Below are 288,358 nucleotides of genomic sequence, written 5' to 3'. Positions count from 1 at the left end.
CGCGACTCCTGTTGTTTCGGCAGTGTTGTCAAAATCCTTCGCCCGTTGTGTCATATTGTCTCACAAAAAATAGTAAACACACTTTCTGAAGTTAATGTTATGCTGGTTGTGGAGAAGAGAGAGAGCTGAACACATCTGTGGGAAGTTAGGATTAACTTATGGGGTCTGACAAATATGCAGACATCCGATCAAAAGATAGGCTCCAAACCCCTTCAGTAACACAGGTACCGGACAAAACCCCTGTTGGAAAAAACCCGCCGGACAAAACCCCACTCAGACACAACTTCCCTCGGACAAAATCCTCCATTAAAGTGCTAAGGACTAAATCCTTAGGATAGTAGACACGTGGTGTGAAAATGTCATTAGATTATATTCTCTGGTGGGAATATATACAGTATACTGTATATACTATACTGTACTATATAATACATCTCGTTTTCATACGTAATGGTATAAACGTAAGGTAAACAGATTCTTGATGTCATACCTCTATATAACGGACTATAGGGAGAGATAAGTCCGTTATATCGAGGGTTCATTAGATGTGAATCCCCATTTTAACTGATTATATGGAGAGAGAAGTCTGTTATATGGAGGTTTCATTGTGCTTGATGTGATACGTAAAGTACATTTGGATACGAGAGACTGTTCCCTATGAGGTTTTGTTTACATATAATTAACACATCTGATCACGCGGACGCCCAAGGCTGAAAGACTAAATTCCGAAATATTACAGAGCTTATACAGAGAGAGGTATAAGACACATCTCTCCTCATATACACACCAAACAGGAAAGTGCTCTGATGAAAACGTACCCACGGCTCACAAACGTTCCCAACATCTAGTGAGCCAACACACTTGAAGTTTCACCCCGGGAATTTACTTGATTAAGAAATTTGTATTGTAAACTCTCTATATTTTGGGATTGGATAAATCCAGAGTGCGTGTATAATCCACTTGTTGTACCGGGTATTTGAAGGGAAGGCCAAATGGTATTATGATGGGAGCGAGAACGTATCCTCTGTGAACGTGTTACCAAGGTACGTATACCGGAAACTTATTTTTGTCTGTCTGGATGTCGCGGGGAATTTCGATAGTCTTAACATGACAATTTTGTTAGGTCGTGTAGTGTATTGTACTTGTGTTCTGTGTCAGTCATTATCAATTTGATTTATATTTTTAAGTTATCATTATTGAGACCAGTATTAAATTATCACATTATCAACATGTTGTAATTATATTTATTCTTTTATTATTATTATTATTGTTATTTTTGTTATCATTATTAAACAAAATTTCATATTATTATTATTAGACTTTCATTTCTTTGTTATGGTTATCATCTCTTTCTAAACATTAAGCTTCAATATCAAGAATTATGTTCATGAACTAGTCCTGTGTGGTATTCACTTCGATCTGTGACGACTACGTTTCCGGGTCGAGGATAACCTTGGACGGCAAAAGTTAACACTGAATCGTTGTATTGGGTGTTCGTCTCGCTGTGTTTTTTTGTTTTTTTCATTTGGTTGTGTTAGTGTTAAGGGTACAACAGGTTATAGGTAATAATGCTAATTGTTGTTCACTGTCAAGTTTCAGGGAGGGATGACTTCAATGATAACTCGTGGAACAATCTGCCAGAGAGTTCTGACCGCACCGATTGTGAGCTGTTTCAAGACCAGACTTAACCAGCACTGGAGAAGGTTCAGATACATTCAGGAGCCAGTGCATGACCAGTACTTGCCAACAGTGCGTAACAGAGAAACATAACCGATCGCCCAAGCGGCTAACGAGCCGATCAGTGGAGAAGAGGATAAAAGTAAAAGTGAACAAAGTGAATTTACAACACGGACACCCAGTGAGTGTGGCTAGTGTGGAGGTGAGAGAGATGGCATCAACATTTAACACTAGGCATTAAATCAACTTAGAGTGCATGACTATGGTCGCCAACTCTCATACTGTATATGAGGACGGCACTCGGTTGATTGGTTGATTAAATCAACACCCCAGAAAAATCTTCCAAAAAGACAATAAGTTGTGTTAAGGTCTATATTTCAAAGTAGATTGCCAAACTCTCGTGGAGAACGTATCATTCTTGTCTTGAAACCCTAGATTTCGAGATATTGTAGTAGGAAAACTAAACGTTTGTGAGTCACCCTCAACGTGTCAAAATCAGTAGCGTAACGAAACCTCTTTAAACAGGAAATGGAATACCCCACATAACCGTTTGTTTCCTTACGTCTACATTCGTGTCTTGTTATCCATAATTTCCGGCACGTGTTTTTATCAGGACTACAAATTCAGTTCACCCCTCTGAAAGTGATCATAGACTAAGTCACTAGACCCTTTCAAAGACATCTCCAACAAGACCTAGAATACAGCAACAACAACAAAGAAAGTAGCAAGAAAACATGAAGTCAAGACAGAAATATCCCAAACTTTCCACTGAAATAGAATTTTTGGGATGTATCAATCACTGGTCAAAGCGCCCTAAGATAAGTTATCCTGGGTTGTGAAGGAGATGAGCGGTAGTCTATCTTGCTGAAGGTTATGATGTGGTTGTAGAGTGGTTGTGTATCTTGCTGAAGGTTATGATATGGTTGTAGAGTGGTGCTCTATCCTGGTGTTGGTTGTGAAGAAATTGTAAAGTGGTGATCTATTCTGCTGGAGGCTGTAGAATGATAGTCTATCATACTAGAGGAGGTTGTGAGGCCTAGCACTACTGGATGACCCTGGAAAATCGTCAATATCCCCCCCCCCCCCTTGGGCGTCGTGTAACACTAACAACGTGGCAGGTGAAGTTTAATGTGGACAAATGTAAAGTACTTAGTCTAGGAGATGTAAACAGATAAACCAGGTACCAGATGAACAACGATGTTATAGAGAAATCCGACTGCGAGAGAGATTTAGGAGTAATGATAAGTAGAAATCTTAAACCAAGACAACAATGTGTATTTGCTCGAAACAAGGCTAACAAAGTACCTGGGTTCATACAAAGGAGTGTTAGTTACAAGACTAGCGAGGTCATCCTGAAACTTAACTTGCGCTTGTGAGACCTCACTTGGATTACGCAGCTCAGTTCTGGTCACCGTACTATACAGAATGGATATAGAATCCCTAGAAAGAATTTAGAGGAGAATAACACGACTAATCCCGGGCATTAGTAACCTTGGTTAAAGCATCTTAATCTGCACTCCCTCGAGAGACGTAGAGTGAGGGGCGATATGATCGAGGTGTATAAATGGAAGTCAGGGCTAAACAAAATGACCCATTTGATCGATAAATATATACCCAAGACCAAACCCAGTGCTTCTAGGAATACGAGGGGATCCCTACACATGAACCATGCGGCGGTCGACAAAATTAAGAAGAAAACCCAGAAATTCAAGACGTGGGTTGGGTCAAATGATGAGCAAGACAGGAGGATGTATGCAAGAGCCAGAAACCAAGCAAAGATAGAGTGTAGGAGGGCTGAAAAGGAGTTCCAGAGGCTGGTTGCACGCGAGGTCAAGTCAAACCCAAAGGCGTTTTACCGCTATGCAAAGTCGAAATTGAAAACGCGAGTAGGAGTATCAGACCTGAGGCTTGAAGATGGTAGTTACGCAGATTCTGACCAGGATAAAGCTGAGGCATTGAACAGCTTCTTTTCCTCAGTGTTCACAAGAGAGGATGCAACTAACCTTCCTGCGTTTGAGGACAGACGGTTCGACACAGCACTGACCCACATTGTGTTCACAGAAGAGGGTATTAGAAATAAACTGTCCAGGCTAAAGGTCCATAAGAGTCCTGGACCTGACATGGTGCATCCTAGAGTGCTAAGGGAGCTGTGCAACGAGCTTGCAGAGCCCCTGAAGATTCTGTTTTGTAAATGCCTGGATGAACAAATGGTCCCCAGTGAATGGAAAGTGGCTTATGTGAGTCCTATCTTCAAGAAGGGCGATAGGCACTCCACGAACAACTATAGACCGGTGAGCCTGACCAGCATAATATGTAAAGTACTTGAGAGTATTATCAGAGATGCAGCGATGGAACATCTACTACGAAACAACCTTGTAAAAGATTGCCAACACGGTTTTATGCCGGGGCGCTCTTGCTTGACACAATTGCTCAAGGTATTGGATATTTGGACCCATATTCTAGAACGGGGTGGTAATATCGACAATATTTACCTAGATTTTGCCAAGGCTTTCGACAGTGTACCCCACGAAAGGCTGAAAATCAAACTGGAAGGGTACGGAATTCGGGGAAATGTCCTAGCGTGGATAGAAGACTTTCTACATGACCGCAAGCAATGTGTGGTGATTAATGGCACGAAATCGTCATCTGTACCTGTAACAAGTGGGGTACCGCAGGGTAGTGTATTGGGCCCGCTGTTGTTTGTTTGTTTCATAAATGATATGCCTGACGTTGTACACTCCTCCATACAAATGTTTGCCGATGACGCCAAGTTATTTCGGGAAATTAAGAACCAAGCGGACTGTGAAGAGCTGCAGAAGGACCTCTGTGGGCTCCAGGAATGGTCGAAGGAATGGCTGCTGAGATTCAATGTCACGAAGTGTAAGAGGATGCACCTGGGGCGTACCAACGGTAAGGAGGCGTACCATATGTCCCAACGGGATGAAGAAAATGTACTAGTTGAGACTGTGTGTGAGAAGGACCTAGGTGTGTATGTTGACAATGAGCTGAAGTTCTCGGGCCATTGTGAGAAGAAGGTAAATCAGGCAAATAAATTATTGGGTCTTATAAGAAGGTCGTTCAGATATCTAGACGGTCCGTCCCTCGTGACGATCTTCAGGAGTGAAGTGCTTCCCCATCTGGAGTACTGTCACCCCATCTGGTCCCCGAGATATGCTAGGGACTGTCAGTTGGTTGAAAATGTTCAAAGGAGGGCCACCAAACTGGTGCCTGCACTTCGGCATCTCAGCTACCCTGAGAGATTGGAGCGCCTGAACTTGCCTAGCTTATACTACAGACGGGCAAGGGGGGACCTAGTTGAGGTTTATAAGCATCTCAGGGGGCACTACTCAGTTGAGTGTCCTTACTTGGAGCTGGCGGACGCTCGCCCCACAAGGGGTCACAGCTCAAGATTGAAGAAGCCGCAAGTCCAGAAAACCGTGAGGGCAAACTTTTTCGGAGTGAGGGTTGTAAACTCTTGGAACAATCTACCAGAGAGTGTTGTGACGGCACCGAGTGTGAGCTCTTTCAAGAGAAGACTTGACCAACACTGGAGCGGGTTCAGGTACATTCAGGAGCCGGTGCATGCCCAGTATTTGCCAACAGTGCGTGACAGAGACGTGACCGATCGCCCGGGCGGCTAGCGAGCCGACCTTTTGGTGAAGAATATAAAGGAAAAGAGACGTGACCGATCGCCCAAGCGGCTAACAAGCCGATCAGTGGCGAAGAGGATAAAAGTAAAAGTAAAATGTGATATAACAAAGTACTCAAACTATCCAACCAGACGCGAACTCGTAACAATGGTTTTAAATTAGACAAATTTAGATTTAGGCGCAAGATAGGTAAACATTGGCTTGGAAATAGAGTAGTGGATGAGTGGACAAGTTACCAAATATCACCATTAACTCGAATACGCTGGATGGCTTCAAACATAGGTTGGGTGGATATATGAGCGATTGGAGTTCGGTGTAAATGGGACTGCCCAGTTTGGACATATGATACGCCTCCTTACCGTTGGTACGCCCCAAGTGCATCCTCTTACACATCGTGACATTGAATCTCAGCAGCCATTTCTTTGACCATTCTTGGAGCCCACAGAGGTCCTTCTGCAGCTCTTCACAGTCCGCTTGGTTCTTGATTTCCCGAAATAACTTGGCATCATCGGCAAACATTTGTATGGAGGAGTGTACAACGTCAGGCATGTCATTTATGAAACAAACACACAACAGCGGGCCCAATAACACTGCCCTGCGGTACCCCGCTTGTGACACGTACTGATGATGATTTTGTGCCATTAATCACCACACACTGCTTGCGGTCATGTAGAAAGTCTTCTATCCACGCTACGACATTTCCCTGAATTCCGTATCCTTCCAGTTTGATTTTCAGCCTTTCGTGGGGTACACTGTCGAAAGCCTTGGCAAAATCTAGGTAAATATTGTCGATATTACCACCCCGTTCCAGAATATGGGTCCAAATATCCAATACCTTGAGCAATTGTGTTAAGCAGGAGCGCCCCGGCATAAAACCGTGTTGGCAATCTGTCATGGGTTGCGTTGGGTCTCCCGCACAACCCATCCCAAATGTTTGTTTACGGTAGAGATAAGGTAACCGGCCAGCCATAACTGGGACATGATTTCAATTAGTGGTGTACTGTTCATCACTTCACGCCTCAAAAACCAATTTAGCCAGTGGGCTTTAGACATTGGGTTAGAGAAGACCTCCTGCTCTGCGGACTTAAGAACAGGGGCCATACAGTCCTACCAGTGCTACGAGTCTGTGTGTGCAAATCCCCGAGATTTTTGTTAAGTCCAGCGACAAGTTAACACATCCTGTAAAGGAAGTGATCAATGGTGAAGACCTGTTTGCTACAAAAGCACTCCAGGCCGGCCTAATAGATCTAAACGACTAATTCTCCAGGTTGACAAACTCTCCCTTATAACTTACGGTACTGTGGCGTGAATGTGAATGACTGACCTATCCATGCAAATTATAAGTCCAGTGTATGGAATTGTGCCAAATAAACGTAAGTGCAATCATCTGCCCGTATCTGTGACCCCTCTATTATTATTATTACCAAGGGTAATGACTGATTGGTTATGACAAAGTATAACCAATAACTTAGATGAATGTTGGAAGTTAATGGAATTCATTAAATCACCATTTATCAAGTACACAATGCATTGAATGCCGGAAGCAGAGCGAAATTCTACGAAGTGATACACCATAATCTCTTGGGTGAGTAACCAGTGTGAAGGTATCCGAGTTCTACGGTAAGAAAACCACTTTACTGCATTTAAAACGTAATACAATCCTTTACAAGTTTGTTTCGGAGTACATGTTCCATTGCGGGATCTCTGATAATACTCTCAAGAACTTTACATATTATGCTGGTCAGGCTCACCGGTCTATAGCTGTTCGTGGAGTGACGAGCACCCTTCTTGAAGATAGGACTCACATAAGCCACTTTCCATTCACCGGGGACATTCTGTTCATCCAGGCATTTATAAAACAGGATCTTCAGGGGCTCGGCAAGCTCGTTGCACAGCTCTCTTAGCACTCTAGGATGCACCATGTCAGGGCCGGGACTCTTATGGACCTTTCAGCTTTGACAGTTTATTTCTAATACCCTCTTCTGTGAACACAATGTGGGTCAGTGCTGTGTCGAACCGTCTGTCCTCAAACGCAGGAAGGTTAATCACATCCTCTCTTGTGAACACCGAGGAAAAGAAGCTGTTCAATGCTTCAGCTTTATCCTGGTCAGAATCTGCGTAAAGTCGACTTATAAATTAAACTTATACTTTATTCTTTTATACATTTGAAGTAAGTTTTGTTTAGTACAGAGTTGTTATCAGGACCGGATTATCAAGGGGCACAGTGTCCAGGGCCTACGAAATTTGAGATAATATGTATTTTCACTGTGGTATGGCCTATTAACTTTTATGTTCCAACAGGGTAAATGAAAATAATCGATAAATTTGACACGAGAGAAATAGATTGCAGTCAAAAGACTAAGTGAATATAAACATTAATTTAGTACCTGTTTGGTTAGTGCTTAGACATCCTTTAAACCTGACTTGCCGGAAACTAACTATGATTGAGTACAAGTCACAAGGGACTAAATAATTGCAAATGAATAAATGAAGAACTTAGACATACTGCAAAACAAAAGTAGAGTTATTAACAATCCTCAAAATAATAAGCAACTCAACTTAACCTACTATTCATACTTAACTGTACACGAACCCATCACGTACAGTTCCTGTCCACTGACCAGCCAGTCACGGCCTAGCTATCTACAGCCTAATGTACCCTACGTATATTCCTTTTGGATATTACGATTCTAAATACCATAACAGGTTGAAGCATTTATCATATTACCTTAGAATTTAAAAAAAAATGTGCCTTACGAAACAAAGAAAGTAATGAATATGCGCTTTAGCTAAAAAATGCTAAAATATGCATTTGCTTATACATCCTTGACCACCGAAGGGTCAAGACGTACCTGGCGCTCCTCTCGGAGCAGCCAGGTCAACTGTTAAGTTGGCCCATACCAACCCCTCCCCTGATCCCTCCTCCCCACCGGAATATCAACAAGTTCTCGCCAGAAGTTACAATGGCCCCTCAGGCACTCTCTTCTACCCATCATTTACGAAGGCAAGCATGCACTAGTGACGTTAATTTCAGTCTCCCTTTTCTACTTATTTTCGTTACTTTAATTTTGTTCATATTCACTGTGGTATTAATTTTCTCCTAGTATTCTTGTAGTACACATTGTTCCAAGCTCATTCACTGACTTTTTATCTCTTCCTCTGTACTGTACATAGCAGTTAATTTACCTTTCATCTACAACTTTTTGTTTTCCTATTCACCAAACTTGCTTCCCTCTCTAGCGCTCTGGATTATACTCTCTTCCTACCCATCATCAAAGTTTTACGACTGTTTTCCACTTTGCGTGGGTTCGCCGTGATTACCTGATGGCGCCTTCCCTGCTAAACGGTCTCTGTAATCTCTCTTGTCAGTAACTCTAATAAATTTCTTACAACCTCACCTCCACGTCATTTTTGGCCTACCCTTGGCCTTGGCCTACCTCCTCATTTAGGCTCATCCAATTGATCTCATCCATTATCCTCTCCACATGCCCAAACTATCTCAGCCTGCCCCTACACAGAACTTTGCCGATACTCTCACAACCCACCCACTCTCTTAGCTCTGAAAAGGGCCTCGTGACGAGGCCCTTGTCTCTTTCAGTGTTATATTATTGGATGCGATTTTTGTGTTCCAGTTAAAGTTAACCTGTTAAGTGCAGTCTTGTGTATACAATAGCCTTGGAATATTTCGCGATATGAAATGAGAACGTTCGTGAAATAATCCAATCGCCATATAAAGACATGTAATTCAATACGAAATAATATGCTATGGACATAAGACCTAAAAAAATCGCCAAACACTGGTTACTACTTGTAAGCTTTATTTACGAAGTCAGCACGAACAGGACATTTAATGTTCCCGTACACAATGACGTGGGCCAGAGGGGTCGTCCTCCGACTAGGAACACGGCGTCTAATTAAGTTAGGTTAGGATTTTAAACTTCGGTAGTGCGCCCACGTCGTCCTTCACCCAACAATTTCCATCTAATTCAAAACCCTGACCATTTTTGTGGGCTATGAAATTGTTGGATGAGGAGGGGAAGCATATCTCCATAACCACTCATTTGCACAAGAAAGACATTAGAAAAAAAAATCAAGTAAATTAAATTCCAGACAGTACATGCAAAACCTATTTTCGTCCTGGAGTCTAGGTCATGTGCTAAACTGAATAATTATCCAGTGGAAAAATAGGAAACTATGCAACGAAGAAAATAGGACAATACATAACATCACGGCCACGCTGCCTTTGACAGACTCGGCATTGTCGGCAACCCCCAGAATCGGCTGTAATGCTAGATGACAGCCATGTACGGTACGTTAACCAGTAACTTGTGGATTTTTATAATATAAGGTAAATGCATTCTTACCTCATGAAACGTTATAGGGAAGGAATAAACTTTTCTTAATGTCCTTTTTTATGATTCTTCCGTGGGTGAAACCAAGTCGCAGTCCCTTCCAAATGTATCCATTTTACATGAGCGCGTAACCATGCTTAAGTCTGAGACAATATCGTCACTACCCACTGGAAAAAATAAATAAAATAAATAAAAAATAGATATACTGTATATCTTAAGCAAGTTTTGTTTATCAATTAATTGTTTTATTACTTATGATAAGCTAAACGTTACATCAGTGACTGGCGATGAACTAAAATTCTCAGTTTACAACAATGTTGTTATTGTTTTACGAAGAATTAATATTAACTGAACCCTTTCGCAGCGGGAGTTTACCCTAAGCTGAATAAAATCGTCTGGCGGTAGCCCGAATAAAATGGCAAGGGTGTGAAACGCGGCAAAAGGGTTAATGAATACCATTCTCAGTACCGTAGGCTTTCAACATTTCCCATAATCTATCATCAAATAAATTTGGGGTTCACTACAAAATTCAAGTTTTTCTCCTATTACAAAAATTGTTTGGGACGGGAATTTTTTAAAAAAGAATACAGTATCAAGGTAACTTTATTCCCTGCAACATTTTGGGTCTCTTCATAAGTAAAAAGACATTAATCTCCAAGAGAAAAATGTCGAGTTGCAAGGATATCAATCATCCAATGTTGCCGATTGGCAAACAACTGACACGGTTCTTGATGCTGAAGTGTGCCCATGGCAACACACCTATCAAAACGAACTTAAGTTTTATACCACACTCAAATAAATAAAACAAAACTTATTTGTGTGATCTGAAAAAATACAAAATTATTTTGAGGAATTTCCTACGCCATCATTTTACAATTCTTCCTTTAGTTTCTGCCGAAACTACCAGCCATATGATGTAAGTTGATGCAACCAACATCTTTTACTTTTTTACTTTTAAACTACCGAGCCATATCGATGTAAGTTGATGCAACCAACATCTACTTTTACTTAAGAGCTCACACACTTCTCTCCTTTGTTACAATTTTACACTCCGACTTTGCCCTCACGGTTTTCCGGACTTGCGGCTTCTTCAATCTTGAGCTGTGACCCCTTGTGGGGCGAGCGTCCGCCAGCTCCAAGTAAGGACACTCAACTGAGTAGTGCCCCTGAGATGCTTATAAACCTCAACTAGGTCCCCCCTTGCCCGTCTGTAGTATAAGCTAGGCAAGTTCAGGCGCTCCAATCTCGCAGGGTAGCTGAGATGCCGAAGTGCAGGCACCAGCTTGGTGGCCCTCCTTTGAACATTTTCAACCAACTGACAGTCCCTAGCATATCTCGGGGACCAGATGGGGTGACAGTACTCCAGATGGGGAAGCACTTCACTCCTGAAGATCGTCACGAGGGACGGACCGTCTAGATATCTGAACGACCTTCTTATAAGACCCAATAATTTATTTGCCTGATTTACCTTCTTCTCACAATGGCCCGAGAACTTCAGCTCATTGTCAACATACACACCTAGGTCCTTCTCACACACAGTCTCAACTAGTACATTTTCTTCATCCCGTTGGGACATATGGTACGCCTCCTTACCGTTGGTACGCCCCAGGTGCATCCTCTTACACTTCGTGACATTGAATCTCAGCAGCCATTCCTTCGACCATTCCTGGAGCCCACAGAGGTCCTTCTGCAGCTCTTCACAGTCCGCTTGGTTCTTAATTTCCCGAAATAACTTGGCGTCATCGGCAAACATTTGTATGGAGGAGTGTACAACGTCAGGCATATCATTTATGAAACAAACAAACAACAGCGGGCCCAATACACTACCCTGCGGTACCCCACTTGTTACAGGTACAGATGACGATTTCGTGCCATTAATCACCACACATTGCTTGCGGTCATGTAGAAAGTCTTCTATCCACGCTAGGACATTTCCCCGAATTCCGTACCCTTCCAGTTTGATTTTCAGCCTTTCGTGGGGTACACTGTCGAAAGCCTTGGCAAAATCTAGGTAAATATTGTCGATATTACCACCCCGTTCTAGAATATGGGTCCAAATATCCAATACCTTGAGCAATTGTGTCAAGCAAGAGCGCCCCGGCATAAAACCGTGTTGGCAATCTTTTACAAGGTTGTTTCGTAGTAGATGTTCCATCGCTGCATCTCTGATAATACTCTCAAGTACTTTACATATTATGCTGGTCAGGCTCACCGGTCTATAGTTGTTCGTGGAGTGCCTATCGCCCTTCTTGAAGATAGGACTCACATAAGCCACTTTCCATTCACTGGGGACCATTTGTTCATCCAGGCATTTACAAAACAGAATCTTCAGGGGCTCTGCAAGCTCGTTGCACAGCTCCCTTAGCACTCTAGGATGCACCATGTCAGGTCCAGGACTCTTATGGACCTTTAGCCTGGACAGTTTATTTCTAATACCCTCTTCTGTGAACACAATGTGGGTCAGTGCTGTGTCGAACCGTCTGTCCTCAAACGCAGGAAGGTTAGTTGCATCCTCTCTTGTGAACACTGAGGAAAAGAAGCTGTTCAATGCCTCAGCTTTATCCTGGTCAGAATCTGCGTAACTACCATCTTCAAGCCTCAGGTCTGATACTCCTACTCGCGTTTTCAATTTCGACTTTGCATAGCGGTAAAACGCCTTTGGGTTTGACTTGACCTCGCGTGCAACCAGCCTTTGGAACTCCTTTTCAGCCCTCCTACACTCTATCTTTGCTTGGTTTCTGGCTCTTGCATACATCCTCCTGTCTTGCTCATCGTTTGACCCAACCCACGTCTTGAATTTCTGGGTTTTCTTCTTAATTTTGTCGACCGCCGCATGGTTCATGTGTAGGGATCCCCTCGTATTCCTAGAAGCACTGGGTTTGGTCTTGGGTATATATTTATCGATCAAATGGGTCATTTTACTAGTTATGATATTCAGCGTAGTGTCTGCGTTCTTGTACCTTAATAAGTCAGGCCAGTTGATACCCCTCATCTCTTCCCTCATCCCATTGTAATTTCCCTTGTAATATTTGCACCTTGGCCTGGCCTTATCTTGAACTAGGTAACAGTTAAATCTGAATGACAACACTGTATGGTGACTGGTGCCAACTGGGGCAAGGTGTTCCAGTTTGGCCACCATACCCTCCTCGTTTGTTATGATGAGGTCAAGTGGCTTGGGTGTTTGCTCCCCTCTGTAATGTGTCGGGTCTCTCACATGTTGGAACAGAAAATTATCTCTCAGAGTTTCTACAAAAAGAGTAGCAGGATTATTCAAGTCATTCGGGGTTGACTCGTTTCTCCAGTCGATGTCGCCATAGTTAAAGTCCCCCATGATAAGGAGGTGGCTGGGGTTGAGCATCGCCGCATTGTTTATTAAGGTTCTTAAGTTCCTTTGATTTAGTGGGCCACAGTTCGGGGATCTGTAGATACACCCGACGATAAGTAAGTCCCCTCCCTTTAATTTAATTTTACACCACTTGGACTCTTCAAAGACATCCTCTCCCTGTACCCTCGCCTGGCTGGCTCTAAGGTCTTGCCTAGCGTAGATAACCACACCCCTCCTGCAGGATTCTTGAGTTAGGTTCGTAAATGAGTCATATCCAGCAATACTGAACTCACATTCCTCTGGGTCGATTCTCCTGTTCTTGTACAACAGTTCTACAACTCCTACAATATCTGGTTGGTGTACTCTTAGTAGTGTTTCAAACTCCTCCCTCTTATCAAGGAACGTGTCGGTATTAGTGTACATGACATTCAAGCCAGAATTTGTTCTCGGTAACGTCTCTGCTCTTAGTAATAAACCCGCTCCACCCACATTCTCAGAAGCTGCAGCATTTGCTAAGTACACTGTATTTTGCAGGGTGTGGTTAAAAATGTCATTGTTTACACGGCGCTCGTTCCCTCCTGTCCGGTAGGCTGAGCTGGTGCCGCCTCCCGGGTGGGGGGTTGAGTGGGTGGAGGGTGCACTGCTGCCCCCTGGCCCTGTGTCGGCACACTTGTTTCCACTACCCTCCCCCTGAGTATAACCCATGTGCACCTGTCCCCGTTCCTTCTCGACTCCTCCCTCCTCTGCTTCAAGTCCAGCAGGAGCTTCTTGTGCTGTTCCCTCTGCATTACCGTGCGGTCTGGGTGAATAAATACATCTCGAAATGCCTCGCTCCTTGCTAAGTTTTTTGCCTGCCGGATAACTTGCCATTTTTCCTCCTCACTCCCTAATGTGATCCTGAGGGGGCGAGGCTTAGCCCCCTGCTTTTGTCCCAGTCTCCTCACATCCTGAGGGGTTGCTGGAATCTTCAGAACCTCTGTGCAAATATTTTGAAACAGCACCTTGTCGTGTGTTTCCTTACTCACAGTTCCCTCTGCCTGGCTCTCTGGGACTCCAAAAACTATTACATTGTTCCTGCGCTGGAGCCGTTCCTGGTGTTCCTCCTCTCCCCTAACAGTAGGTCCGTTAATTTTCATTTCTTCGACACACTTTTTCAGAGTCCCAATCTGCTGTAGAACCTGTACTGATTCTGCATTACTCTCCGCCCCCCCCACCCGTGGCCCTCCTAATACGTCCGCATAGCTCCTCTTAGCAACCACCTCCATTCTATTAGCTACTTCCTCAGTCTTAGCAAGGATCTCTTTCTCAACTTGCTCCAGTTTGTCAACCAGCAGGGCTCCTGCTTCATCTATTTTCGTCCCTAGAGAACTCGTTCCCTTATGGATTGCAATCGCTTCATTCACCTTGACTATGCAGCCAGGGCAATACCAGCAACAGCCATCAAGCTTTACGGCAGTTAGTAACTTCCTAGACGTTGCATTAGTTAGGCCTGCATCCTCCATATCCGACGTCTCCCTGCAGTAATCACATACCAAACTCATGGTTGTTGTTGTTGTGGGGGGGGTGTAGACTGTGTATAGATCTACACCTATTTCAAAGAAAATAAAGAGAGAAAAAAGTACTTAGCTACTCTCTGTTGCCTATGGAGTTGTCGTCTGCGACTGCGTACCCTGTATCTCCCTGTGAATGGTGTATTGTAGGCACAGTTTCAGTCCTTGAGCAAGCACACAATCAACATAAAATAAAATTTAAAGTCTCTGTGGCACCTATGACACGACTTGGTTTCAGCTGGCACGGTGCCTTTCCAGCTTGCTTGCTAGTGAGCGCTCACTTTAAGTTATTTACAACTTCAGCGGTCACTGATGACACTATGAACTATCACTGTGTACACTGTATCTCCCTGTGAGTGGTGTATTATAAACACAGATTCAGTCCTTGAGCAAGCACACAAACAAAATAAAATTTAAAGTCTCTGTGGCACCTATGACACGAATAGGCTGGCAGTTGTCCTTACCAGCTCGATTGCCAATATGTATTCACTTTAAGTTATTATAGTCTCTTCTGCATTCACTGTACGAGTCATGGTCACGCAGCGTAGCTCGGCACGTTTGTGATGCCAGTCCTGGCGTTCATTGCATATGCTGTCATCTCTCGGTGCTAATGAGAAAAGTTTCCATCGACTCAACTTGAATCATCAAACCACTCAGTGCAATTCTGTCATTATAAGTTCTCAATCCAAATATTCCCAAGCATCCTCCATTCCCCTACTCATATTAAGGGTTCACATTGGTTCATGATAAGTTTTTACTTTTTCTTCTTCCTCCTTCTCTCCTTTAATTCTTCAATTTAGTACAGTATTTCTTACTTTTGTTTTAACTCTTTTTCTCTTCCATTTCTTACTACTTTTTATTCTTATTACAACTGAATAATATAAGTTTTACGAGTGAAGGTTCGTGAGAGAACATGTTACATGCAGCTTGAGTGAAAAGGACTTATTCATGTAGGCTATAGTTGACTACCACTGGTAGGGGGGGGGGGGGCGATGTGTTGTCGACCTGTTATTAGGAATGAACAGGACTTAGACACGTCTATCACTCGTGAGAGACTTGCAGTGTGCCACATTTTTTGTTGTTTTCCATAAGTTAGTTTGTACTAAATTTTGAGACTAGTTCACAGGCTTTTTTTTTCAAGAATGTTTTAATATGGGTTGAAATTATAATTAGAATAAAAACCAGCCCCCAAGCCCCAATATTGTTCAGTTTGGGACATTATACTATACAGTACTGTATTTCACCCCGGGGTCATCTAGGAACCAGTGTGTCGAATGGGGATCCTTTGAACCAGGGGTGCAGTGCTGCCGGAGCTCACCGAAGCACCGCTCCGGCACCTCTGTTTTGATCAATCAATCAACATGGCCGATGCCTTGTTCCCTCCCGGGAGCTCCCCAACAGGGTGTAGCCATGGCAGAAATGTCTCCAGGCCATTTTATCCTTGCACACCTCACTTGCTCTCTCAAACAGTCTTCCTTCCCTTCCCGCTCTCTCATCAACAAAATCTCGAACACTTTTCTCCCGGGTGGCAATTGGTCTACCTCTCCCAACATTCCTCTCTCTCTCTTCCTATCATAAACTTTTTTTGTCAGCCTGTCTTCACGCATCCTCAGCACATGTCCATACCACCTTAGTGTATTCCTCTTCATCCACTCCACCACACCGCACTTCACACATGAAGTTATAGTAAGCTCTATATGTTACTATAAATCTATATCAATCAAGCAATCACCTTTATTTTGCATTAATAATATACAAAACCGAATGTAACCTCATATAATTAATCTCTCCTTCAGATCAGCTTACATTTTATGACTTATCAATATTGTAGAAAAACTTTGATAACAGGTTCACTTCTAAAAACTTAAAAACAGTACTTCCTTGCATAAGATCTATAGATATGTGACCAATATCGAAAGGATAAGCACATTAGACTACTACTAGATCAAATATATATATATATATATATATATATATATATATATATATATATATATATATATATATATATATATATATATATATATATATATATATATATATATATATATATATATAGTTTAAGAAACGGAAATTATTTTCACAGCTCCGGTACCTTAAAAATTGGCACTGCAACACTGATATCTATACACTATACCTCCAACACCACCATCATCACTCACAACACAACTTCGCACACCACCACCACTCACAACACAACTTCGCACACCACCACCACTCACAACACAACCTCCAACACTACCACCACCCACCACAACACAACCACACACCACCACCACTCACAACACAACCTCCAACACCACCACCACTACAACACAACCTCCAACACCACCACCGCTCACAACACAACTTCCAACACCACCACCACCACACACAACCACCAACACCACCACCACTCACACCACAACCTCCAACACCACCACCACCACTCACAACACAACCTCCAACACCACCACCACCACAACACAACCTCCAACACCACCACCACTCACAACACAACTTCCACACCACCACCGCTCACAACACAACCACCACTCACAACACAACCTCCAACACCACCACCACCACTCACAACACAACCTCCAACACCACCACCGCTCACAACACAACTTCCCACACCACCACCACTCACAACACAAACCACCAACACCACCACCACCACACACAACCTCCACACCACCACCCACCACTACAACACAACCTCCAACACCACCACCACCACCAACACACAACCTCCAACACCACCACCACTCACAACACAACTCCAACACCACCACCACACAACACAACACCCAACCACCACACACAACAACACCACACCACCACCACACAACACAACCTCCAACACCACCACCACTCACAACACAACCTCCAACACCACCACCACACACAACACAACCTCCAACACCACCACCACCACAACACAACCACCAACACCACCACACCACTACAACACAACCTCCAACACCACCACCACCACAACACAACCTCCAACACCACCACCACAACAACACAACTTCCAACACCACCACCACTCACAACACAACCTCCAACACCACCACCACTCACACAACCACCAACACCACCACCACAACACAACTCACACACCACCACCACTCACAACACAACCTCCAACACCACCACCACTCACAACAACACAACCTCCAACACCACCACCACTCACAACACAACTCCAACACACACACCACCACTCACAACACCACCACCCACAACACAACACACCACCACCACCACCACAACACAACCTTCAACACCACCACCACTCACAACACAACCTCCAACACCACCACCACTCACAACACAACCTCCAACACCACCACTTACAACACAACTTCCAACACCACCACTACCACTCACAGCACAACCTTCTACCACCCGAGATCCCTCGTCCGAGAATTGCTGTTCGACACCACAACCGCATCCAGCCCATACGAGCATGAACTGATCGCTATAAGAACAGCCCAGTCCCAACCATTGTAAAAATTATCAACAACTTGTAATCAACCAGAGTATTCACTCCCCGTTAGTCTTACTTTTTGCACTGTCATTATGTTGAAATGCCCTGTAGTTTGAGCTTCTCCCCCACCTAGTTATTATATATCATATTTGTATCACTTATGTTACTTGTATATTATTTGTAAATTAAGATACCCATTCCCCAATTATGTAACTGTATATTTTCAGCCTTCCGGCTGCCATGCTCTTTCAATAAACCGTTAATTATTATTGTTATTAACCTCCAACACCACCACCACCGCTCATAACAGAACCTCCAACACCACCACCACCGCTCATAACAGAACCTCCAACACCACCACCACTCACAACACAACCTCCAACACCACCACCACTCACAACACAACCTCCCACACCACCACCACTCAGAACACAATTTCCCACACCACCACTCACAACGATATGTATTGTACCTACCCCAAATAACCTTATTATGATAAGATCCTGTTTTCAAGACACAAACTTTTTGTTTTAATACCTTTACTTATTCTATGTCAAATTAAATATCACACTGTATATATTTCACCAACTTCTCACAGAATCAAATTATTTTTACTTTTATTCCTTTTCCCTCCTACTGTATATAAGTTTCATATTATATGGTAGAAACTGCAAATTTTACCAAAGACATTAGAACAAATAATACTGTACACTGTACTGTACTTCTTGAGCCTTATACTCCCTGTATAATATCTACATAAAATTCCTTTGTCATAGCAATCTAACAAATTTTTTAGCCAAAACACAACCAAACCAATACAGGCTGAGGATCCTTTATCCAAAAAGTTTTGGGTAATTACATTTTGGTTATTTATTCATTTGGAGTTTTTTATGCTTAGGCCTCTATTATTTACATTATAATGACTTAAGCTTATGCTAACCTATAAAAACCCAGATCCACACCTCAAATCTGACAGATGCAACTTTTTTTTACTAATGTCACTGCTTCCTACCTTTTGAATTTAAGAAATTTTTACATTAAACATGATTTTGCTAAGGCATCTTTCAACACTTAAGCTTTTGGTAATGTTTGGTTCAAGCTATTGTCGTAGCACTGTAGACAAAATGTAGAATCAGTAATGATATTCTCTCACTCATCAAAACCACCTCTTACTGCCGGTTTAGTTGTGTTTATAACTTTAGGACATTTTTAAAATAAACATGATTTTGCTTGGATATGTTTTTAATATTATAGCTAAAAAAAACTTATGTGATAAATGTGAACACAAGTTTCAGGGTTACAGGTTAATACACATGGAGAAAGTAGCAGCTGACTGGCTTAAGTAACTGTTCCGCAGACTTGACCTGCTATGCTAATTCAGGTTATTGCAAATGTAATATGTCTCATTGCAGTCCTTGTTATAGTTGTGGGTATAATATACAGGGAGTTTGGCTCGGGCCCATTGCATAATCACGTGCAAGCATAACAGTGAATATGTATGGTTTTCTCACGTTCATGTTTTCCTCACAACAGGACTTTATATGTTGAAACTATACTCTACTGTATATTTACATATGCAGCTTTTCACAATCTGTCACTCACTTCCAAGCAACAGCAAAGCAGTAGTAGTAATTATACCATCTTTCTGCTTTCATCCAAGATACCCAGAATTATATGCCTTCATACTCACACATAGTAGGGTCCATTAAAAAGCTTTCGGTTTTGGGATTTTTATGGTTTTCAGAATTTCGGATAAATGATCCTCGACCTGTATTCATTTGTAGGTAGCCTAAGAAACCGTGAATAGCATCTTACAAATAACCAGCATCTTAAAAGAATATGAAAAGAAACATGCTACTTTTAATTCTACAAATAAATCATTATTGATACTGGCAAAGTATACCGTACCAAATACAGTACTGTATTGCACATGTATAATAAATATAAATTAAAGTTTTGTAGCAAAATTTAAGGGCAAAATATATTATGTCTTCCAGCTGGGGTTTTGTAGCACAGTACAAGGAAAGCACCAAATGGCTCACAAATTTACTACCTCACTACTATGGATCTGAATACACATTATTACACAAAGCATGATATAAACGATCAGATCTAAATTAAACAAACTGCATGAGAAAATTGCTCATAACAACAATAACAACAAAAGATCAACAAATCATGAGAAAGTACAGAGCTGGATCATGCCATAGTCTCCACTGGTGTTCCAGCTACGTGTTACATCTGCAATTCTTTCGCTAACGCCAGGAGCCAACCCAACAACTGGTCCACCTTTAGCTGTACGTAAAGCTAGCACTGGGGCCGGGGAGAAGCTACGGAGAGCACATTCAAAGCTGGTAGTTGTTGGCCAATCAAAGTCTCCAGTAAGCTTCCGGTAATTCAAATCACCCTAAAAAACAAACAAAAACACATCCATAAGACTATTTTTCAAAATCTTATTCATAACACAGTAATAGTACATTATACGAGGGATAGATCTTGAATTACCCTTTTGTAACTAAGCAAGGAATAGTAGATTCAAGTACTGTACTGGACTGTACATTAAAATCCATGCCATTTAGCTAAAAATTGAGACTCCTTGTTTGCTGTGGTAACACACATGTGATCTATGACCCATGTTGCCGTTCATTACAAATCGGATGACACGAGCAATCCTTACTCAGTTTCAGTTCATTTCAGAACCCTAAGGTGTGTTTGTTATACTGTATATGGGTGTATACTGTATATACAATATATATGTGTATGTACTGTATGTTTGTTTAAAAGTGTGTTTGTGTTAGACTGTATGTGTACGATAATGCATGTACAGTATACATATATTTGGAGGCAAGTAATTTCCTTTGTTCAAAAAAAAAAAAAAAATTGCTTGTAAACCTTAGTGTTAAGAAATTAGATTGAACACAAAGAAAAATCATGGCCTATGCTGACTGAAAGAGTTAAATACTGCCTAGCTGAATTTTTTTTTATTGGTAACTAAGCTGTTCAACTGAGATGACATGTCCAATTACTGCTATTATACTACCTTACCAAGGTTGGCCAAAAAATTGTACTGTGCAGTGAATCCTATTTGATGGAGTGGCACAGGCTACAATGCAGTGATGCCATCCAAAGTAACTTGGGTGCGACTTTTAAAATTTGGAAGACAAGAGAAAATACGCATCAGCAAAAGTACATTGTGCATAGTGAAAAGTTTTCACTAATCTATAAAGTTCATACATAAATAATTGCATGTAGCGGGTGTGTGTATGGTGAGAATTGTCTGTACAGTAAGTCCTCATTTAACGTTGCCCCCGACAACGTCATTTCATTATAATGTTGTTAATCTTTAGTTACCCATGATTCGAACAACGTCCCGCTGATTCAGTATAACGTCGTCACGGACTACTTTGTACGGCGCATCACCCTCTCTCACCCAGTCAGAAAGGGAGGAGGAGCCACCCTCCGGGTCTCAGTGACTCACCACCCTCCTCCTCTCCACTACCCACCACACACTCGCTCCACCTCCGCCCATCAGTGAGTAATACACAAAATGATTGAGTTTATTTATCTTTTTGGATGTACTGTATAATATACAGTGTACTATTTTCAATAAAAATTCCATTGAATTTATGTCCATGTAATGTATCTTATAGGACAAAGGGAGGCTGGGGAACGTAACTCCCATATTTTATCTATTTCTTATGGGGAAAATTTATTCAGTTAACGTTTCCGTTAACGTCGCGGTTTTCAGAAATGGAACCACGACATTAAGCAAGGACTTACTGTATTTAGGATATATCCCTGGATTGTGTCAATGAGTTCTGTTACATAAGTGAAGTGATTAGTGCAGGTGGTGGTGCAGAAGTTAGCTCAATTGCAAGAGTAAGAAAGGTTTGGAAGAAGCTGAGAGAGATATTACCTTTATTTGCATCAAGAGGATATTCTCTTCACTTGAAGTTTTTGTAGCCTGCGTAAGAATTTGATTGTTGTACTATGGTAAGCGTGGGTAGCTAAAGAGGATTAGATTCGGTCAAGAGATGCATGAGTTTGGATGTGGAGGGGATGAGAGATAGAGGTAGGCACCTGATTAAAGAGGCTTCAGAAGACCATGCAACATGGAGATGTCATCTGGTAATCATGGTTAACCCAAGCAAGTGTGGAAAATGGCATAAAACAATGATGATGATGATGATGTACAGGTATCCCTCAATTAGTGATCGGGATGCATTCCTTATAAAAATGAACGTTAAGTGAAATGATCGCTAAACGAAGGAAAACGAGAAATAAAATCCTTAACGAAGGATAATGAGGAATTATATCTCTGGAGATGGCACATAATTGTGTAGCCCATTCTCAGACTCGCCACCCAGTAGTACAGGTACTCATAGCAGGTGAGGCTGAGCTGTAAGCTATATTATTATTTAACTCGTAATTTTGGGTAGATATGTAATTTGCTTCACTTTCTTTTACTGTTACATGCACACATATTTTATTAATACATTATGTGCAACAACAAAAATTATCATAAGGTAAAAAACATAAAGGGAATAAACACTTCTTATGTGCTTGGCAGTTAGGATACAGAGCAGAGGAGGTGGGAGGGGGAATGGTGTGTGGATCTCCCAGCTGTTTGCTGTCTCGTGTCCCGTTGTAATGACCACGGTCATACACGTCAGTTAACGCAAAATCAGACGATTCATATTACGCTCAATAGCCCACAAAGCATGTAGCTATGCCTTCCTTTGAGTCTCCCGTCTGAGGAGTCCGTTTTCTCATCGCTTCAAGACGCCTGAGTCCTCCGTTTTCTCTGACTTCCTGAAATCAACCTCTCTATAAAGTGAATTTGAATGTGAGAGAGAACACCATTGTTTTATGTCAACTTAGATATGTTTGATTACAGTTAAAGCATACAAGATCCTTTGGGAGTGATGTTGAAAGCTTTAACTGTCTTTATTGATAGTAACATTGGTTAAGTGAGTGTTGAGTCTGCCAGTACAAATGACATCCCATGATATTGTCCTTAGGAATAGCCATGAGTTTCCAATTGCAACTGAAGTTAGATTATTTTGTTGCCCAAACATCAGAGAATCTGATGTTTGTAGTTTAGTTAGTGTCAGTTGTTGATTTAAGAAAGTCATTAATAGCCTGAACTATTCTGTCAACTGGTATAATCTCCAAAACCTAACGTATCCCCTTGAATAGTTCCTTGTTTGCAGCCGCGCTGAGGTTGTAAAATTAATGTTAACAACGTGTGTAATTCCACTTTTTCCTGGCAAGCTAAATCTCTGATTAGATTATATGAATAGACGTAGGAAATTCGCAGGACTAGTGGCAATTGGGTATCATTGTTAAATGTACAGCAACTGATTTGAATGTAATTTCTGACATTGCGTGACTTGCCTTTCTGGCATGTGTTCCGCACAGGCCTGAGTTGCCAGTTAGCCGTATATAAGCTCATGCACGGAGGAGTGTCACATCTCTGACGCTTCTCCATTATCATCTCTGGTATGTGTATGATTCTCCGCCCGCCATATTAAGTCAGTTTAACTCAGTGAATTTTGTGAATATCAGTGTTCATGTTGTAACAGTGAAAATGTCATTTACCCAGTGAAAGAATTAATATAACGTAAATGTTGTCTGTCGTTGCTAGACAAAAGATTGTTTGTGATTGAGTTATTATTTACATCTCTGATGCTTCTCCATCATTATCTCAGGCCCAGTGTGTGTGATAGCTGAATACCCAGCAGCTACCGGGGATCGGTAGCTGCATACCAGCTGGCTGTATTGGAAGATGTCGTTAATTGGGCAGGATTAAAATGTGCAAGTCCGCACCCTGGGAACTGGGCCCCGAACTCCCTCGCCATGTGTCAGACTACAACCGACCCCTAACAGCGATCTTCATTTGTTGTAGTGAAACCAGTGAGCAGTGGTGGGCACAGCTTAACGAAAAGTTAGCTTCGCTACCACTAATCTGCTAACTAACAAGTTAACTTCGCTAACGCTAAACCGCTAAACAGCTAAAAAAATTAGCGGAAGCTAATGCTAACCGCTTACTTTTATTATATGAATTTAGCTTCGGTGTGTTTGTTTTTTTGGCTCTAAAACCCTTAAAAACAGACCTAAAGAGCTGAAATTTTCATATGTTGTCTTGTAGCTTAGACATAGAGCTTTCCAAAAAGGCATAGCATGCCAAGATCAGATGATAAGCAAGGTGTACACAAACACAAATAATTAAATGAACAAATTAAATTAAACATTAGTTTACATTCAAGTTTCAATATACACTTTATAATCTTTATTTACTGTACGAAAAGACAGAAAGTATTAAACGAACCCAAAAACTATAGTACTGTATAGCATAGGTAGCAAATAGCATCATGCCAAGATCAGATGATGATCAACTTATCAAGGTGTACACTATACACAATTTTACAAATAATTAATTTGCATTCCCATACAACCTATCGGCCTTATTCATTATTCATGTAAATATGCAATACCAACCACATACACATCATACCAGTGCATTTTTATATAACTTATTGTTGGTCTTAGCCATTATACCAGTGCCTCACTCACAGCCACTGCAAGCTCCTCAACACTGTCAACAGGCTCACCTGGCCCAGCATCGTCAGGCAGAACAAAAGTGTCTTCACCTTCCATAACAATAAGTGATAACGTACGCTGCTGTCGCTGACACTGTAAGACTGCTTAGACTGTCTGTAACGTGACAACGTCGTAAGTGAACTGAACTCAGAACTGTGGAATTACACAATGCTGCTCAGCTGCTGCAGCGCGGCGTCTACAAATCATGTCTTGTCACGTTTACACGTAATAACATGCAGTCAGCCAAGCGTGCCTGACTGGCTGTTGGAGACACGTGTCGCGGAGTCACACACTTACAACAGACAGGAACAAACATGTATAAATTTTGTTAGCGGACTTAAAGTTAGTCGAACTAAATTTAGCGGAAGCTAATTGGTCCGCTAATGGTTTCCAAAGTTAGCGAAAACGCTAATCCGCTAACGAGAAAGTTAGCTTCACTAATTAGCGGTTAGTGGATTAACGGAACCGTGCCCACCACTGCCAGTGTGACATCCTGGGGCACTCCTTACAGTTATATGGGCCAAAGTATTATTGTATCTAGGATTGGGGATTAACTAGCAGAAATGTAGTTATCCCAGGTTGAGTAGTGAACCCATAAAAATTGATAGTATCAGTAAATATGTACGTGAGTTGAGTACATCAACTAAAGGAAAAATGCCATGTTATTCATTCCGAAATAGCATGTTGTTATAAATAATATTTTAATTCGGGATATTGTCCAGTGAGTCATATAGCCATCTGTAGTGACAATGAAATAATATAATGATTGTTTAATGATGTAATAAGTAATTGAAGTTGTTAAATGATGTAATAAGTAATTGAAGTAGTTAAATGATGTAATACATAATTGAAGATCTATTTTATGAATGGTAAAGTAAGACCTAAGTGGTCCAGTCTGGTCTGAGTGTACTTGATTAACATCTTGTTCACTCCTTATGTTAATAAATATTGAATCAGTAAACTATGAGTATCACCGCTCTATTCCCTCTACACATTGGTTCTCAGAAAATAACACTTGTAACTCACGTGCCTAGAAGCTCGCTAGCAGGCTACCTAACAGTTCACTAAGACATGCTATATTCTAATAAAAGTCTGGGTGGTGGCAGGCTACCGTTGAAAGTATAATAAGTGTTGTAATAAGAAAAACATGGTTCCCCAGACTAATCCATGGTTTAGAATATAGTAATTAAAAACAGCGTATACTTCAGAAAGGTAAGGACATAGAAATTCAGAAAATAAAATACTATATATGGAAAGAAATGGGGTAAAGACAAGAATATTGACTTGGAAAATACCAGAAGAGAAATATAAAACAGGATACTTATTAAAGAGAAAAAATATTTGAAATAAGTATATGAATAAATCTGAAGGATAGTATAAAGAATAAAAAGTAAGGAAAGTCACGCCCTTACACCGTGTGGAGTGAATGATTGTCAAATGGCAAAACAAAGAAAAACATTTAGAATTTGCCATAATAATAATAGACTACAGTACACTACAGTAATGTAACACTCACCAAGTCCACATCAGAAGCAAAGTTGTCATGAGGAAGGTGAAACAGCTGCACACTTACCTGACATTATCACAAAGTTCACTCTCTTTTCATAATACTGTATCACAATAGTACAGGGTATATGAACACTCAGTAGACTACTCAATAACCTGTAAAATTAACAACAATAACAGCAATAGGGACATTGCACAGCGATCGATAATGTACGGAGCGATAACAGTGAAGAACGATCAAACAACAGGATGTAAACACTCGTAGTACACGGCGTGGGTGGATAGTTGGCATTTGAGTAACATAACCCTACGTGGTTTCCATATAATAAACCTAGATAACCCCCTCTGGTTACCAAAAAGATAATTTCTGTTTTTTGCTGGAAAAGCGAGATAATGATTTTTAAAATTCAGGTTGGCTGAATTGTAGGTACAGTATTGTTGTACAGCATAGCGTCTTCGAATCAACCCCAGCCTTGGAAATCCAATGTTGCCACGATATCAGAGTGGGCCGGGGGACATATCACGCTTGACATTCATTTTACACGAATTTATTTTCTTATTTCCACCTTTCTTTATATTAGACTCATGATTATATAATACAGGATAGGTAGGTAAATAGAAAATGGAATTTAAAAAAAAAATTCTTTTTTACTTACATGTGGCAATTCTAAATGGAATGTGAATATGCGAGGCCACTGCTGTACTGTATAGCAAATATGTCACGGTGAGTTTCAGACATCACTTACATAAAAAACATAAATTAACATAATTCTACACTTATTTTATTATTTATTGTACTCCAATATGGAGATATTATTCACTGAGGCACTTTTTTAGGCGTCGGCACTTGACATATGCTGTCGGGTAAGGCACAAATTTATACAGTACAGTTTTACTACATATACGCTGTCACAATCCCACCACTAGACCATGTTGTGCTGATACTGTACCCTAAAATAATGGTAAATTACAGATATTTACGCAATTTACAAATTTTGCAGGAATTAAAAATTTTCAAGGATGCACTGTACTGTAGATATATACACCCTAAACTTGGGTGTCCCTTACCATAGAAGATGTTAATCTGTGCCCAAAATTTGTACAGTAGGGGCATTAAGTGACAGTAGATATGCGCATTTGGAGCACACAGTCCCCATTTTTCCGACTTCCCTCCCAAATTTTTCCCACCGAGTTGAAGATCGCTAAACCGAAAATTGCAGTTAATTAAACAACAAAGGGTATTAAAGATTTTAAATAGCCAAACCGAAAAAAATCACTAAGTGAACGATCGTTAAACAAGGGGATACCTGTACAGTACATGACCTGGATCTTTCTCAACCATATTTGTGGACAAAAGTTTACACTGTACTGGCAAATTAATAATATGGTTTTACTTACCTTGAAAATAATTAAAGATGCCTTGCTTAGCTGTGAATACAACTCTGGCTCAATTTGGCTCATATCAGCAAAGTCAAGATCAGTAGTCCAAAATTTGTTTTCGGAGACCTTCCATCGACCATCAGAGAGATATGTTAGCCATTTATTGGCCATTTCGCCTGCAGATCCTCCATCTTCTCTGTAAAATAAGTATAAAAATGGCAACAATATGCATTGTAATTTACAGTACATGTCTCTTATCAGTTTTGGCAAATCAGTCATATTCTACCTAACCCAAAACATACAGTATTTGATGTTTAATATAAATTCATTATACAGGTACTCGTACAGTATTTCCAAACACGTTCATGGGAAATGGAATCAGATACACCAATGTGTCTGTTGTCTATTGTTCCTATAAGTGTTATAAATCTTGAAGGTGGATTACTTTTTTTTAATTAGGGATGTCATTAGTGTCTCCAAGAGCTCTACAGAGTTTGTTGATGACACAGGCATCCCTATGTGCTCCTGAGAAATTGTCCATTAAGCAAAATTCTAAAACTCAAAACATGTTCCTGTACTGTATTCTTATTGACTTCCATTACACTATATAACTGGAGGTGTGTTCCTCTGTAAGAATGAATGATCCACATAAATTAATTTCTTGGGCCCTTGAGAAATAGGCAGTTAAGATCCAGGTTTTCCTTAGTTCCCCGTGACTGGCTAGAGGAAAGGTAGATCTTCTAATCAGCTGGCCTGTATAGGTGTACCCCACTACAGGAATACCCCAGTTAATGAATGTTCAGGTTACGGCCCAAATGTTACAAACTAGCCTCCCCGAACCTTACTGGGAGTATAAAAATGTTCCCTCTAGTTTAGGAACAAGTTTGCTGCAGGATGATTACTCTCGTCCTCTGTGTGTCAGTGGTTCATCCCAGCTGTGGGGTTGTAGCATCACTTACCTTGTTTCCACTATTTTCTAAACCAGCAAAACTGTTCATTCCTTCTTTTTTTCACTTATTTATCATTTTATCTGAGACCCAACCATGGCCCATAAGCATAAGAGTGGAGCTAGTGATGAACTTGTTGCCAAGAGATATCGTAGAATCCTGACATTGCCAAGAAAAGTGAAGCAGACGTTATCAAGCGCTGATCCTTATACTTGTCAACCACCAGCGAGACAAGACGTGCCCTGAAGGTGCTCCCAGTTTGAGCAGCCAGGCCGAGTCTGTTTGCCCCCCCCCCCCCCTGCTATATCCCAACGCCCTACCAGCCTTACTACACCGGGATTTATTCAGCAACACATTCAAGTGATCAGTGAACGATTGATTACCAAACAGTGTTCCCATAGTGCACTCCAAGGAAAAGCACAAAAACACAGCAGTGTAATACTGAGTGTGGCTGGATCTGACCTAACCGGACCTGACCTTACGGCTTCACCTGACCTAACCTGAAGGATGGAGCACACCTGCATTGCCCCAAGCTACTGTCCTGGCCATGTGGCCACACACCTGCCCAACCGCATCCAGCCCATATGAGTGCGAACTGATTGCTATGGGAGCAGCCCAGTCCCAACCATTGTAAAAATTGTCAACACCTAATTATTATATATCATATTTGTATCACTTGTGTTACTTCTGTGTCATTTGTGAATCAAGAGACCCATTCCCCAATTGTGTAATTGTGTATTTTTAGCCTTCCAGCTGCCATGCTCTTTCAATAAAACATTAATTATTATTACTATTATTATTATTATTATTACAACAGGAAAATCAGTCTGTTTTAAAGTAAAGGTTAGGAAACACATTGTATGTCGACCTTCCATATATAACTTGCTACAAGTTCCTTCTTTTCTTTGTCAATGCATTTGATACGGTACCTCAAACTTCAACTATTAACAGCTATAGTTACATTAAATTTATTGAAGGTATAATCATGTTGGCATCAAAACACTTCTATACTGTACTAACATCAAAATGCTTTTACATTTGTATGGAAATCCTTTTGCAGTTGCTAAAATTGTTTATATTTGCCCCCTCCCCCCCAAAAAATACAAAATCACCTTTGGTTCATCTTTTTATCTAAATCATGGGAGCCACCCTATAAATTGGACTCTAATTTGCCATTAATAGTGATAATCTAAAGAACTATTTTGTGATCTGGTTGTGCCAGGGAAACCCCTAGTAGAATAAATTTGTTACAACAGTAAGGGAGCATAAATGACAGTAAATAGAGATACAGTAGGTGAATACTCTTGGTTCAAGCCATCCTCTGTACAGGAGGTCCCGGACTTACGAACGCCTGCCGATACGAACGGGGTTAAACTTGAAATTTACAAAGTGATAGCCCGTTATCCGGAACATTTGGTGCTGAGCACTTCCGGGAATGAGAGATTTACAGGGAATGAGATGACTCCCTCAAAGCCGGAAAAAATCCCTCATCCCCGGAATTTTCCGAGTTACGGAAATTTTTTCTCTAAATTTCCAAAAAATGCACCTGATTTTCATCTCTCAAACTTGGAAAAAACTCCCCCATCCCTGGAATTTTCCGAGTAGAGGGAAATATTTCTCGTAATTTTCCGGAAAATTTGCCCCTCGGAAAATCGTTCCCAAAGCCGGAAACTTCCAGAAAATTCCGGCTTGGTAACGATTTTCCGATAAAATTTCAATTCCAGCAATCGGAGAGTTCCGGGTTTGAGGGATTCCGGATAACGGAGATATTACTGTATTTTATTTACCTGGTGACTTATTTTTTACTTTCCTTTACTGTATTTTGTCATTCTATTTCTTCTTTTGTTTTAAAGTAAGTGATTTTAGATGTATATAAGGACTTAGGCTATGATATAGTGGGATTTTAAACATAGTTTTGTAAGTCCGGTATGCAGATACCATGTGTTCGGACTTATATTGAAATTCGACTTATGAACGTCCTCAGGAACGGAACCCGTTCATAACCAGGGGACCCTGGTTTGAAACAGTGAAACAGAAGTAACATGCATAGAACTGCTGAAGAATATGTATTAAAGAATATCTGGTTTAAAAGTGCAGAGGTCAAGTAAATACATGGCTTGCCTCCTGTCATGGGTCGGTGGTTTGATCCTGAGGCACTCCCAGTCCACCCAGCTGTAAATGGGTACCTAACTTTATAAGTTGGGCTAATGAAAGTAGTCAGGTGCAGTGCCAGCCATGCTACCTCCTTACATCCCATAGACTTTGCATACAGTGTGCTGTACAGTATTCTTGTTGTCCCTAACAGTAAGTCATGCCTACAGCACCCACTTTCAAGACTTGGTTTAGAGAGTCAGCAAAGATAAGGTGACAAAAGTTTGAGGTAGTATGTGAAGGGGATGTATTAATGGAGGAATATGAAAACCTACAAAAATTATAAATGTGTGAAAGAGCTTCTCCATCATACAGAATAATGACTGAATTACATAAAAGATACACACAGATAAATGATACCAGCTGGAGGGTCCAAATACTTTCTAAAACCTTGACATTCACTGAACACCTGAAAATTTATCTAAACAAACCCTCTTTCCAGTCAATAAGTTTCTTCTAACACATAGGGATATACAGTACATGGAAAAATACCTGCACCTGTCGATAGTCCAGACTAAATCTTTATGCGTGGTATCTGAAACGAACCAAGGACGGGTCTTTGGGTGCAGGGTGACAGAGGTGGCGAGACCTGCCTCTGTCAGGAATGTCATCAGGCACAGATCTGTGACTAGTTCAAATCCTGCATTATCAAGCACTAGTACTGTGGGCAAAGAATAAATAGTTTTAAATTACTACAGTTGTCACATTTTGTTCAAACATCCAACATTAATTTAGGTTTTACAGTGAAATGAATCTTTAAGAGTCAAAAACCCCAGACTTAAGTCATCCCTGGTCTCTCAACAAATACTGAATCCAGATAAGAATCCATATTAAACTGGTTGGGATGGTTGCTTAGTGTCTAGCTTGCTTAAAGAAAAAATATATATTATCTGTATGGATAGTTCATCTTGTTACCAACCACTGCACTTTTCTTGGACAGTGGCAAGCATTGTCCTGGGGAGCTCTCTTTTTGCATATCACTCATTGGGATCCACATTACATTATATAACCACATACTGTACTGGTATCCATATAAATCATGAAAACTATATACATTATCTGTATTTAATAAAAACTTACCAATATCTCTTTGGTCTTCTGGAAGGGCTACTAGAAGTTGCCATAATGAGTCCAAATTGTTTTCAATGATGTTTGAGCGTAGTTTATCCAGTGAAATTAAAAGATCTGTCTCCTGAGTTCTGTCAGCACCAGAAGAGAGGCTAAGATCACATCTGTTACCCCACACACTAACCTGAAAAAGGGTTCCTTCTCTCTAGTATACAGCAAAGAATCTTAGAATCTTAAATTTCTCTTACACCACATCTTTATAAGTTTCAGGATGTTCCTTCGATGAAATATCCCTTTCTCAATGCAATGATCCTTCCACCATTCAGAAAAATAGGGGATCAAGCCTTTCCAAACTTGGTAGGCTTCTGAATTAGGTGGAATTGTGCAAATATTTTGTTAGAATACAAAATATTCCACAATATAGTCTATTCTGAAAAATGCACTGTTAATATAATTTGTAAAGATAATAAAATGCAAGTCACAATAATTTACTGAATTAATTAACACAAATTAAAAATAAATAATATATCACTCCAACATATGAATCTCCCACGAAGTGCAAACAGTGAAAATCCTGTGGTGTGTTTCATCCACATGTACTGCAAAAAAAAAAATGAAGGGAAATTTGAAGACAAATATTTGCATAATGACTCACAAGCATTCAGTGCAGATCAGCATTCAATTCACTGTAGGCAGGCAGGAGTCTCACGTGCACATTTAAGTATTCATCAAACAAAGGCACCAGTTCTTGCTTCTAAATCTAATTGCAAAGTACCTGCATAGTATTATTTTTCCTAATCAAAATAAATTTGGGCAGCCAGTTCGGTCTTGGGAGTTTTCGGTACCGTACAGTACTGTACTGTATAACAAGAATCCAAAAAACCTTGTCCAATACTGAACATTGTTCAGTATACTATACAGTACTGTATTTTGAAAATTACTGTTTTCAGTACATACCCACTGGATACAGTAATAAGATATTTAAATATAAATCACTACACTACTGTACTGTACTGGTAATTAGAAAAAAAATTTCGTCTTAGACACTAGATGCAGTGACCAAGTCAGATGTGAATAAGTTCTGTTTGATCCTGTTTACTGAAGAGCTACATGTTGTGGGTTTACTGTATTATTATTAGTAGTAGTACATGTAGTAGTAGTATTAAGAAGGAACTGCTAATATGTAGTGTGTGGTATGAGTTTGACTTACAACAGTAATTTATGAAATACCTGTAGTTTAATTTACAGAACAGTATTTCCTCTTAAAATACCTCCTACCAAGTGCTGTTTTTACAGGTGTCCAGTGAGTGGAAACAATGTTGGTCATGCTCTACCAAACACCCAAATTTCCCTTATTCATTCTGATGTTAATATGAAAAAAAATTTCACTAAGTGTATTATCATTTTATTATCTTATTCCTTATTAAACAGTATGTACAGCACTGTGCAGTACTGTATAGGCTAATTAACTTAAGCTGAATTGTTGAATGATGAAGGAGGAAAAACTGAAGGTTGGAGTGAGTCAGCTGTTGTAATCATCTGCAGCTATGAGCATGGTTTAGATAGCTATCTCTTTTAAGTTAATAAAACATCACATAACTCAAACTAATATGACACCAGTTGTACTGTACCCAAAATATGTATCGACCTATTATCTGTTTTGTGGTGGTGGTGGTGCTGTGACTGCCAGCTGCATGATGTTTTCAACCTCATATTGCATTGCTGGTTTTGTTATTTTACTAGTTTCATGTTCACTAAACTCTCTTTAGGTATTTTGATATGTGTTGCTGCAAGAAAAATAATAAATTAATTTATGCATGAAAAGTTAGGATGAAGCAAGTAGAAGGTGCAGTCTGCTGCTATGAGCCCTCACATTTGGCAGAATATACACACTTCTACAGTATGCTTAATGAGCTACATTACATTAAAAAAATATACAGTAAAGGTAATTAAAAAGACTGGAGTGTGCTTAACACAAACCTTGAAGGAAAAAAGAAAGAGACAGATAAATTTAATGATGGCTTTACATGCCAGTTTATGGGAGTTGTGTTGGCATAACCCAGGAAAGGTGATGGGCCCTCTAGTACTGAACAGTATCTTGTATCCACATATTTACCAGTATGTAATACATCTGTTGTGCTAATTCACATTATAAATACATATATAAAATAATTAGAACAGCTGAAGTACTGTACGTATATTTAATTTATACTATGGAATAAAAGAACTACTGTACAGTATGTGATAAATCACTTAAGTGGTGACTTGATCAAGGTATCAAGTACACAGAGTTGTAAAGTAACTAAATAAATTTACCTGAGTACTGGACTCAAGTAACATTTTTGGGTATTTACTTTCTAAAAATTACTCAAATTTTTTAGTACTTTTACTTTTACTTAACTATAGTTTTCTAATACTCTTACTCCAATTCAACTGAAAAAAAAAACAATTGTTACTTGTTACAGTACATGCTAACTAATCATATATTTATAATTAATTAATTAATTAATTAAATTATTAACCATAGCAAAAGAGTTGTGTGGATGGAGCTGTGAGGGGTACGGTGTTGGAGACACCACATGGTCACATACCTAGAGGTCTCATGACGTGGGGTGACGTCAGGTCAGGTCAGGTCAGGTCAGGTCAGGTCAAGTCCGGTGGCAGTGGCCATGACAGCGGAATTTCCCTTTAATCTTCTTGTGTCCATTAGCACCTTGACCACCCACCTCACCTAGCCTACCCTCTTATCCCTCTCCTCCCCATCAACTCCCCTCTCACCTTTCCTTCAGGGGCTTGGTCTTCTCGTTAGATGTCAGTCGCTCCATGCATATACCTGTACCTAAAATGAATTTCAAAGAGGCTGTGATTCGAAAATGCTTTACTTAATTCCATCTTAGATCTAAAGTCTGTATCTATACATACGGTGTGTGTGTATGAGACTGAGTGTATTTAAAATTCTGCTTAAATGACTATGCTAAGTACCACTGCCCCTCCCCCAGCACCTGCCAGATGTAACATGGTGCGAAAAATTCAGCCACTCATCAATTAGAATCAAAAAGTGACGTCACCACAGCCACACCCCAATTTGAGGGACATTTTACGATGAGTCTTAGTCAGACTCAGTCACTATGGAGGCAACATTCATCCACAAACTCCTCAACTGAAGGAGCTTGATAGCTACTTGGCATGCCCAGGGGATGGAATGGAGCTACTGCAGGGGCATATCAAGGAATATAAAAAAAGGGGGGTCCAAGAAGTTGTGGGTTGGGGAACATGGTGAGCACAGTGAGCCCACCATAGCTGGAGGGTTTTTTTTTGGGGGGGGGGGCACAGTAAAGCACCCCTCCCGATTTATCTTTTTTAAATCTGACTAATAGACTAATATCATGGGCATTTTATGGCCAATAGAAATTACTTTTTACTAAACAAAAACACCCGAGTACAATACCGCATTAACCCTCTCACGCACAACATAAGTTTTAAGTTTTCCAGTTCCAAGATTACATATCTGAGGCCTCCAGAGCAGGCGAGACAGCGCACAGTGAATATTTATTTTTTTTTGCTTTATAAATTTCCCCCAAAAAACTAGTTTGTATTGGCATAAACCATATATCTTTGGCTTCATAGCTGATTGCTCTGCAAAATACGCAAAAAAAATATAATAAATAATACAAGTACTGTATACTGTACAGTATAGCTATTTTTCATCATTTATAATAAACATGAGAAAAAATACACAATACAGTGACAACCGATTAGCTCAAAATCGTCTTCACCAAACTTTTAAGTACAGTACTGTACACTGAAAAAAGCAGAATTCTATGAGCTTTCCAATGCAGCAATCAGATTTCTGATAAGGCCAATATTTTCTTCGATAATAGCAAAAAACTGATTCTCAAATGGTAAAATCTTTTTTCTTTTTTCTTTTTCAATTATTTGTGCCTATGTTTTATATCGATATAAATTATATTACATCTTGTAGCAACACTATAACGAAGAGAATGGTACTGATAAAATTCATTTAAGTCTTGAAAATCATCCTTTTTTCAGAGACTTATTTTGAGACATTGTCACTATAACGAGGTTGTATAGCCTGATATAGTCAGCTTTTGAAAACTAAACACTTTCCCTGTAACTGAAAAAAAAAGCCGTTTTTTTTCGAAAAAACAGTTTTTGTGATAAAGTCCAGAATGCGACGTCTAGCTTTATACCTACAGTACGTATGTATAAGCCTTGCATTAACTCGCCAGGCCAACATACAGGCAATTAAAACATCTAATAATCACTTAAATACGTAATATTAGGAGGACACGTTACTACCTGGCATTTAGCCGGTAATTGCAATTCTCAAAACCCCCTCCCGCACCCTCCATCACACGCATTGCTATCGTCATCTTCTTGCCTGGCGAATTAGCTGTAAACCCACACAAAGAAGGCTCCGCTAATTTTCTCTAACACCAAAAAGAAATTATTTCAGGGAGTATGGTAAGCACTGTAATCCAGGAGTGGACACGGCTCACACTCACGGTCTGACTGCTGAGTTATTTTACTGCGCATTTATCGTTCCGTTCTTCCCTTCCTAAGGGCCTCGAGAGTTGCCAATTAGTTTATTTGATAGAACTTACTTGCTACTATGACGCATCAAAATTTGACGCAATTCTGTTGAAAACTTAATTTTTGACAAATTTTTTAAAGTTGGGTGACTCGATTTGCATCCCCGTGAAGTTGGTCTTATCATGAATATGACACGAATTGCGTCATCATGCGTGAGAGGGATAAAAAAAAATATTGAAATTTTCTAATGAAAAGGGGAGGTCCCGATCCCCAGGACCCCCCCCTGGATCCACCCCTGAGGTGAGGTCTTTCCCAATACTGTATGTGACTTATCTCTCAAGTTTAACACCCCACTACCTGCATCTGCTGCTTGTGAGCATCTGTTTAGTCATGTTAGGCTCATTATTCATCATTTAATTAATTTATTACATCCCAGGGAGCGACAAGCCTAGTCACAAGACCATGCGGTCAGACACTAATACATTGGTACTCGTATCTCGCAGGATACGCTATGACTTGTGATATGGAGACAATATTGATATGATTTAAGGACAATGGGAGTTAGCACCCACCAAAGTGTGGGTAGTGTACAGGAATTAAATCTAAATTATTACGAATAAGTAGGTGGGGACATATAGTGGTTAGTGACTCTCCCTGTGGTAGGAGGTCCCTGACAGTGGGACAGTCAAGGCAATAGTGTTGAAGGGTGTTAGTGTTGGGAAACTTACAGAGTTTACAGGAAGAGAAGTGCGGGTCATCCCCCACCTCAGGTACTTGCCAGATAGATCTGTTTCCTAACATAATGCAAGTAGAGACAACATTATGTCTGCGAACCAAAAGTCCACGCCATCGATACTTGTGTGGATAAGGAAGAAAGTGATCATAGTGTTGGATGGATATATTTTCAGCCCGTTAACTATCCCTGCGATGGATCGTAAGGTGAAGAGCAGCTGAATGTATTCTCTTTCGATAGGTCATGCTGGGCTTATATTTAGCCATAATTTTGAGAATCAGTTATTGATTAATATCAATAAAAAAATTTGCAAATAAACATGTAAAATGTTATGTGTCTTTTATTTTTATCTTTAGTTAACTAGTTTTTATAATTTACTGTGGATTTATTTCATTACTTGAGTACTTTATGAATGAGATACTTTTTTACTTCTGCTTGAGTACATTGAACTTTGGATAATTTTACTTGAACTTGAGTAATATTTTGCCAATGTCACAATACTTTTACTAAAGTAACACAGTCAGGTGCTTTTACAACTCTGCAAGTACAGTACAGGGGGTCCCCGTGTTATAAACAAGTTCCGGTCCTGAGGACGTTCTTAAGTCGGAAATGTATGCAAGTCGGAAACCATACCCTAGGTGCACTCTATCGTAGCCTAAGTCCTTTTATACATCTAGAATCACTTAATTTAAGAGAAAAAAAAGTGAAGGACATAATACCCGGTATATTAAAAGAAAGTCAAAATTAAAGTTTAACACTTGAAACCTGGAGTTGGCTTTCAAGTAGAGATGGACATTTATAGGAGTGACAGAGGCTTTCCTGAATCAAGGCTAGACTTACAGGCAAATGCAGTTAATTTTGATCTTCCACCCATATCACTAACAATCTTTCCTTTTCAATTACCAATCCACTTCTTTGTTTTTTATTACAGTTGAGTGCATTGGTGTAGATCCTTTTACAGGTTCAAGAATTTTGTGTTTGTCTTTCAAAATTGTTCCGATCTTTGACCGACAGAAGCCCAACGCTTTAATGTACCAATGATTGAAAGGGTTTCACTTCCATTTTAATTGTTTTCCTTTTCTTAGATGCACTACTGTCACTTGCATCAGGTTTGCATTTGGGAGCCATGATGAGGGCAGAAAAAAAAAGAGTAAATAAGCAAAAAACAATAGTTTGCACTTGCTCACACACGTTACTGAAATGAGGGTAAGGTGTACTGACGCTCCCTCAAGGCACGTGCAGGGTGACGCATTACTCCCAACTCACTGCTCCGCTACGCCACGCAAACTAGTTCTCGTACATTAATACTATGAACCAGTTGTACCTATGTCAGATTCTTAAAATAAGTGACCTTATGGAACCTCGTTGTTATTGACAGTCGTAAGTCGGACGTTTGCAACCCACGGACCCCCTGTACTGTAGATAGTCACCACAATAATAAACACTACATGGTAATTCTTGGTAATTTTCTTTCTCTTTTGTAACTGTTAACCAGGTTTCTAAACATTTCTATATTGTTGAATTGTTCAACATTTATCAAAGGAAGCAGAGGCAAACAACAATAAGGTCTCTCCTCGACTTACGACGGGGTTCCGTCCCGACGACCAGGTCGTAAGTCTAATTGGTCGTAAGTCAAAAAGGCAAAAATAATGCATAGAAATTCTAAAATGGGCATCTCTTTTTCTTCTCAGCACCATGAGAACTCTCACTTTTATGCTTGCCAGCCATTTTAAAGGGAATTGCAAACGAAGATTTTGTCAGTACACAGCGCGATCACTAACGTCGGGACTCAAAAATATGTAATGTGAAAAATATTTCATACGTATGTCCGGGGTTGTCGTAAGTCGAATATGTCGTAAGTCAAGGAGAGACTGTACAGTATATTGAGAAAATACAAGTTAATGGTGGCGGAAGTAAAAGCTGATCTCTGCGGAGTAGCAGACACACCCATGTGTAAATCTTTATTTTCTATATTTCTTATTAACACCAAATCAAGTTCAACAAAGCCTATCACACACAAGGAAACTTTAAATTTTTCAAAATGATGTTCATTTGAAATGATACAAATGAAATTGTGTTTTGATGGTCAGGAAGGAAGGAGGGGTGGAGGAAACCCATCCATTAACAGACAGGGCTTGCATGAATTAGTTCAGTACAGTTTTAGTCAGAGTTGTAAAAAGTTCTGGAATTTGTTACTTAAGTAAAAGTATTGTTACATTGGCAAAATGTTCCTCAAGAAGAAGTAAAAGTATCTAAAGTTCAATGTACTTAAGGAGAGCATCCAGCTTAGATCAATGAATAAAACATAAAATGTTAAAAAATTCCCAAGCAAATGTATTGCTATTGCCTATGACTGTACTGTATATGGAAAAGTTTTATGGCAATATTCATAATATTTATGCAGTTCTGTATGCCCCCCCCCCCTCCCCAACCTTCCCACGTCCCCTTGGGTGTACATATGAATGATCGTGGTCAAATATTTGTCCCCCAAAATAAGGAATAAATAGCACAAAAAAGACTTTAGAAATTTTTTTCAGGCAACTCTCTTCCTCTCTAACAAGTGTCGACGTGCAAACACACCCTGTGACTATCAGAGAGGCTTGTGCTCTGTTAGAGAGAGGAGTTCCTCACCGCGCGTGCCGCACCTGGACTCATCGGCCCTTCAAAAATCATTGGAATGACAAGATGTCTATCGTAAGAGGCACTGAACACCGAGGACAAGGCCTAAAAGAAAGACTGGGATGAAAAGCACATCAGAGTATGCACCAGGAGCCTTTTGATGATACCTGGCAACAAAGAACAGTGTGGGCACCTCTGAAACCCTCTCAACTGAGATAGTACCCTGCCTCAACAAAGTCAGGGGGGACCAGGATTGCTTGAGGAATAAGAAATATAACTGGAGCTCAGTTGGAGATGTAAAAATACACAAAAATACAAGATATTACATGCAAAATTGGCTCAGAATGAGCACTTACACACTGGAGAAAGGTTGAGAAACTTTATCGGCCGGTATCTCAAAATGAACTTTTCCAACACGCAAATTGAGTTCTCTGCCAGTTTTTGACCGATTCAATGAAACAAACACTTAGTACAGGAAGACCCTTTCCTCAAAATAACTACAGATTTTATTTTTTTCTATCTTGTAAGATTTATTTTAGGTTGAATATTTAATTTCGATATTTTGACAAACATTTCAACCAAACTTTAAAAATTTATGGAGAAATTATACCTTAAAAAATTAGAAAAAATGAGTAAAGGTGTAAAGGGTTGAAAAATTTGAAAGGGTAGAAGGGGGTTATGGGGTTAGAATTTATGTATACAGTATATGTTCCTTGAATGATGACAGGAATATCATAATAATCGACCAAAATTAAAAGCACCTACACCAAAGACCGGACTCCCCTTAAGTAGAAGTAAAAAGTATATCATTCATAATGTGATGATTGTTTATCGGACCACAGCTTACAGCTCAGAGAAATACAACACATATAACAGCAAGTAGATGCCCACGTGGTAACCCACATAGGTTACCAGTGACAGTAACACCTGACCCAGGAGAGGTCAAAGACAAGGTACCTGAGTTAACCTGGAGTTATGACCGTGTTACTCAAGAAACTACACCTGGCAAACACCCGCTGTCCAGACCTGACCCAAGGAGAGGTCATGGTCTCATTGACCCAGAGTTCTCACCGCCATGCGATTAGCTTAACCCGGCGACATGACCGTGTTACTCAAGAAGCTACGGTCCACCTGTCACCTGACCAGACACACCCAGATTAGTGATGACATCTTTCGCTCACGCCAATATAAAGGCCCTGCAGCACCCTCTCATGGTCATTAGCATTCGGATCATCATTGTAACAGGGAAGGAGCCGACAGCTCCTCCCCAGAAGAAACTTCCCTCGCCAGCACCGAGCCTCAGCTAGCAGAGTCTTCCACTGGAGACATAGTACAGCAGCACCCGCTGGGCCTCCCTCAGGTCACACGTGAGTCATTGTCATAGCTATCCATAGGGTGAGTTACTTACGGTGGGAAGTGTATCCATTTCATGTTTGTGTCCGGGAGTCAGTGTCTAGTAATGTAAATATAATGTTCTATTTATGTGTCTGTGTCATTGAGTGAATAATAAATAGCTGTACTTAGAGTAGGTGTTTAGAAGACTTCCCCTAAGAATATATTAACAGGTAAATAACTAACCGGCCACGCTACAAAACTGTCTTCACTTTACAATCCCCATACTATTATTTCTATGTAGTCTCCCCATTATTACAATAAAGTACTCAAGTACTGAAAGAAAAAGTAACAACAAAATTATTGTCTCAAAATTTGAGACAATTAATAATTTTGTTACTTAAACATTAAAATAAATCCACAGGAAATTATAACAAAATAGTTAACTGAAGATAAAATAAAAGACAAGTATATTTGCAAATCTTTCTATTAAGATTAATCAATAACTGATTTTCAAAATTTTGGTTGTCCAATCAGGATCTTTTAGGCCTATATATAAGCCCAGCATGACCTACCGAAAGAGAATACATTCAGACGCTCTTCTCCTTACAATCCATCGCAGGGATAGTGAACAGGCTGAAAATATATCCATCCAACACTATGATCACTTTCTTCCTTATCCACAGAAGTATCGATGGCGTGGACTTTTGGTTCGCAGACATAATGTTGTCTCTACTTGCATTATGTTAGGAAACAGATCTATCTGGCAAGTACCTGAGGTGGGGGATGACCCGCACTTCTCTTCCTGTAAACTCTGTAAGTATCCCAACACTAACACCCTTCAACACTATTGCCTTGACTGTCCCACTGTCAGGGACCTCCTACCACAGGGAGAGTCACGAACCACTATATGTCCCCACCTACTTATTCGTAATAATTTAGATTTAATTCCTGTACACTACCCACACTTTGGTGGGTGCTAACTCCCATTGTCCTTAAATCATATCAATATTGTCTCCATATCACAAGTCATAGCGTATCCTGCGAGATACGAGTACCAATGTATTAGTGTCTGACCGCATGGTCTTGTGAGTAGGCCTGTTACCCCTTGGGGTGTAATAAATTAATTAAATAATAAATAATGTCCAGCATGATTAAACAGATACTTACAAGCAGCAGATGCAGGTATAGTGAGGTGTTAAGCTTGAGAGATAAGTCACATAATGTTGGGAAAGGCCTCAGTATAGTTGTTCCATTCCATCCCCATGGGCATGCCAAGTAGCTATCAAGGTCCTTCAGTTGAGGAGTTTGTGCATGACTGTTGCCTCTATAGTGACTGAGTCTGACTAAGACTCATCGTAAACTGTCCCTCAAATTGGGATGTGGCTGTGGTGACGACATTTTTTATGCTAATTGATAAGTGACTGAATTTTTCGTACCACATAACATCTAGCAGGTGCTGGGGGGCAGTGGTTTTTAGTTATATAAGCATTATTTTAAATACACTCAATTTCACACACATGTATAGATACAGGTTTTATATTTAAGACGGATACTGTATGTAAAGCATTTTAGAATCTCAGTCTCTTTGAAATTCATTTTAGGTACATTAAGTCCCCATTGATCGTTAATCCTGTGAATGAGTCCCAATATAATGAAAGCAAGTTTTAACTACCCATTGGCCGATTAACCCAGTTCCATGATCACCACCATCACCACCACCTCTATTATCACCACCTAAATCATAATTTCACCTTCCTCCCTCTCTCCCAACCACAACATCTCACCGACACTCTTCCTCTCTCACTCATTCTACTATGACTGTCATTCATGATACAGTATTGTTAAAAAAAAATACTGTAGTATTGCTAAACCCGTAAATAAAAGACAAATGAATGTATAACATAATCGCCATTTGCATACATTCCCTGCTTCACCATAGTAACAGAGAGCAGCTGGGACTCTACCTCCGCTATCTCCCTAGCAATGGCTCCCCCCCACTACACTCTTCACTCTCCTCCCCTCCCTCACTGAGCCAGATAACTCGTGTGCAAAGAAATATGTATTCCGTCTATGAGTTTGCCCTTAAGACAATTATTTCTTTTACTTTTTTTCACAATATGTATGTAGGATGGTGTGTGCATGTAACCGAGTCAAAATAAACGAGATGAAAAACAACCATAAAAATTCACAGCTTGGCCCTGTAGCCTGGTGGTTACAGCGATGAGTCTAACCTGGCTACAATTCCAGGACTAATCACTATCAAGCACTATTATATCAGTAAATACTAATAATAACAGTAAATCCAGTGAAATATGGCAGGGAGCGAGGAGAGTTACAACTGCAGACCACGCTCAACTAGCGGCCACTCACTCCCCTTACCCGCTCCCGTTGCCAGGCATACGTTGCCAGGCGTAGCCAGGCATACGTATGATAGAAATACATACCTTGTAGTCTAATTTGAAAACGGTGATGGGCTCAGTGATCCTGCGCCTAGCAATAACTAACTAAAGTTTAAGTAACCGTGTTCCTTTGGCCTAGGAGAGGAACAACCACTACACCTGTTGCTTCTGACATGGATTTGGTGAGTACAGTAACACTATATGTACCTTTATGTTTTACATGTTTTATTGTTTTTATCTACAGTACCCCCTGTATTTTGATGCGCTGCAATTATTTTGTCACGGAGCTTAGTACAGGAACACATCCCCCTTATTACATTAATTTATATGGGAAAAATGGTTTCAATGAACGTAATCCACCAAACAAAAGCGTTTTAGTGGAACTTAACCATTTCGTTCAACGGGGACATGCTATACAGGTATATGCAAAGAGCAAGTGATGTCTAATGGGAAGACTAAGCCCCTGGAAGAAAGGTGAAGGAGAAGAGAGAGAATTTGATGGGGGGGTGTTAAGAGGGTAGGTGAGGTGAGGTGAGGTGGGTGGTCAAGGTGCTAATGGACACAAGAAGATCAAAGGGAAGCCTGCTGTCATAGCCACTGCCACCTGACCTGACTTGACGTCACCTCACCTCACGAGACCTCTAGGTATGTGACAGCATGGTGTCTCTCCACACCATACTCTCCACTCACATAAGTCTTTTCCTATGGTTAATAATGAATTAATTAATTAATTAAAAAATATTGTTAAGTTTTGCATGTAACAAGTATCGATTTTTGCTTTTTCAATTGTATTGGAGTAAAAGTATTAGAAAAGCATACTTAAATAAAAGTAAAAGCACTAAAAAAATTTGAGTAGCTTTCGAAAAGAAAATACCAAAAAATATTACTTGAGCACAGGGTATAGTACAGTGCCAATGTAAATTTATTTAGTTACTTTACAACTCTGGTATTTTTTGTATTACTATATCTACAGTGCAGTATTTTTGGAAAATTTTAATAGTGTACATATATTTCTGTCCCCTTTATAATCTGTGTTAGAGCTTACTTGTGTACACTTGTGTTGAATACAGTACAGTACAGTTCTGTAAATCTATACACTAAACACTGATGACTAAAATGTTTTGTTCATAGAGAGAGTTCCTGCTGAACAATTAATAAATTAATAAGAATTCAGTCTAACAAACTAAATGTTTTAGGCTATGAAAAGTCAATGAATGAACTTTTAATCTTGTTAAGTTAGGTCTTTCAATGAATGAACTTTTAATCTTGTTCACTTAGGTCTTAAAGGTCAAAATTCTTTGGGCTGGACTACATTTTAAGTTTATTCCCTGGGGATTTGGGGATTTTTTTTTTTTAGCTGAAACACATATCAGGGGTCACAGCTTATGTTTGAAGAAGCCAGAAGTTCAGAAAAATGTCAGGACAAATTTCTTTTTTGGGGGGAGTGAGATTTGGAACAATTTGTGACAGCACCAAGTGTGAGCTCATTCAAGACCAGACTTGACCAAAACTGACTAAGGTACAGTGAGTTCTGCTATAACGCGTGTTTTGATAACGCGAATTTGCTCTAACGCGATTTATGAATTCGGAACAATATTTGTATAACGCGATCGCTTGTTTGCTATAACGCGATTTTTGCTTACTATTTCTCCAATTTTGTGGTATTAACTGTGAATATGGTAAAGAAGAATATCTCCAAAAAGCATTCTGATGATAGAATTCCCGGTGATTATCGTAAAAGAAAGGATATAACGCTTGAAGAGAAGCTTGATGTTATCAACCTCAAAATCACCCTTCTCCCACATCAAGTTACATTCATATTTTTTCAAGGTAAAGTGTTAAATTTACTGTATGATTTCATTATTAGATATGAATGTAACATTTATTTAGACTGTGCTATCCTTTGTGTTAGGCTAACTACTAAATTTTTTCGATTTCGAGTAATCTGCACCTAACCCTATTTTCTCCATCAGCCCTGTTATTTCTATTACGCGATTTTCTATAACACGATATTTTACAAGAACACAATTATCGCGTTATAGCAGAACTACCTGTACAGATACAACCTGGAGCCAGTATATGCCAAGCACTTGTCAACAGTGTACAACAGAGACATGGTCAATCACCCAAGTGGCTAACAGGCCAATCAGTGGTAAAGAGGATAAAAATCACCTAGTGGTGCTTCAGACTGTGCTGATGTTTCATGATGATTTCCTGTTCCAGATGTTTCAATGCAGACAAAAGCATATTGTTTATATCCCCAATTCTGACCTTTGATCTCTAGCGGTGACCTTGACAAAGAACGTGCACACAAAAAATATTTGTGACATATTAAGTTTTGCTAATGAATATTATGTAAAATTTCATCAAACTAGATCCTGTAGTTCTTAACTTGTGGCACTAGGCAGAGGAAGGGATGAAAAGCCACATGTTATACTGTACTGTAATTCCATGCTTTCATAGTGACCAGGGATAATAATAAAATGTACAAGGGAAGGGTGAATTTCTTACCTCAATTAACTGAGTGACACTCTGCTTCAACTGCTCCTCAGTGAGTGTGGGAATCCTGCTACACAGAGATAATACATGTGTAGCCAGAGATTCAGTTGCTGCATGTGAATCTATCAAACTCTTCTTCTTCTGCTCCTCAAAGGGGTCAAATTCCCGTAGTGGATTACTAAAATAAAGAATTTCTATTACTTGTCAATTACTGTATATTTTATGTTTCATATGTTGTTCTAATGTATCCCACCATCAAAACATAGTAAAGTATAATAAATTTAATATTGTACAATATTTCTCAAGTTGCAAAGAGGACAAAAGAGGACAACAATGAAATGTCAGTGAAGAATATCTGGTGTTCCTTCACCATAAGGTTACCATCATTAACATAAAAAATTCATGGAATAATGTCAGGGAATGAATCCTTTATGGTGTATGGACTGCAGTGTGGTCAGATGCAGCAAGCAATTTTTTAGTGTGATTCTAAACTCCTCCTAACAAATTCACAATATTGCAATAAGTTACGATTTGAGGACATGAAACAGGAGAAGGCAGATGTCTGTTGAAGTCCTACCATTACCTGCTAATTATATGGAAATAACTGGACTGAAGTGACTGCCAAACAAAATGAACCAAAGGAAGATGTTACAGCAGCTGGACCATTTCCTGAGACCTTTGCAACTCCAGTATGGATATCTTATTCGTCCTTAAAAAGATATTAGAAGCCAAACAAACAGTCTATTCTAGTTAATGTTTGAAAACCATCATGGTCAGCCCAAGAAGAAAGGTGAGGCTTGCGTCAAGTGAAGTAACATCATGTGCTTGTTGGGTGTCCTTCCTCTGATCTACTACAGGTTGACAATCCCTTATCCAAAATCCTTGGGGCCAGGGGCATTTCGGATTTCGGAATTTTTCGGTTTTCAGAATGGTTAGTTTTTAATTTTTTTTTTTTTTTTTTTAGCTCACCCGGGCATAGATCACTGACCCACATCAGAGCCTGGGGGGCGAAAATATAATAAAAATTATAATCATTATAATAATTCATAGGTCTAGGTCGTGTTTCTCACTTTTGATCTTTTTTTCATTGTTATAATTCTTTATTACAGCCGACCCTCGTTAATTCGGACCCCTTTAATCCGGATTTCGAATAAACTCTGATATTTTTTTTTTTTTAATAGATTTGTAGGAATATTACCTACGCGGACCTTAAACTAAAATGATGGTCCACCCACTGCTGGGATAAAACACCAGCGTCTTTTTGGTTAAATGTAACATCTCCACCACTAATGTGGGGGGGGGATGCAACTTTTAGCTTCAGACATGAAAAATATTTACCATTTACTGCCAGTAAACAATGGAAACGTAAAATATGTACCAATTAGTAATGAAAAGTTGTGCAGTTCCTTCAGCAAATGAAGTTCACCAACTTAAAATAGGCTAAATTACCTTACAACGTGCTTTCAGTAGTCTATGTTGAAGTTCTTAGCACAGGCTAACTTATCATATCATATACGGTATCACAGTTCTCATTGATGTACAAAAAATACCGGTAATAAAAACCTTTTCGATATTTCACACTTAATATAATACCCGGTAATCTACTTCAACCTCCCATTGTTTACAACGACGCATGACGCACCACCAGCTGTTGAGTATCAGCTAGACGGTATACGTGTTTTTCGAATCGTTTTCAGTTAAAAAACTGTTACATCACACGTATATTTAACCTAAACTGCGCCTGAATGAATATATTCTCGGAAATAAATAGTAGTTTTGCTGAAACGTGATGTATTTTAATGTAAAATAGGATAAAATACATGACGAAAACAAAAGATTTTACCTAACCTTCCGATGTTCAAGAGAAGTTACTCGTTTTTTTAATAGTTTTTGGTTAAAATACTGTTATATTACAATGATATTCTATTCATACTGTGCTTGATATAATGCATTCACGGAAATGTAATATTTTTGCTGAAGTGACGTACGTATTACAGTGGAAAGTGGGATAAAATCGTGACGAAAACAATGACTTTCGCTTTCTTTCATTCAAAAGATGTTACCGTAATCGCTTTTCGATTGTTTTTCAGTTAAAAAACTGTTGTATTACAATAATATTCTATCCTAATTGATTTGAATAAATACTACGACACCATATTTCTGAATATTTTCATTAAAATCCATCCAAATCATTTTCCTTGTCATCGTCTGCAGCACCAAACAGCTTCTCCTAGTCCTCTCCTTGAACAGGGCTAGAGGGTACGTGTTTTTCGAATCGTTTTCAGTAAAAAAACTGTTACATCACACGTATATTTTACCTAAACTGCGCCTGAATGAATATATTCTAGGAAATAAATAGTAGTTTGCTGAAACGTGATGTATTTCAATGTAAAATAGGATAAAATACATGACGAAAACAAAAGACTTTACCTAAGCTTCTGTTCTTGAGATGTTACTCGTTTTTTTAATAGTTTTCGGTTAAAATACTGTTATATTACAATGATATTCTATTCATACTGTGCTTGATATAATACATTCAAGGAAATGTAATATTTTTGCTGAAATTACATACGTATTACAGTGGAAAGCGGGATAAAATTGTGACGAAAACAATGACTTTGAAATATAATGCAATATTAACCCCTAAATCGATTAATTCGGACAATCAGCTAAAACGGACACCCTTTCCCCCTATTAGTCCGAATTAACGAGGGTCAACTGTATTATTATTATTATTATTATTTTATTATTACAGTATTATTGTTATTATTATTAATTTTATTATTATATTTTATTATTATTATTATTATTATTATTATTATTATTATTATTATTATTATTATTATTTTTATTATTGTTATCATTATTATTTTATTTTGGTGTATTTTTATTAAAATTTTTATTTACTATGAATAATTATTATTATTATAATTATTATTACTATTACATTTTCGCCCCCCAGGCCCTGATGTGGGTCAGTGATCTATGCCCGGGTGGGCTAATCCCTGTTAAGAAAAAGAAAAAAAAAAAAAGAAAAAAAAAAAGGCCCCACAAAAAAAAACTTGGTTTTTAGAGCTTTTCGGTTTTTGGAATTTCGGATAAAGGGTTGTCAACCTGTAGAGGGAAAAACTTTGGCTTCTACTCTCCCTTTGAGGGTGATAGTTTAAGTAAAGGGTAAACTAACTAAAAATTAGTCCCAGCCATTAATGTTTGGTCTCCTGGTACTGTATAGATGAATGGTCTGTGAATAAACTGAGCGAACAGAATAGTGAAGGGGCTCTGGCCAGATATACAGTTACAATTTATAAAACTGTTTTTATAATGAGATGGTACAAAAATCTGAACAAACACCATAAATCAACAAACTCAGCTGCATTGCGTCTTCTTATAAAACAGTTTGTTGAATGAAACAAAGTACTATAAACTAATTAATTTAAAGACCAGAGAAACAACAGATGTGACAGCAATATTATTGTGTTTGCTTGAAATTCAAACAGAAGGGATGCGTCCGTGCTCAGCTGGGTCATTTTGGTGAACCAACATTGCATTACTGAGCATTCTAATGGACTTGAAACACTGGTTTAAAATTATTTTAGTCTCAACAATCAATTGATACAAGTCATATTTCTTACATAAAATATATTCCTTATATCACAACACTTTCAAAGAGTACTGTAACTTTACCAAAGGTAGAAGGCTTCATGGATGCGTGCATACATGTAGCATTCCACATATAACCAAGGAGCAGTGAACCATTTGGGTGGCATCCCATAAACACTTATGTACTTCTCAAACTGTCGGTTCCACAAATCAGTGTCATCTGTAAAGACAACCTACAATAGAAATTAAGTTATATCAAAACCATCCCATGATAATTAATAGGTATAGAATTACACACTGTTCCAACTCCCTCTAATTAAACTGTCAAGTACAGGTGACCCTCTTGGCTGGCAATATTGGGACCAGTGTCATGCTAAATGATGGAAATTCTCATTAAATAGAAGGTCAATAATTTATGGTATATAGGCCTAAGCTACACTTAGCCTAATGTCAGTAACATTATGGATTTCTTTGGATACAAATTTGACACACATAATGGTAAATATAATTAATACATTAACAAGTAATGAGACAATAATATTTAATAAATGTATAATATATTGAATAATAAAAGGCAAAATGAAAAATATGCTGAATTCACACTACCAAAACACTTAACCCCTAGCATGAGGCCAACGTATGTAAACGTTTATAATGGTGTCTGTGGCCAACATATATAAACAGCACAATTTCACAGTTGTCTTTTTAATGTTTGTGCACACTTGAATATCTGGCGGTAAATTTGACAGAAACTAGCACTTTGCCTCCATTCACTGGCTACACAACACACTACACTACACTACACTACACTACACTACACTACACTACACTACACTACACATTACACTGTAACTAAGTAAGTTAGAATGAGAACATACAGGTACTTATTTTTTTTTAATAAACTGTTTGAAATATGTGGTATACCAGTAGAGGTATAAAGTAAGTCAGTAAAGGTTTGTAAATAAGTAATTTAGTGAAGTAAATACTGTACAGTAAATAAGTTATCACATAGTAAGCATGTGATGAGTCACCACACCATGCCAGCTATCACTTTACACTCCACTCTCCCCTTGCATGTTGGGGATAACATATGAATGGTGCTAAGAAAGAAAGGAGAAAAAAAAAAAAAATAAATAAAAAAAAATAAAAAAAAAGAACAAATAAATAAAAAATCCAGACAGCTGGGAAGGTGAACAAATTATTTTTTCCTGTCACATTCCATTCTGTCCTTTTGCCATTTTATTATTTATTTTAAATGTTTGTAAATCATGAAAAGGTATTGAATTTATTAAATTTTTTAATTTTTACATTTGGGGTGAGTGATGACATATACAGTACCGTACACGGCTGCACATTAAGGGATAAAGATGGACAAAAATTACCTGATAAATTTAATACTGTACAGAGGAAACGTTTATGCATAATCTCCACCTCAAACCTTTCATCAACTGACCACCAACCACCACCACAACCACTACACATGAGCCGGCCAACACATGCATCTACAACCATTATTACCACTTTTATCTCTTTAAACAAGAAACATTTAATTACTTCAATAATACGTAAAAGAATTATATACCCTGTAAGTTGTGGTGGTGGATGATTTATTGAGAAGCTTGTGTGTTATATTCTCCCTCAACCAGACCTCATTGGAATTAGCTAGTCAGAGGAGAATTTTATTTACTCCCCGTTCAGAAAAGACAGGGCCACATGTGGTAGTGGTGTACAGTACTACTGTATGTCAAAAAACACCTGATTAATGACGAGCTAAAAAAATGGGATCATTCGAGTTTATTTAGTGTGATTTAATAGCTGAAAACAAAAGCAAGCTGACATTAGGTGTGTCCTATATGGGTGACTCAGCCTCAGAGGAGGAAATAGTAGATCTCTGTAGAGTCATCCGGACAGCATCCATAGCACAAGCCCTCATCTTGAGAGATTTAATCATGAAACATTAGACTGAGTGAATCTAACCACACAAGTCAAGGGAGAAGAATTCCTTGATCTCAGTCAAGACTCATTCCTCACACAACATGTGTAATCCACAAGAGGATATAATATTTTAATATTATAGATTTAGACTTCACGACTAAGGACGAGGTCCACGTCGGGTAGAGACTAACTCCGATAAGCAACCACTACATAGTAAGATGGAATATAATCTTTGATAGTTGAGAGAAGGTAAATGAGGAATAAAACTATGACTTCAACAAAGGGATTACTAGCTCATGAGAGACAATTAAATTACAAAGAATTACCTGTGAGAAAATCATTAGAAAAGAGGCAGACATAAATGAATCAAAGCAAGACTTCATGGAAATCCTTGAGAACAGTAGAGGAATGTATACCCCCATAAAGCAAGGAAGAAACAAGACCAGGTGGCTGAAACACATATCTAGGAAAGCTTGCAAAAGAAAACACCAAATGTGAAAGAAATACCAAAGTACAGGGCATCCTGCAGATCATGTAGTTTACAAAAAAGCCTTAAATCAGGAAATCAGATTAGCCAAACAGCATTTCGAGATGATATTAACACGAAATGTTAAGAAAGATCCCAAATCCTTTAATGCACATGCCAGGAGTACAATTAAAACCAAGGATACTCTCGGCCCTCTAAAGAACAAAAACAACATGGACCTGGAAGATGACAGACATAGAGCTGTTACTTTAATTGAATACTGTACTTTGCATCAGTATTCACACAACAGACATTGGATAACATGTCAGTATCTAAGAGAATGTATACCTCAGGGGTAGAAAATAAATTGAGAAAAAGCAATTACAGGAGATATCATCAAAAGGAATGAAGTCAACTTGAAAGAATTCAAAGCCCCTGGAGCGGACAAAGTACAGACTAAGGTGATAGACGAGGTGACATACAAGATTTACACTTCACTAAGACTCTTATTCTGGAAATCCTTAGATCAAGGACAAGCAAATAGCGACTAGAAATCAGCCAATGTCACCCCAGTATACAGAAGGGTAGAAAAAGTGCAGCAGAAAACTACAAGCATATCAGCCTAACATTCCATATATGCAAACTCTTTAAGAAAATTCTAAGGGATGACATCATCCAACACCTGAACCAGTACAGTCTTATCAAAGCATCAGAACATGGTTTCATGGAAAGAAAATTGTGTCTGGCAAAATTACGTTCCTTGAAACAGTAACAGATGTGTTGTACTGTATATGGATTTCTCCAAGGTGTTTGACTAAGTCCCATGTACATGATAGCCTCTAAAATCCAAGCTCATGGTATCACTGGCAAGATTTTGAAGTGGATTAACAACTGGCTGAAGACAGGCAACAGACAGTGGTAATAAATGACACACATTCTGAATGGGAAAAGGTTCTCAGTGGAGTCCCACAAGGCCCTACCCTTTGACCCACTGTTTGTGACCTACATAAATGACACAAGAAAATATTGTATATCGAGCCACATTGTCAAGTTTGCAGGCAACACCAAGATATTTGAGAAAGTAGCAAGTGAAGATGATGTTGCAACAATACAGATGATCTGCAGGGTTATTCAAAAGGTTTCAAGACTGGCAAATGCTCTTTAACATAACTAAATGCAAGACCCTACACGTAGGATACAACAACCCTAATCACAACTAATCTGTTAATAACACTTTACTTAACACTGTAGATAAAGAAAAGTATCTAGGAATGGATGAGTTGTCGGTTCTGAGTAAACACAAGAAATGCACTCTGCCACGTTCGTAGAGTGATACGGTATATTTAATTTGTAAAAAAGTTTAAAGTTCTGCTATAATAGTCGAGATAAGTTTATTCCTCTAGAAACAGAGCCGCCATTTGCAATGACATCACCAGTTTCCCCGCAGAAGACGTTCTCCAACAAACTCACCACTGCAGTCGGAGGTAGTACAAAGGATGGCCTCTTCAGACCCCAAATGCCATGTTCAGGTAAGTTTTAAGGGTGGTTTTTTTATTATGGCCTATGTCATGGATATTTCATTAGTGAAGTAATGTGCCACGAAGAGCAGCTTTTGGACATAAAAAACGCCCATGTTCACACCAGCTCAGCTGTCATGTATTCTTACCTGGTAGACTTTCTCTTTTTTTCCAGTGCATTTACAGAGTATATCAGTACTAGATGGAGATACGAGTCAAGTTAAAAGTAATGACATTGTCTGGACTTGAGAATGTATTGGGATATATCATCATTTATATTAATTAAAGGGTAAAATTGTACTTTAAACTACCATAATTGTTTGGATGTTTAGATTCGAGATAAGCCATAGGCTATTATGTAAATTTTAAGTTTTGGTCATCCCTGTACTTAGATATGCAGACTTATGTTCTTTCTGATGGTTTGCGATGTGTTATGAACGATTTTGACCTTCATTTCTAACAGAAATCACTAGTTTTGAGTTACTACCCCCCCCCAATTTTTACTGGTGTATGTTAAGCTAATCTTATAACTTATAATATAACTCATAACCTAACCTAACCTAACCTATGACCTGTATTTTCCTATGTGATCGAAAAATGTTTTGCGACAGAAATCCTCTAGAGATAATGTGTCTTATTGTTTAAAGTACCGTATTTGTCGCTGTATAAGAGGCATTTTTTTATGTTTTTTCAATGTATCCCAAGTTACCCTGCGTCTAATGTGCCCGTATTACGGATGGGAGGCCGAGCGCCGTAAGCGGAGGTGCCTAGCTAAGTAGTCTGGGACGAGCAGTACTCCACTCAGCACAAAAATTTTTACTAATAATATTACTCATAATAAAATAATTAAAAACAAGCCAAATTATCACAATCATAAACTTACAGCAAATTTGCAGACGTAAATAATGGCTTAACGGCAGAGGGAAGTTCACAACATCTCACTGTACCTCCTTCCCCAGCATACGTAACCCACACCAGATACATGTCTTAAATTATTTAAGGACTGTACAGTGGTCCCTCGGTTAACGAACGCCTCGGTTAACGAAATTTCGGTTAACGAATTACCTTCCATAAGAATATTCTATTCGGTTAACGAAAAAAATTCGGTTAATGAATTCCTTACAAATTCTTCTCAGCATGTTTTCGCTTGCTCACCAGCTGAATATTAGTCCGCCAATACAGCAATCGGTTCAAGGGCTTAAATTCGTTCTCCTTTGAGTAAATATCAAGAAGGTTGTACTATTCAATAATTTTAAAAGTTTTATATTAAAATTTTCAGTCATTTTAACAATTATTGAACATAATTGAAGTACAGGAAACTAGTTTTTAGCGCGCCAAACAGCCACTTGACTCACCCAGCAGGCGTCAGTTTGTGTCTCTGCTCAGTGGAGGTAACATCTTGCTTGAGACTCTCTTGAACATAAACTATTTTTACATTTTTACAGTACAATTATTGGTCATTCTGAAATATATTTTACATATTGACAATATATAGTGCAGTGCAGTGTTGATTTAAGGAAAATAATCTTGAATTACACCAAGTGAACTTAAAATTTTATGGGTGAAATGGCGGCATGAAGCATGGGGTGATTTCTCTTCCACCCCCACTTCCTTCTCTTCTCCCTTCTCCTCCACCCCCACTTCTAATTCCAATCATCATCATCATCAACCAGGAGCCTTCTACATGCACACCTTAAAGTAAGTGTACTTTACTGCATTTATTTTTAGTTTGTAAGTAATTTTCGGTGAGCTGGAACCAATTACCCAAAATCCCATTGAAACAATGGTTTCGGTTAACGAATGACCTTCTGGAACGAATTGTGTTCGTTAACCGAGGGACCACTATATAACGTATAATCTCATGATTCATGCTGGCAACGGAACATTATTTGGTACACACTACGAGACGATGTTGTCAAGTCCTCCAATGGGACTGACAGTAACTATAGAGACATTACAGGCAACACGTGGCAGTATCATCGCCCTTCATGACATAGGCCTAAGCAACAAGGAGATAGCTAACAAACATTGATTTATAGCTATACAGTACATCAATATCTCCGTTAGCTGAAATCCCTCAAACCCGGAACTCTCCGATAGCTGGAATTGAAATTTTCTCGGAAAATCTTTCCCAAATTCGAAATTTCTCAGAAAATTCCGGCTTTGGGAACGATTTTTCGAGGGGCACATTTTCCGAAAAATTCAGAGAAAATTTCCCCGATACCTGGGAAATTCTGGGGATGGGGGATATTTTTCCGGGTTCGAGAGATGATGTAATGAGCAATTTCAGGAACTTCCAAGAACATTTTTCCGTTACCCGGAAAATTCCAGGGATGAGGGATTTTTTCCGGCTTTGAGGGAGGCGTCTCGTTACCTGGAAATCTCTCATTCCCGGAAGTGCTTTGCACCAATTGTTCCGGCTAATGGGGATATCACTGTACTGTTATTCGGAAAGTGACATTTCTCCATGTCTGTAGGCGCAAGCTGTGTTTTCCAATGAGTCTCAGATACTAGTGTTGGTCCTGGATTTCCAGCAGAAAACACCCGCTATTTGACTGCTGTTGATATATTTTCGCTACATTAATATCATTATATTAATCTACTAAAGATGGAGCACAGTGATTCACCATAATTACCTACAACAACTGTCAGAAATAATAACTGGCAACCTCAAAAATACTTGGAAGGCAGACCTACCAATATAATGCAGGAATCACAATTAGTGATCGGAAATATTGGTCCCTTGCGACACATTGTATCGATGAGAAAAGGGGCCAATACATTTTGGGGAGAGCATACACTGCTAAAATCTACCATTGAAAACAGCGGTAATACTGTATATGTATCTCTCACCAATGTGTCAAGGGACTCAAGTCCTGCTTGGCTCGGACACATGTGAGAAGGGTGTTATTCAGTGTGACCGTGCCAAATACTGTAACACAGATTTCCCATACTCCAGATTCCTCCTGTACTAATATTGGATAGACCAACCACCCGAATGGCTAGTAAGCTGATAAGTGGTGAGAAGAGAAAAAAATAAAATAAAATAAAATAAAAATAAAATAAATACTCTACAAAATGAAATAAATAAATAAAAATGCCCAGTGTGAAGCAGCGGCAGAGAATACAGTACAGGTCCTGTACTTCTGTTCCATCCAGCCACTAAGCCATGATTGAGGGATGAGACAACAGTGGCAGCAGCTGATGTGCCACAACTATGCAATTACCACATTTTGTGAGTAAGAGGAAACAAACATATCAAACATATTTGCACCAGATAACCAAGAAAATTAATAAAATGAAAAACTAAAAACACATCAAATGATAAACACTCTAGGCACTTGATAAGACAGTTAACACAGCAACAGCAGAAGATTTAAAAAAGCAGAATTTTTAAATTTTTTTTTTACATTTTTTGTGCAGCTGCCACCTTCTGAGCAAAATTTAACTTGATGATACAGTACATAAACTTATGAGCCAAAAAGAGGTACTTTATTTTCCAAACCAAATTTAATGAAACAGAATGCAATGCAATGGAGAATGTCTGACTCCCATGTCACCTAAGCCACCAACTCACACACACATCACCAACATACATAATCTCATCCTCCTTTTATGGCAATTAAATTTAGAATAGGCAAAGTTAGATTAAATGGGTCACTGCTTGAAGTTTACTGAATAGTGTGAAAGGCTGAGGCATGAGTCAGAGAATTTAAAAAGTAAGAGATGAAAGTTAAGCCAAACACCAATCAGCTTTACATTTTATCTTTGTTTTTTACTGGCAGCAGTGCTTTAGCTAGGGTTTATGTTCTTCTTTTTTGTTCCCATTCTACCTCATGCTGGAACTTAGTTGTACAGTATACTGTACAATATAGTACAGCTCTTCCCCGACTTACGACGGGGTTAGAAACCCAAATCCAAGTCGTAAGTTGAAATGGTCGTAAGTCGAAAATGCTTAAATAATACATAGAAAATTTAAAATGGGTGTCTCTTTTCTTCTCAGCATCACAAAACACACACTTTTAAGCTTGCCAGCCATTTTAAAGTGAATTACAAACAAAAACTTTGTCAGTACACTGTCATGGGGACTCGAAAATACGTAATTGGACAAAATTTTGGTACGACTGAGGCAGGTCGTAAATGCGGGTGGTCGTAAGTCGAGTAGGTGGTAAGTCGGGGAGGAGCTGTATTTGTCTTGGCCCACCCCTACCAAGCTATGTGCTTCTCTTTCATTTCTAACTTTGTTTTTATGTATAACTTGGGCTCTTAAGGTCTGTGGTACAGGTACCTTTTATGTACAGTACGTCATTTGTGTTTTGGGTCCAAACATAAATATTGTATGTACAGTACCTTAGATATGAGTTCATGGTCCTACAGGTGCATTGCCCCATCTTGTAAGTCACACTTTAGTTTACAAAATTCACATGCTTGCTAAATGCTCTGTCCCAAAGATGTGCAAACTTGTGAGTTTATAATACTGCAGTGTATATTGTACCAGTAATAACATACAATGAGTCTGAGATGTGCTCATGTGCTGTAATCATTTTAACACCATTGGATGTGTGCTTACAGTACTGTATATGTATACTTGAACTTGTAGTTTTGGTTTGCATCAGCGCATTGAAATAACATAAAATGATATCCTCCACTTTCTGAGTTGATCACATGTTTATATGATAAGAAGCAGCACCATCCACATTACCACTCATACTGGAATAATGGCAAATACATATACAGAAATACAGTACAGTATGTAATTAGGAAATCTATCTTACCAAACAGACTGGATGGATCTGGGTGAGTTTGGAGAAGTAGCAAAGGTTTATTCGTCTGAATTTCATTTTTTAGTTGAGAGAGGCGGCCTACGACTTCCTTACAACCTTCTTTCCCACCCTAAAAGAAATCTTTATTAGTTTGGTATTACAAAAAATTTACTTCAATGAAAATTATCTTTGCAAGTAAAGTACAGTGAACCCTCGCGGTTTCACTTTACGCGTTTCTACATTTACGCGGTACCCTGCCAGAACCGGAATTCCCACTTTACGCGGTGCATCTACTCATATACGCGGGTGAAGTATAATTTTTTTATCCAGCTCATAAAATTCATACAAATTATCCGGCCAGAATATAATTTACATTGCTGGAATTCTTACAATTTGATGATCATTTTGAATATAAGCATCATAGATTTTGCATTAGACATACAAATTTTAGATCTAATGCAAGTATTTTGTTTACTCAGAGCAAATATGTTATCTTTTGTGCAAAATATATGAAGTGTATATTCAAAATATTCCTGGTCTTGCAAGGAATCCAGCAATGTCAATTATATTATCCTAACTTTAGTCTGAGGTATTATTTATTACTAAAAAGGTAAGTATTCTGGTTTCTCCCACACATTTCTCTGGTAGGGAGGGAGGGACTGACCGACCATCTGGCGCGGTTGGAAGTGGGGGGAGGCAAGGTGGGGTACTTTGATTGACAGATAGTGTGTGAAGAAAATATTTTTTTTTTATAAACTGAAGATATTTGTTTTAGCTCATAAAATTCATACAAATTACCCGGCCAGAATATAATTTACATTGCTGGAATTCTTACAATTTGGTGATCATTTTGAATATAAACATCATAGATTTTGCATTAGACATACAAATTTTAGATCTACTCTAAGTATTTTGTTTACTCTGAGTAAATATGTTATCTTTTGTGCAAAATATATGACATTTATATTCAAAATATTCCTGGTCTTACAAGGAATCCAGCAATGTCAATTATATTATCCTAACTTTAGTTTGAGGTATTATTTATTACTATACCTTAAAATCTAGTGGTTTTTCCCCCAAACATTTCTCAGAGGGAAGAGCCAGGAGTGTGAGAAGAGGGGGAGGGAGTTGAGTCCATTATTTGAATGGACATTAACTTGGCGACTGTATTTCTCTATTTCTCTTAAGTATTAATTGTGTGCATGTACCATCATAAAATTAAGATGTTATTTTTACTAGAACATAGGTATTGTGTAGGAAAAAGTGGAGTTTGGGGGTCAGCCGGTCTCTATTTCATTTAATCCCATATGTTATGTTGTTCACTTTACGCGTTTCTCGCTTTACGCGGGCCTCCATGGGTTCAATTGACCGCGTAAAGTGAGGGTTCACTGTACTATACATTGCACCACAGAGTATCTAGGGCACCAGAATTAATATTCAGTACTTCCCGGTAAAATTTGGCTCCTGCGGTACTAGCCCATTAACACCCAACAACCTCCCCCATTCATGTCAAGCCAGCCCCTGTATCGTATGCAGAATGTCTCCACTATTACGGTAAATCCAATTTTATAGACTTTATTTAACTTACAGTGCAATTCATTTTATCCGAATTCTAACTTATCTGAATATTCCAGGTATCCCATCTTTGTCCCCTTTGGTAAAAATTCTTGTTTAGTCCAACAATCCAAAAGCCACTTGAAGTCAATTCATGTGTCTGACACCAGTAGCGCTATAACCACCTTTTAAACAAAAATTGAGATGATAAACAGTAAAATTGATACAGAGCATATCATAAAATACAATAGCACATTTTTATGTACAAAAAATACCTCCTTCCACACTCAAACCATCATCTAAGTGATGCCACAGTTCAGCGAGGCAGTCAACCAGCTGACTGAGATATGAGTGTGCGTGTGTGTGTCTGCCATGACGTCACATGAGAGGGAGGGAGGCGGGTTAGTCAGCCACGCAGCACAGCTCACTGTCTTCACATTTGTTTACCTCCCACACACACACACAACTATGATCTTCATTTTTCTTCTTTTATAGTTTTACAGTATATTATAATTTCTTTATTTCTAAGCCACATTAGAGTATCTTAATTTTTACTCTTTTGCTCTGTAACAAAGAAAATAGTTTTACTCGGGTGAACTATAATACCCTTAGTGATATAAGTTACATGTATTCACATACTCAAACTTGAATTATACAAAGAGAAAACATTTATTTTTGTTAAAATTTAATCTTTATTTTGCATAAATGACCAAATTATAGTACTGTAGTATAAATAAGAGAAGCACTGTTTACTGTTTACAGTCTGCGCGGAAAGTTTGGTCACAATAGGGCCGACGAACAAAGTTAATGCGTAAATAAGTTCTCATGTTGTGAAGGCTGAGGGATGCGAGATGTTAGAATGCTTGGTTGGTTGGCAAGTGGTGTCACTTGGCAATTGAGCACATGTCACGGCTTCCTCTCAGTGCGCCTCTGGCAATCGCGAGGGGAAGATTAACTCTGCGGGTCTGCATGCCACGTGGCCATTTTTTGCCTCGTTTACGTTGCATTACCCTGACATAGTGGCCATCAGAGAAGTCCAGGAGGGTTACTACACGAGACGACATTACACCAGTGATTGCATTGTACAAAGCAAACCATGAAATGAGAGATATTTCCGCTCAGACTGGTGTGGGGTTGCATATTGTGCAGAAACTTGTGAAGCGTTACCATGAGCTTGGAGAGGATGTGTTGCCGGCTACCCTACCCAAGTCTGGTACAGTAGGCTCTCGCCAATAACGACTTCCACAATAACGTTTTCGACAATATTGGTAAGTTACAATAGATAACCATTTTCGATAATAACGTCTGGATTCTCTTGAATAACGGAAATTTTTCGGGAAGTGTCCGAGCGCATCAATGATAGCATTTGGTTGCCGCCACGTTGATGACGTAGTTGTCCACTCCGCCTCACTCTCATTGTCACACACGCTCAGTGGAATACAGCGCTGCGCCCACGTGTGAGATTTTCGCCACTATAACTAGTGGTTGTTAGGGTCGGTGATCAATAATGGCTTCCGCATTTTTGCCTGTGGGGGCTAGGGTAGGTGGTGGAGGGAGTGATTTGCCACCTGAATGACTGGGAACTTTTAAAGTGAGGAAATTGAACTGTCCTGAGTCTATAGTGCGAAATATTAAGAGGAACTTAGAGGAGACCAAGAAGAGTACTGTGCTGGCTAAAAATATTTCGGTAGTGATGGAAATGCGAGGCGAGCTATGAATGATAAAGGCGATAGAAACAGATTGTTAGTGATAACAGAGCATTTTCTTGTGAAATGGTTAGCTTGTAGAATGAAAGACAGTGCAAGTGTTAGCGGCCCTCAGATACGGAACAATCATCACACCAAGCACCTCAAAAACTAAGTGTTATATTACTCAAACTCTTTATTTTGATGATTGAATAGCAATTCTTTTTATTTCAGCTAACAAAAAGTATTAGGAGGGCTTCAAGGGGAAAAAATGGGTGAAATTCTTGTGGCGGCAGCACCAATAAACCGTTTTTACATGTATTTTAATGTCACACAAATAACGTTTTCGCGAATAACGGTGTTTTTCAGGCACCTATTAAATGTTATTGGTGAGAGCCTACTGTAGGCCTAAATTATTGTCTCCACGGACACTTAAGGTTATTTCACACCAAGTTAAGTCCAATCCCGCCCTCACAGCAAGAGAGAAACCCCCGTCTTCTCAGCCACATCTTACGCAGTGTTCGGCAATCCTTACATGAAGACCTTGGATTTAACAGCTTCCGTGCCCGTCATAAACCTCTACTGACAAAGCGACAGAAAGAAAATAGAGTGAAATTCTACAAGAAATATGGAGTGTGGGATTTAGAGTCATGGAGGAGTGTTTTGTGGTCAGATGAGGCAACGTTTTCTGTGACTGGCAGTGGTGGAGGGAGGGTATACCGCCCGCCTCACTCGGATGCACATCTCCCACAGTACACAGTGAAGACTGTTAAGCACCCTGCCTCGCTTATGGTTTAGGCTTCCTTTACGTATTATGGTGTTGGTGAACTAGTAATCCTCCCTAAGAACCAGATGATGAATCAATACAACTATCTTTAGCTGCTCAGTGATTTCTTACCTGAATCATTTGATAAAGCTAAGGCAAGCCTTTTCATGCAGGACGGTGCCCCATGCCACACTGCTAAAAGTGTCATACAGTGGCTCAAAGACTGAGGTACCTTTCGTTAATGACTGGCCTGGCAGTAGCCCAGATCTCAACCCAATAGAAAATTTTTGGTCCATTGTTAAGCGTCGTCTGCGCAACGCTGACACATCATCAATCCCGAAGCTAGAGGCAGCTATCAAGGATATCTGGGCTAACCTGCCACCTGACCTCTTGCAAAACCTTAAAGGACTGCCTGAAGAGCAAAGGGAACATTACAAAGTATTAATTGAAGTGGTAAGTGTTAGTTGACTTTATTTATATAACATAACTGTAAATATGCATATTTTTCAGCAGACGAACTAACTTTCCGTGCAGACTTATAGCAATTCCCTTCCATCACCTGCATCACTTACTATTCCCATGCATCACTTACTATTCCCATGCATCACTTACTATTCCCATGCATCACCTACCATTCCCCTGCATTACCTTCCATGCCTCTTGCCAACTACAGTGCTCAAGGATGTGACTGGGGTCTTGAAAAAAAAAAAAGTAGCTGGGGGGTCCAGGGAAAAACCTACCCGGGAAGTTTTTGCCATATTTTAACTTAATTTCTCACATTGTTTCTCATTTCGTGAGTGCCTAATAGTTAAAATATACAGTACCCAAAAGCAAACCATATGTTTATTGCAACAATAATGTTCATGCATACAGTGAGTTCTGCTATAACGCGATTTATGAATAGAGGAACGATATTTGTAAAACACGAACGCTTGTTTGCTGTAACGCGATTTTTGCTTAGTATTTCTCCAATTTTGTGGTATTAACTGTGAATATGGTAAAGAAGAATATCTCCAAGAAGCGTTCTGGTGATCGCATTCCCGGTGATGATCGTAAAAGAAAGGCTATAACACTTGAAGAGAAGCTCGATGTTATCAACCTCAAAATCACCCTTGTCCCCCATCAAGTTATATTCATATTTTTTCAAGGTAAAGTGTTACATTTACTGTATGATTTCATTATAAGATATGAATGTAACATTTATTTAGACTGTGCTATCCTTTGTGTTAGGCTAACTACTAAATTTTTTTCGATTTTGAGTAATCTGCACCTAACCCTATTTTCTCTATAAGCCCTGTTATTTCTATTGCGCGAATTTCTATAACACGCTGTTTTACAAGAACACAACTATCGCGTTATAGCAGAACTGACTGTATAGTCTTAATAATTCCTTTACAAATTTTAGTTGTGACTAAACTTAAAGATAAACTGAAAGGTAAACTGAAAGGTAAACTTTTTATTTGCACTGTATTGTTGAGAATTGAAAATTTAATACAGTACTTACCAAAGGGATTTATCTCTAATGCACCAGCTACTGGGATTTCAATAGCATATGTAGTACTAAAATAAGAAAAATAAACATGTTCCATGATATATACAAACAAAATATCTAGTGTTCTCTTCCATGTAATATTAATTCATGTGGCTTTGTTTTATTCTTAGTTTTAATTGCATCAGCTAGTTTTTTCAGGGAGAGTAAACACTTCTGTTTTTGTTGCTGGAAGGCCTCTCTGCTCTTCCTTGAATTTTGAGCCATTTCCTCACACTCTGTTTTCTTTGATTCTAACTGTTTCTTTACCAAAAATTATCTTTTATTTTCTTCATGCTACAACCTCTTCTGCTTTAATATTCTTCTATACCTACTGCTAGAGAGTTTTATGTTCCTACACATCATAGGGTCCCCCTCCTGGGGGACACAAACATACATGCCCTACAGCCTGACTTCCTGGGGGACACACACATGCCCTACAGCCCTGACCTTCTGGGGGACACACACACATGCCCTACAGCCCTGACCTCCTGGGGGACACACACATGCCCTACAGCCCTCATCTCCTGGGGGGGACACACATGCCCTACAGCCCTGACCTCCTGGGGGACACACACACATGCCCTACAGCCCTGACCTCCTGGGGACACACACACATGCCCTACAGCCCCTGACCTCCTGGGGACACACACACACATGCCCTACAGCCTGACCTCTGGGGACACACACATGCCCTACAGCCCCTGACCTCCTGGGGAACACACACATGCCCTACAGCCCTGACCTCCTGGGGACACACACACATGCCCTACAGCCTGACCTGGGGACACACACATGCCCTACAGCCCTGACCTCCTGGGGACACACACACATGCCCTACAGCCCTGACCTCTGGGACACACACATGCCCTACAGCCCTGACCTCCTGGGGACACACACACATGCCTACAGCCCTGACCTCTGGGGACACACACACATGCCCTACAGCCCCTGACCTCCTGGGGACACACACACATGCCCTACAGCCCTGACCTTCTGGGGACACACACATGCCCCACAGCCCTGACCTGCCCTACAGCCCCACACCTCCTGGGGACACACACACATGCCCTACAGCCCTAACCTCCTGGGGACACACACATGCCCTAGGGGGACACATGCAAACAGTCCTGACCTCCTGGGGCACACATACCCTACAGCCCCTGACCTCCTGGGGACACACACCTCCTGGGGACACACACATGCCCTACAGCCCTGGGGGACACATGCACACCCTGGGGACACAGCCTATGCCCTGACCTCCTGGGGACACACACATGCCCTACAGCCCTGACCACACACATGCCCTGACCTCCTACACACACATGCCTGACCTCTGGGGACACACACACACATGCCCTACAGCCCTGACCTCCTGGGGACACACACACATGCCCTACAGCCCTGGGGGACACACACACATGCCCTACAGCCCTGACCTCTGGGGACACACACACATGCCCCTACAGCCCTGACCTCCTGGGGACACACACATGCCCTACAGCCCTGACCTCCTGGGGACACACACACACATGCCCTACAGCCCTGACCTCCTGGGGGACACACACATGCCCTACAGCCCTGACCTCCTGGGGAGACACACACACATGCCCTACAGCCCCTCCTGACACACACATGCCTACAGCCCTGACCTCCTGGGGACACACACATGCCCTACAGCCCTGACCTCTGGGACACACACACACATGCCCTACAACCTGACCTTTTGGGGAACACACCACAGTGACCACCTCAGCATGCCCTGCCCTGACCTCCTGGGGACACATGCCACCCTACATGACCTCCTGGGGAACACACACACATGCCCTACAGCCCTGACCTTTTGGGGGACACATGGCCTGGCCTGACCTCCTGGGAGACACACACACATGCCCTACAGCCCTGACCCAGGACACATGCATACCCTACAGTCCTGACCACCTGAGCCCTACAGCCCTGACCTCTGCACATGCATGCCCTACAGCCCTGACCTCCTGGGACACACACACATGCCCTACAGCCCTGACCTTTTGGGGGACACATGCATACCCTACAGCCCTGACCTCCTGGGGACACACACACATGCCCTACAGCCTGACCTTTTGGGGGACACATGCATGCCCTACAGCCCTGACCTCCGTCAGGATACACACATGCCCTGACCTCCTGGGAGACATACACACCTGCCCTTCAGCCTGACCTCCGTCAGGACTCACACATGCCCTACAGCCCTCACCTCCTGGGGACACACACCCTGCCCTTCAGCCCTGACCTCCCGCCCTGACCTCCTGGGCACACATGCCCTACAGCCCCTGACCTCCTGGGACACACACACCTGCCCTTCAGCCCCTGACCTCCTTCAGGACACTCACATGCCCTACAGCCCTGACCTCCTGGGGGCACACACATGCCTACAGCCCTGACCTCCTGGGGGCCACACACACATGCCCTACAGCCCTGACCTCCCTCAGGACACTCCACATGCCCTACAGCCCTGACCTCCTGGAACACACACATGCCCTACAGCCCTGACCTCCTGGGGGCCACACACATGCCCTACAGCCCTGACCTCCTGGGGTCACACACATGCTCTACAGCCCTGACCTCCTGGGGCACACACACATGCCCTTCAGCCTGACCTCCCACTTCCCAGCACTGACCTCCTGAGGACACCACACACACATGCCCTGACCTCCTGGGAGACACACACACATGCCCACAGCCTGACCTCCTTCAGGACACTCACATGCCCTACAGCACTGACCTCCTGGGGACACACACACATGCCCCTATAGCCTGACCTCCTGGGACACACATACATGCCTACAGCCCCTGCCTCCTTCAGGACATTCCATGCCCTACAGCCCTGACCTCCTGGGAGACACACACACATACCCACAGCCCCTGACCTCCTGTAGGACACACATACATGCGTAAAGCCCTGACCTCCTTCAGGACACTCACATGCCCTACACCCCCCTGACCTCCTGGGGACACACACTTGCCCTAGCCCCTGACCTCCTGTGGGACAAACACATACCCAACACCCTGACCTCCTGGGAACACACCCCTACAGCCAACAAACACATACCCAGCAGCCCTGACCTCCTGGGGAACACACTTGCCCTACACCCTGACCTCCTGGGGAACACACACCCTACAGCCCCTGACCTCCTGTGGGATGAAGCAGCACGCCACCCAACAGCCCCTACAATGACCTCCTGGAAACACACTTGCCCCTACATCCCTGACCTCCTGTGGAGACAAACACATGCTGGCAACCCCTGACAGCCCTGACCTCCTGTGGGACAAACACATACCCAACAGCCCCTGACCTCCTGAGGCACACATGCCCCTACAGCCCCCAGCCTCCTGTGGGGACAAACACCTGACCTCAACAGCCCTGACCTCCACATGGAGACACACTTGCCCTAGCCCCCAGCCTCCTGGGGGGCCACACACACTCTACAGCCCCTGGGCTGTGGGACAAACACATACCCAACGCCCTGACAGGGGAACACACTTGCCCCTACAGCCCCTGACCTCCTGTGGGACAAACACATACCCAGCAGCCCTGACCTCTGGGAGACACGCCCTTTCAGCCCCTGACCTCCTGTGCAGGACAAACACGCCTGCTGGCCTGACCTCTGGGGACACCGCCCTTTCTGGCCCTGAAGTCTCCTGTACAAACACACATGCCCAACAGCCCTGACCTCTGGGAACACACTTGCCCCTGGCCCCGATCTCCTGTGGGACAAGCACTGGCTTCCTGAGACACACATGCCCTACCCCTGATCTCCTGTGGGACAAACACATAAACAGCCCTGACCTCCTGGGAGACACACCCTTCCTGGCCTGACCTCCTGTGGAGACAAACATGCCCAACAACCCCTGACATTGTCTGGGAGACACACATGCCTAGCCCCTGATCTCTCTGTGGGACAAACACGCATGCCAGCCTGACCTCCTGGGAGACACGCCCCTACACCCCCCAACCTCTGGGGGCACACACACTCTACAGCCCTGACCTCCTGGGTTCAAACACTGCCCAACAGCCTGACCTCACAGAGACACATGCCCCAGCCCTGACCTCCTGTGGGACAAACACCTTGCCCAGCTGGCCCGGCCTCCTGAGACACACTTGCCCTACTGGCCACAGTCTCCTGTGGGACAAACACACCCAACAGCCCCAGATCAAGACACACTTGCCCTACAGCCCTGACCTCCATGGGACAAACACATACCCAACAGCCCTGACCTCCTGGGGACACACATGCCTACAGCCCCTGACCTCCTGTGGGACTAAACACATGCCCAACAGCCCTGACCTCCTGGGGAGACCACACATGCCCCTACGCCCTGGTCTCTCTGTGGGGCAAACACATACCCAGCAGCCCCCTGGCCTCCTGGGGACACCACATGCCCTGGCCCTGGATCTCCTGTGGGACAAACACATGCCCAACAGCCCTGTCTCCTAGAGCACACTTGCCCTACAGCCTGATCTCTTGTGGGACAAACACACACTGCCCAATGGCCTCCTGGAGGCACACTTGCCCCTACAGCCTGACCTCCTGTGGAACTGTTTGCTGCCAGCTGACCTCTGGGAACACATGCCCCTGCAGCCTGGCCTCCTGGGAACACACTTGCCCTGCAGCCCCTGACCTCCTGTGGGACAAACACACTGCCCTGACCCCTGACCTCTGGGGGTTTGCTGCCCCTACAGCCCCTGATCTCCTGTGGGACAAACACATACCCAACAGCCCTGACCTCCTGGGGGACACACTTGCCTACAGCCCCTAGGCCTCCTGTGGGACAAGCACACGCACCCCTGGCCCCTGACCTCCTGGGGAACACACATGCCCCTGACAGCCTAGAGTCTCCTGGCCAGTACAAACCCCTGCATGAGCCCCCGGCCTCCTGGGGAGACACAGACCACGGCCCTACTGAGTTGCTTATACAACTGTGAGATATAGCATGGGTTATAGAATAAATTTTGATCATCAGAAAGTGTAAAATGATTATAGAAACTTAGTTACATTGAAAAATGTTTAGCCCCTGACGGGGAGGGTGGATCAAGTGGATAGGATGGAAGGGCATATTATATTGCTTCTAGTAGTGGCATTGTATAACGTCATTGATCTTTGGTCAATGAAATACTTAAGAATTGAAGAATGGAATGCAAAACAAGCAATACTCAGCCAATGAGAAATAGAGTATAATATGATGTAATGCATGAACATGTAGAGTGCAGCCACTATACTCAGCATACTGGCTCATCTTCCTCGCATGGCAGACCCATCGACCCTAGAGGGTCAATTATTGTTATTTACTGTCATACATATCTCTCGTCATGCTCCTACCACCCCTCCCAAAAAAATTATCAGCGGATCTACGCGATTCACATGGAGGCTTAAAAAGATGGTAAAAAACAGAAAACCGAAAAAAAATGGAGAAATCACATCCCTGAATGCTTCATTCTTCACCTGCTGTGCTGGTAATTGTTACTTTCGGAAAATTAGTAAATACATGTACACTATACGTATATGGGCTGATAGGTTTTTATTGTTGTATTTTTGTAAGGGGGGAGTGCCTTGTTAAGTCGGAATTTGGGATAGTTCGGCAAGGCCAGAACCTCATGCATTCTGAGTTATCAAGGTTTTGCTATACCCAAAATATTGGGGTGCTACAGCATCCTCCATGTACTGGGGGGGAGTGAGCCAGAGCGAAGTGCACCACAACAATAACAAACACCAGACTGACCAAATGTGGAGTGTAGTGCGGTGAGTGTTACCTGCGCGGCCAAACAGGCTGAGATTTTCCCACATAATTTCATATAACTCAGCATTTCCGAGTTATTTTATAATAAATTCCGAGACAATATACGTGCCAAATTATATGAAATCGAATGCCAAGTTCTCAAGGGTTTACTGATATATTCAATACTGCAGATATAAGGTACAGCATATTTCAAAACCTTAACACATATTTCACTCTAAACCAAGATTCTTACCTCTCCATATTTGTCACCAATTAAGACCTTCTCTCTGTACAGATAATCAATCACACGAGTAAGGATGATAGGTAGCCGATCCTTCACTGTCAGGTAGGCAAAACTCCTGAAAAATGAGTTACAGTTACTGCATGTTGAAATATACCTTCACACAGGTTGTGCAGATTATGTATTAGATTTGAAATTCACTGTATACTTGCCTGTAGTATTTTCACTTGCCCAAAGAATTTTTTGGAGAAAATTTACTTGCCCAGAGTTTTTTATTGGAAAAATTAAATAAACCTCTTAAAACATTCAAATTTATTACAGGTATCAACTCACAGATCACCCTTATGTAATGTAATAACTCCTGTCACCTCACCTCATGCCTGCAGGGTGTGTAGGGAGGTGGAGTCGGCAACTGTGAATTTCTACACTATCACCCCCCCCCCCCTATATAATCTGGTGTCAGTGGCAGTAACACTTGTCATATGAGGTCATAGCTCCTGTCACCTCATTTCTACAGCCTATCAGCTTGGTGGTTCCTTTGAAATAATGACACATTGACCGACTGATGGGAGGTAGGTTGGCGGTTTAATGTAGATTTAAATTGCCAGTAACTGGTACACTGATGACCTGCCTGGTTAAGCATGTGCAGCGAGGTGGGGTCATGAAGCGCCTGACAAATTCCTGTCCTGGTATTTACCTCAACACATTAGCTTGTGTCAGGCACGTCATGAAAAATCTCTTGCCTGGCTCCCTAACAGGGGCGGCTCAAGAAATATCAAAATGTGGGAGTCCAAGAAGTTGTGGGTGGTGGAACATGGTGAGCACAGACAGCCCACCAAGCTGGGGGGTTTTGGGGGGCACTGTAAGCCCCCCACCCCACCCCCCCCTCCCCCCCGACCAATATCATGGGCATTTTGAAGCCCTGTGCACTTGATGTTAGGAGATACTGTATTCTGAAATCAGTACCCTCGATAATCGTGGCAGTTAGGTTCCAGAAAACTACCAGGATAATAAAAAAATTAACATATTGAAACACATAACATAGGGGAAAAATTACCGCATTTACCAGCATATAGGACGCACCATCGCATAAGACGCACCCTTATTTTACAAGGATATTTTGTGGAATTTTTTTTTTAGTATGTTTCGTTATGCAATTATTGAAAGTGATTTCAAAGTGGTTTTGTAGGGGAAAACATATGATTTTGTGCATGTAAATACAATATACAGTAAAGCCTCCAATAACAACGGTTCGACCAACAACTTTTCATATTTAAGACCCTAGTTAATTTAGGACCCAATTCAATTTACGTCCTTAATTCATTCATATTTACGACCAAAATATAATAAAAATTAAATAAAATTACATTTTCATATAAATAATAACTAAATCCCGATATGTATTATAAAAAAATAAAATTACTGTAAAAAAATGAAGAGCGCCTTGCAGAAAGAAGCTGCTTGGCTAATGAGTGGTAAGCAACAGTCGGAGCTTGGCGGGACCTTTGTTTTCACACATATGGAACAGGAAGAAAAACTTTCTCAAGATTCTTACAGCATTTTTGCATCCCCATTCAACATGAGCAAGAGAGCAAGTGATGATAGTGTTGTTTCAAAAGCTAATAGAAGATGTATAAGCTTAGCCGAGAAACTAGATGTGTTAAAACGATATGAAAAAGGTGAGAGGTCTGTGGATATTATATGTAGCAAGTAATGAACATATTTTCTGAAGTGGATCCATTAACAGAACAAAGCATTAAAATCTAAATAAATGCAAATGACCTCTACATAAAGATGTATAATGAGAAAAGAAAGCAGCTGTGCAAGGTTCTTGCAACAGCTTTATTATTCGAAGGCCAAAACCATCAACTTCAGCTACACCATCAAATTCAGCATCATAAGCAGCTTCAACATCAACTTCAGGTTCAGTGACAGTTTCAGCAACAGCTTTATGGAAAGCTACAGCTTCAGCCAGAGTTGAACCTGATGACTTCGCCATCTGAGTAAAAACTCGCACAATATTCATTGGCGGTCCTTATGTTTTAGACTGTACCACCATTGGTGAGTAGAATTTTTGTTTTACATCCAAAAATATTATTTAAAACATATATGAACAGTAAATAAGTGTTGCTTTCATATTCATATGTAGAGAAATGACGATATGTTTTCACACGTACGCACTTACTGTTCATACGTTGGCGTTCCCAATCGTCTCGCTTTATTTCTTTACCATTAGTGGTTAGCTACTTCTAGTGTTCCATTTATTAACATTAAATAACATTACTTATAACATACATACAGGTATTCAATTCTTTAAAATTAAGTTCACTACAGCTAACAACCAGGGTCTTATTTTCTTCAGTTTCTTATGTAGAACAATCGCCACTCACGAAAACAATGCCGTCTTGTCGTGTGTGTTATAATATTCTACATATTATTAATGAATTGCATTGTTCATTTCACATGTATACTATAAAGATTAATTCAATCAAATACATATTCAATTATAAACAATAATGAATCTTTTGTACAGTGGTCCCTCGGTTAACGAGCACAATTCGTTCTAGAAGGTTGCTCGTTAACCGAAAAATTCGTTAACCGAAACCATTGTTTCAATGGGTTTTTGGGTAATTGGTTCCAGCTCACCGAAAATTGCCTAAAGTCAACAAAAGAGGTAGTAAAGTACACTTACTTTGAGGTGTGTATGTAGAAGGCTCCTGGATGATGATGATGATAGGAATGAGAATGGGGGTGGAGGAAAAGGGAGAAGAGAAGGCATTGGGGTGGAAGAGAAGTCACCCCATGGCACCATTTCACCCATAAAATTTTAGTTCACTTGGTGTAATTCAAGATTATTTTCTTTAAATCAACACTGCACTGCATTATATATTGTCATTATGTAAAATAAATTTTAAAATGACCAATAATTTGACTGGAAACAGAAAAAAAGCATTTATGTTGAAGAGAGTCTGAAGCAAGATGTTACCTCCAGTGAAAAGACACAGAGACTAACGCCTGTATGGTGTGTTGACAGGCTGTTTGGCGTGCTAAAAACTAGTTTCCCTGTACAGTACTAAAATTATGTTAAATAAATGTTAAAATGACTAAAAATTTTAATATAAGACTTTTAAAATTATTGAATAGTACAAACTTCTTGATATTTACTAAAATAGTGAGGAATTTAAGCCCTAGAACTAATTACTGTATTGGCGGACTAATATGACTGCTAGTGTGCAAGCAAAAACATGTTGAGGGGCGCTCGTAAGGAATTCGTTAATCGAGGGAATGCTCGTTAACTGATGTTAAGAATCTTATGGAAGGCAATTCGTTAACCGAAATTTCATTAACCGAGGCACTCGTTAACCGAGGGATCACTGTATATATTCTTAAAAAGATAAATGATGCGGTATCCTTAAATGCGCACGTATATGCTGGCATTCCCAATCCATCTCTTCTTTTTTTCTTTGCCATTAGTGGTTAGCTACTTCTGTTGTTCCATTTATTAACATTAAATAACGTTACTTAAAACATATACAGTATAGTCTGCATTTACGCGGCTTTTGTTTACGCGTTTGGTCATTTACACGGTGCCTTGCCAGAATGAAAATGCTTTAATTACGCGGTAAATTTAGTCATTTACGAGGCGAGCAGCTGGAGAGGTCCAGACCGCCGTGCCATTTTTTACCCACGAGGTCCATTCTTGACCATATGCGGGAAGCAGCGTGGTGAGTGGTGCACATTAGGTCGCTCTTACGTTATCGCTGATGTCATATGACGTATCGGACTGTGATTGGGCCACGCATCCTTACCACCCACGCACTCCCTCCGCCGCTAGCTGTGATTGGTCTAATGTAACATGACGTGCCCTGCCACCAGAGGGTAGAAGTCGCTGACCTAGCCGGGCCTGTCTCATTGTTCTCAGTCCGCGTATACAGTTCTCTCTTGTGCCCGCTATTCCCCTCACAACTCACAATGGCTTTCGCGGGACCCCCACCACCCGAGAAAAACCTTGAATTACCTGGACAAAGCCATGATAATGTGAAGGAAATCATTGAGTTGGGGGAGAAACTTAAGCTCATCCTTGACAACGACCCAAACAAGCATCGGTATGAAGTGTCTAATAACCATCTGACAAAAGTTATGGAGCCGAGTATCAAGATCTATCTCGACAACATCAATGCTAGTCGTCAACGTAGTACTGTATTGAGAACTTCCTCGCCCGCAACCCACCACAACCACAGCCAGCCCAAGTCAGTAATAGTGATATTGACAGTGAGGATATGGACTTTGAGAGGTTTGTCTGGGAGGCCCTGCAAACCTCTGCGAGTAGTGAAAGTGATTCACAGGAGGGCAACTAATCTGCTCTCTGCCTCGGAACCAGCCGCCATCCACGTGTGCCGACCCAGCTTTTCTACTAACGTAAGTGTTAAAAAACCTAATATGATTGATATTTCTCTTAATTATTAATTGTGTGTGCATACCATAATAAAATTAAGATGTTATTTTTACTACAACGTACGTATTGTGTCGGAAAAAGTGGAGTTTGGGGGTCAGCCCAGTCTCTATTTCAATTAATCCCATATGTTCTGTTATTTCATTTATGCGTTTCTCGTTTTACGCGGTATTCCACGGGTTCAATTGACCGCGTAAATGCAGACTATACTGTATATTCATTTTTTTTACATTAATTTTATTGCAGCTACAACCAGGGTCTGATTTTCTTAATTTTCTCGTGTAGAACCATCGTCCTGGACTCCCGGCTGTAAGCACAAATGAAAACAATGGCGTCCCATTTCCTCTTGAGTGACCATATTATTATTCATATATATTGTATAAGGTGCACTCAGAAACATTATTTAAAGAATATAGTTTGCAATTTTCATTAATTGTATTGTTTTGGGGGGAAAACAGGGTAAAAAGCCACACAAAAGATATGAAAAGGTCACACTTGGGAATGCATCTCATTAGTAGAGTATAACATTATACTAACTCAACTCTACCTCTGATCAGAGCAGCTGTGTGGCGTGTTTATATTTTGGTCAAGAGAATTACCGAGAGGATGTGAAACTCGTATTTTTAGCTGTGATGTTTTTTGTTGCCATGATCGGCCACCAGGGTGTAGCACCATTGTTATTGTTTTGGCGTCATCGACACATTGCAAATGGCTGATTGGCGGCTGAACTTTCTGTTAACATTTCTTTAATCTTTCTTGGGGCATTTTTCATTTAAATAACAAACAAATGTTTCTTAATGGTAACACAGTCCTTAAATAATGTAAGACATGTATCTGGTGTGGGTTACGTATGCTGGGGAAGGAGGTACAGTGAGATGTTGTGAGCTTCCCTCTGCCGTTAAGCCATTATTTACGTCTTTAGCATATTTGCCGCAAGTTTGTGATAATAGATTGTGATCATTTGGCTTGTTTTACAGTTTTTTATTATTAGTAATATTATTAGTAGACACAATTTTTGTGCTTAGTGGACTACTGCTCATCCCAGACTCCCTAGCTAGGCACCTCCGCCTATGGCGCTCGGCCTCCCATTCGTAATACGGGCACATTAGACGCAGGGTAATTTGGGATACATTGAAAAAAATTTAAAAATACGTCTTATACACCGGCAAATACGGTAGTTTCATCTCATGACCCCAAAGATGCATCTCCTAACTGACCAAAATATACCCCCAAAAATGTGTAGGTGCACTAAAAGATATAATAACAGGTTTTATTCATTAGTGCTAACCAATAATCAATCAGTGCTAACTAACAATAACTTAATAATCAATCAAAAATATCAGTGATTGTCACATTTACGGGCATGTCTTCGAAGCTCCCGTTTTCTGGATCTGGGTAGCTCAGAGTGGTGCTTGGCTTATTTACATGAGGCTGGAATCTGCATTTACATCCAGAACCCCCCCCACCCCCTGGATCTGCCCCTACCTAGTCCAGACATGCCAGGCACTGCTAATCTGCACAACCTGCCTTCACGCTATCAGAATTTTTCATACCGAAACCAATTAACATAAATATTCCCACCAATTACTGTTCCAAGAAAAATCTGGGAGCCCATTGAACTTAAGTAACTTTGTGGTCACAGCTGACAAACTTTCTCAAGCTCATATAATGGCTGAAGGAAGGAGGTGGAAAAAAATTAACACTGTATTGAGAAAGTCACATGTTCAGAAGTTTAATTTTGAAAATCCATAGTACAGTGATCCCTCGGTTAACGAACTCAATCCGTTCCAGAAGGTCATTCGTTAACCGAAAAGTTCGTTAACCGAAACCATTGTTTCAATGGGTTTTTGGGTAATTGGTTCCAGCTCACCGAAAATTTCCTAAATTCAACAAAAATGGTAGAAAAGTTCACTTACTTTGAGGTGTGTATGTAGAAGGCTCCTGGATGATGATGATGATGATGGGAATTAGAATGGGGGTGGAGGAGAAGGAAGAAGAAAAGGCATTGGGGTGGAAGAGAAGTCACCCCATGGCACCATTTCATCCATAAAATTTTAGTTCTCTTGGTGTATTTCAACACTGCACTGCATTATATATTGTCAATATGTAAAATATATTTCAAAATGATCAATAATTTGCTTGGAAACACAGAAAAAAAGCGTTTAGTTGAAGAGAGTCTCAAGCAAGATGTTACCTCCACTGAAAACAGAGAGAGACTAACGCCTGTCTGGTGTGTTAACAGGCTGGATGGCACGCCAGAAACTAGTTTCTTTACCTTCAATTATGTTCAATAATTGTTAAAATGACTAAAAAGTTAATATTAAACTTTTAAAATTATTGAATAGTATAAACTTCTTGATATTTACTAAAATAGTAAGGAATTTAAGCCCTAGAACCGATTAATGTATTGGCGGACTGTTACTAAAGCTGGATGCCCGGTCAGTGCAAGTAAAAACATGTTGAGGTCGGTTCGTAAGAAATTCGTTAACCGAATTTTTGTTCGTTAACCGAATTGAAGATCCTTATGGAAGGCAGTTCGTTAACCGAAATTTCGTTAACCGAGGCGTTCGTTAAACGAGGGGTCACTGTACAGTATAGTTAATAATGTAACCCAATCCTCAATTGATTGATCTGGTCATAGAGCAGCTTAACTTCCAGCCAACCTCAGAGGAATACCCAGGGAGGAGGATGAGATTGGAGTCATTCCTCATTTGCTCAGTCATATACAATAATTAGTTTTCAGGATCAACCCCTCATTTATAAATTCTCACAAGACACTTATCTAGAGGGAGGAGGTGAAAAGAAGCTGTACAATACAATCCCAACTAGAAGTATTCTCCACCAATATAAACTGTTACAGAAACAAATCTCAAGTGTTGTCCTGGGCACTCAGAGAACCACTATCTAGCCAATGAGGCAGGTACGGTATTATGCCTTCTGAGTTCGGGACACTCATTTCCCAAAGCAAGTCTAGCCTTGCAAAGAGCCTAGAAATAACCAATCACAGTTCTTATAAATGCCTAGAAAATATACACATAAATTTGTATATCAAGGACAAACACATGAGGTCACATCTCTTCATAGTTTTTTATCAAAAGTCAAAGAAGGCAACTGAACAGGCTAAAACAGGAAGCCACAAGTATAGTAATTCTTTGAAACTGCAGCAATCCATAGAGAAGAGGAAACAAACCTAATCCAATTTGTTTCAATAGTACTTGAAAAAGAATCCACTCTCACAGAATCCTCTTCAGGTACTTGCTGGTAATACAAAAACAGCAAGTTGGCAAACACATTCACCAACAGACAAGTTTCCAGGAGAAGAATCCAAGAAAAGATCTCTAGATCCTCGGGTGGTATCACGTGTCTTGACATTATTATCCTGTATGTGTACAGTCTCACCTGACCAGGACTAGCGCTCAAGAGGAAGTACTTCCTTAGAAATTTCCCATGAGAGAAGACCTATAACAATCAAGGCCATCTCAAATGCAGAAAACCTAGGTAAAAATTTAAAGTCATATTTATAAAAAAAATGTAGAAACCAAAACTGAAATTAACCTATCCCTAATTTTTAGCTAGGAACCTCCCAAAAGACTGTTGTACATATTAGAGAATATGCCCATTTGCTTCTTTCCAATCCCTAGAAGCCAACCAAAGTCTCTTTCTCAGTTCCAGCTCACCTACTAAATGTTAGTTACCGATATCCTGAACAGAAATTCAAAGTGCAGTACTGTACAATTACACAACTTCTTGAGGTCATGCCAGGGACAAATCTATGCCTTAGACCACTTTGGGTGAATTGGCCAAGTGAATTCAGCACTCAGATCTTGTTCTAAGGGCTTTTGCTTCAATCCCAGAGTGATGCAGCACTGTTGCTAAAGATGCTATTGCTTTGCTAAAAACAAGTATCAGGGGTGACTGCAACCCAGTGTGTACACCAACTTGTGTCATTTTTTCTCTTTTAAAGCTTTTATTATTACTGTACAGTATTATTTATATGTTTTTGCTATTGCTGTTCATGTGCCAACAATTTTAAGTTTTAAACTTACAGTGTACTATACAGTTTAGCTACTTTTAGGGGTGAATCTAGTGATCTGAACAGAGGCTTCACAGTCAGTTGCAGAGAGTTAACTGTACATTTTGTACATTTTAGGCCTGGTGCTCCAAATTCCAGAAAAGACCCTATCTGGCAACCTCCAGGTCCTAAGTATGCCAGATAACTGTTCCCATACCTGTATTGAAAAGAACCAAAAATCAGTTGAAACCAACCCACTCAATAAGGAACGAAAAGGATCAAGAATAAGTTTAACCTTACGAAAAAAACAGGAAAAGAACTGAAAAGACAAAGAATCAGGTTGGATTAGGTTCTGACGATTCTTGATCCTTTTCGGTAGTATTTAGTACGACCAATACTACTGTGAATACCAAAAAGGACCAAAAAATCAGTTGACCCTAACCTGACGTGATTCTTGGTCCTTCATAGGTCTTTTTGGTCCTTTTCAGGTAGGTTAGGTTAGATGAGGTTTAACTGATTCTTGGTCCTTTTCGGTATTCAATAGGACCATAGAGGAAGGGGGTAGTCCATATTTTAAAGCATACTGTATAGGAAGAGCCATGTTGCTACCATTGAAGCAACTCAACTTTATGTAGCCAATTACCAGCCTCCACAATAACACCTAAAAGGGAGATATTATACTGCATATAGGCCCAATAAGTCCCAAGGTGTGAATCACAGCACACCCCTTAACATCTTCCAGAGTAGCACTATCCCACACCACATCTCTTAATTCATTCTAAGGACCTCAGGCTGGCCCTCCATCCTGCCAAGGAAACCTATATAGAATGGAGAGGACTAGTTTTTTATTTTAGCAGGAATAAAATTGTCTGCTTTCTAAAATCAGATACAGTACCCGGTATACTGTAGTTCACTGATGGTTTTTGTCAATTTGCCAAAGGCATGGAAGCCATGGCATACTTGGCAAAGAGTATACATTAAGTACTGTAATTACATGGCATGCTTGGCAAAGAGGTTACAGTAAGTAAAGTAGGTACAGTAAATTCAAAGTATTTTTTTTCGGTTCCCACAATGAATCGAACAATTAGCCAATGTTCTATAAAATATATCTCCAAAACAACTACTGTAGCTTAGTGGCACCCCTAGGACCTAGGTACTGTCCATGGATCCAATCTTTAGGCTCTAGTGGTCATTATACAAAATTCACTCCTCAAAGATGTCAAGTGATAAGACTTATCCACAGTTGTAAAAAGTACAGTAATTTGTTATCGTACTATGTAAAAGTATTGTTACATTCGCAAAAATGGTACCCAAGTAGTATGTAGTAGTAAAAGTATCCAAAGTTCAATGTACTCAAGTTGTAGTAAAAAAGTATCTCATTCATAAGGTACTCAAGAACTGAGAGTAAAAAGTAACAACAAATGCATTAAGCGCCTCAAACATTAAAATAAATCCACAGTAATTTATATATAAAATTTTTTTAACTAAATTTAAAAATAAAAGACACGTAGCATTACACATGTTTATTTGCAAATCTTTGTATAGATATTAATCAATAACTGATTCTCAAAATTAAAGCTGTCCAATCCTTTAGGCCTTAATATAATCCCAGCATGACTAAACAGATGCTCACAAGCAGCATGCCAAGTTGCTTGGGTACATAGATGAAACAATATGAAAGAATGCATGTGACTGGGCCAGACATGAAGAAACGACATGAAGTTTGTCCCGTGTCCTGTGATTGGATATTTAAAACTCTATTGTTTGGGGCATGTAACAAGCAATGATTTTTTTTTTAAATTGTATTTGAGTAAAAGCACTGTACAGCTGTACTAAAAAACCACTTAAGTAAAACTACTGAAAATTTTTAGTACTTTTTAAAAAGTAAATACTGTACTCAAAATTGTTACTTGAGTACAGTACTCAAGTAAATTTACTTCGTTGCTTTACAACTCTGGACTTATCAAAATACACTGAAAAAAATAATGTGGCTATAGCATTTGTACACTCAGTAAAAAAATATCTTTGAGGAGGGGTTGAATGAATGTGGAACTGAACACTTCTGTTGTCTCACTAGAGTTGGTAGGTGTGATTGTGTATATCGCATATCATAGAAAAAAGGTTACCTAACCTAACTTCTCCTATCCTAATATATAACCTATCTTAACAAACCTAACCTAGAGAAATTGTGACTATTTTCCAGTCACCATTACCTTTCTTTATCATCATTAACAATATATCACTATAAAACATGTCCTGTTCCTTGTTAGGTTAATGTGCTGTAGTGTGGGGAGGTGAATTATGGGACTGCAGATATAAATCCTTAATATAGGCAGATGAAATATACTAACCATATCTAACCTAGATTAAGTTCAGTTTGGTTGGTTTCTGTATTTCCAGGAGTGGTTTAGCTCTGCTGTGTCCTTGGGGAAAACCAATCAGCATCTAGAATACTTTTGAGTAATCATTTACGACTTCACAGCCGCTGATTTTTCATAACAAAATATTTAAAAACACTGCAATTTCACTGTGTTTCATAGGGGACACTATTGTAGCTATGGCAAATGTGTTAAAAAAATTGGTTTTTTTAAGTTCAAATTCAGCCAAGCAAACCAGACCTTTACCTAACCTAACTTCAACCTAACCTAACCTAAATTAACACCTGCCATGGGTGAACCTACTGTTACTGAGACGGGGGAAGCGGCCGTGAAGTCCTCCATATTAACCTATTTTTGACTGTATGGCTGCCTACAAAATATAACAATACTCTGTATAACTCAGTTCATATATAACCAGGTGATGGAAAGTTGAGTACATTTTCCTGAGAGCAATTCAAGTTTAACTCAGAAACTGTATGTAAAGGGCACAACAGTTAAACGACCATTGCATGAGGTAGCCACACAGGATATATGACCATGGTATATGGAATATCCTAGAATATCCAACACTTAGAAGGTAAATAATGATAAAGACACAATTCAATTTTACTCTTAACTGCACATGTCAATGACAGTGTTAATTGATATGCAATATACTATAAAGTGATCCATCACTCACCGGTGTAATTCACTTAAGAAATATAACACTAAATGAACTTTAACATATTAATCAATTGTTAATTCGGGTTAATATTTCACATATTTCGGTAAATATCATTAAGCATGTAGTCCTTTCTCTCACCCTATCTGACTAGCAGAAAGTGGCCCAATTTCAGTCATAGTGGTACTTTCCTCCTATTTCGTCCTCTCAAAGTCACTTTCCCTGTTTACAGTGACACCACAGTTGCCACATACACGTACCATGCACTTCTTTGTTGCAATTTTGTTTTAAAGATACGTTTTGAATATTTAGATACAATATTATAATGAATATATGAATTTTTATATGTATTGAAAAGTATTCGCTCTGGTGCTATTCATCAAAATTAAGATATGAGGCAACAATTACGTCCTCAAGTAAAATAGTACCATTGTGCGATATGGGGAAAATGGTTGCCTGTATTTGTTGCAAATATATAGCAGATTGAATTTCTGGTTAGAAAAATATATTTTACTAATATATTTTGTATATTGTATGTGATCATTTCTCGTGGGAAGAAATAACTTAACACAGACTTTACTCGTCGAGTTGGCTATACTGTACGAGCTGTGTGCGAGTATCTCGCCACAGGCGAATACTGTACAATATCACTAATAATTGCCTCAATTTCTCTTCTGAATAAATCTTCATAAAACTCATTTGTTCTCAGAAAAGGCGTCCAAACATACTCATGCGAAAGAAAAGGGTGTTTTTTTTAAATGCGCTATTTACAAGATTTAAAATTAGAAAGCAATTGTATGCTTAAGGTTCAGAAGTAAACTTTAATTTTATCCTCTTCGCCACTGATCAGCTTGTAGCGTGTGTGGTACACACACACACACACACGTAATTTAAGAATGGGGGTGAGATAGGAAAGATCAAACGTATATTGTATATACATTGCTGTGGGTTGCTGGAGAGTTTTTGTGTGGTTGAGGAGCAGGGGCCGCGTCAGAAGCGGCAGGGGGTACTGCTGGGCCGGGGGCTGCGTCTGAGGCAGGACGGGTGTGTTGGGGTCGGTAGGACGTGGTGCTTGGGGCAAGAAGAGGAGCGGCTGTCTGCTTAGAGTAACAGAGCTGCTCTAGGGTGTCTAACCTGCGGTGTAGAGACAGTAGTTATAGAGCCGATGAGAGCTGCCTCTGCGTGGGCAAGCCAGTCTTCCATGTTGCTTGAAGACTGGGACAGTGATCGGTTTCTCCTCCATCCTGTGTGAGTGCGAATCTCTGGGGGTCACCATTTGTGGTGTATGAAGTGTTGGTTCACACTCAGGATGGGATGGAGAAAGGAAACTCACAATGTGCTCTCTGTATACATGTTGTATTGGATGTACAGTGCAGCTTGGTGCTGGGAAGTGGCAGCGTGGTTACAAGCGTGATGTAGAGAGAGCTGGTTAGTGAGGGTGCTCAGAGGAGGACCAGCTTGTGGGTCGCCATGGTCGCCGGCGGGAGCGAGGGCCGCCAGGCAGGAGTGGAGGAGGAGGTGTTGCTTCAAGACTGGCTGTAGGTAGAAAAAGGTAGGTCACCACGAGGTCAGGCTTAATAGTTGACCTCCGTCATGTAAGGCGGCGCTGGTTGACCTAGACCACGAGGCATACACTGGGGAATTCGTGGGGTCGGCTACTCAGCGACAAACAGCATTTATAGGGGAGGAATCCACTACAATACTCCCCGTTCCCTCCAGGCGGTGTAGGAGACTTGTTGTCTGCAGGGTTGCATGGCACATGTGAGGCAGAACGAGCGGTGCATGCCACATGTGAGACATAACGGCGAGGGCGTGGATGAGCCGGCCGCTAGTGGAGACAACTTTGTCTAGACACACGAGATCTGTGGGAGAAGAGAGGGAGAAGGAGGGTTGTGGAGGCAATGAATGTTGTGCTTCCCTCGCGGCAGGTACAGAGTCCTCAGATGCGCCTGCTGGGGTGTGTGGGTCTGGGTCAGGAGCAGGGGCTGCGTCAGGAAGAGGGTCTATGACAGCAGCAGGGTACATGACAACAGCAGGGTCCACGACAGCAGCAGGGTGCAGGACAGTAGCAAGGAGTACCTGAGGGGAAAAAAGGGTGTGTGGGGCCGCACTCAGGCGCATGAGCCGCGTCGGGAGCAGGGGCTGCCAGGCAGGAGCGGAGGAGGGTCCGCGTCAGGAGGAGGGTCCAGGACAGTGGCAGGGGGTACTGCTGGGCCGGGGGCGGCGTCTGAGGCAGGACGGGTGTGCTGAGGTCGGTAGGACGTGGTGTTTGGGCAGGAAGAGGAGCTGGTGTCTGCTTAGAGAAGCAGTGTTGCTCGAGGGTGTCTAACCTGCGGTGTAGAGACAGTAGCTGTAGAGCCAATGAGAGCTGCCTCTGTGTGGATAAGCCAGTCTCCCATGTTGCTTGAAGACTGGGAGAGTGATCTGTTTCTCCTCCATCCTGGGTGAGTGCGAATCTCCTGGGGTCACCATTTGTGGGGTACGTGATATTTGGTTCACACTCAGGATGGGATGGAGAAAGGAAACTCACAATGTGCTCTCTGTATACATGTTGTATTGGATGTACAGTGCAGCTTGGTGCTGGAAAGTGGCAGCGTGGTTAGAAGCGTGATGTAGAGAGAGCTGGTTGGTGAGGTTGCTCAGAGGAGGACCAGCTTGTGGGTCGCCCTGGTCGCCGGCGGGAGCGAGGGCCGCCAGGCAGGAGTGGAGGAGGTGTTGCTTGCTGGTTGGTGTAGGTAGAAAGAGAGGTAGGTCACCACGAGGTCAGGTCTTATATAGCGGAGGCAGGCGTGGCTTAATAGTTGACCTCCGTCATGTAAGGCGGCGCTGGTTGACCTAGACCACGAGGCATACACTGGGGAATTCGCGGGGTCGGCTACTCAGCGACAAACAGCGTTTGTAGGGGAGGAATCCACTACAATATATATGTGTGTGTGTGTGTGAGTGTTTGTGTGAACACACACACACACACAAGCACAAAACACATACTAGAAATAAATAATAATGGGAAAATTTTCTCACCAATATTCAGAAACAAATTTATTAAAAATGTGAGTATACTCTCAAGTCTTTTACGTGCTTTATTAATAACAAAGCACGAGGTAGATCTATTGGTAGACTGTTACATTTTTAACACATTTGTTTCTGATTGTGTATATATGTATTGCATTGTATATATATATATATATATATATATATATATATATATATATATATATATATATATATATATATATATATATATATATATATATATATATATATATATATATACTATATACTTAAACACTAACGCTAAGAACAGTTAAGAAGTGCCCGTGCCCCCACAAAAAATACATAGTGACTCACTCGTCTTGTCACGATGGAGACTTGTGCAGAACTGAAGTGAATTGCTTGTAACTGGTGGATTGGTCGGCTGTACATGAACTGATATGACCCGAGACTGCATGGTTTTGCAGCTACTGGAGACGTTAATCCTTCCCTTTGTATCGGCGGCAAGTTAATCCTCGTCGTGTCTGACCTAACACCTGACCCACACCACATGAGCTCACTGGCGTACTTGTTTGAAGTTGTTTCCTTAATCCTCAACAGGTTACAGGTTGTGTGTGTTAGCAAGGGTGTAGCTCATGACGTGGCCGTGATGATGTGGGTCAGGTGTTAGGTCAGACACGACAAGGATTAACTTGCCGCCGATACAAAGGGATGGATTAACGTCTCCAGTAGCTGCAGATATGGGTGATGAGCAGACCCAAAAGTGCCGCCCCCCAAAAGTGCCGCCCGGGGCGGACCGCCACCCCCGCCCCCCCCTAGCTACGCTAGTGTCGCTGCCACCAGACCCCCTCTGGACAGCATGTAGCTCGTTAGGTAGCGTGCAGAGTGGACTAGGCATTGGGTTTGGTTTTCCATTGGCCAGATCGATAAGGGGAAAGAAGGGTGAAACCATAACATGTCTTAATTAATTTATTCCTTATAAAGCATACTGGTAAAAAACATACAAATGAATTGGTCTTCCTCAGAAGAACAACGAAAATGTTGGTTACCCAGATGGGCACCAGACGTCTTACATTAATGGCGTGTCATCCACATACTTATTGTATAACAATCTGTGACCACCTTAGTCATTCCTTCTTACACTATCCCTTAACACATCAGACTGATCCACCTATATGGAATATAGCACCGTCGGTTATCATACATAGTAGCACCATCTCAACACACATGATACACTCCACCCCTGCAGGTATGGGACTCCTTGTAACTTTTAGGTATACACAACAGGCGCCTCGTTCGCACACCGCCCTCGGTGGGTAAAGACGAGGGCTTCACCCAGAGACATACCAGTACTATTTCTATGCCTGGTATTATAGGTCGCTCCAAGTGACGACCGCAGAGTTTCTCACGGTCTCCTTATTTGTTACTACTCACTTGGAGTGGTGTGCTGAAAATCCACAGGCTCACAGTGGATTGGCATAGCTGGGAGTAGTCACCACCTGTTGGGACGCTCATAGGGATAATGGCTGCCGGGCAGCAAGGCACTCCGACCGCATGGGACCTGAGGTGACGGTAGAACGAAAGGGACTGAGAAATGCCTGACGGGCGGTTATCACACCCCCTAACACATTACTATTACACTTATAAACCAGGCAAAGCTTTAAACTGTAATAACTTCTATATAAGCCTTAATTATAGGGCGGGATATAGCCCGATAGGACACTGACCTGAGGTGACGGTAGAACGAAAGGGACTGAGTGCAGTGCCCCGCCGCTCGTCACCGCATAGGCCTACAGTTTCCAATCTTTAATTTTTACTTTTATTTCTTACGGTTCTCACCTGAACACTTTTCGGCATATTGTCACTCATGATTATAAACACATATTTTAACCCTAAAGTACAAACTAAGGTAAGGTTCTGGTTTGCTAATTCGTGGGTAAATTCATTGGGTTATAATATCAACGCGGCACACTCGAGGCGGGTACAGGACGCGCCTTAAAACAAAGGCCGAATGTTCATGGCGGGGGTGTATCAACTTCACTTAAAACTGTAATGAGGGATCCTCCTCTCACACATTGCACTATTTGAACACAGACATAAGATTCTCTGATCACTGTACCTGTCGTGGGTATATGTCACGTGAGGCTACGAGGTGTATTAAATTCATACCGACGCATACAAGATATTTCCTTTCAAGTATAGTTTCTGGGTCACTTCCAACACCTTACATAATTCTGTAGCATTTATCCTTTTTCCAGATCATTGTTCTCATGTATTTTCATATGATATCTGTGGCAGTTTTGTTCGCTACACGTTCACAGACGTAAATAGTATGACCCTCAAACCATGATCCACACTTAGTCCTACAGTACACTAGTCCGGCTCAACTGGACTTAAACATTCATCTTATGGATACCCTGAGTTCTCCTTAATGCTATGAATACATACAATTAATATTATATAACTGTACCTGGGTACAATACAACACATGATTTAGTCACATTGAGTAGGTGAGTTATCCTTTACCAATGTTTCCCGTTTTCTGAGGTTCTACAAGCGCGGTGGATTTGAATGTTATATAGCGTAATATGAATTAAATGGGGTTTTTAGGAATGACAATGATGTGCGCAGTACACTAAATATATTAAAATAAATAATAATTGGAAAATTCTCTTACAAATAATCAGAAACAATTTTATTAAAAATACGAGTCTATCCTTATGTCTACTTCGTGCTTTGTTATTAATAGAGTAAGCAGTAGACTCGAGTTTTGACTGTTACATTTTTATTAAATTTGTTTCTGATTATTTGTGAGAGGATTTTCCCATTATTATTTATTTGTATGTATTTGTGTGTGTGTGTGTCTCCACACACACACACATATATACAATACTGTATACTGGTAAAGGAAATTACTGTCTCTAGAACGAATGGCTCCCTGTCCCAGCCGCGAAAATGCTGGCAACTTTAAAACTACCCGCAGACATTCTTGAGTACATCCAGGGTGTCATCCGTGAATAATAGACGACCTCGAAATAAAAATCTGCAAATTATCCAGGTGTACTGTAATCTCTATGCCAGCAACTCAGATCTCCACTCCTTGATGAGGACTATGAACACTGAATTGACCAAAGTCAGGACCTGGGTGATACATAATAAACAGACTTTAAATCTCGAAAAAACCCACTACACAATCTTTCACAGAAGGAGAAACCTACCCCCAGATTAGGACCCCTGTACCTTGGTAGCACAGTCCTCCAACGAGAACAAAATATTAAATTCCTTGAGGTTGTTGTTGATGAGAAACTTAGCTGGAGAAACCACATATAAGCCAGTCACAGTCGAGTCAATAAACAGTGTGGTATCCTGTATCACACTCGCCAGTCACTCACTCTTGCAGCAATGAAAGAAATCTATTTTGATCTTGTTTACCAGCACTTGATACACTGTCATACACTATGCATCCCCTGATTATTGCACAAAAGAGAGTTGTGCAGACAATGACCTACTTGAAGAAAAAAAATGATCACACTAACGAATAATTTACTAAATTGAAAATGATAAAATTCGAGGATATTAACACCTATACTGCTGTGCCCTATTTGTTTACAAATCTATCAATCACTTAATTGACTGTAATTATTTCCAGTTCCAGAATAATCAGAGATACAACTTAAAGACACCCAGAACTACTAAGACCCCCCCATGTGCTCCTTTCAGTCCCAGACCGCCATAAATATCATGGTGTGGAGGTGTGGAACAACTTACCCCCACCCATCCAAGCAAAGACTGTAGCTTACTGTACTCCGGGGGTCACCAATTGTAGCGTACTGTATGTGGCCAGTTGTCAAATTTCTCTATGTTTGTCTATTTTCTCTTTGATAGGCTCACATACATACGTACATGTAAGAGATCTCACACTCAGGATGGAGGTAAGAAGTGAAACTCACAATAGCGTTCTCTGTATATGAGTATATTGTAAGTACAGTGCGGTGCTAGGGAGTTGCTGTGTGGTGAGGAGCTTGCTGAGAGATCTTGTTGGTTGAGGAGCTTGTTGAGAGGTCTTGTTGGTTCTGGAGAGTAGAGTAGAATGATGTCCACGGCCAGGCTGAGGTGTATTTATACAATTCTCTAAGATCAGAAAACGAGGTGCGAAATGAGCGGCGCCAATAACCGCACAATTCGCGAGTGAGGCCTGGTGTGTGGAACTCGCTGCTGATTGGCTGGTATCGGACGGCAAGTGATCGTCCAGCAGTTGTACACGTCCGTCCGCGAGTGAGGCCTGGTCTGTGGAACTCGCCTCGGATTGGCTGTTAGGCGAACGGCATGTGATCAGTCAGCAGTCGTAGGGGAGAGTATCCACTACAAGACTACGCTCCCACTCCCGAAATCCCAGGTGAACCCTGTTATTCTCTGCAAATACCACCTCTCCAGGATCGCCCACTGGTCCCCGGGTAGGGTCGTCCTCTACACTGATGGTTCTGTTGACCCCGCTACAGGTAGGGCCGGGGCTGGTGTCTACATCTCCCGTCCTGATGCCCCAGATCCTATCAAACTGTCTCTCAGAGTTTCTGACGGAGCATCCTCCACTCAGGCTGAACTAATAGCCCTCCTTGCTGCCCTTCTCGCTGAGGAAGAAGCAGATGGTTTCTGCCCCTTGCTTGTCTGTTGCGATTCCAGGTCTGCTCTCGACGGGATCGCATTTGGATCAGGGGAAAATAAGGACCTCATCCTCCGAATACGAGGGTTAACATGCACACTTCAGGATGCAGGCCGTCCTGTGACATTCCTATGGATACCCAGTCATGTCAGTATCTTGGGGAATGAGGCAGCAGATGGCCTTGCCAAGACTGGCTGCAACAAGGCCACACCTGACTGCGTTGTTCCTCGAACACTTTTACAGATTAGGACCCAAATTCGCCGCAAACAGAGAGAAGCTCGGGAAGCAGCCATTCCCCTGGACTCCCCGCCCACCTGGTACGATGTCCTCCGTAAACTTCCTGACCTCTCGTACGTCTACGGGAAAGGGTCGTGGAAAGGGGACGTGATTGCTGCCCATATCATCAATGGGTATGACTTTGCTTGGGAGATTGGTATCTCCGCATCCTCTGAGCAACGCTCTTGTGCATTATGCAGAAGACCCGACAGCAGCACCCTTATCCACTACCTCCTAAGATGTCCCCACACACAACGCTTCCGTGACGCCTGCTGGACCACCACTTCACGACCCCCTGACGGAGAAACGATGATCCTCCCCGTACTGGCCAGATATTTTGTAAATAATATTGATTATGTGTTAAAGGAATATCCTTCCTTCCTTAGGCTTCAATAAGCCCCTTTATAATATTTATACTGTATATACTTGTCACACTTGCCAGATGCTTCTGGTGTCATTGTACAGGGGTACCTAGTGGCAGCACTAGGATCCCGCTTCCTCTATCAAGGAATAAACAATTGAAATTGAATTGAATTGACTACGCTCCATTCCTTTAAATCATCTCTTAAAAAATATCTATTGTTTGAGTATTAATATTTTTGTAATACCTATTTTATATTCCTGCTTATATTGTACCACCAAAACCATTATATCATAGATTGTCATGTAGATAGATAGAAATTACCATTGCAATAATTATAGTTGCCGACTAGACATGATACTGACAGCTCTGTCCTCTTGTTTCACATTAATACAACCCATGTTATACTGCTTCCCTCCCTTATCATATTTATGTACCTCAACATTACTGTAAAATATGGATATACTTATAATATAAATGTAAAAAAATAAATAAATAACGAAGTGATAACCGTGGTAACATTCTGATATGTTCTTACTACCATCATGTTATGTGTAGTCTTCCAGATGATAATCAATGTTACATAATACGTCTTTGAGATAAATGTACAGTATATATCAGGTGCTTTCAAGAGAGCTCAGGTTCTCAACTGAATCAGCCATGTTAATATTGTTATTTTTATCGACTCATAATCTGTGTTTTTCTAGCTAAGTAAACTGTTTCAATACAATGGTATCCATTACAATGGTGTCTGAGGGACCCAGTGCAATGGTGGCAAGTGGTGGTACACATATCTGGTTACTATGGTAAACTCTTACCTTCCCTTTGTTAGACTTTATATTCTTAATTACTTTCTCTGTTCTGTCAACTCCTTCCTCAGTCTTAGTGAGAATTTCTCTCCCAACATGCCCCACTTGGCAACCAACACAGATTTAGCTTCCTCTTTTTTTGTCTTGAAGTACCTTTCCATTGTGATCTGCAATAGCCTCATATACTTTGGTTATGCAGTCAGGGCATTGCCAGCAACAACCTCCATGCTATACCGCATTCTGCATCGTCCTAAACGCTGCTAAGCCCAAACCCACACAATTTTCATTAAACGTTGCCCTGCAGTAATTGCATGTCAACAAACTTTTTGGTGATGCTGGGGTTTTAGCCAGATTCCCTACGCTTATTCATACCTTGTCACAAACTTTCTTCTTCCTTTTATGTACTTATACCTGTGGGAAATGCAGTACTTGACATCTGTCACTGTTTGCAATCCTGAGGAAAGGGGGGTAGTGGGCAGGGGAGGGGGGGATGTAAGAATCTTCTTGGCCTTGAGCCCAGTTTACGATGTGATATAATTCTAATCTCGTCAGCTTAATAATAATAATAAAAATAATTTTTATTATTACTATGATAATTGCCTCTGGGCCTTGGTGGCAGGGCTTAAGTGTCAAGGACCCTTTAAAGCTCCACGCCACTGCATTCGTACATAGGCCTCATTGTCAAGTGTGTAGGGGGGTGATGATGCCAACCACCAGACTATCAGAAGGTTCACAGGTTTCAAATCATGAGCCTTGTGAGGTTCTGGTTTGCAGTAGAAGTCCAAAAATCTGGACTGCTTGGGGATTAGGTTGGTCCGGATTTTCGGATTTTCCGGATTCTCAGGCAGTACTTTTAAAATTCAAATTTAAGGAAGAATAAAGAAGAGATGAACAGGTACATTTTGATAGTTTATTCATTAGAAAATATAGCATGCTTCACTTTCAAAACGAGCAGTTTTAAAGAAAAAGCTGTGAATTCTTCAATTTTATTCTTTGCCTTTTTTATATCATAAATTGTAGACTTTCCAATGTCGTATGTTTCCATTAGAACAGTACTTCTCACACCACGTTCTAGTTTCTTAATTATTTCAAGTTTGTCACTCAATTTCAACGTGTTCTTCTTTCTCTTCACACACCGAAGTTTATCTACTTTAGGAGCCATTATTATGGGCTTGTACAGTACAGTTAACCCTCACTTTACGCGGTCCCGCATTCCGCGTTTCCACGTTTACGCGGTGCCCTGCCGGAACCCAGGATGCTCACATTCCGCGGTGCGTGTACCCCTTTACGCGGAGAGCGGCTGGCGAGCCGCGCCATTTTTGGATCCAAACCTCCCGCCATCTGCCATGTTGTGTAAGCTGCGCGAACATGGTGCGCACAAGGTCGCCCAGTCATCAAAACATTACCAGTTCTTCACCCGCCACCCACCACAGCCGGCCCAAGTCAGTGATAGTGATAATTATGGTGAGGATATGGACTTATATGGACTTTGGGGAGTTTGACAGAGGCACTGCAAGCCTCTGTGGTGGATAGTGATACAATTGATACAAGTGATACAGGTGAGGGCCAATAATCTGCCCTCTGCCTCGGAACCAACCGCCCATCCCCGTGTTCCCAGCCATTTTTTCTACTAATGTAAGTGTTAAAAAACCTAATATTATTGATATTTCTCTTAATTATTAATTGTGTGTGCATACCATCATAAAGTTAAGATAATATTTTTACTACAACATAGTTGTGTGTCGTCAAAAAGTGGAGTTTGGGGATCGGCCCGGACTCCATTTCAATTAATCCCATATGTTATGTTATTCACTTTACGCGTTTCTCACTTTCCGCGGTACCCTCCGGGTTACATTAACCGCGTAAAGTGAGGGTTAACTGTACTCTGTAAATGGAAAGAGTAGGACTCAAAATTACATACGTTGTCACAGTTTGGTTGCTCGTTTTAAAGTGGCGACCGCGCGTGGTTGCTTGTTGTCGCTATGCAGCTGTGGTGCTCACGCATGCGTACATACACACAAAAGCCAGCTAAAAAAAAAAAATTGAGTTTTCGAAAAGCCTGGATTCTCGGGTGGTCCAGATTTCTGGCATCTGGATTTTTGGACTTTTACTGTATCTTGTTTCAGTTCCTGCCCTTTTGATCTTTGCTGTAGAGAGGAGAGATGGGAAGAAAGATCACACTTATCATTCCAGCTGTACAATAATGTACAGGAGGTCCTCGACTTACGAATGTCCGACTTACAAACACCGGCCAATATGAACAGGGTTAAACTTGAAATTTACAGTATTTTATTTACCTGATGACTTATTTTTTGCTTTCAATTACTGTATTTTGGCATTCTATTTTTTCTTTTCTCTTAAATTAAGTGATTTTAGATGTATATAAGGACTTAGGCTGTGATATAGTGGTATTTGAAACCTTGTTTTGCAAGTACAGTATGCATATACCATGTGTTCTGACTTATGTACAAATCTGACTTACAAACGTCCTCAGGAACGGAACCCGTTCGAAACCCAGGGACCCTATATGTATATTTTTGTCAGGCAAGAATCTTCACCTACCTTAAAACACAATTTATTTGATTTTTGTTTCGTGGAATGAAGTTATAGGATAAGTTAGTGGGTCATCAAAATCAGCCAAGAATCTAACCTATTTTTCCGTGGTCCTTTTGCTTCACCATCTGGGGATAAACCGTGTTCAGTGTTTTCAGTATTGTCTCTGTCGATGGTGAAGTTTTACTCTCTGACTAGTATACAGTTCTGTATTATTATATGAAGAACCTTCAGAGTAGGAACAGTGAGAATGCTGTGCTGGCCACTGTAAATACATAGTGTAATAAGATAATAATATTATGGATGCAAATTATTCTCAATAAATTATAGAAATTTTTCTTAAGAGTATTTAAGCCAACTTCTTAAAATGGTAATAATTAACTGCTCATGTGTATAAAATTTATTTTACATTATATACAGATCCCAGGGTAAACACTTTGAAAATGTTCAGTCATCCAGGACTGAATAATCTGTTTTGCCAGATATACATATACAGTATATATAAAACCCAGGTAACTGCCCAAGTGGAGAAAAACTGCACAACTTGAAAACCAAACACTTGTACAGTAAAACACTGGCTAAATCAAAATCTGGTACAGTACAACACCAGCTAAACCAAAAACCAAACACTAGTACAGTACAACAATGGCTGAACCAAAAACTAGTACAGTACAGTACAGTACAACACTGACTAAACCAAAAACTGGTACAGTACAACACTGGCTAAACCCAAAACCAAACACTGATACAGCAAAACGCTTTAGTAAATAGGATACCTCTTCTGTTTGTTAACTTACATTTCAACTTCTGCTGGCTGATACAATTACTGTACTGAAATTCATATTCAATAAACTTGAGATAGGACTACCGAAAACAAACCCTAAATTCCAGCCTTCAGTACAAGTATAGTACAGTATCTATGTAGCCTGGCATGTAACCTAAGCAACCAACACTGACTTTCTTGATCTTTATCCCACCAAACTGTTATTTTTTATACAGGTGTGACATATAAAATAAACTATAACGTATAATTTCTGGATCACCCTAAAATTAGGCACTCCAACTTACTTCACCTGATGGATAAACACCTTAATGCTCACTAGGGAGGGAGGGTTATGGTCATTAATCATCAGGTGAAATAAGATGGGGTGCCTCATCTTACCGGTAGGTGATCCCAATTTTGTGATATGATGTTGATAAGATTTTTTGGGTGTTCATTACAGTGATTAAATGTTAAAAAAAAAATGGAAAGAACAAATGAACCTACATGTTTATAAACAGTTTATGTGAATTAGGATTACTGAAACAAATTTCCATGTTGTGTTAGGAAATATACATGTACTGTACAGTATTAACAACTCAGATATAGTATCAGATAAGAATCAGTTTAAGAAATTAATTTGATGGCAGGGCTCAATTTGTAAACTAAGGGTTGCCACTGGTGTTATTAACTGTTTGTACTACTAATTTTTAGTCTTTCATCACCAACTAGCCACTACAATATCTACCGCCCTCTTGGTGAGTGTTTGAATGATTTGATGAATAAATATATTTTAAGCCTTATGTTGTACACTCACTCCAAGAAGTATCTTTATGATTTTGTGTGAGACAATAATTATGATACAACGGATGAAGGATTTTGACTACCCTACCGAGACAACAGGAGTTGCGGTGTTCTTCATCGGACTCATCCATAAAGATACTTTTTGAGTAGTGTACATCAAATTATATAACTCTTGAAGGCTGTAAATGGCACTCTAAATACAGTTTGTATATGAGACTCATGGATCATAACAAAATGTTTGAAAAATTGAGCTCGGTAAACTGTAGCAGAATTCTTGTAGACACATGAATGATACTAAATGTTGTATACAAACTCTAAAATTACAATAAAAGACAAAAAAGGAGTTAATCCATTTTGAAAAGTTCAACATAAGATCAAAACCTCTTGGTTTTCAATACAGTGGAGTAAGTTGGCTATACAGGTACTTGTACAGTACTGTACAACTTTTACAATTGCAAAATATACAAGAGGTTGTGACTTTGTAGCTGCTCTTATCCCTGAGCACAAGAGAAAATTTGTCCTGCTGTATACTGCCAAAGTTCTCGTTAATCTAAGAAGTTTTTACCAATTCCCGTTATTCTTTCTCTGAAGAAAATAAAAGATATTGTAAATATTTGAGATTTCAAGTTGAATAGAATACAGTACTTTAAACCATTCCCTGTAAATTCCATAATGATGGTTGCTATACAGTATGAGAAGTTTCAGACTACCAGCTGTCAAGCACCAAAATTAAAAAATGGAGAAAAATGCAGATAAAGTTTGTCAACTTACAATTTCCATAACTTTTGAACCAATACAGTACGTACAGTAATAATACTTGATTGATTATTTTTTCCATAATGTAACTATCTCTAATTTTGTGTATACATGTAAAGTAAACCCTCGATAACTTGTCATATAACTCAGAATGGACATGGTCTCGGAATGTATTATAGTATAACTCGGGAAATGCTGTGATATATAAAACTATCTGGGAAAATCTCAGCATATCTGGCCACCTGCACCACCTACCATGCCTCTGTGTCACCTACCATGCATGTGTCACCTACCATACCTCTGTGTCACCTACTATACCTGTGTAACCTACCATGCATGTGTCACCTACCATACATCTGTGTCACCTACCATGCCTCTGTGTCACCTACCATACCTCTGTGTCACCTACCATGCCTCTGTGTCACCTACCATGCCTCTGTGTCACCTACCATACCTCTGTCACCTACTATACTGTGTCACCTGCCATGCCTGTGTCACCTACCATGCCTCTGTGTCACCTACTATACCTGTGTCACCTACCATGCCTCTGTGTCACCTACTATACCTGTGTCACCTACCATGCCTCTGTGTCACCTACCATACCTCTGTCACCTACCATACCTCTGTGTCACCTACCATGCCAGTGTCACCTACTATACCTGTCACCTACCATGCCTGTGTCACCTGCTATACCTCTGTGTCACCTACCATACCTCTGTCACCTACTATGATGCTTCATTCTTCACCTGCAGTGCTGGTAAGTGCTACTTTTTTACATTTAGTAATTTCATGTAATGTATATGGGTCAATAATTTTTTAGTGTTGTATTTTTGTAGGAGGGGGAATGTGTCTCGATAATTCGGAATTTGGGATAACTCGGCAAGGCCAGAGCCCCATATGTGCAGAGGTATTGAAGGTTTAATGTATGTGATTTTTTTCATTAATATCAATATTTAATTATCAGTACTGTATGTGGCTTTTAAGTTGCATTTGTTATTATTTTTTACTAATATAAAATTCTGTACTTAAAAAATTACATAATAAGAAAACTGAAGTTTCAAAAGTCATACCTGTACGAGTTTTGCAAGATAAAATCTGATAAAACCAAGAGTTCAGTATTGTACAGTACAGTATGCCAACTGTTTCGGAGAAGAGAGATGGGGGACACAACATGCATGTAGGTAGGTGAGAAAGGAGGGAAGGAAGATACAGCAACCCTTTGGCTAAGAAATGTCACGAGACCTTGGCGGTATGGGCCATGTACTGCGATTGGCTCGCTGTCCTTCCAGGAAACATGGTGGCACTTAAAAATTTGTGGTCCAGAATCGGAAAGAGATAATATTAATGCATAGTGGTGAAATGTTCAAAAAAACTATTTTTTTTTTCTACAGACTCTCAACCATACGTACGGGTCCATAATCTGCTTCCTGAATCGCCCACAAGACAGTGGAAGGCTGAGAGAATATAGTGGTATAAATAACTAAATTCTGATCCCACTGGCATTTGGCAGGTAGTGGTTTGGCACATCTCATATACAGTATTGTTCTAGCATTCTATTTTTTCACAGGTTGTTTAGAGGTACAGTGCTGTACAGGTATGTTCAAATCATTGTAGTTTCCTAATACTCTTAGTAATTAACTGTGTTGTCGGGCACATTGCTATTAGAAAGTTAAAACTCGCAGGATTTTTTTTTTCAGTGCCCTTCAGAATGATGGGTGAGAACCACACAGACAGATTGCTCTAACTCATATAAAGTAATTCTGGATATTACACTTTCAAAATATAATTTATAAAACAAAATGACATATCCATCGAGTTTCTTCATTTAAAAATTTGCTGATTCTTCTATGAAGATACACTTGTACAATTCTATTGCACATTATAATATTGAAGTAAACTTAAAATGAGTGAGCCAGTAGTGCTGGTCCCTCAGGGTTACACCACCAACTACATCTACTCAATTCTAAAATCATATAGGTAAAAGCAGTGACACAGCATCATATGGGACTTTATCACTGGCAAGTGACAGCACATAGGACTGGTTTTGTTTCACATCAGTTTGTTTCCCTTCCCATACCAAAAATTTTTATTATTGAATATCAAAATGGATTTTTTTTAAATACCCGGTATACAAGACAGGTATCACATGGCCTGAATAGATATCAGATATAATATGACCAATGTAGATATATTTTTATACATACAGTATTCATTAATTCAACTGAAACAGTACAGGTATTAGAATTATTAAGAGAAACAGGTATTGTAATACTCCAAATAAATAAAAGACCCTTAAGACATCCAAGTGTACAGCTGGATGGAGCCTCAGCAGATACGACTCCTATATCAAACAAAACGTTAGTCTTGTGTAGCTGTATCACAATACTATACACAAGTTACCTAATTATAGTGTCTTTGTGATACAACATATATGATTTGATAACACACTTTTAAAAAGGCTTTATTACAGCAGTTCTATCATCCACTTATCACTCAAATGTAAACAGACAGAGGCACAACAAGTGTACTGTACTTATGAAGGAAAAATATTGTGCCGAAAATTATGTGGATTACAACCAAGTTTATTACTGTAGTACTTTAGCTTGTTTGAGGTTGCTTCAGAACTAATTTAATACTGCACATTATGTTAATTGGTCATTATCACCTGAAGATGCAGCCAAGTGGTCTCAGTTACAGAAACACAAAGTAAGCAGGTGACAAATGGCATTTACCTCAGTATGAAAATATGAAACATATAGTATTACTAGTGAGTTTACAGCATTATATATACATATACAGTACATGTATATCAAGGATGAAAATGGTTTGAGTGAAGAACTCAGAAACTGCAGGGTCCATACACTAGTGATAAGAGTCTGGTGTAAAATACACAAACACTCAAGCAAAAGATGATGTACAGTATGTACACACAAGTTGTGGCACCTACAGTATTTTGGTCAGAAATTTCTGGGATTTGTCAGTGACTTTTCTATTACAGGTATCCCTCGCTATCTGAAAGGAATAGGTTCCTGGAACCATTTGGATAACAATTTTTCAGATACTGAATAACATTAATACGAGTATTGTAGATGGGGAAAAATTAGGGTTCAGTTTCCAATGATAAGAAATCCCGCATTATTCTACCCCCCCCAAAAAATATGGTTCATGAACAACAACAAAAACATAATAGTACTGTACTGTACATGAAAAAAAAAAATTCATAATTTTTTTTTTTTAGTACTGTACCTAACAAATTGCGAACTAAATATAGTGCATGCAGTTGGTACATTATCTTATGTGAGGGCTCACCATGGGGTGAGGAGAGCCTTACTGTTTTTTGAAAAAGCTAATATCATTTTTGCTTAGTGAAAAAAGGGTGTAAGAATAGAATATTTGTATAGCGAACATTTGTATAGCGAGGGGTACCTATAGTCATCTAGAAAATCTAAGTTAAAAGATGGAGTTTAAGTTTTTGCATTTTACAAATTATTTTTGTTTATTTGTTTTTTCCTTTTACTATTTAACCCTTAAACAGCATGTGAGAATTCCCTAGTGTGCCCCCATGTGAGCAAAAACTGGAACACAAGGAACACGAAACATGCATTAATGCTGGCTGCTGGTTAAGGGTTAAGCAATTCTACAATAATTTTTTTTTTCCTTTAATATGACTTTTTGTTTGTAAGACTAATTTAAAACAAAACATATGAACTTGTAGACTAGTACACACTGCTATAACTTTACTACTATAAGCACACCTTTGTGACCAAATTTAGAAAGTTTTACGAGTAAGTGTTCAGTACAGTACAATACTGTACTGGGTACTGGAATGAGCATTGTCTCACACACACACACACCCCACTAATGATTGGTTATACACAAGAACATTATAGCAAATCTATAATCACAAAGCAGTTGATCAAAAACATGACTATGATACACAGTTCACTTAAAAGAAAGTAAGAAATTTCTTCTGAGATAAAAAACAACAACCTTATTTCTGTATGTGTGTAACTTCTGAGAGGCCAATAATGGAAATCCAGGAATTCTCCAATTTTGCAGAAATTTTTCATCCCTGATAATTGTGTACTGTACTGTACTGTACTGTATTGTACTAAATTAAATTGGTAAAATGGAAGACCAGTTTCTTCATAAATAATTCATCAAATTAAAGTGGAACTTATAGATGACAATTCTATTTCTTTATGACTTCTTTTATGGTATACTGTACTTTAATACCTACATAGTGGCAGCACACGTGTGTGCCTCTCTTAAAGGTAGTCTGCCATTCGGTATTTCCGTTAATCCATAAGATAAGCGTTTCAGGGAATTGTGTTTGTATACTGATGTCCAGTGCAGCTACTGAATCGTGTCCACTGTCTGTGGAGCCTTCAGCTCCACAGGCAGGCGAGAATCGGGCGAGTGTTAAGAGGTAAAGGAGTGTGTCTGGAGGAGAAGGAAGGTAGGGGTTTCGCCAGCGTGCGAGACTCCTACACCAGTAGGGTGGGGTCCGGGGTTGCAGGGGCACCACGTGACCCCCCACCGTCCCGGGAGCGGCAGTATCTCGGAGAGGGTACGCCCCAGTCATACGGGGCTCTCTCTAGGGGAGTATCTCTGGTGAAGGATGTGATACCTGGCAAGCCCCGAGGCCCATTAAGTCCTTCAGACACCACGGCTTCTGTTCAGATAGAAGCTAAGGATCACCCCAACCAGAGCAGTATTAATCAACTGGACATGTCTACTAGCAAAACGGCGAATGAAGTCATCGTGTACCATGGGGCCGGCGCCTCAGCAACAATCATCTGTGCCTACTGCACCAAGGTGTTCTACGACAACATTAAGTACACCAGGCATGTTGAGGCCAAGCACCAACTGGCAGTGACCATCAGATGTAGCATTTGCCACAAGGCATTGAGCGAGCCAAAACGGTGTGAAGCACATTACACCGTGTGTGTCATTAATAGTTGTCGTCAAGACTTCGACAATACAGTTAGCTGCACCACACCACCAAAAGACCGCAGCAAGACACCACCTTGTGCCAACCCTAAGGTGCATCAGTGCAACGTCTGTGGGAAAACGTTCTCGAGTGCAAGGGGCCTCACCCAGCACACTCGACTGAATCACCAAGTGTACAATAGGACACTTAAGCCAGAGAAAAGGGTACCCTACTCACCTCAAGAGATCGCATTAGTAGCCGAGGAAGAGGCACGGCTCCTCCAGTCCGGCAGGAAGACAACCTTCATCAACCAGCTCTTGCTGGAAAGTCTTCCGGGAGGTTCAATTAGCCTAGAACGGCTCAAAGCGATGAGGAAAACCACTAAGTACAAGAAAGCCTCGCTAACAACGACCAACAGAGGCCACATTTGCACCCTGACCTAGGCAACGAAGAGGCCCCAAACCCCCAAGACCTCCCCCAAGGAGGGAATGACCCCAACCCCTCAGACCCAGACGACTCCTCCAGCGATTCTGAAGAAGAACTGGAGCGCGAGCGCGAGGTTAGGAGGAGGTTGTGGGAGTATCTTGGGGCTCTCAGCGAGGAGGAGGAGGAGGAGGCTAACACGCTAGTCTCTGACCTCAACCAGGCGTTGTGCAACATCCCTGCTCCCGAAGACCAAACGGAGGGGGACTATGGTGCAGCACTGGATGGATTAGAGACGGCGCTGAGGCAATACAGACCGAGGCTCTTCACCGGAAGGAGACAACCTCGGAGGAGCAACACCACCAATAACCAGCCTAGGGAACACCATCTTCCAAGAAGAGTGCGGAAGAAGAGGGAGTATGCACAAACACAAAGGGCCTACCAACGAAGCCCTAAAGAGCTTGCCAAAAAAATCATTGATGCTGTAGAGCTCGAGGGGGAGACCCCTACGGTCTTAGAATTTGACGAGTACAGACCTAGGTTCTCCGCACCATCCCCCCCGACAACTTACCATTCACCAGCAAAAACAATGACAAAATGCTAGACACTCTCCTGCCAATCTCTAAAAACGACATTCTGGTAGCACTACGAGGACCTGAAATGGCAGCAGGCCCTGACAACCCAGAGTTAGACTCCAAAGCCCTACGAAGACTGGGATCGGGGGTTCTGGGCAGGGTCTTTAACGTGTGGCTATACCTAGCAAAGGTTCCCCAATGGACCAAGACGAGCAGAACAACTATGCTCCCCAAGAAGTCGCCCCTAGGAAATCCATCCAACTGGCGGCCCATCACCATCGGGTCGCACTTCCTTAGGGTGTATTGCAAGATCCTGTCACACAGGATGAGCGGAAATGCGGAGACCAGCATTAGCCAAAAGGCGTTTCGGGCAGTCAACGGATGCGGAGAAAACCTTGCACTCGTGGAAGGTATCATCAGACACGCCCGAAAGGAGAAGAAAAACGTCTACATTGCATTCATAGACGTTGTGAAAGCTTTCGACACCATCTCACACTCTTCTTTCAACAGAGCTCTCCGAAGGCTAGATACACCACAACACATTCTAGCCATTATGCAGGACTTATACGACGACTTGGAGACCTAGATCTGTGTCAACGGAGAAGACTCAGAGACCATCTCCATCACTAGAGGAGTTAAACAGGGCTGTCCACTCTCGCCCTTCCTCTTTTGTTCAGTGATGGACGAGTACCTGGCATCATTATGCCAAGTAACCGTATACCGCATCAACAAACATACTAGTGTTGCAGTCACCGGATTCGCTGATGACCTAGTAGTGGTCTCTGGATCCAGTCTGGGCATGAGGAGAAACCCTGCCATGTTAGATGACTTCCTGCAAGCAAGAGGTCTGGCCGCACAACCGGCAAAGTGCGCCACGATTAGTCTTGAGAGAGCGGCAGGGAACCGAAATGGGTTAAGTCTCCGCATAGTGACGGAAGCATGTTTCCACCTACGACACCCAGACACTGGCGAAGCAATACCCATTCCGAGCATCCAGCCTAATGAATGTGTCAAATACCTCGGACTAAGAGTGGGTCCCTCATGGCTAGAGAAACCGGGGCGACAGGTCAATTTGGAAAAAGCTGTATTGGCGACCATCATGGACAGGATTGGCAAGAGTCCTCTCAAGCCCCTACAAAAGCTGAAGTTACTGAAGCAACATGTCATCCCTAAGCTTCAGTACATGTACGTGAAAGGCTCAACTCCCTTAACCTGCTCAAGTGCCTTGATAAGAAAATCAACGTACAAGTCAGGCAGTGGGTTCACCTTCCTCATACTCTTCATTCATCCCTAATAGGCCTACCTTTGAAGGATGGGGGAATGGGAGTGCCAAGCCTCGTCGAGAGCGTAACCCACATGAAGATGGGATTGCTTCACCGCCTTAGGACCTCCGGTGATCCGGCCGTCAGGCTCATTGCAGCCGAAGGTCTCTGGGGGAGGAAGGTGGCAGCAATGGCATGGCACTTCGAGGTAGAATATATCTGCGTCGACATCACACACCAGATGAAGAAGGAAATTGTAGAGAAGAAGAGGGACGAATGGAGCAACTCCTGGCAAGGCAAGGGGGCTGAGAATTTTTTGAGGAAACAAGCCTGCAACGGGATCTTGAAAAATTATCTTGGACCAGGAAGAAAGCCGATTGACCTGTTACGACTCCGGTCACAATCCATCTCGTGCCGAGTCTCGAGAGCCATTGGCTGCGTACCAAACGAGGAGCTTGTCACACTAACATGTCGACGATGTGGAGAAGGGCAGGAAGACTTAACGCACCTGCTGCAGTCATGTCAGGCTGCTCAGAACCACAGAGTCACGAGACACGATGCGATCCTCAAAAAGCTCGGCCAATGGCTCGAGATAGAGGGATATGACATCAAGACCGAGCCCAGAATACCAACACGTCACACATTCGTGAAGCCAGACCTATTAATACAGAAAAACGGCCATTACACAGTGCTGGACCTGTGTATACCCTACGAGAGCGACCAACATGCCCTCCAGAGCTGAGCAGGTCAAGATTGAAAAGTACAAGGCGTATGAGGCACAATTGAGGAGGTATATCGTCAGTAAAGAGCTGGCGACCCCAGTCGGGGACATCACCTTCCTCGGAACTGCTGTCGGTGCACGTGGTGGCATTCGCACCGCCACCACCAAACTGCTCAGAAAAATGGGGATCAGAGGCCCAGGCATTGCTATCCTCACCACCATGGCCATAGAGAGGTTCAATTAAGATCCTGCGAACCCTCAGGGTGCAAGCGTCTGGCTAGCTAACAGACGTGCCCACGACGAGCACTGGGGGCGTGTGCCACACAGTAAGCAAGGCGGTACCACCATTTCCTTGCCCAAGAGCTCTGTCCACCGAGATACTGCGTTCCCTGTGACATACCCTTGTTTCCGACGTCCCACTTGAGGGCGCTCGAATAAAGAAAACTTCGTGTACGAAGAGCTAGACTCCAACACTTTTTTTTTATCTTGGTATATATGTATCACCATCATCCATTCCATCATTGATGTCTATGCCTTTAAAATTCTTATGATTATGTCCACACTGCACCAACACAGAACGCACTAGCCAACTTAGCGTCAACACACCCAACGAATAACACCATACCATTGGGAGGTGCAATTTCAATTATTTATGTATTATGTTTATGTATATGTACCCACTCAATAAAAACCAATGAGTCAACAGCAGCCCGTTGGAACGTCAGCAGGAAAAATCTGGTTTTTCCATTAGTCTGGCGGGGACAGGGGTGTCTGCATGTGGTGTTCCTTAAATAGACAGGATTTGAACAACCTGGGAGTCTCTCTTAACATCCAATCCACCATGCCCGTCACTGATGAATATAATTATACACATTCATCCACACACATATCTCTTAATTAAAACAAGAAAATCCTTAGAGTGCCACCACGTGACGCGCTGAAAGCAGGGGCCTAACAGCTAAAATTTTTTTACATTCAAGTGAAAAATTGCCAACATCTGCGACTCACAGGGGTATCTGGGCTTTTAAAAAGCCTGTATGCTTCCACTATACACAGTGTGTGTGTGTGTGTGCGTAATAATTATAACAATTAACAGTTTATTGAAAGAGCATGGCAGCCAGAAGGCTGAAAATATAGTTGCATAATGGGGGAATGGGTCTTTTGATTTACAAATAATATACAAGTGACATAAGTGTTACAAATATGATATATAATGACTAGGTGGGGAGAAACTCATACTACAGGGCATTTCAACATAGTGACAGTGCAAAAAGAGAGGTGTCTGTGTGCGTGCATGCGTGTGTGTGCGTGAGTCATTTTTCTAACAACCAGTAGTGTTCTTACATGCCCTAGGTGTGCTCAGCATCTTAATGGGTGACCTGTGCTGCAGAGTACTGTACAGTACTATACTTACTTTGAACTGCTTAAATATTTATTTTTATTCATGGAAAACATTATACCCCTGTATTTTATTTGCCCATGAAAGATTGACAATATACAGCAAAGTATTACATTTAAAAATGACCAAACACCTGCCAATACAGTGAGACATTTATTTATGTTGGGATGTGTTAAACATTTGAAATTAGATGTCTAACTGTTACATAGTTATCAAAGGTAAACAACAATTAAGTTAAGAAGATGTGAATTATTGGCACCGGTCAGTAACAAAACAGGTGACCAGAGCATAGATGCTGCCACAAGCAAACGTTTTTTCATATCTCTTATTTCTCATTAAATATATATTAAAAAATTATTCAAGACAGCCCTACTTACTCACTGAAACAGGAAATGTCAGTGATGTTTAAGGGAAATGAAATACCGGTAATTAAGACCGACATAAACAGAGGATATAGTACTGTATACTGTGCAGTGGGTGGGTAGGTTGGGCAGACTTTGGTTATGCCAATATTTTAGGAGTTAAAGTACAGTTGTATTAGAGTTATCTTCTACAGAAAATTCTATGTTCAAAACAATCTAAAGACCTTACAACTACTGACAATACAATCTGGTTATAACAACATTAGCTTAATAATGACTAGAAACGTCAAAGAAATAGGGAGGACCACTTCTCACCCCATTCATTATTAAGAACATCCACTCAGAGTTCAGTTTTCTTTACACTGCACAAAACATATAGAAATTGTAGAAGCTGCTGTGAGGGAGGTCAAGTGTTTTATGAAAGGTCGAACTTAATGTTTTCACAATATATTGCACCATTAATTTTAAGACCTGTTATAGAGGCAAGTGCTTGATGTTTGAGGGAACTGTAGCCACTAAACTTGATGTTTGAGGGAACTGTAGCCACTAAACTTGATGTTTCAGGGAACTGTAGCCACTAAACTTGATGTTTGAGGGAACTATAGCCACTAAACTTGATGTTTGAGGGAACTGTAGCCACTAAACTTGATGTTTCAGGGAACTGTAGCCACTAAACTTGATGTTTGAGGGAACTATAGCCACTAAACTTGATGTTTGAGGGAACTGTAGCCACTAAACTTGATGTTTGAGGGAACTATAGCCACTAAACTTGATGTATCAAGGAACTATAGCCACTAAACTTGATGTTTCAGGGAACTATAGCCACTAAACTTGATGTATTAGGGAACTGTAGCCACTAAACTTGATGTTTCAGGGAACTGTAGCCACTAAACTTGATGTTTCAGGGAACTATAGCCACTAAACTTGATGTATTAGGGAACTGTAGCCACTAAACTTGATGTTTCAAGGAACTATAGCCACTAAATTTTATGTTTCAAGGAACTATAGCCACTAAAGATATTGATAAAAATTTTCAACTCCTCATCTGGAGGTCTTGGTGATTAACTTATTAAAATTATAATTTGAGCAGAGAGTTAATGTGTGTTATAAAATGTTTCCACTCTTTAATTATAGATGAAACAAGTATTGCACTGTACAGTATCAGCATACTGTACTGCACTAACAAAGCATCTGGGGGAGTATGTTTTGAAGATGCTACAGTACTAATCTTAAACTTCATAATAAGAGATAATTTAATATGACAATCTACTTGAAAAGGTAAAATTGCAGTAAACTTCCAATTACAGTCTATATAACATATTGAGTGTGCATCACATCTGTAGAATGGACATAGGGATCATATCCTGTACTGAAGGCTTAGTGTTCAGAGTGCAATATCTGTGTACCCCTAACAAGCTGCCAGGCCTATGAGCTCCTTTTCATTATTTGTTTTACTGTACTGAACTAAACACAGAAAATCATTTCCACAAATATCTTCTCACAACTTTGAGATGAAGTTGGTTACAAAGGCTAACCTAACAGGCCAGTTACGGGTAATATTGACTATTAAAACCATTAAAACCACAATACATGTTTATACAGTAAATAAATAATAATACAGTATACATGTAAAAATTGGATTTTACTATATTTCCAGTTAAAACATCAAATAGCAGTAAACATAAGGACACTTTAAGGTCTGCAAAGATTTATCACAATGAAAGCTCTACTCTCTTAGGCAAATTTCAGCATTTCAATTATTTTACAATTCAGTATGGAAATTCAAGATAGAGTATACAACAAAGGTATAAATGAATCAGTGGAAGGTTGATTGGTGTCAGGCTAGGTGGGTGTGAAGAGCAGTGTAATATGTGGGGGGGAGAAGAAGGCAAAGTCTACTAACACTACTCAGCTGCTCCACTCCCCAATGTAAATTTTTGTACTGTACTTTCCTAAGGTTCAAATCAAATTCAAAACAGAAATAAAATGTGGGTTAAAATTCCAAAAGCATCAGTGTGCTGGCGAGATTTCCTGGTGAAATTGGAAGAGAGAATATTCCCTGTCCTTTCACCACGTCCATACATGAACAATATATTATTACTGTAGTCACTATTACATTCTTGTTGTTTCTACTGTGTGGCAGTATTCAAGATATAAGTCATTTTTCTCAAGGGGTTCAGTTATCATGCTTATGGGGTTAAATTATCTTACTCAAGGTTTATGTAATTGCACACACCACCCTAAAGCTTCAAAAGACAGCCTAGCTGATACTGATAACTAACGCAACAGAAATATTAAACAGGAACAGCAGAAAACATGAAATACAAGTACTGTACCTGGTAAAGAAAACGTTGACCCTTAGTTTTATAATACAAATTCAGTTCAGTAAGAGGTACAGTAGTCTTATGAAAATGCATGGAGATAGTTACTTGTGGATGACATCCTTAAATTCACATAGTAAACATTGTGATAACCATACAAGAGTAAGGTACAGGATACCTTTCTTGGTCATAACAGCAGTTTGTGAGACTGGAAACTCATTTGGGAACTACAATATATTCTCCATTCAAAATTTTAACCCTTCCACCTCACTTTGGAAATGTCCTCAATATTTCAGTCTGACAATCTCTACAGATATATTTAGGACCAAAAGCAACCTGGAAACATTTGTAGCTGAATATTTGACTAGGTACTGTTTCTCCATATAAGCAAAAAACTGTCATTTACAGACTGTGAAAAACTACACTTTATTTAGATATGGAAAGAATGAAGGTTGTGGCTTTATAGTGTTTCTTGGGGGTACCATTTTACTAGTGTGACAAAGTAGATATTGATCAAGATCACATGACCATCATCTACAGGGTGTTGCATATAAGTGGAACCATTGGGATTTTAAGGTTATTGGTACCTTTATTCACAGTATTTTTTTTTACTTTTCTCATGCATTTTTTAATATTTTTACCTAATTATGTTGAAGATATTGTCTGTAACTTGAGACTGACAGCTACAGACTTTAATGACAGTTGTTCTCAGATTACAGACAATAACCTTTTTAATCTTTATTACTATACCTACTCCCAATGGATCCACTTATAAGCAACACCCTGTACAGTTCAGTATAGGTCTCTGTAGTTTTAGAGTGTCCACATTAGATTGCATACTGTGTATGTTTATTAAACATCACCAATCTATGCCAATTCAGAAAGACTTGGACAACTTGGTAATATAATGATCTGCAGAAATTTATACTGTACAGCACACAGCACATAAGATAGACCGTGATAATGACAGTGGTTGTGCTCCACCATCCATCATGTGCCATCCTCGCTTTAGGGTAATGTAAGAAAGACATTTAAAATGGATCAGTATCTGATGTTTAAAGCTATTTTTTTCCAGAAATTCTGAAATTACACACTACTATTATTATGTCTAATGCATAGTTATAAAAATTACCATAAACTAAGTTTGTTTATATTAGAAGGACAAACAATGTTATAAAGTAATAATAGTATGAAAGCAGTTTTCAACACATCACTGAAGAACTGATATCATGGTGAGGTTGTGTGAGAGAACAGTAAACTGTAATATATACCTCATACGGCAGTTATCAGTTGGTGAATTTGACCAACTTGTGATCTTCAGTGACTAAGGCAACAAACACACCCTAATGCACACTTCCATGATGGTATGACCTAAATACATCATACAAACTGATTTTTCTATCATAAACTCAGCAAGGTACAGTACAGTACTTGAAAATTATACTTATTAATACATACAAAATGACTACTATATACTCTGGTTTAGTAATTCAATAAGAGTAAACTGTTATCCACTAATAATTTACATTAAGCTGTACAAACATGCTATAAGGCAAATAATGTTCGCCTCAAAAGCTTTGAGCCTAACCCTCTCAGCCTCGCGGCGTCGAACATAAAAGGCGAAAAAACTTACACTCAGCCTCGCGACGCCAACGTGGCATCTAATGGGCTATATTTTCAAATGACTCAAAAACTATTCAGTGAAACTGACTGAACTTTGGATGTCATTTGACAGACAAAAAATCTATGATTTTTTGGCAAAAACCTCCGAGGCTGAGCGTAAGTTTTCATGCACGTATGTGTCTGAGACTCCAAGGTTGAGAGGGTTAATATTTTATACTGTACTATCTTATAAAGTCAATTCTAATCATTATGACACTTCAAAAGTGAATAAGAAATGCTGCACTCACTAGTAGGGGCTGTCATTATGTCCATCACATGAGGCTACACTGTTCCCCATCCGCTGGCTGTTGACCCGAAGCACCTGTGGCTGCTGGTCCACTACCAGGGAGGCCAGCAGCACCAAGAAGTGCAGACACATCTGGCAACACTGGGTTTCCGGCTTCATCAAAGTTGAGCATTGGGCCCATGTCTCCCACCAGCTCCTTTGGTGGCTGACCCATCTCCTGCAGCTGTGGAGACCACCATTGTAAGGTTCAAGTGTCAGTTTACAACTAAGGGCCCATTTTTTGTATCTCTACAGTTTAAGACTCTACACTACAGACATGTTTAGTGGTGTACCCAGGATATTGAGAAAAAATAGGGGAGGGGGATTATTATTTTCATCTTAAAACTTACTGTTTGTAATGAAAATGTAAATATTAGCTATAGAATATTTTTATGTGAGTGAATTTGAATGCCATTACTTGTTTTAACTCATCCCAACTTTAGACATACATAAAACTTCAACATAAGTAGGTATCTTTTCCTTATGACTGATTAACACACAGCGGCAGTGGCTGCTGAGTACAGTACAGTAGGTCAGTTTATATAGTTATATCTGCACAGTTTTGACAGCATAACACACTGCATATTTACACAATCCATTTTTAATTTTAAAGAAATACAGGAAAATTCACAGATCCCTTTCACTCCATGTTAGGGTGCCAACCCGGGGGATAATTAAAGGCCGCCATCTTTTGTACTAATGTAAGTGTTAAAAAACCTAATATTGATATTTCTCTTAATTATTAATTGTGTGTGCATACCATCATAAAATTAAGAAGTTATTTTGCTACAGCGTAGGTATTGTGTCTGAAAAAGTGGAGTTTGGGGGTCGGCCTGGTCTCTATTTCAATTAATCCCATATGTTATGTTGTTCACTTTACGCGTTTCTCACTTTCCGCGGTACCCTGTGGGTTGAATTAACCGCGTAAAGTGAGGGTTCACTGTATTATTTAAACATTTTCGACTTACGACCATTTCGACTTAAGACCTGGATTTGGGTCCCTAACCCCATCGTAAGTTGGGGGAGGAGCTGTAATTCGAAACACCCCTGTTCGTTAAATAGAAATTTCTGCTAAATCAAGCTTTCCATTATGTTCGCTCGATTTACCAAAATATTTCACTAAATCGTGCACGATTCCATTAACTTCAACGCCAAACACACCACACGTCAGGTTTGTTTACATCCGCTCAGTCTGTGCCCTCCCGGCACCACGTGTGTTGTTCACTGCCACCTCTCAGTCAACTAAGTACACTGAAGCACCTTAGCTTTCGTCTTTATTCAAGATATCTTCAGAGTCAACTGAATTTACAGGGATAGAATGTCATGTCACCCTTTCTTGGGTGGGGGATTAGTGGATCTCATGACCTGAAGATGTCTTGAATAAAGACAAAGCTAAAATATTTTTAGGGAGATTGTGATAAGTATAAGTATAAATGAGCAAAGTTGTATCCCTTCAACATTACGTTACATAACATTTTAAAAATGGAGAGAGTGATTAGAGATGAAGTGGAAAGGAGTGGTAACATGCACTGTGTTGCCAAACACTCGTCAACAGCTGATGTTTATCTCGCCTCCAGGCAGTCACACAACAAGACCCTCATTGGACGTGTGTTGTCTTAATTCCTGTGTGTGTGTGTGTGTGTGTGTGTGTGTGTGTGTGTGTGTGTGTGTGTGTGTGTGTGTGTGAGGAACACACCTTAACATCACACACACCCTCCAACACCACCAACACACACCCTCCAACACCACCAACACACACCCTCCAACATTTATTATTATATACTGTACAGTATTCTTGTATGATCAGCCTCTTATGGTGCATGTTTTATCATTGATAAAATAAAATATACTCCTACTATAGAAAAAATATAATATATAATCAGTAATTTGCATGGAAATTAAATGACAAGCTGAATAATAAGGTAAAAATAAGTATTTTACTGTATATTAAAGCCCCGTCCACACGATTGAGCAGTGCCACGATTTTACGTGAACTGCAAGATGGACTTGAGCAAGACTTCACCAATTACATGAGAATGGACCCCCAACACCTTTTACAAACTTCTAGCAAAAGTGGAACCATATATAAAAAAACAGGATACCAATATGAGGGAGAGTATATCTGCAGAGGCTCGTCTAGAGGCAACGCTCATATATCTTTCAACTGGGTGCACCTACACGTCACTTCAGTATAGAACGAGGATATCAAAACAAAGTTTGTCTTGCATAATACCTGCAACTTGTCAAGCCATGTATGAAGTACTCAAAGAAGATTACTTGCAGGTGAGATTTGTAATACATAAAAATTCATTGAATAATGTTAGAATTATGATATGCATAGACAGGAAACTATGGGACTAGAGTCGTCACTCCATATCCGGCAGCAAACCACCAGGCAGGGGGACCATGATTTCGCTCAACAACGGGCACGGGCACTCCGCTGGTTTGCCCGCCAATTTTGCCCAATAACGGGCATTTAGCGCGTGCCCGCCGGGCACTACTCGATCATGTGGACGGGCCTTAAGGGTACTGGTATTAATAAGCTAAAATTATTACGAATTAATAAATAACAAATGAACAATATTTTGTAGAGTAACAGTAAGAATGACAGAGGCAGGGGTGGGAGACGAACCTTTCTGGGGGTGAACGGTCAGAACTAAACAAAGAATTTATTTGAAATACTCTGTAAAATTCAATACCATAATATCCTAACCACTGGGATCAGTTAAAAAAACTTTTCCCTGTGAAAAAGCCATAATTTGAGCATCATATTACTGTACTCGCTCTGCACTCAAATGTACTGAGCTAAAGGACTAAAAAAATTCTCTTGTGCAAACTATGAGATGTTTACACTCAAATTAATCGCTACCTTGCAAGAATTCCAGCAATGCAAGTTATATTCTACTATGTCAAGTCTGAAATTTTATGAGATAAACTTTAAGCCTCTTCATCCTATAAAATCCTTATCACCTGCTGGCTGGGAGAAGGGGAGGTGTGGTGTTGACAGCCAGGAAGGGATATTACTGGGTAGTTGTCAGTGGAGCAATAAACAACGGAAAAAATGCCTTTCACTAAATCGAGAGTTCGTTAAATCGAGAGTTTACTGTAAAGTAATATCTCTGTTAGCCGGAATCCCTTTGAACCGGAACTCTCCGATAGCTGAATTTTAGATTTTCTATGGAACACATTTTCTGGAAATTTCTGAGAAAATTTCCTGGAAACCAGAAAATTCTAGAAAATACCAGGAATGGGGGATTTTTTCTGGATTTCAAAGATGAAAATCAGGGTCATTTTCTGGAGATTCCGAGAAAATTTTCCGGATGGATTCTTTTTTTCATCTTTTAAGATGATGAAATAATGCATCATACCAGGAAAAATTTCAGAGTTGTGAGATTTCTTTCCGGGCTCGATAGATGATGTAATGCGCAATTTCTGAAACTTCCGACAAAAATTTTCCTGGCTTTGAGAGAGTCGTCTCGTTACCTTGAAATCTCTCATTCTCGGAAGTGCTCTGCACCAATTGTTCCGGCTAACAGAGATATCACTGTAACTAAATAAATTTACTTGAGCACTGTACAGTTAACTCGCGTTTGATTCAAGCAATTTTGGAATAACGCGATTGTTCAATTAATACCAAAAGTTAATGTACGCGCACCTATTCTTGAAATAACGCGCTCAAGAAAGTTTAAATTTACCGCGCGTATTCACCTGGTCGCCTGTCAGTGGAGTTGCATGTGATGACTGGTGAGGTGCTTGTAAGTTATTACTATAAAGTCTCAGTCATATCAACATCAACAATTTTAATATTATTGTTAATAATAATAATTATTAAAATAATGTAATAATAAAGATTATTACTACTAATGATGAAGATAATGATGATAATGAAGTATTCTGTACAACAACTGTGACGACGTCCAGCAAGCTTCCCACGTATCGCTTTCTCAGTTCACACCAGCACTACTTTTTCCCTGTGCTTTCATTTGCATTGTGTGTTTATCATACTTTCTTAGTGTTAAATGCTGTTTCCCCCATTGAGCATGTCTGGAAAACATCCATCTGCCTCCTCAGGGGTGCCTAAAGCTAAAAAGGCACGAAAAACAATCTCAATGAACGTGAAATTAAATGTGATCACCCGCCTTCAGAGAGGAGAGCGTGTGTCGGAGGTTGGCCGTGTGCTTGGTTTAAGTGAGAGCACTGTTCGTACCATGTACGGTATATGATGGTTCCCCTAACCTGTACCATTTACATGTATTTTTATGGGAAAATTATTTTTAATTTGTGCATTTTTTAATTAAGCGGTGGTTTTCAAGAACGTAACCTCGGTGTAAAAGGAGAGGTGGGTGTACCCAAGTACTGTAACATTTTGGGGTACTTAATTTTTATAAAGTACCCAATACTTAAATATGTTAGCACCTTTACTTTTACTTAAGTATGGTTTTCTAATACAGTACTGTTACTCCAATACAATTGAAAAAAAAAATCGTTACTCGTTACATGCAAACTAATAATATATATTTTAATTAAGTAATTAATTATTATCCATAATAAAAGAGTTTTGTGGGAGGAGCCGTGAAGGATACGGTGTGGGGGAGACACCACGCAGTCACATACCTAGAGGTATAGTGAGGTGAAGTGACGTCAGGTCAGGTGGTAGTGACCATGATAGTTGACTTTTCCTTTGATCTTCATGTGTCCATTAGCACCTTGACCACCCACCTCACCTAGCCTAGCCTACCCTCTTATCCCTCTCCTTCCCATCAACTCCCCTCTCACCTCCCCCACCTTTCCTTCAGGGGCTTGGTCTTTCCGTTAGACGTCAGTTACTCTTTGCATATACCTGTACCTAAAATGAATTTCAGAGGCTGTGATTCTAAAATGCTTTCCTTAATTCCACCTTAGATATAAAGCCTGTATCTATAAATATGTGTGTGAGACCGAGTGTATTTAAAATTCTGCTTAAATAACTATGGTAAATACCACTGCCCCTCCCCCCCCTCAGCACCTGCCAGATATAACATGGTGCGAAAAATTCAGCCACTCATCAATTAGAATCGAAAAGTGACATCACCACAGCCACACCCCAATTTGAGGGACAGTTCACGATGAGTCTTAGTCAGACTCAGTCACTATGGAGGCAACATTCATCCACAAACTCCTCAGCTGAAGGACCTTGATAGCTACTTGCATGCCCAGGGGATGGACTGGAGCTACTGAGGTCTTTCCCAACATTATGTGACTTATCTCTCAAGCTTAACACCTCACTCTACCTGCATCTGCTGCTTGAGAACATATGTTTAATCATGTTGGGCTTATTATTTATTATTTAATTAATTTATTACATCCCAGGGGGCGACAAGCCTAGTTACAAGACCATGCAGTCAGACACTAACACAGTGGTACTCGTATCTCGCAGGATACGCTATGAATTGTGATATGGAGACAATATTGGTATGATTTAAGGACAATTGGAGTTAGCACCCAACAAAGCAAGAGTAGCATACAAGAATTATATCTGAATTTATTATGTATAAGTAGGTGGAGACATATAGTGGTGAGTGACTTTTCCTGTGGTAGGAGGTCCCTGACAGTGGGACAGTCAAGTTGAAGGGTGCTAGCGTTAGGACAGTTATACAGTTTACAGGAAGAGAAGTACGGGTCATGCCTTGCCTCAGATACTTGCCAGATAGATCTATATCCTAACCTAATGTGAGCAGAGACAACATTGGCTGCTGCCCATAAAGCCACGTCGATGATACTTGTGTGGATAAGGAAGAAAGTGACCATAGTGTTGGATGGATATATTTTCAGCCCATTCACTATCCCTGCGATGGATTGCAAGGAGAAGAGCGGCTGAATGTATTCTCTTTCGGTAGGTCATGCTGGGCTTATATTTAGGCCTAAAAGATTCTGATCGCAAAGAAACATGTGTAATGCTATGTATCTTTTATTTTTATCTTTAGTTAAATAGTTTTTATAATTTACTGTGGATTTATTTTACTATTTGAGACAATAAATCATTTTGTTGTTGTTTTTTTACTTTCACTCCTTGAGTACTTTATGAATGGGATACTTTTTACTCCTATTTGATTACACTAAATTTTGGATACTTTTACCTCTATCCGAGTAACATTTTGCCAATGAAACAAAACTTTTACTTAAGTAACAAAGTCTGGTAATTTCACAATTCAGAGCACACATACACACACTACATCCCTGACCACCGTAGGGTCAAGGCCTATTCAGGCGCTGCTTCTGCTAAGCAGCTGCCTCCCTTGGACAATGTTTGGCCCATTCCCCAAGTCCCTCTCCCGGGATATCAACATAATCAAAAGTGACAATTTCGTTTCGGAAAGAAGTGGGACCAGTGTTGAACAGTGATGGACAGTGATTAAGCCAGTGAATTCAGCACTAGACAGTACCGTGACCCACCAGTGAGATGAGCACCCCTGGGAACTGACCGTCATTTTCTGACCAGGAGGTGCTAATCAGTCCACCATGGGAACAACAGTGGATCGGCTTCACACCTGACTACGAGATAACACAACATCACCCAGCAGGGCTAGGTACTGTGAACACCACCCCACACCACCAGGTGTCCCCATGACCACGTGAGGTCCTTCATATCAACACCCGAGGATGAGTTACTGCACCACGTAAACACCACACCACCCGTTGACCCCATGACCACGTGAGGTCCTTCATATCAACACCCGAGGACGAGTTACTACACCATGTGAACACCACACCACCTGGTGTTTCCATGACCAGTCCAGGCCCGGGCCATCAACTGTAAACTATAATAGTTTGTATGTTCAATTCATGTTCCTTCTTCTTTCAGTAATGAAAGCTTTTGTTAAACGACCCACCCACCCGATGTCTTTGTTTGTAATAAGCCATTTTTGTCCAATGTATAGTTTCAGCCTTCGGGCTGCAGAACTTTTTCAATAAACAATTTATTATTATTATTATTATTACACACACACGCGAAGATGTCCAATAAATATCCCACCTTCTGCATCAACTGCATGATCTTCTCAAACCGTTGTCCTCTGGCCTCATCCGAGTCTTTTTCTTGCTCTTCCTCATACAGCTGCACTACCTGGTAAATAAAACCACAATTGATACCTTGCATTGAGTTTGGGAGCTACACTAAATGAATAAGTGGAGAAAAGTACAAAAGGTAAAAAATACAAAAGTGAAGAAAATTCATAAACAAAACCGTAATACTTTCCTCATTGTTTTAAGCCCTTCTCATGCAAACACAACCTCTTCCTTCCCTAGGACTCCATCACACATCTTCACTGTTGATACCACAATTCACTTGGTACTCTATCTCTGTTTGTTGTATATTCCCCTCACAATAGTTTCACTACATCACATACCCTCCCTTACATATACTGTGCTGCACCATACACCCTTCTCTCCCTTCCATTATACTGTGATATGTTCCTGTAAGAAGTTCTAATTTTCAGCTGACTGACCACAACTCCTGTAACCAATCACACACTAGTACACAACATGAACTATTCATAACTATTGACACTGGGATTACCTGATGATTAGCCCACTGCAGCTTATTTCAATTGATGATTATATACTCTAAGGCTACTACAGGGGGTTGGGTTGGGTTAGCATTAGGTTAAGTTAGGTTAGGTTAGCATTAGGTTTGGTCTGATTAGGATAGTGTTAGGTTAGACTTAGTTGGATTAAGTTACATTAGGTCTGCTTAGCATTACATTAAGTAAGGTTACGTTATGTTGGGTTTGGTTACATTATGTTAGGTTAGTTTAGGATTAGATTGACTTGATTAGGTTAGGATTGATTTTGTTGGGTTTGATTAGGCTTGGTTATGCTAAGTTAGATTAAGTTAAGGTAGTTTAGCAATAGGTTAGGATAGGTTAGCATTACTGTACAGTGGTTAATCATCAGGTGAAATAAGCTGGAGGGTTAACCTTCAGGTGATCACAATTCTGTTCACTATGAAGGCCCATAACGGGACTCCTGCCCAACTCTCTCAAAAGACGTGGGCTCGTGTACTTACTTGCTTCATAACATCATACTGCTTGTTGTATCGTGTAAATTCCTCCTCAGGTAAACTGCTACGATGGTCAGCAAGCCAATCTGGATACTGTAAAGATAAAGTTTTAGTACTTGATAATATTACAAGTTACAACATGCCCTTAAAATTCAAGGGGGTTTGGGTCTTAAATGACCGCAAATTGACAAATCTGCGAATATCTACAGTGAACCCTGGAAGACCCGGACTAAAAGGGGGGACCACCTGTCTGAAAAAGCCGATTGTCTGTATCTTCCGGCAAACGTACTAAATGTATAAAAATGATAAATAATGATTTAAAAAACACCAAAAATACAGTATCGTATTTTATGGCATATAAAATGCATCCCCCATTGTAGCAGGGAATATTTAGGAAAAAACTTTTGTGTGTATTTTCCTCCTGTAGCCTCATGTATACAGTATCAGGAAATGTGAGGAATAAATAAACTAATACCAATAAATAAGTTATAACAAAAAATACTGTACTGTATTGCCAAACCAGTAAATAAAAGCCAAACGACAAAATTTTTTATCTCTTGTGAAAAATATATGATGTCTATATTCAAATGATTCACTGTCTTGCAAGGATTCCAGCAATGCAATTTATATTCTGTTAACTTTAGACTGTGCCATTTTATGCCAAGTTTAGTCACTTTTATTGGCCTCCAGAACCTAACCCTATGATCCCCATTGATTACATGTAATTATATATCGTGATTTAGTATATAGCGAACATCCTTGGACCTTATCTCGCGATATATCCAGACCCTTCTGTATTAAAGAATGTTATTCGCAAAATTCTACATTCACGGGTGTCCTAGGCGCCTATCTCGCGCGAATGTTGAGGGAAGAATACAAGTTTACAATCTACAGGTGTCAAGTAACAAATTAAAAGTCAATAACACACCATCTGTATCACCTTCCTTAATAAATGAAAGGCTCTCAGATGAGACATTTAAAACTCTCCATTTCTTTCTCCACACTTACAAACCCATCCTTACCAGAGTACAATGTGGGTGAGACAGAGGAACATAGAAACTCCCATTTCTTACAAGGATAAAGGAGTAACATGTCAAAATTACAACATGAAACTGATAATCATTATAGTCACCCCTTGAAAACTCTTTAACACTCATCCATCTCATTAGAAAACAATGTAATATTTAACCCTTAACCAGTAGTTAAGGATTCCCTACTCTGCCCCCATGTGCAAAAATGGATCACTAATGATGACCAACATCCCAGCAGTTAACGGTAATAAGTTAATTTTTGACAAGTTTCCCATTTTTTGTTGATCCATATCTTGAACACTTGACACAAACACAAGACTGAGGTGCTGACCTTATCAGTTATCTCCTTCATGGAGGGATACAATACTTCTTTTGAGAGGATGTTTTCTAGCATGACCTGCATCAGAGGGAAAAGGCCACCCACTGCTCCATCTCCTTCCTGGTCCCCCATCAGACCTAGGTTCTCAAACATCTTACTGAGGTCATCTCCTGAAGGTGGATCCTGGAAAAGTACACAAAAATTATAATGTATTACAATAAGTCCCACACTGTTAAGAGCATGGTGCAGGTATCCCTCATATAATGATGGGGATGTGTTCCTGAGAAACCCAATGTTAGCGAAATTATCGCTAAACGAAGGTTAACGAGGAATGTTATCCTAAACGAGGATAACAAGGAATAATAATTATCGTGGAGATGGCATGTCACCATTGTTATATGTAATGTGGCTTATAAAGAAAATATAATGTAAAACTATAAAATAAGAACAATTAAAAGCATGAGTGTGTACAGGTTGACAACACTTTATCCGAAATTCCAAAAGCCAAAAAGCTCTGAAAATCGAAAGTTTTTTTGTGGAGCAATTTTTTTTTTTTTTTTTTTTGGAACAGCCCACCCGGGCACAGGTCACTGACCCACATCGGGGCCTGGGGGTTGAAAATGTAATAGTAATAATAATATAATAATAATAATAATGATAATACAGTAATAATAATAATTATTCATAGTAAATAAAATTTTTAATAAAAAATACACAAAAATAAAATAAGAATGATAACAATAATAATAATAACAATAATACTGTAATAATAAAATAATAATAATAATAATAAAGAAATACAAGAATGAAAAAAAGATCAAAAGTGAGAAACACGACCTAGACCTATGATTATTATTATTATTACAGTATTATTATTATTATTATTATTATTATATTTTAGCCCCCAGGCCCCAATGTGGGTCAGTGACCTGTGCCCCTGGGCTGATCCCTGGTAAAAAAAAAAAAAAAAAACCTAACCATTCTGAAAACCGAAAAATTCCAAAAACCGAAATGCATCTGGTCCCAAGGATTTCGGATAAGGGATTGTCAACCTGTATTATGTGGCAAGTGATTGTATGGGTGGGCTTGTAGACTGTAACTGTGTCGCCAACTCGTCACCTAATAGCACTCAAGAGTGGGTGAGGCCGAGTTGTGATATATTGTACGTTATGATGATTTTTCAACACATAATTTTGGGTAAATATAAGTAATTTTTTTTATTTTTTTTTATTGTTACATGCACAAACAATCATTCATACAGAATGAGCAAAAAATATAATAAAAGAAATAATTACTATATCATAAGGTCAAAAACATAAAGGGAATAAATATTTCTCATGTGCACAGGAGTTGGCACACAGATCTGGGGAGGGGAAAGGGCCACTCTGAATCTCCTGTTATATCGGTGTTTCTCTGTCACAGGAGTGGTGTAGTGCCTACCAGGAAAGTAACTGTAGCTCCAAGGTAAGCTCAACTCCCTGACAGAGAGATGTGGGTCTTCTTCAAGCATAGTGAACAAATTGGGGACTCAAAATTGTCTCAATTCCTGAGCTGTGACAAGAATTTTATATACACACACACTCCAAAAAGTATCTTAACGGATGGGGTCTGGTAAATTTCAAAATGAACACTGCGACTCCTGTTTTCTCTGTGGGGTTGTCAAAATCTTTCATGTGATGTGTTATAATACCTAACACAAAATTGTAAAGATACTTTCGAAGCGAGTATCCAATACAATTCAAATTATCAAATAAATAATGAAAAAGAAAATTTCTAATATACTGTACTCTCATTTCATATACAGTACAGTATACAGGTGCTCCTCTACTTACAAACGAGTTACGTTCCTGAGGCTTGTTTGTAAGTCCTACTTTACTCTTGTAGATACCAAACATATTGTAAAAAATGAAAAGATTATGGATATTTAGTACAGCTATACCCTTAAATACAGCCTTAAAACCTGGCTCGCTCTTCCCCTCTTAGGTAAAATTTGTTCTATCTGGAATTTTCCTCACAATAATCCAGTCTCATCCACATTAAACACCTGCTCTGGCAGGTAACCCCCCCTGATGATGTTTGTATCTCTGAAAGTTTGTAAGTTGAACGTTCTTCAGTAGAGGAGCACCTATTAAGAATTATACCTCAAATTATTTCTTAGCTTTGATGGTTCAATCATGTCTGAGACTTATACTACCGTACACTTTGAACTAATAGAATGCCGGCCCTGATGTCTCACTGTTATTTCTACCACACAAAGGACAACCAAAACCATACTATCACTCACAGCTGCTATAGTACATTAAATACTGTACAGTAATGCCCTTATGTAGCTTAAAACCTTTACAGATTATATTTACACATCTTAATGTCTTGATCTATTATAAGAGACAATTCTAAGAGTACAAAAAATAATGTACAGTTGATCCAAAAACTATCTGTAATTAGGGGGGTTGATGAATTTCAAAATGAACACTGAATTCTGTTGTCTCAGGAGGGTTGCCAAAATCCTTCATCCGTTGTGTCATATTGTCTAACACAATTTGTAAGGAGTTTTTTTTATCGACTGTACACAGAACAGACATTACAGAATGTACTCCAATTTTTTTTAAATTGTGATTTAACTAAAGCAATTCATTATAATTTTCACTCTATAAATTCCTGGTGTAAATATTAAGGACAAGACTCAGCTAGGGAGAATATGCCCCAGCGTGACATGTCTACATTATAACATCAAGATAAGTAAAACTGGATCTAATATACTGTACATGTCTACTATGAATGGTTTTACTTTGGTTTAATATCTATAACATACAAACTTGAACTGAGGCATTTGAACTTTGTATATGGTGAAACTGCCAGATAACGGACCTTGTCCCGGTGGTTATAGTCAGTTAAATGGAGGTTTCACATGTAACGGAAACTCAATCTAATAAACCTCCCTCTCCATATACATTATTCTGCTAGATGGAGGTCCAACTGTGTATTTTTACAGTAAAAGCAAAACAAAAAATACCTGAAGCTGTTCGTTGTTTTGACTGAGTTGCTTCATCGTATCATCGAGGCACTGGACAAAGTCAGCACCAGGTGGGGCTTCAGAGGTAGTTTTAGAGGCAGCTTCAGCAAACTTGGCAAACTGAGCAGACATGGCAGATAAATCAAATGGTTGGGCACCTCCAGTAGTGTCCTCTTCTGGACCTTCTGTGGCAGGCTTCTGCACACCACCACCTGCATAAATATTATACTTAGACACGTATTGATCCTTATTTAAAATTTATTTCTGAAATGATGGAATTATTACTAAAGTTCATAAAGGTGGTGTCCTAAGAAATTTTTTGTGGTATGTTTTAGTGGGTAGTCTTAGTGGGTGACTAACTAATGACCTAAACTGAAGGTTGCTGAATGTGCCAGATGGATTTGCACAGCTCCTGCCTAAAAAGTATCGAGATCTCAGGGTCTAGACGGAAACGAGGACGAGCAATAATCTCAGGCACGTTCTTGTAGTGGTTAGGTTGGGTCTTGATACTTTTTGGATTGGCTGTACTGTATACCATTATATATGACAATTCCTTTATAGTCTGTCATTCCCACGCAATTATCAAAACATTTCATAGTAGAGCACTGCGATGGTTGTCTTAAGAGGCGATCGCATGTGGCCGCAGTTACAGGTTGCAGACAGCGATGATCGATGCATTGGAGCCTTTTGAAAATATACTGGCAGTTTGGAGTAATGGATGATTTTTTGTCAAGTAAATTTTGTTTCGTTGTTTGGATGTTTAAGTTGTTTGGATGTTTCCTTTATTTTGATGTTTACATTATTTGGATGTTATGTAGTTAGCACATTTACATTGTTCGGGTTTTCGGATAAACAATCTTTTACGGTAGTGATGGCATCTCAAGCTATTGTAAATGATAGAATAAACACAAGTGCAGGCTGACAGAGGACTACAGACTACACAATTTCACATAAATGTTTATTCTCTATATGAGAAATTAACATAAGGACTGTACACAGTGGGTAACAATTCAGGAATGACTAAGAATAATGCGGCAATAAAATCAGGCATCTGCAATTGAAGGTCGCCACGTCCCCAACCACAGCAAAGATCCAAGAGGTCATAAGGCTGCATATTAATCACAGAAAGTATGAGCTATGATACAGTACTGTACTATGTTTGAAATATTGTTGTTATACATCTACACACCAACTCTGGTTAATAAAATCTGCCGTCATTTGCTTATAATGTTCAAAATCTACTGTCAGATGTTTATCATCTTCAAAATCTGCTGACATCTGTTTATTATGTTCAAAATCTGCTGTCATTTGTTAATTATGTTCAAAATCTGCTGTCATTTGTTTATCATCTTCAAAATCTGCCTTCATTTGTTTATCATGTTCTTTCCTCACACAGCCAAACTGTGGAATGCTCTCTCTTCTTCTATATTTCCACACAAATACAATCTGTCTCACTTCAAAAAGATGGTTTTCCGGCATCTTTGTGGTGTAGAGTAATATAATATTTTTCTTTTCTTTTTCTATTTTCTTTGTATTCTTATTTTTTCACCCCCTAGGCCCCATTGTAGTTCGATGACCTGTGCCGGGGTGGGCTATTCTCCGGAAAAAAAACCCCACAGCATTATGAATAATAATTATCACCACCAGGAAGAATAAAAGGAAAATTGAATGAATAGCTCATTACTCACTTCCTTGTTGCTGTTCCATAATGGCTCTCATCGTCTGCTCAAAATTTGATGTGGCTTGTTGAATGAACTCCTCCGTCCACACGTTTCCGGCCGCCCCATCTGTCCCCGCTGACGTAGCTGCCCCGATGCCCATAGCTGCTACCTTTGAGGCCAAGTCTCCCACAGGAGCTGGTTTAGGGAGCTGAGGCCTGTTGAAGTCTTGTATGGCATCTGTGGAATAAGAACACATTTCTCACTTTTAATTACCTTCAAAGACTTTAAAATTATCTAGTTTTCTTGAAGGCAGCTCCCAAACAGGGAGGTACTACCGCCTGGAAAGATATTGGAAGCATAATGTGTTGTCTAATGGTAGACCCTGCTGCTACATGGCATCACAAAAATTGTGACCAAGTCCCAGGTTGCTGATCTGACTTCTGCCTCAGTTACACACAATTACAGGGTCTCAATTGTTTCTCTTACTTTGACAATACAACATACATAATGCATTGTTTTTCACTTTTGATCTTTATTTATTTTATTTTTTATTTATGGGGGGGGGGTGTACATTTTTACTCGTGTGCAAAGAAATGTATACTGTATTCCCTCAGGACAATTATTTCTTTTACTTGTATTGTATATATGTGTGTATGTGTGCATACACACACACACACACACACACAACACATACAAATGAATAATAATGGAAAAATCCTTTCACAAATAATCAGAAACAAATGTATTAAAAATGTGAGTCTACCCTCAAGTCAATTCCATGCTTTCTTAATAACAATGAAGCACCTGGGCATGCACTACTTTGTCTTTCTTGGCAGTGATGCAGCAGTAATGCCATACCCCAGATGTGTACAGCCAATCATATTGACGTATTTCAAAACACTGTCCCTGGCACCCTAATCAACACCAATGGTCAGTGTATGCTTATGAGCAGTTCAGTCCAGGTGGCTGCTCTCACGTCCACATAATACGTAAAATCACACCATATCATAGTAAGTTCTCTCTGTTTAATATACCTGGGGGTGTAGCCCCACGACTAGGATGTTAGGTAAGGTTAGGTAGGTTTCTTTGGTTAGGCTGGTGAGGTTTTCTAACATCGCTTCTGCCCCTTGTTTTTCTTATCATCTAAGGATAGGTTAGGTTTAATTTAGAAATAACCACTTTCTAACATACTTGCACAAACTACAAGTGTCCACTATAAAACACAATGCAATTGCAGCATTTTTAAAATCATTTTCTATGAAGAATCGGCAGCAGGTCAGTTGTCAATAATTACCCATTCCTGGAACCTGTTCAAAAGTAAATCTGTTCATAAGGCACAACAGTATTAATTCCATAGTTTAAGTTAGGTTAGAGCACAATCCTGCCCATACAAAGCAACAATAATATCCCATACATAACAAATAATGTTAATACTATATGTAATACTAGAAAAATTGGGATTTTAGTAATAGATTTTTGTGATGCATATAATGGGATACCGTTAGTAAGTGCAGGTGTTCGTAAGTTGGTCCTTTGTAATTCGGGGACTTCCTTTATTCGTATATACAGTACCTGCATTGTCTTAACACATGCTAAACTATATGCCTGCAAAGTCATGCTGAACCAATTGTAAATGCCTTGATGGAACATCTTCCATAAAACAACCCATAAAGGAATACCAACAAACTTTTATGCTGTGACGCTCCTGCTTGACGCAATTACTTAAGATGTTGGCTGTGTGGATCCAAATCCTGGAGAATGATGATAATATTGACAATACTTCTACTGTATATACCTCAACTTTCGCTCAGGATTTTGACAGCATACCCCAAGAAAGGTTAGAAATAAAACTGGAAGTACTGTATACAAATGTTTGTGGACGATGCCAAGTTATCCAGGGAAAAAGAACCAAATAGTCTGTGAAGAGCTACAGAAAGACCTGTGTCAGCTTCAGGAGCAGTCAAAGAAATGGCTGTTAACCCTTAGGCCCCGGGTGACGTTCCAGAACGTCCGCCTATTTTCCTGCCATTTTTATTTTTTATTTTTAATTGTTTTTGGAAAGTTTATTTTTTTTCTCGATTTAACCCGGGGGGGAGGGGTTACTGCCAGCAGCACCCTAACCCGGGGCTTAAGGGATAAGATTCAACATCACAAAATTTAAGAAGATGCACCAAGGTTATACCAATAGTAAGGAGGCATATCACATGTCCCAACGGGATGAAGAAACCGCATTACCGGAGACTGAAGGTGAAAAGGACTTGGGTGTGTATGTTGACAATGAACTGAAGTTCTCAGGCCATTGTGAGAAGAAGGTGAATCAAGCAACTAAACTAGTGGGTCTTATATGAAGGTCATTCAGATACATAGACGGTCCATACCTTGTAACGCTCTTCAAATCTGAGGTACAGTACTTCTCCATTTAGAGTACATGTACTGACACGCCGACTGGTCCCCAAGATATGCTAGAGACTGTCAGTTGATTGAAAATATCCAAAGGAAGGCCACCAGACTGATGTCTGCACTACAGCATCTTAGTAACCCAGAGAGATTAGATCACCTGCAATTACCTAGGTTACACTATAGGCAGACAAGTGGTGACTTAGTAGAAATCTATAAATAACTCAGAGAACATTACTCAGTAAAGTGTCCACATCTGAAGCTGGCAAATGCTCACCCTTCTAGAGGTCACAGCTTAAAAGTTGAAAAAGCCAGAAGTTCAAAAAATTGTCAGGGCAAACTTTTTTTGGAGTGAGAGTTGTGAATTCTTGGAACAATCTGCCAAAGAGCCTTATGACGACTCCCAGTGTGAGCTCATTCAAGACCAGACTTGACCAACACTGGTGCAAATACAGATACTTCCTGGAACCAGTACATGCCAACAGTGTGTAACAGAGACGTGACTGATTGCCCAAGTGGCTAACAAGCTATCAAGTGGCCAAGAGGATAAAGTAAAGTATCAAATATTTCCATTTAATGCCCATTCGTTACTTAGGATAAAAGATCAAATTTGGCTAAATTGCCAACTTCTATGACCCATAAACATAGTATGTAGAGTATTCTATGGTACTCGTTCAGCTTCCACACACCACCCTTTAGATGTCGTTGCCAGACACTGCTGTTTGCATGAATCACAGTGACATCACTCCCTGGGGTGATTGTACAAGAACACACTAACCATCCAACAGATTATCAAGGTCTGGGTCAGGCACCTCCTCCAGCACCTTCTTGGCTTGTTGCTCCTCCTCAGACATCTCGCTGCTTCTCGCTTCCTTCAGCCGTGTCTCTGTAAGTATAGAAGGACCACTTATAAGACAAGTCTAGGATCACCTGAAGATTAGACACCCTTACCTAACCCAACCTAATATAACCTATTCTAACCCAATCAAATCTAATCTAACCCAGCCTAATCTAACCTATCCTAATGCAATGTAATCTAATTTAACCTAATCAAACCTAATTTAATCTATTCTATTCTAACCTAATCTAATTTAACTTATCCTAACCCAACCTAATCTAACCTACACTAACCCAATCTAATCTAACCTATCCTAATCCAACCTAATTTAACCTACTCTAACCCAGCCTAATTTAACCTATTCTAACCCAGCATAATTTAACCTATTCTAACCCAACTTCACCTAACCTAATACTAACCCTATCCAATCTAACCTTACACTAACCCAATATAACCTAACACTATCCCAACTTAATCTAACCTTACACCAATTCAACCTAATCTAATCTAACATAACACAAACTATATTACGTTTTTAACCCATTTTAAACACGTCCCTCTACAGTAGGTTCAGTATAGATGAACACATAAAATCGCGGTGCACAGGAGGTGGAAAGTGTACAGCTTGTTCCACCTTTACTTGATGGTGGGTCAATCTCTTGTCCTACCCAAGTTGAAACTGACAATGGGGTAGTTTGACAGCTGCTGCATGATGTTCACATTTATTTTTCCAACTTCAATCGTGAAATCAGGTGTGTCTGTTTAAGCTTAGGTAAAGGTGGACGAGATGATTAACACCAGAAATAACTTAAGGAATTTTAAAAAAATTCTGGAGATACTGTACTACAGGTATTTGCATGATACCTGTACTGAATGTGATAATGAAAACAAGAATGCACAGAACCTATTAGAACCTGACCTAACCTACCGAACTTCTTAATCTGTGCATTGTCATTTCAATTTTCTTATTTACTATCCTCCATCAACACCTCTAGAAATATTAATAATTCAATCCAATATAAATTATAATCAACATGACCGATGAGATCGCCATTTGTTTCTTGACATGTAAACAAAGTCAGCGGAAGTTCCCACATAGTAGACAATGTGAACCCTGGCGCCATATTTACAGTAGATAATTCATTTTTCACCTACAAAACAGGTAGAAATGTGAAATTACTGTCATATGATCAGTGTTCGCAGTGTTTTAACCCTGTTACTTCCTTCTTCTGTCATGCCCTACCCACTAACAAGTAATTCATGATTGAAGGAGAGGGTAAAAAAAAAAAAAAATAATAAAAAAAAAAATACAATTTTGTCAATTCAATTTTATTACTCAGTATCCTCCAAAGAACTGTAGAAAATATGGTAATGCTGAAAGACGGCTAACACCAGGAGTTGTTTGATTTTGTTCATTATTTCCACAGATGTTCTTCGGATGATAGTAAGTACTGTAACTAGTAAAACTTAGACGACAACTTTTTATTTTAATTACGGACTGTATATATATATTTTTTTAGTTTTTCTCTATACAGGGTATACAATCATAAATCACCTTTAGTGGGCAGGATATGAAGGGTAAGGTTAATTGAAAGATAAAACACAGTGAAAAGCTCATCACATGGCACTAAAATAATATCTCTATGAGTTTTGTATGAGAAGGAAATATTATTTACCATAAATATTCCTCAGAAAAATCTTCCGTGTCGGCGGGTGTTGTTGTTTGCGCGGTCTGAGCGTACTCTCACATCCACAAAAAATTTAAAATTACACCATGACACTTCAAGAAAGTTGCTTTCATTGGTATCACATATCAAAGTGAGTACTTTTTGTTTAATATGGCGGGGGGCCAGGGCTAGGAAATTAAGTAAGGTTAGGTAGGTTTCTTTGGTTGATTAGGTCAGGTTCTATTATTTGTGCATTGTAGTATCATTTTTATTACATACTTACTATCATCCAAAGAACATCTGTGGAAAAATATTAACAAACTCGAACAACACATTCTGCTCCAGGATTACCAAAAAACAATAACACCTTTACCATAACTTAAACCTAGGGTAATTTATGAAAACACTGCTACCACCAGTAGTTGTTTGATTTCATTAACTTTTTCCACGGATGGGTTAATATTCGTTTAATGGCTGCGGTGTAACAGCACCTTTGTTTTATATAAATATTCACCCAAATGAATAACACAAACTTATTAACCAAGTGAGTCAACCTGTTGATGATGACGAGAGAAAGATAGCTGAGCTTGTAACTCTCTCAAAGGTCGAGCGCAGGTCCACTGATTAATCAAAACAGCCGGTTCGCTCCCTCCCAGAGAGGGCAGTTGATTAATACCAATTGGACAGGGAAGTCAGACACGTAACTGAAGTTTTATCTCAAAGTGTTATTCACAACACTTCCCTGGAGAGAATTCATAATTTATTCTCTCAGATTATATCTGTGTATATAGCTGCTTCTACAATAAATAAGAAAACAACAAGAAGTGTTTACATCAAACCCAGCCACTTAAAGAGTTCCAGAACTTAATTAAACAATGTGATACCAAAACAGCTATAACAGCAGCAAGTATTTCGTATTTCAAAAATAAACCAGGTCAGCTGATGTTCTTCCCGCACCCAGTCAGCTGCTCTCAGGCGACGTCTTTACCCTACGGTGTGTGTCAACCCTGACATTAGGTTAGGTTTCAACAGTGATTTGGAAGTTGAAATTTTTATGAGAATAAATTTTTTGGGTTTATTTAGGTGTATTTTATTCAAATCTGACCTTCTTTACTTGTGTAAATGAGTGAATTAAAAATAAATAAATAAAACATTATTTTTTTTTACAAAATTCGCTCATAACAAAAAGGAGCCACAGCCATTAAAAGAATATTTACCCACAAATGTTCTCATAAATTATATTACGTATTTTAAACCCTTAGGCCCCGGGTGACGTTCCAGAACGTCCGCCTATTTTCCCTGAAGGGGGGGAGGGAGGAGGGCCTAAATCACAAACGAGTGATTCCGACAAAAACGAAGGTCAGATTTGAAATAATCACACCAAAACCCACCCTGAAAATCACTTTTTTTTTTCAAATTCCGTGGTTGCTGTAAAATGCACATATACCAGTTTGGTTAGTTAGGTTAGGTTTGGTTGGTTGCTTCGATACAAGCTCTGTTGGAGGTCCAGGGGTCAGAGCCCCCATCAGCCGGGCAGTTCCAAAGTTAGGTAGTATATATATATATTCTGAACAGTGGCGGTTAGGTCAGGTTAGGCTAGCAGAGAAACTGATTTTGAGATGAAACCTGGGTTTTTGCATTGGGTTTTGGTGTGATTCAGGCCCAAACATTTTAACAAGTTACCCATAATGTCCCACAATACTTTTGGGTCAAGTTTTAGGTATATTTAGTCATTTCTAACAACTTTTTCTCACAATGTTTCTGTCGCTAATGATTCGTTATCAAGAAAATCGCATTAATTTGATAGATTATGGGCAACTAATAACAATTTACCCAAATTACACACATTATATAAATCAAGTCATATACAGCAATTAATAAATTCATAATGATAAAGCAAAAATTTAGTAAAGAATATAAAGAACCATCACCAAGCACCTTAAACGCTCTAATTAACACTTAAACTCAACTTACCACAATTAAAAAAGTTACAAAAAACTTAAATTTATAATTGTGAAGTATGATAGTAGCGTGATATGTATATAATTAAGGGGAAAATTACCGGTTACAGCACCAATGAGTAGCCACAATTTGTTTACTGTCAATGGTCGCTTAAACTTACAAACTGTCGGACCCTGAAATTAAATGGTCACTTAATATTGTTCTACGGATACCTTATTTATCCAACGGCCACACATTAGATGTATCCATGCCAATAGAAGGAGACTAGTGGCCAATGTTCTTGATAATTTTGTCGAAGGTTATTTCGTACTTTACTTTATCATCCTCGCTGTTTGGGCGGTCGGTTACGTCTCTTTTACGCTCTGTTGGCAGGTACTAGAATGAGCTCACAGTCTCACTCTAGTACTGTAGGTGCCGTCACAACGCTCTTCTTGATTCCGCAGCTTGAACTGGTCTACTACTCTTCGTGTGAAAAAAATTTCTTATATTCGTTCTGCATTATAATTTGGCGAGCTTTTCGTTAAGTCATCTCGTGTTGGTGGTGCGTGACATCACAAAGAAATGTCCCAAGTTTACTTTTTACTTTACTTTTATCCTCTTCGCCACTCATCGGCTTGTTAGCCGCTTGGGCAATCGGTAACGTCTCTTTTCATTTATCTTCTTCTCCAAAAGATCGGCTCGCTAGCCGCCCGGGCGATCGGTCACGTCTCTGTCACGCACTGTTGGCAAATACTGGGCATGCACCGGCTCCTGAATGTACCCGAACCCGCTCCAGTGTTGGTCAAGTCTTCTCTTGAAAGAGCTCACACTCGGTGCCGTCACAACACTCTCTGGTAGATTGTTCCAAGAGTTTACAACCCTCACTCCGAAAAAGTTTGCCCTCACGGTTTTCTGGACTTGCGGCTTCTTCAATCTTGAGCTGTGACCCCTTGTGGGGCGAGCGTCCGCCAGCTCCAAGTAAGGACACTCAACTGAGTAGTGCCCCCTGAGATGCTTATACACCTCAACTAGGTCCCCCCTTGCCGTCTGTAGTATAAGCTAGGCAAGTTCAGGCGCTCCAATCTCTCAGGGTAACTGAGGTGCCGAAGTGCAGGCACCAGTTTGGTGGCCCTCCTTTGAACATTTTCAACCAACTGACAGTCCCTAGCATATCTCGGGGACCAGATGGAGTGACAGTACTCCAGATGGGGAAGCACTTCACTCCTGAAAATCGTCACGAGGGACGGACCGTCTAGATATCTGAACGACCTTCTTATAAGACCCAATAATTTATTTGCCTGATTTACCTTCTTCTCACAATGGCCCGAGAACTTCAGCTCATTGTCAACATACACACCTAGGTCCTTCTCACACACAGTCTCAACTAGTGCATTTTCTTCATCCCGTTGGGACATATGATACGCCTCCTTACCGTTGGTACGCCCCAGGTGCATCCTCTTACACTTCGTGACATTGAATCTCAGCAGCCATTTCTTCGACCATTCCTGGAGCCCACAGAGGTCCTTCTGCACTTCTTCACAGTCTACTTGGTTCTTAATTTCCCGAAATAACTTGCCATCATCGGCAAACATTTGTATGGAGGAGTGTACAACGTCAGGCATGTCATTTATGAAACAAACAAACAACAGCGAGCCCAATACACTGCCCTATGGTACCCCACTTGTGACAGGTACAGATGACGATTTCGTGCCATTAATCACCACACACTGCTTGCGGTCATGTAGAAAGTCTTCTATCCACGCTAGGACATTTCCCCGAATTCCGTACCCTTCCAGTTTGATTTTCAGCCTTTCGTGGGGTACACTGTCGAAAGCCTTGGCAAAATCTAGGTAAATATTGTCGATATTACCACCCCGTTCCAGAATATGGGTCCAAATATCCAATACCTTGAGCAATTGTGTTAAGCAAGAGCGCCCCGGCATAAAACCGTGTTGGCAATCTTTTACAAGGTTGTTTCGTAGTAGATGTTCCATCGCGGCATCTCTGATAATACTCTCAAGTACTTTACATATTATGCTGGTCAGGCTCACCGGTCTATAGTTGTTCGTGGAGTGACTATCGCCCTTCTTGAAGATAGGACTCACATAAGCCACTTTCCATTCACAGGGGACCATTTGTTCATCCAGGCATTTACAAAACAGAATCTTCAGGGGCTCTGCAAGCTCGTTGCACAGCTCTCTTAGCACTCTAGGATGCACCATGTCAGGGCCGGGACTCTTATGGACCTTTAGCCTGGACAGTTTATTTCTAATACCCTCTTCTGTGAACACAATGTGGGTCAGTGCTGTGTCGAACCGTCTGTCCTCAAACGCAGGAAGGTTAGTTGCATCCTCTCTTGTGAACACTGAGGAAAAGAAGCTGTTCAATGCCTCAGCTTTATCCTGGTCAGAATCTGCGTAACTACCATCTTCAAGCCTCAGGTCTGATACTCCTACTCGCGTTTTCAATTTCGACTTTGCATAGCGGTAAAACGCCTTTGGGTTTGACTTGACCTCGCGTGCAACCAGCCTCTGGAACTCCTTTTCAGCCCTCCTACACTCTATTTTTGCTTGGTTTCTGGCTCTTGCATACATCCTCCTGTCTTGCTCATCGTTTGACCCAACCCACGTCTTGAATTTTTGGGTTTTCTTCTTAATTTTGTCGACCGCCGCATGGTTCATGTGTAGGAATCCCCTCCTATTCTTAGAAGCACTGGGTTTGGTCTTGGGTATATATTTATCGATCAAATGGGTCATTTTACTAGTTATGATATTCAGCGTAGTGTCTGCGTTCTTGGACCTTAATAAGTCAGGCCAGTTGATACCCCTCATCTCTTCCCTCATCCCATTGTAATTTCCCTTGTAATATTTGCACCTTGGCCTGGCCTTATCTTGAATTAGGTAACAGTTAAATCTGAATGACAACACTGTATGGTGACTGGTGCCAACTGGGGCAAGGTGTTCCAGTTTGGCCACCATACCCTCCTCGTTTGTTATGATGAGGTCAAGTGGCTTGGGTGTTTGCTCCCCCCTGTAATGTGTCGGGTCTCTCACATGTTGGAACAGAAAATTATCTCTCAGAGTTTCTACAAAAAGAGTAGCAGGGTTATTCAAGTCATTTGGGGTTGACTCGTTTCTCCAGTCGATGTCGCCATAGTTAAAGTCCCCCATGATAAGGAGGTGGCTAGGGTTGAGCATCGCCGCATTGTTTATTAAGGTTCTTAAGTTCCTTTGATTTAGTGGGCCACAGTTTGGGGATCTGTAGATACACCCGACGATAAGTAAGTCCCCTCCCTTTAATTTTATTTTACACCACTTGGACTCTTCAAAAACATCCTCTCCCTGTACCCTCGCCTGGCTGGCTCTAAGGTCTTGCCTAGCGTAGATAACCACACCCCTCTTGCAAGTTTCTTGAGATAGGTTCGTAAATGAGTCATATCCAGCAATACTGAACTCACATTCCTCTTATCCATCCTCTCCGCTACATGCTCCATCCCAGCCCCAGGAAAACATACCCTAGACCTACGTTTCCTATCTCTTGCACAAAAAGTCCGATCTAAGAACCTTTTTGTTTGGTATTACGTTTACTTTTATCCTTTTCGCCACTGATCGGCTCGTTAGCCGCTTAGGCGGTCGGTCACGTCTCTGTTACACACTGTTGGTAAGTACTAGGCATGTACTGGCTCCTGAATGTACCTGACCCTGCTGCAGTGTTGGTTATGTCTGGTCATGAAACAGCTCACACTCGGTGCCGTCACAACACTCTCTGGCAGATTATTCCAAGAGTTCACAATTTTCACTCGAAAAAGTTCGCCCTCACCGTTTGTATGCACGAAGCCCATAACGGTAGTTTATTCCCATTTCAGACAATGCATATGCTTTGTATAATACGCAATGAGAAGCTGTATTCAAATAATGTTGCAACAAATGGAAATAAGGGCCGCAGAGCAAGGGCGAAAATGTGTCATCCACGTCTTCTGTTATAAATCCTTCATTAAGTGCGTACTGATGAATTGGCATGGCAAGCCACAGACAGTTATCATTTTGGCACTGTGGAAAATGTAACTGCAGTTCTTCAAACATATTGAAACGGGAAGGACACGTGTTCAAAATGATTTATTGGTAAATATATTAAATGCAGAAAGCATACGGCATACTGGTAGGCAGCTAGTGGTATTATTATAAAGAAAATAAACGGTAGACAATACTCAAACTATTATAAATTATGATATCATGAGCAATTGTCGATTTACTTCTTCATGTATTCAAGAACTGGTAACTGTCAAGCTGCCAGCTGCGAGTGTGTGGGTCCATAACAACCAAGACCACTGCATTGTATCTCCGGTACTGAAGTTTCCTAGTTCTGCGCAGATTCATTAAAAGACAAGTGACTGCTTAGAAATATACATTTGAAATTGGTGATTCACAGAAACATCTAAAAAAAACGTGATATATTAAATAAAATGAAACTGGTGGCATATACATAAGCTTAAACATCAGTAACTCGCTTGAGGCTACGGACACTTGATAAACAAGGAGGGAACACCAGGTAGGTAGTATGTTTTTTCTAATCATAACGGCCATATTTTTTAGAGAAAACTTATTAACCCTAAAAGACAGTTTATAGAAGTCTGCTAAGAGATGACAAGATTGTCCTCACGTTGCGCAATACAGATTCTTGCGTAATAATAGGAAAATAATGAAAGCTGATATTATGAACATCACTTTTACTTTTACTTTTATCCTCTTCACCACTGATCGGCTCGTTAGCCGCTTGGGCGATCGGTCATGTCTCTGTTTCGCACTGTTGGCAAGTACTGGGCATGTATTGGGATGTGTGGATAACTGGATAATCGTTCAAAGGCCAAAAGGGGACCCATAAATTTATCTTTCCCTCGGGCTCTGTGGCCAGCTCTTGGTGGCCCTGTATACAATTGCTGAGAAATGTGTAAACAATTAAATATTATGTAGCCTTATTTGATCAACTGTACTGTATAGAGGTAGAACAATAACTTCTCAGCGGGTGAACATATTGAGTATGATATGTTGTTGCGATGATGTGTTTATGACCACGCTGAGTTGAATTGAATTGAACATAAGAACCTAAGAAAATAAGGAGTCTGCAATAGGCCGGTTGGCCTGTGCATGGCAGCTCCTGTCGAGAGTTACTACCACTCTCTATCATCCATGAATCTATCTAGCCTCCTTTTAAAACTTTCCATCGTTCCAGCACTTACTACAAAGTTGCTAAGCTTGTTTCACTCGTCCACTACCCTATATGTGAACCAGTTCCTTCCTATCTCCCTCCTAAACCTAAACTTATCCAACTTAAATCCGTTGCTACGAGTCCTATCCTTCTCGGATATTATAAGAACTTTATCTATATCGAATTTATTGATTCCTTTCACCCACTTAAATACTTCTATCATATCTCCCCGCACTCTTCGTCTTTCTAGGGAATGCAAGTTTAGTTTCTTTAACCTATCTTGATATGGAAGGTTTCTAAGTCCCGGAATCATTTTCGTCATTCTTCGCTGCACCGACTCCAGTGAATTGATATCCATTCTATAATAAGGGCACCTGAACTGAACCGCATAATCGAGGTGCGGCCTGACTAGCGCAAGATATAGTTGCAATAAGACCTCTGCACTCTTATTACTTACACTTCTAGATATAAAACCTAATACTCTGTTTGCCTTATTTCAAACATCAACGCACTGTTTTCTTAGGCCGAAGCTCCCGGGCTTACAAGTACCCCTAAGTCTCTTTCACAGGTCGACTTCTCTAGGTTGATGTTGTTAAGGCTGTATATAGTGACAGTATTTGTTCTTCCAATATTAAGTACGCTGCACTTGCTGGTGTTGAATTTCATTTGCCATTTTTCTGACCACTCTTGCAGTTTATTTAAATCCTCCTGTAGTGCATTTGCAGCCTGCCCTGAATTAATCTGCAGCCCTATTTTGGTGTCATCCGCAAACTTGCTTATGTCACTGCTGATCCCAGTATCTAGATCGTTTATGTAGATTATGAACAAGAGTGGGCCCAGTACTGACCCCTGGGTAACCCCACTGGTTACACAGCCCCACTCAGATTTAACACCATCTACGCTGACCCTCTGTGTTCTATCGGTGAGCCATGATTTTATCCAATTTAAAACTTTCCCCTCAATACCATGAGCCTTAACTTTTCTCAGAAGCCTCTGACGCAGTACTCTGTCAAACGCTTTGCTAAAGTCTAAGTAAATAACATCGTAATTTTCGTCATTATCTACTACCTCGAAGACTTTCCTAAAAAACGTCAGCAGATTTGTTAGACAAGATTTTTCTATTGTAAACCCATGTTGATAGTCGTAGATTAATTTGCTTTTCTCTAAATGCGATCAGATGCTATTTTGTATAATTGATTCAAGAAATTTCCCCACTACTGACGTCAAACTAATCGGCCGGTAATTTGACGCTGATGCTCTGTCTCCCTTTTTGAATATGGGTACTACATTTGTCTGTTTCCACAAGTCTGGCACAACTCACATATCTAATGATTTTGTAAATAAATTTACGAGGGGTCCGCTAATAATCTGTTCCCTACACTCTTTCAAAACTCGAGGGAAAATTTCATCCGACCCTGGGGATTTTGTCTTCTTTAATTTATTTATCTTCTTAAAAACATCCTCTTTTCTGATAGTGATATTCTTTAATTTCTCTTCTTCATTTCCTCTAAATGTCAGTTCCACCTCTGGAATTTCTTCGTGAATTTCTTCTGTGAAAACTGATAAAAAGTAGCTGTTTAATGCTTTGCTTATTTCCTCACTGTCATCGATCACTTCCCGTCTCCCTGACTTTAAAGGCCCCACTTTGTCCTTGACCTTTGTCCTGTATACCTGGAAAAACCCCTTGGGATCCTCCTTGGATTCTCTTGCTATCCTGATTTCGTAGTCCCTCTTTGCCTTCCTTGCAGTTTTTTAACATTCCTAAATAGCCTATACTGTTTTTTATCCTGCAGAGGGGGTGAGGGATACAACACAGCCGTAGAGAGTTCGGTCAAATCGGTGATGGCGGGCGCCATGTTGTTAATCAGCTGATGAAGAAATTAAGAAGTTTGCGCATGTTTATAAACTACGCAGGAGACAGCCCGAGCAGACTTCCCACCCACGGGCAAGAGGCGACCTAATTGAGGTGTATAAGCATCTCAAGGGGCACTACATCCTTGACCACCGAAGGGTCAAGACGTACCTGGCGCTCCTCTCAGAGCAGCCAGGTCAACTGTTATGTTGGCCCATACCAACCCCCTCCCCTGAACCCTCCTCCCCACCGGAATATCAACATGTTCTGCCAGAAGTTACTATTTCATTTGGAAAAGGAATGGAACCAGTGTTAAACAGAGGTGAACAGTGGTGAACAGTGCTTAAGTCAGTGAGAACAACTCAACAGTAACAGTGGTACCCAAGTTGACCTTCACACAGTGAGGTCCCAGGTACCCAGTGATAACGTGAGACCCAACAGCCAGCGATGTGTTAATCCGTCTACGATAGGAAGGCCTGGAACCACACCTCACTCATATAACACCATCTGTGAGGGAATTACTACACCACGTGAGGCCCCTCATAACACCATATGTGAAGGAGTTACTACACCACGTGAGGCCCCTCATAACACCACCTGTGAGGGAATTACTACACCACGTGAGGCCCCTCATAACACCATCTGTGAGGGAATTACTACACCACGTGAGGCCCCTCATAACACCATCTGTGAGGGAATTACTACACCACGTGAGGCCCCTCATAACGCCATCTGTGAGGGAATTACTACACCACGTGAGGCCCCTCATAACACCATCTGTGAGGGAATTACTACACCACGTGAGGCCCCTCATAACACCATCTGTGAGGGAACCACTACACCACGTGAGGTCCCTCCTAATACCATCTGGGAGGGAGTTACTACACTACGTTTTTGCTGTTCAACACCTACATTAATCTGTATGTTCACTGTATGTTCCTTTACCTTTCTCTAATGAAGGCTTTTGTTAAACCACCAATGTATGTAATAAGTCATTTATGTCCAATGTATATTTTCAGCCTTCGGGCTGCAGAACTTTTTCAATAAACCGTTAATTATTATTATTATTATTATTATTCAGTTGAGTGTCCTTACCTGGAGCTGGCGGACGCTCGCCCCACAAGGGGTCACAGCTCAAGATTGCCGCAAGTCCAGAAAACTGTGAGGGCAAACTTTTTTGGAGTGAGAGTTGTGAACTCTTGGCACAACCTGCCAGAGAGTGTTGTGACGGTACCGAGTGCGAGCTTTTTCAAGACCAGACTTGACCAACACTGGAGCAGGTTCAGGTACATTCAGGAGCCGGTGCATGCCCAGTACTTGCCAATAGTGCGTAACAGAGACGTGACCGATAGCCGAAGCGGCAAACGAGCCGATCAGTGGTGAAGAGGATAACAGTAAAAGTAAAGTAAAACAGTAACACCATGGCCCGGTTGGCCCAATTCTAGCTGAGGCTCTGGCTGGACACTACAACATTTACCAATCAAGCAGTATATTACTCTTGTTTCTTAAGACTTTCAGGCCTTCTAATTGAACATTTATATTATCCTACTCTGGGTAGTTACTTAGAATACATCCTGTGTGAGTGCGAATCTCCGGGGGTCACCGTCTGTGGGGTACGAGTTGTTGGTTCCTCCTCCATTCTGTGTGAGTGCGTCACTCCGGGGTCACCATTTGTGGGGTACGGGTTATTTGGTTCACACTCAGGATGGGATGGAGAAAGGAAACTCACAATGTGCTCTCTGTATACATATTGTATTGGATGTACAGTGCAGCTTGGTGCTGGGAAGTGGCAGTGTGGTTACAAGCGTGATGTAGAGAGAGCTGGTTGGTGAGGATGCTCAGAGGAGGACCAGCTTGTGGGTCGCCATGCTCGCCGGCGAGAGCGAGGGCCGCCAGGCAGGAGGAGGAGGAGGTGTTGCTTGCTGGTTGGTGTAGGTAGAAAAGAGAGGTAGGTCACCACGAGGTCACTATACTCTTCCCTTCAACTGCTCTTCCGTTCTCGCCTCAGCCAATCAGCAGCGAGTTTCAAACCACAACTTCTGCCTCCGAGTCGCTCCCTGATTGACCAACTGCCGTTCTCGCCTCAGCCAATCAGCAGCAAGTTCCAGACCACAGCTTTTGCCCCCGAGTCGCTCGCTGATTGGCCAGTTGCCGCCCTCGCCTCAGCCAATCAGCGGCGCCTTTCATTTCGCAACTCAAATCTTGAGTAGGCATGATTGTATAAATACCCCCCTGCCTCGCCCTCAATTTGTCCTCTAACCCTCTCTCACCATGAACGGTTACGAGTTTGATAACGTGGCGCGGATACGTCCGGTTACGCCGACCTGCCCCAAGAAATTAAACCTCCTAGTTCTCAAGAAGTTCTTTGAAACTAATGAGATCGTGGGGGTCACTAAGGTGGAACGACTGAAGCTCCATGGTGACATCAAGATCACCTTCGCCGAGAAAGGTATGCCCGTACAGCTCGCGGAGATCCCAGACATCAACGGCATTCCATTTAAAATGATTGCCTACAAGTAGGACAACCTGAAGCTGGGAGTAATCTCCCACGCCGAAATTGCCCACGTGTACCAAGCAGAGCTGAGTGAGCTCCTCAAGGGGCAACTCCAAGTTGTGAAGAAGCTGTCCGACACCACTGCCCTCATCGGACACCATACAACCTTACCCAAGGAGGCTCAACTGGCGTGGGTAACTGTGCCAGTCAAGCCCTACTGCAGACCGAAACGCTGTTACAAATGCCAGCACTACGGACACACTGTCAACAAGTGTGAGGCGCAGGAGGACACCTGCTCCCTGTGCGGCAAGCCCCGGACACCGCTACACGGTCTGCCCCAACACAGTAAAAAAATGCGCTGCCTGTGGCGGCCCACACTCCTCCGCCGATCGGACCTGCCCGAAATGGAAGGAGGAATGCAGGATAGCCAAGGCGCGACTCGACAAGAAACTGAGCTACAAAGAGGCCCTCCTTGCTGTACGCTCCCAAGACAAGAAAAAACCAGCAGAAAAGAAAAACCAAGAAAAGAAAACCCAAGAAAAGAAAACTCAAGAAAAGACACCCACCACACAGAATCAAGAACACCACGAGGCCCGTGGAGCTGAAGCCCACGTGTACTGCGCACATCATTGTCATCCCTAAAAATCCCATTTAATTCATATTACGCTATACAACATTCAAATGCACCGCGCTTGTAGAACCTCAGAAAACGGGAAACATTGATAAAGGACAACTCACCTACTCAAGGTTCCTAGACCATGTGTTGTATTGTACCCAGGTATAGTTATATCATATTAAGTGTATGTATTCATAGCATTAAGGAGAACTCAGGGTATCCATAAGATGAATGTTAAAGTCCAGTTGAGGCGGACTAGTGTACTGTAAGACTAAGTGTGGATCAGGGTTTGAAGGTCTTACTATTTACGTCTGTGAGCGTGTAGCGAACAAAACTCCAACAGATATCATATGAAAATACATGAGAACCATGATCTGGAAAAAGGATAGATGTATCAGAACTATGTGAGGTGTTGACAGTGATCCAGAAACTATACTTGAAAGGAAATATCGTGTATGCGTCGGTATGAATTTAATACACCTCGTAGCCTCACGTGACATATACCCACGACAGGTACAGTGATCAGAGAATCTTATGTCTGTGTTCAAATAGTGCAATGTGTGAGAGGAGGATCCCTCATTACAGTTTTAAGTGAAGTTGATACACCCCCGCCATGAACATTCAGCCTTTGTTTCAAGGCGCGTCATGTGCCCGCCTCAGATGCCACCCTGATATTATAATCCCATGCATTTACCCAAGCACTAGCAAACCAAGACCTTACCTTAGTGTGTAATTTAGGATTAAAATATGTGTTTATAAGACATGAGTGACAATATACCGAAAAGTGTTCAGGTGAGAACCATAAGAAACAAAAGTGTAAATTGAGGATTGGAAACTGTAGGCCTATGTGACGAGGAGCGGTGGGGCACTGCCCTCAGTCTTCCTCGTTCTACCGTCACCTCAGGTGCCATGTGGTCGGAGTACCTTGCCGCCCGGCCGCCATTGTCCCTTTGAGCGTCACAACAGATGGGGACGACTCCCCGCTATGCCAGTCCACTGTGAACCTGTGGATTTCCAGCGCACCACTCCAAATGAATAGTCACAACTAAGGAGACCGTGAGAAACTGCGGTCGTCACTTGGAGCGACCTATAATACCAGGCGTAGAAATAGTGCTGGTATGTCTCTAGGTGAAGCCCTCGTCTTTACCCACCGAGGGCGGGGTGTGAACGAGGTGCCTGTTGTGTATACCTAAAAGTCACAAGGAGTCACATACTTGCAGGTATGGAGTGTAACAGGTGTGTTGAGATGGTGCTACTATGTATGATAACCGACGGTGCTATATTCCACACAGGTGGAGCAGTCTGATGTGTTAAGGGATATTGTAAGAAGGAACGACCGAGGTACGGTGGTCACAGATTGTTATGCAATAAGTAGGTGGATGACACGCCATCAATGTAAGAGTCTGGGGCCCATCTGGGTAACCACATTTCCGTTGTTCTTCTGAGGAAGGCCAATTCATGTATATGTTTTTTACCAGTATGTTTTATAAGGAATAAATCAATTAAGACATGTTATGGTTTCACCCTTCTTTACTCTTATCGATCTGGTCAATGGAAAACCTAACCCAATGCCTAGTCCACTCTGCCCGCTACCTAACGAGCTACATGCTGTCCAGAGGGGGTCTGGTGGCAGCGACCCTTAGGAATTAAGATTAGAGTTAAGTTACCCCCTTAGATTTAGTGACCCCAGAATCTGGCAGTATACACGTGGTCAACCTCACCGTCTCCGACTTCTTCCACACCTATGAGGACTTAAGACACGAGGAAGACGAATAACAAGACACAAACACGAATGAATGGACACTTCAAGAGAGCAAGAAGAGGAGGAGAGTTAGAAGAAAATCAACATCAAGCTAAGAAGAATACCAAGACATTTCCTCCACACAAGAAAACAACACACACAATCAAGCCGACCAAGCACCGAGAATCCATGGCCCAACCCAACACGCACCTTGACGCTTGACCTGACGCTAGCCTGACTCTGTCCTGTCGCCTCCTGGCCGCGTCCGGGCGAGTTGCTGCTGCCTCCAACTTATACTCCCTCACGCAAGCGGTGTTTAGCCACTGCACCTATTCTCTCCTCCTAAAATTCACTTCAATCCTCCCTTTATTCTTCCCCTGAACCTCCTTCCCCACTGTCACTAGCATTTCATGTCATATATGCCTCAATTTGTTATTTAAGATCATGAGAAGTGTCCAAATGTTCTGATATTTGCTTAAATAATGAAGAAAATCTTATGGCAGTCCTCGTTCCTCGTTGTAGTTGAGCTGACAATTCATTAATATAATTTCTACATTATTTAACCAATTATACGAACTTTTGGAAACTTCTCATGATCTTAAATAAAAATGAAAAGTTTATTATTATAAAAATTCTACCTTCTGATTGTTTAATATTTATCCTGACAGTAATGCAGCCGAAAATTTATCCACCAATCACCTTTACAAACAACCTTACTTTACCCGGTATTGCCAGGTAAAATTGCCAGTTAGAGACACAGGGTGGGGTCGCTGGATCATTGGCTGACTGTACATCCTGGGAGATTTCAATGAAGACACCGCATTTTTAGCTACGGCAACAATAACCAGATAGGCACAGTATTGGAACGTATAATCAACACTGGCAGACTACTTCACCTGGGCCCGCACTTCACCACCTGGATGGGACCAAACGGCGTTTCAACACGCGACAAAATCTTCTGCAACAACAAAGATTTCCTTAACTACCACATAGAGCAAGGCCCCACCATCCCAAACGACCACATTCCGATAATATTCACAATTTCCACCAGCCCAATTCAAACAAAAATACCACCAAGGCTCCAGATGAGCAAAACAGACTGGATGAAATATACGGATTTATTGGAAAACTATCCACAAATAAATCTAAAAGATGCAACACTCGAGGAAATTGACGAACAGGTTGACAAGCTACACAACACAATGAAACAAGCAATCAACCAGACAACCCAAATAATGACATACAGAACCCTCCCGAGTAACAAACCCAACGAAGAAATAAAGAGAAGACAAGTACAATATAATAACATTAGGACATATGTAGAACAAACAGGGCCCACTAGAGAACTACTCCGTAATATAAGAAAAATCCAACAAGGTCTACAAGAAGAGTACAGACAAATTAATAACGAAAAATGGAATAATCTGATCAAAAACATAAACACCACAAAGGACTCCAAACACTTCTGGCAAAACATTAACAAACTACTTGGCACGAAACACAGACAATAACCTACATTAAAGACCAAAATGGACAAAAACTCTATACACACCACGAAAAAGATGATGCCTTCAGAAGATTTTCAGAATATCAGAAGAAGCAAATTAAAGTTTTGACGAAGAACACGAAGAGTTAATTAAAGATTAGCTAAAGGAACAAAGCAATAGACTGACTCCCTACCACACAGGAAACCCAGAAGGACTAAGACCCAATAAATTCCTAAATCACGACGAACTACTTACTACACTGCCTACGCAAATTTAAAGAAAAATCCCTCGGAATGAGCGGCATAACCCGAAACATGCTATTAAATCTGCCCAGCAGACCAATGGAAGCCCTGATAAATATTTATAACTCAACCTTATCCGCTGGTTACTTTCCCGATGCCCTCAAGCGGGCAAAAATTATTTTCATTCCCAAAGAAAGCAAGGACCCAAAACAAAAAATAAACTACAGACCTACATCCCTACTGGAAACAACAGAGAAATTCTTGGAACGCATACTAAATAACAGACTAGATAAGTTCTTGGTTAACCACAACAAACTCAACCCAAGACAACACGGCTTTAGAAGAAGTAGAGGAACCCAAACGGCAATAACAATAATAACAGAAATCATAACCAAAGAAAAACACCAAGGAAACCAAGTAAACATGTCTTAAGAGATGTAACAAAGGCCTTTGATAAAGTGTGGCACAACGGACTAGCATATAAAATACTAAAACCAGACCTACCTGCAGAAATAGAAAGAATCCTATGTGACTACCTCCAAAACAGGACAGCACAGCTACAAATTGGCAAACCATTTAGGTCCACCCTTCGACCTAGAAAGCCGAGTGCCCCAGGGAGGCGTCCTATCCCCAACACTATTCTCCATATATACGAGCAACTTACCTGAACCAACGCAACATAGCGAACACATTATCTTTGCCGATGACATCACACAAGTCATATCATATCCCGGAAAATCAGAAGCAATGATGGCACGCCATACGGCCTTAGCAATAAAAACATAAATAATTACGAGAAGAAATGGAAAATACGGACAAACATCAACAAATTTAAAACTATACCAATTGCCAAGAAAAAGGTCGAACCAGTAATAGTAGATGGAGAAATTTACCCATACACCAACGAAGGCAGCATCCTGGGACTGAAAATCACAAAAAAAATGGTTGCTAGAGCTTCATCAATGAAAAAGTCCTCAAAGTACGTAGAAAACTCTCAAAAACAAGAAGATTAAAAAACCTGAACATACTGTAGTGGACGTCTCCCCTACAACTGCCTACAACTGCGTAGCCACAGCCACCACCTGCTACCGCCTTCCCTAGCAACCAACCAGATGTTACCGTATCCTAGCAACGAAACTAGTGACCGGCGACTTCTCGGGTTTTCCCAACATGACTCATAGCGGCTGCTGGGTATATAAGCTCTGTCTCTCCATTGAGATTGATTCCGGCCTCTCTACTTGAACAAGCAACACCTCCTCCTCCGCCGCTGCCTGGCGGCCCTCGCCTTCTCCTTGCCTGCCTGGCGGTCCTCGCTCCCGCCAGCAAGCATGTCCTTCTCTGAGCGTCCTCACCAACCAACTCTCATTCTGCCCATCTTCCTGAACAAGCAACACCTCCTCCAGCAAGCTCCACGCTGTCAGCTTTCATTCAACCAGGAGGCCAGCAACAGGCAACATCTTCTCTAACGAAGCTCCTGCACATCTACCTCATTCAACACGCTACTCACCGAACGTCTCTACTGAGCAGCTCCTCACCACACGGCACCTCCAGCACCAGACTGTCTATCATATAACTTATATTATACAAGAAAACCACCTTAGAGTTTCCATCCATCCTGAGTGCTAGACAACATTAATATCTCGATACCCCTACAATACCAAACAAAAGGAAATTATACACGGCACTAATAAAATCAGTAATGTGATACCCGCTATGAGGGCTTGAGCTGCCACCATTTATGAGGGCTGCTACTGCCACCCTTCATGAGGGCCTGTGTGCCAGTAACAATTCCTTTTACTCTTATATATCACCATTTGGTAGCGTGACGATAGGAGGCTCGTGGGTAGGTGTAATGATAGTATCAAGCAATAGGGAAGAAATAACGGTAAATACTGTAGGTAAATAATATACACAATTATACAAATACAAAGTTTATTTAAACATGAATATGAAATTAGAAGAAAGAATTGGTTTGTACTAACAGACGAAATCTATTACTAGGCCCTCAGGCTCAACATACTCACACCATTACTGGGTGGACATATTCAATACCCTTCCAACCCTACTGGGTGGACATACTCACTAGCACAACTAGGATAGTCACTTAGCACCATACATACTAGGGCAACTGCCACTACAACACTCAGTCGTCAGGAGTGATACTCAAGCAACAGCCATGGGGTCCTGCCACCATGGAGTACTATCCGACGAACTCTGGAGATCCCAGTGGGTTAATTCCACCACACAAATATAGCCCTACTGAGGTAGACATTCATCCACCAATGATGGGGGCTGGTAGTGGTGTGTGGCTTGGTGGTCCAGGGTCACCTCGTGGACCGAGCGTTAGGGCCAGACGAGCCAGCTATGGGGGCTATAGGTGGTCTGAAGTGTCTGACGGCCGGGTCTCACGAAGGTAACTGATCCTACTGGACCTCGGACATGTCCCCAGACATAGTGGATACAACATCCACCCTACAGACACGGCCTAGGCTGCGTTAGGGACCTGTATGGATGAAGGGACGGGCACTTACTAACCGGTGACAACAACAACACGTTTCAGGGGACGTTAAAGACGTAAATATGACTTTACTCAGAGCATATCAACTACGTTACTGTAACACTTGCACAATCAACTATCAATTGAGTCAAATCACTTAAAGAAGGGCAAATTACAACACAGCGTGGAATGGCATACCTGTATGGATGAAGGGACGGGCACTTACTAACGGTTAAAATGCCCGCGTGCCCTCACTCAAACCAGACCAGGGAGTCCAGCTACTCCTATTCCAATGAATTAATTTACGGTACCCTCTGACGTTGAAATTGAGACTATGAACTCATTTTCATTCTCTACTATTATCTTCACTAACAATGCTCTGACTCAGCTATCGAAAGCAGAATTAAATTGATTACAAAGGATTGGATGGCAACAGGTCCCAGCATACAGCGTCTGCTCCCATAGACAAAGGCGGGGGAAACCGAGAAAACGGGGAACGTTTCCACTGGGGGACTCGGAAGGTTTTGTGGACGTTTGAGCGTAATATGAATCCTTAAGGTTTTCAGGTTAGCTCTTATCATGACCATTACAAAGCTTCCTCCTTCCCCAAGATTCATCATTATGCGGTAACGTTCAGAAAACACGTAAGTAGTGACATACATATTAAATCATTAATATAAAGTATAAATCCTCATACAAAACATTGCACAAATTATATCAATAAAAATAGAAAAATAATTCCCTACCGGTGGTCAGGATTAGGTACAAGAAATGGAAATCTGTTAACATACAATTAGAATGTGACACACCTTCATAAAAAATATATTGGGATACATATTACAAAATAGCACCAAAAATAATAGCACATGGGGTTAGGTACATCATGTCATAATAATACTGAATGGCGGTAAATACATCATATCATATAATAATAAATGGGGTTACATACATAATATCGTATAATAATAAATGGGGTCAAGTACATCATCATAGAATAATAATGATTTGAGTTAGATACCTCATATCATATAATAATAATAATAAATGGTGTTACATGTTACAGAATACACCCTCACATCGGTAGATAAAATGCACACTCAAAATTCCTTACAGAACTCAAATTTCAATGTTCATAGATTATGAAAGTTTCTTTTACGCGATTGGTCAAATGCTGACAGGACACACTGAGATTTAACATAGATTTCTCAAGCTAGGACATAGACGAACGGACCCCATCAAGTCAAAGGAATGATTTGTTGCCCTTAATCTAAAGAGTTATGTCGCACTCGCGAGAGGCAGCACCCTTCAAGGGACTCCGAACGAGCGGGTATTCCCAAGAATTCAATGCTAACGAAACGGTCCTCATGAGAACACCACCAAACCAAAAACTGTCTGTACTTATGGCATTTGCCATGTAGAAGTAATAGCACCATATTTATATGCCCGAATACTCCCTGAAAGTCACGAACTCTACACCTATATACCAACAACCCAGCCTACGTAGGACTTACCAACCGGAACTTGAGAATTCACCACTGGTATCTTTACTCATACTAGTAACAGATACCCTTCAGATGATTGCATAACTGCCAATACATCTTCCAATCTCTGTCTTTACTGCAAATTGACCCTTCCTCTGCAAAATACTTTTAATAAAAAAAAATCATCAGTTCTTTACCTATCTCTTTTCCACAGTTACTTATAACTGATTGTGCACTTCATTATCAACCAATGGGGGTCACTTACAAAGCCCACTGTTTCTTAAAGATCCAGTCTAACCACTGGTTTTCTCCTCCTTTACCCATGGCTTTAGCGAGTTTAGCCAGAAGTGCTGGGACTTTTGTTGCTAAATCAACAGCGGCTTTGGCCGTCATGGTCCCCTTATTTGCGTTAGCATCTGCCATTGTGTCACAACAAATCAATACTACAGGTATATCCCACTGTAAATACAATACATGCACAGTGCTCACTCAAGACCCACGGACTGGTACTGATTTTCTGCAATACGACTAACACTCCATGCATCAACTATTCAAACTACTGTTCAGATTATTAATCTCCCAAAAGATAATTTTATGGCATCAAAAATTCACTTAGACACTTTGCCATTCACAGACTCAGTATGGTGCAACACTGCGTGAACACTTCACGAATTTCCGTACTCACAATTCTGGGTCCATACACTTGTGTAACATTTTCCATATACCGTATCACCATAAGGTCCTCACATATATAATACTGTATTCTGAAAGTATACTGGCATTAGAGTTCACATAACATACGTTACACAAAATAATGACCCGTTAGCACCTGGTTAAAATAACTTTAAAATTATAGCGTATACATAGGAATATTAATAGTAGGAACTGTAAAATGCCCCGAGATATTAAGTAAATGGAATATATATCCTACCTAACACATAACTAAAGAATATTACAAATGCAGAATTAGCATCCACTTAACCTTTGCATATAGTGCAATGCTTCTGTTAGCACTCAGAATTAAAACACTGGGCACTCCCACGATGGAAACATTTCACAACTAGTGCCACGGCCCAAACATGTATTCACTGTCTGTAAGTAATACTGAGTTAACAACAGAAAAAAAATTTGGGCAGATTGTTACATATCAAAATTCTTCCAATATTAATGAACCTTATTCACACTCTACAAGTTATTGTTGCAGGTTTCCTTTTACTTTAAACAAGACTTTTTCTAACCTAACTCCAAGGTATTTCTTTGAACTTATTTCACTCTCTCTGCAAACCACCACAAAAAGCTGTACCTCGGAAAAATATGGGACAAAATCATTAGCAATCTGAAATACTCATTAGTTACAGTGGAATGATTATTAAATACCCGTACAGAGAAATGGTTATCACTCAGTTAAACTACAGTATCACAGTCATTCCTCCCAACTCGATACTATGTTCATTACATCCCACCGCTGCCACCATTTATGAGGGCTTGAGCTGCCACCATTTATGAGGGCTGCTACTGCCACCCTTCATGAGGGCCTGTGTGCCAGTAACAATTCCTTTTACTCTTATATATCACCATTGGTAGCGTGACGATAGGAGGCTCGTGGGTAGGTGTAATGATAGTATCAAGCAATAGGGAAGAAATAACGGTAAATACTGTAGGTAAATAATATACACAATTATACAAATACAAAGTTTATTTAAACATGAATATGAAATTAGAAGAAAGAATTGGTTTGTACTAACAGACGAAATCTATTACTAGGCCCTCAGGCTCAACATACTCACACCATTACTGGGTGGACATATTCAATACCCTTCCAACCCTACTGGGTGGACATACTCACTAGCACAACTAGGATAGTCACTTAGCACCATACATACTAGGGCAACTGCCACTACAACACTCAGTCGTCAGGAGTGATACTCAAGCAACAGCCATGGGGTCCTGCCACCATGGAGTACTATCCGACGAACTCTGGAGATCCCAGTGGGTTAATTCCACCACACAAATATAGCCCTACTGAGGTAGACATTCATCCACCAATGATGGGGGCTGGTAGTGGTGTGTGGCTTGGTGGTCCAGGGTCACCTCGTGGACCGAGCGTTAGGGCCAGACGAGCCAGCTATGGGGGCTATAGGTGGTCTGAAGTGTCTGACGGCCGGGTCTCACGAAGGTAACTGATCCTACTGGACCTCGGACATGTCCCCAGACATAGTGGATACAACATCCACCCTACAGACACGGCCTAGGCTGCGTTAGGGACCTGTATGGATGAAGGGACGGGCACTTACTAACCGGTGACAACAACAACACGTTTCAGGGGACGTTAAAGACGTAAATATGACTTTACTCAGAGCATATCAACTACGTTACTGTAACACTTGCACAATCAACTATCAATTGAGTCAAATCACTTAAAGAAGGGCAAATTACAACACAGCGTGGAATGGCATACCTGTATGGATGAAGGGACGGGCACTTACTAACGGTTAAAATGCCCGCGTGCCCTCACTCAAACCAGACCAGGGAGTCCAGCTACTCCTATTCCAATGAATTAATTTACGGTACCCTCTGACGTTGAAATTGAGACTATGAACTCATTTTCATTCTCTACTATTATCTTCACTAACAATGCTCTGACTCAGCTATCGAAAGCAGAATTAAATTGATTACAAAGGATTGGATGGCAACAGGTCCCAGCATACAGCGTCTGCTCCCATAGACAAAGGCGGGGGAAACCGAGAAAACGGGGAACGTTTCCACTGGGGGACTCGGAAGGTTTTGTGGACGTTTGAGCGTAATATGAATCCTTAAGGTTTTCAGGTTAGCTCTTATCATGACCATTACACCGCCTGTATCAACCAACCCATTCAGTGCAACGAGAATCAAGAAACTTCAAACGGTACAAAATAAAAGCCTAAGATTCATATATAACATCAGTTACGAAGAAAGAGTAACAAACGAAGAACTCCATAGAAGAGCCAACATCAACGCAATAAACGTAGACAACTACATCCAAGCCAAAAGAATATGGGAACAAGTACGAGACTCAGAAACTGTAGTTAACTGGCTCGACAACGAAACAGTAAGAAGAGCAAGAGAAGAACACGCCTGGTTCAGATTAAGCAGAATAAGAGTCAACAATCCACCACCAATACCAAAATGCAACTAAAAATTATCAAATTTAATACAAAAACAAAAATAACTGTATAGCCAAATAAATACTGTACCTTCAAGTCAAGCTTCAATCTTTCAATTAAACCAAAAATGAAGGACCATCTCCTTGCGAACAAAAGTAGCAAGTAGGATCCTACACCTCTTCTTAGAAATTAAACCTCCCAACTATAAACAAAAGCTTCAATTCTCTAAAACGAAACAAAATATTTCATTAAAAAGATGAGAGTGACCAAAGGACACTATCCTTGGCCTCTCCAACACTTGTCTTCTTGCCCCTTCCTTCCACTCTTATTAAAACAAAAGATACGTTGCTCAGCCAGCTCCACAAGAACCTGGCTAGAGGTCGTCACCCCTTCCTTGGAACAATGGCTACTGCAAAAATAAACATGTTTTTAACTAAATGAAAAAGGCTTGGGAGCTAGAACCTAATCATGCAAGATGTAAGTTCAAATATAATTATTATAACCTCAGCATATCTGGTTGAGCCCGGATACTGTTAATCTCTTACTTTCCTTCAATTTTCCTTCCCCTTTTACCTTAATCCTAAACCAGCCCCCCTCCCTCCCCCCAATTGCAATCAAAGTACTTCCAATCCTAATCCTTGTCCTCCCACTCAGCATTACGAGCAATAGACCTCTACCTTATCTACAGACGTCAAGTCAAGTCAAGAAGGTTGTAGTGGACGTCTCCCCTACAACTGCGTAGCTGCATGCCACCTGCTACGTCTTCCCTAGCAACCAAACGAGCGGCCCAGGGGGGGGGGCGTCACCAGATGCCACAGTATCCTAGCAACTGAGTCAAAAGACCGGCTACTTCCCGGGGTTTCCCAGGTTGACTCACGGATGACTCACGGCTGCTGGGTATATAAGCTCTGTCTCTCCATTGAGATTCATTCTGGCCTCTCTTACTGAACACGCAACACCTCCTCCTCCGCCGCTGCCTGGCGGCCCTCGCTTCTCCTCCGCCTGCCTGGCGGTCCTCGCTCCCGCCGGCGAGCATGGCGACCCACCAGCTGTCCTTCTCTGAGCGTCCTCACCAACCAGCTCTCTTATTCTGCTCTCGGTTCCTGAACACGCAACACCTCCTCCAAGCAAGCTCCTCGCTGTCCCATTCTCATTCAACCTGGAGGCCAGCAACAGGCAACATCTTCTCTAACGAAGCTCCTGCACATCTACCTCCATCAACACGCTACTCACCGAACGTGTCTACTGAGCAGCTCCTCACCACACGGCACCTCCAGCACCAGACTGTCTACCATATAACTTATATTATATAAGAAAACCACCACCTTAGAGTTTCCATCCATCCTGAGTGCTAGACAACATTATATCACGAAACCCTACAAGGTCATTCTACTCCAAGCTCTCAAACCAGCAAGTCCTCCTCTCAACAAGCTTCTCTACAACACAACAACTCCCCTGCATCTTAATGCACTGTACATACAATATACATAAAGAAAACGCTATTGTGGGTTTCCTTTCTCACCTCTATCGTGAGTACGATATCTTCTTTTACGTACAGTCGGGGTCAAAAGTCTTGAACACTTGACATTATTTGGCATGTAAGTACCCGAAGATCTTAGGTTTTAAGGAGAGTTTTATCCCATTTTGTAGTTCAGGCATAATTATATGTGATGACAAGTAGTGTTATTAGTATATCCCAATCATATATGTATAACTCAGAAGTAGATGCCAGATATTGCTAAGTGTTCAAGACTTTTGACCCCGACAGTACATGTGTATGTGGTCCTAGGAAAGAGAAAATTCATACATTAGGAAGAGAACTTTGACTACTGGCCACATACACTCTGCTACAACTGTATCTTCTAAACTATATATTATACTGTAATTGTTTTTATTTGGTAAATTTATTATTTTATTACGCTGTGGGTTTTCATTAAATTTGCTATTATGCGCTTACAACGGTTCTCAGTATTAATGCATTTAATTTCTTTTTTATTGAAAGATGTCACAAGAATGTGCTTATTATTCATATCTATATTTATATATCTGTATTATCTCTGAGTCAGGCATTCTCTCTATTCAGACTTTGGAGCTTTCCTATGTTATTGCATCATACCCCATGGCCCACTGTGCTTGAAACCTCGTGCTCGGTTACATCATCCACAGAAAGTCATGGGCGGGCCCCTTGAGTTGTATTTTGCCCATTGGTCGTTGATTGTGTACTCATTGTTATAACATGTATTTTAGCTCATATTAATTACCTATTTCACTCCCATAGACAGTCCTACCTCTTCCCATTAAAACTTTGCTTTGTAGTATAAGTAAGCTTAGTAAATTAAATAACGATCATCTGACTTACACTGATGGGTGGAGCTTACTGAGTAGCCTAGGTCAAGATCCACAGGCTGTCCCTCTCTCTGTCCTTGTTCCAGCTCTGGCTGGTAGAGATGTCTGTCTTTGCCTGTCTCCTCTGTCTGAGCCATGTAGTTAAGGTTTGTCCTTCTTTTTCCTAGGGAATGTTAGGTGGGAGTCAGTGGTGCTTATGCTGAACTCCCGATTAGGTAGAAAGTGCATTTATATTATGTCTTGTACCCTTTATTTGTAAATATATGTAAATAAGGAAGATTTACCAAAGTGTTTCTGTTGGTCCTTTTCACCCAGGATTTTATTCATCAACCATGACTGAGTATTTGGGTACTCCTAAAGAGTATTTCATGAAGTCTACCCTACTTAAAGCTAGCCATAGCAGTATATCATTGTTGTCCAGCTCTGTGTCTTTTGAGGTAAGCTTGGGCGAGATGCTGGGGTTGTGATAGAGATCAAAGTAGTATATATTAATTTTAGAAGTAATCACGTTTGTGATCATACTTACATGTCATGCAATCATGGTTGCAATTGGTTATATTTAATTTGTAATTGTAGTTAGGTGTGATCATAATCGTTTACAGTAGCCATGTAATGACTGTAGTGTATATCTGCTACATTCATTCAACTTTTTACACAATCCTCGTGTATCTATTAATTTATTAATTAGTAAATTCATGTAATTATTTATTCATTAATTTATATGTTTCACTTTATATTTCAGAATGGAAAAACCTTCTTCCATCAACTGGTCCAGGAGGGGGTGGCCTGGTGTGCCTCAGATCACCCATGGCCACGGTGGATGGTGGCCCATATCTAAGTGTGGCCATGATGGATGGTGCACCACATCTAAGTGTGGCTATGGTGGATGGTGGACCACACCTGACTATGGCCATGGTGGATGGTGGACCACACTTGGTTCTGGCTATATTGGTTGGTGGACCACACCTGAATGTGGTCAAAATGGATGGTGGGCCACACCTGACTATGGCCAAGGTGGTTGGTGGACCACATCTGACTGTGGCCATAGTGGATGGTGGATCACATATGACTGTGGCCATGATGAATGGTGGACCACACTTGGTTCTGGCTATATTGGTTGGTGGACCACACCTGAATGTGGTCAAAATGGATGGTGGGCCACACCTGACTATGGCCAAGGTGGTTGGTGGACCACATCTGACTGTGGCCATAGTGGATGGTGGATCACATATGACTGTGGCCATGATGAATGGTGGACCACACTTGGTTCTGGCTATATTGGTTGGTGGACCACACCTGAATGTGGTCAAAATGGATGGTGGGCCACACCTGACTATGGCCAAGGTGGTTGGTGGACCACATCTGACTGTGGCCATAGTGGATGGTGGACCACTTCTGACTATGGCCATGGTGGATGGTGGACCACATCTGACTGTGGCCACGATGGATGGTGGACCACATCTGACTGTGGCCATAGTGGATGGTGGACCACATATGACTGTGGCCATGATGGATGGTGGACCACATCTGACTCTGGCCATTGTGGATGGTGGACCACATATGACTGTGGCCATGATGGATGGTGGACCACACCTGACTCTGGCCAAAATGGATGGTGGACCACTTCTGACTATGGCCATGGTGAATGGTGGACCACATCTGACTGGCCACGATGGATGGTGGACATCTGACTGTGGCCATAGTGGATGGTGGACCACATATGACTGTGGCCATGATGGATGGTGGACCACATCTGACTCTGGCCATTGTGGATGGTGGACCACATATGACTGTGGCCATGATGGATGGTGGACCACACCTGACTCTGGCCAAAATGGATGGTGGACCACATCTGACTGTGGCCATGGTGGATGGTGGACCACATCTGACTGTGGCCACGATGGATGGTGGACCACATCTGACTGTGGCCATGGTGGATGGTGGACCACATCTGACTGTGGCCACGATGGATGGTGGACCACATCTGACTGTGGCCATGGTGGATGGTGGACCACATCTGACTGTGGCCACGATGGATGGTGGACCACACTTGGCTGTGACCATATTGGATGGTGGACCACATCTGACTGTGGCCACGATGGATGGTGGACCACATCTGACTGTGGCCATGGTGGATGGTGGACCACATATGACTGTGGCCACGATGGATGGTGGACCACATCTGACTGTGGCCATGGTGGATGGTGGACCACATCTGACTGTGGCCACGATGGATGGTGGACCACATCTGACTGTGGCCATGGTGGATGGTGGACCACATCTGACTGTGGCCACGATGGATGGTGGATGGTGGACCACATCTGACTGTGGCCTGGATGGTGGGACCACGATGGATGGTGGATGACTGTGGCCACTGTGGCCATGGTGGATGGTGGACCACATCTGACTGTGACCACGATGGATGGTGGACCACATCTGACTGTGGCCACGATGGATGGTGGACCACATCTGACTGTGGCCAAGGTGGATGGTGGACCACATCTGACTGTGACCGTGACCACGATGGATGGTGGACCACATCTGACTGTGGCCACGATGGATGGTGGACCACACCTGACTCTGGCCATGGTGGATGGTGGACCACATCTGACTGTGACCTCGATGGATGGTGGACCACATCTGACTGTGGCCAAGGTGGATGGTGGACCACATCTGACTGTGACCACGATGGATGGTGGACCACACCTGACTGTGGCCATGGTGGATGGTGGACCAAGCCTTACTGTGGCCATGGAGAGTGGAGACAACACACCCCATCTTTGAACCAAGACGTGGAGGACAAACGCCGAAGCGTCTCAAGGCGACTTCAGGCTCGACCCTTGCCAGGTAAGTACTGTCCCTATTTATTTATCCACGTGATGAAGGAAGGTAGGTACTGTTGCTGTGTACTTCCCACCCCAGTTAAGGGAAGGTAGGTACTTTATCTTCAAATGTTAATACAATGTGTCACTGTGCCAAGGGTGTCGTTCATGTGTTAGTGCCAGGGTAGTGGGCGAGGTTGGCTGCATGCTGTTCTTAGCACGGCAAGTTGTTATCCTATCTGTCAGAGGCGTGAATAACATTAACCTCAAGCATTCTTATCCTGGTTAATATTTTCAGTGCCCCAGGCAGTGTGGACCTCTGGTCAAGTTTCTTTTGTGCAATTTGCCTCTGTGTACACGACAGAACAGTAATTGGGAACCTGGCCGTAAATCGATGAATGGATCGTGTTCCGGGGTAATTATAACCAGTGCTGTTGGCTAGTTGTCCTGTCTTCCTGAGCTATACCTTGAGACCACATTATCCAGCTGACAAACAAAGGGTGCGGGTGTTGTAATGTGATGCAGCTTTTATACCTTGAATTATTTGTATGAGGTGACCTTACGCCCGGCCACCTTAAAACATTCCGGGCAGCCAGTGAGTCTCCTATTATACGGGAGACCCAAAACAATTTAACGTCTTAGATTACCAAAGAAGGTTTGTTCATCATTGACAATAGAAGGAGAAGGCATTAAGTGAAAAATTCTGGATCAAACCAGTTTGTGAATTAAATAATAGTCCCCGCGGGCCTCCCTCTGTCAACTGATTGATCCATTAAGTGAGAGCGGTGCAGTAGTGGTGTAAGGGTGTGGCTATTCTCTCAAATAATGTTGGCTGTTAGCGCCGTGCTATTATTATTATTATTATTATTATTTCAGATAAACCAAACCTGTTTTTCTAATGCAATTCACATGGGTGTTTTACAGGTAAATATGTGGTTCTCCCTGTTATAAAAATAATAAAAAACCCAAGTGATAAACAAGTGTCTTTTAGGCTCGTGGTGAGTCCTTGTGTTCGATATAAGCAAAGCTTGTTGAAGGAAAGTTGTTGCGTTTATCAAGATTCGTTCACACTTTCTCGGCGTTGGAAAAAAAATATGGATTACGTGAAGATTACTCACCTAAGCCAGTGGATCTCAACCTTGTTTGCCCCATGCACCCCTTTCACCATATGTCAGAATGTCATTCCCCCCTCCTTTCCAAGATTGTCTGCCTCAAAAAGTGCATTCCAAATAATATGCGTATAATACTGAAAATCCTTTAATTTTTCCATATTAGTATCAGTTCCCCCCCCCCCCTGAAAACCTGAGGGGGGAAATTCCCCCCTGGTTGAGAACCCCTGACCTAAGCTTATTTTATATGAAGAATAACCATCCTAACGGTACCTGGTGGGGTTAGGCTAGATTAGGTTAGGTTAGCGTTAGGGTGGTTAATCTAAAGATGAAATAAGGTGGGGGAACCAAATCTTCCCGTCATCCAAAATTATACATTTCCCTCCTCTGAGCTCCGACAAATATTGAAAAAGACCATGACTAAACTATGTCGGACTGTATTAGGAGAGAACCATCAACATAGCAATACAAAGCTAAAACCAAAATATTACAGACTCAGGTGATGCTCAGTGATCAGTGTCTCCAGCAGTGAAGAATGAAGAGTTCCAGCAGTGAAGAATGAAGAGTTCCAGCAGTGAAGAATGGAGAGAAAATGAAAGGTGTTCCAGCAGTGAAGAATGAAGAGTTTCAGCAGTGAAGAATGGAGAGAAAATTAAAGGGGTGTTCCAGAAGTGAAGAATGGAGAGAAAATTAAAGGTGTTCCAGAAGTGAAGAATGAAGAGTTCCAGCAGTGAAGAATTAAGAGTTCCAGCAGTGAAAAATGAAGAGGTGTTCAAGCAGTGGAGAATAAAGAGGTGTTCCAGCACTGAAGAATGAAGAGGTGTTCCAGAAGTGAAGAATGAAGAGTTTCAGCAGTGAAGAATGAAGAGGTGTTCCGGAAATGAAGAATGAAGAGTTCCAGCAGTGAAGAATGAAGAGGTGTTCCATCACTGAAGAATAAAGTGTTCCAACAGTGAAGAGTGAAGAGGTGTTCCACCAGTGAAGAGTGAATAGGTGTTCCAGCAGTGAAGAATGAAGAAGTGTTCCGGAGGTGAAGAATGACGAGTTCCAGCAGTGAAGAATGATGAGTTCCAGCAGTGAAGAATGACGAGTTCCAGCAGTGAAGAATGAATAGGTGTTCCAGCAGTGAAGAAAGAAGAAGTGTTCCAGCAGTGAAGAATGACGCTTTCCAGCAGTGAAGAATGACGACCTCCAGCAGTGAAGAGTGAATAGGTGTTCCAGCAGTGAAGAATGAATAAGTGTTCCAGCAGTGAAGAATGAAGAAGTGTTCCAGCAGTGAAGAATGACGAGTTCCAGCAGTGAAGAATGACGAGTTCCAGCAGTGAAGAATGACGAGTTCCAGCAGTGAAGAATGAATAGGTGTTCCAGAAGTGAAGAATGAAGAGGTGTTCCAGCAGTGAAGAATGAAAATGTGTTCCAGCAGTGAAGAATGAAGAGTTCCAGCAGTGAAGAATGAAGAAGAGTTCCAGCAGTGAAGAATGACGTGTTCCAGCAGTGAAGAATGAAGATGTGTTCCAGCAGTGAAGAATGAAGCGTTCCAGCAGTGAAGAATGAAAATGTGTTCCAGCAGTGAAGAATGAAGAGTTCCAGCAGTGAAGAATGAAGAGTTCCAGCAGTGAAGAATGAAGAGTTCAGCAGTGAAGAATGAAGATGTATTTCAGCAGTGAAGAATGAAGAGTTCCAGCAGTGAAGAATGAAAAGGCGTTCCAGCAGTGAAGAATGAAGAAATGTTACCACAGTAAAGAATGAAAAGATGTTCCAGCAGTGAAGAATGACGAGTACCAGCAGTGAAGAATGAAGAGTTCCAGCAGTGAAGAATGAAGATGTGTTCCAGCAGTGAAGAATGAAGAGTTCCAGCAGTGAAGAATGAAAAGGCGTTCCAGCAGTGAAGAATGAAGAGTTCCAGCAGTGATGAATGAAGATGTGTTTCAGCAGTGAAGAATGAAGAGGTGTTCCAGCACTGAAGAATGAAGAAGAGTTCCAGCAATGAAGAATGAAGATGGGTTCCAGCAGTGAAGAATGAAGAGGTGTTCCAGTACTGAAGAATGAAGAGGTGTTCCAGCACTGAAGAATGAAGAAGAGTTCCAACAATGAAGAATGAAGATGGGTTCCAGCAGTGAAGAATGAAGAGGTGTTCCAGTACTGAAGAATGAAGAGGTGTTCCAGCACTGAAGAATGAAGAAGAGTTCCAGCAATGAAGAATGAAGATGGGTTCCAGCAGTGAAGAATGAAGTCCCAAAAGTGAAGAATGAAGGTATGTCAACTGGGTGACTTAAAAGAACACTAAGAAGAAGTAATGACCTGTTGAGAGAGAAGGCGGAGTTAATTAATGTACAGTACATAGAAGCGTGTTGAAGAGAACAAAAAAAAAATAGCTTCAGGGGAAACGAGAAGTTGCAAGAGTGAGACGGGGGAAAGGTCCGTGGCGTTGTGACTGACTCCACAGGGTAAACTTGGGACGGTTGCCCAGCATGCACTGCAATTTCTGACCGTGATTATCTCAACTAAAATTTACACTGTCTTACACTTTATGCTTTCCATAATATAAGTAAAATGAGGAAAATGGTGCTGATATGATGAGTACAATAGAGCATAGGGTTTTTTGTCTTCTTACGATTGTTGTTGTTGGAAAATAAACATAACCAGACAGGGGCGCCATTAATGTTAAATTAGATGACGTCATGCATTATGTACGCTACTACTAACCCGATACATTAGAGAACGTAGTACAGTACTGTGTTTAAGATAAAGGAAAGTGAAGTTCATAATATTTTCTAGGAATTGACTACCCGAAAATATCTGCTTCAAATCCATCAAAACCCATAGAAAGTCTGAGATTTACACTTGTCATCGATCGGTAACGCCCATGCGGCTTGTGGTTCAGAGTATGATTTTTAGCGCGCGCACATCCTTTGTTCTGCTGTTGCCGAGCGCGTCTTCGCAGCCTTGCTAGTCTTTTGTTTCTCTGTTATGTCTCTCTCATTTTTATCATCAAATAATAGGTAGAATCCAATAATTTAAGTACTAGGAACAAGTATAGTAATGCTGGATATACTAGTGTATTTATTACGATGTGGGTATGCTTTAAGTCAGGCGACTCAATGAATAATTCAGCGTGTTTATTCTTAAGATTTTCTGCATCGTATGATCTGCAGTGCCTGATAAGAGTATCCTTTCCATTTACGACTTGAATTATCCTACATTTATATAGTTTTACAATATCCATAGAAAATAGTTTTGTCTGCTCTGTGAGACTGTTATTCCATACTTTTATCTTTATTTTCTATTTGTATAAACAATACTTTTGTCTTTGCTTAGCCTGTGATTGTTAATTTACACTTACTGCTGTATAAATACCTGACGGAGAGTATCGCGTGAGGGGGTGTGCGGGTGAGCGAGACACAGGAGAATATGGTGTTTCACTGCCTCGAAGACGTCACCAACAACTTATAACAGGCGTAATAATGTCACAGTGTATCCAGAATACAAACAAGTTAAGGAGGGGGGAGTACACCTAAGTAGTTACGGCTCTCACCCTCTTATAACTTCACCCTTCACCCATCTTGTGATAATTTTTCCTCAGTTTATTCAGCGAGCCTCCCTCCCCTTCCACCTGTTCAAACGACGTACCTCCCTTCCTTTCCACCTGTTCAGACGGCGTAACTCCCTCCCCTTCCACCTCTTCAGATGGCGTACCTCCCTCCCCTCCCACCTCTTCAGATGGCGTACCTCCCTCCCCCGTACCTCCCTCCTTCCACCTCTTCAGATGGCGTACCTCCCTCCCCTTCCACCCTTCAGATGGCGTACCTCCCCCCTTCCACCTCTTCAGATGGCGTACCTCCTCCTTCCACCTCTTCAGATGGCGTACCTCCTCCCCCTTCCACCTCTTCAGATGACGCCTCCTCCCCCTTCCACCTCTTCCCACCTCTTGATGGCCTCCCCCCTTCCCTCTTCAGATACCTCCCTCCCTTCCACCTCAGATGGTGTACCTCCTCCTTCCCACCTCTTCAGATGGTGTACCTCCCTCCCTTCCACTCTTCAGATGGCGTACCTCCCTCCTTCCACCTCTTCAGATGGTGCCTCCCTCCCCTTCCACCTCTTCAGATGGCGTGATGGTGTACCTCCCTCCCCTTCCACCTCTTCAGATGGCCTCCCTCCCTTCCACCTCTTCAGATGGTGTGCCTCCCTCCCCTTCCACCTCTTCAGATGGCGTACCTCCCTCCTTCCACCTCTTCCAGATGGTGTACCTCCCTCCTTCCACCTCTTCCAGATGGTGTACCTCCCTCCCTTCCACCTCTTCAGATGGCGATGGTGCCTCCCTCCCTTACCTCTTCAGATGGTGCCCCTTCCACCTCTTCAGTGGCGTACCTCCCTTTCTGGGTGGCCTCTGATGGTGTACCTCCTCCAGATGGTGTACCTCCCTCCTTCCACCTCTTCCAGATGGCGTGCTCCTCCTTCACCTCTTCAGATGGCACCTCCTCCTTCCACCTCTTTGATGGCGTACCTCCCCTCCCCTTCCCCTTCAGATGGCGTACCTCCCTCCCCTTCCACCTCTTCCAGATGGCGTGCCTCCCTCCCCTTCCCACCTCTTCCACCTCTTTGGATGACTCCCTCCTCCTTCCACACCTCTTCAGATGGTGTACCTCCCTCCCCTTCCACCTCTTCAGATGGCGTGCCTCCCTCCCCTTCCACCTCTTCAGATGGCGTACCTCCCTCCCTTCCACCTCTTCAGATGGTGTACCTCCCTCCCTTCACCTCTTCAGATGGCGTACCTTCCCTTCCCCTCTTCAGATGGCGTACCTTCCTCCCCGAGACATATTGTATCCTCTTTCTCCCCACCCAGGTCCCCCCTCTCCTTGGATTATTAGGCCAAAAAATTTCTCTGGTGTAATATTTGCTGGTAATGTTGTTTTACTGAGGAGCTTAAACTGTCTGGGACATCTAAAACTGCTCACTGGGTCCAGATATCACCAACAGAAAACTTCGGAAACATGAAGAAAAATCGGCGTGATGTACTGCAGTATTTTGCTATTTTACCTGCAATACTTGGACGACAGGACTGGTGATCTTCAAGTAGGATGGAGGATGGCGGTGTGCGGAATAAAAATGGGAGACTTCCTCTAACTCATCCTACTTTTCTTAAGCAAAATCAATCTATATATACAGTATATATACTGTATATATATATATATATATATATATATATATATATATATATATATATATATATATATATATATATATATATATATATATATATATATATATATATATATACGCCTCCTTGTTAGTCACCGCATTTTAAAACTGTACTCTACTTAGTGAGCTGTCTGCCAAGTAAGCATGGGGAGTTCTTCTTGTGGCGTTTCAGTTTTGTTCAAGTCTTCAACTAGATAAACTCGGCGAGAGCAATGTGTGTAACTGAGGCTGTTTGCTTTACTGTGCTGTGCTGTTAGTGTATGGATACACGTAGCTGATGATGGGTTGTTGATCCTCACTCAAGAAGGTTCTGGTTAGTGTTGATACTCACTCAAGAAGGTTCTGGTTAGTGCTGATCCTCACTCAAGAAGGTTCTGGTTAGTGCTGATCCTCACTCAAGAAGGTTCTGGTTAGTGCTGATCCTCACTCAAGAAGGTTCTGGTTAGTGCTGATCCTCACTCAAGAAGGTTCTGGTTAGTGCTGATCCTCACTCAAGAAGGTTCTGGTTAGTGTTGATACTCACTCAAGAAGGTTCTGGTTAGTGCTGATCCTCACTCAAGAAGGTTCTGGTTAGTGCTGATCCTCACTCAAGAAGGTTCTGGTTAGTGTTGATACTCACTCAAGAAGGTTCTGGTTAGTGCTGATCCTCACTCAAGAAGGTTCTGGTTAGTGTTGATACTCACTCAAGAAGGTTCTAGTTAGTGTTGATCCTCCCTCAAGAAGGTTCTAGTTAGTGCTGATCCTCACTCAAGAAGGTTCTAGTTAGCGCTGATCCTCACTCAAGAAGGTTCTAGTTAGCGCTGATCCTCACTCAAGAAGGTTCTAGTTAGTGTTGATCCTCCCTCAAGAAGGTTCTAGTTAGTGTTGATCCTCCCTCAAGAAGGTTCTGTTGCATCCTCCTCTCTCAAGAAGGTTCTAGTTAGTCACTCTCAAGAAGGCTGATTCTGAGTCTCACTCCAAGAAGGTTCTAGTTAGCGCTGATCCTCACTCAAGAAGGTTCTGGTTAGTGTTGATCCTCCCTCAAGAAGGTTCTAGTTAGCGCTGATCCTCACTCAAGAAGGTTCTAGTTAGCGCTGATCCTCACTCAAGTAGGTTCTGGTTAGTGTTGATCCTCCCTCAAGAAGGTTCTAGTTAGTGTTGATCCTCCCTCAAGAAGGTTCTGGTTAGTGTTGATCCTCCCTCAAGAAGGTTCTAGTTAGTGTTGATCCTCCCTCAGGAAGGTTCTGGTTAGTGTTGGTCCTCCCTCAAGAAGGTTCTAGTTAGTGTTGATCCTCCCTCAAGAAGGTTCTGGTTAGTGTTGGTCCTCACTCAAGAAGGTTCTAGTTAGTGCTGGTCCTCACCCAAGAAGGTTCTGGATAGTGTTGATCCTCACTCAAGAAGGTTCCAGTTAGCGCTGATCCTCACCCAAGAAGGTTCTGACGCAGGTTCAGATACAATCTAGAGCCAGTAACTTGCCAACAGTGATAACAGAGACGTGACCGACCGTCCAAGCGCCGCTGCTGCTAAAAAGCCTTTCAGGGGCGAACAGGATAAAGTAACATAGATTTGGTCAGGTATGGTTGTTTTACGTTGTGCACCAACTGGCATATTTTTTTACTTTACTTTTATCCTCTTCACCACTGATCAGCTCGTTAGCCGCTTGGGCGATCGGTCACGTCTCTGTTGCGTGTATCGTCAGAAGCAGTAAGTTCTTTAGTCTAGCAAAAAATTTGGAATTTTTTCCTCAGATTTAGTTTTGTCTCCCAGATATTACCAGTGTTTTTTTTTTTTTTGCTAATTATATTAATTACATGGCAATTTAGAAATCTAGAGATATGAACGGAAAACTTTTAAAAAGTTGGCTGTACTGTCAGTCTCGAGAAAATGTATAACAGCGTGAGTTTTTGGTTTCAATAATGCAATAAATAAAATTAAAATCTTTACTTAGTGATTTTTTTCAATAAATAATAGTAGATATATTCTCTGAGAGCCATTACAAAGGACTAGGCCAATCGTCTTGTTTTCAGAATGGTCGCGTATCATGCTGACTGCAGAGCCGTAGGATACTATAGAGAGCTGGGACAACCCGGCGCCATGCTGTTACTCAGGGGGTGGGAAGTCTTCTCGGCTCTCTCCCACATAATTTTTAAACATGCTTGTCCAATCGTAAACAAGTATGAAAATTTTACTGATTAAAATTCATAATTTTGATCCTCCTTTAAAGTACGAGCGCAAACATCTTTGTCAACTGAGTAACAACATGGCGCCCGTGTGTCACCGAGTTGACCGAACTCACTCTATTTGAGGCTCTTGGGTGTCCTCACAGGTGTCACCTCGCGGCTGGCATGTTAACAACGGGATAAGATGGTTTCTCAGTTTCGTAGATTCTCGCAAGTCTCTGAATCTCTGGATTCATGTAAAGGCAGGTGAGGTGAAAGGACTTTCGCTGTCGAGTGTAGTTTCGTTCACAAAAGTCCCTTCCAGTAATCGGCCACAGCGTGAGTCCGAATCACCTGAGGTTGAATCACTGAAGCAGCTGATAGAAGTATTGTGCAGTACCTTGATGGCCCAAGACACTTCCTTCAGCTGCTTCGTTGATTCAATCACACGTGGTTCGGACTCACCTGTGGCTGGTTGGTGGAAGGGACTTTGGTGCACGGTGACGATAGTACTGTGCAATCACTCAAAAGTCGGGCGCATTTCCTCTCATTCCCCTTCCCACAGAATGTGGTTCTACCTGTCGGTGAGGATCAAAACTAATATCCATCCTAACCAGAGTTTCCTGTAAACAAACCTCACCAGTATTGTGATTCCCTCTATTGGTAAGGTGAAGAACCAAGGTGTCGTCATACCCAGGACAATACTGCCGCCAGTATCAGTACTAACTTATCGGGTACGTAATATAACGTAATAAACGTTTAGAGGTTAATAGATTTCAAGGATATAGCAACACCTGTTGTAAGAGATATGACAAAAAAACTCTGTTCTAGACTTTACTCAATCATCCTTTCACGTATTTACTGATACTAACTCATTCCATTTCTCACTATCCTACACTTATACTAAGTCATTCCCTCAACCACAACACTTGCTCTTACCCACTCGCTCTCAGTACTCCCCTACACACACACACGCACCACACATACACAAACTCACTCGGTCTCATTCATCATCATCATCATCATCTCTCTCTCTTTCTCTCTCTCAGCTACTTGGCGCATAAGGTACTAAATATTTTTGGCACAAACGTCTTATAGGTCTAAAAGTCTAATGGAAATGAATGATTTTTGTATTTGGCAACAAACAGTGTTATTGTGTTGTATTTGGCTCCAAACAGTGTTGTTGTGTTATATTTGGCTCAAAACAGTGTTGTTGTGTTGTATTTGACAACAAATAGTGTTGTGATGTATTTAGCTACAAACAGTGCTGTTGCTTGCATTTGGCTCCAAACAGTGTTGTTGTGTTGTGTTTGGTTCCAAACAGTGTTGTTGTGTTGTATCTGACAACAAATAGTGTTGAACAACTAGTGATGTGTTGTATTTGGCTCCAAACAGTGTTGTTGCGTTGTATTTGGCTACATTCGCGTTAAATCTAGCAATGTTTTTAAGGAACCAAAAAAAAAAAATGACTCCCAGGTGACAAGTGTGCGTGTGTGTGCGTTAGGATAAAATTTAATATTTATTATATTCAAGTTGCAGAGTTTAGGTTTCTTTGTGCTTTATTTAAATGTTTAATGTTAAATCTGTTTATTTCTTGTGTTTAATCTTCTTTTATTATCCATAATTTAATATGCTGGAAATTAACTTGACTTGGTGACTGTGAAAGGACTATACTACTAACTATAGGAATGAGCTGAGAGTAACCACCAGTTATGACTCTGGGTGTCGAACGACTGTATACAACGATGACAACACTTTTAGAACCTATTTCGATTAGAACTTACCTCGATTAACCCTTTAGAGGGCAAAGGGTTAATATCATAAGAGTTGTCATGTTTTTCACGTCCAATATATCGCCCACATTAAAATTGACAGTCGACCTCCTGTCTTGTTTTCAGTTTATTTTTTATTTCTATTTGCATTATAGTACTGCATTCTTACCATATGTTTGTAGTTGGATTTAATTTTCCGTAGAATGAATATACTTATTTAACAACATTAATTTTGATATAACACAAAAGCATGAAATTTCTGACTGTAATCACAAACTTAAGTGTGAGTTCTCACAGTAAGCGAGATACTGTATAGGCACAAGGGGTCACAGCTCAAGGTTGAAGAAGCCGCAAGTCCAGAAAACTGTTCAAGTGGGTGCCCAATAAACTAGCCTCCTCGCGGGGCAAATTGTAAAAAAAAATGTGAGGATGAACTTTTTCGAAGTGAGAGTTATGAACTCTTGGAACAACTTGCCAGAAAGTATTGTGACAGCACCGGGTGTGAGCTCTTTCAAGACCAGACTTGACCAGCACTGGAGAAGGTTCAGATACATGCAGGAACCAGTGCATGCCCAGTACTTGCCAACAGTGAGTAACAGAGACGTGACCGACCGATCAGTGGTTAAGAGGATAAAAGTAAATATAAAAAGTAAAGTAAGTTTTAGCAATAAGTTGTTCCTCCCGTCTGTAACAGTGGAGGGCGGCGGGGAGCACCTCACCTCATACACGGATACTTACAGTTTGCTTAACTCACTTCCCTGGTAATGTTCCCACTGCCCATAATAATTTAAAATCGCAGGAAAATTGCAAAGAGATTAAAAAATTAATAAACAGTTTCCAAACGTAATGAGGTAATATAAGGATGTTAATGAAAAAGACTGAAAAATATCACTGTTTTATGTTGGATATTTTTGGTTTAGTCTGGCTATACCAGACTGTGCAGAAATACGGCCCAGTGTCATGCACAGTGGTGGATCACATGAAAATATGGCAACCCACCTCATTTCACCTGATGATTAAAACACTTTGCTAACCTAACCTAACTTAATAAATTAAACTAATCTAAACCCCCAGATAACATTAGGGTGTTAAATCACTACATGAAATACTCTGGAATGGTGCCTAATCTTCACGTGATCCAAGTTGGGCGTAAACACTTGTAACAATATTTTTATCTCAGTGTTATATGTAGAGTACGACAATGAAGGGTGATACCGTACACCACTGCCTGACGTACGAACAAGATGTACGCGCTGGACAGGTGTTACAGGGTCATGATTCAGCACATTTGTACAGCACGCAACATATAGTCCTGCGTGAGAAACACTGCCTCGCGTACTATTGTCATTTCAATGTAAAATTTTGAATCCCCTGAGTATACAGCTATACTGTACACCAGCTCAGCTGTCTTGTATTCTTACCTGGCAGACGGTCTCTTCTTTTTCTTTTTTCAGTGCATTTACAGAGTATATCAGTACTAGATGGAAATGCGAGTCAATTTAGAAGTAATAACACTGTCTGGACTTTGTTTTGATAGTACCTGATGTTAGCTAAACATGACAACATAGTGCTGATATTCTTTTGATGATTCACTAATGAACCACTGGGATATATCATCATTTATATTAATTAATGGGTAAAATTTTGCTATAACTACCATAAGTATTTTGATGTTTAGATTCGAGATAGGCCATAGGCTATTGGGTAAACTTTAAGTTTTGGTCATCCCTGTACTTAGACATACACACTATGTTTTTTTTTCTGGTGGTTTGCGATGTGTTATGAACGATTTAGACCTTCATTCTAACGGAAATCACTAGTTTTGTGTTACTACCCCTCCCCCCTTACCGATGTATGTTAAGCTAACATAACTCATCATACCCTAATCTAACCTAACCTAACATATGATATGTATTTTCTTATGCGATAAAAAAAATGTTTTGCGACAGAAATCCCGTAGAGATAATGTGTCTTATTGTTTAAAGTACTTAATCCCATAGTTAGAATCTTAAGGTTCCCTAGATGACCAAAACCAAAATAATACCAATATTGATTGAAATGTTTATACTATGAAATTTGTAGTAGCGGCAGCTAATATCCATTGAATTAGTTTATGTGCTTAGTAATATTTATATATTCAAAATAGTGTTACTGTGTTGCACAATAAAGCACAATGAAATAGGTAATTTTGTACTTTAGGGCAGTCATTCCCCCTGACTGTTCTGGTCTGTTCTATGGGTTGTGTATGATAGTACAGTACTGTGTTGGTAGAATGATTCTGATTACGTCAGGGTTGTGTATGATAAATTAATACTTTGCACTTTCTTTTTCTCTGATATTACTGAAGGTCTCAAGTGATAAGTTGTGGCAATCAAGAGTAAAGGATTTTGTGCCTAAGATCACGTGTATGTGTGTGTGTGTGTGAAGGTAAAAAGGAGAGTGCGTTGTACTGTGCGTGAACCTAACATTACTATGACAGTTGAGCTGTAGCGACACCCTTATAATCACTGCCCGTTAAGGTAATATTTGCAATGTACATTAAATTGACATATTCAATGTTATCCACTTATAGCCTGAACCGGTATGACATACAGTATACCTGAAAAATGGTCACCTTCACTAATTATATAAATAACCATATTGTAACTGACCGAAACTGAGGTGTTGGGAGTGAAGACTAAACAGTCCCTTACACAACGACAGGAGGGAAAACAACGAAAATAAAAATGCTTACTGCAGGATAAGTCTTGCAAACACTGCTGACTCAGAGAAACGCTACCGTACACTGGTTGTCTCAATCACGCCTGGTGCTGCTGGGTCACTGAGATAGTGAATGGTGAAGGGAGGTTGTGAGTGGTGAGGGTAGGTAGTGAGTGGTGAGGGCAGGTAGTGAGTGATGAGGGCAGGTAGTGAGTGGTGAAGGCAGGTAGTGAGTGAAGGCGGTATTGAGTGGTGAAGGCAGGGTGAGGGTGGTGTAAGACCTTCACAATCCTGGGATAAGATAATAGTGACCATGAAGATAAAGACATCAGCAAGGAGTGTGAAGGGTGGAGTGCGACACCTGACTCCTTGAACCACACACACACACACACACACACACGAGAGCTCTTGAACACATACACACTCTACAGACTGATGATAATATCACACAGACCATCTACACTGATGGATCTCTTAACACCGCCTGTGGGAGGGCTAGAAGTGCTATCGTTGTGACTCAACCTGACGGTAATATAATTGAGAAAGGAGTTAGAATTAACAACTGGGCATCCACTCTACAAACTGAATTAGTTGCCATACTCACAGCTATTAAATTCATTGAAACCACTCTTACTGACAGTCTCATCATCACTGACTCTCTATCCTCACTACTTGCCCTTGGTACCCTCGAATCAGGTTGTCACGCTCTTGTCTCTGAAGCCAGACACAAATATGCGTGCCTTGTTGACCGGGGTGTCAAGGTCAAACTGTTGTGGATCCCCTCTCACATAGGCCTCATAAAACATGACAGAGTTGATGCCCTCGCCAAACTCGCGTCTAACAAAGACACCGTTGAATACAATTTGGGTCTGTCAAAAAGAACCCTTAAAACTGTAATTAGGAAAGAACTTATTGATGAGTTTGACGCAAGTAGACTAGTGCAAACAGGCACTAGTCGATCCATAGTTTACCATGATGAGATGTATCAAGTGAAACATGTATATGGAGCAAGTAACAAGATCACTAGATTACAAGATGTTGTAACCGCTAGATTAAGGTTAGGATATAAGTACCTTTGGCAGTATGTTCCTCAAGCAGATGTAAACAAAACTAAATGTAAAGTGTGTGGCCAGACATATGGCCACACATTTGAACACTACGTCCTCGACTGTGTGAAGATATAACCTTTTAGGGACAGGTCCAAGCACACTGTGTGTGAAACGGCACAACACTTCATCTCTAATGGCAAGATAGCCGACATATTAAGATTGTATCCACTTTTTTGCACTTAGTAACTATATCAGTTCTCATGTACAGAACCAAATACGCAATGTGCTTGAATTCTTCTCACGTAAATGTGAATAACAAAGTGTGAGGCCAGACATACTGCCTCACACGCCTGTACTCACGCATTTGTGAATAAGTTACCCTTTATGTATAGAACTAAACAAATAATGTTATTGAAATACTGCGTAGCATTCAGTGCCATAATATCCTGACAACGGGGGTTAATTATTATGACCCGTTGTAAACTCTACTCTGTAATCCTTTTGCGCTACCCCCCTGCCGCCCAACACACCCTAGCCGCCGTTGCCGGGCTAGAACAAACTGATGACATCCGTGTCAAGTTTCTTTGGATCCCGTCACATATAGGAATAACTGCCTGTGACACTGTTGATCGAATTGCCAAAGAAGCTACACAAGAAGAAGATACTGAAGCCACTCTCGCCCTCTCCCTGAATCATCTCAAATCTCGCATACACGCCACACAACGAGAGTCATTCAAAGAAAATTGGACACACCTGAAACAACGGGGTAGCGTCACACTATGCCACTATGACGCTGTAGCCGGTGACGACAACCGCCACTACAAAGAATATCAATCCCTGACTCGATCTCAACAGCTTATATACATGAGACTGCGCCTAGGGTACAGGTACCTATGGGAGTACATTGGCAACCCTGAGCCTCACCGCACTGTTTGTAAACTTTGTGGCCAACCAGACTCTCACACCCTCTCTCACTACATCCTCACTTGCCCTATGACCTCCTCCTACAGGTCCCCAGCCGTTACCAACACCTCTTCCCTCCCAGACCAGATATCCCTCCTCCTAGTCACAAGGCTGGCATTTGACATTATTAGGGACCTGCCACTCTTTGCCATAAACAGATAAAATGTACCGGGAACTTTCCCCCCACACACTCATCATTCTCTCACTTTATGTAACTTGACAGAACCTATGACCCTTCAGGCTTTTACGCCCTTAATGTACGAGTTATAAAGGCAAGTATGAACTTTTCATACTTCCCTGTTGGGCGCTGTAAACGCTGCTGCGCTTCACCTTGCACAGGATGTAAGGGGGTGCCCAATAAACTAGCCCCCTCGGGGGCAAATCTGAATCTTTGCGCTACCGCTCACAGGATGAGTGTGGGGTGCACAATAAAGTAGCCGCTGTAAGCGGCAAAATCAAAAAATCAAATCACACACACACACATACTCTACTTCTACTACTTTGCTGTCACTCGAAATCAATTATGACGATCATCCAGCTATGAGACAATGATATGAGTTATTAAGGATGTCACCTACGTTGGTGAGTTCTGAGGTGACTAAAGAGGCCGATACGAGACCGGCAGATGATGCACATGTGGAAGGCTAGTGCGGGAGGGGCGGCGGCAGCGTTTTTCCGGCGTTGGCGCTTGTCTGCCACACACACACACACACACTATTAACGCTTCGGAGTTCTCTGGATGCCGATGGTGAGAGATAGGTGGTAGACAGACAGTGACAAAAATAAACAATGATGATAGTGAAGTCAACAGTATAAGAGAGAGACATAGATTATGGAGGGCGAAAGGAGAAAAGAGAGAGAGAGAGAGAGAGAGAGAGAGAGAGAGAGAGAGAGAGAGAGAGAGAGAGGAATAATACACTGTAAAAGACGATTGAAGTTAATATTTTAATAATAGGTTTAGCATCACCAACTCAAGTACTAGCTGCGAGTATTGACATTGGTGATACCATCTTTACAGTGCCTTTTATTGTCTCTTAACTTAAAATCTCTCTCTCTCTCTCTTACCAAAAATATAAACTTTACTGTTTCATAATCTATATTTAGTATAATGTAGGAGGTTGACCCTATAAAGGTATTCGGAGATGCATCACTTGAAGCATCTCGGGGAATTCCTAAGCCCGTAAGTACAAAGATCACCGAAGAGGATAGCAATAATTATCAGACCTCATAATCTATCATGTGACTACGATAACCATAGTTGTAGCTAAATGTTTATAATTAATGTTGACAGTTTTTACCCTTTAGTGTTATGGTACTTGTGATAAGATATAAAGTACATTCACTAATTTGAAGGTCATCTAATCTATTTCCGAGATGATAAGTGAGTATTTATCTTTGCTTCTACCATTCTCTGTGTTTACGTTGGTCTGTCTGTCTGTTTAATTCTCAGTTATTTATAAAAAGGCCAACGTAAAGAATTATTAGCCGATTTGTAAAGATAATTTTGAGAAAGTTTCGGATGCTAGTGTTCTGTTAAAACTTAGATATTCTCAATAAACTTAAACACACACACACACACCTTTAAAGTTGTGATTTCAGATAACTGTTATTGATAAAAGAATAATCCGCCATAGATTGTTGGTCTCGTCCCCTAGTCACTGGCATGTAGCGGCACAACGTGTAAAACACACCGAAAAAATCAAGTAAAATTATTTATCTTTTTTGTTTAACATTCCAAGGGCGGATCCAGGGGAAGGTCCTGGGGGTCCGAACCTCCTCCGCCCCCTTTTTCCACCAGAAAAGTTCAATACTTTTTTTTTAATTCAGTATTGTACTCAGGCGTTTTTTTATAGTAAAAAGTAATTACTATTAACCTCAGAATATCTCCTAATATCAAGTGCACATGGCTTCAAAATGGCTTCAAAGTGCCCATGATATTGGTCAGATCTCAAAAAAATAAATTCTGCGGGGCTTACAGCTGGATGGGCTCGCTGTGCTCACCATGTTCCCCCACCCACAACTTCTTGGTCCCCCCCTTTTGATATTCCTGGATCCGCCCCTGCATTCCCACAACTTACCGTTTGACTAGCCGTTCGGGCGACTGGCATGTTCTTTGCTACAAAACTTCATTGACCAGTATTAGTACAAAAGGAAACCGGAAAACTGCACAAGAAGAAAACCTGCCGTGGTTGCAAGGGTCACATTGACTAAGGCGTTCTTGCATCTGACCTGGGTAGGGATCGAACAGGAGACATAATAGTGAAAGGCATGCGCATACCACCAACGAAGGAAATAAAGTAGTTTAAAATGTTAGTTACTGCCATGATAATACCATACCAAAGAATCTATAATAAACAGTAAATTTCTATGCTTTGATAGTTGAAATTAAAGGTCCAGAATAACATATCTTTATTACAGGACAAGAAAATAAGTGATAAAACACTATAATGTACACAGCTAGTAAGCTGTATAAATCATGAAAATATATATGAATCAGACAATTATCCTCATATGTTATCTTGCCACACTCATCACTAAATTAAGACACCATCCGGTGAACTTAACCATGGTGAAACATCCTGTTGCATGTTGAAACTCAAGAAATTCGGACTAATCGCCGATTAATCTTTCAAAAACAACTGTCGGTTTTGCCAAATAAGGAAAACTTTTTTATTTTTATCGCTACAGTTTAAAGGACGTTAATTCGTACATGGTAAATTTTTTCAGTTTCATTTAAGATAGCGTTTACCATCACAAGATAGCCAAATTATACCTAATAGGTCAGGTAAGGTTAGGTGAGACTTTCTATGAAACTATTAAATATTATGTGCTCCGACGATTTATATGATCATCTGCGACCAATCAGAAGTTTCCAAACAAAGAAAAACATAAAAGTATCCCTCTCATATATATATAACTATCCCTATTAATGTGGCGATTATTAGCAAATTTTCGTATGAAAAATAAAAGGTTGGGCCTCGCCCGCAGGGCTAGATACGGTATGTACTGTATATAAAACATGAGGTGGCGTTAAAAGGTCCTGGTTCTCTCACGGTTAGAGAACGATCGTTAATGCAGTACAATATAATGTTCCTTGACGATGGAACACGTCTATTGCCACTCAAAGTGTTCACAGACGGGCAACGAAATTTTATCCTTGCTGAAAACCTTGAGTTGTGAGGAGCATGTGAAGTAGCTCAATGGTGTGCCCCTGTGTGTGTGTGTGTGTGTGTGTGAGGACATCATCAAAACATTAAGACTATCTGAGGATGATACCATGAAAAAATGTGACCACAAGTCATGTTTGTCATTGACCGATGCTGAGGAGGCACACCTGAAATACCGGTCACACCAATCTGATACAGGACAACATGACAGTGCATATAGTGGATACATGGAGCATCTTTCCTCAACAGATTGATAGGTTTCAAAATTTAATGTTGTCATTCAAAGGCGACAAAACAAGCATTGGGCAGAACAGAAATATCATTGATGAATAAAGACCTAGGATTCAAGCTCTTGTTGTAAGAACCACTCGCTTGCCTTAAGGTCGATTATTGTTATACAATAGGGTGAAGATCTGCGTACACAGGTGTCTGGAGGTATAGCAGCAACAGGAGTATCAATCAATTGTGTCCTAGGTTCATCCCCGGCCCGGGACAGGTATGAAAAGGGTGTTACTCAGTGTGACTCTCTTCCTTCTTTTATCCTCTTCACCACTGATCGGCTCGTTAGCCGCTGGGGCGATCGGCCACGTCTCTGTTACGCACTGTTGGCAAGTACTGGGCTTGCACCTGCTCCTGAATGTACCTGAAACTGCTCCAGTGTTGGTCAAATCTGGTCTTGAAAGAGCACACACTCGCTGCCGACCAAACATGACAGGTTTTCTCCGGGTACTTCGGCTTCCTCTTATATTAAGACTTAAAGGTGAAGGTCGTAAAACAGAACAAAAATAACAAAGAACAGTCCAAACTAGCCAGGTTATTACAGTCAGAAGTTCAGAAAATTGTCTGAGATAACTTTTTGGAATGCAAGTTGAACTTTGAACTCTTGGAATAAACTGGCAAAATGTTGTGACGACACTGAGTGTGAACTCATCTAAGACTAGATTTTATCAACAATGACGCAGGTTCATGCACAGTACAGTACATTCTGTAGCCAGTACTTGCCAACAGGATATCCCCTGAGTTACCCCCACGACTGAGACACTGAATATAGAACGGCACTACTTTAACACTAATTCAAAATAGAATGGCAGTGTTAAAACATATCTGGTGTTTGGGAAGAAGCTACCCTCTACATTGAATTAAATCTGGTGAAATTGGTGAATTCTAAATTGATTTTCGCCAGCCCTCAATGTACCCACTGGAAATGGCCGATCTGCACCCAAACGCCTAACACGCCGATCAGTGGCGACTGTGGCGAGGAGGAATAGAGCCAAATAGAGGATAACGTAAAGTATATAGCTGGCAACTCATCGCAAAGATTTCCACGAACCCAACAACACCCGTTCGTTACAGCATGAAAACTTTTCCTCCTCCAAATGTTTGGTCCACTGTTTAGTTTTCATCTACAGCATATCCCCCCCCCCCCTTATTGGCAGCGTATCACCCTAGCACAGGGGTTCTTAACCTGGGGTCCATGGACAGGGTCCATGGATGGGCTTCAGGGGGTCCGTGAAGGTCAGATAAAAATTTAACATTTATCTTCAAGCCAAACAACAACAACCTTCACATTGAAATGAACTTTTGAGCAGAATTAAAGTTTTGTTTTGTTTAATTTGCACAAGATGATTGTATTTCATTTTTGTATGGAGTGGCCATTAATTTTTGCATAAAAAGTGTGAAACATAATTCTTTGTTAAGATTGTTTACTTTATTCATACTTTGTGTATGTCATACACTGTATGAGGCAATGAATTTTCAATAAAATAAAGTATATTCATTACATGCAAAGTTGTGTTTATGTGCTTATGTGCATTTTTCTAGGGAGGGGGTCCATAGCTTTCACCAGATTCTCAAAGGGGTCCGTGACTCAAAAAAGGTTAAGAACCTTTTTGTATGATCATGCTAGGGCCTAGCATGATCGTACAAAAACTTAATGGGACATGCAAAAAAATAAATGTATTAAGCGCTCTTATTGTAACTGGATTATGAAACACCTATCTTCTTTTCCTTGTCTTATTCATCTTTTGTAAAAAGCTTATTTAACGTAGTAATATACAGTGAGCGTACTGTTCTGCGTCAGATTGTGACCATTGGTGCAATACTCTGGCGACCTATAGGTCAGCATGCTCGTCTCGCAAGCGAGCAGACCCGGGTTCGATCCTCGGGCAGGGTGCCACTATGAGCGATTTTATTTTTTGTGCCTTTTGCCTCTGTCTACCCAACAGTAATTGTGAACCTGTAAGGAGGCGTATCATACGTCCCAACGGGATGGAGAAGCTGAACTATTTGAAACTGAATGTGAAAATGACCCATGTGTGTATGTTGACAATGAGCTGAAGTTCTCGGGCCATTGTGAGAAGATGAATCAAGCAACTAAATTATTAGGTCGTTACGAGGGACGGTCTTCAAGAGTGAAGTTCTTCCCCATCTGGAGTACTGTCATCCCGTCTGGTCCCCAAGATATGCTAGGGACTGCCAGTTGATTGAAAATGTCCATAGGAGGGCCACCAGACTGGTGCCTGCACTACGGCACCTCAGCTACCCTGAGAGATTAGAGCGCCTGAATTTGCCTAGCTTATACTACAGGCAGGCAAGGGGGACCTAATTGAGGTGTATAAGTATCTCAAGGGGCACTACTCAGTCGAGTGCCCTTAACTGGAGCTGGCGGACGCTCGCCCAACAAGGGGTCACTCCTCAAGGTTGAAGAAGCCACAAGCCCAGAAAACTGAGGGGTAACTTTTTCGGAGTGAGAGTTGTTAACTCTTGGAACAATCTGTCAGAGAGTGTTGTGACGGCACCGAGTGTGAGCTCTTTCAAGACCGGACTTGACCAACACTGGAGCAGGTTCAGATATATTCGGGAGCCAGTGCATGCCCAGTACTTGCCAACACTGTGAAACAGAGACGTGACCGATCGCCCGGGCGGCTAGCGAGCCGATCAGTGGTGAAGAGGATAAAAGTAAGAATTATTTATCCCCGAATTTCCTTATCAATTAAGAGAGTAACCCTGCTACAGTGCTTTAGAAGTAGTTGAAGCAGGGTCGATTGCCTTAGATCAAGGGGCTATATACCATAGACAGAAAAAGGATAATTAATAAAAGTTTGTAAACACAAGTACAGACAATTTTCAAAGCTAACTATTTCAGAGGAAGAATTATGATCCTAGAATAACCTGCCAGAGTGTTTGACGGCACCTATTATAAGCTCATTTTAAGACCAGATTTGACAAACACTGACACAAGTTCAGGTATATTCCGGATCTAGTACCTGCCAACAATGTGTAACCAAGAAATGACTGACAGACCAGTTAATGCCGACCAGTAGCGAAAAGGATAGAGGAAAAATATTGTATTTAAACGTTATTTTCCAAACACAAAAATAATATTTTATTGAGAAATATGCCTCTTAAAAACATTGGAAATAAACTTTTAGTAAATGACACAATTCAAAATTTTGGTAAATGGCATTTGAATAATTGCTTAGTGGGCTTCACGAGTGTTTGTGCAGTTTCCCCCGACAGGGATTAAGTCTACTCCTCTCCTGTTACGTTCTCTATGATTTTCCTGGAGAAGCTCTTAAAACTACTCAAAATTCACTTAATATATCAAGTACTTGTGTAATCTCTGTTCTACCATCATTCATCAGTATGTTTATGATAAAAGGTATAATTCACTGGATATTAAATTTATCCAAATTAAGACCGCAATTTTATGTTCTTGTCAGTAGCTGACATACAAGTTACACTGTTGTTGTCGGGTGCTAAAATATTAAATTTTTATCGATCAAGTTCTGTATTTTTTTTTTATATTTCGTAAAAAAAAATTTCTTTAGGTATTTCATAACTGCATATGTTCTGACACTAAGCGGAATGTTTACGCTTTAAGGTAGTTAACTGCTTTGAAAAAATACCGTCCAATAAAAAAAAAAACATTTACAAATACTATAATTCTTTATTGTGTGGTTACCTGTTCCCGTTTAATACTTTATATACAGGTTTCTCCTGCAGAGATTATTGAACGTACTAGCTGGTCTACATTTGCCTCAGACAAATGTGCAGTATTTTATTTACCAATATATTTTTTTTCTATAAGCATAACGGAATTCACAAAGTTAAAATTAACCTCCTCAGCAATGTCAAAGTTATTTCCTTCTTTTGTGAAGCATATAAAAGAAAACATTAACTAATGAATAAAAGATGTGTATCCTTTTCGATACAAGGCGCCTTTATTCAGTGGGAGGCGCTGGGTTTTTTTTTTTTTTTGTACAGATTGTCCCGAAGGGGGCCAGTTTATTGGGCACCCCCTAACATCCTGTGCAAGGTGAAGCGCAGAAGCGTTTACAGTGCCCAACTGGGAAGCATGCTAAGTTCATGCTTGCCTTTATGACTCATGCATTAAGGGCGTGGAAGCCTGAAGGGTCATAGGTTTTGTCAGCAAGTTACATAAAGTGACAGAATGATGAGTGTGTGGGGGGAAATTCCCGGTACATTTCATCTGTTTATAGCAAAGCGTGGCAGGTCCCTAATAATGTCAAGTGCCAGGCCTGTGACTAGGAGGAGGGATATCTGGTCAGGGAGGGAAGAGGTGTTGGTAACGGCTGGGGACCTGTAGGAGGAGGTCATAGGGCAAGTGAGGATGTAGTGAGAGAGGGTGTGAGAGTCGGGTTGGCCACAAAGTTTACAAACAGTGCGGTGAGGCTCAGGGTTGCCAATGTACTCCCATAGGTACCTGTACCCTAGGCGCAGTCTCATGTATATAAGCTGTTGAGATCGAGTCAGGGATTGATATTCTTTGTAGTGGCGGTTGTCGTCACCGGTTACAGCGTCATAGTGGCATAGTGTGACGCTGCCCCGTTGTTTCAGGTGTGTCCATTTTACTTCGAATGCTTCTCGTTGTGTGGCGTGTATGCGAGATTTGAGATGATTCAGGGAGAGGGCGAGAGTGGCTTCAATATCTTCTTCTTGTGTCGCTTCTTTGGCAAGTCGATCAACAGTGTCACAGGCAGTTATTCCTATATGTGACGGGATGTGCCGTTGTGTTGTGAAGAGTACGACGACATTCACCTATTCATATCCCCGGTAACCCCCCCCCCCCGCCCACCGCGACCCCGTCATCCCTCCCCTACTCGAACTATATCAAGGATTAGAGACTGTATTATAGTCCTTGATCTAAACGGCCAGGCAATAGACAACCTCCCTTGACCAGCAACCGCCAGTAGGGTCGGCGGAATATGAAATATGACCCTCAAAACACTCATATATGGGATAGGGTAGGCTGTCTAGTGCCTGTACTGGATATGACTCATTTACGAACCTATCTCAAGAAACTTGCAAGAGGGGTGTGGTTATCTACGCTAGGCAAGACCTTAGAGCCAGCCAGGCGAGGGTACAGGGCGAGGATGTTTTTGAAGAGTCCAAGTGGTGTAAAATTAAATTAAAGGGAGGGGACTTACTTATCGTCGGGTGTATCCACAGATCCCCAAACTGTGGCCCACTAAATCAAAGGAACTTAAGAACCTTAATAAACAATGCGGCGATGCTCAACCCTAGCCACCTCCTTATCATGGGGGACTTTAACTATGGCGACATCGACTGGGGAAACGAGTCCACCCCGAATGACTTGAATAACCCTGCTACTCTTTTCGTAGAAACTCTGGGAGATAATTTTCTGTTCCAACATGTTAGAGACCCGACACATTACAGAGGGGAGCAAACACCTAAGCTACTTGACCTCATCATAACAAACGAGGAGGGTATGGTGGCCAAACTGGAACACCTTGCCCCAGTTGGCACCAGTCACCAAACAGTGTTGTCATTCAGATTTAACTGTTACCTAGTTCAAGATAAGGCCAGGCCAAGGTGCAAATAGTACAAGGGAAATTACAATGGGATGAGGAAAGAGATGAGGGGTATCAACTGGTCTGACTTATTAAGGTACAAAAACGCAGACACTACGCTGAATATCATAACTAGTAAAATGACCCATTTGATCGATAAATATATACCCAAGACCAAACCCAGTGCTTCTAGGAATACGAGGGGATCTCTACACATGAACCATGCGGCGGTCGACAAAGTTAAGAAGAAAACCCAGAAATTCAAGACGTGGGTTGGGTCAAACGATGAGCAAGACAGGAGGATGTATGCAAGAGCCAGAAACCAAGCGAAGATAAAGTGTAGGAGGGCTGAAAAGGAGTTCCAGAGGCTGGTTGCACGCGAGGTCAAGTCAAACCCAAAGGCGTTTTACCGCTATGCAAAGTCGAAATTGAAAACGCGAGTAGGAGTATCAGACCTGAGGCTGGTGGATGATAGTTACGCAGATTCTGACCAGGATAAAGCTGAGGCATGGAACAGCTTCTTTTCCTCAGTGTTCACAAGAGAGGATGCAACTAACCTTCCTGCGTTTGAGGACAGACGGTTCGACACAGCACTGACCCACATTGTGTTTACAGAAGAGGGTATCAGAAATAAACTATCCAGGCTAAAGGTCCATAAGAGTCCCGGCCCTGACATGGTGCATCCTAGAGTGCTAAGAGAGTTGTGCAAAGAGCTTGCCGAGCCCCTGAAGTTCCTGTTCTCTAAATGCATGGATGAACAAATGGTCCCCAGTGAATGGAAAGTGGCTTATGTGAGTCCTATCTTCAAGAAGGGCGATCGTCACTCCACGAACAACTATAGACCGGTGAGCCTGACCAGCATAATATGTAAAGTACTTGAGAGTATTATCAGAGATGCCGCAATGGAACATCTAATACGAAACAACCTTGTAAAAGATTGCCAACACGGTTTTATGCCGGGCGCTCTTGCTTAACACAATTGCTCAAGGTATTGGATATTTGGACCCATATTCTGGAACGGGGTGGTAATATCGACAATATTTACCTAGATTTTGCCAAGGCTTTCGACAGTGTACCCCACGAAAGGCTGAAAATCAAACTAGAAGGGTACTGAATTCGGGGGAATGTCCTTGCGTGGATAGAAGACTTTCTACATGACCGCAAGCAGTGTGTGGTGATTAATGGCACGAAATAGTCATCTATACCTGTAACAAGTGGGGTGCCACAGGGCAGTGTATTGGGCCCGCTGTTGTTTGTTTGTTTCATAAATGACATGCCTGACGTTGTACACGCCTCCATACAAATGTTTGCCGATGACGCCAAGTTATTTCGGGAAATTAAGAACCAAGCGGACTATGAAGAGCTGCAGAAGGACCTCTGTGGGCTCCAGGTATGGTCGAAGAAATGGCTGCTGAGATTCAATGTCACGAAGTGTAAGAGGATGCACCTGGGGCGTACCAACGGGAAGGAGGCGTATCATATGTCCCAACGGGATGAGGAAACTGCACTAGTTGAGACTGTGTGTGAGAAGGACATAGGTGTGTATGTTGACAATGAGCTGAAGTTCTCGGGCCATTGTGAGAAGAAGGTAAATCAGGCAAATAAATCATTGGGTCTTATAAGAAGGTCGTTCAGATATCTAGACGGTCCGTCCCTCGTAACGATCTTCAGGAGTAAAGTGCTTCCCCATCTGGAGTACTGTCACTCCATCTGGTCCCCGAGATATGCTAGGGACTGTCAGTTGGTTGAAAATGTTCAAAAGAGGGCCACCAGACTGGTGCCTGCACTTCGGCACCTCAGCTACCCTGAGAGATTGGAGCGCCTGAACTTGCCTAGCTTATACTACAGACGGGCAAGGGGGGACCTAGTTGAGGTGTATAAGCATCTCATGGGGCACTACTCATTTCAGTGTCCTTACTTGGAGCTGGCGGACGCTCGCCCCACAAGGGGTCACAGCTCAAGATTGAAGAAGCCGCAAGTCCAGAAAACCGTGAGGGCAAACTTTTTCGGAGTGAGGGTTGTGAACTCTTGGAACAATCTACCAGAGAGTGTTGTGACGGCACCGAGTGTGAGCTCTTTCAAGACAAGACTTAACCAACACTGGAGCGGGTTCAGGTACATTCAGGAGCCGGTGCATGCCCAGTATTTGCCAACAGTGCGTGACAGAGACGTGACCGATAGCCCGGGCGGCTAGCGAGCCCATCTTTTGGTGAAGAAGATAAATGAAAAGAGACGTGACCGATCGCCCAAGCGGCTAACAAGCCGATCAGTGGCGAAGAGGATAAAAATAAAAGTAAAAGTGCCGACAGACAGAGCGACCAGCCAACCAGAAACCAGCTCTAAGAAAAACATTCACAATAACTAACTCAGGACACACTCTTAACACACAACCTCCTCCTAAATTTCCTCAATTTCCGAACTATAACTTCCTTCCTCCACCTCTAATCTTTTTTCACCCCTCCTTTCTCTACAAAAAAATACATCATCTCTACCCCACCACCCTCGCAGCATCACCCGTACCCCACCATCCCTACCCCATCATCCCTACCCAACCACCCCCACCACAACTCTACCATAGTCACTTTGAACTGCGCCCAGGCACAGCCTTCCTATGAAAAATTTTGCAGGTGTGACCTGTGTGTGTTAGTTTTTGATTATAGGTCATAATCAGCAGATAAATTGAACAGCTTATCAATGCCTTACACGATAGTTTCTGCTTCAGGGAAGCATCTGAAGATCTGGAGTTCCAATTTACTTTATTTACCTAATGGCTACTCACTAGACGTGACCATACCAAGGGAAGGAGGCCAGTGGCTTGTGTAAAATCCCTCCATCGTTCTTGACAATTTTGTCAAAGGCTCTTTTGAAGCGCAGTTCTCTTCTTGATTCCACACTTTGGGCTGGACCGTTCCATAGGTCTACTACCCTCTGTGAAAATGTTTTTCCTTATATTCGCTCTGCATGATAACTTGGCAAACTTGCAGTTATGTCCTCTCCTGTGCGTGACATTTTCCTGGGTTCACGTTTTCCATACCTTTCTGGATTTTGAATGTTTCAATGAGATCTGCCCTATTGTGCCATCATGTCCGAAGGCCTGTTGGTCCTGAGGTCCTCAGTCGACTTGGGTAACCGAGATGACATAGTTCCGGATTCATATTAGTCGCATTGTGTTGCACCTTTTCTAGGAATGTTTTGTCTTTCTGGAGGTAGGGTTTCCATGTCTGTATACAGTAATCCAGACTGGGACGTACTTGATATGATATATGTACAATTGAAGAAGCATTTCCTATCTTTGTATTCAGAGGTACGCTTTATAATTCCCAAATCTCTATTTCCATATCAACAATATCCAGGTAAGTGTGATTGACAGAATAGTTGTGCTATGGGTGCTGCATCCTACGTGCAGGGCCTTGCATTTCATAATGTTAAAGAACATTTTTCCAGTCTCGGAACCATTTGAACAGCACATTCAGGTCTTCCTGCATTGTTGCCACATCATCCTGACTTGCTACTTCCCAAATATCTTCGTATCGTCCGCAAACTAGACAATGTGGCTCGATATATTGATACAGGTGAGGAAGCCTACGTCCAAACTGTATCTAATTATCTGATTATAGCATAAATGAGTGCTCCTCCCTCCCCTATAAATTTTGATAGTGTGTTTACAGCTCCTGAAATCGAAAAAGGGGACATACCTTAAAAAGGTATTAACTTAACTAAGCATCCGGTAAAAATATATATCCCCCCTTTTATGAGTATTCTTGAAGTTATGGTGTCAGAAAAGATCCAACGACATCTGGGCCAGCTTAATATCACATAGTTTTAACATCTATTATTATTAGATGACATTATTTATTGTCGACAGTTAGCCTTGACAAGATGTTACTCGGTTATGGATACAAATTTAAAGAGGAAAGCTCCCTAAATTTGACAAACTGGCTGTGGGTAGAGGATGTTTCTGAAGAATCGAAGTGGTGTAAAATTAAACTAAAGGGGAGGCACTTACTCATTGTTGGGTGTATCTACAGATCCCCAAATTGTTGCTTATTGAACCAAAGGAACCTAAGGCCTTAATTAACAATGCAAAGGCGCTCAAACCCAGCCACCTCTTTGTCATGAGGGACTTAAGCTATGGCGGCATCGACAGGAGGAATGAAACCATGCCAAATGACCTTAATAACCCCAGAACTCTTTTGGTAAAACTCTGAGAAACAATTTTATGTGTTAACATTAAATATCCAATTCATTACAGAGGGAAGCAAACACCCAAGCTACTGGACCTAATAATAACTAACGAGGAGGGTATGGTGACCAAGCTGGTACACCTAGCCCCAGTTGGCACCAGTCACCACGTAACATTGTCCTTCAGATTTAACTGTTACTTGGATCACGATAAAATCAAGCCAAGGTTCAAATATTATAGAGACAATTACGACGGGGAGAGGAAGATGAGGGTTATGTACTGACCTGACTCATTGAGATACAAGAACGCAGACATTACGCTGAATACCATTGCCAGTAAAGTGAACCATTATTAATAAATATATACCCAAGACCAAATCCACTGACTCCAGAAATACAAGGAGACCGCTACACATGAACCATGCTATGGACGACAAAGTTAAGACAAAAACTCAGAAATCAAGGCGTTGGTTACGACAACCGATGAGCAGGACAGGAGGATGCATGCCAGGTACAGGAACCAAGCTAAGTCAGAGTGCAGAAGGGCTGAAAAAGAGTTCCAGAAGTGGATTACAAGCGAGGTCCAGTCAACCCACAAGGCTTTTTACCGCTACGCAAAATTGAAATTATAGACACGTGTAGGCATATCGGATCTGAGGTCTGAAGATGTTAGTTACACTGACTCAGATCAGGACAAGGCGGAGGCGTTCAACAAAATCTTTTCCTCGGTTTTCACATGAGAGGATACGGACAGTCTTCCTACGTTTGTGGGAAGACAGTTTAATACAGCGTTGACCCACATTGGGTTCCCAGACGAGGGTAAAAGAAACAAATTAACAAAGCTAAAGGTTCATAAGAGTCCCGGCCCTGACATGGTGTATCCCAGAGTGTTAAGAGAGTTGTACAACAAGCTACTGAGCCCCTGAAGATCTTGTTCTGTAAAAGTTTGGATGAGCAAACGGTCCCCTTTGACTGGAAAATGGCTTATGTGAGTCCTATATTCAAGCAGCGTGATCATCACTCCCCGAGCCTGACTAGTATAGTGTCTAAAGTACTAAAGAGCATTATAAAAGATGCATTCATGGAACATCTATAAAACAACCTTGTAAACGGCTGCCAGCATGGTTTTATGCTTGTTGACACAGTTACTCAAGGAGCTGGATGTTTGGACTCAAATTCTAGAATAGGGTGGCAATATATATATATATATATATATATATATATATATATATATATATATATATATATATATATATATATATATATATATATATATATATATATATATATATATATATGTATGGATTTTGCCAAGGCTTTCGACAGCGTACCCCATGAAAGGCTGATAATTAAACTGGAGAGGTACGGGATTCTGGGAAGCATCCTAGCGTGGATTGGTGACTTTCTGCATGACCGCAAACAATGTGTGGCGATTAATGGCACGAAATCGTTATGTGTAACCTGTGACAAGCGGGGTACCACAGTGTATTAGGCCCGTTGTTGTTTGTCTGCTTCATTAATGACATGCCAGAAGCTATACACTCCTCCATACAAATGCGTGCGGACGATGCCAAGTTATTTACGGAAATTAAGAACTAAACAGATTGCAAAGAGGTACAGAAAGATCTCTGTAAGAGGCTGCACCTGGGTCGCACCAACAGTGAGGAGGCGCATCACATGTTCCAGCAGGACGAAGAAACTGCATTAATTGAGACCGAATGTGAAAAGGGCCTGGGTGTGTATGTTGACGATGAACTTAAGTTCTCGGGCCACTGTAAGACGGTGAATCAGGCAACGAAACTACTGTGGTACTTCTTACAAGAAGGTCTTTAGATATCTGGATGATCCGTCGTTCGTCACGATCTTCAAGACTGAGGTGCTTCCCCGTCTGGAGTACTGGTCCCCGAGGTATGCTAGAGACTGTCAATTGATTGAAAATGTCCAAAGGAGGGCCACCAGACTAGTGCCTGCTCTACGGAACCTCAGTTATCCAGAGAGATTATAACGCCTTCAACTACCTAGCTTATATTACAGAAGTGTGAGGGGCGACCCAATCAAAGTGTATAAACATCTCAGGGGTGCACTACTCGGTCAAATGTACATACTGGACCTGGCAGACTCCCGCCTCACAAGGGGTCACAGCTCAAGGTTGAAGAAGCCGCAAGTCCAGAAAACTTTTTCGGAGTGAGAATTGTAACTCTTGGAACAATCTGCCAGAGTGTTGTGACGGCACCGAGTGTGAGCTCATTCAAAGCCAGACTTGACCAACACTGGAGCAGGTACCGATATATCCAGGAGCCAGTGCATGCCCAGTACTTGCCAACAATGCGTAACAGAGATGTGACCGACCGCCCAAGCTGTTAACGAGCCGATCAGTGGTGAAGAGGATAAAAGTAAAAGTCAAATGGAGAAAACACCTATTACTTGTTATGGTTACCTACAGTATATACAGTATGTAAACACATTTTGTGTGTGTGTGTGTGTGTGTGTGTGTGCGTGCTCCTTATGCATTTCCACAGTTTTGAAGTAGAAAGCCTGAATTCGTTAGAGAGGTGAGGGTGACCTATAAGGAATGGTCGATCGTGCTTGTCTCCTGCCCCTCCACCTGAGTGAAGCCGAGCACCTCTACAAGATAAGTAGAGAAAAACTCTCTGAAAAATATATAGAAATCCTACAACCAAAAGCCCGAGGAAAGATGAAAAGGGGCGATAAAGTATATCACACAGGACAGGAAAGTGAAAGCTCATAAAAGAACAATTTAATGCTGGCCTCAGTGCTGAGCTCCCTGGACGAGCAAGGGAGACAAGAACAGCCCAAGATCTTCACTGGTGTTCCGCCGAGGACGTGGTCAACTGGAACTAACTTAAGAAAAACTCAAATTTTACTGTTATTAATGCTGCCAACCCGAAGTGGCTTACTTGTTCGGCTGACTTTTCCTTTCTACTTTATAGACTGACCGGATATTTTGTTTACTTCGTACAACTACGGATTTCCGCTGAGTATGATGCCGACTGAGAGTAATATGCCATAGTCTTAAGACAACATCCGTTGTCAATATCTAGAAACTCAAGTGCCTTCAGGAATATAAAGGGAACAGACAGTATAAAATTTAATATAGAACACTGGCCGAGAGACTATCAAGAGAACAAGAAATAAGAAAGGACTTAATCACAGGTATGAAGAGAAGTAATAACACAGTTTATTGTTCTAAGTTAGAGATAGCCAGAAGTAACTATACGGGGCTGTAACCTGAAGAGCGGTTGTGGTTGAAAACTGTCTTGCGTACAGGAAGCAGTTAGTATAGTTTTTATAAACACTTTCATGTATCTAGGCAGGTGATGCTCTAGTAACACAATTGTGAGAGGATTCTTGAGACTGCAGATGACTTCAGAGGTTGAGCAGTGTGGTGAACGAGAATGACAAACACAAAAATATCCACTATAATGAGGCTAACCTTTTCTGTTACTCCCCATCCACCTCACTCTACACTTGTTTGCTTCCACAACTTCTTCCTACCTTCGTTGAACTTGACAAGTGAGGTTGTGATTCCCGGGGATGCTTCTGTGAGGGATGATAACACAAGGGAGACGTATTAATAGACTAAAATATACAGTGACCCTCGGGCGGGTACAAGAACTGGTAACAATAACCGGTAGGCGGCACCCTCACCCATTTCTAAAATAATAAAAAAAAAACTTGCCTGGCCTCCAATGCAAATAGATTTAAGAGACATTGAATGGTGTATTGTTTGATAATATCGTATGCAATATTGAATTTTCACATCTTCCTCCCCAATTTGCCTTTTCAACAAATGATCAAAATGATAATATGAATAAGATGAACATCAATAGTAATATTAATAAGGACATCAGTACTAATGTAAATGATATTGTTCTCATTGCTTGAATTATTATCTGCAGCCATTATACATAATACGTTGTTACAGAAAGGATAGTACAATGTTGTGTAGATTAACACAGTATAACCTTTTTCTTCTCTATTTTAAATTTTTTTGTTCTTTTTTTTCGTCCCCCCAGGCCCCGTTGTGGGTCGTTTGACCTGTGCCCGGGTGGGCTAATTCCCGAAAAAAAAAATATCGCCGCTTACCAAAAAAAAAAAAAAAAAAATATCGCCGCTTCCCAGCTTCCACCACTGGTTGGTTACTAGCTGCCAGGGTAGCATGTACAGAAGCAGTAGATATATCATAAGTGTCGTTGAATTACCACTGGCTGTCCCGCCAGTCTCCGGTAATTTCCCGACGATCGGTATCAGTGTACAGACAAACAATAGGCAGGTAGATTTCTTCCAGGCCACACAAAGACACTTGTGCACTGTAGTCTTCTTTAATAATCTCTAATTCTTCACAACACTGTTCACAGGGTAATGTCTTCACAGCTGGACTTCTCACTTCGAATCCATATAGTCAGAACACTACCAGTGTACAATTCCTTAGTCTATTCACTTTACAGGGGATATAACTCACAACAATTCCACAATACTTGCACAACAATTATATTTAGTTGTCACTAGGCTTGTACTTCATACTATGTGCAGAAACGATCGATTCACTTGCTTCTATGCAGCTCGCTAATGATTATATACATCTCCTCAGGCACACACATAACTGTCACACACACACACACACACACACACACACAACTGTCACACACACAACTGTCACAAACACAACTGTCACACACATAACTGTCACACACACACAACTGTCACACACAGGACTACTGCCAGAATGCTTCCCGCCAAAACTACTGCCACTGAGGTACACGAATTTGTTTCTTTGAGGAATATCTTTATGCATCAATCCTTTGCAGAGGCCGGGGAGAGTGTTGGTGCTAAGCCGATGTAAAAGAATGCATCTGGTTCATAATAATGAGAGAGGTATATGCTGGAAGATTATATCGACCGGCAAAAGGTTTCGTAAGAACTTAGTAGATGAAAGAAATTTGTAATGTGATTTAGCTTGAAAAAGGAGAACTCATGTGAGGCAAACGACTTCAGCTATATGTGTTCTGTTATTGGTTCTGGACAGCAACTTCACATGGCTTTTGTAACTAATAGACATCTTTGTCAGACTCGTTAGTAAACATCTTGGCAAGGTAGGTGTTATAAATTATTGTATTTACTCAAGTAGATCCTTCATGTAAAACACCAGTCCAGGTACCTGTGTAGTGGATTCCTCCCCTACAAACGCCGTTTGTCACTGAGTAGCCGACCCTCTTCGAATTCCCCAGTGTATGCCTCCTGGTCAAGGTCGGCAACCAGCGCCGCCTAACAAGGCAGAGGTCAACTATCAACCCCCCGCCTACCCCCGCTATATAAGACCCCACCCTGCCGTGACCTCTCTCTTTACCTACAGCCACCAGCAAGCAACACCTCCTCCACCTCCTCCGCTCCTGCCTGGCGGCTCCCGCTCCCCACACCTGCTCAATCCTTCTCTGAGAGAGACAGATACTGCATGTGGCGAAGATAAGAGGTGCGAGACGAGAATGCGGTCGTTGTGTGGGACATAGGTGAATAATTATAAAGTGGTCGTGTTGGTGTGATCAAGGGGCCGTGTTTCTTTAGGGACAACAATGTCGTTCTTCCTGCATTACCCTGTAGGAATTCGTGGTATAATGTTGTCTAGCACTCAGGATGGATGGAAACTCTAAGGTGGTTTTCTTGTATAATATAAGTTATATGATAGACAGTCTGGTGCTGGAGGTGCCGTGTGGTGAGGGGCTGCTCAGTAGAGACGTTCGGTGAGTAGCGTGTTGAAGGAGGTAGATGTGCAGGAGCTTCGTTAGAGAAGATGTTGCCTGTTGCTGGCCTCCTGGTTGAATGAATGCTGGACAGCGTGGAGCTTGCTGGAGGAGGTGTTGCGTGTTCAAGTAGAATGGCCAGAATGAGAGAGCTGGTTGGTGAGGACGCTCAGAGAAGGACAGCTGGTGGGTCGCCATACTCGCTGGCGGGAGCGAGGACCGCCAGGCAGGCGGAGGAGAGGCGAGGGCCGCCAGGCAGCGGCGGAGGAGGAGTTGTTGCGTGTTGTAGAAGTGAGGCCAGAATGAATCTCAATGGAGAGACAGAGCTTATATACCCAGCAGCCATGAGTCATCTATGAGTCATGTTGGGAAAACCTGAGAAAGTCGCCGGTCTTTGGTTCCGTTGCTAAGATACGGTGACATCTGGTGACGCCGCTCGCTTGGTTGCTAGGGAAGATGGTAGCAGCTGGTGGCTGCGACTATGCAGTTGTAGGCAGTTGTAGGGGAGACGTCCACTACAACCCCCTAGTTGGAGAGGAAACAGAAACTCATTATGGATTGTTCATTACATTAAGATGGTGTCTGGTTTGTATGTATATTATGTATGCTGTATGTATATTATGTATGTGCTCCATTTATATACACTATTTATTCAGCCTAGCTAGCAGCGTGTGGCAATGTATTTACCATGTCCCACACGCTTAATTAATGTGCCTGGCGACATATGGGAGCTGTTAATGTATCACTTGCCACTTGTCGCCTAGAGGCTAGTTGACCCCCATACAAAGTAAGGAGCGCCACCTCCCTTGTGTACATATCTGTTTATCCAGTAAATAGAACCTACGAAAACTCTACAGGTGTTTGTGTTCGCTCCTATAGATAGAACTTGATACCCAGAACACATGCATGGTTAACTACTGGTAATACGAACTTGTGAGTATTAGCTTTCATGTCAACATCCTCAGTAACCTGGTTTCCAAGATGCTGAAATAAGTTTGTTGCTTTGCTTGTAGTCCTTATGGGCTGATGACTGGCTATACGTGGGTTTAGGTCGATGAGAAGCATTTGGCTGTAATTTCTGGGTCACTCCCTTGGAATTTGCTATTATTTTTTTTTATACTGTAGTGCTAGTTCTGAGAATTCTCAAGAAGTTACAGTCGGGAGGCTGTTATTCTAAAACATTTCTGAGTTTTTTATTCAGGTTATAATTTTGACGTTAGATGCCCCCAAGATCTTTGTACATACAGCAAATTTTAGCTTTTGTTCAGTGTAAGCAAAATAAATCTCTAAAGGGGGTATCATACTGGGCAAACATTTCCACTGTTCTCGGTTTTCATTTCTCCGGTCGGTCATAAAAAACACGGTCCAACTAATTACCCAAATGTACCCAAATGTAGCCGCAATGAAGTCAAATAATGGTCCTACATGAATAAATCGGACTGCTAATCACTTTTCGACTAGTATTTGGTGTCACAAAGTCACAAAAAATTGGAAAACTTACTTTCATCTGAGTTAATAGATCGCGTGCATGTACCGAGGGAGTGAGTAATTACCCAAATGTAGCCGCAATGAAGTCAAATGATGGTCGTACAAGCGTAAATCGGGCTGTGAATCACTTCTCGATTATTATTTGTTGTCATAGTCACAAAAAATTGGTAAACTTAATTTAATCTGAGTTGTGTTGTGTTAGGTTAGGTTAGGTACATGCACTTGATCTATTAACTCAGATTAAATTAAGTTTACCAATTTTTTGTGACTTCGTGACACCAAATACTAGTCGAGGTTAGGTTCGGTACATGCACTAGATCTATTAACTCAAATTAAATTACGTTTTCCAATTTTTTTTTACTTTGTGACACCAAATTCTAGTCGAGAAGTGATTGGTAACCCGATTTATTCATGAAGGACCATTATTTGACTTCATTGCGGCTACATTTGGGTAATTAGTCGGACCCTCTGCTTGTTTCTCTATTACCAGTAGGGCGGTGCTCAATATCTCTGTTAAACTAAATAAATTTGTCGGGATATTTTTCGTAATTATGATTGCAGATATTTTGTAAATAAAAAAGTTAACACTTATTTCCCGTTAAATGAGGGGTATAACGTGATTTACTGAGGTTACACTCATAAATTTAAAAAATCAGAATGGGAATTCAAAATTTAATATTGGAATATGATGAGGACTATGAATCCAAAGACTAGAAGAAGGCAGTATGTGTGTGTGTGTGTGTCCTGACCCAAATACTGTCACAAGAGGGTTTAAGAGGTAAAGCCTACTGCACAATGCTTACCCTGGGCGAAAATCAATTTATAAGGAATCAACACGTACAAGCAGATATCAATCCATTCATCTCAGCATGTTACTTTACAGGTTAACTTTCGGTGTTACCCTTTGTTTTCGGTCCTGTCTATCTATCTGCCTACCTGTCCCCAAAAATAACTCGAGAAAGGGTAAGCGGATTTCATGAACATATGACAAAGTCCACTTGATTACTGTACAAGGGAAATTACGACGGGATGAGAGAAGAAATGAGGGACATCCACTGGCCGGATTCACTAAGGCACAAGAACGCAGACACTACGCTGAATATCATAACTAGGAAAGTGACCCATTTGATCAATAAATATATACCCAAGACCAAACCCAGTGCTTCTAAGAATAGGAGGGGACCCCTACACATGAACCATGCGGCGGTCGACAAAGTTAAGAAGAAAGCCCAGAAATTCAAGGCGTGGGTTAGGTCAAACGATGCGCAGGACAAGAGGATGTATGCAAGAGCCATAAACCAAGCAAAGACAGAGTGTAGAAGGGCTGAAAAGGAGTTCCAGAGGCTGACTGCAAGCGAAGTCAAGTCAAACCCAAAGGTGTTTTAGCGCTATGCAAAGTCAAATTAAAAACGCGAGTAGGATTATCAGACCTGAGGTTTAAAGATAGTAGTTACGCAGATTTTGACCAGGATAAAGTTGAGGCATTGAACAGCTTCTTTTCCTCGGTGTTCACAAGAAAGGATGCGATTAACCTTCCTGCGTTTGTGGACAGGCGGTTCGACACAACACTGACCCACATTGTGTTCACAGAAGAGGGTATTAGAAATAAACTGTCCAGGCTAAAGGTCCATAAGAGTCCCGGCCCTGACATGGTGCATCCTAGAGTGCTAAGAGAGTTGTGCAACGAGCTTGCCGAGCCCCTGAAGATCCTGTTTTGTAAATGCCTTGATGAACAAATGGTCCCCAGTGATTGGAAAGTGGATTATGTGAGTCCTATCTTCAAGAAGGGGGATCGTCACTCCACGAAAAACTATAGACCGGTGAGCCTGACCAGCATAATATGTAAAGTACTTGTAACCGCCAATCAGGGCGGTTAAAGGATTATTCAGACTCGTCATGTCAAACCAAAACATTTTAATTCGGTCAAACCTGTTGAATATAATTCATTTTAGTATTTCAAATAAATCATACGTAGGCAATCATACTAAATGTTTAATCCAATATATATTTACATAACAATCATAGCTATGTAATTAGTCTAATCTTAACACTTACAATGAGTACTTAATTTGTCATATTTTTATGTCGTCACAATGATAAACGATGCAATGGAAACAGTCTACCTGTGTACACAACAAGTACAAGTTAAACTTACTTGTTGAAAGTCTTCAGGAGAAACAAGTTACGTGTTGGCACTATGATGGGGATAGCTACAGTGAGGAAGTGGTGCCCTGCCGGGCACTCACATATTCAAACTCGCTGCGTCAGGTTTGTTATACGCAAACAAGATCCCCTTACACCACCCAACACCTCAACCTACTCTAGGTCTTTCGTCTGCCTCCATCTCAACACTCTACATACTGTATACGGCAGGCACACCCAATAAACATGACATGACTTACAGCCTAACATAATGTTTGTTTATGTGTCTTCATACTCAGTACCGCTTGCGGTAACAGTACTTGAGAGCATTATCAGAGATGCCGCGATGAAACATCTACTACGAAACAACCTTGTAAAGGATTGCCAACACGGTTTTATGCCGGGGCGCTCCTGCTTAACACAATTGCTCAAGGTATTGGATATTTGGACCCATATTCTAAAACTGGGTGGTAATGTCGACAATATATACCTAAATTTGCCCAAGGCTTTCGACAGTGTACTCCATGAAGGCTGAAAATCAAACTGGAAGGGTACGGAATTCGAGGAAATGTCCTAGCGTGGATAGAAGTCTTTCTACATGACCGCAAGCAGTGTGTGGTGATTAATGGCACGAAATCATCATCTGTACCTGTCACAAGCGAGGTACCACAGGGCAGTCAGTGTATTAGGCCCGTTGTTGTTTGTTTGTTTCATAAATGACATGCCTGACGCTGTACTCTCCTCCATACAAATGTTTGCGGATGACGCCAAGTTATTTCGGGAAATTAAGAACCAAGCGGACTGTGAAGAGCTGCAGAAGGACCTCTGTGGGCTCCAAGAATGGTCGAAGAAATGGCCGCTGAGATTCAATGTCACGAAGTATAAGAGGATGCATCTGGGGCATACCAACGGCAAGGAGGCATATCATGTCTCAACGGAATGAAGAAACTGCACTATTTGAGACTGAATATGAGAAGGTCCTTGGGTGTGTATGTTGACAATGAGCTGTAGTTCTCGGGCCATTGCGAGATATACTAGGGACTGTCAGTTGATTGAAAATGTTCAAAGGAGAACCACCAGACTCGTGCCTGCACTTCGGCACCTCAGTTACCCTGAGAGATTGGAGCGCCTGAACTTGCCTAGCTTATATTACAGACGGGCAAGGGGTGACCTAATTGAGGTGTATAAGCATCTCAAGGGGCACTACTCAATCGAGTGTCGTTACCTGGAGCTGGCGGACGCTCTCCCCACAAGGGGTCACAGCTCAAGGTTGAAGAAGCCGCACGTCTAGACAACTGTGAGGGCAAACTTTTTTGGAGTGAGAGTTGTGAACTCTTGGAACAATCTGCCAGAGAGTTTTGTGACGGTACCGAGTGTGAGCTCTTTCAAGACCAGACTTTTCCAACACTGGAGCAGGTTCAAGTACATTCAGGAACCGGTGCATGCCCAGTACTTGCCAACAGTGCGTAACAGAGACGTGACCGATAACCCAAGCGGCTAACGAACCGATCACTGGTGAAGAGGATAAAAGTAAAGTAAGCCAAAATTGAACAAGTAATGTCACGGTAACAGTTAACCCCAAGATACCAGATAGGGTTTCGGGGTTAAAGAAAACTATGACAGACACATGATATTCTCCACAAGACCCTCAAACGACATCCACACAAGTCCCTCAACAATACCTCCAACAGCACCCCTATAACACTCCCCAACAGCACCCCTATAACACTCCCCAACAGCACCCCTAGAACACTCCCCAACAGCACCCCTATAACACTCCCCAACAACCCCCACAATATCAATACCCCCGATAACACCCCACTTCACCCAACAATACCCCCGAACAACCGATAAGACCCCCACAAGACCCCCAAACATGACCCTCTCAAGATCCCCCTTCAAGACCCTTGTAGTGGATACTCTCCCCTACAACTGCCACTGACTTTAGTCGCTGATCAGTCGCTTTTTTTTTGTGAGGAATGCAGATGTTACGTTGGGAACACCAGAGACAACGAAAACAGCTACTGGTTGAATATTTTTAAAGAGTGATTGCTGGTATTCTTGTTCACCTGATTACTTCCTTGTTAGCTGTTGTACCATGTCAAGCTGAAAAACTCAGAAGTTCAGGTACCAAATTGTTTGTTTTAATTTTGCATGAAAAAGAAATATACCGCAGGTCGTTGTATGCTTATAATATGCTATAATATCCTAGAATACTGTTGATTATGAAAATCATATAGCCCTTTCGAGGATATTGCAGCATGCAAAGGATTATTGTGTGAGGCTATTTTACTTGGGTCTACTGATTCATCGACGAAAGGAAAACTCCAGTTTGACAAACCTCATCATTCATATCAAAGTTTGATTTGCTCTTGTTTAATTATTTATAATAATTATTACACTATTTATCTACTTACTAGCCTTTCAAGCAATTGGTGTATTTCTTGATAATTGTCTAAGAGGAACCGGAGTACCCGGAAAAAAATGTGGTGTTTAGTAGGTGGTGTGGTGTTGTAGGCCTCCCAATATCGATAAGAAACGAACTATAATCGACTGTAAGATGATAATATCTCCACAATTGCTATAGAAAACTTGGAGGTGGGACTAATTTAAGTTATACAGTAGGCCAGGCGTGACAACTTTGATGCTTTGTATTAAAAAAAATCTCCATATGTTCGTTGTTATATACCGCAGTACATACATAAGTCCGAAATTAACGTTTTGCATACCTTTGTAAAGGTAACTATATTCAGCTTTAATTTTCATTTGTATTTGTTTCATCAAACTTTATTGGAAAGGACGCTGTGATCTTTTAATCGAAGTTACACTGTTTTTACTCGATTCAGTCTAAGATTTGCCAAATAGATAAGCTTTCAAAAGGCGAAACTTTATTAAACCCCGAGTTCGTTGTTTGCTGAAAAAGTAACATTAAATTGATAAATACCAAAATAACAAAAATAGCCACAGATAAACTGATATTAATGCTCAGTTTTTCATGTTAGACCACTACAGTTACTGTAGATTAAAGAGTATTCCTGTTCACTGCTTTTATATACTGTATTTATTTATTTATTTTTATTTATTATTTTTTTTTTACGGGGATTAGCCCACCCGGGCACAGGTCACCTACCCACATTGGGGCCTGGGGGGCGAAAATGTAATAATAATAATGATAATTCATAGTAAATAAAATTCATAATAAAATATAAAATAAAATAATAATGATAGCAATAATAATCATAAGAACACTGTGATAATAAAAATAAAGAAATACAAAGAAAAAAAGATAAAAAAATCAATAGTGAGAAACGCTATATGTATGTTGTGTTGTCAAGCAAGAGAAACAATGGAGACCCTGCAATTGTGTGTAAATGGGGCAGAAAGGCAGATCAGCAACCTGGGACTTGGTCACAATATTCGTGATACCATTTTGCAGCAGGGTCTACCAGTAGACAATACATTATACTTCCAATATCTTCCCAGGCGGTAGTACCTCCCTGTTTAATAGCTGACTACTGCCTACTTACTACCTATGTGTGATATTACCTACTGTATATCATCATATAGGGTATGTTATTGATATTGAAACTTTATTTAATCAGAAAATACAGATACACAGTCGATAATAATAACAATATTGGCATTGCTAAGCCAGTTGAGAGCCTGAGCTCTCTTGGTGGCACCTGATAATTATATACTGTACATTTATCTCAAGGAAGTATTCTGTAACATTTAACATTATCTGGAATAATACACGTAACGTGGTGTTATTAAGAACCCATCAGAATGTTATCACGGTTATCACTTCGTTATCTATTTATTTTATTTATTTATTTTTTCATTTATATTACAAGTATATACATCTGAAGATACTCCGCATGTAAACTATTTACTTTACATTGTCTTATATATTTATTTTCTGAACACTGCGTGTTATATGGATAGTGAAAATCATCATGAGAAAATCGGGTTAGCAGTGGAAGGTCGTGCCCCTACATACGGGGTGCTCCTGTCCTCCCCCTCCCTTTAACTCCTCTCGCAACCTGTCCGATCAGCTGATCTCGCGATCCCAACCACCCAGTCTTGTTTTGCACTTATTGCCCTTCGTCAGGGAAATTAACATTGTTATTAGACGCGTATCTGATAATCTACTCAGTGTATCGTAATGAAACTTCAATCTAAGTTATTACTTTATTTTGTTATAATGTTAAAAGAAGAAATATTGCTTCACGCGATTGTTTCAATAAACTTAATTATATTGTGTAATAACTATATCATGGACTTGCTCTAGCGTTTCAGGCTTTATAAGCTCATTACGTGTGCTTCATATATCAAAGATAACCTATTATTTAAATATGGCGGGTATTAGCAGTGTTGCGCAGAGAAGATGCTGAGGATGGCTAGTCGGCGGGCCGCAGTCAGCTTTACAACTATTAAGACTCGGATCCGCTCGGGTCTGTGACGTCACTCTCGGGTTCTCCCCAGCGGCCAATCAGCGTGGCGTTCCGTGCACGTGACTCCAATAGACCAATCCGGGGGCCGTATTGGCGCAGGACCACTCGCTCCCAAACTCTCTGACAAGCGTAGAAAAAGTTTTCACTGTGAGCCGCCATTTTGGTTTGACTGCTACTCGGCGCAAAATATTTTTGTCGCCGGATAATGTAACTTTGTGTTAATATGGACGGCTAATTTTACAACATCAGCGTAGCAAGAAGCACTTTCTGTACAGATAACTGTAGAAAATGTGATAAAGTGTAAGGATGTTGGAGTGGTTTGTGTGGGAAGTGTAGAGCCAGCGGTCAGTGAAGCTGCAGAGCTCAGTTGTGAAATCCCACCAAGGAGATGTCTGCCTCGCAAAGTTACAATTTTCCCGGCGATCCACGGCGGATGCCCACCTAAAGTGGAGTGATAGTGCTATTGAGTTGTAATGATGCAATATGAGTGGCGCGGGGACGCTAGCAACTCGGGATTGAGTGTAAAAGTGGTGTGTAGTTTAGGCATCGGTTTTGTGTTGAGGAGCGCGTTGTAAACAAGGACGCCATGGCGGAGCAGCAGCTGGGGAGCGAGCCGCCCAACAAGCGGGCCAAGATAGACTCCTTCCCATCATCGGACCCCACCGGTGAGTTCATTTCTCTTTACCTCAGGCTTCAAATGACTAACTTCTTCAATTTGGATTCTGTATATGATATTAAGATAGGTGAAATGTGACGCCCACCTGAGTGGTTAGGGGGCTGGTCGTACCTGGCCGAGACACAGGGGGACTCATAACACTATCCCGCCCCACCAATGTCTGCTCACATGGCCACAGTTATACACATAGGGACCAGAACGTGTTGATTTGTCACCTTTGGATGGTTGATTAAAGTGTTATTTATCCCAAATTACTTTACATGGTTCAACATTGGTTGGTAGTGGTGTAACTCTGTTGACATCTCTAAGGTGAGCTTTCTTGACAAAGCTTTCCATGGAATTAGATGAGAATATTAATATTGAAGAGGAATCTTTCGTAAAAAAATCAATTTAGATGTTTTTTGGTGTATTTTTGTATGTGAACTTTCATCCAGTTCTTTCATGTCAGATTTCGTCAGTGATACAGTTGTCAGTACACAGGTCAGTTGAAGTAGCTAACACTTATTTACAATAAAGTGATGTCAAATATTCTAGGAAGTGTTAAGCAGATATTTTAACAAAAGACTGAGTTTCTGTTTGATGGCAATGTCACCTCTTCAACCAAAACATAGAAGTGTGATCCTCACATGGGAACATATGAAGGTTCTCCACTTTTTTCATTATGCAATATTTTGAAATTAATTCAATTAAATAACAAATTGAGTTAAATAATAATAATGAGTGTAATAATAAGGGGTAATGTGTTAGTTTAGGGGCACTACAATTAAGTTGTACTTAAGGCTGTAAGTGTTAATGGATTCTAGTACCTGTAATATTTCTTAGCAGACCACCTTAAGATGAGTGTTTCAGGTTTATGGCCCTTGTAGGCCTCTTGAATTATATCTGGAAAGTGATTTTTAGTATTTAACATTGTCAACCAGAACACACATTTAAGTGAATATTACACTACAGTTGTTGCAGTGTATTAGTATGACAGAAATACAAAGTATACTAATACCGTATACTAAAAGATAACAAAATGCTAGGCCCATGGCACAGAATATATATACTATCCAAGTGATTGTATGATAATCTTGTAACTTGGGAGTGATTACATACCAATGCAGACTGCAATTTTTTTAGGAACAGTGTAGATACAAAGCTAATTCAGCTGATCAAGCCTTACTAGTCATCACTTTTCAGACTCAATTTGTTTTGAAATTCTATACTTTTTTTAAAATTCTATACAACCATATTTATGAGTAAAAATTTTTTTTTAAAGACCAGAGAATTTATTTCAATCTAACTTCAGTACAGTACAGTAATTTTCAATAAGGTTTGATAGATGGTACTGTACTTACTTCATATTTATTTGGCAGTGGATATTTTGCCGTGACCGGCTAAGTTCCTACTAACGCTATTTTACTGTGAGTGTGCTGTGATTGGCTAATCGTCCATTACTGGCAAACTAGGCGAGAACAATATTTGATTAACTCTGGCGGCATTTGCAGGGGTGGATCCAGGAATAACAAAATGGGGGGGGGTCCAAGATGTTGTGGGTGGGGGAACACGGTGAGCACAGCGAGCCCACCCAGCTGGGGGGTGTTGTAAGCCCCCCTCCCCTGAATTTTTTTTGAAATATGACAAATATTATGGTCATTTTGAAGCCATGTGCACTTGAAATTAAGAGATACAGTATTCTGAGGTTAATTGTAATTACGTTTTATTTCACAAAAATGCCTGGGTACATTACTGCAATAAAGAAAACCTATTGCAGTTTTCTTATGAAACAGGGGGAGTCTGGACCCCTAGGACACCCCCCCCCCTTAATCCTCCTTTGATTTGGCCAATATTTCACCGTGAATTGATCGTTGTGTAGCTATAAACATTCCTAACCAGGAGTTGTTTAATTAAGGTAATTTTTTTCTACGGATGTTTTTATCATTATAAAAGAGGCGACATTTACTAGAACCTAATAAAACCTGACCTAACTAACCAAAGAAACCTACCTAACGTCCTACCCGGGGAGAGGACCCCTCGTCATATTAAACAGAAATTACTCAGCCAATCAGTACACTCACGGTATTATAGCATTAGTAGGAACTTACCCGGTCACAACAAAATAGCCAGTGTATTTATTTAAGTAAATTTGACTAAAATGAAAGGTTTTATTTTATTTATTTTTTATTCTCATATTAATGGTTCTACTTTTTAGTAGACTACAAATACAGTGTTTCATGTTTATATTAATAATTTGTACTATGGCCTGAAGGATATTAAGGTAGTATTTGTTGCCAATGAATGTACAGTACTGGTACAGTATTGATAATTTCACTGTGAGGAGTTTTTCAAATCACTTGTCAAATCAATAGCAAGCATATTTTTACTCTGACTATAATACTTACCGGTACATGCAGCTGGCAGTAGGGTGATCACTGGTTTGATTTGATATTACTACCGGTATACAATATTCGGTCAATTTAATAGGTGTAGGCCAATACATCAATAAACATTCCATGAGGATAACACAGAGTATATTAAAATACTTGAATATGGTATGGTCTTTGTGAAAATATTTAGAATGTAGGGAGAAAGAAAGCTGAATATAAAAAACACGTATATCTTGGTGTGCCACATTTTCATTACAAACCAACTCTCTCTCTCCTTTTTATCAATGATTTACTTCACACTACAACTAATTCTATCCATTCTTATGCCCATGATTCTACTCTTCACTCTTCCTCACATTTTCCCTTTCCTCCTAACTCTCAAACTAGATCTGTTTCTATAACTGATATCATTACTTCTATCAATGCGGATCTGTGCAGCATCTCTGAATGGGGAGATACAAACTTGGTTAAGTTCAATAGTAACAAAACTCAATATTTACCAATTACACTTTGTAAAGTAGACGATCTCCCACCAATTACATTTCAGGACGCTATCTTCCTCCCAAATTCTGAAATAAATATGTTAGGCCTCACCATTTCCTCCAATATGTCCTGGAAATCACACATCCTTAGTATAACTAAAGCTGCCTCCCGAAAGTTGGGAATGCTGTACAGATGCCGCAGCTACTTCACTCCTGAGCAGTTGCTCCAAGTATATAAGGGATTCATTTGTCCTAACTTGGTGTACTGCTCTCATATCTGGGGTGGCTCTTCTTCTGTCCAACTATTAGATAGGGTGGAATCAAAGGCATTTCGTCTTATTAACTCTCCTCCATTAGTCGACAATCTCTCTCCCCTTTCTCTTCGCCACAATGTTGCTTCACTCTCTCTCTTTTACAGGTACTTTTACTGGCAATGTTCAGTGGATTTGGCATCCTGTGTACCGCCAGCAAGGCCGTGGGTTCGTAACACACGTCTTGCCCGCGGTGCCCACCATTTCTCTGTGGATGTCAGTTACACGAGAATAACCCGTTATAGTACCTCCTTCTTTCCTCACACAGCCAAACTGTGGAATGCTCTGCCTTCTGTGTTTCCATGCTCTTACAATCTGTCTCACTTTAAAAAGCTGGTTTTCCGGCAACTTCGTGGTGTAGATTAATACAGTATAACCTTTTTTTCTATATTTTCAATTTCTTTCCGTTCTTTTTTTTCGCCCCCCAGACTCCGTTGTGGGTCGTTTGACCTGTGCCCGGGTGGGCTAATCCCTTTATATATATATATAATATATATATATATATATATATATATATATAAAAAGGGATTAGCCCACCTGGGCACAGGTCACTGACCCACTTCGGGGCCTGGGGGGCAAAAATGTTAATAATAATTCTAATTCATAGTAAATAAAATTTATAATAAAAAATACACAATTAAAAATAATAATAACATAATAATGATAACAATAAAAAAGAAAAAAATCAAGAGAGAAATTATATAAAATTATGTATGTTGTGTTATCAAAGTAAGAGAAACAATTGAGACCCTGCAATTGTGTGTAAATGTGGCAGAAAGTCAGATTAGCAACCTGGGACTTGGTCACAATTTTTGTGGTGCCATATGGCAGCAGGGTCTATCATTAGACAACACATTATGCTTCCAATATCCTACCAGGTGGTAGTACCTCCCTCCTTATTAGCTGCCTACCCGGTACTACCTGTATGGTATCTATAGTACTGGTATATAGGTACATGCCAAACTATACCAGTACTGTACTGTACTTCTATAGCTACCTAATAGAAGGAGAATAAAAAATAATGATGATTAAGGACTGTAATAGCAGCACCTCACTACATTTCACACTCACGTGTCCATGACCTTGTTTGATCTGACACTGAAGGCCTTGGCATTGTAAACTCTGATGTTATTACTGTACCCAGTGTGACATGGCATTCTGCAGTCAACACCCCCAGATGAGTAGAGTATATACAGTGTGCTATGTGCATGTACAGTACAGTATGTAAAAGTCTGTGAATTATTATTATTGATTTTTTTGCCTATTTGTGTATGTACGCATGTAAGTACAATGCCAAATATTATTGGTGTTTTTTTGTGTAAGTGCAATAGATTGTTTTGCAGATACTTTTTTTTTATTATTGCCTGTGCATTATTTTTGTAATTGAGTGTGTGTGTGTGTGTAAAATGATGTGCTTAATTACAGTGTAAGGGTACATGACATGAGTGTGTGTGTGATGTTTGTACGTGTGTGTTGGGCGGCTCTTAACTTCTAAAACTGTCTGACTTCCAAACAGGGCCATCTAAAATAAAATTAGTGGGTGTTGAGTCTCTTATTTTCCTTTAGGAAGCCCTCAATGGCATCTGTGTTGGCTATCCACCTTGTGACACATGTTCAGCAATTTCTCCCTCTGATCCTGGGCAGAGCTCTTTCACTTTATCTCCAAGAAGGTTCTGGCATTTTGGTGAGAAGCTGAAAAATATTGCAAGTTTTTCCAGGGTGTCCATTGTGTTTTTAATAACTTGCTGACTGCAGTTATTCACTACACAGATGGTTCAACTTATGAGTTATACAATGGAAATACTGATGATCTGCTATTCTTTGCAGCAGCAGCACCTATGCAAGGTCCTGCCATATTCCCTGCCTCATCATATTCTTGGCCGACACACATGTTAAGTCAAGTCCAAGGTCAGATATTGCTGTTTTTATTATATTGTACTTGCAATGGCCTCTTGATACTGACTTGCATTAGTAATATATACCCTTCAAACTCCTCCTGGATCTGTCTGCTACTATCAACACATCATAGAACCAAGGGCAGCTGCTAGGTATTAATTTCATCAGTCGCCTCATCTGCCATCACAGCAAAAATGCTACCACCTTCTTTGACCATAAATTTTCATAAGTTAATTTTGGATGGTCTTGGAGTTATAGGTAACCTTTTTGGAGCACCCCTCTTGAAGTACCAGCAGTACTCACTCAGCAGTTTATCTCCTGATGCTACAGTATACTTGGAAATCAACCCGTGTTTGAAAGTTCCCCGTTTCCTAATTCTGCAGTGGCATTGTCTCTGTGCCCTATCAGTGGCATTGTCTCTGTGCCCTGCCAGTGCCAATCCTTGCTTTCCACATAAAGTGATTGTCTTGGTGATGGATCAGATTACTGCCCTGTTATTTTCCATCCTTTCTTAGATACGAGCTGGTCAGTCATGGAGGTGCTCTCCATTTATCCTTTGGATAAATTCCTCTCCCATTACCACTAAAGTTTTATAGAACTCTGAGATATTTTGATGTTCCTTGAATTTCCTTATCGCTGATGTCCTGTCTATGATGTGTGAGGTTGTTTGCATAAGAAAAAGCAATCGATAGGTTGCTTTCCTGGCTGGTAACAAGAGGGAAGACAATGTCACACTGTAGGTGCGGTATTGGTGAGTGCTGCTGCTTAACTGAAGACCTGGTAGGGGTGTGGAGTGGCAGGGCAATGTTGCATGGAAATTTTCTGCGTACGAACACAGGGTGATAATGGGGTCACTAATCCTGACCACAATGGTCTCATGGGGCTACCCCATGCCTGGTGGGTCTCCTCCTGCCTCCCACTGCCCTCTCTTAACTTAGGGACTGGCTTGCTTATCATAGCAATTTAACTGAGATTAGAATTTTCACTCAAAATTTTGACCGACTTCCGGAAGATGGTGGAAGACTCAGCCACTGTGTGTGTTTTTATGCTTGTCAGGTTGTGTAGCTACAGTATGTGCAAAAGAGCGAGTCTGCTTGTTTGCAAGTGTGTTAAGAGTCTCTACGTGCATGTTTAATTGGTTTTGGAAATAAATTAATAAGTTTGCATTTAGTGAACCAGGAAATATTTTTTAAGATTTGCCTTATGTTGTGAGGGAATTTTTCATGAAATATAAGGTCACTTTATGGCATGGTACTGTACATAAATATACTGTACTGTTTCCTATTTCCAAGCTGTTTGAGTGACACATACGAGGCATCTCATTGATTTATTAGATGTGTTATAAACGGGTACGTACAGTATTCTCATTTGGTATATCATTAATTCTTTAAAGGAAGTGGCTATTGAGCTGGGTCACCTGGTAAAACATCCTACAGTTGTATGCAAAAGGGCTGTTTATCGTTTTTATCGAAGATATACCGGCACCTAACCTCAAATCAGGTTAGGTCATGTGGTCACCTGGCATTTTTCTGGAACAGGTAAGGGAAGGATGCTCACCTGTGTAAGTGTGAACGAGGTGACCCTGGCTCAGAAGTCCTTGAGCTATTTTACCTTTCTATATCATTGGTAAAAACAATAAACAGCCCAGCTATATACAGCAGTGGGCTATTTTACCAGGTGATCCAGCTCAATCGGCCTCGAGTTATTTTATTGTCTGACCCGGCTCAATGGTCACTTCCTTTTTTAAATTAGATATACAGTACTGTATATTGTTTGGATTGTAACTACAGTACTGTATCGGTAATTAGATATACAGTACTTAACTTGTAAGTGAGTAGACTTGGATTCGATTCCTGGGCAGGGTGAAGCTATGGGAAGTTTCTTTATGCCATTTGTTTCTGTCTATTAAACAGTAATTTGCAGATTATGTTCTGGGGTTGTCCAGTTCTTGGATTATTCCTTGACAATGGCTCATACTGCTCATTAACATTGGGTGTGGTGAATAGGTAAATGTATTTATAAGTCTTATGGCTTGGAATCCTTTTTTTCAAATGCTAATGATACAGTATTACTATAAAAACAAATGTATACTGGCTGTGCTAATTTGGTCTTATTTATAAACTCTTGTGACTGTGCCTTTCCACAAGTTCCCAAGGATATTAACCTGGGGTCATGTCTTGAGCAACTTTGTAGTACAGTGCAGTATTAATTACTGATAAACTCTTCAGGGGGTTGAGAAACCATTTTAACCTCATTAGATGGGCAAGCCATCATTGTGCCACAGGCTTGTTTCCTAATGTTTAAATTTAATTTTAACAATGATATGATGATATTGTCAGGATTAAGTTTTAAAAAGAAGGCATATGGAATAGGGTGTTTGTCTAAGAAATACTATCATATTTTGTATATGTCCCGGATCATAAGCATCTATCATTAATTTGGGCAAATTTGTCCAATGCTGAATTTGTTTTCATTTCATGGATTTGTGAACAGCTCCCAATGACAGCAAACTCTTGCCTTACTCTACAGATACACTAGCTCAGTGGTTCTCAACCTTGTTTGCCCCATGCACCCCTTTCACCATATGTCAGAATGTCATTCCCCCTCCTTTCCAAGATTGTCTTCCTCAAAAAGTGCATTCCAAATAATATGCATATAATACTGAAAATCCTTTATTTTTTCCATATTAGTATCAGTTCCCCCTGAAAACCTGAGGGGGGAAATTCCCCCCTGGTTGAGAAACCCTGCACTAGCTACTATCACTTTTCCACTCGGGTATGCCACTGGCTTTGCTTGCTTTTGGCTTGCTCTGCTGAATTAAAACAAATCATCCTTGAAGTTTTATTTCCTTTTAGCAAGGACAAACCATTGAGCATTGGCAGCTACAGTATCAGTAATAAAGTACAGTACAGTATTACCTTGAAAATCCAGAATGCCTGAGTCCAAGCCCTCCAGGTTTTGGAATAAAAATTATACATGTGCACACCGTATAACAAAAGAATTAAAATTAAAAGAAATGGTAATACAGTACAGTTGATGGTATCCAACTACTATACTCCAAACAGTGAGCTGAGCAGTTATCTCAAAGAAGGATAATTTTACTGTCCTCTGGCAGCCCCACCTTAATGCAGTGTGCTATAGGTAAACCAGTTGGTTATATTGTGGGTGATCCATGCCCTTCTAGCTGACTAGCCTTGTAAGGCACAGGAAAAAGTTTTGAGCTTCTCTGAGTATGAAGCTTAAAATACTTTTCTATCACTAGTTGGCTATGTTTGTGGATGACAATAACATTTACACATGTTAAAAGAGTAAGCCTCTTCTTAGACTCTGCCTTCATAAGCTAATGGAGCACCTGAAGACTTGTCACTCCAGCTTATTTCACGTGATGATTAAACACTACTGGGAGGAGTTAGGTTAGAGTAAGCACATACAATCATCAAATGAAATAAGCTGAGGTGCCTAGTCCTCAGGTGATCCAACCACATTCTCTGCAACTCCAAGTGTGTTAGCTATGAGGCAAATGCCACAAAATAACACCAGACTTTTTTTTACAGTATAAATCCGTACAGTATACATTTACAGTATAAATACGACCTGCCTCAGTCGTACCAAAATTTTGTCAAATTACGTATTTTCGAGTCCCAACGTCAGTACACAGATAAAATTTTCGTTTGTAATTCACTTTAAAATGGCTAGCATGCTTAAAAGTGTGAGTTTTGTGGTGCTGAGAAGAAAAAGAGATACCCATTTTAGATTTTCTATGTATCATTTAATCATTTTCGACTTAAGACCATTTCGACTTACGACCTGGATTTGGGTCCCTAACTCCGGCGTAAGTCGGGGAGGAGCTGTATATATAATTTTTTGGTTAAAAAAACGTGAATGGTCCGCGATAAAGAAACCCACAAAAACACAGGATTACTGTACCAGCATTTTGTTTTTTCTTAATGCTTTTATAAGAAAAATCAAACCACGTTTTAATTACTTTTGGCTATGCAGCAATTAATGAAAACCTTCTAAATGTGTAGAGGGAGAACATGGACATGCCTCTCGGTAAATCTGTCATTACCACAACTTACATTATTATCTTATACATTCTTACATTTATTACATGCTTAGTGTTTTAGTGTCACAACAGTGATAAAAATGGGTGTAGTAGATGGTGCTTGGTGGCTGGCTGTTGTGGGTTGTTAGTTGTTGCTTGGCAATTGTGTGCTGTTTACGGTATAGTAACTTTAATACTATAGTATTTGTAATCATATCTTTCATGATTAGGGAAAGTGGATCTCATAGGCCACATGGTCCATTAGGGGCAGTAAAGATACAACTATATGCTCTGTACAGTACTAAGCCCTTGTTTTGGTACACAAGGGGACACACTTGATGGCTCTACACCTGATTGCCTTTGCTTTCTCCAACTGTTAAGTGAGGTACCTATTCACATCTAGGTGGATGTGTATGACTATACCGTAGTAAATACTTTAAATAAATACCCAAAAGACCAGCTTTTAGACAATAAATTCTTGTAGAGATAGGTAAACATTCATATGTAACATGAAAAAACTCACATAATTTACACTACATTTAAACCACAGTGTTGAGATTTCAAAACATCATTACCTGTATATATTTCAAGTTATGCAATAATTTAGGTGATGCTTGGGTGCATTCATAAATCCAAATGCCTCATGCTGGATTGTGAGTTCCCAATCCGGATTTACCACCAGTCGAGTGGCTTGCCTTTGTTAAGTGATTGCGTCACATTGTATTAGTATACGTATTTGTTTTTTGGTGATTTTTTCATATTGTATGTAATTATTTTTCCATTTCAGTACAGTAATAGTTGTTACACTTGTTTTAATTTTTACATCTTTTCGGTTAATGCTGTAGGTCTGAAGCTATGAAGATGAATTTAGAACACAGCTTAAAGAGTCATCATAGGCACACCTAGCTTCTTCATTTTCCCTGCCAATGGTTTTGTGGTTGTGAGTGTTGTGTGATATGCCACTATAATGTCTGCTCCAGGGGAAAGAAAACAGCCAGCTTGCTTAGTAAGGCAAAGGAGACAAAAACAATCTCCCAAGAATTTAAATTAAAAATTCTAGAGGCCCCTAACCGAGTGATTCACCTTGCAAAGTCTCATTTTTTTTAAAGATTCTGTGATGCTTTGGTGAGTATGGTACAGGGTACAGCACTTGTAATAATTTGTTTTCTCCATATACTATATATGCAATTAAATCACTGGAGGTGTGCGTGGCCCATTTATATGCTGATAGCCATATAGGAAACCATAAAACATGAAGTTCCCAAGCGCTTTTGTGTAATTCACATCTGAAGATGTAAATAACATGCTTATGCTGTACAGTATATGCATGTTCTTTGTGTCCTGTATCTGTCTACAGTACTGTATTTATACATTTTATAAGTGTTATATTATTGTATGGTCATTGGTCATGTGATGTAGCCCTTCCTTTACATAATTAATATTGTAATGTTCTTTCACAATTTGTGCCAAGTATTTCGGATGTGAAGGAGCAAGATTATTTTTATTATGCTGTGAGAGAGAAAGGGGAGGGGAGAGGAGACTTTATACAGGGGTATTATTATTACCTGTGATAAATTTTAAGACACACTATGGTGGACCTCTTTGAGTGTTTAAGCTTGACTCTTGTACCTTGAGAATTCAGTGGTACCTGGGAAATATTAACTGAGGTACCATGGACTCTCCATTATTTTAAGCTACCAAATGCCCTCTGCACGTGAATGTAGCAAATGCTATTTATAGCTATAAATATAAGAATATGACAATGTTTAGAAGCATATACAAATATTAATTTTGTTTCTGTTTTTCAGATGATTTTGCTGCAATGTTGGAGAATGCTCTGCCAGATGACCTGATGTGGCCAGGCGACTCTCAGGGTGGTGGAGGTGGTGGTGGGGGAGGTGTTAATGGTATGATGGAAGGAAATGGTGGTGGCCCTGGAGACCGCCCCCAACAGCTGACGCACCTCCTCCAGACTAAAACCCCACCGCACTCCATGGCTGGAAATAATGCTATGGCCACTGGGCCCCACAATATGCCCAACCAAAGCAATATGATAGTTAATGCGTTGACTAATTCCAAAAGTCCCCACGGTGGACAGATGCAGTCACCTCAAAATACAAATTTGGGAATGAGTGGTGTTCCTACATCTAGCCAACAACTAACTATGAGTGACTCTGTTAATAACTTGAACACTATGCCCAATAGTATAGCTAACTCAATGGCTGCCAATGTGACAGGAACCATGTCAATGTCCATGGCCTCTAGTGTTGCAGTATCTTCCATGAGCCTTGTTAATACCAACACATCCATGGGTCTCAGTAGTATGGCAAACAGTGCGGGCATGGCTGGTGGTATGAATACTGTGACCAATATAAACACTATGAACACGATGAATTCCATGAATAAGTCGCAAGGTGTTGTAACCACAATGAACATGAGTGGTCCCATGGCATCCCAAATGAACGAGGGAATGCCAAATGGTCCACTGCCTGGCCTAAACAGACCCATGGTTCCACCGAATCTCCGAGGGCAGTCGCCACAACCCATTGGAGCTGGACCTCAGGGGATGGGTCCTCGACACCCAGGAATGGGTCCAGGACAACTAGGGCCAAGATTACAGGTGAGTCATTTTTGTCATATCTTAAATTTTCCCAGAGTTTGTTTGGGGTTTGCTCAATTTACAACTAGTATTATAAGTGCTGAAATTGTTACACTCAAAAGTGGAATTAAGTTCTTAGACTTGACATTTGGCTGTCTTACTGGCACTGCAGTCGGCTGCATTCATTCTTCAGCTGTAAAGTTAGGCATGGTACCTATTGACGGGTGAACTGAGGGCATCCAGGGCATGAACCAATGAACTTTATGACAGGAGGAGAGCACTGTATTCAATTAGCCACATTTATAATATTTTTTCCACCAACACGACATACACTCACACTTGTGCCACTGGAACTACATTTTAGAAAATCAGTCATACAGTATACTTATAGAACTAGAAGTGAAATCTCTTCCGACTCCACTGCTGTACAGTACCTAACATGGGTTTAGCACTGATGAGTAGGTTACTAGAAGCCAAGAACTCGAGAGTGTCTCAGCTACACATCAGTTCATGCTTCATATCCTAGTTGACTTTTTTATGCAAGGTATTCTATACTAGGTATTTTATTTTGTATAATTTGTTTTAAATTGTTTAATGAGCCTGTTGCTAGTAACTGGCATACTATTGTCTGGACCCAGAACTACCCGGCATCGTTCGACATTGAGTACTCGCCTTTTTGTTTATATACCAGTAATGGGGTCTGGTCTAAGGCTTGTCCATAGATATTCAGGATCCTGTTCGGAAAAAGGCTTTATTCTGAAGTGAATATCATTAAAGTAGTTTCAGAATGACTATCCGTTATTGTAGCCTCACTTTTCTTAATCATATGAATTGAGGATTCATTTAACCCCATACCCACATCCCACTGATGCTACACTCTTGCCACGTGCTAGTTTATCGAGCACTTTAACTTTCTTTTCTAGGGTCACTATGATCCTTGCCCTCTTCACTTTCTTCTCACCTTTATCACTAACACTCAAGGCATGCTTAGGGGCCTACTTAAAAGTAAGATCTCATTTAGGTATTGATAGAAGGGAGGAGTATTGACTTGATACTCCATCTTGCTGTGTAATTAGCTTTCCTCTTTTGGTGGGAATTCTTCCTGTAGTTTAATGTCTTGAAATATTTATCATTTTGTGAACTATGCCTTCTGAGTAGTCACTTGTGGTGCTTTTTATATTGGACTGTTTGCTCCCCATTGGGTGCCTTGTGGGTCAGTCATATGTTAGTAAGTCCCAGTCTTTAGTTTGGCAGCTGAGTGTATTTCTTGTTTACTGGTATGGTGCTTTCCTAAACAGATAGTTCTGGGCACCTAATAGGCTAGGTCAAACCTTTGGCATTTGGCTTGGACTGATTTATTAATTAGCTCTTCTTACTTTTGTATTACAACCAAATCCCTAAATGAAATCTTAAGGAACAAGTGTGCCTAACAAGAGCTACAAACAAGGGGAGGAAAGATATTGCTTATGTGCCCAGGAGGACCTGGTTTTATTATTGATTCATTATTATACAGTATTCTTTGTTCTCATATGGTTGGCTTCTTATGGTGTACGAGTCCTCACACTTAACATCTTTAATCATAGAAAAATACAATATATATTATTTGTAATTTGACTTGAAAATAGAAGGATAAGCTGTATCAGAAGGTATCACTTCTCTGACCTCTTCATCCTCTCTCCTTTCCATGACATTTTAGGCGACTGAAACATTTCAATAAATCGGAAACCATTTATTATGATGACAAACATATTTTAAACAAATACCTGTATTGAGATGAAAATAATTATATAGTACTGGTATAGTTTTTATTTTCATTTTAGAGTATTATAATTTAGACTGAGTCATAATAGGACTAGGCTTATAAGGAATGCAGATTTGAGGTGTAACAATTACAGGTATACATCCCAAACACAGATGTGCTCAGATGGTTGTAGTTATTTCAGTAATCATAAAGGACAGTTTATGGACATGGATCATCAACTTGGTAAGGGCAAAAACAAACAAAGGTTCATTTGCAGTGCTGTTGTACTATTGCTTTTCCATGATGATTTTGCGGTCCAAATCATCGGCATTAATTCATTCTCCTACACCTTGTGCACGTGTTAGTGATGCTCTCCTACCTGGCACATGTGCATCACACATATTTTACTTATTTATCAGGGTGTAAAGGCAACACTACTGCGGCAGGGGTCTCCACATGATGCGTATCTGGAAATACCAGGTACTTCCTCCGTGATGACAAACAACACTATTGGTGCAGGGAAGGACCAATATGGGGAAGGAAAAGTTGCCACAAGTCACAATAATTCACTCAAGCAGAAATTAGGTGCCACACTAAAAGTTTAGATGTGGAAACATCCGGATTATATAGATGATCATTGTCTTTACAAGAAAAATTGGCGTTTCTCGTTTATTTACAATCACCGTTGTTTCAGGGTTACTGCAGGATAGCAACCCAGAAGGGAAAAGTCTGGATTATTTCCAATATACTTGAAATTCCTTTCATTGAGTCATAGTAAGTTGTTTGCTTGTTACTCTTGCAATGTGCACTTCAGTGCAGGTTGACAATCCTTTATCCGAAATCCTTGGGGTCAGAGGCATTTCGGTTTTCGGAATTTTTCGGTTTTCAGAATGGTTACGGTTTTTTTTTATGTGTATTAGCCCACCCGGGCATAGATCACTGACCCACATTGGGGCCTGGAAGTCTAAAATATAATAAAAATTATAATAATAATAATAATTCATAGGTCTAGGTCGTGTTTCTCACTTTTGATCTTTTTTTCATTCTTGTATTTCTTTAATGTATTATTATTTTATTATTACAGTATTATTGTTATTATTATTATTATTATTAATTTTATTATTATATTTTTTTGTTATTATTATTATTATTGTTATCATTATTATTTTATTTTGGTGTATTTTTATTAAAAAATTTATTTACTATGAATAATTATTATTACATTTTCGCCCCCCAGGCCCCGATGTGGGTCACTGATCTGTGCCCGGGTGGGCTAATAATCCCTGTTAAAAAAAAAAAAGCCCCACAAAAAACTTTCGGTTTTTAGAGCTTTTCGGTTTTCGGAATTTCGGATAAAGGGTTGTCAACCTGTATTTTTTTTTTTTTTTTTTAAGAATATTTAATCAGTACAGTACATGATAGTGGATAATGGTGGTTACATTGGACTTAAGGCTTTTGTTAAGCATTACACAGGTTCTGTCCCATTTTGCAAGGTTTGTTATGCAATGGACTGTTTGGGTTTGTAGGAATATAAAGCGTGTAGTCGAATGTTTTACATTAGCTACAGTATTTTAAGGTATGGGGCAGAGTTCTCTTGACTTTTGTATTAGATCTTTCTGTTTCCAGAGAAATGGTTAGCTTCCCAATCTGGAGGCCGAGGATTTGGCTAGTGTTGTAGCTAACCACTTTATAGAATCACAGAGCTAGAGCTTGTGCTTCAGTCCTTCTGTTCCTTGGTACTGACCCTGACATTGTATAGGGTTATGGTTTAGACTTGACACTTGGTTCCAGTCAATTTGTGTCACAAAGTTTTTAGTGATGGCAATTGATGACTTGGGATATCTGGATAGTTTAAGCAAATAGTGTTCTGTGGGTTAAAGTTTTCAACATTCTTCCTTTGGATGTAGCAAAAAGAAGGTTGATTCAAGGGACATGGTAAAATATTGCTGGTACTCTCAAGGTCTGAAGACTCATGTTTGAATAGTCATGACATCATCCAAATAGATGTAAAATGAGATTTTTTCCTTGATGAGCACTTTTGCTGTGTTAGAGAAGTGTTGACCTCCAATCATTGTGTGCCAATTTTTGCAGGAGTGGATGTATTTTAGATTGGAAGAACTGGGAACAGGTTGATCTTGTTCCTCTTTTGCTGCAAGTGACTTTAAAGCTGAAGTGGTTCTGAGATATCTGTATTAGTGGCTCTCTTTTGCCCTAGTACTTTGATAGGTTGTGATTTCCTTTCCTGAAATTTGTGTGAATCCTGTTCAACTTCCCTCTACAATTTTTAGTCAAAGAGTGGTTGGTAACATGGTCTCGTGTAGCTGTTCTCAATTTTACAAGTTACTATACAATTGTGGATATTCTAGACATGCTGGCCACCTAGTTTTGAAGGGTTTGTTACTGATGGTGAGTATGAATGTGGAATACCCTAGTTTCATAGTTGATAAGGACTGCATCTACTGGTATTTTGTTTGACCTTTCTGAGACCCGTTTTGCAAGGTTAATTTACTGGGGATGTTCTTTGGTCCCTACTTATGAGGCATCTTCCTGAGTATGAGGAATTGATTCCAGTACCTCAGGATAATACTAGAAGCTTAAAATTATCATGGAGATTGTCGGGTGAATGCCTGTGTGGCCATTTTTATTTTATTTTTTATTTACTTTGTTTTTCTTAGTGCAACTCTAGTTGGTAGTGTATGTCACTCAGAACTTCAAGATTGTTTTCACACTCTCCAATTCATTGCAGTCATCTGAATTGTAACTCGTAATGATTTCCACAGTATTTCATCCCAGTCAAACAATTCAGAGGATTGGCCAAGGCATTTTGTTTCAAAAAATTTACCGATCTCAAGAGTTTAGGGGATGAAGACTTATTCTGTACATGAAGTGGCTAAGCAAATACTATAGATTCCAGATATAAATTTTAGAATAACGTATATTCAACGGGTAATGTGAAGATACCTGGTAAACTTGTAAAATGAACGAGGGAAGTTAGCTTGATGGTATTAAGAAAGAACAGTTTTCCCTTATAGCTACATTGTAAGAAGTCCTAATTAACTTTCCCAGGATTTTCAGTGGTTAGAACTCGGGTCCACCTGAGCTAGTTTAAAGAAGGGGGAAGCTTATACCGTATAGTATACTGTACTAATAAATATAAAAAATGGTGTACAGTAGTATCTTGCATGTAAGACAGTAGGGAAGCTAGTGTTTCTGCCTTCTGAAATTCAGTAAAGAAGACTATTCCTTAATTTTTGTCTTATGATGACTTACTCAAAAAATAAGTATTTCATCAAATGTTAATTTGGTTAACTACAGTATACTTGTTTTAAGGGTGAATAGACATCACTTAAAAAAAGTTCATAGCTGCTTTCCAAGTGCAATATATTTGTCCAGATACTTTATAGGTACAATAAGTACACGCTTAATGTAGTCCCGCTTAACGTTTTGGTACTTCTTCGCTAAGCTTTAGAAACCAAAAATTCGTTTAGCGTCCCGGTGATCTGATACTACGTCGTGCGATATATATAAATAAAGGACAATGGTTCTTCATCATTTAAATTAAGTTAATATACATACAGTAAACCACCAAGTCACCAGATATTATCTACATGTTACAGGCACCTAGAGAGAGAGGCTGGCTCATGGTCTGTCCAATGGCTACAAGATCTTGTCTCCAGGGATTCTGTCTAAGACTTCGAAAACCTCAAGTGCCTAAATTTGTCTTTCCCTAATAAGCGGCATTTCTTTTTCTGTCAACTCCACTACAGGGAAGCCTCTGATAACGACAATTCATATTTAAGACTCTGGTTAATTTTGGTCCCTATTCAATTTACACCATTATTTTCTTCGTATTTACAACGATAATATAATAAAAAAATAACATAATGAATTAAATTTTCATATAAATATTGTAATAACTAAATCTTGAAATGTATTATACAAATAAAAAATCCGCTCCTTGTGTATGGAAACTGCCGGGCTTGTAAGTGGTGACGCCAGCATCACTAGTATACAGCTAGACCCCGACTTACGACGGGGTTAGGGACCCAAATCCAGGTCGTAAGTCCGACATAGATAAAATTAAATAAAAAATCTACAATGAAATACAGTACAGTAAAAGCAATAAATAATGAGGAATGGATACAGTACAGTGAAAGTAATAAATAATGAGGAATGGATACAGTGTGACTGAGCACTTACCTTTAATGTAGTCAGCTGAATGCACATGGGGCCCCCATAATTTTCTAATTATACATGGAGACTACATTAACTGGAAACGTTTCGGTATAGAAAATGCGTGTATCATTTGAAAAAAAAAATGGTCACAACTGCGGCGGTCGTAAGTCGAAGCAGTCGTAAGTCGGGGTCTAGCTGTAAACAGTCGCAGCTGGTGGGCCTTGGGTTTTCACGCATCAGAACAGGAAAAGGAGAAGAACTTTCTCGGGTTTCTTATTTAATTTTTGTGTCCCTTTTCAACATGAGCAAGAGAGCAAGTGATGGTAGTGCTGGTTCAAAAGCTAAAGGAAAGTGTATAAGCTTAGCCGAGAAACTAGACGTGTTAAAACGATATGAAAAGGTGAGAGGTCTGTGGATATTATATGGAGCAAGTAATGAACATATTTTCTGAAGTGGATCCATTAACAGAATGAAGCATTAAAATTAACAGGGACATGAAAAATGCAAATGACCTCAACACGAAGAATTTTTGTATTACATTCGTAAGTATTATTTAAAACATAATGAACAGTAATAAGTGTTGCTTTCATATTCTTATGTAGAGAAATGACGATGTGTTATCACATGTACGCACTTACCTACATTGGCGTTCCCAATCCATCTCTCTTTATTAAATAACATTACTTAAAACATATATATTCATTTTTTTTTACATTAATTTTACTCCAGCTATAACCAGGGTCTTATTTTCTTCAGTTTCATATGTAGAACCATCGTCACTTGTGTAAACACTAACGAAAACAATGCCGTCTCGTCTCTTGTTTATTTTGAAATTCTACGTATTATTAATGAATTGTATTGTTCATTTTGTATATACGTACTGCATAAAGATTAATTCAATCAATACATATTCAGTAATAAACAGTAATGAATCTTTTGTGTATATTCTTAAGATAAATGACGCTATGTTTCATTGAGTGCTCACGTATACGTTGGTGTTCCACTATGTCTCACTTACCGTATTTTTCTTTAATATCGGTGGTTACTTTTACGGTACATTAAATAGCATTAATTAAAACACATATTTTTTACATTAATTTTACTACAACAACAACCAGGGTCATATTTTCTTCAGTTTCAGGTGGATAACTGACATTATGGGTGTAAACTGATAACAACAATGCTGTCTCATCTCCTCTTTTGTATTTTAATAATCTACACTGTTTCCTTGCATGCGCACTTAGAGTATTTGTTGGCGTTCCCAATCCATCTCGCTTTTTTCCTTTGCCATTAGTGGTTAGCTACTTCTATTGTTCCATTTATTAAGATTAAATGACATTACATGCTGAAAACATATATACAGTATTCATTTTGTTACATTCATTTTACTACAGCTACAACCAGGATGAAGAACCATTGTCCTTTATTTATATATATCGCACACAGATATATATAATTGTTCTGGAAATAGTAAGTGGCTTGGCTGAAGTAAACACTTTGCTGATTTTTCTCTATTGTAGAAAAATATAGTTTCACAGGTACTTAGTTCGGTTGAGAGTATATTATGCCTTCTTTACTAGGGGAAGTGTCTTAGTGCACTTAATGTATATATGAGAACACGTAAGTGAGGTGTTCACTGGGTAACAAGTGATATGGGTCTGCCTGCTCCCTCCTCTCGCTCAGAGCGTGAGAGTCAAGGAGGAGCGGGCGAGGTATTTGCTAAATCAGCTTGACCTGGCTCAACCTCTGATGACGTTATAGACCTCAGCATGTATGACATTAACAACTACTGAGTCATTGTTAAATAACTACTGAGTCATTGTTAAATAACTTGGTGAATAACTACTGAATCATTGTTGAATAATTTGGTATTATACATAAGTATTAAACATTTGGATGAATATTTGTTATACTGTAAAAATGGTGCTGTTACACCATCTCTTGTGTGACCATATTATTATTTATTTACTGTATACTATATTGTATAAGGCGCATTCATAAACATTTGAAAAATATAGTTTGCATTTTTCATTAATATTATTGTTTTGGGGGAGAAGAAAGTAAAAAGCCACACAAAGGATATGAAAAGGTCAGACATTGAAACGCATCTCATTATTATTGCTTTATTTTAATGGTAAATAATGATTCACGATATGATGATTCACCTTACACTGTAATATTGGAGGACACATTACCGTCGTTATTCAAGGCTTTGCTGTATTGTATATAGTTTGTTCAATAATGCCTCTGCCAATAACCTTTGTTGGCCCTAAACAGTAATATAATACTCTCCCCTTAACAAGAAAGGTTTCTAATTATGCTCCCAGAGAGGTAGAATTTTCTCATGCTCAAAGGTTGTTTTGAAGTCTAGTACCTCTTGTTTTTCTATAGTACAAGTGTTAGCTACTCTTGGAGGTTATTTGGGTCGGGAGGCCTAACCACTCCCCCTCCTGTGTTTTGACGGTTCCAAAACTTAAGAATGTGGCTGATGAGACCATCACATTACTGGATCGTATATTCGTTTTATAATCAAGTTTTTTACTAGTCAGGTTAACCTGGGCTACACTACATACATCATGTGGGTTTCCCCCTCCTCATTTTTATAAAGGCTATTTGTTACCCTATGCCGGCACACATCTGACTGAAAAAAAATCAGCACATTGGCTTTGTGAATAGAACTCAGGAGAAATAGCAGTGTACAGTATTTTTATGAAACTTGGTATACATTATGTGTAGATACAGAATAACCCAATGAGATTTTTATGAGTTCAGTACATTAACTACTGTTTCCCTCCCCTTCCTTCCCTTTTTTAGGGAGGTGCAGCTGTTTTTATTTTTCTCTGGGTGTGTTGGTTTTTATATGCAATAACTTGATGAATAGCAACAAATTTCCTTGAAACTTTTTTATACATATAACCCAAAAAGTTCTCTGATAAATATACTGTACAGTACTGGTAATAGTCTGTGTTTTCTCCTGCATTTGATTACTATGGCTCCTTTTGTTTCCATGTGTGTGTTTGTATATAGGACTGTTAATTAAAATTTTAATAGTTCGTAATTAGTTTGTGGTTAAAACCCAACAAGAATGCCTTTGGGTTTAATGGTCAGTATTTTCCTTCTTATTTAAGGGTTATGGCCACTTTGATCACCTTATTTTTTCTTACAGCAACATTTTGATTGTGATGACTTGAACAAATAGTTATATACAGTAGAACCCCAGTTATCCGGCACTTACTGGGATCGAGAGGTGTCAGGTAAAGATATTTTCGCTTTAGTTTAGTTGAACCTCACTCTTAGGATTCCCCAATAAATCCTACAATGCACAGTACTACAACCTGACCCCGCAAATTTGTGTCTCAGAAAATCGTACCCGGTACTGCTTTACGCTTATTCCACTTTACAGTATATGAATGATGTGGCTTAGAAATAAAATAAAATATATAAAACTATAAAATAATAAAAATGAAGAGAATGGGTGTGATTGAATGGCAAGTGAATGTATGTGGAGATGGTGGGCTATAACTGTGGGACTGTGCTCGGCTCTGTGAGGGAGAAGGGGAATGAGCATGTTGATGCTGTGGCAAAAGCAGCTGCTTCTCACCCTGCTGCACATCATTCCCTTCTACCTGTATCTTATATGAGGCCAGTAATAAGAGCTGCCATCCGGTCGAGTTGGCAATGCAGGTGGGATGCTGTCGGAACAAACAAGCTCTTCGACACCCATCCTGCATTGGGTGCCTGGGGATATCAGTGACTTGTGCTGCCAGGAGACTGCTTTGGCCTCTCTCCACTCTGGCCACACGGCTGACTCATGGTTTTTTAATGGAGAGAGTTCCCCTTCCCCATTGTGATGACTGCCTGGTCCCATTGATTGTCTGACACCTGGTGCAGTGCCCCAGTCTCAGAGATATTCATTGTGGAGATGGGTGTTACTCTCTCTCTTTGGTGCTGGGGTAGGGGGTAGCATGGAAGGGGACATCAAACCTTTGTGAAGGAAGCTGGTCTTCTACACAACAAGCTTTGAATTTTATATATTAATATTTAAATGATTTTTGCAAAAGTTTTTGTTATTTATTATGTTTTTTACCTCGCATTATTTATTTTTATTTTTTAAGCCTTTATTTTAATTCGGCAACATATGGCCTAAGCTGATGAGTTGCCATGGATGTAATTACCACAATCGGTCAATTCCTCCCGTTGTAAGGTCATCATGCACACAGCGCAGCAGTCACATCTTTGAGTCAGCTGGTTAACAGGCTGGCTGAACTGTGTCTTGTCTCCCAGAGAATTGTTTGAGTGTGGTAAGAGTTATATTTTGTATATAAAATATGTACTACTGTACAGTATAGTATTTTATGATATGCTATGTATTAATTTGATTGTCAGTAATGGCAATAAATATGGCAGCTCATCCCCTTTGTGCGTGGTATTGAAACTTACGATTCTAGCTGATTTTGGAGGATTTTATTTTTTATTATTATAACCGTACAATACCAGGTATTTCATTTTGGTGCCAGTTAGTTGAATCTGCCAGTTACCTGGACTCCAGATAACTGGGACTCTAGTGTACTGTATTTGCTCTGATAAATTTGATGTGTGGATATAACTAAATATTTCAGACAAGTTTTTTAGATATTATTTTCCCTCCTCATTATGGAAAGTAATGGGCACTATTTGCTTCTCAGTGCTTGTGCACATATGTCAATGGAAGTGATAACTTTGACAACTAACAACAGAATTCACTGAAACTTGGTATGTGGATATAACCTAGCTAGATACCAGGTGAGTGTGATAGGTACAGTATTTTTTCATATTATTTTATAGAGAGATGGCATACTTGCACTAAGGTATTTGGCAGTATTGTACTGGCAAGGGTATTGGAAAACTTGACAAAGAATGCTGGTACTGTTGAAAAATGTGTGCTTGTAAAAGTAAATAGCATCCTACTTGAAAACTGTGTAAATAACAGTACAAAATTACTCAAGTTGAAAGAGTAAAAAATTTTGCTCAAATAATATTTTTGTGATGAAATTTTGCAATGAGACTAAACCTAAAAGTTCCGTATATCTGTACATTTTAGATACCAAGAATAACAATTGTGCACTATATCAAACTATATTTACATTGTGTATTAGCAAAATTTTGAAGTAAGGGTATTGGTAACATTTGATTTAGTATTACAGTAGTTCAGCCCAGCTGAATGGATATTCACAAATTCCAGAAGCAGTTGAGTTTTGGCATTGATTAATACCTTTTGCTATGCATAAAACAGCACACATGCATGCAGTAGAATGCACCCAAAAGTGAAGGCCATGGTAGGATTTGATTAACAAAGGTCCTAATAAGATGAGATGGTGACACTTGATGATTTCAAGCCAAAAGTGTTTATGACCTGCTTGACCTCACATGATTATGACCCAGCAAATGATGGCAGTGTCAGTTGAAGCGAAGTTAAGTGGGTTGGCTGTATTGCTCTCAGTCTGACACTTGTGACACTTAAAAAAATCACATTAGATAAATATTAAACATTTAGCTAGACCTTGGAAATTTTTTAAAACAACGACCAGGTTCTGGAACCTAGACTGGATTCTCGTATATTTGTGCACAATGGTAAACATTTTATTGTACATTATAGTGGTTCCCAAATTATCACATGGATATGGTAATTAGCTAACTGAAGAATTCACAGGCATGTAACTAGACTGGGGTCACAAGAGGGAAATGTTTGTGGTGGGAATAAAACTGCTGGTTAGTTAGTTGTCAGGAGCATGCATTGTCAGATTATTGGACTGATAGAGCTTGAATACATCTGTATGACAACCAGGTGATTGCAGCAGGTAACATGATGTTTTGGTGAAAAAAAAGGAGAGATAGGAAAAGTATGATGTATTTTCTGAAACTGTACCGTACTTGACTAATATTTCCCAAAATTCAGAATATTGAAAAAATCCACTTCAGTGGTTAGTCCCACCAAAAATAGCTGTTTATCTTCTTTGGTCTTCAGTTATCAGGCAGGGAGCCAAGATCAACTGAATCTTGTAAATACTTGTACAGTACTTAAAACTGTAGCAGTTACATAAAGTTTTACTGAAATAAATATTCATATTTTTTCTTTTTTTTCCCACAGAATCCTGGTGTAGGTGGTATTGGGCAACCCAACTTATCGGGAAGTTACAACTTTGGAGGACCAGGTGTTGGCCAAGGAATGGATGGTAATGTGGGTCAGGCCAATGCTGGACTGGGACCTGGCCAAAGACCTTTAGGGATGGGGATGCCACCACGTTATCCCAATCAAGAAATGATGGGTATGATGGGCTCTATGCCTCGGGGCCCCCAACCTGGTCCAGGTCCCACAGGTCCTGGTGCTCAGGGAGTCCCTGGTGGCCCTCCTGTTGGCCCACCAGGACCTATGGGTGGTGGCCCTGGTGGCTCAGGGCAGATGGTGCCTGGTCAACCAAGACCAAATCCAGCTGACCCTGAGAAAAGAAAATTAATACAACAGCAGCTAGTTCTCCTCCTTCATGCCCACAAGTGCCAGCGTCGTGAGAGTCAGGCAAACGGAGAGGTGAGGCAGGTGAGTAGATAACGTAGGGACTCTGGTCTCTGGGTTTTATTCTGCTCCTTATGTGTGTGTTTGTCATGGCTTACTAACTTGTAGATTTTTTCACTTTGAATGTGATTCTTCTGAAGTGTTGAAAGAATTATATTGCTTAAGCAGAGAGTGAGTTCAGTGAGGGAGGGAATGCATGTGTGGTGGGTTGTCTGTCCTATGTCTGTGTGTGTTTTAAGTATAGCAAATGTTTGTTTTTGTGACTTTTTTTTCTGTTTCACCCAATGCTTAGTGTTAGTTACTGATGATGGTACTTGCAGAAAACTTATGCTTGACCCTCATTTATCTGTGTTTTTGGTCATAAAGAACATTAGTGTATTAATTACTGTACTTTACATTTTTATTTTTTTGACTCAGATGTTAGAAAAATTTGATCAGATTAGCAATTATTATTTGATATTAATTTTTCTTCCTTGTAAGTTTGAAACTCCTATTTCATTCACTAATGTATAGATTTTATTTATATTTTGGCATCAGGTGTTAATTACAGTACAGGTTCAGACCCTCAAAAACTGGACATTATTTCCCTGTGTTTGGTCAAATTTTCTCCCCTGGCCACACTAACACAAATGCAGTTGAATGTTTATTTTACTTCTTTGATAACAAAAGTAAAACATCACTGTATAAATAATAATAAAAAAATTGCATAAGATACAGTTTATTTAAAAGTAGTGAGTTAAATATTTTTTTGACATTCCAGAAGCTTCTAGTTAGTAGCAGCAGTTCCCAGAAAGAATTAGCGTTGGATGGGTTAGTGTATATTTATTTATATTTTTTATTAAAATATTACTGTAGTTTTTACATAATTTTTGAAATAAATATTGGTCAAATCAATCCGAAGATTTGAGATAACTTAAGGCAACTATTGATTGTTCTCACATGGGCCATGTGAGAACAATCAACTTATGGCGTAAGTTGTCTTGAGTCATTGGCTAATTTAACATATACTGTATTGATTTCAAAAGCTGTATGGAAACAATTATGATATTTTTTAATACAATAAATATAAATAAAGATGGTCAAGGTATTGTACTGGGCTATTTTATTCAATCAGGCAATAATTGTTTATGAACTTTACTTCTGTGAAGCTATGGGAATCTGATGCATGTAGGCCTAACATGGGAATGCACCCTCACTTAAGTATGCTTACAGTAATGTTTTCTCTTATGTTGTTATTTAAGAAGTAAAACAAGTTCAGCTGAGTTGTGTGAGTAGAAGCAAAACTTGACATAGTCAACAGGTAAGGCCTCCCAGAAACAGAGGGATGACCTAGGACCCAGGAAATTAGAAAATCCTCGATACCAGTTCGGTCTTGGTCCCAGTGGTCCTGGATTTGGGGGTCTGTACTTGTAATATTCTGGTCCATTTTTTTGTTCTGCTAGTTTCTAGTCGAGCAACTCTCATTATTATGCTAGTCATTTCTTGGGGCTTGGCTATCATACTGCACTTCTTTTGAGAACTGGGAGGTTATGGTCACAACGCTGCCGTCTGTGGAAGGATTAGAAACAAAGGTTCTCCTGTAGATGCTGGATGTAAGTAGAGCTGAGGTACATTTTAGATGTGTTTTTATCATGTTTCAAGGGTGTTTGTAATTGCTTAACTATCCAGTTTGAGGTTATCTAGTGAGTTAGTATTAAGGGCCAATATTTCCCAGTACAGCTGCCATTACCTCATGTTACAATACGTGTAGTTTTTTTTTCTCTGTTCATATTACCCTGGATGTGGGATATAACCTACAGGCAGTTAGTAGGATATGCCTTTATAGTCTTGATTGGAATATCAAGATACTGCACTGTAATCCCATTTGGAAGTTGGTTTATGGCACAAAATTGTTCATAAAATTCTTTTTTATATAAATTATTTTGTGCTTCTTGATGTTTGATTTGGAAATGCTGGAACCACAAGTGAATTATATTGCCAGCTTTCACTGGACTGGGTCATTTAATGGGAGTACTTGGATCATTGGCCTCACTTCAAGCGTCTAAGTTATCCTCTCCTATGCAGTATCCTCTTCCACTTGATTTTGCTCCGAAAGTGGTAATCCCAGATATTGCTTGCCAGAAAGGACATCTTTCATTGAAATAAATTATTCCCATTGCATGGCAACAATTTATCTGCTTATGTTATTGAAACTGACAATATATCAATTTTCATTGAATGAGGAATACAGTACATTGTAACTTTTCCTTTGCTTTCAAATATAATGAAAACAGTAGTGGGGATTAATTATCTGGATTTTTTTGGGGGGGTTATTTCAGATGAGTCAGCAAGGTAAGATATTCATAACCCCCATTCAATGAGTTAGCGCTCCACATGATTGATACCCAAGATAAATGTCTGAGTCATTGCGGTTGTTACCAGCTGAATTTATTTAATCTTGATGGGTGTAGTGATTGTGCCAAGATGCAAGTAAGACTTTTCTGTGACCTGGTTCCATGATTGCCTTAAGCTACCTAAAGTGCCCTAGCATGATAAGGCAAAGGAGGTGATAGTTTTGCGAGTACAGAACAAGTATGGACCAAGTGTTTCACTTTTTTGGTTTATTAGCTCAGGATAATGACTAGGTAGGTACACTTGACCATAAAACATTGGTCAGGGAAACTGGCATCAATAGATGGTGAGGAAATTTCACATATAGTATCTGAACTGGTCTCTGATGAAAGTTCAGTTCATGTTTGGTCAATGATAAAGGTATGGGTCTTTCCTGGGTCCTTAACCCAATGGTTTCTTCACTCGTTGTTGATGATGATACTGTTTGATGTTAACAAGATTTGGGTACTCTCAGGCTCCACTATTAAAGTTTTAATGTTAATATTATTGAGCCTTGGAGAGTCTTGTGCTTTGGTCAGCCTTTGAATGATTAGTGGTGAAGACTAGTGTTCAGTAATATTCACAGCAGGAAAGTATGCTTTCAAACCTCCATCATCTTTTATCTCTGGGGTTAAGTTTCTAGATCGATCTTTCAAGTCTGGACAAGGTCTCCAGACTTTTCAGTCATTGAATTTCTGGTAATTTTAAGACAATCTTGGAACTGGTGAATATCCTTTTGGCAGAAGATTCTGGAGATGAGATAGGAGGTTACACTTAGGGGCATGAGCTTCATATAGAGGGACTTGTCTTGCTCTTCGAGGGGTGGTGGTTGTGACAAAGAGAAATGGATAATTGTAAGACCTGCCCCCAGCTGTCAAAGGAGTGAAGTGTGATAGTTAAACTTTCAGAACTGTCTAATACTGTGAGGAGAACCTCCTGGCTAGTACTGTAATGAGAACCTCCTGGCTAGTACTGTAAGGAGAACCTCCTGGCTAGTACTGTAAGGAGAACCTCCTGGCTAGTACTGTAAGGAGACCCTCCTGGCTAGTACTGTAAGAAGTTCTTGGCTAGGCACTTTGCTAGAAAAAGAATTTTGTAGTCAGTCCTCTGCTTCTCATGGAATGTATGTACACAGTTAAATTAGAGTACAAAATTTATTTATGAGTACATTTGGCACAAACATTAATACAATAGTTCTTTGTTGCACTGTAAATTGATTTTATAGATTTCCATACTGCTTATATAGGATGTATAAGTTAGTTTTGTATAATATTTTTCTGGTTGTCTTAGCCATCTCCTTTTGCTTTGTACAGTACTACTGGACTCTTGTATTGCAACTTTCTCCCCAACTGTTTTCACTTATATTCGGATTTTAGTACAGAACCTTTTTCCATTCCACCCAAAAGTTTGACAGGAATATAAATGATAAGTAGATTGGAACTTCCATTTATAATGACAATGGGAACACTAGTAGATATAAATAAATTGCTGTGTATTACTTATCATAAGTTTCCCACCAGGAGACTTTAGGACTGCTCTTAACCCGTGAGTTTTACCATTTATCTCTCTGTTTAGCTGAACTGTTTGTTAGAAAATATTGTATGTAAATGGGAGCAGGATATTTTTCTAAAATTTGTCAGATACTTTTAGAACAATATATACTGTATTATAATTGAATGAAACTCCTTGTTCCTTATTTTAACTATCTTGTATAATACTATAGAAGGAAAAGACTGAAATCTGTAACAAATATTAATCTACTATAAATGTAAATGTAGAAGGAAGAAATTAGGTTTAGGAGTATATTAGTAAAGTCTGTGATTATCACTCCATATTGACTGTAAGAACTTTGACTAGACCTTTTTAATGCAGCATATGGGTTTTTTCTCCCCATTACAAATTAACAACCATGTCTCAAAGGTTAAGGTCAAAGTTCATGAGTGATATATATTTTTTTACTCTGTTCCATAGCTTGTTGAACTACTTAGAATAATGTGTACCATTACCAGTTATGTACAGGTATTGTGAGACAGAATCAGGTTCCACTCATTGAGGGTTAAAGTCATGTTGGTCAAAGGTTGATTTTTTTTACTCCATGACCAGTGGAATTCAATGGGTATACAGGGTACTCATGAACCATGTTGTTTTATGTCTATCCACCTGTCTTTTTGTTATGTCTTACCATTTGTCTCTGAATTTATTTTCTTTTTAGTTCTTTCCAAATGAAGATACTGTAAATAACCTGAGAAAGTTATAAATATTCTGAATTCCTTTTGTTCATGGTTACACCTTTTGAAGATGGTATATGCAGGGGTTCTCATTAATTTGCAAAATTCCTCAGCTCTCAACTCATCTTCAGTTGATAGACCTATTTGATTGAATACCATTGGTGACTCATTCACTGGTTTACAGAATATTTTAATTGACATTTGCTGTCTAGGCTTAGGAACAGTTAGTTTCTTACAAATGTAGATATTATGGTATAGGTATTTGTATTTGGTTTTGCTGTGGGCCATTTGTTGAATGTTAAGGTATTAGTGCTGCACATTTTATGATAATTTGTATTTTACATAATTTTACTAATCCATATTTTTTTCCTCAGTGTAATCTACCTCACTGCAAGACAATGAAGAATGTTTTAACTCATATGACCACTTGCCAGGCGGGTAAGTCATGTCCAGTTCCTCATTGTGCATCATCCAGACAGATAATATCCCATTGGAAAAATTGTGCACGACAGGACTGCCCAGTGTGTGAACCTTTGAAACAAGCGGACAAGAAGCAGCCAGGAGCTGGGGGGGTTTCGGGTCAGATTCCACCAACTGTGTCCCAACCTGGCCCAAGCCCAGGAGGGGTTCCAGGACCGCTCTCTGGCCCTCCTGGTCCTCCAGGTCCTCCGGGTCCACCCAATGTTACAGGTCAAATGCAAACAGGACCTGGACAAAATGCTGGACCAAGACCTGGAGGTGTTAAAAGAGTGTATGAAGGAGAAACTTTACAACCAGCAATGTCTGGACCACCAGGACCCACTGACTCTTTAATGAGAAACTTGAGACCACAGGTGCCTAGTGTTGCAGGAATGCCTGCCAATGCCCAGCAGGGAGCACCTGGAAATGTTCCAGGTGCTCCCACAGGTGTACCTGGAGCACCAGGGGGTATGCCTGGGCAGATGGTGCGACCAGGTGTGCCTAATAAGGGACCTGAGGGGACGATGATGGGTGCTTCCACTCCCCAGAGTATGAACTCCCCGGGTATGATGGTCAGAGGGCCCAATGCTGGGTCTGGACCATTGAATACTCTTCAGCAGCAACAGCAAATTATTGGCAAGCCTTCAAATGTTGGCATCAATCAAAATCCTGTTGTGAGTACAATGGTAATTATCAATGAATGATGGAAGGATTCCTGATGGTTTTGTACATGTAATTTATGAGTTTTACTATGATATATCTGAATTATTGTGTTTCCTAGGTGTGTGTGTGTATAAATATATATACTAAAGAATGTATCTTTGTAGTCTTTACAGTCATTACCTGATTCATGGCTCAATCTGCCGAATCAACCTGCACAGCTGCCTGGTGGCTTTGGTGCTGTTACTGCCAAGCCTGTTAAGGGGACCAAAGAATGGCACCAAAGTATATCGAATGAGCTGAGAAACCACCTTGTACACAAGCTGTGAGTTTACCTTATCTTTTCCCTTTTTTCTAGAAATAATTGAAGATAATGATTTACTTCTTACTTAGTTGAGAATCTTACATAACTTTATTATTATACTATTGCCCTTGAGGGTTATTATCTGTGCAAGCAGTGACCAAATCACCATTTTGCTTTGTATTTTAATCTAAATCTTTAAGGTGTTTAAATTTCAAGTCAAACTTCAGTAAATAATTTGCTTCAGTAATCTGCCCTTTCAATCTACCATTACATCAACATGACCTTGGCCATTACAACAGTCCTGATAACATTACCAAGAGCCACAAAAACAGTACAACAAACATATTATGCTCTCGTAATTATTTCAAGTGAATCACTAATATGTCAGTTCACTCTAAGTGTAAGCAGTGTTTTGAGAGGAAATTGGATGGCTGTCAGTAGTTGTCCATATACCAGTACACCAGTTTTTAGGTAGTTTAATATTTTGTCTTCTGTTTGTTTCAGTGTACAAGCCATCTTCCCAACTCCAGACCCCCAAGCAATGCTTGATAAGAGAATGCAGAATCTTGTTGCCTATGCTAGAAAAGTTGAAGGGGACATGTTTGAAATGGCTAACTCAAGGGTAAGGAACAAGTTGAAACATGCTTCTTTACCTTTATTCTCTGCCTTGCTTTTCTGGTATACAGGTGTGTCATAGGCAGTAGGTTTAAAATATTGTAAGTATGACATTTCTAGAGTAATCCAGGTTTGTAAATACTGTATCATAGACATTAGGGGGAAATGTTTTTTAGTGCTTGATGGAAATGAAGTCCATGTGAAAAGATAAGCAAGAAGCCACGTGGAAAATGCTGACCTTGTATGTGATAAGTTGATGTTTATTGAAGGCTCTCAAAAATTTTTGTAATGGGAGCAGATCTTGGGCAAATATTCAGTGGTGTGGGAGGAGTGTATCAGGGATGTATCATGTCACTGGTTTTTATTTGATATGTTCAATGAATGGTTCTGTGCTTGATAATGACATACCATATATACTCGTCTATAACCCCCCCCTCGTTTATAGGTCGACCCTGATTTTTTGACCAAGAAATTGTTAATTTACGATATTCCTCGTTTATAGTTCGACCCACGTTTTTGAGGGTAATGGAACAACAAAACTTTCACTAAAAACTCTCTACGTCCTATAAACTGAGGCTCGTCGTGCCTGAAACACGAGTGCCGAAAGCAAATTGTTTACCATTTATTATTACGTACGACACTTTACACTGAAACGCGGGTAGTTTCAACAAAAATATTGTATAATTCCATTCAAGTATTTATTCAAGTCAATTAGGAGGGAATATAATTGTAATACAACAGTTTTTTAACTAAACCATTCGAAAAGCGATTATGGTAACATCTTTTGAATGAAAGAAAGCGAAAGTCATTGTTTTCGTCACGATTTTATCCCACTTTCCACTGTAATACGTATGTAATTTCAGCAAAAATATTACATTTCCGTGAATGTATTCTATCAAGCACAGTATGAATAGAATATCATTGTAATATAACAGAATTTTAACCGAAAACTATTAAAAAAACGAGTAACATCTCAAGAACAGAAGCTTAGGTAAAGTCTTTTGTTTTCGTCATGTATTTTATCCTATTTTACATTGAAATACATCACGTTTCAGCAAACTACTATTTATTTCCGAGAATATATTCATTCAGGCGCAGTTTAGGTAAAATATACGTGTGATGTAATAGTTTTTTAACTGAAAACGATTCGAAAAACACTTACCCTTTAGTCCTGTTCAAGGAGAGGACTGGGAGAAGCTGTTTGGCACTGCAGACGATGACAAGGAAAATGATTTTGATGGATTTTAATGAAAATATTCAGAAATATGGTATCGTAGTATTTATTCAAGTCAATTAGGATAGAATATTATCGTAATACAACAGTTTTTAAACTGAAAACCATTCGAAAAGCGATTACGGTAACATCTTTTGAACGAAAGAAAGCAAGTCATTGTTTTCGTCACGATTTTATCCCACTTTCCACTGTAATACGTACATCATTTCAGCAAAAATATTACATTTCCGTGAATGCATTATATCAAGCACAGTATGAATAGAATACCATTGTAATATAACAATATTTTAACCAAAAACTATTTAAAAACGAGTAACTTCTCTTGAACATCGGAAGGTTAGGTAAAATCTTTTGTTTTCGTCATGTATTTTATCCTATTTTACATTAAAATATATCACGTTTCAGCAAAACTACTATTTATTTCCGAGAATATATTCATTCAGGCACAGTTAAGGTAAAATATACATGTGATGTAACAGTTTTTTAACTGAAAACGATTCAAAAAACACGTGTACCGTCTAGCTCATACTCAACAGCTGGTGGCGCGTCATGTGTCGTTGTAAACAATGGGAGGTTGAAGTAGATTACCGGGTATTATGTTAAGTGTGAAATATCGAAAAGGTTTTTATTACCGGTATTTTTTGTAGATCAATGAGAACTGTGATACCGTATATGATATGATAAGTTAGCCTGTGCTAAGAACTTCAACATACACTACTGAAAGCACGTTGTAAGGTAATTTAGCCTATTGTAAGTTGGTGAGCTTCATTTGCTGAAGGAACTGCACAACTTTTCAATTACTAATTGGTACATATTTTACGTTTCCATTGTTTACTGGCAGTAAATGGTAAATATTTTTCATGTCTGAAGCTAAAAGTTGCTCCTCGCCCTTCCCATCATGCACGGGTTCAACCTAACAAAACTATTACGCATGTATAGGACGACCCCCAATTTTTTGCCTAAAAATTTGGTCTTAAAAGCTCGAACTATACACGAGTATATACAGTATTTAAACTACTCGTAAGCATAAAACTTGAAACATTTTTTCGTGTTGCTTCTTGCTTACACCATTATTCAGAATTAGAGTGAAAAACCACATTGCATATTAAGTGAGCAAAGCATGGATCCAAATGGTCACTAGCCATTCTGGAGAAACAATTGAATGTGTGGGCATACTGTACAGATTTGAGATTTTCTGGAATTTGAATTTTGGATTGTAGATCATGCATAGTAGTAGTTGAGCGGATTAAGAAGTCCAAGAAGAATGCAAAACTAATTAAGAGGATTGAAAAAAAAAAATATTATACCACTACCTGTTATTTACAAAACTCATAATGGATATAAGAAAAGTTTACAAAAAAGAGAGAATGAGAAAAGACAAAGGAGGTGCAAGTAAAGTGGGGGGTTAGCTGTAATGGTTTAATCGTAAGTGAGGCTGTTGAACCTGTCTGAGAAGAAATGAATTCAGAATGTTGGGGTAATGCACAGAAAAAGAAGCAATGGCAAGTAAAAGAGAACCATGAAGAAAAACCTTGCCAAAAGAGTGTATCCGTAGAAAAGACATAGTGGAGGAGATAGGAATGCAGAGGAGTGTAGTGATATCTCCATTAGCCGGAACAATTGGTGCAGAGCACTTCTGGGAATGAGAGATTTCCGGGAAACGAGATGACTCTCAAAGCTGGAAAAAATCCCTCATCCCTGGAATTTTCCAAGTACTGCACTGGAAAAATTTTCTCTGAATTTTCTGGAAAATGTGCCCCCTGGAAATTTTTTTCCGAGGCTTTGTGAACGATTTTCTGAGAAAATGTCAATTCTGGCTATCGGAGATTTCCGGATTTGAGGGATTCTGGCTAATAGAAATATTACTGTGTGGAAGAGTTAAGTTTTGATTTTTTAGGAAATTGAAAATGGTGTAAATTGTGAGTGGTGAAGTGGATAAAAAGAGGCTTGCCAAGCTGTTATGACCTGTAAGAATGATGCAGATGATGAAAAATAAGATGTACAATGTACCCTGGGTAGACAGTGATCACTTAAATAATGGGAGGGACCGAAGGAATGGTATATTAAGGAGAGAATGGGGGAGGGGATTAGGGGAATAGAGAGTGTGAACAAGGTATGTACTGATAAGGCAGCCTGGTCTCTTCTGTTGTGACCTTTCTCCTTTCCAACTGACCTGTACAGTGCATGATGCATCAGACATAATTTTTCCTATCTTGTCTCTAAAGCACTGTCATGGTCAAATATTATGAGGCAGTAATTATCAAAAACTTAAGATCAAAGGTAATCCTAGGACTTGATGGTAAGGGAAGGTTGGGAGCTTAATGTGTGTTTTCAACTTGAAGACTGGGACAATTATTTTACTCTAACTAATCATAGAGCTTATGGGAAGTACCACCTCTCTCTTGGCTAGGTGACTTGGGATTATGAAAAATTAACTGACAGAGTGTAAGCCAGAAATGGTTGTACCCAGGCAATTCAGACACCCGTTCTCTTTTCTGAGTTTTGTGGCATAATTCAGTAGGAATTAAATCCAAGACAACATAATCACTAACAATATGTCAGACCGATAACTTTTGATCTGGTGTGTGTGCTGATTAGTCCTGCAAACAAGTTTTTTATCTCCAGGGAACACTTGTAGCACAAAATTCCATCCATTTTAGGCCAAGATTATGGTAGAAAGTGGGGATGTTTGGGTTACATACTATAACATCCAGGTTGAGTAATTAGGGGATGTTTAAGCGCACTGAACTTCATAATTTGAAATTTTTTATTATGCCCAGCTACAGGTTCTATCAGGGAAGGGGATTTGTGGACGAATCAGATTTCATGATTGGCTATTATAAGTTCAGAATTATTGTTTTAATAAGTAAAAGGAATTGTACTGTTTCCTTATTTTTCAAGAAAATACTTTATTTGCCTTTCCTTCAGCCTGAGTATTACCATCTATTGGCCGAGAAGATTTACAAAATTCAGAAAGAGCTGGAGGAGAAACGCCTACAGAGGAAACAGACGACTCCGCGGGATGGAGCTCCTGGACCCCCAGGCCCTCCTGGTCCTCCTGGTCCCTCTCCAGGAGTTGTGCCCTCAGGACCAATTGTTGCCCCTGGTCAGATCCTCACCCCTACAACTTCAGGAGCTACAGCCATGGGTAAGTTAGTTGACAGTCCCTGCTCAGCATTTACTTGTTTGTTTACTTGTTTATTGCAGGATGGCTGGCATTGAATAAATTATGCATTATTTTTTAAATACTTAATACTTCAAAATGTAATATCTTGCAATGTTTTACTTTTCTATTGTATTTCAGTTAAAATGTTAATTTCACTCATTGAAATACAAATACAATAGTTTTCTTCATAGTTCTTTTGATATACTGTACAGTGTACTTTTGTTTTAACGGAATCCGATGTATCGAAGTCTCGATTTAGTGGAAGGATTTTTTTCCGATATTTTTCACTCAATTTAGTGAACTAGTTCGCTAAATCAAGATTAATTCCGTTAATACGCTCACACCTACAGAGACACCTCAGACATGATATGTACATAGAAACATCATTTGTGGATTACCTTAAACTAGGGGGGGTTCAGTGTTTGTTTTCAAATTTTTCTATAATTTCAAAACTTTTTTCTAATTGATAGCTGCCTTTTTTTGGCTTTCTCCCCCTCACCACTTCCTTTCTGAGACTTCTGAGAGACTTTGGACATGATTTCTAAGCACAGTAATTATTTGACCTAGATGTAGACCGAGAGGTAGCAGTGAACAATGGTGGCAGGACACAGATCGAGCAGATGAAAACAAACCCAAAGCGGCACATTTGGTGTTTAATTTAACGGAATCAAGCTTGATTTAGTATTTAAGTAGTGGCATACTTTCCCTTTCTGTCAACCAACTTTCTTTCAACATTTTGAGTGGTCCTCTTGACTTTGTGTCTAAATATATATTGAAAAGGGAAATATCCCAAAGACTCCTGTTTACTCTTGCAGAAGGCAAAAGAGCATTAAGTAAACACCTTCACCCCACTCTTTATCCTCTTCTGTACAATATTTCTTAAACATTCCCTTGAGAGTTTGATGGAACCCCTCTAAAACACCTTGTGATTCAGGGTGGTAGGCTGTGGCAAGATACTGTTTCACTTTTAGCTCATTCATCACCTGTTGAAACAGACCGGATGTGAAATTGGATCCCTGATCAGATTGAATGCTACGAGGAATTCCGTACTTGGTGAAAACTTAATGAGATCTTTAACATTGATCTTTGCAGAAAGGTTTCTCAAAAGAGCAGTTTCAGGATATTGGGTTGATGCACATATAATAGTTAAAAGATGATGCACACATAATAGTTAAAAGGTATTGACTTCCAGTTTTTGTCTTGGGGAGAGGCCCGGCACAGTCGATAATTATGTGACTAAAAGGTTCATGAACAACAGGAATTGGTTTCAGGGGTGCAGGGGGAATAACATTATTAGGTTAACCCACCATCTGACAACTGACATTTGCAACAGAAATTTGACATGTCCTTTCTCATCCCAGGCCAGAAGAAATGCCTCATTAGCTATTTTGTCTCATTTATACCTAAATGACCTCCAGGAAAATCATGTGCAGTACTGAGTACATTATGCCTACATAAAGTAGGAATCACTGGTGAACTCGGGTACTTTTGTCATCTGCAGAAGTATCAATGGGCCTATACTTCTTCATGAGTAGATAATTATTTAAATAACATGGTCCACCCGGTGCCTCATTTTCATCAACAGCAAGACTGAGACAGTGAACAAGTTCTTTATCTTCCTGTTGAGCTTTTATGAGATTGTCTTGTGTTAGGGTAATATTCTGAATTTCTCTATCATTGGAAGGGTCATAAACCTTGAGCAATTTACTAATACCCAATCCACAGTTATCTGAATCACTGACACAGCTCACGTCAACATTAGGGAATTCATGTACTGTAGTCTGGACAATCATGCTTCATGTCACCTCACAACTGGGAAAAAGGTTAGGGTAATCCTTCTCTAGTTGTTCAGTAGGGCTTACGAGTGATGGAATTAAACGAACTATAGGGTTGGGCACAACAAGTTTTCCTGCAACATCATTGCCAAGCAACTGTCACATACTGATTAACCAGATCTGACTAAAAAATACCCTGAAGGACGACATGTTCACCAGTATAAGCATCCTGAATGAACAGTATTGACCCGCTTTCCATTATACTGTGTAACGCACCAGCATCCCTCAAAATTTGGACAGGGTAACTAACATCAATGGAGTTATCACTTGAAACTGATCCTTTAAATAGAAAAGGTTCAAACATTTGAGTACAGATTGTGATAATTTATACAGTGTGGTTGCAGTTGCGAAGCTTCATGACATCACTGGTGTATAATGCATCTCCATTTGTCCTGATTTGTTCGCTGATCAGTTGTCTGAGTATAGATGTAGCCAAATTGAGCCATCATGTATCAATTTTGAGACAATGGTTTAGTAGTGCTGTTAATGTGTGTGCTGTGTATGTGTCTTGGCCTGTCACCTCACCTACTGCCTTGCCACCTGACCACCTGACTCCCACCTTGTTTGCACAGCTCAGAGTTACATTGATTTATTACTGTACAGTAGAACATCGATATAACACAAGATACGTTCCAAGAGAGGTCGCTTTAAACCGAATTCGTACTAAATCGAAGTGTTGTTTCAATGGAATAATTCAGTTTGGTACTTGAGAGAAACACAAAATACTAAAAAGACTGAGAGTCTACCCAGATGCACCTCCGCTCATCTCCTAGAATAAACAAAACATTGTTTTTTTTGTAGTATTATGTTAAAACAAACACTCGTAAATCAACACAGCTAAAACTATGTGACGTGAAATGGTCTGTTTACTAGTGATCAGCTAGTAAACATGTACATTTAAAGAAGTATTTATATTTGCACAGTAATTATAAATAGACCCAGGGCAGAAAAATCCAGCGTTACCCAAGCGGTTGGTCTTTCCACCCATGCACCATCCATGTGAGGATGCGGCTAAACATGGTGCAGTCTTTCGTAACGCCAGGAACCTTTGTCCTCAGGCGCAGAGCAGAGGGGTTTAGAGTGATTTTCTCACCATTTTCTCAGATTTCCCAGTACAGGTGCTCCTCTACTTACGAATGAGTTACGTTCCTGAGGCTTGTTTGTAAGTCCAACTTTACTCTTGTAGATACCAAACATATTGTAAAAAATGAAAAGATTATGGATATTTAGTACAGTTATACCCTTTAATACAGCCTTAAAACCTGGCTCACTCTTCTCCTAGGTAATGTTTGTTCTATCTGGAATTTTCTTCACAATAATCCAGTCTCATCCACATTAAACACCTGTTCTGGCAGGTAACCCCCCTCAGTGATGATGTTTGTATCTGAAAGTTTGTGAGTTGAATGTTCTTAAGTAGAGCAGCACCTGTAATTGGTTTATATCATTATTTATCATTTTTATACATTTACTACAATCGCCAAAAGTTGAAGTAGGTTTCACTGTATCACGTGTCTGAGGTGTCTCCGTGAGCGTATTAGAAGAATTATCTCGATTTAACCCCTACATCCCGGGCTAGGGTGCTGCTGGTTGTACTTCCAACGCGGGGTAAATCATCTTTTCCAAAAATAATTTTCAACCTTTTTAAATGATAAAACAAAAAAAAAAGTAAAAAAAATTATACACACCCAGTCCTCACTTAACGTTGTCCCAAACAATGTTGTTTAGTTTTAACGTTGCTACTCTTAAGATACCCATGATTCTGACAACGTTGTTTTACGACCCGACCGATTCGTTATATAAAGTTGTCACCCAACACGGACTACTTTGTATGGCGTGCCACCCTCTCTTATCTTGGTGCGCTATGTCTCTCCCGCGGAGCATCACAGCGTCCCCAAGCATTTTCTCCCCAGTCTTTGTTAAACTTCCACAGCGTACGTGTGTGCTTTAGTGTTTTTGCTATAAATACTGTACTGTAACCCTTCGAAATGGCTCCCAAGCATCCATCAAGTGTTAGTGATGCTAGCCAAGGGGGAACCCCGCCGGGTCTCAGTGACTCACCACCCTCCTCCTCTCCACTACCCACCACACACTCGCTCCACCTTTTCCCATCAGTGAGTACAATGCAAAATGATGGTATTATCTTATTAATTAAACATTAATTTAGTTTATTTATCTTTTTGGATGTTTAGTATATATTTTCTATAAAAATTACATTGAATTTGTGTATGTAATAAACTTTATGGGGCAAAGGGAGACTGGGGAATGTAACTAGCGTATTTTATCTGTTTATGGGGAAAATTGATTCCGTTTACGTTGATTTTGTTGATGTTGTATTTTATTTGAACGTAACCACGACGTTAAGCGAGGACTGGGTGTATTGACCCTCTAGAAACTTCCCTGGGGCCACAGTGGCGAGGGAAAGGGGACAGCTTGTTTGACAGCAAGTGCTCGTGGTCACGTACACACTTAGCAGCCATTTTCTGCTTGCTTTTGTGTCCGGGATGGCCAATAATGCATATATTTACTGATCATAATACTTATTTCTTATAAATAATTCATTTAGAATTTATTTTATTTGCATTGTTTTTCAGAAAAAGTGCTCAGCGACACACGCAGTCTGTCGCCAGGCTGTCTGGATGTCTTTGTGTTTGGGAGAGCAAGTAAGGCATAGAAATAATTATCGGAATAATAATTCCACAAATAAATACATTATAACATAATCATAGCATTATTTTCCAGTAATACTACACAACAATACAACTACACTACTTTTAGCAATATTGTATTACTTTGATACAACATGAGGGATGCCACTCCATGGCGACAAGCTAGTGCGTACGAACCATACTGAGCCCACCCACACTACCCTGCGTGTAGTGTGACCACCAAATAGTCATTCTGGAACCTTATAATCCGCGCTGGGCATTCAAACAATGGCGCGAAAAGGCGCGCGTTCCGGAACGTCAACCGGGGCACCCTAGATGAACGTTCCGGAACGTCAACCAGGGCATAGGGGTTAACGAACTAAATCACTTGATTGGGCCGAAAAAAAAAGCTTCTTGCTAAAGCAAGAGTTTGTTATATCGGTTCCATTAAATCGAGAGTATACTGTAGCTTGCTAAATCGAGCGGAAACAACGGAAGTTCGATTTAGTGGAAATTTCTATTTAATGGAAAGGGGTGGCTTGAATTGAGTTCCTTAAATCGAGAAAATATTGTACAGTATATTGCACTAATTTTTCTTTCTTTCTTTTTGCAGGAATGGTAGCCCGTCCCACAGGTCCCCGACCAACACACCCATCAGGGAATCTGATCACTACCAATCATCCCATGGCTAACAACCAAGTATCTCAGCCTACTTCAATCTGCCAATCTAGTAATCAGATGGTAATAGGTCCTCCTATTAGTGGGCCTATCACCACCACCACCGCTAGTAGTAACAACACCATCGTTAATTCTTCAGGTCAATTCCCAGGCACTGTTTCCCATGTGGATATGATGCCTGGGCCTAGACCCAGTATTCCTCCTCCACCTTATAGCACTCCTAATGATACATCTGTCATGAACCAGATGTCTAACCGTACCTCTCCAGCCATACCTGTGTCTTCAGTTGCAGCAACTTTGGGTATTCCTATGAGCTTGGCTTCTCAGTCTTCTACTCCAAGCTCTATGGCTAATACCTCAACCAGTGAAAATACCTTCCCGCCTACTTCGCAGCCTAATTTGATAACCACAAATGCTAACAGTGAGAATACAGTTGTACCTACGTCCATTCATACTAAAGATAATGCAATGGGCAATCAATCTACTCCAGCAGAAATGACAGATGATAAATCCGATATTAAACCATGTAAAATTCAGGTAAAAACTGAACCTCCAGAAATTAAAAGTGAACCAGAAGAACCAGATGGGAAAGAGATTAAAATTGAACCTAAAGCAGAACCTATGGAAGTTACTACTGCCCCAGAAGAAGGTAATGTAAAACAAGAACCATTTATAAAGGAAGAGCCTAAGAGTCCAGCGGCTCGTACTCCAAGTGAATCTAGTAACTCTAATGATGGAGCCAACAAAGGAATCAATAGCAAGGGTGATAAACCAGCCATTAGTGGAATAACGCCCAGAAGACCTGCACCACCACCACCCAAGCCGGCTCCCATTGTTTCTGCAGCTTCCACCAAAGATCGGGCCCCTTTGTTCAAACCCGACGAGTTACGGCAACATCTGGTTCCCACGTTAGAAAAATTATATCGTCAGGATCCTGAATCTATTCCTTTCCGTCAGCCTGTTGACCCACAGGCTCTTGGGATACCAGATTATTTCGATATTATTAAGAAACCTATGGATTTATCTACTATCAAGCGGAAGTTAGACACGGGACAGTACATCGACCCCTGGGATTACGTGGATGACGTTTGGCTGATGTTTGACAATGCGTGGATCTACAATAGGAAAACCTCACGTGTCTACAGATATTGCACAAAGGTAAGTTTTGGTGTATAGTAAATGTACTTTATACTCTAAGCACTTTAAGCCAAAAATTGACGATAGTACAATTAGGTTTCTGTAATCTTCTCCAAGGTGCAGGTGCTGAATAATGAAAATGAGAGAGATGGGAATGATGAAGAAGGGTTTAAAAATACACTTCAAAGAGATTATATGCACTTGCAGAGTGAATGTTGTATTAAAAATGGAAGAAGATGCATGAAAGGGCATATAGAAATAAGGAGAACCAAGCAGAGTAAGAAATGTTGAGTCAATGGAATATACCAAGGAATGCTTAAAACTTCAAATTTAAGATGAGTTTTGTTAGGAAGTACACCGTAAGACATTTTCATTAATATTTCCTTCAAAAAAATTTCTAATTCATGCAAGCTTGCAAAATTCATCATGAATTGTTGAGGCGACATTAATATCATAAATACCATCTCTTATAATCCCCATAGTTGGTTTATATTTACGTTCACTGTTCAGAGACCTTCCCCTAACAGTTTGCCTTGAACCTATTATCACTTACATCTGTATTATCTACCCTTATCGTAAGACAATATACCTTGTTAAAAGCCTTATACATTCTGGTCACATATTGGATCAATAAAACAGTACAAAGTCTCATTGCAGCTGATGAATTGTTCCAAAAAATTAAATATAAATAATAACAACTTGCCAATTTGCTTTCACGGGTGTGCTATGGGTTTTCTAGAGGTGTTCCATTTGATTTACTTATGAATGAATTTTATCTCAACAGCTTGCAGAAGTATTTGAAGCAGAGATAGATCCGGTCATGCAGCAGTTGGGGTACTGTTGTGGTCGCAAATATACCTTCAACCCCCAGGTGCTGTGTTGCTATGGTAAACAGCTCTGCACTATTCCTCGTGATGCCAAATACTTCAGCTACCAGAATAGGTATGTTTATAGATTTTATGTTGCTGGATATGTTATATAATTCTTCCTGGGGGGAGTAATTGCATGTCAAAACTAACAGACCTACTCATGTAAACCAAGGAGGTTTCCTTCCCCTCTTGTCTCTTTGTTTTCCATCCTTAGTTAAAATGCAGATTCATTCTTTTGTGATTTTTACAAATACTCATCACATTTTTCTTTATTACATGGAAACTATACAGTCTCTGCCATTCCCTGATATCCTTTTTTTTTTATGTCACTGTTAGATAGGATGATGACTCAAATTGCATCACCCAAAATGCTTAGATTTCCTTTCTTTTATTTTAATTTATTTTTTTTTCATTTGCCATTTACAGGTAAAATTATGTAATTTTTTCCTTTTTTATTGAGTTATAAGATAAACTATCTGACTAAGTGATAAAAGAAGAAAACAGTTCAAATGATATGGGATGGCTGAAAATGAGTATGGAAAGATAATATCTTATGTGCCAGTTTGAGCGTTCAGGGTCATGGGAGACATCTCTCTTCTAGCGGTCCGTGTAGTGGCACAATTGGTGTCTTCAGCCGATGAAAGGTTTAAGCTTACTCAACCAGTTTCACCTTCTCCATTATAATAAAAATTTTCTATTATGGTAGTTTGTTTTATATTATTTTATTAATAATTTTTGACGATACATTGAAGTTATAGAGCTTAACATTTAGAACAGGTGGCTTGTACAGAAAGTTTGATTGTAATAAATACTGTACAGGAAATGACTTTTTGTTTTATTTTCAGATATACATACTGTTATAGATGTTTTAATGACATCCAGGGAGACAGCATAACATTAGGAGATGACCCATCTCAACCAGCACTGTGAGTATTTGGAAACATTGTATTCTTACACTTTGAATATATATACATACCATAAGGCCATTGTTCACTGAACCTAATTTTCCATACATTTTGCTGTGTGTCAGGATGTCCACAAAGTAGCCTCTTTAAATAAGGTATTATTGCCTTACCCATCCCTTAAGGGACAAGAAGATGTAGCTACTTGTTTTTAGGGCACTTAAGAGATATATTAGCCAAGTTTACCATAGATGATGATCTTGTTAAGGTAAGGAAATTTTGCTCTTACATTTATTGATTTGTAAGGTTTACTTTTGACTACCCTAGCCAGTTATATGCTGGTGTGCCAGAAGGTGGCTGGCTTTTGCACTATAATTTGTTACCATAGCACAGTACAATACAGTACAGTACAATTGAGTACTCACAAACATGTAACTCGATGCAGATTTTATTTTAGCCTTCAAATGCAAGGTCCATTGTTTCTGGATGAACTGGCTCAATGAACTGGATAACCAAAAGGGGTTGATTTTATGGTTTCAACATTTGTAAAACTTTCTTGGAGTGTGTCAACAAGCACAGGTAGGTTGGGTAGGTTAATGAATATATTTTTAAGAGGGGGTAAACTTCGAAATCCCCCTGTAACTTGCTGAATCTTAGGTACACCCAAACGATGATGTTACTAAGTAAAGAAAGGAAATACTGTATTTTGATAGGTAGCTCCAGACCTCTTAGGGACATAGATTTGTTATATGTGTAGAAAATGTGCTCATTGGAGAAACAAGCAGTTAGACTTGTAACCATATGGTCTGGTATAACTTACAGTGTTATGCTTATTTTGATATTTATATCAATTATACTGCTGATTGTTAACCTTTATAGTGTTAAATGTTGTAAGGCTTTGGAAGATTTAGAAATGTACAGTACTAAGTGCTTATTTGCAAATAAATTCTACAATACTGTACTGTACTTAGTTGCAGATTAATGTTTCTTGATTTTGAAGAGGTGAGTTGTTTTAGACTGTAACTTTATCTCAAAGCTTGAGAATTGTGGCCCATTCTCATAAGAGAATTAGACTACAGGGGGTAGTTTTTTTTTTTTTTTTTTTTTGGTTAGGGAGTAGAGTGGTAAGAACTTCTGCCTCTCAAGAAGAATGGAACTGTGTTAATCCCAGTTTGGTAGACTTTCTCATTCTAGAATTTTAGGACAGATTCTCCCTGGGCTAATGGAGAGATTCAGGCACTTAGAGGATTTCAAATAAAGAATAATCAATAAGTCCTTTGGGACTTAGTGGAAGACATAATGGTTGAACATGTTATTTATTGATCAAACTTAGTGTTTTTGGAATCCCTAAGTGGAGGAATGTATCCATTTTTAATTAGAATGACACCACTCTGCATTGTGTGGTTAAATTTCCAGGTAGTAATGTGATATAATTCCTTTCTTTTGGAGTGAATTGGTTCGGGGATATTTAGGAAATTGTATGGATCCCTGTTTGAAGTTATCCATAAGAAAGGAGATACTCCATCATCTACCTATGTAATTGTTTGGTTCATAGTTCATCCAGAGATACAGCTTAAAGAGATACAGGGGTGAGTATGAGTATTCTTGGTAGAGCAGGATTTTTTGTGAATAAGACAAAGTCTACAGGTAGTTTTACATCTACTGTAGTTGTTTTAGATTGCTAGTTTTGCTGTGTAACAGTGTTTCTTTTTCTGGGGCACTCTTTCACATTAGAGATATTTCAAGGTGAAGTGAAAGCATTAATTTATTTAGAGCTTAAATCCTTCTTGAGATTAGTGATATTTAGCCTCAACCAATCTATAAAGGTTGCATGTAGAGATGCTGTTGTTGTGGAAACTATTTCACTTTGAGATCTTAAGAGCTATATAAAGCAGTTTTTGTCTATGGTCAGATGGGTGACCCTTAAAGTGATCTTTAGTGTGGATGGATGCTTTTGATCAACAACAAAGTTAAAGAAAGTGAACTCCAGCATTACAAACCTCCCAGTTCACCTGAGGAGGCTTTGATTCACTTTATAATTTGACATGAGTAGTGATGGAACTGGGTACTGAACATTGTTGGAGGAAGAGGAAAGCGTATGATCAAGTATGGGAGACAACCCTACAGATAATTATGAATGGATTGTCAAAGGTTTTGAAACTTAACTATATTTCAATACCCATTCTAGGTACACAGCATTTACCAATTTGTACCTCCATTTCTATCTCGAGGTATGAAGAAAAATCCATTATGGGATCTCTCTCTCTCTCTCTCTCTCTCTAGGAGAGAGAGAGAGACATTCATTCATTTATGTTAACAAGTGAAAAACCCTTTTCTTAAATACTGTATGTTGCTTTTTTGGAGTGATTCCTATAGTGGATATGTATGCATTTTAAAAATTGACAAGGCTTATGGCTCAGATGAAATTCCCCCATTTGTACTAAAAGAAAAGAAATCCTCTTCTGCTCAAACTTTTAATGCTATCTCATTGCACTTCAGAGTTCTCCTCTAAATGGAAAGCTGCTAACAATTCACCCAACCCCAAAGAAAGGTGAAAAATCCAACCCTCTAAATTATTGCTCGGTTTCCTTCACCTCAACATTAAGCAAAGACTTGAAATATAAATTAATACTGCAAACAGATGTCATTCCCCACACATTCAGTCCACCAATCAGATTTTAATGTAAGCCATGTGTGCTCCTAGTTGGAATACTACCATCATTTGTGGGCTGGGTATAGTGTTGGGGTATTTCATCTTCATTCAGGTAAGAAAAAAAAAGCACTATAATAATGACCTTACCAGAAAATTTCCTGCATTCTACATTCCCAGTGATGTCTCAATGCTTTCCCTATTGTCTAGTTGCTTCTATAGTCAGTGTTCAGGTGGGTTTCACTCATGATTGCCACAGCCAAACACTTATAAATTTACAGGGGGCATATGGGAGGGCCTAAGATTTTTCTTTTGAAATCTCATTTGCTCATATATACCCAATTGATTCAAATGTGCTTGCTTCAGATATGATGGGTGATCATAAAGATTTTTCAAACTGGATATTGATGAAAAGGCAAATCATACTCTTGTTTTTCAATGTAGTCTCCCCTTATTTCAGTACACTCATTGTGTCCCTCTTATAGAAGTCTTGGGACTGCTGTACAGGTGCTGTAATCTCCTTTGGCTCTTCATCCTGAAAGTGGATCTTCAGGTTTAAAAACATAATAATTGATTAGGGCCAGATCTGGGGTGTTGGGAGGATGGTTGAGCTGCTTGAAATCACAGTTGTAAATAGACATTTGTGGACTTGGTGTGCAATTGTGAAGCATGAATACACCTCTTGTCAGCATTATTCATCATTCCTCCTGGATGACTCCATGCAGTTTTCAGATGTGGCCAGTTCAATTGTTACTGGTGTTCATTATTTTTTATGGCAAGTGGTTATTCAACAGAATTCCTTTAGCTTCTCAGAAAATCTGGGCCATGGTCTTGCCAATAGAGGATTGCCTACCGAGTATTTCATGACAATTAGAAGCTTCAAAACGGTCTGAAATCTAAACCATGGTTGGTATATATATTATTATGAATTTACAAGCGGTATCGTATCCTAATACAGTAGGCTCTCACCAATAACTTCTAATAGTTGCCTGAAAAACGCCGTTATTAGCGAAAACGTTATTTGTGTCACATTAAAATACATGTAAAAACAGTTTATTGGTGCTGCCGCCCCAAGAATTTCGCCCAATTTTTCCCCTTAGAAGCCCTGCATAACACTTATTGTTTGCAGAAATAAAAAGAATTGTTATTCAATCATCAAAATAAAGAGTTTGAGTAATATAACACTTAGTTTGGGGGAATTTTTGAGGTGCTTGGTGTGATGATTGTTCCGTATCTGAGGGCCGCTAACACTTGCACTGTCTTTCATTCTACAAGCCAACCATTTCACAAGAAAATGCTCTGTTATCACTAACAATCTGTTTCTATCACTTTTATCATTCATAGCTCGCCTCGCATTTCCATCACTACCGAAATATTTCTTAGCCAGCACAATACTCTTCCTTGTCTCCTCTAAGTTCCTCTTAATATTTCTCACTGTAGACTCAGGACAGTTCAATTCCTCACAATATTAATGTTCCGTGCACCACTTTCAATGAGCTCAACAATCTATTCTTTATCCTTGACTGAGTAGGCTTGCTTCGTGTGGCTTTGTCTCTTAGCTTTGGGGTCTTTTTTCTCATTCACTTTAAAAGTTCCCGGGAATTCAGGTAGCAAATCACTCCCTCCACCACCTCCCCTAGCCCCCACAGTCACAAATGCATTATTGTTCACCGACCCTTGCAACCACTGGTTATAGAGGTGAAAATCTCACACATGGGCGCAGCGCTGTATTCCACGGAGCGTGTGTGAGAGTGAGGTGGAGAGGACAACTACGTCATCAACATGGCGACAAACAAACGCTATCTTTGATGCACTCCGACGCTTCCCGCGAAATCTCCATTATTCATGAGAATCCAGACGTTATTATCGAAAATGGGTATCTATTGTAACTTACCGTTATTGTGGAAGTCGTTATTGGCGAGAGCCTACTGTACAATTAATTTTTTAACGGATGTAATAAATATATTAATGTTAGTTTATATATACTGTATATATAGGCTATATATGTATATATATATATATATATATATATTTTTTTTTTTTTTTTTTTTAGAATGATCAAGAAATCCCAGTTTACGGAGATGAAAAATGATGCCCTGGACTTGGAGCCTCTTGTGGAGTGCCTTGAATGTGGTCGAAAACAGCACCAGATATGTGTGCTGTACATGGAGGCCATCTGGCCACAGGGCTTTGTCTGTGATGGTTGTCTCAAGAAAAAAAACAACTCACTACGTAAAGAGAACAAGTTTACCTCCAAGAAACTGCCAACTACAAAACTGAGTAATTTCTTAGAAACTCGGGTCAACAACTTCCTAAAGAAAAAGGAGGCTGGTGCTGGTGAAGTTTACATCAGGGTTGTCTCTTCTACAGATAAAATTGTTGAAGTCAAAGGAGGCATGAAGACCAGGTAAGAGAGAAGTCTGTTGAATTGTAAGTTTTGAATGTGTTGCCATAATGAATGTATTGAGAAGTTTTTTATATTTTTTTCCACATTTTGTAATGGAGGTTAAGAATGTGATCCAATTTACAAAAAAGCAATTTGCAATAGGTTATCATTGAAGAACTCCTTTCACACACACACACACCCCCCTCCCACCCACCCACCACATATCCACGAAACATCCACATCATCTCCACTACACACCCACACAGTCATTGAGGTTTATATAATCATAGGTTTTATGATTTGTATGCTACAGGTATAAGAAAACCAAAATTACCACTCTCTTTAAAAAAAATGTTAACTACTCATTACAATACAGTTTGAAAATATTTGTAGCATATATATGAACAAATATTTTTTCCCTTCAGTTCATTATAATTTACACCAAAAGTTGCAAAAGTATCAGTTGTGGCAACAATTTGATTGCATCTTCTGGGGGAAGACTTTTTGGATTTTATTTATTTATTTATTTTTTATTAGAAGTAAAAAATAAGTTTATATTTTTATTATTATTATTTATTTTACCTTATATGAAAGCCAGATTTATGAAATTAATGTAAAAATATCAATTCCATGGTCTGAATACTAGTGCATAAAAGGCACAACACAGTGGCACCAAAAACTAAGATTTCCCTTTTGAAAGATGGTAAAATAAAATTATTATTATGACAGTAAATTTTAAATATTTGAGGAGGGGTTTAGTGGTGGGTTCGGTATATAGTGAATTCATTGGGTATAGAGAGGTAATACTGTATATGTAATCTATCATTTTTCCAGATTTGTGGACACTCAACAACTTGCTCCTGAGTTTCCTTATCGTGCCAAAGCTTTGTTTGCATATGAAGATATTGATGGACAAGATGTGTGCTTCTTCGGTATGCATGTACAAGAGTATGGGTCTGACAGTCCTGTACCAAATACTCGAAGAGTGTACTTAGCTTATCTGGACAGTGTACATTTCTTCAAACCAAGACAATATAGAACAGCTGTCTACCATGAAATACTTCTGGGGTATCTTGACTATGTGAAACAGTTAGGGTGAGTTTGCTCATTCTTTAACTTTTTGCTTTGAGGTGTGAGAAGCAGTTTATAGATTTTTAGTTTTTCCAAATACCATTGTTTCTGCTTTGCTATAAGATATTTTTTATCAATGCTGTGCCAATAACTATATACTTTAATTTTTCATATGCTGGGCCTAAATGAGATATACAGTAGAAATTCACATATTCAAAAGTCCTGGAACCAAGACTCCCTTTGCTTAAATTTATTTATGGTTTTGTGAGATTATTTGAACGGGATTAAATTTTAAGGTATTCTACAGTATAAGTCTGTATGGGATTCAAAGGTGACAAACCTTATTCAGTACCTTTAAAAGGAGAATGAAAATACATTGTAATGATTACAAGCAAAATTAAAAGTTTTGACAACTTATAATAATAATAATTTGTTCATCACACCTGTATATAATTGACAACATGCTCTCACACCAGCGGTTGTATTTATTGTTACTTGCTGTGTGGTTGCAATTTGGTAGATTAATCCAACTGTGTAGTCGTGTCGCATCTTAAACGGGAGTTACATTTCAAAGAGGGTGCATAAGGCAAAAATACGTATTGTCAAAATTGCCCTTGAAAATCCCTTAAATCTCTCATAAGCCCATGGTTAAATATACCTGTACTGTAAAGGGGTTTAGAAATAAAGAAAATATAATATTAAACTATAAGAAAAAATGAAGAGCATGTGTGTGTGTGTGTGGGAAAGGGGGGTGGTGGGAGGAGATGGAAGAAAAATGGGGAGAGAGCAGGGGAAGAGGGAGTTGAGATTGAGATGGAGAGAAAAGAGGGGATATATAGGAGAGAGAGGGGGGAGGTTATATGGGAGTGGTAGAGAGGAGGGAGGAAAAGTGGTGGAGGAGGAAGAAGTGAGGTAGTGGGAGTGGAGAGGGAGCAGGAGGAAACGGGTAGAGTGAGAATGGAGGATGAGGAAAGAGAAGAGTAGGTGGAGGGTCATGGGGAAGGGGAGGACTAGTAGAGAGAGAGGTTCCCATACAGCAGCAATTTAAATGTCTTTCCACTCCTCACCCTGCTTTAGGGTGTGAGGGAGGGAGAGGGTAATGCATGTTGCCGTTGTTACAAATAATGAAACTTTAAAAGTTGCGGAAAATTCATTTCGATACTCTAATGTGACTTAGAAATAGAGAAATTTTAATATAAAAGTATAAAATAAGAAAAATGAAAAGTGTGTGTGTGCATTTTGTGTGGGCAGTGATCATGAGTGTGGAAGTAGTGTGAAGTGTATCAATAGTGCATCTGGTGACTAGGCTGGTTACCCCTATTTCAGTTTAGGGAGACAGCGGCCAGTTCAATCCATGCAGTATTTATTGCTTTGTCATAAAAAGTTGAATAATGCTTAAAACAGAAAATAGAACTATCATTGATTGCCAGAACATAGGTAGTAGATTTTTGTTATTGCCCTTTAGGGCACAGGGATTTGCAGCCCTGCAAAGTAGGGCTTGCCTTTATTAAATGCCTAGCTGCATTTCTGCAAAACACGCAGCTGCTTTGAATCCATGGGCTTATCTTTTTTATTTTTAAAAATATGTACGGTTGGGCATCTTCCAGGAGAATCCAGTCTCGTCAGCATTAAAAACTTGTTCTGGAAGATAGTCATTTTCTTCTATAACTTTCTTTTAATTCCTTAGGGAAGACCTTTGCTGCCGCCTTCGCGGCAGAAGCATGCCTCACCAGCGAGCTGGATTTTCTTTAGGTTGAAGCATTTCTTAAAACTGTTAAGCCATCCTTGGCTAGCTTTGAATTCTTTTTCATGAGAAGCCTGTTCCCCTTTACTGGGAGGTTTAAGTTGTATATAAAGGCTAAGAGCCTTTCCTCGCAAAACATTTCTGTCGATAGGAACACATTTATGGTTCATATCTTCGAGCCATAAATTTAATGCATTTTCGGTCTTCACTAAAGTTTTATCACACACTTGGCTCGTCACTTTAACAGTCATTGGGACATTCAGTGAAATAACTTGACGAGTTTCATTCTCTCGAATCTTTATCAAACGAATGCTGGATTCATTGCAGCCATAAGCCTAACACATCCACTTTTTCCTGCAACATTAGAATAGATCGCTGTTTTTGTTGATGAAGTAGTTGCTTAGCATTTGGGGGCCATGTTGTATGAAAATGTTAGCTTTAAACATGTACACACTAGAGTCACAGACAGTGAGGGGGAGCTGTTGACACAGTGAACTACACGCAGCAACTGAGGGTGGAAGTACCTCCCCCCAGCCAAACACTCCTACTCTCACTGCATCTTTTTTTTTTTCCATAAGCCAAACACTTGAAGTTGAATGCACGTAAGTTAAATGCGCGTAAGATGCGACACGACTGTAGTACGCTATATAGTTTCCAAAGGTAACAACAGACCATTCAGTACAGTATATGCAATAACAGTACTCTGTTTACCGTTGTAAATCAATATTTACTGTATATTGTACTGTAATTCAACATTAAATATATAATTTCAGTACGTACTTCACCAATACAACACCACACTTTTTCCATTAGAGGCAGCTGCTAGGTGTGGAATGATAGTGGTGGTGCCAGGAGTTGATGCATCTCCACAATTCTCACCTCAGAAAGTGATCTCATCATTGGTCAAGACGAATGATAATTAAGAAATAGTTCAAGAGATATGGCTTTTGTGGGTGGAGGTGTTACAAGCAAATGAGATAGCACTTTTAGTAAACAAGCAAAAAGACCTGAGATTAATAGAAGTCACCTGATACCAGAGCATAGATGGTCCCAGGAGTCCCAGGAGGTGTGGGATAGGATGGATGGGGCTACTGGCACCAGGGCCTTGTTCCTTTCTGGTCTCCTGGGCTGGGAGTAGTACTTGTTTGTGAATTTTGCAGATTTTTTTCAAGATATTTTTCAGACCTTTCAGTTTCCTGTGATTTTTTGGATATGTGAAATTCAGATATATACTTGTTAAAAGAGACAAAGAAAGGAATGTACAGGGGTATTTAGCCAACATACAGTTATGAAGCATTCATAGTGGATGCAAGAGGAAGAAACATATTACAAGTAACAGAAGTGACTGGTTTGAGAGTACAGTAGTATGTGGAGTAAATAGAATTCATAAATGCAAAATACCATTGTGCCCTGCTCTTATGCAGTAGCAGCTTTGACTTTCTCTTGGTGGATTTTTTTTGTTCATTTTGGGTATTATATCACCAGTGGGCAAGAATATGATAAAATATCTGACTAAAATATTTAATTCTATATACTCTAAGGGAGACCTTCCCAGTGATTTAAAAAACGGTACAGTATTTGTATTAGAGTAATCCCTCGGGTTACGGAAGGGATGCCTCTGAAAAGTTGACTCTTAACGTGAACCCCATCTTCCCTTTGACCTCCATTATGAAATTTGAGATGTGTTCCTAAAGAAACTTTTTTGGCAAAAAAGAAGTAATACAAGCACATTTAATGACAAAAAAACATTTTTAAACACATACATTGATTATTTTATGATATATTATGATAATAAATACACAAAACACATGAATTTAACTCACCACAAATGATGTTGAGTGCTGCTTGAGTTGAGGTGGTGCAATGGGAGTTTTTGGGCAATGTAGCAAGCCCTAATGTTTTTTGCAATCTGGATAAGTTTTTCTCCCACATTAAACCTTCGTTAAATATCAAGTTTTATATCCAATGTAATTCCTTTATGGGTTCTTTTTGCACTAATGCTTTCACTTGGACTTGGTAGCCTCTTTCCACTCATCTTGAATAAGGACAGTCTTGAGTAAGATGCCTATCTAAGTGTTGAGAAATCAAGTGTACATGCTGGGAGATTTAATCAAACTTGAGTCCAGAGGCGTGGATACACAGCATACCCACACTTGGTAGTTGCAAACACCAAGAAATCCACACCAAATAAATTATATTTTCTGTGAAATTTTTGGTTCTATGTTGTGATTTTTGTGTTAAAAATTTTGAAATTTTACCCCATTTCCATAAGGCAGAATTTTCGGGCTGTACCCCGAATTTAGTGGTCATTATTTAAAAATTTCTGCAACCTGAGTTTCCGTCGCGCGGGGATACTTGTATTACCTAAAAAGCAAGGAGCCTTAGAGTGCACCCACTTAAGAATATTTAGCATAAGTCATGCCTGCAAAGTTTTATTAAACATAACTATAAGTAGAATAAATTTTAGAATAGACAGCAAGTTATCTAAATATCAAAATGGATTTAGAAAGGGAATTGGAACTAGATAAGCCATATTTGGTTTAAATAATTTTGAGTGAAAGGGTTTTAAAAGATACAAAGATATTTGTAGTATATCTGCTTTGTTGATTTTGAAAAAGCTTTTGATAAGGTAGAGGACATTAAACTTATAGGTTACAGGCTTTAGAAATGTGGCATTATAGGTGAATGTTAAGAATAAGGTACACTGGCAAGAAAACAAATGAAGAAGTACTAAGGTTAGCAAAAAAATTCAAGGAAACAATACTGTGCTTAAAATCTACAGAAAAAGAAAAAATGAGATACTTTGGTCATATAATTTAGAGATGAGAAGATAATCACAGAAATATTAATGAGTAAAGTTGAGGGTAGGAGGGCTAGGGGAAGGCAGAGACTAGGATGGATGAATTAAATTAAAAGCTGGATCCCCAGAGAGATAAAAAGCTTTAAGTGATTGGTAAAAGGAACCAGAAAACATTTACAGTGGTGGGAAATACAGACTTATTGGTGAATGGCTAGAGAAGGAACTGACCATTCTTGAGGCCACTAAATGTCATTTAATGTGGAAATAGAAAGTTTCTTTCAGACTCGTACAATATATTTATATAAATACAGTACATAATTCATTTTATTTTATTTTTCTAAAGTAATTTGTGGTATACAATTGTAGATGGGCATAATCTTGAATTTATCAGCATGTAAAACTTTGGTTCGTGTTCCAGGTATACTATGGCACACATTTGGGCATGTCCACCATCAGAAGGAGATGACTACATCTTCCACTGCCATCCTAGTGACCAGAAGATTCCTAAACCAAAGCGCCTGCAAGAATGGTACAAGAAGATGCTTGATAAGGGTATCATAGAAAGAATAGTCTTAGATTACAAGGATATCCATAAACAAGCATTTGAAGACAACATGAAATCTCCTGCAGAGTTACCTTATTTTGAAGGTGACTTTTGGCCCAATGTGATGGAAGAGAGCATAAAAGAACTGGACCAAGAGGAAGAGGAGAAACGAAAGCAGGAGGAAGCTGCTGCAGCAGAAGCTGCAGCACAGGCAGCAATGGGACAAGAGGAAGAGGAGGAAACCAGTCAAGATGGTAAAAAGAAAGGTCAAAAGAAACACAAAAATAAGAACAAAAGTAAAAGTCAACAGAAGAACAAGTCGAAGAGCAAGAGCAATGCAGCAGGCTGTAATGATCTTGCTCAAAAGATATTTGCAACGATGGAGAAACACAAAGATGTGTTTTTTGTAATAAGATTGCACAGTGCTCAGTCTGCTGTTAGTTTGCCCCCTATTCAAGACCCTGACCCTATTATGGTATGTGATCTCATGGATGGTAGAGATGCCTTTCTTACCTTGGCCAGCGAAAGACACTTAGAGTTTTCATCATTGCGCCGTGCTAAGTATTCCACAATGATTATGATGTATGAGCTTCATAACCAGGGGCAAGACCGTTTTGTGTACACATGCAATCATTGCAAGGCCCATGTGGAAACACGTTATCACTGCCAAGAATGTGATGATTTTGATTTGTGTACCTCTTGTTTCAAGGCTGAAGGACATTCTCATAAGATGATAAAACTAGGGTTGGATTTGGAGGATGGATCAGTCTCGACAGAGAACAAGAACCTCAACCCACAAGAGGCTCGCAGACAATCCATACAGCGGTGTATCCAATCATTGGTGCATGCTTCTCAATGCAGAGACGCAAATTGCAGACTTCCATCATGTCAGAAGATGAAGCGTGTGTTATCTCATACCAAGTCCTGCAAAAAGAAGAATAATGGTGGATGTGCAATATGTAAACAACTCATTGCCCTTTGCTGTTACCATGCAAGAAATTGCAAGGAGCAGAGATGTGTTGTCCCATACTGCTTTAACATCAAGCAAAAGTTACGGCAACAGGAGATGCAGCAAAGGTTCCAACAGCAGCAGTTAATGAAGAGAAGAATGCAGCAGATGAATGCACGTATGGTTGGTGTGGCAGCCAATACATCTATGCCTCAGCCTGCTGCTCCAGTTCCTGCACCTGTTCAGAGCCCTATTCACAACACTCAGCCAGGGATCAAACCTGCTACACAGGCACCACCACCACCAAATGTTATGAAGGCTATTGCACAGGTAGGATTTTTTTCTCACTATTTCATGTCCTATTTATTTGTAATGAATGGTGGTTGGAAATTAAGAACATACCCCCAGACACACATATAACAGCTGTGAAAATGTATGGGTTTCTCTCATTACAAGTTTCCTGATACCAGTATTTTATGTTGAACTTGTACAGTATTATTCATTGCAAATGTACAATAGTTCAGCTTAATTATTATTCAAATACTTGTGCAGGCAGATTTGGGAACATAACTATTCCCCCCCATTTATGACATTGTCAATGAGAAATTGAATTTAGAGTTATGAAGGAAAAAAATTTTGGAACATGGTGTGTTAATAACTCAGGGATTTCCTGTATTTCATTATTAATTTATTGCATTGTTATGTGTCTTGTATTTAGTTAGGTTAGTTTTGGTTGCATACGAGGTTTGAAAGTCAGTTCCAAGGAACATATCCTCCATTTATACCATTATTTTTATGGGAAAATCGCTTTCTCTATATGACTCACTTTATGCACGTCTTCTTCTGAAAGTATCCACTTTGTAAAGGGAGGTCTGACTGGAATAAATTTTCCTTGGAATCACCAATCTCTTACATTGCAAACAATTCATCCCCTAAAACTAGGAAGCCCTTTTCAGACTTGTCTATATCTTCTAAAGAACTTAATACTCTTTAGCGTATCCTACTCTCTCCCCACTTGGAATACAGTTCTCAAATTTGGAATGGCACTAAAAGACAAAATACAATCTTGAAGCTGTTTACCTCTATAATAACCAGATCTCATTCTCCTCATGTTGGACTTTGTTTCATCACCCTTTGCAGTACTGCATATAGACAGTCTTTCAGTGAAATCCAGACTTTTATTCCCAGTACTTTCAGTCCCAATCTTAGCACTTACTGCTGTGCCACCCCCTATTTAGAAAATTTGCCATTTAAAAAAACTTTGATCATGGTGTTCCTTGCTATCTCACGACATGCCATCATCTACAGCTTATAACTATAAATGTAAGGTATACACCCACTTCTTCTTACTTAGCTGAATTTTTCATTTTCATTTTTCTTATCCATGGTGTGCTAGATAAGCTTAACTTGATGCACATAGGTCATTTGCCAGTGACATTGCCTTTCATAGGGCACTCGACTGTGAACCTCTCCTTGTCCATCACAAGAGTACTGTACTTAAAAGAAAACATATCAAAGTAATGTTCATTTCTCCTTTCTCTGCTTATTGTCATCACTGGGACATATTCTTTCTTAACTTTTCTGTCACTACCACCATTTGTTGGCCACTTTTCACCCTTGTGTAGGTTAATACACCGACTATCACACTTATTCTCTGATATTTGTAATTTTTTCTACATTGTCTACTACTGTATATCAATGTCATATGTAAACAGCTGTTGATTCACCTCCTTGTTTTATTTCTTTTCACTTGTTATTAAAAAAAAATATTATTTTCACCTTGTGGTTGTGTGATTTCACTATAAAATTTTACTTCAAAATTCTTTATGATATTTTATGTCATCCTTTCAAATCTATTGCATTAATACCTTTTTCATTTTCAGCTTTAGTAATAATCCCTAAACTCCAGGAGTGGCTGTTATAGAGTAATTCCACACCTGCCTACCACACAGGTTATGTTTTAAAATTACATTATCCCATAGTTGACAAGGGCTGGGTGTAATGGGAAATAAGAGGTTAGGGGAATTGATCTCTGAGAAACAGAAACATAACTTAAATCCTCTGATGTACAGCTCAAGGTAAACAAATCATTAGTGTACAGGGTGTATGCTATACTGTACTTTAAAAAAGTTACTATAGAGCACTCAGAATAATTACTGTACACTTTACAGTTTTTCTTCCAAGTAATGGAATGGTCCCCGTAATGCACCTGGCCTCAGTGCTTTCCCTAGCAAATTTGCACCATGCCACAAAAAAAAATATATATATAAACACACACATAGTGGAGGGCACAGCTAAACAAAAAGTTAGCTTTGCTAACCGCTCATCTGCTAACTAAAAATTAACTTCGCTAACGCTAAACAGCTAAAAAAAATTAGCGGAAGCTAACCGCTAACTTTTATTATATGAATTTAGCTTCGGTTTGTTTGTTTTTTGGGCTCTAAAACCGTTAAAAACAGATCTAGAGAGCTGAAATTTACATATGTTGTCTTGTAGATTAGACATAGAGCTTTCCAAAAAGGTATAGCATGCCAAGATCAGATGATGATCAAGGTGTACACAAATAATTAAATGAACAAATTAAATTCAACAGTTTACATTCAAGTTTCAACATACACTTTATAATCTTTATTTACTGTACGAAAAGACAGAAAGTATTAAACGAATCCAAAAACTATAGTACTGTATAGCATAGGTAGCAAATAGCATCATGCCAAGATCAGATGATGATCAACTTATCAAGGTGTACACTGTACACAATTTCACAAATAATTCATTTGCATTCTCAAACAATCTATCGACCTTATTCATTATTCATGTAAATATGCAATACCAACCACATTCACATTATACCAGTGCATTTTTATATAACTTATTGTTGGTCTTAGTCATTATACCAGTGCATTTTTATATAACTTATTGTTGGTCGTAGTCATGTAAATAAACAGAAAACTCGAAACTTTAATGAAAAGTAAGTTTTTAGAAAATTTTGTATGGCGCACTCCTTGGATGACATCCTGATTATGAACTTATGCAGTACTTAGCATAACCAAATATATTGACACAAAAAAATCCTAATTAAATTAACAAATAAATGAGAAAATAAATTATACATCAGTTTATAATTACATTCTATGATTCTTTCAACATACACTGAGAGTCTTTATTTACTGTAAAAAAAAGTCTTGTCACGTTTACACGTACTAACACGCAGTCAGCCAAGCGTGCCTGACTGGCTGTTGGAGACACGCGTCGAGGTGTCACACGCTTACAACAGACAGGAACAAACATGTATAAATATTGTTAGAGGACTTAAATTTAGCGGAAGCTAATTGCTTCGCTAATGATTTCCAAAGTTAGCAAAAACGCTAATCTGCTAACGAGAAAGTTAGCTTCGCTAATTAGCGGTTAGCGGAACCGTGCCCACCACTGCACACACACACACACACACTACTCCTCCTCCCTGACTTACGACGGGGTTAGGGACCCAAATCCAGGTCGTAAGTCGAAAATGCTTAAATAATACATAGAAAATCTAAAATGGGTGTCTCTTTTTCTTCTCAGCACCACAAAACTCTCACTTTTAAGCTTGCCAGCCATTTTAAAGTGAATTACAAACGAAAATTTTGTCAGTACACAGCGCAATCACTGACGTTTGGACTCAAAAATACGTAATTTGACAAAATTTTGGTACGACTGAGGCGGTCGTAGTTCGTAGTTGGGGAGGAGCTGTATGTGCGTGTGTGTGTATATATATATATATATACTCGTGTGTATATATATATATATATATATATATATATATATATATATATATATATATATATATATATATATATATATATATATATATATATATATATTGGAAACATTGAAAAAGATACTTTTCAAGACTTATTAAATTTTATCTTGAATGAGAAGTTAATTTTGATGTTTAAACCCAAATTTGGTAGCTTTCTTTTTATTGTTTGTTGAAAGTATATCACCTGATTTGTGTTTTCACTTGTGACAGGTATATATATATATATATACTCGTGTGTGTGTATATATATATATATATATATATATATATATATATATATATATATATATATATATATATATATATATTGGAAACATTGAAAAAGATACTTTTCAAGACTTATTAAATTTTATCTTGAATGAGAAGTTAATTTTGATGTTTAAACCCAAATTTGGTAGCTTTCTTTTTATTGTTTGTTGAAAGTATATCACCTGATTTGTGTTTTCACTTGTGACAGGTTCAGGAGGAAGCTGCAAGACAAACTGGGCCTGCTACTGCTGTGAGCTATGGGAAGGGTAATCCTGGTAATGCTGCAGTTGGTCAAGCACCCATGATGCCCCCTCCCATTGCCCCACAGCAGCAGGTCCGCCCACAGATGCCCACCAATGCTATTCCACAAATGGGTAACATGGGCCCTCAGGTTTCACAAATTAATCCAGTGGGTAAACCTAATGCTGTGATGCAGCAGCAGCAACAACAGCAGCAGCAACAGCAAAGAGTTTTACCTGGAATGGAGCAGTTGTGGAACAGGTATGTAAAAGTTTTACTTAAATGCACAGTTATCTCAGTTTGTGATTTTATTGGGAAGATAGTTGAGGAGGCTTGAGAAATATTATTTGTATAAGGTAATTCAGACTTGGGGGGCATAGAAGCTCAACAGTATGTATGAGGCGCTCCTACATTATATGGGTTATTTGTTGTTATTTGAGATACAGCATTCATTTTTGATGCATTTTGGAGCTAAAGAACTGTACTTGCAGATGGTAGGTAGCGCTTCACGAAGTAATGTACTGGGTTTTTGCAATGTTGACTTGAAGCAACAAAACTCCCACCCGCTTATGGCTTTTTTGACTAATCGATATCAGAGTATAGATCCCACCACAACAAAGGAGAACTGAGGGAGAGAGGGATTCCGCCTCATTAGCTGGAGGGGCCGTGACGTAGATAACAGACGCTCACTGTCATTGACCGAGGCGGGGGAAGAGGCAGCAGGCCGGCCCCTGATTGGCCGCTCGCTCCTCTCACTCACTCACTCACTCACTCACTGACAGGACGAGAGCACCTGACGACGCGAAAGTCAAGCCCATACTTTCCTGTCTGCCACAAATTGATCTTCTACCCTATTTTCAAAGGGCTTTCAACCTTATTTACAGTGTAGTAAGGAGAGCTTATCAACTATCATCGTATAGAACTAGGCCGAAAATAGTGCTTTCCAACAAAAAAATGGGTTTCGTCTGGGGGGCCTCAAATACACTGTTGTAGGGATGAACGTACAGTACAGAAATATTTCAATAATCTATCCTTGTACTGCTATAGTACAGTACAGGTAGTAACTTGATGTTTGTAATAATAATACAAGTTTGGTATCCCTTACCCAAAGTGCTGTCAAAAAACACCCATTTTAGGATAATCAGACCTTTAGGCTGAATTTTATGCTAACCAACAATTTTGCAAAATCTAAGGTATCAAGGATTTCTTGTGGAATTTTACCTATATTTTAGAGTAATTTCTTTGTAGTACAGTATACTCTTGATTTAATGGAATCTGATATACAGTAACAAATTCTCAATTTAGCTGAAGGTATTTTTTTTGTTATTTTACGCTCGATTTAGTGAACTAGTTCGCCTAATCGAGATTAATTCCGTAAATACACTCACACCTACGGAGACACCTCAGACACATGATACATTACTTTTGCTGCCCCTCCTCCCTAAAAAACCCCTGGCCCCCCTTGTCCTTATTTACCGTATATACCTGTGTGTAGTTCGAGTTTTTAAGACCAAATTATTTGGCAAAAAATTGGGGGTCGACCTCTAAACGGGTAATAGTTTCGTTAGGTTGGAAAATATTTACCAGTAACTACCAGTAAACAATGGAAACGACGCACCAATGCACCACCAGCTGTGAGTGTCAGTACAGTTGCCAGGGCAGATCTCTTGCGTCATCATAACAAGCCCAAAGTAACCAAATGCATGGTATGGTATGCACAGGATGATGTAAAACATACAGTATTCATTTTTTTTAATTTATTTATAGATACTGTACATAAATTTTTGTTCATTACATTTGAAACATCAATCTTTGTTAATTAAATTTGAAACAAAAGAAAACTACGATACCGTATTTCTAAATACCGGGTATTTTCATTAAAATATTACATCACAAGTATATTTTACCTTAACTGTGACTGAATGAATATATTCTCAGAAATAAATATGAAAATGTAATATTTTTGCTGAAATGACGTACGTATTACAGTGGAAAGTGGGATAAAATCATGACGAAAACAATGACTTGCTTTCTTTCGTTCAAAAGATTTTACCGTGATCGCTTTTCGAATGGTTTTCAGTTAAAAAACTGTTGTATTACAATAATATTCTATCCTAATTCACTTGAATAAATACTACGATACCATATTTCTGAATATTTTCATGAAAATCCATCAAAATAATTTTCCTTGTCATCGTCTTCAGCACACAGTTGCCAGTTTCAAGATTTTCCTTTTAAAATTTTAAGTTACCGAGTATTTCTTTTCCCAAATCGTTTTACAATACTGTAGGTAAAACAGTTTACTATTGTGCAAACCCCACAGAAAAAAAATAACAAATGGAGCCACCAAAAATGTAAAAATAAAAAAATGCTGTGTCTGACTTGCAACACTGTTGGTAGGGTTAGGTGGTTCTAACAGCATCCTGCCAGTACCTGGTAATCAAATTTATAAGTGTCTAACCTCAATTATTGTAGTTTATCTGATGTAGGCAATGTGAAGTAAAAAATACCAGTTAAAGTGAGAAATTAGAAGAGAATAAATAAGAAAGATGTCATTGGGCTATTTTTGGTAGGGCTGAGGGAGAGAGTACCAGCTGTTTGGTCTATTTTGGCGGGAGAGTCACACAAATATCTGTACTGGTATTTGTTTGATGTCTTCTGTATTTTTAAAAATGAACACTTGTAAATTAAAAGTACCGTAACATTGTATTATATACAAACTTGTCATATTTCTGGAAAATAAGAAGCAAGAAAATAAAAATATACTGGTAAACACAATTTCAACATACACAAAAATTAAAGGCTGCTTAAGAAGGGCCGATGCAAAAACAAAGCCTCCGCGACCAAGGCTCTGCCGTATCAGCTAGAAGGTACACGTGTTTTTTGAATCGTTTTCAGTTAAAAAACTGTTGCATCACAAGTGAATTAGGAGGGAATATTATTGTAATACAAATTTTTTTTAACTGAAAACCATTTGAAAAGCGATTACGGTAACATCTTTTGAACGAAAGAAAGCGAAAGTCATTGCTTTCGTCACGATTTTATCCCACTTTCCACTGTAATACGTATGTCATTTCAGCAAAAATATTACATTTCCATATTCTCAGAAATAAATAGTAGTTTTGCTGAAACGTTATGTATTTCAATCTAAATTAGGATAAACTACATGAAAACAAAAGACTTTGCCTAACCTTCCGATGTTCAAGATATGTTACTCGTTTTTTTAATAGTTTTCGGTTAAAATACTGTTATATTAGTGATATTCTATTCATACTGTGCTTGATATAATACATTCACGGAAATGTAATATTTTTGCTGGAAAGTGGGATAAAATCGTGACGAAAGCAATGACTTTTGCTTTCTTTCGTTCAAAAGATGTTACCGTAATCGCTTTTCAAATGGTTTTCAGTTAAAAAAAATTTGTATTACAATAATATTCCCTCCTAATTGACTTGAATGAATACTTGAATGGAAATATATAATATTTTTGTTGAAACTACCCGCGTTTCAGTGTAAAGTGTTGTAATAATAAATGGTAAACAATTTGCCCTCGGCACTCGGTGTTTCAGGCACGGTGAGCCTCAGTTTATAGGACGTAGTGTTTTTACTGAAGGTTTTGTTGTTCCAATACCCTCAAAAATTTGGGTTGACCAATAAACAAGGAATATCATAAATTAACGATTTTTGGGTCAAAAAATCAGGGTTGACCTTTAATGCTGATGTCAACACAAGTGTGGATACAGCGAGACTGACTGAGTGAGGGAGCGCGGGGTGGCGTGACGCGTGTGTGGGGGGGGGGTGGCGGGCGGGTGCCGCGCGCGATTTGAATGTACTTCAATGTACAGAATATTCCTCCGGCAGGGCAATCCGCGTATTTGCGAATCCGTGTATGCTAAACCCGAGTATGTAAAGGGCCGACTGTACTGTACATGGTTCTTTTTCACTTAGCTTATTATACTTAATGTTAACTGTACAAATTTAATATTACTGTACGTACTGTATTGTACAATGTTAACTGTGCAAACTTTATATTATTGTACTGTATTGTACAATGTTAACTATAAACTTATATTACTGTACTGTATTGTGCAATATCTTTCTTCGCCACCATTCATCATCCTAGAATATGATGTCAGGCAACTCGGGGGTCACAATATGAAGCGACAGAGGGCAGGGACACTTCACTCTACCTCACTCTCAGAGGTACGAGGAGTTGGAGTGTGTGCAGGAGGAGTATCTTAGGAGTGCTGCGCTGGAACTACTGGTTTGAAAAAATCACTGATCTCTGACTGCCTCTTCTTCTGTTTGTTGTCTGAGATAATTTTATCAAGCCTATTCACAAAGGGGTCCACAGCCTCACGATCAACACTGAGAAGCTCACCAGTAATGGCCTTATCACAATATTGTGCCTGTTCCTAAATCTGAACAACCGTCCAGAGCTGTCCGTAAAATTCTGATGGCCAAGATGTCCAGCAAGAAGCTCTGCGGTGGCTTGAACGTCTATACCCCGCACTGGTACATCTTCAGTACGTTATTGTGTGTATACTATGTGTACACTGCATCATCTAGACCCACAAACGGCTACTTTTTCATACGAAACACCTTTGCCTCAGACCCTCCTGTGTCAGTCTTCTTTGCTTCTTTGCCAGGGCCCTGAGTTTATCCTTGGCAAGAACAATATCATAAAAGGTTGACCCCTTGATCCCATACTTTTCAAAGAGGGTCCTGCTGTTGATTCCTCGTTCATACTCTACCAACATCTCAAACTTCACCTGCAAGGACAGCTTCTTCTTAGAAGGTGTAGAGGCATGAGACATTGATGGGGTAGGAGAAGCTATCTCAACACAAAAAGTTCATGTAAATGAGTGTAGGCAGTGAGGAGCAGCGCACTGGTGATACATATGGAAAAGGGACTCACTGAGGCACGTACTGCATACGCGTGACACCCACGCACATTAGGGTGTGACAGTTGCCCCAACTTTGTTCTACAATGCTGTTCAAAATTTTGGTGTTGCATATTGACATACAAAATATCCACGTGCAATTTTTTGAAGATTCGTGCATATTTGAGTGAGCACCAGCAATTTGAAAAATAGCGATTTTGCTTATACGGCATACGCGCCTATATATGAGATTACACAACCATCATAAGGGATATTAACACAAATCATTTGCCTGTCTTAATTAAAAGCTGTTATCTTTAACACAAAAAAGTTAATCATTCTTATTCTCTCATGGTACATTAAGGGGTTTTATCATATATTCACAAGGTATTATTTCTCTATAGCAAGAAACCATAATTTCTGTTCGGAAACAGATGATTGCTTGTGCTGATTAGGAACGCGGAGTCTCATTTTCGACTACTTGAAGGACTTCTTGAAAGCGCTCCTCATCCCTGGCAACTTTAAGAAAGTCATGGCAAAGTTTTAGACCACGCTCTGTAGCCTCATTGACAACCTGAAGCTTGTCCACAACCCGTTTCATGTTCAGGTAGTCGTCATTATCCGCCGATTCACTGGCTGGACTGTGGAGAAACTAATAGGGCATGCCTAAAATGGTGAAGAACCCGCTTGAGTCAGGCCCAATTAGGTCCACCAGGGCAGTGCCACTTTCTGAGACAGGGAAGATATGGCTTTCCATATCCCCCATGATTGAGCCCCACTCTCTTAGTAACTTCAGTGCCTTCATGGCAAAGAAGGGCCTTCCTCATCTCCTCTTTTGTTCTTTCTTGTACTTGGGACGAGAACAAAGCCAGTGGGGCCAACTCCTCAGTTAGGTACCAAGTGTGTCTACCGAGTGCCACACGTGCTTTGTCAACTATTGTGGCGTCATATGGGGCAAATTCAGCCAAGGTTTCGACCAAATTCAAGTCATTCAGTGGCACACTTGCTGGAACGGGGCAAACAATCCACCATGGGACATAAACAGCGACTGTGAACACAACAAACCGTTCTAACTTGCTGATTTGACTTTTAGTCACAACCTCGGCTTTGGGAAACTGCTCTTTGATCTGGCCTGACAAAAGAACAATCTTGAGGGTATAAAGCAGTTAAGCCATCCACCTTGCTTTGTGAAGTGTGCCTGGGTAGACCATCGTGAAGTTCACTGGCTCGGATCCTTTAGTTACAAGCAGCAGACAAAGCTCTACCAGCTCCCTGTAGTCGCTACGTGTAAATGGTTGGGCTGGAGATTCACGGAAAAAGTCAGCCATCTCCTGCTGGCGCTCCTCAAACACTCCAGGCATTGCGGGGTAGTAGTGTTTATTTTTTTCATTGTACACCAGTTGAGAGAAATGGCATTTATTATATTTCGTACTAATCTATAATATTGTTTTAGGGGTATTAAGATTGATATGATCGATCATTTGCTTGGTGTTAGTATATCTTGTAAGTCTAATAAAAGAAATTCCACTAAATTTGTTCATTAGATAATAATATTCCTTGTTATTTTGTAAAGCCGACGGTGCTAGCTCAAACATGCACCGATCTCCAAGAAAATTTACAGGGGTGTTTCCTAAATAAATACACAACTTTGAACAGCAATGTAGGACCATTTTTTTTATTTTTGGAGGGCAACGGTCACACCCTAACGCACATACGAACATGCAAACCTTCTGGATTGAGGTGCAATTTTCCGGACTTTTTCAAATTTTTATGATATGTATATAGAGGGGTAGTCCGGAGCACCTTGGAGAGAACGAGAAAAACAATTCCAATTTATCGAGGTTTATTATTGCTGGGAAAATCTTGGTATATCTGGCCACCTGCAAGTTATATTCTGCTAAGTTTAGTCTGTCACATTTTATAATATAAAAACTTTATGCCTAAAACTACCTTCACCCTGGCTGGGGGGGGGGGGGTGAGGTAAGGTGTTGACAGCCAGCAGGGAGATTACCAAGTGCTTAGTTATAGGTCAAATAGAGGGTGGTTTAAGTTTTTTGCATATAAAATATCTCTGAATTGACTTGGCAGAATAAAACTTATATTGCCAGAACTTGTTCATCATGCTCATTTTCCCTTAATTATATTTTTACTACCAGTGCATTTCACAAACTAATATTTGCTTCTCCAATTGCAGAAATTATCAGAGATCAACATAGAGAAGTTATTATCCCTTAAAGTACACGGTATTAGATACAGTATAAATGAAATACCCGCTAGATTAAATACTGTACTAAAGAACTGTACTGAACCTTTGCATGTCCATCTGCTAGCCAATCAGTTGCCTTGCTATAAACTGATGACCCTTAGGTCTCAGTGATAGATGTTCTAAAACTGAGGTGATCTCGGTGATAGATGTTCTAGAACTGAGGAGGTCTCAGTGATAGTTGTTCTAGAACTGAGGTGGTCTCAGTGATAGATGTTCTAGAACTGAGGTGGTCTCAGTGATAGTTGTTCTAGAACTGAGGTGGTCGCAGTGATAGATGTTCTAGAACTGAGGTGGTCTCAGTGATAGATGTTCTAGAACTGAGGTGGTCTCAGTGATAGATGTTCTAGAACTGAGGAGATCGCAGTGATAGTTGTTCTAGAACTGAGGTGGTCTCAGTGTTAGATGTTCTAGAACTGAGGAGATCGCAGTGATAGATGTTCTAGAACTGAGGTGGTCTCAGTGATAGTTGTTCTAGAACTGAGGTGGTCTCAGTGTTAGATGTTCTAGAACTGAGGAGATCGCAGTGATAGTTGTTCTAGAACTGAGGTGGTCTCAGTGTTAGATGTTCTAGAACTGAGGTGGTCTCAGTGTTAAGATGTTCTAGAACTGAGGTGGTCTCAGTGTTAGATGTTCTAGAACTGAGGTGGTCTCAGTGATAGATGTTCTAGAACTGAGGTGGTCTCAGTGATAGATGTTCTAGAACTGAGGTGGTCTCAATGGTAGATCTGTGCTCTATGGGGTCCGGCAATAGACTGAAAGCAGGCCCCGTTAGGGTGATCTATGAGTCAAACTTTCTAGAAGGTTCTTCGAGAAAGAAACGCTGCAATGCCTCACCTCTTCGGAATGTACTGCCGTTAACAAGTCAGCACTGTTGTGGTTACATTTTATAAATAACCGATTGGAAATGACCTCGTTGGCCCATGATTCATTCTTAACTGACGGTGCCACTCTCTACATATGCTAATTATATAACTTCATCAAATACTTGGGAATAGCGAGTGTGAAACAAAGTGTCCAATTTCCAAATATGAGCAATCAAGTCAATTTTTCCAAGATCTCCCTACTTACACAGGGGGGGGGGGGGTTGAATCATACTGTGGAAATCTCGTAGTCATAACAGTCGGCCAGTCAGCATGACCAAAAGCTGGCTGTTATGTCTACTTTAAGTGCCTGCCCTTAAGAACAACCTCTAACCTCTGCAGGTCAATGAATAATAAATGTTCATAAATATACATCCATGGTCGTAAGTTATCAACTACTTTCTGAATTATATAGTATGTATATTATACTGGTTACATTGTGTGTGTGCGTGCGTAGGTCGCCAACCACCATTGCTACATCACCTTACCTCTTCCCCCTACTGGGCCAACCTTTAAGTTGCGTTAATGTTATTTTTCGACTCTTACTTTCGAATGTATGTATTTTTATTCAAATTCTTTTACTCTGTCATATGAACACACAAATTTTCATACAAAACATTGAAATAAATAAAAGGAATTATCATCGTAAGATCAAGAAAAAATTATAATTTCTTGTCTGTAGTAGTTAGTGTGTGATTGTGGGAGGGAGTTACAACTTCAGGGTGGTGTGAGGTAGTGGTGACAATTGGTTATAGGAGTGTGGTGCTGTTGGTGGTGGTTAGTGTTGTGACACCAACATGTTGACTCACTTGGTGAATAAGTTGGGTGAATATTTATATAAAGCAAAGGTGCTGTTACACCGCTCGGCCACCACCAACCGAGTCCTCGTAGCTTAATTACTAGCTATACCTAACCATATTACAATAAAGTGTGCTTTAGCTGAGCTGTTGCATCTTGCACATGCTTTTTCAATGTCATTTGGAGAGTTTTCTTGGAAACTATTGTGTACCTAGAGGACATTTTCCTGTAACAAAATATAACAGTCAAGGAAATGACAAATAAATGACAGGTTGCTTTAATTAACCACACACAATTTTATGTCATACAATAAGACTTATACTTAATATAAACTTAATTATCATTCAGTAATCAACTGTAGTGAGCTTGTAACACTCGTCTTTCCTGTGGTGCCCGTTTCTCTGTGGATGTCGGTCACACTAGACTAACCCGTTATAGTACATGCTTCTTTCCTCACACAGCCAAACTGTGGAATGCTCTGCCTTCTTCTGTGTTTCCATCCTCTTACAATCTATCTAACTTCAAAAAGCTGATTTTCCGGCATCATTGTGGGGTAGATTAACATAAAGTGAACCCTCAAAGATTCGGACTCGGTAAATCTGGATTTCGGAAGATTCGTACAAAATTTGGGGGTTCCGGAGGCTAAGAAGCATTCCCAAAACAGAGCAAAAATCATCTTAGGCCCGTTTAACTAAGTTATCAGAGTGCAGGACACAGGTGCCTGAGACGGAAAACATAAACAGTTTTCAATTGTTGTTTGTGGGAATATTATCTCATTCACTCGAGTAATGATACAATGTTTCTTATTATGTTATCATACATAAATGCATGGTTTATATAATATGTTTATCACTGTGTCCATCACCGTTTTCATTTTAGACTCCAAAATACTGTATGTATTTTGATCGTACGCTTGGCAAAGGAAGCAAGTACGGGGAGTGAGTGACCGCTGGTTCGAGTGTCTTCTGTTGTTGTAACTCACGCTTTGCAGTATTTCACTGGATTTACTGTTATTATTAGTGTTTACTGATGTAATAGTGATTAATCATGGCATTGTAGCCAGGTTTGACTCATTCACTAACCACCAGGCTACTGGGCCAACCTGTGAGGTGTTGGGCTGTTTTTCAAATCGTATTTTTAGGTAGATATACGTAACTTTCTTTATTTTTAGTCAGTTATATGCACACACCATCCTACATACATATTGTGAAAAAAGGTAAAAGAAATCATTGTCTTAAGGGCAAACATGTATAGGGAATATACATTTCATTATACACGAGTTAGCTGGCTCGGTGAGGGAGCGGGTGGAGGGCGCAGAATGTAGGGGGAGGGAGCGTTGCTAGGGAATCTGCGTCCCAGCTGGTCTGCTACTCCGTTGCTATGATGAAGCAGGTAGTGTATGCAAATGGCGACTGTGTTAAACTCCCATTTGGCTTTTATTTACTGATTTGGCAATAGTATTTTTTTTTTTTTATTTGTATTAATTCCACATTTCCTTGTACTGTATATATAATTTTAGAAAACTATGGCTACAGGAGGAAAATACACACAAGTTTTTTCCTAAATACTCCCTGCCAAAATGGGGGATGCATATTGTATGCCATAAAATATGTTACTGTATTTTTTGGTGTTTTTTATATATTTATTATTTTTATGCATTTGGTACATTCGCCAGCTTTTTCAGACAGGTGGTTCCCCCTTTTAGTCCGGATATTCGAGGGTTCACCGTACTCTTTTTCTTTTATATTTATTATTTATTTATTTGTTTATATTTATTATTATTACTATTACTATTACTATTATTATTTTGCCTTGATAACTCAGGAAATGTCAAGTTACATAAAATTATCTGGGAAAATCTCGGCGCTCCACGCTTGGTCAGTCTGGTGTTTGTTATCATTGTGGTCAGTTGTGGCTGGCTCAATCTACCCAGTACCTGGGTGTGGGAAGGGAGGGTCACTACCTAATGACCTGAATAAGGTGGACACCTGCTGTCCCTAGGGACTTGATCTCACTCTCCTTTGCTGTATATATTAGCCATGTCAGTAATTACTCCTTAGTCTACTCATCCCTGAAGATGTGAATTACACGAAAATGCTTGGGAACTTTGTGTTTTCTTTTTCCCATATAGTTATTATTTTATATATACTGTGTGTGTGTATATATATATATATATATATATATATATATATATATATATATATATATATATATATATATATATATATATATATATATATATATATATATATATATATATATATATATATATATATAAAGTTTTATTCATTTAATGATTTATTAATTTATTTATGTATGTACTTATTTATTTTTTCAGATATCCAAATCCTGGTCCTGGTGGGATTATTGGACAGCAACAGCAAGGACAGGGTGGTGGCATCAGACCAGGAATGATGACACAACCCAACCCAATGGGTCAGCAAGGAGGACCTCCAGGCCCGGCTGTGATGGGCCCTCCAGGCCAGCCAGGGCAGCCTGGTCAGCCGGGCCAGCCTGGTGGGCAGCCACAGAGAAATGCCACACAAGCCTTACAGCAGCTTCTACAAACATTAAAGAATCCCTCGGGACCGCATCAACAGTCAGAAGTTTTACAGATACTCAAAACTCATCCTCAGCTTATGGCAGCTTTCATCAGACATCGCCAAATACAGCAACAAAGCCAGCAACAACAACAACAGCAACAACAACAACAGCAGCAACAACAACAACAGCAGCAACAACAACAACAGCAACAACAACAGCAGCAGCAGCAAAACCCACAGGGAACAGGAGGACAACCAGGCTTGATACCACAAGGTGCAAGTGGGATGCAGGGATCTGTGCAGGGGTCTATGCAACCTAATATGCAGCCAGGTGGAATGCAACCCAACATTCAACCAGGAGGTATGCAGACCACAATGCAGGGAGGTATAGTGACCCAAATGGCAACCAACCAACCCATGCAGGGCCAACAGCAGCCTATGGGAGTTCCCCCAACTCAAGCCAACATGGCACATCAGCAACAATGGTATCAACAACAGAAGATTATGCAATTAAGGCAGCAACAGCAACAACAGCAGCAACAACAACAGCAACAACAACAACAACAACAACAGTCCCAACCAGGTGGCTTCCAGCAACCTCAGGCACCTATGTATACACAAAGACGACAATTGAACTTCCCACAGCAGCATAATTTCCAGGGTGGTGATGGCCAGTTTGGCCAAGGTTTTCCTCAGCAACAACAACAACAGCAGCAAATGTTGATGCAACAGCAACAAATGAAACCAGTGCCACCATCTATGTCTCCACAGAATGTTGCTCCAGGCATGATGCCTCCAGGGTCAGCCATGACGAACCCGTCCCCACAGCAGCTGATGCAGACAGTGACTTCACCCCCGCCAAGTAATCTACCCCAAACAGTGCGGTCACCACAACCGAACCCCTCGCCCAGAAACCACGGTCCCATCCCGTCCCCACGCATCCCGTCCCCACGTGCGGGACCTGTGCCCTCTCCACACCACCCAGCTCCAGTGCACTCTCCACATCCTGGTAGTCAACAAGGCCCAGCAATGGGTGGTGGTGGTGCCCCAGGAGATTCCATGATGCTCTCCCAACTAGGGCCAGGTAGTGGGCATCAGACTCACCAGGGGCTGCCTCCCTTACAGCCTGCCAACAACCAACAGATGAGTGGTATGGTGGCCACCTCAGAATCAGAAGTTACCCCACAAGACAAACTCTCTAAGTTTGTGGAGACATTATAGTACCAGTGTGCTACTTAGCCCTTGTAGATAGTACCTTGTAAATATTTTGTATGTAAGTCATGGATTCTCATACAGACTACAAATTGTGATTGTTATTTTTGCAGTGCTTTTTATCTGCAAAACAGGAAAGATATTATGCTTCCTTGAAGCAAACCCAGAGGAATATTCTGCAGATCCTGAGCTATAAACTCATGCCAATTCCTTAAAAGACACTTTACTTACCCTACATGGGTTTTCTAGGCTTATGAAGACTAAAAAAGTAAACTCAGTGGTTACATGAAAAAAAATTGAAATGGAAATTTTATTACAGTAACTTTGTACAATTTTGCATTAGTCATTAATTTTGGGCAGTTGCTGTCTTGTTTATAATTTGAAGAGTGCAAATAGGTCTTTTGCCAAGGTATTAGCTAGACACTTATGGTGCATTCTAGCTTGCTGAACTACTAGAGCAGAATGTACTAGGGGATTGTGCCTGTACATTTCTGCACAATAAGTGATAAAAGGATGTAAATGTAATGGTTTTGTTAAGCCCTGTGCCCATGGATCTCCCAAAACTACAGACTGCAGTGCAGGCACAACCTCAACAGTGGCCTCCCTTCATCTTTGACATTCCCTGTAGGTAACGCACTTGCCCTGGGGAGGTCTGCTGTCTCTGCTGGTACTGTCAGTTTGACAGTGAAGGGGGAGAGGGTAACGAGGGAACGTGTTCACATGCAGCGGACCAGAGGGATAGCTGCTGCTGCTGCTACCATCATCCCAAACAAACTAGTACACATTGCCCAATGCTGACCCATTCCATTACCCCCCCCCCCTCAAACCTACCAAAGGGAGGATATTTATGTGGGTAGCAAGGCGAGATGGAAGGTATGTGGGTGGGGGAAGTTGCAGCCAGTTTTCCTCCCGTCACGACGCCTCACCCACCTGTCCTCTATACAATTCTTTAATTTATTTCTCTTTCAAGATTTGATAAGTTTGTTTTCACATTTTCCAACGCTCAACGTGATGTATGTATGTAAATTGTTGATTGTATTGTCTAACAACACCTGCTCATTGGAAGTCCCCGTTCTTGTCCTGTATAATTGTATTTTAATGGGCATATGAAATTTTTTAACCGTCTGGTCCCCCACTTTGTTATGTTTAATGTTGACCAATGAGGAAGTGTTGAACAGAGGATTTGATTATTTTATAATAAATATATGACAAATTAGAAGATTCTCATTTCCTTGAAAGCTACTGTATATTCCAGTATTACATATTTTTCAAGCAGAATCTTATTAGACATCTCAGGTAGGTAGTAGGCAGCTATCAAACAGGAAGGTACTTTTGCCTGGGAAGATATTGGAAGCATAATGTGTTGTCTAATGGTAGACCCTGCTTCCATATGGTATCACAAAAATTGTGACCAAGTCCCAGGTTGCTGATATGACTTTCTGCCTCATTTACACTCAATTGCAGGGTCTCAATTGTTTCTCTTACTTTAACAACACAACATACATATATTTTCTTACGTTTGATCGGTTATATTATTATTATTATTATTCTCTTATTCTCCTATGATATCAGTTAAGAAAATAATATTAAAGCTGGATCTCCTTGGAGGGGTCCCACTGGTCAGGAAAGTTGTGGACCCCAGGGCCAACCTGACCATCATCAAACTACTGGGGCCTCAACTGATGTCACCACGGTTGATGGAAGATTGGCTTTTTTCACACTTTATTTTCCCAACATTTGCTGCCTGAGATCCAATTTTTCTTCTATGGAACACTATTTATTAACCTCTTCATCCGATCTCTTATTACTGTCTGAACTTCAACTGACCAAAGCAGCTTCACCCAAACATTTTCAAGTCTCCATCTACAACCTTTATACCTCTTTCTGTTTTAAGGGAGGTCTATGCGCCTACTACAATACATGTACACCTATAGCTCGACTCGAGGATCTTAAATCTTCTCTTAATTATGTCATCTGGCTCAAAATATCTCTACCAACTATGACTATTTTTCTTTGTTTTCTGTATTGTTCTCCCAATTATTTGCAACTTTTTGACTCGCTTCTTGCCATCAATCATTGCTTGCCACACACCCTAGCACTGAGATCTTCTACTTAAGGGATTTCAATGTACATCACAGAGTAGCTTGGCTCTGCAAGGGATGACCCAGGTGGAGTTGAAGCACTCTTTTTTTTTTCCTTACTTAATGATCTGGAGCAAGTAATTAAACACCCTACACATGTTCCAGATCAACATGATCAACTTACTAACATTTGTGATCTTTAATTTACTTCTAACCCCACTCACTATTCATACTCAATTTCTGCCCCCTTTGGGTCTTCTGATCTCAATCCTATTTCTATTGAATCAAACTGGGCATGATCACCTCCACCCTCCTATAAATGCTAACTATGACACTATCGGAGGGCACACTGGCAATTCTTGCAAGAATTCTTCTCCGACTTTCCATGGGATGAATGTTGCTTTTCCATTCGGGATGCCTCGGTATGTGCTGACAGCATTGCTGGGGTTTTACTTGATGGAATGAGTGCATTTATCCCATCTTCTACCAAAACTTTCACTTAACAATCATGGTTTGATCGCTCTTGCATGTAGGGAGAGAGATAGGGTGTATCAAGTTATGAAACTTTCCTCCTTTACTCACTTCTCTCTCATTACTTCTAGGAATTGTTGTAAAGCTATTCTTCGTTGGGGCACGCAGAATTTTATAAAAAGGAGACAGCTGGCCTGATTATCTCTTCTTCCAGTAAATCCTTCTTGTCCTTAACCAAAAACAATATGTAATAACTAATGCACTCTCTCTTTTCCTCCTCTTTTCTTACCTGATAATTATATAGCCAACTCTCCCTCTGATAAAGCCAATCTATTTGACATCTTATTTTTCTCTAACTTCACCTTAGACAATTCCAACTCTATCCTCTCCTACTGAACCTATGAACTTTCCTATACAGTAGGATCTCAAGTTTAGCGAGTTTTAGATTCGCTATTCATATGTTTCGCATCACTTTTAAAATTTCCAGCCTCTCAGGAATAGTGATTTCCATTACCAGTTTCGTGAGTCATTGTTGAGTGGACCACACGCATTGTCACGGTCTTTTGTTATCCGTCGACCCACCGAGTGATTTTTGTTTACGGCATAATGGCAGTTAGTTTGAGTGAGCGAGCGGTGCAGTGACCTTGGATTATAACCCATTGTGCTTACGTTTCTCGAGATTCTTGTTTAACTATTAACGATGAGTGAAGTGCGTAATGTAAATGTCGAAAGCGTTTCTGGTGGTAATGATGGCTGTAGAGAAGGTCAACAAGGAAAGCCCCAAGCCAAGCGTGACTACCGTAAAGGGGTCAAGAAGAGGAAATACACCCTTGAAGTGATCAAAGTGGTGCTCGTACCTGTGAAATCATGTGTAGGTTCAACTGTCCCGAATCAACCATACGTTCCCTTAAGAAGAACAAGGAAGCCCTAACTGCTGCTGTGAATATATTCTCAAGATTTTCTAGTAGCAGAACATTCTCCGATACTTCACAACGAAACCTACTGTTAGTTATCACAGAACATTACCTTCACAAGTGGGTGGAAAGAAGAAACCGTGAGCAAGGCGACCTGTCTGGGCCACAGATAAGGTATCAGGCACGTGTTTATTATGCTGCAGTTACGCAGAAGAAACGTGTTGACTCTCCGCCACCGTTCAATGCTTCTGTTAATTGGTTGGCTGCCTTAAAGAAGCGTTATGAAGTCAAGTTTGCCCACCAACATGGGGGGGAGAGCATCGGCTGATGTCATAGCAGCAGAAAAATATCCACCTGTCTTTTAAACTCTTGTGATAGAGCTGGAAGCACTCACCTAAGACCACTTTCATTGCTAAGGATGAAAAACATGCAAGGGGTGTAAAAACTTCAAAAGACAGGATTACAGTTTTATTCACAGCTAATGCAAGTGGTGAATTCTTGATGAAACCTCTGGTTGTTAACCGTGCTGCCCGTCCTAGCGCCTACCGTCATTCCAATATTTCACAGCTCAATGTTTATTGGATGTCCAATAAGAAAGATCGGGTTACAACGTCTTTTATGCACCGATTGGTTTGACAAGCACTTTGTTCCTGACGCCCAACAGCACTGCCGGAGGAAGAACATTGACTTCAAAGTGATCCTGGTGATGTACAAGTTATCTTCCTTCCTCCTAACACCACATCGCTTCTGCAGCCACTTGACCACGAATTCATCAGTAATGTTAAACTGTTACTATCAGTCACTATAAAGACTTTCGTTAGCAGCCAGATTCATTAGTTGAGTTACAACAAATTGAGGCAGAACTCTCTGACACTGTCAGAGAGTTCAGAGAGTTCAGAGAGCCTGGTCACTGTCAGAGTCTGACAGTGACCAGGCTCTACCAGCTAACCAGGAGGAGAAGATGGTAGACGACCTGACTCCTAGCACTTCGCCACCTTGCAACCATGAAGTGTTATCAGTTTGTGAATTTTGGAAGAAATATAATATTTAAAATGCAGTGGACTGAATTGTTGAGGCATGGAGTAAGATTAATGTTGCAACAGTGCTACACGCATGGAAGCCTTTGTTCGCTAACTCCGAGATAAGTGGGGCAGAACAGACCGCGGCAAGCGGAGAGAGGCAGTCCATGGCGGCAACACCAATGGACACAGCGGAGGCAGCACACTCAGTCCCAGCACTGGGTTTTTCAGATGTTCAGGTTGAAGATTTGCAAGAAGTCATTTATCAACATCAGCAGCAACCGAAAATTGAAGAAATGTTGGAGGATGATGAAGAACAAGAAGAACAGCAACCAACATGAGAGGATGACGTTAAGCTTGGTGAACCTACAACACGCCAGCTGACTGAGTTGCTCACAAACATGGCACGTCTCAGTGAACAGCTAGAAGAATACGATACCAGGCTTCATCCTCGGAACCTTATGTGCTCTGCCCTTGATAAGGGTATGGAGGAATATAAGGCCTTGTACATGTCCCGTGTTAATGCTCGTCAGCAGGCCCTTATTACTCGGTACCTGTGCAAGGCCCAGCCTGTTAATGCCTTGGCAAGCATCGCTTTAGGATGATGATGGCACCACCGATGATGATGTTGAATTGTTGGGTGACTTACTGGTGGAAGAGCTACCTCAAGACTTTGAGGGATTTGATGCTGAGGTTAGAGGAGGTGTAGAGGAGGGAGGACGCAGTAACCAGCCCTCCCTACCTCAGAACCCATCAACCAGCCCCATCAAGCTTATTTATATGTATTTCAGTGTCACTCGTTTGCGATTTTAACTTTCGCGATACTAAAACCTGTAAAAATTAGTTGCGAAACATGAGATCCTACTGTAATCTCCAATTGTAGGGTTGGTGGTGTGTTATCCAATCTGGATGTGAGTAGGGTGCATGGACCAGACGGAATACCCCCTCACCCCTCATGTTCTGAGGGAGTGTACTGAAATTTTGGCCCCTGTGCTTGCTCGCCTCTTTTTCCTTTGCCTCAAAACACAAACTTTTCCATCTTCTTGGAAGCATGCCTCGGTTCAGCCCATCCCGAAGAAAGGTGACCATTCTAATCCCTCTAACTTCATCCCTCTCTAAGATTTTTGAAACTACAGATGAACATCGATTTAAAATGATCAATTTAAGATTATTGATTTAAAGCGACACCCACAATTAAGGACACTTTTGATTTAAAGCGAATCTTTCCGATTTTGCACGAGTCAATCTGGTGCATCATATTTTAAATTTCGTGCCTAATGTTTCTCTGGGCATGCTACACTGTCCTAAGGGCAAAGCTGTACTGTACATGTACTCAAAATAATGTACTAAATGATTGCTAAAATTTTTGTCTAGTGCAAACTATAGCCTGATTATATTCAAATTAATCACTATCTTATAAGAATTCCAGCAATGTAAATTAGATTCTCCCCTGTCACTTCTGTGACATTTTAAAAACAAAAAACTAAAACTCAATCTAAAGGATATAAATTAAACAAAAAATATTTCACTAGACCTTCGGCCCCAACTGTCAAACGTGTCACTGTCACCTCTTCCACCCCCCCCCCCCATCTTCCCAGCCAGGGTTGGGTGGTTATAGGCTTACAGATTTTATCATATATAATATCACAGACTAAAGTTAGGAGAATATAATTTGCATTGCTAGAATCCTTGCAAGACAGCGAATAATTTGAATATAAACGTCATATATTTTGCACGAGATAAAATTTTTAGCCCTTTGTAATAAAATTAATTAAAGCTAAAATTTGTATGTCTAATGCAAATTATAGCATGTATATTGTAGGGTTTCGTGATATAATGTTGTCTAGCACTCAGGATGGATGGAAACTCTAAGGTGGTTTTCTTATATAATATAAGTTATATGGTAGACAGTCTGGTGCTGGAGGTGCAGTGTGGTGAGGAGCTGCTCAGTAGACACGTTCGGTGAGTAGCGTGTTGAAGGAGGTAGATGTGCAGGAGCTTCGTTAGAGAAGATGTTGCCTGTTGCTGGCCTCCAGGTTGAATGAGAACGGGACAGCGAGGAGCTTGCTTGGAGGAGGTGTTGCATGTTCAGGAACCGAGAGCAGAATAAGAGAGCTGGTTGGTGAGGACGCTCAGAGAAGGACAGCTGGTGGGTCGCCATGCTTGCCGGCGGGAGCGAGGACCGCCAGGCAGGCGGAGGAGAAGCGAGGGCCGCCAGGCAGCGGCGGAGGAGGAGATGTTGCATGTTCAAGAAGAGAGGCCAGAATGAATCTCAATGGAGAGACAGAGCTTATATACACAGCAGCCGTGAGTCAGCCGTGAGTCATGGTGGGAAACCCCGGGAAGTAGCCGGTCTTTTGGCTCCGTTGCTAGGATACTGTGGCATCTGGTGACGCCCCCCCCCGGGCCGCTCGTTTGGTTGCTAGGGAAGACGTAGCAGGTGGCATGCAGCTACGCAGTTGTAGGGGAGACGTCCACTACAATATATTCAAACTAATCACCATCTTATAAGAATTCCAGCAATGTTAATTATATTCTCCCAGGTCAGTTCAGTGTCATTTTATAAGATAAAAACTTAAAGTTACTCTTAATGACAGATAAATAAATAAGCACTAGACCTTGGCATCAACTGTCAAACATATCACCTCACCTCCCTCCCCACCCACATCTTCCCAGCCAGTAAACAGACCATTTCGCATCCTTCAATTTAAGCTGTGTTGATTTATGAGTGTTTCCTTTAACATAATACAGGTACAACAAAAATCAATATTTTGTTTATTCTAGGAGATGGGCTGTTGTGCATCTGAGTAGACTGTCAGTCTTTTTAGTATTTTGTGCTTCTCTCGAGTACCAAACTAAATTATCCATTGAAACAATACTTTGATTTAGTGCGAATTCGGTTTAAAGTGACGTCTCTTGGAACGTATCTCGTGTTATATCGACGTTCTACTGTATCTTCACCTCTCATTTTCTCAGTCGCCTTGAATGCCTTTCTCTTTTGTCATATCACCAGTATGGCTATCACCAGGTGAGATATACTGTTGAAACTGCACCTATCTTTGGTCATCCTCTCTTAGGGATTATGAGGAAACTCGTCATGACCCTCGACATCACTAAAGCATTTGACAAGGTATGGCACAAGTCTTTGCTTTCTAAACTTCCCTCTTATGGTTTCTTTCCTCCACTTTGTTCTCTAATTTTTCTAGCTTCCTTGAGAACCGATCCATGGCAGTTATTGTCCAGGGATCGATCTCTCGCTTTTTTCTAACAATAGTGGTGTTCCACATGGTTCTGTTCATTCACCTACTCCATTTTTACTTTTTATCGATGATTTGCTTCACACTACAGTACTACTAATTCTATCCAGTCATACTCTGATGATTCTACTCTTCACTCTTCTCATTTTCCCCTTCCCCTTAACCTTCAAACTAGATCCGTTTCTAGAGCTGATATCGTTACATCTATCAATGAAGATCTATGCAGTATCTCAGAATGGGGAGATAGAAATTTGGTTAAAATTAATAGTAATATAACACAATACACTGTATTTACCAATTACACTTTCCAAAATAGAAGACCTCTCCCCAATCACATTTCAGGATGCTATCATTTTGCCAAATTCTAAAATAGATGTGCTAGGCCTCATCATTCCCTCTCAGGGTCGTATCCAGCGGGGGGGGGGGGGGGGGGTTCTGGTTGCCCGGAAACCCCCCCTGAAGCCCACGCTGTTCGTCTGAAGTGTCTTTGATCTGCTGTCATATTTAATCTTAATACGGTCAGACACAAACGGATTGATTATAAGACATACTTGTGTGCGGAATTTTGGGTCACGTCAGGTCATAAGCTCACCTTATGATCTGACATGACCCTCAAGACCACTGACATCTTCATATGAATAACCAAGTTCTGACCCAGGAGTCAGTCACGAGCCCCTGTTTCAGCTGTGAACAACACATGCGCACTCTTACATTATCATGTTATTCCCGTGGGTGTATAGTGTGTTTGCTTTGTTTCTAGTCCACTGTGGATATTCGCAATTTTATGCGCCCAACTGGCGTACAGTCAAAGCCATCAAGCCTAACCAGAGACATCGCCAAGGAGACTCTTGGTACATTGTAGTGGAATTCTCCCCTACAAACGCTGTTTGTCGCTGCCTAGCCGACCCCACCAATTCCCCAGTGTATGCCTCGTGGTCTAGGTCAACCAGCGCCGCCATACACCACGGAGCGGGGGTCAACTGCTAAGCCACGCCTACCCCCGCTATTTAAGACCTGACCTCGTGGTGATCTGTCTCTCTTTCTACCTACACCAATCAGCCAGCAACACCTCCGCCTGCCTGGCGGTCCTCGCTCCTCCACCTGCCTGGCGGTCCTCGCTCCTCCGCCTGCCTGGCGGTCCTCTCTCCCGCTGGCGAGCATGGCGACCCACAAGCTGTCCTTCTCTGAGCGTCCTCACCAACCAGCTCTCTCTACATCACGCTTGTAACCATGCTGCCTTCCCAGCACCAAGCTGCATTGTACATCCAATACATGTATATAGAGAGCACATTGTGAGTTTCCTTTCTCCATTCCATCCTGAGTGTGAACCAAACAATCTCATACCCCACAACATCATCATCATCCACCAACACTGAATCTAGTGCAACTACTAGCATCCCACGACGTAAGTACAAATATCTATTATTTATGTGTAAGTCAGACAGGGTTGGAATTGTCTAATAGCCGTCACGTATGGTCTCAAAAAGTCCCTGAAATTGATCAAATTTCAATTTTTTCTCATTGGGGTGGGGACAACGCTCCTCCGAACCCCCAGGGCCCCCAGCTGTATGGGCTTGCTGTGCTCGCCCTGTATATATTTACATTTGGACAATCTGGGAAACCCCCATATATCAGAATCCTGGATACGCCCTGATGTCATGGAAGCCACACATGCACAACATTGCTAAAGCTGCCTCCCGAATGCTGGGAATGCTGTACAGATGCTGTAGCTACTTCACTCCTAAGCAGTTAGCTTTATAAGGGATTCATGTGTCCTAACTTGAAGTACTGCTCTCATATCTGGGGTGGTTCTGTCTAACTGTTACATAGGGTGGAATCAAAGGCATTTCTTCTTATTAACACTCCTCCTGTGTACCGCCAGCAAAGCAGTGGGCTTGTAACACTCATCTTGCCACATCTTACATAAATTTTCTTTGTAAAACTCTTGAATAATTGTCATGCATTTCAGAGCATGAGGTTTACTACTCTTCCCTGTTGAAAACTTTGCATTTTGCATGTCAGACATATTTATGCGTATTTGAACAGTAAGGCTCTCTTTAGGCTGATGTCATATACTGTACAATGCCACTACCTCCAGGAATATCAAAAGGGGGAGGGGAGTCCAAGAAGTTGTGGGTAGGGTAACATGGTGAGTACGGCGACCCCACCCAGGGGGGTGGGGGGTGCTGTAAGCCCCTTGAAGCTTTATGGGAATCTGAATAGTATCATGGGCATTTTGAGGCCATTATGAAGCCATGTGCACTTGATGATGTAGAAAAGAAAGATAAATAATATTGAAATACATAAATAAAAACAATGAAAGAAAGAAACAATAAATAAGTAAAATGAAATCTATAAGATAAAGTAATAAGCATTCTGAAATAAAGGCTTAGAAAAGTATAGAAAATAAAATAATATAACAGAAAAGAAGAGAAACAGAAGACAGAAAACAACAAAATTATATATAAAAGAAAAAATACCTCCTCTTACACATATGTATTAATTTAAAAAGTTAGTGAAATAAAAATATAACAAAAAACATTTATTAAATCCCCCCGTACCCCTTGCAACATGAACACTGACATTCAACAAAGTTCAACCGAGTTAAATTCACTTAATATGGCAGGCGTGAGGCACTCGTTACATACCTGAGATACAATGAGGGAGCATCAATAAAGTGACTCGCCCTCTCTCGCACTCAGTCATATACTGTACTAGGCACTGGCACCTCAAGGCATGCCGAAAGGTGCCATTACATGCCTCTACATAAATATTTATTTAAATCAGTTGCTGTACACATTGGCTTATGAAAATCAGGCTATGAGCTCATACCTGTATTAATTTTCTAAGATCAACTTTTTAAACTAATCAGTGCCTGAGCTTTCAAAGGCAAGAATCAAACTGATGTCAAGTTCTCAGACTGGCAATACATTGTTGGCGGAGCTTATAACAGACAGGTACTGAGATCTCGCCGTTAGATCTTGGAAATAAGAAGACTGACATATTCTTTTAGGATATTATTACTTTCTAAAATATAAAACTGACAACAATTTCAATACAAACATCTAATTCTCTAATGATTGGGAATCAAATTGATCTAATTTCAGTAGCAGTTGGAGACTCAGGGCGTCCCCAAGGACGATGTCAGGGATTCGTCATTTCTACTGGCAGACTCTACACTAATTTATTTGGCAATTGTATGAAAAGTAAATACAGTTGAAGCTTGCAACATCACTCACAAAGGATCTTGAATGTTTCATCTGTCATCAGACATATTTTATTTAATGTAAAACATGTGTGTACTCTCTCAATTTCAAATCTCTGAACACAATATGAGGTATTAAGAAATATCATAGTCAATGAGATACTTCAGAGAAAACGAAAGACTCGGGTGTACTTATCTGTTGCGAGTGGCGGGAGGTTGTGAGCGGTCATGTTCAACCTCTGTGACATGTTCTCACTGGTGCGCCCCATCGCACATTCCCTGTTCCTCAGCGACCTCCTCCAGTGCCTACTGACATTGTAATGCTGCCTGTCGCCCCATCAAGAGCTGTGCCGGGGATGCGTTGGAGTCCTGCAGTGGTGTGTTCAGGTACTGCATCAGGTCCCTTGCCACCTTGTCCGTGTCTAAGGAGCCCCCTGGACCCGTGTTGCTCCTCAGTAGTATTTTGGCTGACTTCACTGCGGCCTCGGCCCGGCCGTTGGACTGTGGGTAGTGCACTGATGACACCCTGGGCGTCACGCACCAGTGTTCTGGCCCTTAACCATTGATTCTTGATTAGTTAATGGAGCTAGAACATATAAAAGTTTATTGGGTTTTAGTAGCGAAGCCCAATATGTTCCTTTTCTTCATTTACAGTATTATAAAAGGGTTTGTATTTACACATTCAAAATGAGTATCCACCATAACTATCTCATTTGACCTGTGGATGTTAGAAACATAGACGTTAAGCTTGTCTTTACAGCTTGGTTATCAATACGTCGGTTTCTCATGAGAATGGAGTGAAGACTCTTGAGAGGAATGACGGAGCTTATCTTGGATACGCTTAGTTCGACGTCCTTCTCTCGTGAGAGTTAAATAACTACTGAGGGATGAGCGGCTCTGACGAAAGCTTGGTCCACATGATCACTGCACGACATTTTACTGCTCATGAAAAGTTACCGTGGGTGATGGAGTTATATAAGACTAATGTAATTAACCCACATTTATATACTATTACTGTCAATAATGAGACACGGGCTAACACACCAGTCTTTGAAGAACTTCAACATTTCGGCGCTCTTCAAGTTGGTCCTTCCGTTACACGACAGAACCTCAGGGATACCAGACCATTTGAAAAGTCTCCTGAGGGTGGACACCAGCTTGCCACTTGTGGTGCCATTTGGTAGGTGCTCCACTTCCAGCCTGCCCGCATATTCGAGGTATGTGTGCCCGTCCAGCTGGAACAGATTGGTCGCGTTCTGCTCGAATGGCGTACTCTGGCGGCAGTGTGGGTATCAGGGACTCTGCGGGGGGGGGATGGTGCGTGCCGATTACACATCTGGCACTGACACCTTTTCTGCTCTACCTCTGCTCTACCTCTGGTGCCCTGCGTGTAGGTTATTGAGCATTGCGTGCCTCAAGGCTGAGGAGGATCACGAGCCGTAGGTGTCCTTCATCATGGACGAACGCGACCAGGTCTCCGTGGCATGACAGGGGCTGCCGCATCTTGTAGTAGGGGCAGAAAGCGAGCGGTTCGCTGTCCTTGCGGTCCGCCCAATCACTGGCCAGCACTCTGGCGGGCAGCAGCCTGTATTCGTCGTCGCGCCCGGCCTCTTCGTCCACAAGACGCTGGTCCACTATGAATGCGTCTTCGCCCTCCATGACCATGCCATGATGGCCACTACTGATGCACACACGGCCACGTCTTCCTCCCTGTCGGACTTGTCAGTCTCACCGTGCAGTATAGGGTACCTGGAGAGGGTGTCGGCTGTGCGGTTGCTTTTCCCTTGCAGGTACTTGATGCGGAATGACTGCATCAGTGTCTTCTCATTCAGGTTCAGTATCTGTGGGTTGCCAATGTCCTTGAGTTCCTTGTTTTTGAGGATCTTCGTCAGCGCGTGATTGTCACTGGCCAAGGTGAGGTCCGGGCACCCGAGCAAGAACAGGCAGGCTTTCTTCAGGCACCACGCAATGGTTAGTGTCTCGCCCTCCAGAGTAGAATAGTTAATCTCAGCTGGCGTCAGGTATCGACTGCCACCCTTGCAACATAGGGGCTGCCCCTTCTCTGGTGCCACGCATTGGCAGTATTGTTGCAATATAACGAAACCTATCCCCTGTCGGCTGTAGTCTGTGAGCGCCATTGTTGGCCAGTTTGCCCACTGCCTCCCTCGTCTCTTCAAAAATCGCCTGCAACTGACTGTCCCAATAGACTGTCTTGCTTTTGGCAGGTACAGATGATGATTTCGTGCCATTAATCACCACACACTGCTTGCAGTCATGTAGAAAGTCTTCTATCCACGCTAGGACATTTCCCCGAATTCCGTACCCTTCCAGTTTGACTTTCAGCCTTTCGTGGGGTACACTGTCGAAAGCCTTGGCAAAATCTAGGTATATATTGTCAATATTACCACCCCGTTCCAGAAAGTGGGTCCAAATATCCAATACCTTAAGCAATTGTGTTAAGCAGGAGCGCCCCGGCATAAAACCGTGTTGGCAGTCCTTTACAAGGTTGTTTCGTTCCATCTTGGTATCTCTGATAATACTCTCAAGCACTTTACATATAATGCTGGTCAGGCTCACCGGTCTATAGTTGTTCGTGGAGTGACGATCGCCCTTCTTGAAGATAGGACTCACATAAGCCACTTTCCAATCACTGGGGACCTTTTGTTCATCCAAGCATTTACAAAACAGGATCTTCAGGGGCTCGGCAAGCTCGTTGCACAACTCTCTTAGCACTCTGGGATGCACCACGTCAGGGCCGGGACTCTTATGGACCTTTAGCTTTGACAGTTTATTTCTAATGCCCTCTTCTGTGAACACAATGTGGGTCAGTGCTGTGTCGAACCGTCTCTCCTCAAATGCAGGAAGGTTAATCGGATCCTCTCTTGTGAACACCGAGGAAAAGCTGTTTAATGCCTCAGCTTTATCCTGGTCAGAATCTGTGTAACTACCATCTTCAAGCCTCAGGTTTGATATTCCTACTCGCGTTTTTAATTTCGACTTTGCATAGCGGTAAAGCGCCTTTGGGTTTGACTTGACCTCTCTTGCAACCAGCCTCTGGAACTCCTTTTCAGCCCTCCTACACTCTGCCTTTGCTTGGTTTCTGACTCTTGCATACATCCTCCTGTCCTGCTCATCGTCTGACCCAACCCACGTCTTGAATTTCTGGTTTTTCTTCTTAACTTTGTCGACCGCCGCATGGTTCATATGTAGGGATCCCCTCGTATTCCTAGATGCACTGGGTTTGGTCTTGGGTATATATTTATCGATCAAATGGGTCACTTTATTAGTTATGGTATTCAGCGTACTGTCTGTGTTTTTGTGCCTTAATGAGTCAGGCCAGTGGTTACCCGTCATCCCGTTGTAATTTCCCTTGTAATATTTGCACCTTGGCCTGGCTTTATCTTGAACTAGGTAACAGTTAAATCCGAATGACAACACTATATGGTGACTCGTGCCAACTGGGGCAAGGTGTTCCAGTTTGGCCACCATACCCTCCTCGTTTGTTATGATGAGGTCTAGTGGCTTGGGTGTTTGCTCCACCTCTGTAATGTGTCGGGTCTCTAACATGTCGGAACAGAAAATTATCTCTCAGAGTTTCTTGAAAAAGATTATAGAAAATCCTTCAACTTGATCATAGGGGGAGGTATCCCCCAGGATCTATGTTCCTGTGTACAATAATAATTAATGTACAAGAAATAAATCTATATATGCTGTGGTTATCAGCATATACCTAGATCACGCGCACCTACAGTGATTTACTTGCATATATATATATATATATATATATATATATATATATATATATATATATATATATATATATATATATATATATATATATATATATATATATTATATATATATATATATATATATATATATATATATATATATATATATATATATATATATATATATATATATATATATATATATATATATATATATATATATATATACAGTATATATAGCAGTTTTCGCTAATGTTTTTTTTTATTCTTTCATAGTTTACCCTCAAAATATAAAGAAATCGTTCTCAACGTAAAGTATGGGAAACAAGGAAGGTAGAGTAAGGAAGCTCGACTCCCAATACACTTGCGTGCCGCCAAAAAATAACATCAAATAACTAACTGGACACATACTAGTTTGATCGGTCACTGATAGATAGTGTTCCCGTCGCGTGAGTCGTCTGCAACAAAGACTGTGTTTTGTTCATATTATGATGTCATCTGGCTGGCCATTCATGATTCTTTCAGTTTGACAAAACCAAAGTTTCAGAAAATGGCTCCACGTGGTTGTCATGGTTGTGTTGTTAGTAGGGAGTACTGTAGTGGATTCCTCCCCTACAAACGCCGTTTGTCGCTGACTAGCCGACCCTCCAATTCCCCAGTGTATGCCTCGTGGTCTAGGTCAGCAACCAGCGCCGCCTTACATGACTGAGGTCAACTATTAAGCCACGCCTACCTCCGTTATATAAGACCTCACATTGTGGCGACCTATCTCTTTCTACTTACACCCACCAGCAAGCAACACCTCCTCCTCCGCTCCTACCTGGCGGCTCCCGCTCCAGCCGGCGACCATGGCGACCCACAAGCTGGTCCTCCTCTGAGCACCCTCACCAACCAGCTCTCTTTACTCAACGCTTATAACCATGCTGCCTTCCCAGCACCAAGCTGCATTGTACATCCAATACAACATGTATACAGAGAGCACATTGTGAGTTTCCTTCCTCCAAATCATCCTGAGTGTGAACCAATAACACGTACCCCACAAATGGTGACCCCCAGAGATTCGCACTCACACAGGATGGAGGAGAAACCGATCACTCTCCCAGTCTTCAAGCAACATGGAAGACTGGCTTATCCACACAGAGGCAGCTCTCATCGACTCTACAACTACTGTCTCTACACCGCAGGTTAGACACCCTAGAGCAGCGCTGCTTCCCTAAGCAGACACCAGCTCCTCTTCCTGCCCCAAGCACCACGTCCGACCATCCCCAGCACACCCGTCCTGCCTCAGACGCCGCCCCCGGCCCAGCAGTACCCCCTGCCACTGTCCTGGATCCTCCTCCTGACGCGGACCCTCCTCCGCTCCTGCCTGGCAGCCCCTGCTCCCGACGCGGCCCATGCGCCTGAGGTGGCGCCACACACCCTTTTTTTTTTCCCTCAGGTAGTCCCTGCTACTGCCCTGCACCCTGCTGCTGTCGTGGACCCTGCTGCTGTCATGCACCCTGCTGCTGTCATAGACCCTCTTCCTGATGCAGCCCCTGCTCCTGACCCAGACCCACACACCCCAGCAGGCGCATCTGAGGACTCTGTCCCTGCCGCGAGGGAAGCACAACATTCATCGCCTCCACAACCCTCCTTCTCCCTCTCTTATCCCACAGATCTCGTGTGTCTAGACAAAGTTGTCTCCCCCAGCGGCCGGCTCATCCACGCCCTCGCCGTTATGTCTCACATGTGGCATACAACCCTGCCGACAACAAGTCTCCTGCACCGCCCGTTTTGCCTCACCTGCGGGATGCAACCCTGCAGACAACAAGTCTCCTAGACCGCCTGGAGGGAAGGGGGAGTACTGTAGTGGATTCCTCCCCTACAAACGCCGTTTGTCGCTGACTAGCCGACCCTCCAATTCCCCAGTGTATGCCTCGTGGTCTAGGTCAGCAACCGGCGCCGCCTTACATGACTGAGGTCATCTATTAAGCCACGCGTACCTCCGTTATATAAGACCTCACATTGTGGCGACCTATCTCATTCTACTTACAGCCACCAGCAAGCAACACCTCCTCCTCCGCTCCTACCTGGCGGCTCCCGCTCCAGCCGGCGACCATGGCGATCCACAAGCTGGTCCTCCTCTGAGCATCCTCACCAACCAGCTCTCTTTACTCAACGCTTGTAACCATGCTGCCTTCCCAGCACCAAGCTGCATTGTACATCCAATACAACATGTATACAGAGAGCACATTGTGAGCTTCCTTCCTCCATCCCATCCTGAGGTTGAACCAATAACACGTACCACACAGGACAAGAAGAGCCACAGTCATTTAAACTTCCATCTCTTTCCAAAGGATAAAGACTGGTGAGATTATAATTACGTTATGAAGATAAAGGAGTTAAGTGTAGTTACTAGTTTACCATGGCTTAGGCTCCATGTCTTCTCTGAGGTCTTGTAGTGGACGTCTCCCCTACAACTGTGTATCGGCATTCCGATGCGCCGCCGAATCCTAGCAACCAAGCGAGCGACGACAGCAGATGTTACGGTAACCTAGCAACGGAACTAGAGACCGGCGACTTTCTCGGGTTTTCCCAACATGACTCATAGAGGACTCGCGGCTGTTGGGTATATAAGCTCTGTCTCTCCATTGAGATTCATTCTGCCCATCTTCCTGAACAAGCAACACCTCCTCCAGCAAGCTCCACGCTGTCAGCATTCATTCAACCAGGAGGCCAGCAACAGGCAACATCTTCTCTAACGAAGCTCCTGCACATCTACCTCCTTCAACACGCTACTCACCGAACGTCTCTACTGAGCAGCTCCTCACCACACGGCACCTCCAGCACCAGACTGTCTATCATATAACTTATATTATAAAAGAAAACCACATTAGAGTTTCCATCCATCCTGAGT

At 40.5% G+C, this 288,358-nt stretch overlaps 4 protein-coding genes across 8 annotated transcripts; 2 read left to right on the top strand and 2 right to left on the bottom strand.

Annotated features, from left to right (window-relative positions):
- Window positions 1-19,253: 19,253 nt before the first annotated feature.
- LOC121869111 (damage-control phosphatase ARMT1-like) lies at window positions 19,254-81,415 on the bottom strand. Of its 2 annotated transcripts, XM_042370306.1 has the most exons (9): window positions 81,281-81,415; window positions 69,648-69,753; window positions 58,117-58,234; window positions 49,508-49,643; window positions 45,836-46,001; window positions 31,697-31,868; window positions 31,109-31,277; window positions 27,537-27,714; window positions 19,254-20,436 (listed from the first exon to the last, which is right to left on the bottom strand). In XM_042370306.1, exons 1-9 carry the CDS (start codon window positions 81,316-81,318, stop codon window positions 20,206-20,208), a joined length of 1,314 nt encoding a protein of 437 aa, XP_042226240.1. In that variant the 5' UTR covers window positions 81,319-81,415; the 3' UTR covers window positions 19,254-20,205. The 2 variants fall into 2 exon arrangements, with proteins under 2 accessions (XP_042226240.1, XP_042226243.1); XM_042370309.1 differs by lacking the exon at window positions 81,281-81,415 and having other exon boundaries at window positions 49,508-49,656.
- A 15,308-nt stretch (window positions 81,416-96,723) lies between these two features.
- On the bottom strand, window positions 96,724-130,129 carry LOC121869104 (peroxisomal biogenesis factor 19-like). Its single transcript, XM_042370294.1, has 8 exons — window positions 130,080-130,129; window positions 126,291-126,398; window positions 123,143-123,352; window positions 121,455-121,666; window positions 118,454-118,624; window positions 117,098-117,184; window positions 116,066-116,155; window positions 96,724-109,237 (listed from the first exon to the last, which is right to left on the bottom strand). The coding sequence occupies exons 2-8, from the start codon at window positions 126,364-126,366 to the stop codon at window positions 109,040-109,042; spliced, it is 1,044 nt and encodes a 347-aa protein (XP_042226228.1). The 5' UTR covers window positions 126,367-126,398; window positions 130,080-130,129; the 3' UTR covers window positions 96,724-109,039.
- A 4,133-nt stretch (window positions 130,130-134,262) lies between these two features.
- LOC121870393 lies at window positions 134,263-155,387 on the top strand. The gene is made up of 2 exons (XM_042372222.1): window positions 134,263-134,506; window positions 153,805-155,387. Exon 2 carries the CDS (start codon window positions 153,870-153,872, stop codon window positions 155,385-155,387), a length of 1,518 nt encoding a protein of 505 aa, XP_042228156.1. The 5' UTR covers window positions 134,263-134,506; window positions 153,805-153,869.
- A 54-nt stretch (window positions 155,388-155,441) lies between these two features.
- On the top strand, window positions 155,442-271,998 carry LOC121869092 (histone acetyltransferase p300-like). 4 transcript variants are annotated; one of them, XM_042370282.1, is made up of 16 exons: window positions 155,442-155,909; window positions 209,428-210,239; window positions 222,263-222,709; window positions 227,658-228,428; window positions 228,570-228,727; window positions 229,211-229,328; window positions 233,484-233,703; window positions 238,148-238,216; window positions 238,815-240,037; window positions 240,801-240,958; window positions 241,731-241,811; window positions 246,491-246,844; window positions 247,658-247,918; window positions 252,857-254,261; window positions 258,191-258,483; window positions 269,368-271,998. In XM_042370282.1, the coding sequence occupies exons 2-16, from the start codon at window positions 209,442-209,444 to the stop codon at window positions 270,791-270,793; spliced, it is 7,782 nt and encodes a 2,593-aa protein (XP_042226216.1). In that variant the 5' UTR covers window positions 155,442-155,909; window positions 209,428-209,441; the 3' UTR covers window positions 270,794-271,998. The 4 variants fall into 4 exon arrangements, with proteins under 4 accessions (XP_042226216.1, XP_042226194.1, XP_042226184.1 ...); XM_042370260.1 differs by lacking the exon at window positions 155,442-155,909 and adding an exon at window positions 197,975-198,505 and having other exon boundaries at window positions 222,263-222,700; XM_042370250.1 differs by lacking the exon at window positions 155,442-155,909 and adding an exon at window positions 197,975-198,505.
- Window positions 271,999-288,358: the final 16,360 nt, after the last annotated feature.

This window comes from Homarus americanus, unplaced genomic scaffold (genome assembly GCF_018991925.1).
Source record: "Homarus americanus isolate GMGI-L3 unplaced genomic scaffold, GMGI_Hamer_2.0 scaffold32583, whole genome shotgun sequence".
Classification (NCBI taxonomy): Eukaryota; Metazoa; Arthropoda; class Malacostraca; order Decapoda; family Nephropidae; genus Homarus; species Homarus americanus.
The sequence above is the reverse complement of the archived record's forward strand: the minus strand, read 5'-3'. Positions and strand labels throughout refer to the sequence as shown.

Bases quoted from the DNA above. Each gene is read 5' to 3' on its own strand.
- LOC121869104 (XM_042370294.1), bottom strand. From the start codon at position 126,366: ATGTCTGAGGAGGAGCAACAAGCCAAGAAGGTGCTGGAGGAGGTGCCT. The intron at 121,667-123,142 runs GTGAGTAATGAG...ATATTTATGCAG, and splicing joins TATGGAACAGCAACAAGGAA to GTGGTGGTGTGCAGAAGCCT. The intron at 117,185-118,453 runs GTCAGCACCTCA...TTATCTTTACAG, and splicing joins TGAAGGAGATAACTGATAAG to TATCCAGATTGGCTTGCTGA.
- LOC121870393 (XM_042372222.1), top strand. From the start codon at position 153,870: ATGGCCACGGTGGATGGTGGCCCATATCTAAGTGTGGCCATGATGGAT.
- LOC121869111 (XM_042370306.1), bottom strand. From the start codon at position 81,318: ATGACTGAAATTGGGCCACTTTCTGCTAGTCAGATAGG. The intron at 31,869-45,835 runs GTAAGAAATTCA...ACCCTTTTTCAG, and splicing joins GTGTCACTCAGTTAATTGAG to GTTAGTGTGTGGGGTAACAG. The intron at 31,278-31,696 runs GTAAGTTTTTAT...CTTTGCCCACAG, and splicing joins AGAAGACCAAAGAGATATTG to TACTAGTGCTTGATAATGCA.
- LOC121869092 (XM_042370250.1), top strand. From the start codon at position 198,427: ATGGCGGAGCAGCAGCTGGGGAGCGAGCCGCCCAACAAGCGGGCCAAG. The intron at 240,038-240,800 runs GTAAGTTTTGGT...TTATCTCAACAG, and splicing joins TCTACAGATATTGCACAAAG to CTTGCAGAAGTATTTGAAGC. The intron at 247,919-252,856 runs GTGAGTTTGCTC...TTCGTGTTCCAG, and splicing joins GACTATGTGAAACAGTTAGG to GTATACTATGGCACACATTT.